Raw genomic sequence first — 266403 nt, 5'->3', positions numbered from 1 at the left:
TTTTGTTCACTGTTAACATGCTCAACATACAGTGCTTGACATACACGGATATTCTGTAATATTTGTTGAACTAATGAACTATAAAGGAAAATGACCAGATAGGGAGTGGAGGAGGAAGAAAAAAAATATTTCATTAGGAAAGCAAAGAAAGGAAGTGTAGTCAACTAGCAGGGACTGGTCAAGTAAGAACAAGACTGAGGGAGGCAATTTTGCGATAGCCGTAAGGAGGGCAATCCTGACAATGGCTAGGAGTATTTTAGTGGAGTTGTGGGAACAAAGTCCAGATGGTGTTGGGGTATGGAAAGAATGGTGAGTGAAGACATAGAAACAGGATGTATACATAATTCTTATTATGAAAAGTTTATGACAAACATAAAAATAGCTGGAAGGTGTTTGTTTCAGGGATTTTTTTCAAGCTAAGACTCGAACATGTTTAAGTGTCATTGAGATACAGCTGGTGATGATTGATAGTAACAAGGATCTAGAGTACAGATGATGGAACAGTCTATGATAGGATGCAGGCACATAGCCACAATAACGGAGGGACGAGAGGGAGTGGGGGGTATTATAGATGTAGGCAGGTGTGAATATTGCTGGCAGGAGATAGTGAAACTGTAGTCTAGATCAACAGAGAGTGAATAAAGAATCAAAAGGTTTGCAGTCATTGAAGATTAAAGAACGTTTTATTTTCCTCAGAGAAATAGAAATGGAGCCAACTTCTGACACATGACAGAAATTCAGGCAATTTTAAGGTCCTTTTAGGTTTGTTGGCTATGAATTCATAGACTGTTACCCATCTGACTTGTTTGGATGATTTTTAGCTGCACAAAGCATGTGCAAGCTGAAGCTGAAGAGCTGGATTCATTCATGGTTGCCGTTTTGGTAGGCAGTTAGAATTAAAGGAAAATGAACAAAAAAATTGGGGGCCTTAACAAAGAAATTGTTGAAGAGAGAGACTCAAAATCTTTAAACTGGGTTAGAAGAGAACAGAGGAGAAGGCTGACCTGTAGGTAAAATAAATGAGTCAATGAATCAGAAGACAAAGAGTGGTCAAAGAAAAGTACTTAGACAGGCAAACTGCAAAAATAGGAAGTTTGCATCCGAGATCATGCCTGAAGAAGAGATTTCAGAGGTGGGGCAGGTTTGAGTGAGGTCCCAGGTGTGGCCATGCCTTGGTGGAGAGGGTGGAGAGAGGGCTGCAAGGGTGAAAACACAAGGAAACTCAAAAGCAATGGCAATAACTGGGTCAGTCTGTTGGCAGCAAATCTGAGGCCCAGTTGTGTTGCCAAGTGTTGTGGCAGAAAAGCATATAGTGAGGCAGAAGGAGCTAGAGTCAACAGGAGGCTGGTGGTCAGCAGGGCTGTTCACGGGTAACAGAATGAGCCAGGAGTGAGAGGGGATCACAGTGGTGGACTTGGGTGAAAGGAGACCGGAGGCCAGTGACTGGCCCAAACCCTCTTCTGTGGTCTCCTAATTTCTCTCAGCCTTTCCTTCCAGATGCAGAGCTTAGGAGCTAAAAGAATTTTTGGAGATCCTGCTTTCTTTATGAGGAAAATGACATTTAATGGACTTTCATGTTTCACCCAAGATAAGGAGTCAAAGCTACATTCAAAAACATCCACATTCTTTTGCTCCTAATTTGATTTTCTCTCTTTCTACCTCTCCTTCCTTCTCCCTCTTTCAGTCCCTCTCGGCATTTAATTGAGGGAATGTTCTATTATCCCATTTTAAACTAATCTTTCTTACCATGGCTAGAAAATGTTTTTTGAAGCTTGTAAAGGCAAAATTTTAACAGTGGGATATAGTTAACTTTTATAGTGTGAGTATTATACTGAATAAATACCTTCATGAGTATTATCATGATTAATAACTGCATACATAAACCATGTTGCTTGTACATATGGTAATAAATATTTTATTCAGATTATCCATTATAATGAAATATTTAGTGACACATGATTTCAGGAACATTTCCAAAAGCAATTAGAGGATTCAAAACTGATGAAACTGCTTTTTTCAAAGTGATGGCTCCTATGAAACAAGTTTACTTTTAATGTGCTCTTTGAAGAGAATGACTAGTTTCTTTTAAGTTAAAATGTCATTATTACTGGGTGAGTGACTGATCTCTCTGAAGTAGAGGAAGCATCTTTCAAGCTAGAATAGAAAACATTGATTCATACAAAAAAACCAATTTGGCATACCACAGAGGTTTAAATCACTGGAAAGGCTCTAGTGTTTAAAAGTTGGATTTCAGTTTCTAAATAAATTGCACTGTTTTGCAGCCATCTGTTTCACAATTAAAATACATTTTCAAGAACTATGTTCAAACATTGAAATCCTGAGAATGAGAAATAGAAGACGTAATACTAAAGACCAAACTGTGCTTCAAATGCATCTTTAATAAAGTAATATACTAGTATATTATTCTTATAAAGAAACAAGGTAATAAAGACAATACAAATATTTGTACGTAGTTGCTCTCATTTGAAAAAATGCCAACTACGAACTCGAGGTATGTTTCAATGATACTTCAATAATATCTTAATAAAACAATTAAGGTATACTAACAAAAATTCCTCTCACCAAAAAAAAGAAACCACCAGGTGAGTTGTAAATTTAAAAGAAACATGTTCAAGCTAGAAATAATATCCTTTTATATTTTATAAAACCACTAGAATATAATGCTAATTCTCCAAAAATCCACATGCCTGTCATTTATTAATTAAAAACAATTGTTTACCAATTTTTCTCATGAATAATTAGTAATTGTTAAGTGCTAAAATTCTAACTATACCTGGCAGAAGAAAAGTAGAGTAAGAATCTAATAAGCTTTCAAATGCAGAATTTCATAAAAATCACTTTTGAACAGATGAAAATTATTAAATTTATTTTTCACTGTTCCGTCACTAAGTCATATCCGACTCTTTGCGACCCCATGAACTGCAGCACAACATGCTTCCCTGTGCTTCACTATCCCCTGGAGTTTTCACAAAGTCATGTCCACTGAATTGGTGATGCTGTCCAACCGTCTCATCCTCTGTTGCCCCCTTCTCCTCTTGCCCTCAATCTTTCCCTAGCATCAGGGTTTTTTCCAATGAGTCAGCTCTTCGAATCAGGTGGCCAAAGGATTGGCGCCTCAGCATCAGTCCTTCCAATGAATACTCAGCGTTGATTTCCTTTAAGATTGACTGATTCGATCTCTGTACTGTCCTTGGGACTCTCAAGAGTCTTCTTCAGCACCACAATTCAAAAGCATCAATTCTTCGGTGCTCAGCATTCTTTAGGGTCCAGCTCTTGCATCAATACATGAATACTGGAAAAACCATAGCTTTGAACATAGGGACCATTGTTGGCAAAGTCTCTGCTTTTTAACACACTGTCTAGGTTTGTCATAGCTTTTTTCCCAGGGAACAAGCATCTTTTAATTTGGTGGCCACCATCCGCAGTGGCTTTGGACCCCCCAAAATAAAATATATCACTGTTTCTACTTTTTCCCCATTCTAACTGCATGAAGTGATGGGATGCCATGATCTTAGTTTTTTTGAACGTTGAATTTTAAGCCAGCTTTTTCACTCTTGTCTTTTACCCTCAACAAGAGGCTCTTTAGTTCCTCTTCACTTTCTCAAGTGGTATCATCTACATATCTGAGATTGTTTATTTCTCCCAGCAATCTAAATTCCAGCTTGTGAGCCATCCAGCCTGGCATTTCCCATGATGAGCTCTGCATGTAAGTTAATTAAACAGGATAACAATGCATCCTTGACATACTCCTTTCCCAATTTTGAATCAGTCTGTTGTTCCATGTCTGGTTCTAACTATTGCTTCTTGATCTGCATAAAAGTTTCTCAAGAGACAGGTCTGGTATTCCCATCTCTTTAAGAATTTTCCATAGCTTGTTGTGATCCACACAGTCATAGACTATAGCACAGTTAATGAAGCAGAAGTAAATTTTCTTTTTAATTCCCTTGCTTTTTCTATGATCCAACAGAATTTGGGAATTTGATCTCTGGTTCCTCTGTCATTTCTAAATCCAGCTGATACATCTGTAAATTCTTGGGTTCATGTACTCCTGAAGCCTAGCTTGAAGGATTTTGAATAATTAGATTTTGAATATTTCTCTTTGTAGTGCTAACTATATAGTTATTTTAAATAAAATAATAAAACCATTATACATGTAACATAGATTTTGAAAATAAAATATAGCAACAGCACTAATTTGTACACTTTTTATGAGAAAACGTTCCAAAAGTACAATTTAAAGAATCTCAGTTCCTAATTTTTCTATATACTGTATATGCAGTAAGGAATAGTACATTTTAAAAAGGACTATGATCTTGATCATTCTCAAATGTATTATTTTTAAACTTCAATTCATTATTTTGGCAGCAAGAAGTTTTAAAATGTATTACTTTTTGGAATATAGTTGATTGATTTAATACAATATGACCAATATACTAGTTTCATGTGTACAACAGAGTGATTCAATATTTTTACAGATTATAAATGTTTTAAAGTTACTATAAAATATTTACTATATTCCCTGTGATATCCTTGTATCTTATTTATTTTATAGATAGTAATTTATATTTCTTAATCCCCTCCCTTTATCATGCCTGTCCACCCCTTCCCCTCCCTGCTGGTAACTACTAGCTTATTCTGTCTGTGAGTTTGTTCCTGTTTCATTATTTTCATTCATTTGTTTTGTCTTTTAGATTCCACTTGTGATAACATTCAGTAATTTTTTTTTCTTTTGTCTTTCTCTGTCTGACTTATTTCACTAAGCATGATAATCTCCAGGTCCAGTCATGTTGCAGATGGCAAAATTTTATTCTTTTTTATGGCTGAGTTGTATTCCATTGTATGCATATGTGTGTGTACAAGTATGTGTGTCTGCACGTGTGCAAATGTGTCTTTATCTGTGCCTGTGTGTCTACTGATGGACACTGAGGTTGGTTCCACATTTTAGCTTGGCTATTATAAATAACACTGCTATGAACATTGGGATGTATCTTTTTATTTTTCTTTATTTATTTTTTACCTATTTATTTTTAATATTTCTTTTTTCCCCCAATTATTTTTATTAGTTGGAGGCTAATTACTTTACAATACTGTAGTGGTTTTTGCCATACATTGACATGAATCAGTCATGGATTTACATGTCTTCCCCATCCTGAACCCCCCTCCCACCTCCCTCCCTACCCCATCCCTCTGGGTCATCCCAGTGCACCAGCCCCAAGCACTTGTCTCATACATCCAACCTGGACTGGTGATCTGTTTCACACTTGGTAATATACATGTTTCGATGCTGTTCTCTCAGATCATCTCACCCTCTCCTTCTCCCATTGAGTCCAAAAGTCTGTTCTATACATCTGTGTCTCTTTTTCTGTTTTGCATATAGGGTTATTGTTACCATCTTTCTAAATTCCATATATGTGCATTAGTATACTGTCTTGGTATTTTTCTTTCTGGCTTACTTCACTCTATAATGGGCTCCAGTTTCATCCACCTCGTTAGAACTGATTCAAATGAATTCTTTTTAATGGCTGAGTAATATTCCATAGTGCATATGTATCACAGCTTCCTTATCCATTCGTCTGCTGATGGGCATCTAGGTTGCTTCCATGTCCTGGCTATTATAAACAGTGCTGCAATGAACATTGGGGTGCACATGTCTCTTTCAGATCTGGTTTCCTCAGTGTGTATGTCCAGGAGTGGTATTGCTGGGTCATATGGCAGTTCTATTTCCAGTTTTTTAAGAAATCTCCACACTGTTTTCCATAGTGGCTGTACTAGTTTTCATTCCCACCAACAGTGTAAGAGGGTTCCCTTTTCTCCACACCCTCTCCAACATTTATTGCTTGTAGACTTTTGGATAGCAGTCATTCTGACTGGTGAATGTTGGTACCTCATTGAGGTTTTGATTTGCATTTCTCTGATAATGAGTGATGTTGAGCAGTTTTTCATGTGTTTGTTAGCCATCTGTATGTCTTCTTTGGAGAAATGTCTGTTTAGTTCTTTGGCCCATTTTTTGATTGGGTCATTTATTTTTCTGGAATTGAGCTGCAGGAGTTGCTTGTATATTTTTTAGATTACTCCTTTGCCTGTTGCTTCATTTGCTATTATTTTCTCCCATTCTGAGGGCTGTCTTTTCACCTTGCTTATAGTTTCCTTTGTTGTGCAAAAGCTTTTAAGTTTAATTAGGTCCCATTTGTTTATTTTTGCTTTTATTTCCAATATTCTGGGAGATGGTTCATAGAGGATCCTGCTGTTATTTATGTCGGAGAGTGTTTTGCCTATGTTCTCCTCTAGGAGTTTTATAGTTTCTGGTCTTACATTTAGATCTTTAATTCATTTTGAGTTTATTTTTGTGTATGGTGTTAGAAAGTGTTCTAGTTTCATTCTTTTACAAGTGGTTGACCACTTGTTAAAGAGGTTGTCTTTTTTCCATTGTATATTCTTGCCTCCTTTGTCGAAGTTAAGGTGTCCATAGGCACCTGGATTTATCTCTGGACTTTCTATTTTGTTCCATTGATCTATATTTCTGTCTTTGTGCCAGTACCATACTGTCTTGATCACTGTGGCTTTGTAGTAGAGCCTAAAGTCAGGCAGGTTTATTACTCCAGCTCCGTTCTTCTTTCTCAAGCTTGCTTTGGCTAGTCGAGGTTTTTTTGTGTTTCCATACAAATCGTGAAATTATTTGTTCTAGTTCTGTGAAGAATACTGTTGGTAGCTTGATAGGGATTGCATTGAATCTATAGATTGCTTTGGATAGTATACTCATTTTCACAATATTAATTCTTTCAATCCATGAACACGGTATATTTCTCCATCTATTTGTGTCCTCTTTGATTTCTTTCATCAGTGTTTTATAATTTTCTATGTATAGGTCTTTTGTTTCTTTAGGTAGATATACTCCTAAGTATTTTATTCTCCCTCCCCCTACTCTTCTCAATCCAATTCTGTGAATCTCTGTGGGTGTTCTGGGCTATGGAGAACACTTAGGGAACAGAGTACTGCGTAGATATGTCTTTCTCCTCTTGAGTCCCCCCTTTTCTCCTCCTCATCTCTATCTCCCTCCTCCCTCTCCTCTTCTTCATGTAACTCTGCAAACCTCTCTGGGTGTCCCTTACTGTGGAGAATCTTTTCACCATTAACATAGAAGTTTGATTATCAGTGCTGTGTAGTTGGAGAAGCCTTGAAGCTACTGGAAGAATAAGACTGAAATCCAGAGGCAGGAGACTTAAGCCCAAAACCTGAGAACACCAGGTAACTCCTGACTACAGGGAACATTAAGTAACAAGAGATCATCCAAAAGCCTCCATACCTACACTGAAACCATCCACCACCCAAGAGCCAATAAGTTCCAGAGCAAGAGATACCACACAAATTCTCCAGCAATGCAGGAACATAGCCTTGAGCATCAACATACAGGCTGCCCAAAGTCACAGAAACACATAGACCCATCTCAAAACTCATTACTGGACACTCCATTGCACTCCAGAGAGAAGAAATTCAGTTCCATGCACCAGAACACCAATGCAAGCTTCCCTAACCTGGAAACCTTGACAAGTCAATCATCCAACCCCACCCACTGGGAGAAACCTCCACAATAAAAAGAAACCACAGACCACCAGAATATAGAAAACCCGCTCCAAACACAGCAATCTAAACAAGATGAAAAGGCAGAGAAATACCCAACAGGTAAAGGAACATGAAAAATGCCCACCAAGCCAAACAAAAGAGGAGGAGATAGGAATCTACCTGAAAAAGAATTTAGAATAATGATAATAAAAATGATCCAAAATCTTGAAAACAAAATGGAGTTACAGATAAATAGCCTGGAGACAAGGATTGAGAAGATGCAAGAAATGTTTAACAAGGACCTAGAAGAAATAAAAAAGAGTCAATTAAAAATGAATAATCAAATAAATGAGATCAAAAACACTCTGGAGGGAACCAACAGTAGCATAATGGAGGCAGAAGATAGGATAAGTGAGGTAGAAGATTAAATGGTGGAAATAAATGAAACAGGAAAAAAGAAAAGAAATGAGGACAACCTCAGGGACCTCTGGGACAATGTGACATGCCCAACATTCAAATCATAGGAGTCCCAGAAGAAGAAGACAAAAAGAAAGGTCATGAGAAAATACTCGAGGAGATAATAGCTGAAAACTTCCCTAAAATGGGGAAGGAAATAGTCACATAGGTCCAAGAAACCCAGAGAGTCCCAAACAGGATAAACCCAAGGCGAAATACCCCAAGACACATATTAAACAAATTAACAAAGATCAAACACAAAGAACAAATATTAAAAGCAGCAAGGGAGAAACAACAAATAACACACAAAGGGATTGCCAGAAGGATAACAGCTGATCTATCAATAGAAACTCTTCAGTCCAGAAGGGAATGGCAGGACATACTTAAAGTAATGAAAGGGAATAACCTACAACCCAGATTACTGTACCCAGCAAGGATCTCATTTGGGATATATCTTTTTGAACTAGTGTTTTCATTTTTATATTTTTATACACCAGGAGAAAAATTTATGGATCATATTGTGGTTTTATTTTTATGTTTTTTGTGGAGTCTCCATAATGTTTTCCATAGTGGCTATACCAATTTGCATTCCCACTAACAAAGTACTAGGTTTGCCTTTTCTCTACATCCTTGCCAATATTCATTAAATGACAGCCATTCTAACAATTGTCAGTTGATATCTCATTGGGGTTTGATTTGCATTTCTCTGATCAACAGTGTTGAGCATCTTTTCATGTGCTGGTTAGCCATCTACATGTCTTTTTTGGAAGAATGTCTAGTTGGGTCTTCTGCTTATTTTTTTTATTTTTTTGGTATTGAGTTGTGTAAGCTGTTAAGATGTCATGAATATTAACCCTATATTGTCATATAATTTTCAAATCTTTTCTCCCATTCAAAAATTTATCTCTTCCTTTTGTCAGTGATTTCCTATGCCATGCAAGCTCTTAATTTTTATTGAAATACAGTTGATATATAATGTGTTTCAGATGTAAAGTTATACAAATGTATGTAAATGTACATACTTCTTTTGCTTTATCTTCCAATCTAACAGTGTAAGAGGTTCCCTTTTCTCCATGCCCTGTCCAGCATTTATGGTTTGTAGACATTTTGATAATAGCCATTCAGAACAGTGAGGTGATACTCATTTTAGTTTTGGATTGTATTTCTCTAATAATTAGTAATGTTGAGCATTGAGCATCTTTTCATGTGTTTTTGGCCATCTGGAGAAATGTCTTTGGAGAAATGTCTGTTTAGATGTTCTGCCCATTTCTTGATTGGGTTGTTTTTGATATAGAGCTGCATAAGCTGTTTGTAAATTTTGGAGATTACTTCTTTGCAAATATTTTCTCCCATTCTGTGAGTTGTCTTTTCTTTTGTTTATGGTTGCCTTTAGTGTGCAAAAGCTCTTAAATTTAATAGGCCCTATTTGTTTATTTTTGTTTTTATTTTTGTTAGGGGGTGGGTTGAAAAAAATCTTGCTGCAGTTTATCTTAGAGTGTTCTATCTATATTTTCCTCTAATAAATTTTTTTTATTCTTTTTTTCCCATTTATTTTTATTAGTTGGAGGCTAATTACTTTACAGTATTGTAGTGGTTTTTGCCATACATTGACATGAATTAGCCATGGATTTACATGTGTTTCCCTTCCCGATCCCCGCTCCCGCCTCCCTCTCCATCCCATCCCTCCAGGTCTTCCCAGTGCACCAGCCCTAAGCACTTGTCTCATGCATCCAACCTGGACTGGTGATCTGTTTCACCCTTGATAGCATACTTGTTTCAATGCTATTCTCTCAGAACATCCCACCCTTGCCTTCTCCCACAGAGTCCAAAAGTCTGTTCTGTACATCTGTGTCTCTTTTTCTGTTTTGCATATAAGGTTATCGTTACCATCTTTCTAAATTCCATATATATGCATTAGTGTACTGTATTGGTCTTTATCTTTCTGGCTTACTTCACTCTGTATAATGGGCTCCAGTTTCATCCATCTCACTAGAACTGATTCAAATGAATTCTTTTTAATGGCTGAGTTATATTCCATAGTGTATATGCACCACAGCTTCCTTATCCATTTGTCTGCTGCTGGGCATCTAGGTTGCTTCCATGTCCTGGCTATTATAAACAATGCTGTGATGAACATTTTTTATTGTATCAACCTTACATTTAGGTCTTTAATCCATTTTGAGTTCACTTTTGTGTATGGTGTTAAGGTGTGTTCTAATTTCATTCATTTACATGTGGCTGTCAAGTTTTCCCAGCACCACTTGTTGAAGAGGCTGTCTTTTCTCCATTGTCCATTCTTGCCTCTTTTATCATAGATTAGGTGACCGTGTATGGATGTGAGAGTAGGACTATAAAGAAAGCTGAGCACTGAAGAATTGATGCTTTTGAACTGTGGTGTTGGAGAAGACTCTTGAGAGTTCCTTGGGCTGCAAGGAGATCCAGCCAGTCCATCCTAAAGGAAATAAATCCTGAATAATCATTAGAGTGACTGATGCTGAAGCTGAAACTCCAATACTTTGGCCACCTGATGGGAAGAACTGACTCATTTGAAAAGACCCTGATGCTGGGAAAGATTGAGGGTAGGAGAAGGGGATGGCAGAAGATGGGATGGTTGGATGGCATCACTGACTTAATGAACATGAGTTTGAGCCAGCTCTGGGAATTGGTGATGGATAGGGAGGCCTGGTGTGCTGCAGTCCATGGGGTCACGAAGAGTCAGACATGACTGAGTGACTGAACTGACTGACTGAGGTGACCATAAATGTGTGGGTTTATCTCTAGACTTCTTATTCTGTTCCGTTAATCTAAATGTCTGTTTTTGTGCACGTGCCATAGTGTTTCATACTGTTTTGACAACTGTAGCGTTATAGTGTAGTCTGAAGTCAGGGAGCCTGGTTCCTCCAGGTCCATTTTTCTTTCTCAAGATTTTTTTGGCTATTTGTGGTCTTTTGGTTTCCATATAAACTGTAAGCTTTTTGTTCTAATCCTGTGAAAAATAATCTTGGTAATTTGATAGAGATTGCATTGAATTTATAGGTAGCCTTGGGTAGTATAGTCATTTTGATAATATTAATTTTTCCTGTCCAAAAATATCTTTCCATCTGTTTGTGTCATCTTTGGTTTCTTTCATCAGTGTCTTATGTTCAGTATCAGGTCATTTTCCTCCATAGGTAGGTTTATTCCTAGGTATTTTATTCTTTTTGATATGATGAAAAATGGAATTGCTTCCTTAATTTTTCTTTCTGATCTTTCATTGTTAGTGTTTAGGAATGCAAGAGATTTCTGGGTATTAATTTTGTGTCTGGCAACTTTACTGAATTTATTGAGCTCTAGTAGTTTTCTGGTAGCATATTTGGGATTTTCTATGTACCGTATCATGTCATCTGCAAGCAGTAACAGTGTTAAAACTTCTTCCTTTCCAATTTATAGTCTATGTCTTTTTCTTCTCTAATTGCCATGGCTAGGACTTCAAAAACAATATTGAATAAAAGTGAAGAAAGTGGACGTCTTCATCTTGTTCCCCTTCTTAGAGGAAATACTTTCAGCTTTCCATCTTTGAGAATAATGTTAGTGTGGACTTGGCATTTATGGCATTTATTATGTTGAGGTAGGTCCCCTCTATGCTTTCTTTCTAGGGAGTTTTTGTCAAAACAAACAAACAAACAAAAAAGAATGTTAAACTTTTTCAAAGGACTTTTCTGCATCTATTGAGATTATCATAGAGTTTTTATTCTTCTTTTGGTTAATGTGGGATGTCACAATGATTTGTGCATATTGAAGAATCCTTGAATTCCTGGGATAAATCCCATTTGATCATGGTGTATAATCATTTTAATGTATTTTTAGATTTGATTTGTTACCATCTTGTTGAGGAATTTTGCATCTATTTTCATCAGTGATATTGACCTATAATTTTCTTTCTGTGGTAGCTTTGTCAAGTCAGAGTGATGATGGCCTCACAGAATGAGTTTGGGAGTGTTCCTTCCTTTGCAATTTTTGGTAAGAGTTTCAGAAGGATAGATGTTGACTCTTCTCTGAGTATAGTTTGAGAGAATTCACCTGTGAAGGCATCTGGTCCTGGACATTTGTTGAGAGTTTTTTAATCACAGTTCCAATTTCAGTTCTTGTGATTAGTCTGTTCATATTTTCTGTTTCTTCATGGTTCAGTCTTGGGAGGTTGTACCTTTCTAAGAATAGCTCCGTTTCTTTTAGGTTGTTCATTCTATTGGCACATAGTGCCTTAAAGTCCTGTCCTGTATGCTCGGTTGTGTCAGACTCTTTGTGGCCCAATGGACAGTAGCCCACAAAGCTCCTCTGTCCATGGTATTTTCCAGGCAAGGATACTGGAGTAGGCTGCCATCTCCTACCCCAGGGAATCTTCCTGACTCAGGGATCGAATCCCTGTCTTATGGTAGTTCTAAGGATTCTTTGTATTTCTATGGTGTCAGTTGTAACTTTTTCTTTGTCATTTCTAATTTTATTGACTTGAGCCCCCTCCCTTTTTTCTTGATGATTCTGGCTGAAGGTTTATCAATTTTGTTTCTTTTCAAAGAACCAACTTTTAGTTTCATTCATCTTTTCTATTGTTATCTCTGTTTCTATTTCATTTGTTCTGCTCTAATCTTCATGATTTCTTTCCTTCTACCACCTTTGGGGGTTTGTTTGTTATTCTTTCTCTATTTATTTTAGGTATAATGTTACATTATTTATTTGAGGTTTTTCTGGTTTTCTGAGGTAAGCATGTATTGCTATAAATTTTCCTCTTAAAATTGCTTTTCTTGCATCTCAAAGGTATTGGATCATTGTGTTTTCATTATCATTTGTCTCTAACTATTTTTCCTTCTTTGATTTCTCCAGTGATCCATGGTCATTTAGTAACATACTGTTTAGCCTCCACATGCTTGGGCTTTTGTACTGTTTTTGTTTTTTGTTTTTCTTTCTTGTGACTGATTTCTAATCTGAGAGCATTGTAGTTGGTAAGATACTTGATATGATTTCAATTTTCTTAAATTTACCATGGCTTGTTTTCTGACCCAGTATAGTATGTGATCAGTTTTGTAGAATGTTCTATGTGCACTTGAGAAGAATGTGTATTTTGCTTTTGGATGGAATGCTCTATAAATATTGATTAAGTTCATATCATCTAATGTGTCATTTAAGGCCTGTGTTTCTTTATTGATTTTCTGTCTGAATACTCTGTCCATTGATGTAAATGGGGTGTTATTGTTATGGTGTAACTGTTGTTGTATACTGTTATCGTGTAACCATAATTTCTCCTTTAATGGCTGTTAGGATTTGCCTTATATATTGAAGTGTTTCTATGTTTGGTCCATATATATTTACAGTTGTATACCTTCTTCTTGGATTGATTCCTTGGTCATTATGTAGTAGTGTCCTTTGTTTCTTGTAACAGTATTTTAAAATCTATTTTATCTGATAGTAAGAATTGCTATTCCAGATTTCTTTTGGTTTCCATTTACATGGAAAATATTTTTCCATCCCCTCTCTTTCAGTCTGTATGTGTCCATAGATCTGGGTCTCTTATAGACAACATATATATATGTCTTGGTTATGTATCCATTCAGCAAGTTTGTGTCTTTTGGTTGAGGGATTTAATTCATTTCTATTAAGATAATTATTGATATGTATGTTCTTATTGACATCTTGTTAATTGTTTCAGATTTGGGTATGTAGGTCTTATTTCTTCCCTTCCTTTCTTGTTTTCTTCTCTTGTGATCCAATGTCTATCTTTATTGTTGTATTTGGCTTGGTTTATCTTGTTAGTATATCTATTGTAGCTTTTTGGTTTGCATTTCCCATGAGGTTTTGATGTAGCAGTCTGTATATACACACACACAATATTCTTTCAAGTTGCTGGCCCCTTAATTTCAAACGCACTTCCAGTATGTGGCATTTGTACTTTCCTCTTCTCATGATTGCTGGTTTTGATGTCATATTTGTGTCGGGATGATTTTCTACCTTTATATGTGTCTGTCTCTACCAGTGAGCTTTCCCATGTGTAATTTGCTTATTTCCAGTTGTGGCCTTTCTTCTGTCTAGAGAAGTTCATTTAGCATGTGCTATAAAGCTGGCTCAGTGGTGCTGAATTCTCTTAGCTTTTGCTTGTTTATAAAGCTTTTATTTCTCCACTGACTGTGAATGTGAGCCTTGCTGTGTAGAGTATTCTTGGTTATAGTTTCTTTTTTTTCCCCTCCTTTTATCACTTTATATGTATCAAGGCATTTCCTTCTGTCCCAAAGAGTTTCTGCTGGAAAATCAGCTGGTAATCTTATGGGAATTCCCTTGTATGTATTTGGTTGCTTTTCCCTTGTTGCTTTTAATATTTTGTCTTCAATTTTTGTAAATATGATTAACATGTGGCCCTTGCTCCTTGGATTTATCTAGTGTGGGGCTCTCTCTGCTTCCTGAACTTGAGTGAAGGTTACTTTTCCATATTAGGGGAATTTTCAGCTATTGTCTCTTCAGATATTTTGTCAGGCCCTTTCTCTCTCTCTTCTCTTTCCGATTCCCTATAGAGTGAATGTCTGTGTGTTTAATGTTCCAGAGGTCTCTTAGACTATCCTCATTTCTCTTCTTTTTTCTGTTCTTTGGCACTGATTTTCACCAATTTGTCTTCCAGCTCCCTTACTTGCTCTTCTGTCTCATTTATTCTGTATTGATTCCTTCTGGTTTATTTTTATTTCAGTTATTGTATTGTTCATCTCTGTTTGTTTCTTCTTTAAAGTTACTAGCTGTTTATTAAACATTTCTTATATTCCCTTCATTTGTGCCTCTATTCTTTTCCCAAGATCTTGGATCACCTTTGTTGTCATTACTCTGAATTATTTTTCAAGTAGATTGCCTATCTCCACTTTACTTATTTGTTCTTCTGGGGTTTTATCTTGTTCCTTTATCTGGAGCATATTTCTCTTCTGTCTTACTTATCTAACTTTCTGTGGTTGTGGTCTCTGTTCCCCAGGCTGCAAAATTATAATTCTTGGTTGGTGAAATAGGTCCTGGGGCTTGTGCAGGCTCCCTGCTGAGAGAGACTGGTACCTACCCACTGGTGGGTAGTGGTGGGTCTTGTCCCTCAAGTGGGCAGCCATGTCAAGGGGTGTGTTTTTAGGCAGATGTTAGCTCAGGATGACTTTAGACAGCCTGTCTACTGACAGGTGGGGCTGTGTTTCTGTCTTTCTGGTAGTTTGGCCTGAGGTGTATTGAAGTTTTACTGGAGCCATTTGAATGCAAAGTTCCAAAAAACAGCAAGGAGAGATAAGAAAGCCTTACTCAGTGATCAATGCAAAGAAATAGAGGAAAACAATAGAATGGGAAAGACTAGAGATCTCTTCAAGGAAATTCAAGATACCAAGGGAACATTTCATGCAAAAATAGGCACAATAAATGACAGAAACGGTATGGCCCTAACAGAAGCAAAATATATTGAGAAGAGGTGGCAAGAATATACAGAAGAACTATATAAAAGAGATCTTCATGACCCAGATAACCACAGTGGTGTGATCACTCACCTAGAGCCTGACATCCTGGAATCTGAAGTCAAGTGGGCCTTAGGAAGCATCACTATGAACAAAGCTAGTGGAGGTGATGGAATTCCAGTTGAGCTATTTCAAATCCTAAAAGATGATGCTGTGAAAGTACTGCACTCAATATGCCAGCAAATTTGGAAAACTCAACAGTGGCCACAGGCCTGGAAAAGGTCTGTTTTCATTCCAATCCCTAAGAAAGGCAATGCCAAAGAATGCTCAAACTACTGCACAATTGCACTCATCTCACACACTAGCAAAGTAATGCTCAAAATTTTCCAAGCCAGGCTTCAACAATATGTGAATTGAGAACTTCCAGATGTTCAAGCTGGTTTTAGAAAAGGCAGAAGAACCAGAGAACAAATTGCCAACATGCATTGGATCATCAAAAAAGCAAAAGAGTTCCAGAAAAACACTTACTTCTGCTTTATTGACCCTGCCAAAGCCTTTGACTATGTGGATCACAACAAACTATGGAAAATTCTTCCAGTGATGGGCATACCATACCACCTGATCTGCCTCCTGAGAAATCTGTTTGCCAGTCAAGAAGCAACAGTTAGAACTGGACATGGAATAACACACTGGTTCCAAATTGGGAAAGGAGTACATTAAGGCTGTATATTGTCACCTTGTTTATTTAACTTATATGTAGAGTACATCATGAGAAACGCTGGGCTGGATGAAGCACAAGCTGGAATGAAGATTGCCAGGAGAAATATCAACTTCAGATATGCAGATGATACCACTCTACTTGCAGAAAGTGAAGAACTAAAGAGCCTCTTGATGAAAGTGAAAGAGGAGAGTGAAAAAGTTGATTTAAAACTCAACATTCAGAAAACTAAGATCATGGCATCTGGTCCCATCACTTCATGGCACATAGATGGGAAAACAATGGAAACAGTGACTGATTTTATTTTTGGGGCTGCAAAATCACTGTGGATAGTGACTGCAGCCATGAAATTAAAAGGCTCTTGCTCCTTGGAAGAAAAGCTATAACCAACCTAGACAGAATATTAGAAAGCAGAGACATTACTTTGCTGAGAAAGGTCCATCTAGTCAAAGCTATGGTTTTTCTAGTAGTCATACATGGACATGAGAGTTGAAATGTAAAGATAACTGAGCACCAAAGAATTGATGCTTTTGAACTGTGGTGTTGGAGAAGACTCTTGAGAGTCCCTTGGACTGCAAGACAATCCAACCAGTCAATCCTAAAGGAAATCAGTCCTCAATGTTCATTGGAAGGACTGATGCTGAAGCTGAAACTCCAATAATTTGGCTACCTTATTCGAAGAACTGACTCCTTGGGGAAAACCCTGATGCTGGGAAAGATTGAAGGCAGGAGGAGAAGGGGATGACAGAGGATGAGATGGTTGGATGGCATCACCAACTCGATGGACATGAATTTGAGTAAGCTCCAGGAGTTGGTGATGGACAGGGAAGCCTGGCATGCTGCAATCCATGGGGTCTCAGAGTCGGACACAACTGAGCGACTGAGCTGAATGTAACTGTACTGGAGCCTACAGGCTATTGGGTGGGGCCTGTCTCAGTGCTGAAATGGTGACCTCTAGGAGAGTTTACACTGGTTACTATATCATGGGATGTCCATCACAGTGTCGCTGCCCCCACAGTGAGCCACAATTGACCCCAGGTTCTCCAGGAGACCCTCCAAGACCTGCAAGTAATTGTGGCCCAGGCTAGTATGGAGTCACTGTTTTCCCTTGATCCTAGTACATGTGAAACCTCCATGAGTGGAGTCACTGTTTCTCCCAGTCCTGAGGAGCTCCTGCACTAAAGCCTTGCTGGCTTTCAAAACCAAGTGCTCTTAGGCTCCTTCCTCTTCCTAAGCTTGGAAGTCTAAGGTGGGGCTCAGAACTCTCAGTGCTATGGGAGAAACTCTGCAATAAAATTATTTTCCATTTGTGCATTGCCCAACCTGGAGTTATGGCACTGGATTATATAGCAAAAACCTCTCTCCTACCATCTCGTTGAGGCTTCTTCTTTTGTGGTAGGTTCAAGTCATTTTTTCTATTTTGTTAATATTTGTTCAGGAGTTTGTTGTGATTTTGGTGTTCTCATGAGAGGAGGTGAACTCAAGTTCTTCTGCTTGCCATCTTATCTCCAGCCTGTTCCATTTATTTTTGCTCTGATTTTTATTCTTTGGGTTTTTTTTTTTCTTTAACTTACCTTTGGTTATGTTTTTTCCTTCTTTTTCAAGTTCTTTTAGGTGTAAGTTAGATTTTCTTATTTGAGATTTTTCTGTTTCCTGAGGTACGCTTGTACTGCTATGAACTTCTCTATTAGAACTGTTTTTGCTGGGTCCCACAGGTTTTGAATCACTGGGTTTCCATTTTCATTTGTCTCCAATTATTTTTATTTCCTCTTTGCTTTCTTCAGTGACTCATTGATTGTATAGTAGCACATTGTCTAGCCTCCATGTTTAAGTGGACTTTGCAGTTTTTTTTTTACTGTAGTTGATTTCATTTTCTCATAAAAAATGCTTGATATGATTTTAATCTCCTGTGATCAATCTGGAGAATGTTCCATGTGCATTTGAAAAGAATGTGTAATTTGCTGCTTGCATAGAAGGTTTCCTTTATATCTGAGTAAGTTCATCTGCTCTGATGTGTTAAGACCAGTGTTTTTCTATTGATTTTATGTCTAGATGATCTGTCCATTGGTGTAAGTAGGTCCCACACTATTATTTTGTTGCTCATATTTTCCACTTATATGAATTAATATTTGCTTTATGCCTTCAGGTTCTTTTGTGTTGAATGCACATATGTTTATGAATGGTCTGTCCTCTTGTTGTATTGAGACCCTTTTCACTATGAAACATTCTTCTTTGTTCCTGTTACATTTTCTGTTTTGAAGTTTATTTTGTCTGGTGTGTGTATTCCTATCCCAGCTTTCGTTTGGTTTCATCTGTCTGCAGTCCCTTTTCCTGTCCCCTCACTTTCCGTCTGTGTGTTTAGAGCCGATGTGGGTCTCTTCGGGCAGCATGTGCATGTGTCTTATTTTTTATCCATTCAATCACTCAGTGTCTTTTGATTGGAGCATTTACCACACTTACATTTAAGGTAATCACTTAAAAGTGTTATCTATTGCCATTTGTTCATTGTTTACAGGGTTTTTTGTTTGTCTGTTTGTAATTCTGTTTCTCTCTTCTGTTTCTGCTCCATTCCTTTGTGATTTGATTACTGTCTTTAGAGCTACATTTGTGTAACTTTCTATTTTCTGAGTGTGTATCTGTTACAGGTTTTTAGTTTGTGGCTACCGTGAGGTTTATATAATTACTTTAAGTTGGTCTCATAAGTTTGAACACATTCTAACAACCCTGTATTTTTAGTCTCCAACACCATGCTTTGGCATCATATTTCACATCTCTTTGTTTTCTGTATCCCATATTATTCATTGTGAATAAAGATGTTTTTACTATTTCTTAAAATGTTCATACAATTTTTAAAGTTTAAGCTCCATTTACAGTTATTATAAAATATTGGTATATTCCCCATGTTATATAATACATCCCTGAGGCTAACTTGTACCTCCCACTCCACATTGATATTGCCCCACTGACTCCTCCCAACTGATAATCACTAGTTTATTCTCTACATCTGTGAGTTCACTTCTTTTTGTTGTATTCATGCTTGTTATATTTTTCTAGATTCCACATATAAATAATATCCTAGTGTATTTGTCTTTCTCTGTCTGACTTACCATAAAATCTCTAAGTCCATTCACATTGCTGAAAATGGTAAAATTTCATTCTTTTTATGGCTGAGTACTATTCCATTGGGTATGTGTGTGTGTATAATATATATATATATATGTATATATATATATATATATATATATATTTGTCCACTCATCTGTTGATGCATGTTTAGGTTGCTTTCATATCCAGGGAAATGTTAATAATGCTGCTGTGAACATTGGGGTGTATGTATCTTTTCAAGTTGAAAGTGAAGTTCACTCAGTCATGTCTGACTCTTTGTGACCCCATGAACTGTACAGTTAATGGAATTCTCCAGGCCAGAATACTGGTTGGTAGCCTTTCCTTCTCCAGGGGCATATTTCCAACCCGGCGACTGAATCCAGATCTCCTGCATTGCAGGTGAATTCTTTACCAGCTGAGCCACAAGGGAGGCCCATGTTTTCAAGTTAGTGCCTTTGTTTTTTTAGATATGTACTCAGGAGTGGAATTGCTGGGTCATATGGTAGTTCTATTTTTAGTTTTTTGACTAACATCCAGAAAGTTTTCCACCAGGGTTGCACCAATTTACATTACTAGGAACTGTATAAGTGGGTTCCCTTTTCTTCACATCTTCTCCAATATTTTTGATTTGTATTCATTTTGATGATAGTCATTCTGACTGGTATAAGATGATATCTCATTGTGATTTTGATTTGCATTTCCCTGATGATTAATTATATTGAGCATCTTTTCATATACCTGTTGGCAATCTTCATATACTTTGGGAAAATGTCTAGTCACGTCTTCTACCCTTTTTTTTTTTCAGGCAAGGCTTTATTGGGGCCCAGGAGGAAGAAGTGAGAACAATTTCCCTTCCTTGCTCACTCAGGGGGCAGAGGGGTGGGAGAGAGAGAAGGGAGAGGTGAGCTTGTTCCTTATATAACATGAGGGTAGGGGTGTGTCCAGGGGTCGGGCTGGAGTGGTGGCTTAGGTGGTTTGCCCAACGCTCTGGTGGTGTTGAATGCAAGGTCATGCTCAGTACTCTGCTGTTGCTCCCAAGACCCTGATTTTACTCCTGGTTCTTGAGAAGTAGCAATAGGGGTTTTCTGGTCTTTTGTATATTTTGTCTAGAATTTGCCCTAATTGCACATGCATGCAGTTATTTTTAGTCAGTTTCTTTGTATTTTGTTGCTGGAGGAGAGGTTTGTCCAGGTGTAAGCATTGTAACACCACAATAAAAGGTCCCAGGTCCCAGCCTGACTCATTCCTCCCTGAGAGACTCTACTCCCTCATTCTTACTGTGATCAGAAAAAATGTTTGAAATAATGTCTATACTCTTTAATCTGTTGAGACTAGTTTTGTGCCATGGTATGTAGTTAATCCTAGAGAATATTACAGATGCAATTGAATGTGTATTGAATTTTGTTTTTTAATGTAATATCATGAAGATATCAATTAAGCCTGACTTCTGTTGTATCATTTAGGATCTTCTTGCCTCATTGATTTTTCTATCTAGAAGATCTATCCATTGATGTGAGTAGTTTTAAGGTTTCCTACTGTTATTGTATTCCCATCAAAATCCCCTTATGTCTGTTAGTATTTGTTTTATATATTCGGGTGCTCCTATATTAGGTGTGGGCTTCCCTTGTAGCTCAGTTGGTAAAGAATCTGCCTGCTGTGCAGGAGATCTGGGTTCGATCCCTGGTTTGGGAAGATCCCCTGGAGAAGGAAACGGCAACCCACTCCAGTATCCTTGCCTGGAAAGTCTCATGGACAGAGGATCCTGGTGGGCTGCAGTCCATGGGGTTGCAAAGAGTCGGGCAAGACTGAGCGACTAACACAACAGCAATAATAGGTGCATATATGTTGATGAGTGTAAAATCCTCTTGTATTGACCCTTTTATCATTATATAATGTCCTTCTTTATCTCTCTTTATGGCTTTTGTTTTAAAGTCTATTTTGTCTGATATAAGTATTGCAACTCCCACTTTCTTATCATATCGATTTGCATGAAATATTTTTTCATCCCTTCACTTCAGTCTCTGCATGTCCTCTGCCCTAAGTGGGTCTCTGATAGGCAGCATATTGTAGGCTGCTTTTTTTAATCCAGTCTGCCACTCTTTTGATTGAAGCATTCAATATCTTGACATTTAAGGCAATTATTGACACATATGTATTTATTGCCATTTCAAACCTTGTTTTCCAGGTGATTCTGTTTCTTCTTTGCTTCTTTTTGCCTTTTTGTGTGTGTGTGGTTTGATTATTCATTTTACGCTTGTATTCTCTTTTTGGTTTTTGTAAAATCTATTCTATGTTTTTGATTTGTGGTGCCCTGTTTTTCAAGTATGTTAACCCCTTCCTATATCTACTTGCTTTAGGCTGATAGTCATATAGGCCCAAGTGAAAGTGGCTCAGTCATGTCTGTCTCTTTGTGACCCCAAAGACCATACAGTCCATGGAGTTTTCCAGGCCAGAATACTGGAGTAGGTAGCCATTCCCTTCTCCAGGGATTCTTCCCAACCCAGGGATTGAACCCAGGTCTCCTGCATTACAGATGGATTCTTTACCAGCTGAGTCACCAGGGAAACCCAAGAATACTAGAGTGGGTAGCCTATCCCTCCTCCAGTGGATCTTTCCCACCGAGGAATCAAACCGTGTCTCCTGCATCACAGGCAGATTCTTTACCAGCTGAGTTACCAGGGAAGCCATTCTAAAAAAAAACCAAAAAAAAACTATACTTTTTACTCTCTTTCCCCACATTTTATGATTTTGATATCCTTTTTTTTTTTTTTTTTAACATCTTCATGTTTAGTCTTTTGCTGTTTCCTGCGATTATCATTGCTGTCACAAGTAGTTTTTCCTTTTTGATCTGTGTACTGGCTTATTTAAGTGCATTACTTCCCAGTTGTAATTTTCTCCTTCTTATATCTTCTTGCTTTATTTTTCTTTAGAGATGATCTTTCAATATTTTTAAATAATAAGTTTAGTATTGCTGTATTCCAGTTTTTGCTTGTCTGAGAAATTATTTCTCCTCCTAAATGATAATCTTGCTGGGTAGATTATTCTAAGTTGAAGATTTTTCCCTTTCAAGCTCTTTGAATATATTTTTGAATATATTCAAATATATTTGAATGTATATTTTGAATATATCTTGCAATTCCCTTCTGGCCTGCAATGTTTCTGTAGAGAAATCAGCTGATAGCCTTTTAAGAGTCCCGTGTAATTAACATTTTTCTTGCTGATTTTAGAATTCTGTTTAACTTTTGACATTTTTATTATGTCTTGGTGTAGGTCTGTTGGGTTCATTTTGCTTGAGGCCCTCTATGTTTCCTGTATCTGGATATCTGGTTTCTCCTTTAGGTTTGGGAAATTTTCAGTTATATTTCTTCAAATACATTTTTAATCCCCTTTCTTTCTTCTCCTCCTGGAATCCCTATTGTGCACAGATTGGCACACTTTATATTATCCCATAGGCCTCTTATATTGCTTTTATTTTTTTATTTGGCTTTCTGTCTGCTGTTTTGGTTGGATAATTTCCTTTATTCTATCTTCCAGATCACTTATTCTTTCATCTGCATTGTTCATTCTGCTGTTCATTGACTTTAGCTCATCTTTTGTCTCAGCAAACGATTTTTCTAATTTCTCTTGGCTCCTCCTTTTTTTCCCCTTTTACAATAACTTGCATTTCTGTTAATAGCCTTACTTAATTCTTTCAGTATTTTCATTTCCTCTTTTTTGAACTCAGTGTCTATCAGCCTGAAGAGGTCTGTTTCATTGCTTGTTCCTTCAGGGAAATTCTCTTGGTCTTTCACCTGGAAGTCATTCCTCTGCTTCTTCATTTTGCTTATATTTCTCTTAGTCTCTGAGCCTAAGAGAAACAAATATCTATTGTAGTCGAGGGGCTCTATTTATATGCAGGTGCATACCTGTGTATCTTGTGTGAGTTTAATATCTTTTTGGAATGTGGACTGTATTTGGTTTAGATGCTTGCCTCTCTTTCCTCAGTATGTGCTGGCTATTATCCTCTTGCTAGGGGGTGTGCAGACACTTGGTCCGTGCCTGCTCCCGGGTAGGTGGGGATAGCAGCTGGCACCCAGTCCTGGGACTCCTGGCAACAGCAGTGATCAGCACCTGCTTCTGGAGTCCAGGGTGTCAGAGGCAGCGCACACCTCCCCTCCCCCGAGCTCACGCAGGCAGGGTCCTGCTGCCTGAGAGCACATGCATGTGGAAAAAACAGTGTCTATGAAGTTCCAGCCCTGTCCTCACACACCTCATCTCCTTGCCTTTCCGGCAGGCCCACATTTCTTCCCGTCCTCCCTTAGTTGTGACGTATCACACCCTGGCCCCCTCAAACTGTATCCACAGTCCTCTGTCAGGGTCTAACTCTGAAACCCGAGCCTCAGCACCCGTCTCCTCCTGCCTGCCCCAGGGATGCTCACCGCACGCTGGGGAGGGCCCGGGGGTGCCACCACCTGAGGTCTCTCTGCTTTGCCTTCCACAAACTGATGGCTGTGTTCTCTGAGGTTCTCCCTCTGTCCCGACTGATTTCCCCTCCTCTCAGGGTGGGGAAACATCTCCTCTTTCACAGCTCTCTCCCTGAGGTGCAAGTCCCATCTGATTCCTCTTTGTCTTTTCTCTTTTTTTTGCTTTGTCCTACCCAGTTACTTGGAGATTTTCTTGCCCTTTTGGAAGGCTGAGGTCTTCAGCTTAAAGTAGCTTAAAAAGTAGTTGTTCTATGAGAATCACACTACATGTAGATGTATTTTTGATGTATTTGTGGGAGAAGGTGAGCTCCATGTCCTCCTCCTCTGCCATCTTGATCTGATCCCCAAAAGAAATAATTATTATTCCCACTTCCTCTGATCGCATCTCCCATAGTATTTTTTTCCCACTTACTCTAGGAGAGGAAAGCAATCTAATCATAGAAAGAGGTGTCTGCGTCCCCTTACTGTAGGTACACCCAAACTTCCCCAGTGATCTTGTCCCCCCTCTGAAACATCTGAGAAGAGTACCAGTAAAGTGCTCCTTGACCTCCACAAGGGGTGAGGTGAGTTAATAGCACCCTTCAATAACACCCCCTCCCCAGAAGGAGCACTTCTCTGCTTCCCTGTTGTCTTCTTAGATTAATGAAATGGGGAGTGGGGTGAATTTAACACCAGTTCTGCAAAAAGGTTGCTCTCAACCAACCCTTCAAAGAGATGGTTGATACCTGATAACTGAGGGTGCTCTGGACTTAAAACACATGTGTTTTATTCTTCTACAGACTTGAGTCTTCAGGCTACCAGAAAACCTCCTACTCAACATTTTGGCCCATTCTTTTACAAGTTTTAGAATACATTCAAAATATCAGTGAAGAGATCAAGAAAATGTTAATTCTTAGAAACAATTTTTTTCTGAAGGAAATGGTGTGATCAAATACTTCTAATTTGTAAAACATTTTAGAGTAATAAAAATGTAGGAAACTACTAGAATGAGGATGTTTAGATTCCTTTGATTCTTGAATCACTGAATAATGGGTTCATAAAATCCTCTTCTTCATGCCTTGCTGTTAAATTATTCTAAGTAGCTGAGTAGTTATTGCATTACATGAGATTTAATATGACATATGGGAGGCAAACTATACAGGAGAGCAGCTGAGTTTACCCGGTTTGTCAAATCCCCTAAACAATTTGAGTGGTTCTCCTCTTTCCCCAATTCCTAATGATCCTGATTAAAAAAAAAAAAAAGCACAGTAGTTGCTGTAAGGAGAACTCTAGCATCTGGAGGCCTACACCTTGATAATTAGCTAACATGGTGCATTGATGAATCAGCTTTTAATGGGAGATAATCCAATTGGTTAAACAGTTGAATCACAAAAGCAATAATTTATAAATTTATAATGTATTTACCCCCTGATAACTTATAAATTTGCTCAGTGTACAGTCATAGGTCAATAGCTAATAATTTGCCTGGTCTGTGCTTTTCCTTTGTGCCACCTTCAGCCTTACCATATTGCTGTTATCAACATTGTCAGAGCCACATAACACGAGGAAACGGAATGAAGTTTACAGAAATGTGAAGAGTCACGGCCTGAACCAAGATCTCCCAATTTTTGCTTCTTTCTTTGTAATATATTTATTGAAAATCTACATTGTGAAACAGGGGAAAAAATTAGTAATGAAGTTAACATAGACACAATTATTTGCCACTTATTTTTAAGTAAGATTCTACTTACAAAAAATAAAATTATATTTGAGATGTAAACTGAAAGTCATATTTATGAAATTTAAAAGGAGACACCGAAGTCACTGTCTTATTTTCTTTCAACTCTGCTACATATACAAGTTTGTTTGTTAAAACCTAATATTCTTAAACAGAGTTGATATTTTACTCATATTTTATTTATTACACAAATAATGACACCAATGGAAGTATTTCCTCACCCTCCCTATTGTTTCTTGACCATCTCACCTTTGCCTGTAGCTTCAAACAGTCGTTTGAAATTCCCCAAACCTCTACTGCCTGCATTGGATTTAACATCTGATCTGACCCCAATAACCCAAGATGGATTCAGAGGTGCACAGGAAACCTCCTAGATATCCTACTGATCCTTTTAACTTGGAATATCCAAAAGAAAATGGCAGGTCTCCTCGCAAGCCTTCCCTTGGTCATCTAGTTACCCCAATAATCAATAATCAACATCAAATGAAAAATTAATGTGAATATATGTAAAACATATTAATATTTAAACAATTCTGTATTTAGTGGTCACAAGTCTTTTAGAAGTTACTGAAGTCAGAGAAAGAAATGCAAAAAAGCAAAATGGCCATCTGAGGAGGCCTTACAAATAACTGAAAAGAAGCCAAAAGCAAAGGAGAAAAGGAAAGATATACCCACTTGATTGCAAACTTCCAAAGAATAGCAAGGAGAGATCAGAAAGCCTTCCTCAGTGATCAGTGCAAAGAAATAAGAGGAAAATAATAAAATGGGAAAGACTAGAGATCTTGTCAAGAAAATTAGAGATACCAAGGGAACATTTCATGCAAAGATGGACTCTATAAAGGACAGAAATGGTATGAACCTAACAGAAGAGAAGATATTAAGAAGAGGTGGCAAGAATACACAGAAGAACTGTACAAAAAAGAACTTCATGACCCAGAAAATGATGCTGTGCTCACTCACCTACAGCCTGACATCCTGGAATCCGAAGTCAAGTGGGCCTTAGGAAGCATCACTATGAACAAAGCTAATGGAGGTGATGGAATTCCAGTTGAGCTATTTCAAATGCTAAAAGATGATGCTGTGAAAGTACTACACTCAATATGCCAGCAAATTTGGAAAACGCAGCAGTGGCCACAGGACTGGAAAAGATCAGTTATCATTCCAATCCCTAAGAAAGGCAATGCCAAAGAATGCTCAAACTATTGCACAATCACACTCCTATCACACACTAGTAAAGTAATGGTCAAAATTCTCCTAACCAGCCTTTAACAATACGTGAACTATGAAATTCCAGATGTTCAAGCTGTAAGTTTTAGAAAAGGCAGAGGAACCAGAGATCAAATTGCCAACATCTGCTGGAACATCGAAAAAGCAAGAAAGTTCCAGAAAAACATCTGCTTTATTGACTATCAAAGACTTTGACTGTGTGGATCACACAAACTGTGGAAAATTCTTAACGAGATGGGAATACAAGACCACCTGAACTGCCTCCTGAGAAATCTGTATGCAGTCCAAGAAGCAACAGTTAGAACCAGATATGGAACAACAAACTTGTTCCAAATCAGGAAAGGAGTATGTCAAGGCTGTATATTGTCACCCTGCTTACTTAACTTATATGCAGAGTACATCATGAGAAATGCTGGGCTGGATGAAGCACAAGCTGATAACCTCAGATATGCAGATGCTGCTGCTAAGTTGCTCCAGTCGTGTCCAACTCTGTGCGACCCCATAGACCACAGCCCACCAGGCTCCTCTGTCCCTGGGATTCTCCAGGCAAGAATACTGGAGTGGGTTGCCATTTCCTTCTCCAATGCATGCATGCATGTATGCTAAGTTGCTTCAGTTGTGTCCAACTCTGTGCGACCCCATGGACAGCAAGCAGCCCACCAGCCTCCTCTGTCCATGGGGTTCTCCAGGCAAGAATACCAGAGTGGGCTGCCATTTCCTTCTCCCACCCTTATGGCAGAAAGTGACAAAGAACTAAAGAGCCCCTTGATGAAAGTAAAAGAAGAAAGTGAAAAAGTTGGCTGAACACTCAACATTCAGAAAACTAAGATCACGGCATCTGATCCCATCACTTCATGGCAAATAGATGGGGAAACTGGAAACAGTGGCTGACTTTACTTTTTTAGGCTCCAAAATCACTGTGGATGGTGATTGCAGCCATGAAATTAAAAGATGCTTACTCCTTGGAAGGAAAGTTATGACCAACCTAGATAGCATATTAAAAGCAGAGACATTACTTTGCCAACAAATGTCCATCTACCATGAGGGGGAACTAAGATAGCGGAGGAATAGGACGGGGAGACCACTTTCTCCCTTACAAATTCATCGGAAGATCATTTGAACAGTGAGCAAACTCCACAAAACAACTTCTGATCGCTAGCAGAGGACATCAGACACCCAGAAAAGCAGCCCATTGATTTCGAAAGTAGGTAGGACAAAATACAAACATCCATCTAGTCAAAGCTAAGGTTTTTCCAGTAGTCATGTATGGATGTGAGAGTTGGACTATAAAGAAAGCTGAGCACTGAAGAATTGATGCTTTGAACTGTGGTGTTGGAGAAGACTCTTGAGAGTCCCTTGGACTGCAAGGAGATTCAACCAGTCTATCCTAAACGTGATCAGTCGTGAGTGTTCATTAGAAGGACTGATATTGAAGCTAAAACTCCAATACTTTGGCCACCTGATGCGAAGGGCTAACTCATTTGAAAAGACCCTGATGCTGGGAAAGATTGAAGGTGGGAGGAGAAGCGGATGACAGAGGATGAGATGACTGGATGGCATCAATGAGATGACTCAATGGACATGAGTTTGGGTAAACTCCGGGAGTTGGTGATGGACAGGGAGGCCTGGTGTGCTGCGATTCACGGGGTCGCAAAGAGTCAGACACAACTGAGCGACCGAACTGAACTAACTGAAGTTAGAAGTCGGGGGTTTCAAGGTAGTATTTATTTCACGATGCTGGATATTAGAGATGAATTTAAACTGAATAAATTCACTTTAAAATATTTTCTACATAAAACAAATCTTTATTCTCCAAACTGAAATATGGGGATAAATAAAAATTATTTTGTATGTAATGCATATTGTTTAATAGTTACAATTCCACTTTTCATTACAGTATTTAGGAAATGTTCTTAACTAAGATGTTCAAGTATAATAAGCCCAGAGACTCCCAAGAATGTAATTATCTGGTTTGTTTTGAATCAGACTGTCTGGAGTTAGTCTAGTGTTTTAATAAGGTCTACAGGGATTAGAACTAGTAAATATATGAATTATGAAACTTCTAGTCAACTAAAGAACATACGAAGGAAAAAAAACACTAAATCATGTGGGAAATTTGAATATCCCTACAAGACTGTAGAATATTTACAAGCATAGCAAATGTAGGTTTGAAAAACAGGAAATATAGGGTACAATCAAGAGAGGTTTTGCCACCAAAGATTTGAAAAATACCATTTACTTCTCAACATGAAAAACTTTCCGAACAGAAATAGATAGTCATCTACTATAGCAAAACGGAGAAAAATTGTATTGCAATGTTTTGACAGACACCACAGATCATTTTAAAATGTGATCTTTAAGCTTAGCTATCTTAGAAAAAAAAGTTACTTTTCCCCTAAGAAACTTTCCATATGTATCTAATGATAATGTTTCTCCATCATTTATCATTGATTTTATTAATACTAATTTTTTGGTACTTAACATTGTAAATTGCAATTGTTAAGAAGTGAGTTTTTCTCTAGCCAAACTGAAAATGATTTTATCAAAAAAAGTAAACTCACTGGACAGAGTCCGGTTCCAGGTCCACAGTTCCAAATTAAACAGAGGCTCAAAGTAAAGGCAAAAGAAAACAAGTCAAAGGAAAAACATTTGATAGAGAAAATGTATCAAAACCAAAGACAAAAGAAATGAACCCCAACCCCAGAATTGGTTTAGAGAGCTTACTGTTGGAATTAAGTTGTCTCACTGCATATTAGGATAAAGAGATCCATCTATAAAAAGAAAGCTAAAAGGTGATTTTATGAAGCCTAGATAAAGCAGCACCGCTATATAGTTTAATATTTTTCCAGCATGTAGTTGAAGGATCCCTGATTAGCTGTCAAATACCTCCTAACTCCCTTTCCTTTCCTATAGTTCCTACACATTAATTTCCCTTGCAAATATGATGAACAACTCGTGAACTTCAATCTCTTTGGCAGCTAAATTTCTCATTGTGATTTATGAAATCTTATTTTCTATTACAACCAATTCCATGTGAGTTTGGGTCTTGCATGACTCCTCCTGGGGTTGCATTATTTCTGTTAAAACTCCATACTCTCTTAGATGGAGACCAGGCCCTGACAAAGTCTATGGCCTGGCTTGCCCTTGGGAGGGATCCAAACTGAAGTGTCTATTTCAACTCCAGTGTTGAGGGTTATAATCTCCATTGTATTTGTGAGTGGATTCAGAGCACAATTCCCATTAGAACTGACCAAAGTTATTTCTGGTACCATATTTATTTATATAAGTTGTACAAAATGCCTAAAAACATGGAAGTCAGGTTGTGTTGTTATTCGGTCACTCAGTCGTGTCCAACTTTTTGCTACCCCATGGACTGCAGCACACCAGGTTTCCCTGTACTTCACCATCTCCCGGAGTTTGCTCAGACTCATTGAGTTGATGATGCCATTCAACCATCTCATCCTCTGTTGTCCCCTTCTCCTCATGCCCTCAATCTTTCCCAGCATCGGGGTCTTTTCTAATGAGTCAGCTCTTCACATCAGGTGGCCAACATATTGAAGCATCAGTCCTTCCAATGAATATTCAGGGTTGATTTCCTTTAGGATTGACTCCTTGACTGATTTCCTTTAGGTGTGATCTCTTTGCTGTCCTAGGGACTCTCAAGAGTCTTCTTCAGAACCACAGTTCAAAAGTGTCAGTTCTTCAGCACTCAGCCTTCTTATGGTCCAACTCTCATATCCATACATGAGTACTGAAAAAACCATAGCTTTGACTAGAGGAACTTTTTCGGCAAAGTGATGTCTATGCTTTTTAATATGCTGTTTAGGTTGGTCATAGCTTTTCTTCCAAGGTGCAAGCATCTTTTAATTTCATGGCTTCAGTCACCATCTGCAGTGAATTTGGAGCCCAAGGAAACAAAATCTGAGACTGTTTCCACTTTTCTCCCCATCTATTTGCCATGAAGTGATGGAACTGGATGCCATGATGTTTTTTGAATGTTGAGTTTAAGGCAGCTTTTCTGCTCTCTTTCACCCTCATCAAGAGGCTCTTTAGTTCCTCTTTACTTTCTGCCACATGTGAGGTTGTTGATATTTCTCCTTGTAATCTTGATTCCAGCTTGAGCTTCATCCAGCCTGGCATTTCACATGATGTACTCTGCATTTAAGTTAAATAAGAGGGTGACAAAATACAGCCTTGATGTACACCTTCCCCAATGTTGTCTGGTTCTAACTGGTGCTTCTTGACCTGCATATAGATTTCTCAGGAGGCAGGTAAGGTGGTCTGATATTCCCATTTCTTTAAGAATTTTCTACAATTTGTTGTGACCCACACAGACAAAGGTTTTAGCCTAGTCAATGAAGCTGAAATACATGTTTTTCTGGAATTCTCTTGTTTTTTTCTATGATCTGGAAAAACCCAAATGAACTTTTTGGCCAACCCAATACATGAACCTAAGCGTTGTTCAACTAACTGAGCCAACAGCCTTAGTGTTATCATTAGTTTTAGGTTTAAAGCTAAAATATATATATATATTTTATTTTTTTTTTTTAAACGGGGGATGTGGGAGGGTGTACTCTGTTGTTTCTTACTTAGAATATAAAAACTGCAACTCCCAATATATCTGTCATATTATCTGGGCTTCCGCAGTGGCTCAGATGGTAAAGAATCTGCCTGCAGTACAGGAGACCGGGGTTTGATCCGTGGGCCAGGAAGATCCCCTGGAGGAAGGCATGGCTACCCACTCCAGTATTCTTGCCTGGAGAATCCCATGAAAAGGGTCTGGCAGGCTACAGTTCATGGGATTACAGAGTTGGACATGACTGAGAGACTAACACTTTCATCTTCATTACCTTGAAAAGTCTTCTCATCGAATGGAAAAATGACTTGTCTATATTCAGCTTTAATAGTCAAAATGTGAACTTTGGAGAACATGAAATACAAAGAGAAATCATGTTCATTATATAAACATAGGGTATTCAAATATTTATTTTACTATAGGGAGTGTAATCAAGAAAATAACTGAATATTCATCTTCCAGATTAAATAACAATTTAGGAAGGAATGTTTCATAGTTTACCCAAAGTAAAACAGTGCATCGGGTACATTTTTAGATTTTATTATCTTTAATGAACTGCTTAACATTTTTACAAATCTTCAGATTTTTAACATTTTCCAGCAGTAGATGTAGTAGTGATGGCATAAATACACTGAAAGGTGAGATTCCTCTGAGGAGAGAATACAAAAGATAGAAACACCTGGAAACAGAGGGCAAAATGTCAACTCTAGTTCTGAGATGGAAATTAACATAGTTAAATTCTTTACAACTCTAGTACATGGAGAAATGAGTAACTCATTCCCTATAAATGAATATGTAACTTTGAGCTTCACCTTCCTGGAAGTTTTGAGGGGCATTATTTGACCCAAAGATCCCCAAAACTTTTATGTATTGATACCAGAGGATTCAAACATACAGAGAGTGATCTGAAAATGATTGCCAAAGCAAAGAAGTGCTTTTATTCCTCAACATTTGTGACCTTCGTGGTATACTGTGTATTATAAAAGGGCATAATCCCTATACAATTGCATAAATGTCATACAAATGGATTTTACAAATTCAAGATCATATGTATTCAAAAATACATATAGCTGTGCTTTAGTAAATGAATCCATCAGTTCATTGAGGGATAATTTTGCTTTTAAGTTATATCCAAAGTATATACAAAGGATCCACAAATGTTAACAATTTGTGACTAAAATTCTCAAGGTTTTCATTTGCAAAAAACTATGGTGGTTTTCAATTTAAAAATTTTTAAGAAAGTTGTGAATATTGCCGGTTTATTATCACTTGGGTTAAGAAAAAGTAGATGGCTTCAGCTCTTTATCAGGAAATTTGTGAACTACTCACAAATGAGAAGTTACACATTTTGGATCATTAGAAAAAGATAAATTATCTATACCTCCCAATTGAGAACAGAATGTGCAGTGTATAAAAAAATAAGGTTTTATTCTGAAACCAATAAAAGTACTTCTAGAAAAGCCCTTGGGGATACATCTTCTCATTTCCTTTTCACAAGAATGAGTAAGTGGCATACCTTAATGGCACACCCTTATATCAAAGTGTGTATTCCATTACCAAGATGAGAGACTGAACATTTTTAAGGGTGGGAAAAATATACACTTAAAATGTCAAAGTTCAGTGTATTACTATATAGTTTCTAACTTCATTCCAACCTAGATTGAAAAAAGAATACACAAAGAGATGTTACTGGCATGCAAAATTCATTGTTCCAACGTGAAACACTAGGTCTACATTTTTAATAAAAACTGCACATCTGTTTAATTTGGCTAACAGAAAGAAAATGCACATTTAAGAAAGATGTTATTATATCCTTCTAATAAAGCAAGTCTATATCAAAGGCACTTCAGCAGAGCACTAACTCCTTAACCTTTTGCAAATCATTTTCATTTATGTCACCTTTAATACATCTTTCTGTGTAAAACCAGTAAGAAACTGCCTCTAATTTTGGACCTTATCACCCCTCCCTCAAAAAAGTAAATGTAGGTATTAACCAAAACATTTCTCTCTTCTACGGATTGGGGTAGAATATAGCAAACCTTTACCTAGATCTTTAAATTCTTTGGGTTAATACAGAAAGGAATGTTATCTGACAATTATATGCTTCAGAAATGGTTACAGGGAAAACCTGGCTGAAGTCTACTGTCTTGGGGGAAAAGCTGTTGTCTTTTGCTGTATATCTATCTACAGTTTGACCGAAGCTAATGTGGTTAATTTTAGTTCTTACAACTTGTTTATCTGCCTTGGGTCTCTGTGTTGCTCCCATCTTAATTAGTAGTGCATGAGAAATAAAGCAATTTAGTTTCATTCCCCCCTCCCCCAAGGAAAAGGGTAAGCTGCTTCAGACATTTGCCTTTATGGAAATTTTAAGAAAAATGAGATGAGTTGATTTTAATTAACAAAGCTTCATTTTTAGGACAAGAATGAAAATTCAGAGTTGAAAGCACTTAAAATTAAAAACGACTGTTGAACGTGTTCACACTAATTCTCTGCTATGATGAAAAGAATATATTATTTCCAAACCTGGAAAAAATGTCATATAACTTAAAAGCATTTAAGTGATTTAAGAAAAATCTTTTACTTTTCCTGTGAAATTGAAACTGTTGTTCCCAAACATTTTTTAGAATGTCAGCAATAAAAAAATCTGGATGTATACCTGGGATCCTGAAGGTATTCTTGAATCTCAAGAGAAATGGCATGTTTTTTCTGCTTGACATTTCAGAAAAAATTGAAATGTTTATTTCCTTTAGCTCCACATATTTTAAGTTTGGATGTTTATAAGAAACTTTCAGTTCATTGATTTCTTAAAATCAAGTTTAACAGTTTGAGTGGCTTTTTTTGAATAGAAGAAATATCTTAAAATGGATTTCAGTCTATATGTATCACTGAGCCTTAAAGATTGGGGAGGGGGAGGAATGATTTTTTTTTTTTTTAAAGACTGGTAAATATTTTTCTTGATAGCTAAGCTCACTTCCCTTTTGGTGATGGGGAAGGGGGTAAGAAATTTTTAAATAAAAATTCAGTATCAGAACATTCATTTCTCAGATTTCTAGATAAACTAACACCTTTTTATTCTGTGAAGTTTTATCCAAAAACAACCAAAGAGCTGGCATTTCCCTCTCTAACAACCAAGTAGCTTCTTGCCCATCTTAGGTGAGTATGGAATTTACTTTTGGGTTGATACAATATACATGCTGTTTAAAAATGAAAGAAAATGTGGTTTGGCCTTTGAACTCTAGAATAACATCAATCCAGAACATTCATCCAGTTATTTTCAAGTATGTGCAGTGGAGAATAAAATAGTAACATTTCACGAGAGTAATACAGTTTCATTTCTAAATGTTTCATAGGGGTTGTCAAAGCAGAAGCAATATTTTTGAAAGCAACTTTAGGAGTATACTTTTCACTGTTATTCTTCAGAGTCAGGGCTCAACTTGATGACTGAGCAACAATTTCGGATACTATTTTACATTTTGAACCCTCAGATACTTCAAATTCATCACCCAAAAAATAAATAAAAAGCAGAGGTCAGAAAAAAGCATTTCTTGGTATCTTTCTCACTACTGAATTACCATTTTACTATTTACTCTGCTTGAGACATGTCCAGGGACCATGAGATTGCTCAGTCTCAGCTTCTTCAGAAGTTCACACAGCAGTTTACAATAAAAAGCAAGAATAAACAGCACAAGACAACAGACACAACCACTCCTGGTGTTAATTTATGGGAATCAGTGGGCGTTCCTCTCGCTTCTTCCAGATGTTAGTTTTGCTATCTCTCTTGGCTAGTGGTGGTGGTCTGCCCCTTTTTTTAGTGGGGGATATATTGGCTTCAAAATCTTCAGCGGTGCTTTTTCTTCCTGGGGACTCTTCCCCAGGGTGCTCCATGATAGCTCCACTCCCTCCATCTAGGATGTGCCTTAAAGCTGGGTCCTCTGGAGAGCAGACAGTGGTTCCACTCTCACTACTGCTCAGGTCTAAGTCTTCTAAGTAAAGGATCTTAGGCTGATGCATGCTTTTGATGAACGTTTTCTCCCTCTCCAGTTTTCTACTTGAGTGGTGCTCATTCATGTCCACCCCAGAGTCCAGACTCGTGTCATTGCTCTGGGCTCTCTTGCCCTTTTTCAGGTCTATGAAGGAGTGCCTCACCTGTGCGACCGGCTTTCCATCAAGAGACACAAACCAGGCTCTGGGGTGGGGAGAGGGCTTTCCTTTGGACAGTTCTAGGAGGGTCTGTTCTGAAATTCCTTGAAGCTCTGATGAAAAGGGAGTCATTACAACAGCTTCATTTAGTGTTCCAGGGACAGAAACAGATTCGAGGAGGCTGTTTGAATACCGGCTCCAATCTGAAGTTTGGGATGGCAAACTCTGTTGACCTTCCAGTGGGATGTTCTCTTCCCTGGCATCTGGGGGCTGGGCATGAGAATGCATTGGCATTTTCGGTAATGTCTGTGTAAAGTTCTCTCTATTTACTGGCTCCATCAGTTGGCCATAGACTAACTGTCCCTTTCTCGGCAGAGTGGCTGACTTAGCAGGATGCAACTGCTCTGGAGTGGGGAAGAGGTCAGATGTTTGAAGGATGGCTATGGGCTGGCTGTAGATGTGCATGATCTGCTCTGGAATGTGGGAATGCCCATATGCCTCTTCATTACCTGTGAGATACCTCTTTTCCTCTTGCGTATCACCTAGAGACGAAGACATATTGTTGTTAACATGTTTAAGTTGTTTGGACCCTACATTGGACTCCAAAGACTGTGCTGGGTTTCTGGAGTAATTATTTTGATTGACTGACAGAAACGAAACATCTTCGTTGTAGATTTTTAAATTATCCCGAGTTTTCACCATGGAAACTCTTTCTTCTGCTTCCACCTTGGATGATTCCTTTTTCTGAGGGCTGTATGAGGAGCTTTTTGCATTGAATAACTGTGATTTGTCCTCAGTCTTTAATGCAACTTTGACTGAACTGATGTGATTTATGTGAGTTGTTGAAGTTGTCTGGTCTCTCTTGAGGACCTCAAGTTTAGTGGTATTTCTTTCTCTTTTCTGTGGAGTACCACACTTATCCCTAGAGTAGAAGAGAAGGCAAAAAAAAAAAAAAAGTTTCAAACTTATCTAGAAAGTTTCATTTAAAAAAAATGTATTTATATATATATATATAAAATGCTACTGTTAAAATATATCCATTTTTATTTTAATCTATATTTTAAATATCAAACCATTGCTTTCTACAAACTTTGTCATACACAGAACTTACATGACACTAAAATCAGACAGTTTGTGTTCACACTCATTACTATTGTTCTTACCTGCAGTAACAAAGAAGTACAGCAAAAAATCCAATGACAATGACTATTGTTCCTCCTAATATGGCTGTAAGAAATACTGTGTGGTAGGCAGTTATGTCCTTTGAATCTCCATTTATACCTGACCCTAAATAGTTCAAAATAAACAAAGAGAAAATATATTACTTTAGGTCAGACTTTCAACTGTGTCCTATCCTGGGTGAGGCAGATTAAAGATGTGTACACAGGTCTATTAATTTGTTCCCCTCCCACGGCAGGCTCCTCTGTGGATGGAAAATATTTTCCCTACCCCCGTTAGGCTTAATCAGTTGACTTGCTGTGCCCAGTGAAATATGAGCACCTTAAATGACTCTGTATAAATTGCCTGTCCTCTGCTAAGGTCTTCTATTAAGTGAAAAGTATATCCTAAAGTTTTGCTATTCTTTTAACCTAGGTTCTGGAATAAGAAAATAATCTTAAAATTGAACCAAGTCAAGCCCAACAGTCACAAAATGAAAGCAACAAATAGAGAGCAGGTTTATCTGTTACTGATGGCTGAGTGTTACAGAAAATGGTACCAAGATGCTAAAGTGCTGCTATTACAAAACTTAAAATATGTGACACTGGCTTCCAAGTCAAGCAGTAAGGAAATTGTTGCAGGAGGTAGTAAAAATAGTGACTGAAGTTATGGTAGCAAAATGTTTGCTGGAATAAAAAATATTTCTAATGAGAGCTTTGTGCAAAGAGGTTTTGAGATAGAATATAGTAAGTGTTGATATTAGCCACATTCAATTTAAAAAGAAAATTTAAAGATAAATTTTAAAAGAATTTGCTAAAGTAAACAGGGGTGAAAAGGCCAACGAGAGTGCAAAAATTAGGGGCCCTGAAAAATCAAAAGTTGTAACTCCTTCAGACAGGACTCTAGAATAACATGGCGCCATGATCCCCATAAGCTAAGCCCAGCAGAAGCATGGTGACCCATTATTCTTCTTTATGAGAAAACATATATACAATGTTGTGGTAACTACTTTGTTGTTTTTGTATAGTTGCTAAGTCATGTCTGACTCTTTTGCAACCCCATGGACTGTAGCCCGCCAGGTTCCTCTGTCCATGGGATATTCCAGGCAAGAACACTTGAGTGAGTTGCCATTTCCTTCTCCAGAGGATCTTCCTAACCCCAGGATCAAACCTGCATCACCTCCATTGCCAAGCAGATTGTTTACCAATGAGCCACCAAGGAAGCGCCTGGAATTAGCTTAACCACAGTAAAAGCAGACTAAGCGTGGGGATGATCAGTGGAGGTTCTGAAGATTCTGCATGAAAGTAGATGCAACTTACCTTGAGGTAATGTTTCAACATCACTAGGACTTAATTTTGCTCAGAAATGAATACAACAAGTCTACTGATTAGTCTCAACTGGATTCTAATGTGTATTTGGGGCGATGAGACACCTGATTTTCCGCTCATCTCAACCATAAGAAAAAGTCCAGCATGAGGCTTTCAACTTCACCAAGGACGCTGGAAAGACTAAGGACACATAAAGACTTAGACCCTTTAACTTTTACATCATCTAAGTTGACTAAAATATAGTGACATTAAAGGATTTGGGGAGAAGTGGTGTTTTGTTTATGCATTCAGACTCCGAAGCCAGAATGCCTGAACTGGAATCCTGGCTTCACCCTTTCTGTATGGTGTTGGGCAAGCTTCATTCACTTATGTCTCAGTGCACAGCTGTCATACTTGTTACGATTAAATAAAATATTGAGAACAGTGTCTAGCACACGATAAGCACTCAGTAAATGTTGGCTATATTATACCACTGTTGTTAAATGAAATGTCAAGATTATAGAAGAACGGGCACTCCAGTACTGAATACACTCTTAACTGGTAACAGATAATAAAATGTTTATCATATTGAGTAGGCAACCAAGCCCAGCATCGCACAATATGACATTTCTTCAAAGAAAAAAGGTAAGAGTAACAACTCTATCTGTAGATTACTATTTATGATCCAGAGCTGCAACAGAGTAAATAGTTAGACTATAACTGGGTGAAATTCAAGTTCTTCTCCAAAGCATATCTGAATATACGTTTTCACAATTGAGTAATGTAAGCAATTTTCACTCCACAGAATTCCAACAGAACTCACCTTTGGAATTAAAAGGCTGACACTGTTATATCTGTCCCAAATCTTAAGTGTATGACAACAGCAGAAAAGCATACAACTGCATGTGTGTATGTTAGTGTGTATGTGCATGCCCAAGAGAGGTTAGAAAGTTAGAAAATTACAGTAAATTTTCATTCTGATATTTGAAAATTAATGGTACTTGTTTAATTCTGTACTCAGCTATCTACTTACCTATAATAACATGTGAAAAACTAATTGATTTTAATTTCTTGCACTTAATATTGTTTCAAGGAATTCTAGAAATTGGTTTAAGATTTATTTTTAAAAACATATTTAGTAATATTATTAACCAAATTATAGCTTCAGCACACCAGACACTAACTAGCCCATCACAGAGCCAGTTTGATTTCACAGTAACATTTGCATCCTAAACTGTTTAGGGACATGAGTGATCCTCATATCCAACTCCTGCAATTTAGAAAAACGAAAACTAATACTCAGATGGGTAAGGACCCATTTCAAGCTCACCCTATTAATTACTGTCAGAGCCAGAACTACAATCAAATTAAAGTTATCTATATTTCTCATATGGACCTTTCAAAAGCATAACTAGACATTATCTAATAATCCTACATTTCTGTTAGTACTCTGATTCACACAAAATTGTTCCCAACATAAAAGCTAAAACAAAACTTCTATTTTCGAAAATTATTTAAGCTTTTATAATTCAGTCATCTTGCATAAATGGTATATTTTTAGTGGAAAGCACATTTCTCTGTAAAACTCAAGTGCTCCTGAGGTCATTTTCATCAGAAATGAAATAGCTTGGATTTAGTTGAGTTGGAGTATTAAATATTAATTGTTCTTTTTCATCAATATTTTATAGTTGCAAATTTAGAATAGGATAAGATCAGACAGCTGGCAAGACTGCATGATATTTTGCACCATAAACAACAAAAGCAATCACCCTCTGGTTTCTGAATAAACAAACTCATAACCACTACATTGAAACAAAAACAGAATATTCCTCATGATTATAATGGTTAACAGTTCATATTTCTTCTACTGGAATACTCTATTTTAGCTTCATTTTTGAAAAAAAGTCTTATTACCTTGCATGGTTTAAAAATCAAAGGGTGTCAAATGTTAAATGAAAATAAACTATATAAAAAGTTTCAAAAAACTCAAAAGCTTTCAAATAGGCAGCCATAACAAAGTGAGCCGATACACTGCTACTGAGAAATGGATGTAAAATGTTATCCGTATCCTGGATCAGGGCATGCACCAGGACTATATTGCTGAACAGCATGAAATAGCCAGGCTGCAGCTGCCTTTCAGCTGGAAGCCAAGACACTAGCTAAACCAAAAAAATTACTTCTGACACAATTAAAGATGAAGGAGGGACATATGCATTCAGCTTTTACACTTTCCCTAAACTTTACAAAAATGACACTTCTGTCTTGTTTTCATAAATACACATGTCCACAGGTTAAGGAAGAATGAGAACAAAGACAGGGGCAACAAGATGCTGACAGCTGGCGAGCTGACTTAGCAGAGCAGGCAGCAGGGAAAACCAAGAAGCAACTCAGCTTACACCAGCAAACACCCAGGAGGCCTAACGAGGTTGCCAGCCCACAGTGCAGTCAGTCTATACAACAGCAGGTTAGAGTATTTCTTTTTATAAGATGACTTAATGGATGAGATATGCAATGTTTGAGAACTGAGATATTTACACAATTCAAGATGTAGGATTTCTAAGTACAAAGTATACAGATAGACTGATACCAGTTAAATGAGGAAAAATGAAACACTTATTTCTCCTAGAATATAAGACCATTCCTAGCACACAGCTCTTGGTTTTTGCCCACCTTCTGTTCATATGTCAGGCCAATCTTCATTTGGGCCATCATCTGTCTTACCCTACGAACACTAGGGACACTATTATTCAACAATCCTTCCTCCTCCCCACCACACCCCCACCAAGGAAAATGCTCATGATCTAAGTCTGAAAATTCTTCATCCCTAGAAAGATCAGGAACAGTGTGAGGGAAAAACTGCAAAGGGTTAGGATCAACTACCTTGAAGCAGCAATCTTCCAAAGACAGAAAGCAGGTCTGATAACTGGGTCCTCTACGATTCCTGCCTTTTACACTCTGCTTTTTCAGCCTTCCCTAGGATCCTGCAAACGCCTGATATCCTAATATATGTTTCTAAATATCCAAAATCTGCTCCTGTTGTTTGCAATCAAAAGCTCTTAACTGATCTGGGTAGAATTCATTCATAAAAAGCAAACTAAGAAAATTCTTGATTTGAATAAACTTTGTACTTCAGATTCATCAGGTATTACAGTTGTAAAGGACCCTAGAGTTCTGGACCTTAATCTTTCCCTATATATCTGGAAAAAATGAAATAAAGCTGAGATTAAGAGACTAGAAGCTTTTTCCAGTGTAATACAGTAAGTAGCAATGCTTAGAATAAAATGGGAAACTAATATCAGTTTCAGCATGGCTATTTGGATTTTTCTAAGTTTATATTGTTTCATTTTTACCATACCTCTAGTTCCTGGAAGTGGAGCTGCTATCCAGTAGCCCAAATGTGGTGCATCATATGTCCAAATCAAATGACTGTTATATTCCTTGACCATTCCCTGGCCATGATTTACCCACGCACCTAAAAAGGAAGGCAAATAAAAAGATATATAAGTTAGCTTATATATCTTGAATGCTAAAAGGAGTTTGCTGATAGTCATGTACAGAATACTTTGTAGGATATTTTCAAAGATGAAAACTGTGATGATATATTTTCATAGGATAATATATATATCATAATATATATTAAATAGAATAATTTGATTTGTTATGACCAAAGGATACAAAATAAATATAAATAAGCTTTACATCATATATAAAATCAATATAAATTTTATATAAATATAAAAAGGGTATCTACTTAGGGAAAATCATATTCTCCAAATAATGTCTAAATTGTTTATATTAAGATAAGTCTTAGTGAGTAATTAAATCCAAATTTATCAACAGATTGCTGTTACCTGCTCTGGGGTTCTGATTAAATGCTTATAGTGTGTGTTTTATGACCTTATTAATAATTTTATTAAACGCTGTTTTGTTCTAGTATTGCTGGCATGGTTCTTTTAGAACTAAATGTCTTAAAACTTTAAAAAAGTGCTATTCTGATTCAATTAAATATCAACCACAGAAAAAAGAATTCAGTAAAACCAGTATCTTTTATGAAATCCAGCATTACAAAGCTTGTTTATAAGTTTGGTCTAGGTTTGTATTTGGTTTACTGATCATTGTAATGATGTATATAGACAAACTTGAAATTATGGGAGTGAGTTAACCTGCTTTTTGAATAGTCACATTAAACTTAAGCAGTACATGTGATGAATTAATTCAAAAGTTCTGCCACTGGAAGGTACATGAGAAACACAAGCTTTTTTCAGGAGAAACAATCAGAAAGCAGAACTCAAAGCAGATATTCCTCTTTAAAGTGTCTTGAAACAATTCTCTCATTCAACAAGTCAGGGGATTGAGGCCAGAATAAGTCAAGTGACTTGTTCAACATCATATTGCTGGTAAATGAACCAGGTCTTACAGCTTTTAATCCAATGTTTTACAGTACTATACCACTGTGACTTATAATAAGACATTTATATATATGGTCTTAAATCCCCAGTCCTGGCACAGAGCTCCCAAAACCCTGTAATTCCCTACGTGATAAGATCCATAAAGGTGGAAAGAGTGTCTTTTCTTGTTGACAACAAGCCAATTTCAACCATGTCTGAGTTTATGTTAATGAGGTGAATTTTGGAAAGTCCCAGTGGATGGGGGCTGGTTGCCAGGGGAACCAATTGCATGTACCTTTCATCCCCACCCCCACACACCCCTATAGAGAAGGGAGAGGGGCTGGAGCTTGAATTCAATTGTCATTGTTCAAAGATTTAATCAAGCATGCCTACATAATGTGGCCTCCATAAAAGTCCCTGAACTGCAGGGTTCAGAGAGCAGAGCTGGTGAACACGTGGAGGTGCTAAGAAGGTGATGCACCCAGAGGAGAGAGCACTGAAGCTCCAAACCCCTTGCCCTGTGCACCTCTTTCATCTGGCTATCACCAAGTTGTATCCTTCTATAGAAAACCGATAACCTAGTTAGTAAACTATCTTCCTGTGAACTGTTCTAGCAAGTTACCAAACTTGAGGAGAGGGTCACAGAAGCCTCCAATTTATAGCCAACTGTGGCAGGAACATGGCTGATAAGCTGGGCTTGCAGTAGGCCTCTGGAGTTGCAGGTTGTGGGACCAAGCCTTTAACCTGTGGGATCTGACACTAACTCCAGACAGACAGGGTCTCAGTCAGTTCACTTCAGTCACTCAGTCGTGTCCAACTCTGCTACATCATGAACTGCAGCACACCAGGCGTCCCTGTCCAACACCAACTCCCAGAGTTTACTCAAACTCATGCCCACTGAGTCGGTGATGCCATCCAATCATCTCATCCTCTGTCGTCCCCTTCTCTTCCCACCTTCAATCTTTCCCAGCATCAGGGTCTTTTCAAATGAGTCAGCTCTTCACATCATGTGGCCAAAGTACTGTCGTTTCAGCTTCAGCATCAGTGCTTCCAATGAACACTCAGGACTGATTTCCTTTAGGATGGACTGGTTGGATCTCCTTGCAGTCCAAGGGACTCTCAAGAGTCTTCTCCAACACCACAGTTCCAAAGCATCAATTCTTTGGTGCTCAGCTTTCTTTATCGTCCAACTCTCACATCCATACATGACTACTGGAAAAACCATAGCTTTGACTAGCCAGACCACTGAAGGAAATTTTAGGACACTTAGCTCATGTTGGAGGGTATAAGAAAAATACCCTCACATTTGGTGACCAGAAGTGAAACTTTTGAGTGCAGAATAGAGTTGAAAGAAGAATTTGTCCCTTACAACTACCTTTGTTACTTGCATAGTTTCCAGTCTTTTTAAAATAATATATCTGTTTTACCTTCTGTAGTGAGCGTGTTTGTGCCTCACTACCTACCTTTTCAGGTTCAATGAAACCTCAATTCCAAATCTCTTTGAGAACACACTGCTCCCTCTTCTTAGTCCGCATGATTAGTATAGGGCTCCAATCCCAGCTCCAACACATGACTTAAGCCTAAATCTATGACATCTATTTGCAGGCCACAGACATTTGTTCTGAGATGGGCATGCAAACCTCCTTCTAGAAATGCAGTGAATCCAAGGGCTTGTGTATTAGCTACTAGGAAAAGAATTTCTCTACCTTTTGGACTTTAACCTGGATAGTATAAAGTGAGAGCACCTACAGCCTTCCTGCCACTCCAAAGGGAAATCCTATTTCAGACAGGTTATTAACATAGGAAACAGATGAGAGAAAAATCAGGTCCTACAGATCAGTCTAGTCTGTGTATCGTGACTTAATCAAACACATTTCTACCCCTGGGCTTTTCAGTTGTGAGGGATTGATCATCTTTTTTGTTTGTTTTTTGATAAGGATGCCCATCTTATTTACATGGAAAAACAAAACCAAGAGAAGCGGAAGAGAAAAATGCATCCAGTTGCTACTGAGGAGGTTAATCTCAGGAAACAAAACTGGTGTTTTTTTTTGGAAAATAATCACTCTTTCTATCTTCATATATATATATATATATATATATATATATGTACAGACACATATAGAGAATACAATGTGATTTATTTTCATGAAATTTGCATACATGTATTAATTGCTTTAGCTAAGCTTTTAGATATAAGTTTATATTGCCTATGAATCCACCTATAACATTGGAGACCCCAGTTTGCTTCATGGGTCAGGAAGATCCCCTGGAGAAGGGATAGGCTCAGTATTCTTGGACTTTGCTGGTAGCTCAGATGGTAAAGAATCCGCCTGCACTGTGGGAGACCTGGGTAGGATCCCTGGTGTGGGGACCATCCACTGGCAGAGGACATGGCAATCCACTCCAATATTCTTGCCAGGAGAATCCCCATGGACAGAGGAGCCTGGCATGCTACAGTCCGTGGGGTCACAAAGAATCGGACACAGCTGAGCAACTAAGCATTAGCACTATCGTAACAAAAACACATAAGAGTCTCAAAATATAAAACATGGGAATGTGAGTAAATAATGCTATTTTTAAATAATAGTGATATCATTTTCCCTACAATTTTATTATACTAATCAAAGTGGGGCCACTTTTGGTCACTGATAAGGTGCTTAAAATTATAATATTACTGATTTAGTGCTCTACTAAAGATAAAACATTCATCAGTTCAGTCGCTCAGTCGTGTCCAACTCTTTGCGACCCCATCCATGAGCACACCAGGCCTCCCTGTCCATCACCAACTCCTGGGGTTTACTTAAACCCATGTCCATCGAGTTGGTGATGCCATCCAACCATCTCATTCATAAATAATAATGTTTAAATAATAAGGTATATTAAAATTTAATATTCTATGTAAAATAGCAATTTGTCAATTGTACCTTAATAAAGCTGAAATGTTTTAATAACAATAGAAACCTATTTCTAAGATAAACATTCAAATATTCAAAAAATTCAAAATATTCAGAACCTTTTCCCATAGTTCACATACCTGTGTTCATATCAAATGTCCAGGCAGGTATGTGATCCCCTGCACTTACATCATTTGTATGTAGAAGAGGAAGAGAAATTTGAATAGAGCCATCCACCTTTAATTCTTTTCCTCCAGAATATATTTTCACACATATTGCAGCAAGAGGAGTTAATTCAATGCTTTCAAAACCTAAAAACAGAAGACAGTTCATTAAAAGCATATGGAAAGCACAAACTGTAGTTATATATTAACAACAAACTAATATTGGCCTAAAATATCTAGTCCCTCTATTTCAACCAGAGTTATCCAGTGTAATACCAAAGAGATACTAGATTCTATTTGGGGATCTTTAAACTATAAAATATATCATACGTAAATGCTATACTTATGTAACACTGAGACATCATGTTATGAGTCTCATGATCTAATTCTCTCAGACTCCTCTGATTTAATGTCACTGGAATCTAAAAGTCAGTATCTTTTTGTTTTTGACTTTCTATTTTACATTGGAGTATAGTTGGTTAAAAATGCAGTGATAGTTTCAGGTGTACATCAAAGTGATTCAGTTAGACATATACATGTATCTATTCATTTTCAAATTCGTTTCCCATTTAGGTTGTTAACTAATACTGAGCAGAGATCCCTGCACTATCATCCAGCAGGGTCTTTGTTGGTTATCCATTTCAATAATTTGATATTTTTAAAAACCTACAAACCATCAGGAAGGCTGCCTCTGTGTGAAGGAGACATTTGAGCAGTGGCCAAATGACAGGTGCCATCCATGCAGAGACCTCAGAGAAGAGCCTTCCAGGCAGAAGAAACCAGGGCAAATCCCCCAAATCAGAAGTGATCTTGGCATGTGTAAGAAGGAAGATGAGAGCGCAGAGGGAGATGGAAACAGCATGAGGCCATGGAAAGGAATTCTAATCATCGCCGCCACTGAATCTGGTAATCTATCTTCAGTTATCAGACAGGGCAACCACTGGCTTATTGGAGATTTTCTGTTAAATATAATAGATTTAACCTTTGTAAACGTCCTAAAATTCTATCCATAAGATAAGCGAAGTAGTGCCACACATATTCTGTAGACTAGTTGCACTGGTAAGTAATGTACTGTAAAAAGTACTATGTAATCTGTAAGTAATCCTATCTCATATCAAACTGTAAAACTAGCTGGCTTTCTTAACTCCACCCCTCGGTTCTGTGCAGTCAGTAGCTTCAAATACTGAATGTGTCTGAAACTAATGAGGTCAACACCCACCATTTGGAATAAGACCAACTAGAAGAAAAGGAAAAAAGAGTCTGAAAGACAATGAGGAGACTTTAAAAAAACATCTTCATATTCACAGAACTCTAGAACTGTGCAATCAGTATATTAGCTATGAGCAACATGTGGCAATTTCAATTTAAATGAAATTACCAATTTAGTTCCTCAGTGCACTGGTTATATTTACAGAGCTCAAATGCCACCTGTGGGTAACTGCTACCATATTGGGCAGAATAGAATATTCCCATTTGACACCATGGCTCTAGGACTTTTAAAATGTTAGCAGCGTCAGGACAATTGAAACGTCTAATGAACAATCTCAAAAGCAGGTGGTAGAGAAATGATGAAGGGCAGAACATGTTATAACTTCTTCCCACTGAATCTAATGAGTCTTGTTCATAAAAACCCTCCAGGGCAATATGAGCTTCATTTGTGATACTGTGTATTGGTTACCATGCTGGTAATGCTTTTATTTTGAGCATCCTATAACTTATACCTGGAAAACTTTGGCAGGTGTCTTAGATTGGCTTCTTCCCCTGAAATAACACTTTGGAAGGGAGGAAGCACTCACCACTGAAGGAATGAAGGAGTAATAGAGAAGAAAGAAGGAAGTCAACACAGGATGTGTTAATGAAGAGGTATGTACACTTTATGTACTCTTTTCTGTTGCTAGTTGAGAGCCTGCCTCTTGTGAGGGCCAAGTCTGCTTCCTGGGCCAGGGAATGCCCTTATGCAGAGCCACAGATATATGCAGTAGGAAACATTTAGGCTTGTACCGGAAGAGAGGGTCATCTGCCTGGGGTATCAATAACATCAACTATAGCAGGTAAAAAAATGCCTATCAACCATAACACCTATTTGTTTATTACTCTAATTTCTGACTAGTCCCCAAATGATATGGACCAAAAATCTGACTCACGTGAAACCATAAAAATTACAGATTGTCTGAGGTGATTTTAAAAACAGTGGAGTTTCTTACTGGCAACAAGTGGTAGAAATGGTGGAACAAGTGCGGATGTACAGAGGAAAGATACAGCTTTTACAGAGGTCATTCATAAGTTAATTGTTAAATAAAATGTAAAATCCCATCACCTCCTTAACTTAGGTCATGACAGCCTTATATATTACTACTGCTGAATCTTAAAAGTACACTTTTTCAATATTTACCCTTTTACTCAAAGTATTTCAAATATTTCAAAATTTCCAATTGCTCACTCCAATCTACAAACTTTTTTGTTTCCAACAATTATTGACACTTCTGATCAATTTAAGAATGACTGGTCAAATCATATGTCTAAACTTCTTAATCAAATTTCCACTTTTAAATGCATTTTTTAAATTTGCAAAATTTTAGAGTAAACATTACTATTTTCTATAGTTTGCTTACCTCCTTTGAATAAAAATACCCTGTAAATTAAATTCCCCATTAACTTGTAATTTATGCATAAGATTCTGATATAATCTCTTTCATAATGTACTAGAATAAAAGGACTGTCTATAAACACTTTAATAACAGTTTATGTTTCAAAAGTGATGTCTCCTCCAAAGTGTAAATTAATATCAAACATATAAATAAACAGTATTTGAATATGTACTGTTTTTATAAATAGATTATATAAAAATTAGGAAATACCTGACTTATTGAGAGTAATGCCAGTTGTATACAGAAAATTATCCACTTTCAAAAACTGTTGTAGAACTGTAAGGTAGCCTGTAACATTGCTAATATGATGGTTGTTGGGTAGTTTAATTAAGGCTTTTGAAAACTGAACACTTGGTTGAGATTTGGCATCTGGAAAAAGGAAATCTCATTAGCAAATAAACAAAACAAATGCACAGTAAACACAGCACTATGGTCAGGACATGTTACTCTAAGTGAGCCAGTTATTTCTAAAACATTACTAACATCGTATTATAATGATTATTTTATATTCAGACCTGAATTAACAAGAAATGCCCCTTTCTTTAACTCAAAGTCCTGCACTCAATATGCCAGCAAATTTGGAAAACTCAGCAGTGGCCACAGGACTGGAAAAGGTCAGTTTTCATTCCAATCCCAAAGAAAGGCAATGCCAAAGAATGTTCAAACTACCACACAATTGCATTCTCTCACACAATAGCAAAGTAATGCTCAAAATTCTCTAGGCCAGACTTCAACAGTACATGAACCATGAACTTCCAGATGTTCAAGCTGTATTTAGAAAAGGCAGAGGAACCAGAGATCAAATTGCCAACATCCGCTAGATCATCGGAAAAGCAAGAGAGTTCCAGAGAAACCTCTACTTCTGCTTTACTGACTATGCCAAAGCCTTTGACTGTGTGGATCATAAGAAACTGTGGAAAATTCTTCAAGAGATGGGAATACCAGACCACCTGATCTGCCCTCTGAGAAATCTGTATGCAGGTCAGGAAGCAATAGTTAGAACTGGACATGGAACAACAGACTGGTTGCAAATCGGGAAAGGAGAATGTCAAGGCTGCATATTGTCACCCTGCTGATTTAACTTATATACAGAGTAAATCATGAGAAACGCTGGGCTGGATGAAGCACAAGCTGGAATGAAGATTGCCGGGAGAAATATCAATAACCTCAGATAGGTAGATGACACCACCCTTATGGCAGAAAGTGAAGAAGAACTAAAGAGCCTCTTGATGAAGATGAAAGAGGAGAGTGAAGAAATTGGCTTAACGCTCAACATTCAGAAGACTAAGATCATGGCATCTGGTCCCATCACTTCATGGGAAATAGATGGGGAAACAGTGGAAACAGAGACTTTATTTTTGGGGGCTCCAAAATCACTGCAGATGGTTACTGAAGCCATGAAATTAAAAGACACTCCTTGGAAGGAAAGTTATGACCAACCTAGACAGCATATTAAAAAGCAGAGACATAATTTTGCCAACAAACATCCTTCTAGTCAAGGCTATGGTTTTTTCTGTGGTCATGTATGGATGTGAGAGTTGGACTATAAAGAAAGTTGAGCACTGAAGAATTGATGCTTTGAAACTGTGGTGTTAGAGAAGACTCTTGAGAGTCCCTTGGGCTGCAAGGAGATCCAACCAGTCCATCCTAAAGGAAATCAGTCCTGAATATTCATTGGAAGGACTGATGCTGAAGCTGAAACTCCAATACTCTGGCCACCTGATGTGAAGAACTGTCTCACTGAAAAGACCATGATGTTGAGAAAGATTAAAGGTGGGAGGAGAAGGGGACGACAGAGGGTGAGATGGTTGGATGGCATCACCAACTTGATAGACATGAGTTTAAGTAAGCTCCGGGAGTTGGTGATGGACAGGGAATCCTGGTGTGCTGCAGTCCATGAGCAAAGAATTGGACACAACTGAACAACTGAACTTAGATCACACAAGGCACCTTTAGCCTAGAGCCTGCTTGAGCTTGATTCATCTGCCCAGAATTTCTTCACCTTTGAATTTCACTCTGGGGAAACACACACTGACTCATGTGGCACATTTGGGGTTTCATTTCTGCAACAAGAGTAGAAGTACTGGTGCATGCCAGAATGGGCTGAAAGCAATCAATAGCATCTCATTATCCTCTTGACCACAGTGATTTGTTGAGTGATGGAACCTGTGCCAACCACAGTTAATGAGATGCAAAGTGAATTCTGGGCTTCCCAGGCAGCGATAGTAGTAAAGAATCCACCTGCCGATGCAGAAGATGCAAGAGAATGGGTTCGATCCTTGGGTTGGGAAGATACCCTGGAGTAAGAAATGGCAACCCACTCCAGTATTCTTGCCAGGAGAATCCCATGGACAGGGGAGCCTGGTGGGCTACCAGTCTATGGGATCACAGAGACTAGGAAACAACTAAGCATTTGAGCACAGACAATGTGAATTTTGCTTGGATTTCCAGGGGCAAAGACATGCTATTCCCTCGTAGATTTACTGGGAGCGGGTATGTTCAGGAGTTGCAAAAGCCATCTTGTGACCAGAAATGAGAACTCATTTGAAAATAGACACAATAAGGGGCGGAAAGTTGAACAATGGAAAGAGTTTGAAGAGGCCAGTAAACAGTAGGACTATGTCAAGATAATGGCCTTTCTCTCCACACATGCAGGTCCTATTTACTTTTTACCCTTCACACACATCTACATCCATCCTGCTATGCACCAGCAAAATCAGTGCAAGAGTGAGAGATTCTACTACCTCACTCAGTAAACTCCTCCAAGATTAATCAAGCCCCAATTTTATCCAAATGATAGTACTAGGTTTTCTTTAATACGTTAGGACTAAATAAGATAGCTTCTAAAAATGAAGAATTTCAAAAACTGTTTTTTACCATGACTCTTGTCTTGGACTCTAAGGTTTTCTGCCTTTACCAGTCATTCCTATTATGCTTTGGTTCTAAACAGATTTCCCAAAAGAAATAAGTGAATTATTGTCACTTACAGAGGTTTTACATAATATGTAGTAAGAGTTACAAAATGCTGGGATTTCCCCTAAGGACTAGTTGAGGGAGGTGAGGAGGTAGGTGAGGATGAAAGCTATCATCTTCAAGGTTGCTAAGCAGAGTTGGAAAACACAGTTTGAATCACACCCCAAATCAGGCTTCTTGTATTCCTGCCCTTGAGACATGTGAGTGGGGCAAATCATGTCTGCTCAGCAGATACTTAATTCCCCAGCCTCAGACCTTTCCCTCGCAGGGAGCAAGATTAATGTCAGAGGCAGGAATGAAGGTGACCTGAGGACTACAACGCCCCAAAGGTCTGAGTCCTTCTCCCAATTTCACCAACCCCCAAAGCCCAATAAGAGATGTGATTTGGGAAGAAGTTCAGAGACGCTTTCCAGTATTTCTGAAAGTCAATTGAGGGTGGCTAAAATGATAAAAGAGAATGATTCCTACTACACACAAAAAATATGTATGCTATAGTTTGCTAGTGAAATAAGAATCAGTTCAGATCAACTTATAGTCAATACCAGTCATCCCAGATCAATTTTAGATGTTTCCCACCTTATAACCAACATTGATCCATTGGTGGTAGTACAGTTATACAATACAGTCACTTTCAAGTGTTTACTTACTAGTTAAGAAGAAGTAAAGTACTTACCAGCTAATTTTCCAGTAATTAAAATAGTGTCTTCAAATAGCCATATATTTGCTTGGTTTTGTGGGAACAATGAAAGTGTAACTGATGAATATACTGTGAAATATAGCACAATTAGAATATTTTATTAGACATGGAGGGAAAACTGGGACAAATACAGTTCTGCTCCAGCAGGCCCTAAAAATGTAGGAAAAACAAACTGTGTGATGGGTAAAGCAATTCAAAACAAAGGAAGAATGACTATAAAATAGAGAGGGGGAGAAAAGGAACATAATAAAGTGAGAAGATTGGGCATCACTACTAATTTTTTTAAAATTTCATACAATACTTTGAACCAAGGTGACTAATGATGTTCTCTAACCCTATATATATGTATATATGTGTGTGTGGTCAAGCTAAATGCTTAAACAACCCTCTGCTCTTTACTCTATACAATCATTACTTATTTCCTTATAGTTTTTAAAACCTTTTTTCTTGCCTTCATGATTTAGGTTCTTTAAGGGGAGTACATCCATTCTTTTTTAACTTCCCACACAAAGGTTCAATGCTCTTCTTCACAGCGTGGTTCACCAAACAGACTGAGTTGGCAAAAGATGAAACAGTTTAACATACACATGATCCAGAGGCAACTTTTAGTAGTAGACAGGATGAGGCCAAACCTGTCTACAAGAGTAGGTATCTGAAATGACTGGTGAGATGAGTAAGTGCAGATCCCTGAAAGATAACAATTCTTTCAAGATGAGAAGGAAGAGGCAGGGATAAAAGGCCATCATTTTATAAGCAAGAACAAGTCAGATAAGCTTACCAATCCTGCAAAAGAAAAATGTTTTGAGGCATTATCTAAAGTACAAGTTCTCATTGATCTCTCTCCTCCATGCGATATATTTAAGTATCAACAGAAACTATACAATACCCCTAAATCACTTAAGAAAAGATAAAATATACTTGCCTGGGAATACTTTTAATTAGAGCTTACTGTTAAAGGAAATACGAAAAAGAGGATAAAATATAATAGTATACACAAATTATGAGTGGATGTAAAACAAATTTTTTTCTTAAGTAGAAAAGGAAGACTACCAATGAAAGTAATTTTAATTCAGAAATTATTAATATTTAGACAAGTTGTTGGAGTTCCAAGATTGGAGAGGAGGTGGTAGGATAATAGCTTGGACCTTGAGATGACTGGATCCCACACATGTGGCTTCCTTAGTCCCAGGTGTTGAAAGGGGCGACCCTGATAGCTTTTTCTATTAAGCCTGAGGAGAATCTTTCTGAATCTCATTAAAATTTGCATTTAGATTTCCTTCGATTTACAAAAATGTTTCTGATTTTAAAAGGGATGTACATCTTCTCTGGAAAAGTTGAGAAATACAGAAAAGGAAGAAAATGATAGTCATCACAGTACAATCATACAGAGACAATCACTATTAGTATTTCACTGCAGCTTTTCCTGGATTTTTCCTGTGGTTTAAAAAAGAGGAAGTATGATATGGTATACAGAGTATTTTCACCCTGTGTTTTCACTTAAGATAATGTTGTAAGCATTTCTGTCCCTCAGTAGAAACTTTTCATAACATTTTCAAGGTCACGTTTTTTAAAAAGTATCAAGATTCACTTAAACTGTATAATACTGTAGACTGTTTCCATTTTAACTATTACAGAATATTCGCCTCATTATCCTTGTGCACAAATATCTGTCCACTTTATTTGTATGTTCGTTTTTAGAAAAGATGCCCAGCAAAAATGAAGATTTCAAAGACTTTGACACACATATTTCAAAATTGTCATCCAGATAATACTGCCAACTTCTCCTCCCACCAGCAGTGTTTGAGGAGGCCCATCCTGTCAATATTGAGTATGTTCATTCCTTAAAAACTTTCCTGAGCTGAAAAATCTAAGAAATGCATGATTTGGGGGTGTACTTAAATTATTAGAAAGGTAAATATTTTATCACATTCTCTAATTTGTATTTCCTGTTTGAAAACTGCTATGTCATGATCTGTCCATTTATATTACTTAGGCAGTACCCTGGTGTCTTTTACTGACATGAATGAATTTTTAGCACATAAAAGATATCATTCCTTATTACTTCACATATTTTTCCTACTTTTTAAAATTATAGTGAAATTTACCTTTTATGACATCATTCATTGCTTTTCAGTTTAAAAAGACCATTCTAAGAAAAGATAGTTTATTATATTAAATATAATTGTCCACATTTGAACTTTTTGAGCAATATATTTTGGAATATGGATTCAAATTAACTTACTGCAAATGGTTAGCAAAATATTCCAATATTACTTACTGAATATTCAGCTTTTTCCTCAATGATTTATAATGGTTCCTTACCATAGATTATATTTTTTATACCTACTAGTATCTGATTTGTATTATAGTACAAATCATAGTAAAATATCATAGTAAATCTGTAGCCATATATTTTAGTTATCTGGAATTTCAAACTGCCTCTAGTAAATCTCTTAAAATTTCAGGTATTTTTATACACTTATTCTTCAAGAATTTTTTGCCAAGTATTTTGCTAATGCATTAAATCTATAAATTAATCTGGGAAGAATTAAAATCTTTACAATATTCAGGGTAAGAAAAATATTTTTCCAGTTATCCGGTGTTTTGGTTGAATTTTTTTTTTTAGTTCTATCAGTAACATTTGGTAGTTTTATTCTCCTCCCCACAGTTACTTCACTTTTTTTTTAGGTTTCCCTTCTCATATTGTTATGAGAAGCATTTATTTAGATTTTTTCTAATTGGTTATCACCTCTGGTATGTAAGAACATCTATTGATTTTTATCAGTGCTCACTTGCAGTTTTCCAGGGATATGATCATAACCACAAATAATAGCTTTGATTCTTCCTAACAGCTCTCCTCTTTTTTATCTGTTAACATCTTTTTGTTCTGATGAGAACTTCTACTACAATGTAAAATAATATAGATATCTGTATTTAGTTTCTTATTTTAGTAGGATCACTTCTAATATTTTATACTTAGTATGAGTTTGAGATACCTAAGTATATCTCTGTGGTCCGAGTTTTTAAAGAGTTTATTCTTGATTACGCATGAATGGTGAACTTACAAAATACATTTCAGCACTTGTTGATATTATCACATACTAGTTCCAATTTGTTCTAATTGTTGTCCAGTCACTCAGTCATGTCTGACTCTTTGAGACCCCATGGACTGCAGCACACCAGGCTTCCCTGTCCTTCATCATCTCCCAGAACTTGCTCAAACTCATGTCCATCGAGTAGGTAATGCCATCCAACCATCTCATCCTCTGTCATCCTCTTCTCCTCCTGCCTTCAATCTTTCCCAGCATCAGGGTCTTTTCTAATGAGTCGGCTCTTCGCATCAGGTGGCCAAAGTATTGGAGCTTCAGTTTCAGCATCAGTCCTTCCAATGAAAATTCAGTATTGATTGCCTTTAGGATTGACTAGTTTGATCTCCTTGCTGTCCAAGGGACTCCCAGGAGTCTTCTCCAACACCACAGTTCAAAAGCATCAATTCTTCAGCACTCAGCCTTCTTCATGGTCCAACTCTCACATCCATACACGACTACTGGGAAAACCATTGCTGTCTCTGCTTTTTAATATACTATCTAGGTTGGTCATAGCTTTTCTTCCAAGGAGCAAGTGTCCTTTTATTTCATGGCTGTAGTTACCAACTGCAGTGATTTTGGAGCCCAAGAACATAAAATCTGTCATGTTTCCATTGCTTCCCCATCTATTTGCCATGAAGTGATGGGACCAGATGACATGATCTTCATATTTTGAATGTTCTCTGGTGGTTCATACAGTAAAGAATCTGTCTGTAATGTGGAAGACACACATTTGATCCCTGGGTCGGGAAGATCCCCTGGAGAAGGGAGTGGCAACCCACTCCAGTATTCTTGCTTGGAGAATTCTATGGACAGAGGAGCCTGGTGGGCTAAGTCCATGGGGTTGCAAAGAGTTGGACACAACTGAGCAACTAACGTTTGACTTTTATTCTCCTCTTTCACTTTCATCAAGAGGCTCTTTAGTTCTTCTTCACTTTCTGCCATAACAGTGGTAACATCTGCACATCTGAGGTTATTGATAGTTCTCCTGGCAATCTTGATTCCAGCTTGTTCTAATAGTAGGATATATACAATTAATAAAGTCTGACATCTGTATAGTCCTGCAAAGAAGAAAAATCCTACTTGGTCTGGACAGTATGCTATATTTAAATAATGGTGAAATTCTTTTTCACTATTCTGCTTAGGATTTTTACATTTCAAGTTACAGGTAAGATTGATCTATAGAGGGGTGTGTAAGTGAGAAAGAGTATGCACACAAGAGGGCATTTAATTTTGCATTACCTTTGTCAGGTCTCAGGATCAAGGCTGTACTGATTGATTTCGTAGACTGTCCTGCTGTACTTTTCCTTATAGTCTTAGAAGTTACTTTTATCTAGAATGTTTTACCCATGATTATTAATTTACCTCATCTAAAACCAATGATCATTTACATTATCACAAAATTGTTCATTTTATTGGATTTTTAAGATATTTGCCATCAAATTTGTTATCAATAACTCTTATGATTTTTAAAGCTTTTATGTATTTTTGTCAACTATTTTTTTATATTTTTCTAACATAAGCCAATATACTTCTATCTTTATTATTTCCTTTTCCCAATAGTTGGTTTTTTCTTTTATTGTTTTTCTCACTTTTGCTGAATGAATAGTTGCGCTTAATTTCTATCTTTAAAAAAATTAAATCATTTGAGACCATGAATTTATCTCAATCATATTCCTATACAGATTTTCTAGTCATTATTTTGCTAGAATTCTACTCATGTGAATCTTATTAAATTATTTAATTTTTCATTTTCTTTCTCAATCTAATTTTAAATAGTTCAATAATTCATATGTTTCCAATATGAAACTATAATATCTAAAATTTAACAAGAACAATAAAATATAAAATTTTTGAAAAGACTGATTACCTAATGGATCATCCTTCCAATCAGACTTGTAGTCTGGAAACTGTTTGGCCATTTTCCCCCCAATATCCAATTAGTTATACTGTGGCAGTCGCTACATCGTGTCTAACTCTTTGTGACTCTTTGTGACTGTTGCCCACCAGGCTCTTCTGTCCATGGGATTCTCCAACTAAGAATACTGGAGTAGGTTGCCACTTCCTTCTCCAAATTAGTGATACTAAGTCCTACCAACTTTTCCCAGCTTTATTGACATATAACTGACACCTAACATCATATAACCTTAAGGTGTACAATGGGATGATATGTGTGTATATTGTAAAATGATTACCATAATAAATACTGATTCTTTCTCCAGTATGCCTCTTGTACGCTTACCTCTCCTTTCACCTCCTTTCTTACATCAGGCTAGCCTTACTGTTCCCCAGCACAGCCACAGTTTCATAGCCAGACTCCCTGAATCTATGTTAGCCCTGCTGTTGACCTATTCCCTATATGCTGTAAACTCAGTTTCTAAACAACTTAAATCCATGTGTTCAAGAATCTACAAGAACGGCTTTATTAGTCATCAGGTAAATCTAAACTGCTCATCTTACCTTTTGAGAAGGTCCCTTCCTCAATCCTTTGGCCCATCCTAATCCTGTAGGCATGCCACGCCCCCTACCCCCACACACACCTGCAGACAAGTTTTGTACCAGAGCAGAGCTGTTTCTCAGGATTCCTTCAGGCCTCTGTAGAAGGAAAAAGGCCTTCGTATTTTCTTCAACTGGCACGCCTTTCTAATCTCCTTATACTGGCTTCACATAGACAGTCATATTTTCAGTTTACCAGAACAAGCAATTCTCAAAGAGTAAAAAATCATTTACATTCAGTGAAGGCAAAACACTATTTAAGTGCTTACTTGGCATTCTTCTGGTCTTCCAAGGTAGAGGTGTCAACACGTAGCCATCTTTGTAAGCAATAATGGTCAAGCTGAGTCCTAACTTGTAGGGTACTCTTATCAGCACTGCTCCATTGTTTCTAGTTACTGTGGAGTTTGTCTTTGTGTAGTTTACAAACACTTCTACAACTGCTTGGCTCAGGTACTGACGACTGATGATGTCATTCACCTGGACTTTCAGCATAAATACAGACACTAGAAAAGACAGAAAATCACAGCACATTAAATCCTAGAAAGCATATGTCACTATACTGTAAAATGTCATTTAAAACATGTGAACCATACAAAACTGTTGAAAAACTTAGACGATACATACATATGGATGGATAGAAAGGTGTGAAACATGCCAACAAATTCATTCTTCCTGAAACTGAATAAGTTGAATATTATTAATAAGGTATAGTATTATAACTATTTTCTCTGCCAGTTAAAAGGAAAAGAAGGGAGAATAGTGAATAATAGAAAGTGAGAATAAAAAATAATGCAAACAGTTTCTGGCTTTAGGAAAATTTTTACTTATATATAATTTTTACTTTATTATATGACTAATTTCTAATATTATCAAGTTACATAGATTTAATACTAATAAAATACAGTCAAAGGTCTTAGAATAAAATGCTATTCACCAAACCCATTAGTGCATGTATAGCTCTTTTATTTTGCTCTGTTGTCTGGAAAGCAAAGGATGTGTTTTAGTTCCAAATTACAAAATATCAAAACAAAATCTCAGATGGATCTAGAGAATATTATCCTTAGTGAAATAAGTCAGAGAAAGATAAATACTTAGCACTTATACATAAAATCTAAAAAATAATACAAGTGAATGTATACCCAAAACAAGCAAACTCACAGACACAGAAAATAAACTTAAGATAACCAAAGGTGAGAGGGAAGCTGGGGGGACAAATTAGAGGTATGGGATTAACAAACTACTATTTATAAAATAGATAAGCAACAAGACTGTGTTGTGTTGCACAAGGAATTATAGCCATTACCTTGTAATAACCTATAATGTAATATAATCTACAAATATACTGAATCATTATGCTGTATTGCTGAAACTAATACTGTAGATCAACTATGTGTGTGTGCTAAGTTGCTTCAGTCCTGTCTAACTCTTTGCAACCCCATGGACTGTAGCCCATCAGGCTCCTCTGTCCATAAGATTCTCCAGGCAAGAATACTGGAATGAGGTGCCATGCCCTCCTCCAGGAGGTATTCCTGACCGAAGAATCTAATCTGCATCTCTTAAGTCTCCTGCACTGGCAGGTACATTTACCCCTAGCTCCACCTTAAGTTAAAAAAATTTTTACTAAAATATAAAAAATATTATCAATTAAATATATAGACGATAAATTCAAGAAAAAAGAACTAAGGCTGACTTACTTAAAACCTCCAACCTTACAGATTTTGACAATGTGTTCGTGGATTTACCATTGATAATATCTGGCTACAGAAGAACTTTTACCACCATGGACATGCCTTTCAGCATCACAACACCTTTGCTAAAAACGTCTTTCTTCTCTTCCACTATAAATGGGCTCTGTAGGCAGTCAAATTCCATCTTTGCCACTCCCTAGACGTGTGGCTTTAGGTAGGAAGTAGCTTACCTAAGTGAGTACACCTCTCAGTCCATTTGCTCATCTGTAAAATCAGGACAGCAATCACTAATATGAGCTAATAAAGTAAAATAACGCAAATAATGTGCTCCGTATAGTGTTTAATTGTCAAATCAAAGTATAATATTGTTATTTATAACAAAAATTATTACTTCATAATTGGAGACCATTTCACTAACATAAGTACATCACTAAGAAACATCTCATAAGGATTAACTATGCTGCTACGTGTTTGTATAAACCTATATTTAAGAATTTTTAGCAAGAACATCATGTCAGGTAAAAAATCCTAGTCAACACTGATTGAATTGCAATATTGCTATAAAACTGTTATTACACCTTATCTATTCTTTGTTAAAATAATCTAGACTTTAAATTGCTTTTGGACCACAACAAAGGCATTTAGATCAAAACAGAATCATCAAAAATAGAATCATTAAATTCTTATATAATATTAAAAATAAAAAAGTAACCACACACATATGCTGGTGCCATGGCTTCAAATTCAAATGGGAAATGTAACTCTTGGCAAAATAATAAAAGGTTGTAATAAAAATGGCATGATGAGCTTCTAAACCGAATGTCCTTGTATAGGTCCACCTAGTACAATAAACTCTGTGTCGAGGATAAGTAGCTGCTGCTCAATCTAGAGCAGCTCAATACCCCAGGCACCCGCCCCTAAACCCCTAGACAAAATTTACTGAGCCACTGGCATAAAGCATCTAACTAATGCAAACTCCAGGAGATGGTGGAGGACAGAGGAGCCTGGCAGGCTCCAGTCCATGGGTTCACAAAGAGTCGGACACAACTCAGCGACTGCGCAACAACAACAACGCAGGCAGGACAGTCTGTCAGGCCCCTGAAATGTTGGTTAAAGATACACAGAGGCTAACAGCTGCTGGAGCTGAATCATCTCTGGGAGGCCATAAGCTCCCACGCTCTGTGCTTCCCTCTCCTCCCAGAAGAAGGGTTGTACAGCCCCCCCTGGTGATCTGTGAGCTGTATCAAACTCCCCCAAATCTTGTAGCACGAGTTCAGTTCTGTTGCTCGTTTCCAAAGCAAGTACCTTAAATGACATAGGACACAACTGTAAGTACAGAGTATTTCATTCCTCAGATGGTTAAGAATCTGCCTGCAGTGCAAGAGACCTGGGTTCAATCCCTGCGTCGGGAAGATCCCCAGGAAAAGGGAACGGCTACCCACTCAAATATTCTTACCCGGAGAATTCCATGGACAGAGAAGCATGGCAGACTACAGGCCGTGGGGTCACAAAGAGTCAGACATGACTGAGCAACTAACCCTTTCACTTTTTTCACTTTTCACCCTATCTTTCATAAGAGAAAGAGAAAGAGGGAAGGAAAATGTACCAAAATCAGATGAACCATATAAGAGGAATACTGCACACTCCTATGGTTTTTCCAGTGGTCATGTATGGATGTGAGAGCTGGGCTATAAACAGAGCTGAGCGCTGAAGAATTGATGCTTTTGAGCTGTGGTGTTGGCGAAGACTCTTGAGAGTCCCTTGGACTGCAAGGAGATCCAACCAGTCCATCCTAAAGGAGATCAGTCCTGAATAGTCATTGGAAGGACTGATGCTGAATCTGAAATTCCAATACTTTGGCCACCTGATGCAAAGAGCTGACTCACTGGAAAAGACCCTGATGCTGGGAGGGACTGGGGGTAGGAGGATAAAGGGACGACAGAGGATGAGATGGTTGGATGGCATCACCGACTCAATGGACATGGGTTTGGGTGGACTCCAGGAGTTGGTGATGGACAGGGAGGCCTGGCATGCTGAGGTTCATGGGTCGCAAAGAGTCGGACACGACTGAGCCACTGAACTGAACTAGAAGATAAGGAAACTAATAATTTTAAAAGCTTTTAAAATTTGGTGATGGGCCTTATTCAAACCAAACATACTACAATGGTTCCTTCAACAGCATTTTCAGGACTTGAACTCAATAGGGAATTTTTATTAATTTGTTTGCTCCGAAGATTAGTTTCAGAAATTCTCAGAGCCTTTGGATTTATAGACAAAGTCCCAGTGTGGTAAGATTCTAAACTAAATTAATTAAAAACTCTGCATATTCCATCTGTTCCATCTTTGTAAAAGTACAGTTGCCAAAATAAGACACCCAAAAACCTCCTGGCATTCTGAAACTGGGTTTGATTCACAAAATGCCTTCCAATCCAGAATGGATGATTTTATTTTTTTCACATGTACTAATAATGCTAATATAATAAATCTGATGAGAAAATGAGTATCAAATTCAGGAAAAAACAGCTTGCAAAGGTCAAATCTTTGCTATCAAAATCACAGCCTCTCTCTCTGAGATCTCCTTTATCTATACCTTAGGTTGCCTGACAGACTTAGGATATAATGTATGCCTGACCAAAACTGCCCTTTCTACCTCAAATGGGAAAAAATTAGTATTTGTGTAACACACACATGCGTGCGTGCGCGCACACACCTCTTCCCCCAGGCCCAGTACTAGAAACTTTACATACATTGTCCAATTTCATCCTAATACAAACCTGCACAACTTTCCCCATTTTAAGGCAAGAAAATTGAGGCAAACAGTGAGCAGCTAATAGAGCACAGGCAGGATTAACAGGTTCATTTTACTTCAAGTTCCATGTGTTTTACTGTACTTTCTCTCTCACCGAAAAGCCTTAGGAATTTGCTTTCCACCATAGTTACTAGTTTCTGCTTTCAGAGTCCCTTGGACATCAAAGAGATCAAACCAGTCAATCCTAAAGGAAATCAACCCTGAATACTCACTGAAGGACTGATGCACAAACTAAAGCTTCAATATTTTGGCCACCTGATGGGAAGAGCCGACTCACTGGAAAAGACATCGATGCTCTCTGAGAAAGACTGAAGGCAGGAGGAGAAGAGGGTGACAGAGGATGAGATGGTTGATCGATAGCATCACCGATTCAATACACATGAACTTGGGCAAACTTGGGCAAAGACCAGGAGGCCTGAAGTGCTGTAGTGCATGGGGTTGCAAAGAGTCGGACATGACTTGGCAGCTGAACAGCGACAAAACATTCACTAGCTTATTTCCTCCCAACCTGAGAAGAAGTCCTCATTTGCTGACCCTCTGAGCCATCCACCCCGCTCCTTCAGCTTGGTTTTTCTGGCTCCAGGATAAGCAGCAGCAAAAAAACAGCATTTAAAAAAATAAAAATAAAAACCTAAAAACAAAATCTTGGCTGAAAGGCTAGTTATAGAAATTAAAGAGGCACAAACAACTCTTTTTCCCCCAAATAAAAAGTTATAAAGAATTGTCTGTCATGACTTAAACAACAGGATGCTTCTGACTTCTGTGATGTCAACAGTTGGATCAGGCAAATGGCACTGGCAGCCAGAAGTAATAGATAGCCATAATAATCCCCCTCACTAGCTTTTTTCTCCAACAAAAATACTTTGGCATTTAGATTGGGCAGATTGTGTGGTTAAATATATGATTTTCCACCAGAGGTGCTTTTATCTCCACAATCTACCTACTGTTCTCCATTGTATTTTTCAGCTCTCTGTGCCCATATTGTTTTCTCTGTCACTTAATTATAATCATTATGTCTTGCCCACACAATCTTCTTTTCAGTATGTCAGCACTGGTTTAAAAATGGTTCAATATCAAATGATTTCAACTGCACCCTTAGAAAACATATAATCTAAACATTGAAAGAAACAAGTAAAAATAAAATATACATGCATGAGAGGGAGGTGGGATGGGAGACCGGGATGGGGAATACGTGTAACTCTATGGCTGATTCGTGTCAATGTATGACAAAACCCACTGAAATGTTGTGAAGTAATTGGCCTCCAACTAATAAAATAAAATTTAATTAAAAAAAAAATATACATGCATGAGCAAGACCCTAAGGTTGCTGGCAAAGATTTAACCATTTAGCACATGATTAGAAGCATTAAGTAATGAGAATCACTAAAATTCAAAAGACTGCTAAGTAAGTATAAAGAAATGTTTTTGAAAAAGCCTATTAGAATCAACACGGTATTATGGTTTTGCTATAGGGTATAGATAGGTAAAACTCAAAATTCAGAAAGGGCTAAAACAAAAGGTACTGCTAGCCATTTATCTGGCAACATCTGGAGTAGGGTGGGCTGAGAAATTACAATCCCACTTCTTTCCAAGAGAATCTGACATCTTATTATGTTGTTACTATTATGTAGGTTACAAATGTATGTATGGAGAAATTTTATTTTCAGATTTCTCCAGTACAAAAACTAGCCTACTTCTTTTCAACCATGTATATAAATCATCTACAATAATTTCATTTAATATACATTTTTTTCTCTCTAAGAACATAATGCTAAAAATATACTAGGTATAAAAAGTTTTTGAAACAGATCACAGATGAAATTTAGTATTTTAACAATGAAGACTTTTAAACTTTGAGGTTTATGCATTCTAAATGAGAACTATTAAAAAATGAAAAACACAAAATATAGTGAAATAACTTGTTGGGAACAATTAGAAATGTTTACCTACATTCATTCAGTTAACAAATGTTTACTGATTGCCTGCTTTTGGCCAGATCTGCACCAGGAGATAATAGGGCTGCAAACATTAATGAGGTACATCCTTACCTTGAGGAAGATTCTGAGGAAAGACATGAGAAATAGTACTGCAGAATTATCTGATATTATCGTAGAGGAATTTTTAAAAAGGAAATGAATCAGAGACAAGAGAACTGTCTATAGTACCTAATACAATCTTCTATGAAATTATGTAGAATTTTAGAGTCAACACGTGTAACTATTCCTGTACGTATCAATCTTGAAGAGAAAGGCTTGTACTCCCATGTTCAATGAAGCATTATTCCCAACAGCCAAGACATGGGAAAAACGTAAATGTCCATCAGCAGATGAATAAAGGAAATTGGTATATACATACAATGGAATATTATTCAGTCTTAAAAAACAAAACAAGAAATTTTGCCATTTGCAACAAGATGGATAGAGCTAGAAGACATTATGTTAAGTGAAATAAGCCAGACACACAAAGATAATAATGTATGCTCTCATTTATATGTGGAATCTAAAAGGGTTAACTCAACTGACATGAATTTGAGCAAACTCCGGGAGACAGTGAAGGACGGGGAAGCCTGGCAGGGTGCAGTCCATGGGGTCGCAAAGAGCTGGACATGACTTAGTGACTGAACAATAACACAAAACAGTCAAAGATTAGAATGGAGTTTCCAGGGGCACAGAAGAGGGAGACATGGGGGTAAAAGGGTATGAAGTTCCAGTTACACAAGATGAGTAAGTACCACAGACAGTGTACAACAGTGCCTGCTGCCAACAACACTGCATACTGGCTGATATTACTTTCAGGAGGACTGATCTTACTTTCAGTGTCCTTACCACAAGATAATAATAAAAGGAGCAGGAAGAAACTCTGGGAGGTGATGCATATGTCTATGGCTTTGATGGTGGGGATGGTTTCACAGGTGTACATTTATCCCCGAACTCATTAAGTTAAATATATGACATATCAACAGCCTTTACATGTCAGTCGTGCTCAATAAAATGGCTTTTAAAGAGTAAGTATCAAAAAATGTGGATCGTATATCTACTCTGGAATTAAGTTCACATTATCGGTTTTTGAACAGGGAAGAATGTGGACATTTTGAGTTCAGATCTCCAAAGGGCCCATCCATTCATTCTCTCCCATTTTCCGAGCTCTGATTTTTTTTGGTCCATCCCAGTGGAGACTTTATGGTGAGAAGCCCAGTGATTCTATGACTCAGACTTTACTGGGGGGCATTCAAAGGCCTAGTTTGTTCTCTACTCATTATTTTTATACTAAATATTAGTCAGAGAAATCTTAGTATTGAGCTAGCCATACAGATATCTAAAGGATGTAAACAGAAAACATCTGGTTCCATATTTAAATGTCAAGGTATTTCAAGTCTTTAGTAGAAACATAACCATGGTTTTACTAAAGAGAGTACAATTAATTTCCACATCTTTAGCTTAGCATTCAAAAGCTGACATCTGGCCACCACCTCCGATTCTAGCCTTATTTCCCACTAGAGAAGGAAATGGCAATCCACTCCAGTATTCTTGCCTGGAGAATCCCAGGGACGGGGGAGCCTGGTGGGCTACAGTACAAAGGGTCTCAAAGAGTTGCACACAACCAACTACTAAGCACAGCATTTATTTCCCACTAACCACTGTTTTATCAGGGATTAGCAGATGATAGCCCACGGGCAAACTCAGACCTGCAGCCCATTTTTGTAAATAAAGTTTTATTGGAACACTGCCAGTGTATTCATTTATGGATTGCCTATGGTTGCCTCTGCTTCAACAGCAAAGGCCACATGGTCTGCAAAGAAATAATTTACTCTCTGACACTTTACAGAAAATGTTTGCAGGACTCTGCTCTATCAGTCCAGTTCAGTTACTCAGTTGTGTCCGACTCTTTGTGACCCCATGGACTGCAGCACACCAGGCTTCCCTGTCCATCACCAACTCCCGGAGCTTGCTCAAACTTATGTCCATCGAGTCAGTGATGCCATCCAACCATCTCATCCTCTGTCGTCCCCTTCTCCTCCTGCCATCAACCTTTCCCAGCATCAGGATCTTTTCCAACGACCATGACATAAATGGGTCACTAGTCACTATCCCAGACCAACTCACTCTACTGCTACATCCTTCCTGCCATCTGTCTGAAAAAAAATCTTAATCTCTACCCATCAAAAACCCTAACCTATCCTTCAAAGTTTAGGACAAACAACCCTCTTCATAAATCTGCACTGGGATAAATGTGTACTTATCCCAGCTAGATGGGCTCTCCTCTCCTGTACTGACTCATTTAATGGCACATGATATATTGTGGTGTATGTTTTAACTCTCTGTATATTGATCTTTGTGAGAACAAGCTTCTTGACAGTCAATGCTGTTTCAAATTCAGCCTTGTGTTTTGCCAGGGTTTACTAAGGGTAGTTAGCAAGTAGCTTCTAGGTGAATGGAACAGGGAGAGGAAGGAAGAGAGGAAAGATGAGAAAAGTAGGAAAAAGAAAAGAAATGAAGAAGAAAAAGGAAGACAGAGACAATCAGAAGTGACCAAGCACCAGGGTAAAGAATGATCATTGCTGTATATCCACAGAAGTCACTTGAAATTATAGCCAGCCTTCCAGTCCTAGGATTGGTGAAATTTTGAGCTTGATACCATAGTTGCTGGTGACAAATATTTCCCATTATTACAATAAACACAAAAACATTATTGGAAATTAATGTTTCCTTCTTATAAGAAAATTTAACTTGGAAATTTTTACTAAAAAGCCCATAAGTAGCTAAATTTGCTAAATAAATATAATGCAACTAGATTAAACCTAATTTACTTTCACTATTACAAAATAATACCAACAAAGCAGGTTTACAATTCTTTCTCCCAGAGTATCAGCCCAATTTTCCTACTTAATTGGAAGGAGGACTTAATTGGAAGGAGGACTGAAAGTTTAGGAAAGAACAAGGACAACCAAGAAGTTTTTGAAAGAAAGGACCATATTATTCGACATTCTATAAAGCAGAATGGAAAGGACTTCAGCAGTCTAAGCTTTACAGCATTTCAAATATGGACACACAGGCTCCTTCTTTTAAAGGAACAAAAGGGAACTGAATTAAAGAGTTCAACAAATTAGAAAAGCCTTATTTTCACTTCTTAAGTCCCATATTGGATCCAAAATTTTCACAGGCTTTAGAGTATGAGAGAAAGAAAAAAAAAATCTGTACCTGTTTGAAGCAAAAACAAATTTACTGCACTAATACTTATTACAGAGAAAATGTCAAATCGAAGAAATTATGGAGATGGAATAAAGACATGATCTCCAAAGGTGAAAAATGGTATGAAGCAAGTAGAATGCACACTGTCTTCATTAGGACCAGAAACTTGAGTGTGATTTGCCAAAACAAATGAGATGAATAACATAAAAGAGTCCTTATAACTTAAGAACAAGCACACTGCAGAGAACAATAAGGAACCAGCAAGAAAGTGAGCCATTTGTAGTTGGATTCAGTTCTTTCTTGCCTACCCAAAGGGCCTCAGTGGAAATAATTCAGTCTGATAAATAAACAAATCAAACTCCTAAAACATATCGTCCAAGCTCACTCCACAGGCATTTCTCACTCTTTTTTTCTTTGCAATTTTTTATCCTGCCTCAGAATCACAATGATTCATTCACTCACACACTCACCCAACACGCATGAGTTGGGTACACTATATATGAAGGCACTACATATGGAGTGACAGGAGAACCAATAGCCCAGTGGCATCACAGATGAAAAGACTGAAAGAATAAAAAAAAAAAAAGGTGAGATTTATTTTCCTGTGAAAAATCAGAAAAAAAAGAAAAAAAAAGTTAAGGATCTAGGAAAGAAAAAAAATGAGGTTAAAAAGAATATGTTAAATCTCTGCCAAAACCAGAAACGACTGAGCTAAGAAAACGTGAGAAGCAGATATTCCTCCTTAGAGGAGAGATGGGAATTTAGTGACCCACCCCACAAACATGCAGTGAGCGAATCACCCCCTTCCCTCGAGAGGGTCCTTGCCCGAAGATGTGCCCCTGAGTCTCTGAGCTTAATCCTCCCCACTCCATCCTCACTCCTCTGATCCACTTGGGCTCCAGCACTTTCTTGAACCAGGTAAGCTCCCACCTCTGGGTCTTTGCACAGGCTGTCCCTTCTGCCTAGAATTCTCTCCCTACCTCCCACCCTACCCCCATAAATGAACAGCTTACTCTCTCACCTCCTTAAAGTCTTTGTCAAAATTACACTTCTCATGACTCCATACTCTCCCAGTCCTTCTTATTCTATGTTTCAGGAGTCCCAAGACCACTTCCAGTTCAGTGACTTATCAGAAGGACTCACACCACTTAATAGGAGGTCATACTCAAAACTAGGATTTGTAACAGTCAAGGATAAAAAGTAAAAGCAACAGGAAAAGTAAACGCATCAGGCAAGCCCAGAGAGGTCGGGCATGGCCTTTCAAGTCCTTCTCTCAGTTTACACAAGACACAATTCTTCCCTAGCTGTGAACTATAGGCACACATGCAATGTGTCTGCAGTGGGCTTCCCTGCATGGAATCCTAGGGTCAGAGCCTGCCAAGGGGACCCTGGTCGTGTGGCCACATTCCTGTTACGTAACTAGCCATGGATGCTGAAGCACAGAAGCCGAGCAAAGATGCTCAGTGTATATTGTAAACCTGCTAAGTAATCCTGAGAAGTCTTGACAAGCTGGAACAGTACACCCCGTTGCTCTGTGCATAAAAACCTCATCATCTGTTAGTAACAGAAAGAACATTCCAAGAGACTAGTCTCAGGAGCTGGCCGAGGAACAACCATGGTTCCAGGCTCTGCTGGAGACATGCAAGGATTGAGCAATGACACCTGCTGCGTTATCACTTTTCTTACACCCTATTTTTTCTATAATACCATCTTTACATACTGTTTAATTTACTCATAATGTTCATTTTGTTTCCCCTATTAGCTCTATGAGATATTGAGATTTTATTTTATTTATTGCTGTATCCTAAACTATCAATCCTTATTTTTGAATTAATGATCAAATTAATGAATGAATTCCTTACTCTGAAATCATCAAGTGAGAATACAGGCTCAGAACCACTTCTGCAAGAGTGCTGTGCTTAGTCACTCAGCTGTGTACAACTCTACAACCCCGCTGACTGTAGCCCGCCAGGCTCCTCTGTCTGTGGGGATTCTCCAGCTAAGAACACTGAAGTGGATCACCATGCCCTTCTCCAGGGGATCTTCCCAACCCAGGGACTGAACCCAGGTCTCCCACACTGCAGGCAGATTCTTTACCGTCTGAGCCACCAGGGAAGCAATAACTGCAAGGGAGGATGCAAACATGTGAAATGAGGTAGATAAGCCTTGCAGTGGCATCTGGGACAAGGAGAGAATGTGTAAGCAACCACTTCTGTGCAGAGAATATTTGTAAGTTATATATTTTAAGCAAAGTACAGATACTTTGATTCCTTACCAGTTCTTCCTTCAATAATTTCTTCAATAGATATGTTCATTCTTGTGATGTTGAGAAAGAACTTTAAAAAACAAAATTAGGGAAACCACTGTGGCTTTTCCTTAGAAAATCAATTAAATGAAGATTAAGTCCTACCAATTATTACCCAATTCTAAATAATTAATTAGAAAAAATCTCTTTAGCATATCATTAAGGAAACAAAATTGAAGTTGGCAATAAAAATGGAAACAAGTAATATGAAAAACCCCCATCTGGGAAAATAATTAAAGAATTTTAAAATAAAAAATTGTTACAAAATCTATTTTACACAGATTTAGGCTTCTTAATAAATTGCTATTTAATAGGAACAATCCATTAGGAATTGGTTGAGTAGTAAATGTTTTTCCCCTAGGTTTTTCAAATGTATTAATGATGGTTATAGGAGAGAAGACCTTTAGAGAACCAACAATCACTGAATGCTCCCTCCCATGAATGTAACAATGGAAATCAGGTTAGATGTGTTAACTGGGGTGCAATACCTGCTTGGGGAAGAATTAAATATGAACTACTTGAACACAGGGTACTCTAGCCTCCTTTGAAACTTAATGAGTCAAAGTCCTTCAGTTCAATCGCTCAGTTGTGTCCAACTCTTTGCGACCCCATGGACGGCAGCACGCCAGGCCTCCCTGTCCATCACCAACTTCCGGAGCTTACTCAAACCCATGTGCATAGAGTCAGTGATGCATCCAACCATCTCATCCTCTGTCGTCCCCTTCTCCTCCTGCCCTCAATCTTTCCCAGCATCAGGGTCTTTTCCAGTGAGTTGTGCTTTTTGCATCAGGTGGGCAAAGCACTGGAGTTTCAGGACTGATTTCCTTTAGGATGGACTGGTTGGATCTCCTTGCTGTCGAAGGGACTCTCAATAATCTACTCCAACACTACAGTTCAAAAGCATCAATTCTGAAGGGCTAAGCCTTCTTTATAGTCCAGCTCTCACATCCATACATAACTACTGGAAAAACCATAGCTTTGACTAAGCATTCCTAATTTGGTATAATTGATGGATGAAGTCTGGAAAGGACTATGTCATCCAGGCCAAAAGAAGAATTAAGCGACTGCTATTTATACAATTAATAGCCTGAAAAGGATTTAGTTTACTAAACTGTCTTCCCTATATGATCTCCCCAAAATATTCCCCACCAAGCCTCCAGAAAGGATGTAACACTCTAAGAGCAAATAACTGTTAAGTGTGATCACAATTTTAAGCTGCACAACTCTAAGCCAGGAGACCTGGTACAAGACAGAACTCATCCCCGGAGCCCACATTAGCACATTTCTCCATAATGAGCTAGGGTCACTGTCCATACCAACTGGAATAGCCAGCAGCTTTCACCATTTGCCTAGTGAACAGCCCACCACTGAAGAAGGCCACCTCTAAGCCCCACACTACAAAACCTCCTCCTACTTTTTCTTTTGAAGCAGGGTGGTTTTCTTTACCACTGTTTGTGAAATGCGTTCCAATTTCAAAAACATCAAAGAATATGGTACTATAAAGTACTTATTAGTGCAGTGCCTTGAATCCAGCGAAGTGCTTTTTTTCTTTTAAAGTAACCATTTTTAGTGGTCCCACATCTCAATGATACAAATGAAGACTATGATCAATCTTCTCTGTTAGAATGTATGCCTAGGCTTAGCAACTGGATATCAAAAACTAACAAAACAATCAACAAACCCTTAATAGACAAATCCTCTGTCATGCCCAAAACAGAAAAATATCAAAGCCAGAGATTTGGGGCCACAGTTCCTAAGTTATGTTTGAAGCCACCAAAGGTTATACAACAAACTCACAGGGGTACCAGAAGATATTTTAAACTTTCATGAAAGCAAACCAACTCCAGAGAGTTCATAATTCAACATTCTATACTCAAAGCAATGACATGAGACCTTTGTATAGCTGAATATTCAGTGATTGTTCTGCTAAAAAGTAAACACTGCATGAAAACCAATGCTGAACAGGAAATAAGGATGGCAGTATTCAGTTTCACTCCAAGGTCTGAGAAGCTGTGCAGTGTCTAACAGATAAATACATCCCACTAAGTAAATAGCAAATATGTATTATTTTTTTCACATGACTACTAATTTGTTAGAAGTTGCTGTGTGGCCACAAGAAAAATTACTGAGCTACTAAAGCAAGTGTGAACCAAGAAAATTTCAGAGTCTGGGTCTGAGCAGTCATTTTATGCTACACAGTTTTATTAAGCACCTACTATATGCATGATCTGTACTAGTCACTGTGAGAGACGCAAAGAAATTGTGTGCTATGTCGCTTCAGTCATGTCCTACTCATTAGACTCCACGGACTGTAGCCCACCAGACTCCTCTGTCCATGGGATTTTCCAGGCAAGAATACTGGAGTGGGTGACCATTTCCTTCTCTAGGGGATGTTCCTGACCCAGGGATCGAAGCTAGGTCTCCTGAGGCTCCTGCATCGCAGGCGAATCTTCATCACTGAGTTTCAGCTGCCTTCAAATATGTACATGAAAGAGTCAAATAAAAAGAGTAATAGTACCAAAAAAGCACACACATTTGAGTTAAGAGAACTGGGTGATTAAATTATTCTGGTTAACAGTGTTAAACAAGAAATGAGTCGCATGTGAACTCACAGCGTCTTTCTAAAAGTGCCAGTTCACTTTGTGTTAGTAAGAACATTTCAGGAAACAATTGTTCTTTGGGGGAAAAAACACATTTAGAATTATAAACACATGCATTTACTCAATTATTTTCTGAATGTGTGATTGACTGAGTAAAAAATACATGATATATTAAATGAAAGTCTCACAAAATCTCAAAATTATCAACTTGCAAATGATGTGTTTACTATTGTTACCTTTTCTAGAAATGTACAACTCTCTTGGCCTAGGACAGTAGTTCTCAACCCTGTGTAGACATCAAAATTGCCCAGAAACCTTTACTATACTCCCAGGCCCCACCTCACTCCAATTAAGTCAGCATCACTGCAGATGGGGTCCAGGGAATCAAGTTTTCAAAAGGTCCCAGATGACTCTAGTGTACAGCCGCGGTTGAGAACCACTGACATAAATAATAGCATATTCCTAGGGGATAGGGACACGACCTAAAGTCATCCTCTTCAGTTGTTTGGCTTTTTTTACTATAAAAAAATATAAACATCTTTGAAAAGAGATTTATTTATTCCAAGGCTTGCACAATACCCCAGAAAATCAGAGATGTAGGATACTGACATGAAAGAAAGCTAACCTTGGTGGCTGTCTACTAATAGCTACTGTTAGCTGTTTTTTTTCTTTTTAACCTGATATTTGCTATTTTCTATTCATTTATTTCTGTGTCCTTCTCACATTAAAAACACCTGGTTAACTCAGATATGGTTCCATGCAATGTCTTTTAAGTGTTCTACATAGATAATTTGGAAAATATGGAAAAATAAAATTTCCTAATCCAGTGTCTCAGAAATAACTTGGATTCCATCCAGTACTTTTAAAAGCATACTAAAAAAACAGACTTACAAAATTAAAAGCATATTGTATACATGTATATAATTGTGCATATGTTTATGTAAGCATGAAGTAAGGTATGAAAGAAACTGACCAAAGTGTCAATACTGACTGTATTATTTGGGCCACAGGAAGATACCATTTGACTTCCTATCATGTGATGTGACTTACTATAGTGAGCATGCATTACAGGTAGGAAGAATAAAAATAAAAAAGAACATTATATGTTGTGGTTTTTGTTAAGATTACACTGTAAACATGTATCCATGCTATTAAGTATTCAAAATGACCATATTTCGGCAGTGAAGAATATTCTATGGGTTGTTTATTCACTTAATATGTCTCCCATTAGTGCATGTTTAGTCATTTCTAACTTTTCACATTTGCAAACAATGCTTTAATTAAAATCCATGTACAAATATCTTCATCTGAATCTTTAATTATTTTGGGAGGAGGAAAAATAATAGGCCCAAAGGTATAAACTCTGTAAAGCTTCCTTTTTTTAAAAAAAGATTCTTGATATGTAATTATTAAATTGCTCTCCAGAATGTGATACGAATTTGGAAACAGAAGAATATTCATACTTTATTTTGCTGTAGTCAATATATCAATATGCCTGCTTCTGTCTCCCCAGGGAGTTATCATACTAAAGTTTTGAAATTATTTATTCTACCTTTTTTTCCCACTTTCCTTTTTACTTTACCTTTTATTCACTTCATGTTTTTTGGTTTTTTTTCTTTGCATACTCTCCCGAGAGGCTGAGAGAAGTCTTCTTATGAACAAAATTAAATAAGAAATAGCCTGACAAAGAGCCAACATGTACTGCCTATTTTGTTGTTTGGGGATGGCACTGGTGAACTTATAGACTTAATTCACAGTAAAATGAGATGGAAAGGACTTAAAACATCTATTTTCCCTTTTTCAGAAGACTCTCTTCTTGTTCTCACCTTGTTCTTTCTACATGTGAAGTTATGTTTAAATAAATAAAAAGAAAACAGGACTTATTTAGAACTTGCCAGATACATGCTTCAGAGTGGCTTTTTAAAAGGGTCTGACTTACTGTCAGCATTTCATTTAAGCAGATGAGACCCACCCTGCGGGGAGAGTGGCTAGATTTAAAGAGACTGAGTCCCAGCATTTTCTCCAGTGCTCCTCTAACAACTTAGTAAAATGAAGCAACTTCCCTGCAAATAGAAATCTGAAAGGAATAGTGACCAGTAAATAGAAATTCAGGTGTTAGAAGAACGAGTACCTAAACCATGACCACAGAATGACTACCACAGCCTGTGGGAATGCAGCTTACAGTATAGCAGAGAGGCAATATATAGGTATGGAAATTATAAGCAAAATGAATCATTCATTATTTTTTCAGTGAAAAAAAAAAAAACATGAAACCAAAAGATCTTAAAAGACAAAGCAGTATGAATTTTGTCTTAAAAAAAGGTGGTCCATAGGTAGCATCACAGTATTTTTTATTGTCTTTGTTTCTATAGATACAGGAGATATCTATAGAAGATATATTTCAACTTTTTATAGTGCTTTCAGAAATACCAGATTTTCTATTCAATTTCACATCACTTCTGTACATTTACAGCATTTTATTCATAGTTTTATGACATATTGGACGTTTTAACTTTTGAACTCAAGTCACATTAAGATGTAAGCCCACTGAGGATAGTGATTATGTTTATTCATACATTTATCCTTGCAATGCCTTACCAGTAGTAAATAGCCATAAACACTACAATTTAGACAATAGAGTGACTGCACAAGCTTTCAGTCAGGTCAGCAAGGGTCTGCCCCATAAGAATTAATGACAAAAATATAAGGACAACAGACTACTATGAGAGTCTAAACATACAAATAGACATTGGCCAGACCATATATAACTATAAAATTTTCACCTACCATTTGCAGCAACCTGCTCAGGAAACCAACCCCCTAATCCACAATAAACCACCCCTGAGCCAGCTCGCTACAGACTAGACTTGCAGAAAGCTGTCTTTTGCTATCTCCAGTGACAATGGCAGAAGATAAACAACAACTTCTATAGCAATTGGCCCAAAAGAGCCAGGACTTGATTAATAACTGACAACTTCACTAATCTTGGTCCCTGCTTCCAATCTAGAACCAACCAGACAAACCTGAACAAACAGCTTTATGCAATCACAAGGAAAACCCTGCTTTAGTTGGAAGACTTGCTTTTGTTGGCCTACCTACATCTTGCTTAGGCCAACAGGGTGCCCCTGAAGGCCTTCCTACTCCCCTGTACAACAAAAGGCTGACTCCTATAGCAAGTTCAGAATAAACAGCCTTTGCTTTTCTCATTTGGCTGGTCTTTGTTTATTTCCACAGTTGTATAAGAAGAATCCATCAGAATTATCCTAAAGATGAAATAATAATTCATACATGCTGGGATCTCAAGAAGCCAGAAATGGCCAAAGGAGGGATTTGTCACACACTGCAGGCTGCACCTGACAACAGACTTAACCCAGCTGAAAAACAACTGATGTCCACGGTCAGGAGAACAGATGCCCTGTCGGTGTCCTCGGGGTCAGTTCAGAAGGGTGGGTCACCTGGGTGACAGAGTTGCCACCTGCAGCCTCATTGCACAACCCTGCACCCTTCACTCACTGCCTTCCATTAACCATTTGCTAAAATCACTCTAAACAATATTGCTTGGAGCATTAGGTTGTCACAAGTCCATCAAAAGTCTCATTCTGACAGCCCAGCTGCCCAGTTCAGGTCGAATAACTTAAACATTTAAGGGTTTAGTGTCTCCTCTCTCTTCCTAATAAGCATGCTCAAAATAAACAATGTGCAATTTTCTGTAAACTTGAAGCCTGGCTGCTTCTGTGAAGTTATGGGCTACTTCAGTCTGGTTCACTGGAGATGACTTCACTGAAAATAAGACAGGGTCATCCATTTTCAAGGGTCTTTTCAGGCGGATGCTGGCACGGATGGTCTTCTCGATCAGCTCATCAACGCTCGCCAGCCCCAAGGCCTGTAGCATCTCCTTCTGGTCTTTGTCCCCGGGACCGATATGTCTCCGAGCGAAGGCGTCGTGTCTGGGGAGGAGGCGCTCGAGGAGGCGCGAGGCCCCGGGCCCGCAGCTATCCCCGCCGCCGCTACTTCTGTCACGGCCCCGCGGCGCCCACCGGGGACCCGCTCCTCCAGCCAGGCGGCGGCCGCCCCCGACTCCGCAACCCAGACGCAGCCCCCAGGCCTTGGCGCACGTCTGCATGGTGGTCGTCACCGTCCCCTGCCTGGGCCCGCGAGGCTCAGCCGGGCTTTCTGCTCCTTTTCTGGTCGTAGTCCCCTGGGTGGCGGTTGCCCCCAGGTGGCTGGAGCCCCTTCCCGAAGGATGGCCGAAGGGACAGATGGATGTTCAGAGGCAATGAATGGGTGCCGCGCCGATCCCGGACACGCGCGCAAACTTGTTACTCCCACAGTATTTTTTAAAAGTCAGATGAAACTCACTTGAGTAAACATTTATGGAATACCGACCAGGCATCAGGTCAAGGGCCAGGTCCAGCAGAGCACATATCATAACTTATATTTATTCACCACAATCTCTGTATCAGAAACTACGCTTTTCTAAATTTCTATGTTATTCTATTTAATAGTACCTAGTTTCAGGTCTGACGTAGTTCAAAATCTAACAAGAAAGGCATACAGACTGATACAAACAAAGTATTACAGGTATGTAAAAAAGGGAAATACAAATTCTAAGTGAGAGAATGTGAGACATTTTCAAGTAGGAATTAACTGAGGCTAAATTGAAAAGTGGTCTTCCAGTTGTGAGAGCTGACCATAAAGAAAGCAGAATGCCAAAGAATTGATGCCATGGAATTGTGGTACTGGAGAAGACTCCTGAGAGCCCCCTGGACAGCGAGGAGATCAAACCAGTCAATCTTAAGGGAAATCAACCCTGAAAACTCACTAGTAGGACTGATGCTGAAGCTCCAGTATTTTGGTCACTTGATGTGAACAGCTGACTCAATGGAAAAGTCCCTGATGCTGGGAAAGACTGAGAGCAGAAGGGAAGAGAGTGTCAGAGGCTGAGATGGTTTGACGGCATCACCAGTGCAATGGACATGAACTTGGTTGAACTCCTGGGGATGGTGAGGGACAGGGAGGCCTGGCATGTGGCAGTCCATGGGGTTGCAAAGAGTCGGACACAAATGGGCGACTGAACAACAAACTTAAAGAGTAAGATAAATTTTAAAATACAGCCTTGAGGTAAGGACACAGCAAGAAGTACTAGCGTGAGAATGGGCACGAAAGTTAGGAGAAAAAAGAAAATGAAGTATTCAGGAAATGACAGTCAGTGGTAGCAAGAAAATTTAAAAGTCCATGTACAATGGGAGAGGACAGGATTTCATTCCACTGTCTGTGTGATGAAAGGTTGAGCAGTGCCAGTATATAAGAAGACTTCTCTGGCAGTGGAGGGAAAAAATGGATAGTGAGAAATGGATAAATCCATCGAAATAACTTAGGATCAAGTGAAGAAATAATTTAGGATCAAATGAAGAAAGTCAAAGTTAGAGGAGATGCAGAGCAAAGGAGGATTGGAAGCAAAAGCATTTAGGATCTGGCCACTGACAATACTGGGAGTGAGGTAAAGTTGAAATTACGTGAGATTTTTGAACTTCAACAACTAGGAGAACAGAAATAATAATATTGTTATTTAATATTATTTGGGCTTCCCTGGTGGCTCAGAGGGTAAAGCGTCTGCCTGAAATGTGGGAGACCTGGGTTAGATCCCTGGGTCGGGAAGATCCCCTGGAGAAGGAAATGGCAACCCACTCCAGTATTCCGGCCTGGAGAATCCCATGGACGGAGGAGCCTGGTGGGCTACAGTCCACGGGGTCGCTGAGTACCTAATCACTGCTGATGAAAACGGCAGGCACTGAGGGTCAGCCAAACAGAACAAGATACTCCCTACTCTGTGGACAGAAAAGTGTAGTGGGAAGACACAGACAAATCAAAGGCCATTTCAGCTGAGAACCAAGAGTGCTTCAAGACATCAAATGACATGGAACCCAGAGCAGGGACACCAAGCCAGATCTGGGGGAGCCAGAACAGTCCCTAATAAAGGTGACAGGTAAGCTTACACTAGAAAGCTCTTCTACCTTAACAAGAGGAAGCTCTCCAGTGATCTAGACAGAAGAATGAAGCAAAATGCTGAGGCAGTGGAAGGCAGGAGACAGGAAAGCCTGCCTAGAGCCCAGAACATAAGGGAGAAGGCTGAAGAGCAAGAAGCATCTGAACAGAAGCACCCATTATAGTAGATTCAGCTACTGTCCTTCTGGAAAGAAATGGGAATGAACTTTCATAGTCTGCCCAGCCTAGTGAATCCTTGATATAACTTCATGGAAAAGGTCTGCCCTTTTCATGAGCTCTTCAATCCCTTCAAGAATCTGATAAGTCCACGGTCTCGCTTCATCTCCACACCACAAAAAAGAAAGTGCACAACAATTTTGCATGTAATTTCACTGGGCTCAAACATTCCCATAAACTAGGGTTTCTAAATTGTTGAGGATATCAGCATATTATTCCCTGCTTCACATTTTTTAAAAACAAAATTATTTTAACTATCATTATCTTAATTAATTTCAAAAATGTGTCTTCATTTTATAGACAAACACAGGTCATTTTCCGAGAAGCCAATACAGTCCACTTTAAGAGTCAAACAGCCACAGTTCCAATTCCAGCTCTGTCTCTTACTATTTATGTGAGTGTGGCAAGTTACATAGCTAATCTGTGCCTGAATTTCATTTATGAAATGAGAATAACAGGACCCAGGTAATAGCTATATATCATAAAGTTACTGGGGGATTAAATGAAATAATAACCGATGCTTAGAACAGCTCCTGGCCCTGAGTATTACTAGTATTTGGTACTATTATTCCATATTTGTAAATATTTCCTTAGCTTCTGAACATAAGTCTCCTCTGATATTTTTGAAGAATCACTCACTTTACCAAGATCTTCCTCAGAAAAATAAGCACATATTTTATATACATTTCAGTTTGTATAATTTGGCCTTTCTGGAACTTTTCTCTTCACTTTAATATTTGTATAAGAAGGTTGTTGGGACTTCCCTGGTGTTCCAGTGGTTCCACCGCAGGGGGCATGGGTTTTTTCCCTGGTCAGGGAACTAAGATCTTGCATGCTGAGCAGTGTGGCTTAAAAAAAAAAAAAGAAGACAAGAAAAAAGGCTGCTAAAAAAGGGGGTGGGCTGTTTATTTCTTTGAAAATAATTAATTTCAATAAAATATTCTTTTATGAAACACAAATTTTATATATATATACATATATATAAGGATACTTAAATTACTAAAAAGTCTTAGAGCAAATCTTGACAAATGATCCACATAGGTGAGTTACCAATTACAAAATACAGTTTTTATTATTTCTGTTAAGTAAAGATATTAATCGTACATTGTACTTTTCATTTAACTGATCTGGAATAAATTGTATAGAAAAGGAAGTGTAGTTCAAATAAGAAATTTTATGTACTCAACAAACATTTACTAAGCAAAAAACATTGAGGCCGGGATGGATAACAACAGTTTTGCCTTCTGAGTAACAGTGTTCTTAGTATCTTGTATACATGAACTCATCTCAAGTCTCACTAACCCATTTTAAGCATTACCCTTCACAATTTAAAAATGAGGAAACAGGATTCAAAAAGAAACTGCTCAAGGTCTCATTGCTTGAGTAGTGAAGAACTCAAGAAAGAGTGGAGATAGTATACTGCTCAATGACAGACAATATTCTTTCCCAAGAAGAAAACTGAAGCATCCAATAGTGTAACATCAGCCATTATATGGAAAATTCCACAGCATCAACTGGACTTGTATACAATTCTTTTCCCAATCTCAAGCAACACCAAAACTGGTGCAAAGGCAAATTTACTACAAAACCAGATAAGTTGCTTTTTTCTACCTTCAAATCCGAATACAAGTTTCTCTGAAGAAGTTATATAATAATCCAATTTCTGAAGCAGTCAGCTCTGAAAATAAAATATTCGTGCAAGAATAAAAGTTCCCACACTCCTAAAAAAGACTCTTCTGTAACCATGGCAATAGGTAGGCACAAGAACAGGCTTTAAACAGGCTTAATTAACATATGACAGCTCTATATCCCTTTAAACCAGAGAACTGGTTTGAAACTCCTTTAACCAATGATTGACAAATTGCCACAGTGAAGTCGCCTCTATAAGGCAACCAATCAGTGACCAACACTCCTGAGCATCAGCCAATCGGGAGCAGAGATACTCATCGAAGGTGCCTCTGCCCTGCCATCTAGACAGCAAAAGCTTCACCTGAGAAGCCTTTCTACTGCCAATGTCATCCCACTAGCACTCCTGGAAGTCCGCCAATCCCAAAACTCAACACTTCTCAAACACCTTCACATAAGGCCAGTTTCCTGCTCTGCTGAGAAAAACTGCCTGACCATATAGCTCTCTCCATCAAGTATGCAACAAATTCAGCATTTTGCTTTTGCTTCAGCTATCAACTGGTAGTTTCATCCTTTGACATAAAGCATGCTATTTCAGGCCTAAGCAGACACTGAAAACAATACTTTCCCACATTAAAAAATAATTTTGCTAACACCCTTCCAAGCCTAGTATCACCTCCTTCACACCAATTCTAGGTCCAACATGAATCATTTCTTATGAATTGCTTTCATTGTGAGTGCTTTGAAAGCAGTATTCAGTTCAGTTCAGTCGCTCAGTCGTGTCCGACTCTTTGTGACCCCATGAATCGCAGCATGCCAGGCCTCGCTGTCCATCACCAATAACCGAAGTTTACTCAAACTCATGTGCATCGAGTTGGTGATGCCATCCAGTCATCTCATCCTCTGTCGTCTCCTTCTCCTCCTGCCCCCAATCCCTCCCAACATCAGGGTCTTTTCCAATGAGTTAACTCTTCGCATGAGTTGGTCAAAGTGGCCAAGGTGGCCAAAACTTCAGCATCCGTCCTTCCAATGAACACCCAGGACTGATCTCCTTTAGGATGGACTGGTTGGATCTCCCTGCAGTCCAAGTTACTCTCAAGAGTCTTCTCCAACACCACAGTTCAAAAGCATCAATTCTTTGACGAACAGCTTTCTTTATGGTCCAACTCTCACATCCATACATGACCACTGGAAAAACCATAGTCTTGACTAGACAGATCTTTATTGGCAAAGTAATGTCTCTGCTTTTTAATATGCTGTCTAGGTTGATCATAACTTTCCCTCCAAGGAGCAAGCGTCTTTTAATTTTACAGCTGCAGTCACCATCTGCAGTGATTTGGGAGTCCCCCAAAAATAAAGTCTGCCACTGTTTCTCCATGTATATGCCATGAAGTGATGGGACCAGAAGCATGATCTTTGTTTTCTGAATGTTGAGCTTTAAGTCAACTTTTTCACTCTCCTCTTTCACCTTGATCAAGAGGCTCTTTAGTTCTTTCTTTAGTTCACTTTCTGCCATAAGGGTGGTGTCATCTGCATACCTGAGGTTATTGATATTTCTCCCGGCAATCTTCATTCCAGCTTGTGCTTCATCCAGCCTGCCATTTCGCATGATGTACTCTACATATAAGTTAAATAAGCAGGGTGACCATATACAGCCTTGACGTACTCCTTTTCCTATTTGGAACCAGTCTGCTGGTTCATGTCCAGTTCGAACTGTTGCTTCCTGACCTACACACAGGTTTCTCAAGAGGCAGGTCAGGTGGTCTGGTATTCCCATCTCTTGAAGAATTTTCCAAAGTTTACTGTGATCCACACAGTCAAAGGCTTTGGCATGGACAATAAAGCAGAAATAGATGTTTCTCTGGAACTTTTTTGCTTTTTCTATGATCCAGCGGATGTTGGCAATTTGATCTCTGGTTCCTCTACCTTTTCTAAAACCAGCCTGAACATCTAGAAGTTCACGGCTCAGGTATTGCTGAAGGCTGGCTTGGAGAATTTTGAACATTACTTTACTAGCATGTGATAGGAATGCAATTGTGTGGTAGTTTGAGCATTCCTTGGCATTGCCTTTCTTAGAGATTGAAATGAAAACTTATCTTTTCCAGTCCTGTGACCACTGCTGAGTTTTCCAAATTTGCTGACATATTGAGTGTAGCACTTTCACAGCATCACTTTTAGGATTTGAAATAGCACAACTGGGGGATTCCATCACCTCCACTAGCTTTATTCACAGTGATGCTTCCTAAGGCCCACTTGACTTCATATTCCAGGATGTCCGGCTCTAGGTGAGTGATCACACCACCACGATTATCTGGGTCGTGAGGGTCTTTTTTGTACAGTTCTTCTGTGTATTCTTGCCACATCTTCTTAATATCTTCTGCTTCTGTTATGTTCATACCATATCTGTCCTTTATTAAGCCCATCTTTGCATGAAATGCTCCCTTGGTATCTCTAATTTTCTTGAAGAGATCTCTAGCCTTTCCCATTCTGTTGTTTTCCTCTATTTCTTTGCACTAACCACTGAGGAAGGCTTGCTTGTCTCTCCTGTCTTTTCTTTGGAACTCTGCATTCAAATGGGTATATCTTTCCTTTTCTCCTTGCTTTTTGCTTCTCTTCTTTTCACGGCTATTTGTAAGGCCGCCACAACAAGCCATTTTGCTTTTTTGCATTTTTTTAAATTTTAATTGGAGACTAATTACTTTACAATACTGTAGTGGTTTCTGCCATACATTGGCATGTTTTGATCCCTGTCTCCTGTACAGTGTCACAAACCTCCGTCCATAGTTCATCAGGCACTCTGTCTATCAGATCTAGTCCCTTAAATCTATTTCACTTCCACTGAATAATCGTAAGGGATTTGATTTAGGTCATACCTGAATGGTCTAGTGGTTTTCCCTACTTTCTTCAATTTAAGCCTGAATTTGGCAATAAGGAGTTCATGATCTGAACCACAGTCAGCTCCCCATCTTGTTTTTGCTGACTATATAGAGCTTCTCCATCTTTGGCTGCAAAGAATATAATCAGTCTGATTTCGGTGTTGACCATCTGGTGATGTCCATGTGTAGAGTCTTCTCTTATGTTGTTGAAAGAGGGTGTTTGCTATGACCAGTGCGTTTTCTTGGCAAAACTCTATTAGGCTTGGCCCTGCTTCATTCCATACTCCAAGGCCAAATTTGCCTGTTACGCCAGGTGTTTGTTGACTTCCTACTTTTGCATTCCAGTCCCCTATAATGAAAAGGACACCTTTTTTGGATGTTAGTTCTAGAAGGTCTTGTAGGTCTTGGTAGAACCATTCAACTTCATTTTCTTTAGCATTACTGGTCAGGGCATAGACTTGAATTACTGTGACATTGAATGGTTTGCCTTGGAAACAAACAGAGATCAATCTTTTTCGTTTTGAGGATGCATCCAAGTACTTCATTTTGCACTCTTTTGTTGACTATGATGGCTTTTCCATTTCTTCTAGGGGATTCTTGCCCACAGTAGTAGATATAATGGTCATCTGAGTTAAATTCACCCATTCCAATCCATTTTACTTTGCTGATTCCTAAAATGTTGACACTCACTCTTGCCATCTCCTGTTTGACCACTTCCACTTTGCCTTGATTCATGGACCTAACATTCCAGGTTCTATGCATTATTGCTCTTTACAGCATCAGACCTTGCTTCTATCACCAGTCACATCTACAACTGGGTGTTGTTTTTGCTTTGGCTCCATCTCTTCATTCTTTCTGGAGTTATTTCTCCACTGATCTCCAGTAGCATATTGGACACCTACCAACCTGGGGAGGTCCTCTTTCAGTATCCTATCATTTTGCCTTTTCCTACAGTTCATGGGGTTCTCAAGGCAAGAATATTGAAGTGGTTTGCCATTCCTTTCTCCAGTGGACCACATTTTGTCAGAACTTTCCACCATGACCCAACCATCTTGGGTGGCCCTACACAACATGGCTCATAGTTTCATTGAGTTAGACAAGGCTGTGGTCCATGTGGTTAGATTGGTTAGTTTTCTCTGATTGTGGTTTTCAGACTGTTATCCCTCTGATGGAGAAGGATAAGAGGCTTATGGACGCTTCCTGATGGGACAGACTGACTGAGGGGGAAACTGGGTCTCCTTCTGATGGGCAGGGCCATGCTCAGTAAATCTTTAATCCAATCTTCTGTTGATAGGTAGAGCTGTGTTCCCTCCCTGCTATTTATCTGGGGCAAACTATGGTGGGGGTAATGAAGATAATGGTGACCTCCCTAGAAAGATCCCATGCATGTACTGCTACACTCAGTGCCCCAACCCTGCAGCAGCCACCACCGACCCATGCCTCCATCGGGGACTCCCGGACACCCACAGGCAAGTCCGGGACAGTCTCCTGTGGCATCACTGCTCCCTTCTCCTGGGTCCTGGTGTACAGGGTTCTGCTGTTCCCTCCAAGAGTCTATTTCCCAGTCTGGTGTAAGTTCTGGCAGCTCTATGGTGGGGTTAATGGCGACCTCCTCCAAGAGGGCTTATGCCATACCCAGGTCTGGTGTACCCAGAGTCCCTGTCCCTGCGGCAACCCATACCTATATATATCTATTACAGTTTTTTAAACAGAAAGATTAACCCCAATTTCAGGACAGTGATTAATTCAGAGTGGAGAGTGGAGCTTGAGTCTAAGTTTAATTTTTGCTTCTTGAAAAAAAGAAATCTGAAGCAAATAGCAAAAAACTAATGTTTGACTAATTTCACTGATGAAACTTGTAGACATACAGACTACATTTCTATATGTTTGGAATCTTTCATAATTAAGACGAAATTTTTGAAATAAATACAGAAGTGGGAAAATGTGTTCCTACAGTGAATAGGTGAGTGAATATAAAACCAAAATCTTAGTTTCTATTTCCTCCTTCTAACAGCTAACCTTCTAATGAGAGACAATCAAAAAAAAAAAAAAAAAATTCTCCTTATTCCTTTCCAGCCACTCCCTTTAATGTAGGCTCTAAAACTGTGGTAACAATAAAGCAGGTAATTAAGCCATAAGCAGTTGGGAAATCAGTCCCTTAAAATTGAAAGTCTGTTTCTCCTTCCCTCGGGTTCTCATAGCACTTTTAAACTCTAATGGGGCATATTATGTCATCTTACATTAAATTATATTTACATCTGTTTATGCCCTCTTAATCAATTTAATGTTAAGTATCTTAAGAGCAAAAAACTTGCTCTTCAAAGTTCCTTCAAAAAGTCAGGCTTTGTAGAGTAAATAAATGTTCACCTGCAGCTTCTATACTGAATTTGAGTGTTACTCTATATGTTCATCTCTCTATTTGACTGGGTAATTTTCCATCTTAGAATTTCAGTATATCACATTTAATTTTTAATTGTTGGGTTTAATAGACTAAGAAACTACCACCTTTTTAAAAACGGAGTTAAATTTTTTAAATCTACTTATTTTTAATTGAAGGATAATGGCTTCATAGTATCGTGTGGTTTCTGCCAAACATCAACACGAATCAGCCATAGGAAGCTACCACCATTAAACTAAGTGTTTCTAGTTCGTTCTCTTAAGACAAAACCTGAGAGGACAGCATAAGCTGCTTTATGCTAAGAACTGAACAAGATCAAAATCAAATCTTTTATTTAGCCAGCCATCAATTTAGACACAGCTGACTTATTAGCCTCTGCCCAACCTGTCAGTCAATTCCACCTAACCAATCAAGAAGCAAACATATATCCACTGAACCAGCCATCCAGGAAGTTATTACTGTGAACCCAAATCCAGGGTTGATACTTGCCTTCCTGCCAATTGCCAGGCTCTGTAAGTACAGAGCAAAAAAAAAAAAAAAAAAAAATCACTGACATGGCTGAATCCTTTGTTTCTATGTACATTCAAAGTGGACTAAAAATAATTCCTAAAATATGAGCTCTCATTTATTTCTGTCCTACTAGCTTTATAAACCTTCATCTTGTTTATTACTTTAATTTGAACACAACTATATCATCATGACTAGGAATTTTCAGTAAACTGATGAATCTTATTTGGCCTTTACAATTCATGACTTTCTCTTGCTTCCTACTTACAGAAAGAAGAATGGCAAATCATTTCTGAATACTTTTAATGTGTAGTTTACAATAATTCTATTTCATTCTTCCATCTCATCTTTTAATGAAAACACCTTAGAATTTGTTTTACTTGCGAATATTGTTAACATTAGAAAATTTTAAACTAGGCAGATGCAATTGCCCTACCAATTTCACAGAACACAACCTTCTAGATATAATCAATATGTTAATCAATCAGCTGCCTCCATTAGGATGTTAATGCCCTTCTCTGCTGTGGTAGGAACCACAATACTAGAGAGAAACATAATTTACTACTCCTCTGAGATATGCTGTATTCAAAAATAAATAAGATTTCATCTGCTGTGCAGAATTCTTTTCTAATAAGAATGCTTCCAGACACATCATTTTCATGGACAGATCCTTCTCCCCAGCACAATCCAAGGCTAGTAAAAAGACAGGAGGTGAACTGCAAAATATTCCTGTTTGTTCCACAAAGAAACACTATCTTTTCAATACATAGTTTGACAAGGACCACAGCCAGTATTCATTGGCTTATTTGTATGCTGAGAATATTCTAGATCGTGTTAAGATTTTCTGGACAGAAAAAAAAGAATAAAAACTACTGTTTGAATTCAGCCTTTCTTAAGAACCAAGTTGTATTTTCAGCAAAACAAAAGGAATCAATATAACAGTGAAAGCACGAAGCTCACAGATGGGTTTTTGGCTTTCAAATATATTTTGCGTGCTTGCTTGAGGTAACATTCCAAAGACAATGTCATTTCTAGGTTGTTTGAAAAGAAAAGCAGAAACTTTATTCCACAATATGCTTTAAAACTTCTTACTAACGAAACATTCTCTTTAGAATCAACTTACAGGAAACACACTAAAGCAATGAAAAGAAATCCAGCCTCATTTACTAGAAAATGGTGAAAATTGACACGTTATCGTTTCTGTCTTATTCAATCCTTATCACCAGAGAATATAAACCAAGACAGACATTCATAGTTCTGAAATACTTAATTTACTAAAAATCATCTCTAATAACAGCGTAATAGATAGGTACCTATTAAGTTCTAGCTGTTTCACAACTCTTAATACTTGACATTGCTGCAACGTTAAGTCTCAGTACCTTTATCTCAGAGGAAGTTCAGTTTGCCCAAGAGCACGCCTAAGAAGGGGCAGAGCAGATTTTGAATTCTAGCTGTCCAAGTTCCAAGCCCACGGAATAGCCACCAAACCACAAAGCCCGAGAACAATTCCTCTTCTGATAAAGACACAGGAGCAAGTGAGCGCACAGAACCAGTGAGCCGCCCTAAAGAGCCACACCCGAGTCCTGCTTGCCTTTACCAGCCCATCCCGCCACCTTCTCACCTCACTCTCCTCAGGGCAGCCACACCACACGGGCCTTCTCCTGGGGCTCAAATTCTCCAAGGCCTCTCCACTTCAACGTCACAATCAAGAACCATAATTCAGCTAGTCAGGCAGTTTTTAAAAGCACCATGAAGTGTTCCATGACTGCCCTCATTTATTATGAATTCTGTGACAAGGAACTTTTATTTGATAATCACTGAGGACTCTTTAATTAAATGTACTTGTTTGCAATGCAGATTTTGAAATTTGTTTATGTAAGCCAGAGGCTCTAGCACAGTATTTGGAGGAGAAAAAAAGACTTCAGTCTGGAATCCTGAGGACATCTAAATTGGTACTGTGAAGTGAGATGGGGGGAAAGTAAGTGAGAAAAAAGAGGGAGAGGGAGTGAGAGGCATGAGGCTTTCATCACGGACCAAAAAGTGATAAAACTGAGTGCTAATGAGAGACAAAAAAATAAAGGTAGAAATAAAAGGGAACAAAAATATAGAAAAGGGAAAAACTTGTCTCTGACAAAGCAGTACAGGTTTAAGAACTGCGCACAACTGACCGACAGTTCTCAATCTTAGAGCATCATACAACATTCATCATCTCCAAATTCATTTAATATCATCAGTATTTACTCCAAACTCATAAGAATATTTTAATCAACATGAATTGAGGCACACCTACCATGTTACTAGCACTGTAACAGGTATGAAGAGTAAATGAATAACGTGCCTAACAAAAAATCCTTGGTTCCTTAGGTATCTGTCTTAATATACAGTATCACAGCATGTTAGGAATCAACATGCCACGCTTTTATTGAGCACTTGCTGAGTGTCAGGCATTCTGGAAGGTAAAAATGGATTAAAAAGTATATCTATGCTCTAAAGGAATTCAGAAGAGACACACACCAGAAACAATTAGGGACTAATTCAAAATACCATGTCATCAAGTACCGAATCACCAAAGAGAGATCACCAAGTGATGTAGCAAGAGAAAAAAAAATTGAGAACTGAAAAACCTTCATGAAAAGAGTAGAGTTAAGCTGGTTTCTAATGGAGTTAGCGATAAAACAGAGTTAGGGCAATGCTAATGGAGAGTGGCTTCCCACGTGGCGCTAACAGTAAAGAACCTGCCTGCCAATGCAGGAGACATATGAGACGCGGGTTTGATCCCTGGGTCAGGAAGATCCCCTGGAGAAGGGAATGGCAAACCACTCCAGTATTCTTGCCTGGGAAATCCCATGGACAGAGGAGCTTGGGCTACAGTCTATAGGGTCACAAAGAGTCAGGTATGACTGAGCACACACAATGGGGGAGGAGGCAAGAGTCAATGAATTTAAAATCTGCCTGAAGTTAGGATTTACCACTGGAAATAACATATTAATCTAGTTATAAAATTTTGGATTAAAGTTATAGAAATCAACCAGAATTTCCTGAGGCAAAAGGGAAACTTATCAATTGACGGATACAAGGAAGACTACAATCAAACCACAGGGATGGCAATTATCCAGTTGATCTGGAGAATGACTATAACCAGGAGCTCCATTTCCGTATATCGGCTTCATCCTCTCCATCACAGGCTGACTGACTTTCTCCACACGGTGGGGAACATGACTGATGACAACTCTCAGGCTTTACCTCTTACCATTTCCACCATCAGATGCAGATGAATGAGGGCAGCATAAGCAGAAGAAAGGGGAAGAGAGGTGCCAGACAGACATGGTTCTACATATGTCCACCATCAAAGATACACTTAAAAAGCGGACTAATGGGAATTGATCTTAGGCTGGTGGGAAATGGCCAAAAGACAAAATAAATGGAAAGCCTGGCAGAACCTCCCATTTCGGAGCATAATGAAGCTAAAATGCTACCTTTATGCAGTCCATGGGAGAGCAAAGAGTCGGAGACGACTTAGCAGCTGAAGAACAATACAAAACTCGGTCTTATCACAACCTAGTGGATTTGTAACATGTTATTTGTACAAATATTAACAAGCCAATTAAAGTGAAACCTATACTGCACAATCTGTAAGATTCATTTATTCATTCATCCTCTACTTGAAGCTCTGTACCTTTTCTTCGATCATTTTTATACAGTTCAATTAAAAGTTTTTAATAACTGTTCTACCATTTCAAAAAATTACCACTTCAAAAAAATTATTACCTGCCCACTGAATGTTTCCCCAGATCTTAAAAGAGGCATGCTAAAGCTTTTAGGCATGAGAAGTCAGGATGTATAAATCTAAGTCTCAACTGGTTCTGCTATATCGTGTGTGTGTGTGTGTGTGTGTGTGTGTGTGTGTGTGTGTGTGTGTGTGTGTGTGTGTGTGTGTGTGTGTGTGTGTGTGTGTGTGTGTGTGTGTGTAGATAGATAATAAAAGAGATAAAGTAAAAATAACAAAATTTTAGTAACTGTTGCATCTTGGAGGATATATGGATACCTGTTACAATAATTCAATTTTTTGGTATACAGTACCTTAAAATATTCATTATAAAAATTTGAAGAGAAGTAGAAGCTTGACAGAAGGCTTCACATTTTAAATGAAAACATAATGAAAGCTTAAAAATGAAAATGGTGTTTCAGGAAGACGAACAGAGTAAGGGTATGGTTTGAGTGAGAGGCAGGAAAAACATGGGGAGACCTAGGAGATTATTGTCAGAGTCCAAGCAGATGGAGAGGGGGATGGGCTAGATGAGCGAGCGGCTGAAAAGATGGAACAGAAGGGATGAACCCGGAAGACACTGTGATGAATACCTAACAGAAACCAGTGAGTGCCAGGTGAGTGTGGGGGAGGACAGAATCGACAACTCCCGGTTCCCCAGGTCAGATAATTAGAGAAGGGAGAGATACTAGAGGATCTAAGGCAGGAGCAGATCTGCTGGGCTAAGACCATGTCTTTCATTAAATAGGTTAATATATTGCCTCTTCCATGTAAATCATGTAAGGAGAGTGCACATGCCGAATGCTGGTGTGTGTGGTGTCATCTCCTCCTCAGTCTCTGAAAGCCCAAAAGACAACACAGCACACCATCACCCTCGGAGCAAGAGCAGCAGACACACTGGCTAGAGCCAGCCCATATGCTCCCCTTGGTAAGCCACCTGTTTCAGTGTCTCGGCTCCCCAAGCCTGGAAGATGTACAAGATTTATGGGATTTTTTAAAAATGCAAAAACTGCATGATAGGGTGCTTTAAAGTGGTAAGAACCTGAACTTTATCCACAAAAATACATCAAAGCATACAGCTTCAAGTAAATGTGAGAGGGCTTCCTAGGTGGCGCTAGTGGTAAAGAACCTGCCAGCTAATGCAGGAAGACAGAAGAGACGTGGGTTCGATCTCTGGGTCAGGAAGATCCTCTGGAGGAAGGCATGGCAACCCACTCCAGTAATCTTGTCTGCAGAATCCTATGGACAGAGGAGCCCCATGAGCGGGCTACAGTCCACAGGGTTGCAAGGCGTTGGACCAAGTGAAGTGACTTACACACACAAGTGAGAGAACTTTCTCATGCTCAGATAATGTCAGTAAATGGCCTCTTGCTGTGAATACACATCTAGAGTATCTTAGAGGTAGCTTCCCTGGTGGCTCAGACGGTAAAGTGTCTGCCTGCAATGCGGGAGACCCAGGTTCAATCCCTGGGTCAGGAAGATCCCCTGGAGAAGGAAATGGCAACCCACTCCAGTACTCTTGCCTGGAAAATTCCATGGACAGAGGAGCCTTGTAGGCTACAGTCCATGGTTTCCCAAAAAGCTGGACACGACTGAGCAACTTCACATACTCTTCACTCACTCAGAGTATCTTAATGGAGAAAAAGTTCATGAATACATAAAATTCCTTTCTATTAGTTTTCTTAAACTTTCTCATTTAGCAGAAAACCAGGCAACTGCTATGTGCAATTACATTTCTTTAAAGTACAATTCATATGGAACAACCACAATCATTAACAAATTTTAAATCACTCACTGCCTTGTGGTGGGGTGTGGAAATGAAATTTGGGGTCACTGAAGAGGAAAGAAGAGAAGCCAGGTTGTTTCTGAGACAGACTGCGGAAATGGCCAACAGCCTGGCCCAGATGGGAGAGGGAGGTTACAAGAGACGTCAAGACACGTTGTGTTCACGTGGAGAACTGAGATGTCAAAAAAAAAGCACAAGTTGGTCAAAGTGGCGATATCTCCCTGCTAACTGCAGGGGAAAGTATTTCAGCTATATATCAGTGCAGAGGCCAGATGAAGTCTCTGCTAGGTTACAGCAGATCTAAACTGATAGAAATGGGGCTTATGTCTGAATCCTGAATTCAATTCCTTTGTATAGAAAGAAATGTGCACATCAGTCTGGTCTTCAAGAAACATGAGCACAGTGGAAGATCTATGGTCTTTTTCTTCATAACAGTATGGAATGGTGAGCCGTTAGGAATACGAAATAAACAGGAATTAAAGGACAGAAAAAGAATTCCAGGGAATATAAGATATTAAAGGGAAGAGAATTATTGTACTGTTAATCACAAAGAAATGAAAAAATAGACCTAAATCAAAAGTAAATTATTTCTGGGTTTCCCTAGTGGCTCAGTGGTAAAGAGTCCGCCTGCCAATGCAGGAGGCATGAGTATTGATCCCTGGCATGGGAAGATCTCACATACGTGGAAGAACGAAGCCCGTGCACCATAACTATTGTCGGGGTTCTAGAACCAGGGAACCGCAATGCTAAGCCCACGGCCTCAGATACTGAAGCCGGCGTGCCTGGAGCCCGTGCTCCGCGCAAGAGAAGCCACAGCAACGAGAAGCCTGCGCGCCGCAACCAGAGAGCAGCCTGAGCTGGCCGCAACTAGAGGAAAGCCGCGCAGCAACCAAGACCCCGCACAGCTAAACACACACACATAAAATTACTTACAAAAATATCTCTTTCTGCTTTTATCACTTTGGATTCACTTTAAGTGTGCTTTCTTCCAGCAAACAGGCCAAATCATTTCCCCCAAACCTGCATTCCCACAGTCTCCTATATATTCCTCTAATACATCATTTACCACACTCTTAGCATTTGTGGTCTTTCTATGTCCACACCAAGTGTTCTCTGCAATCTGAGAGTTTTGCTTAAAAAGGGGGAAAAAAATGAAATCAGTTACTGTAGGAATCTTGTATGTTATCTGTAGCTCCATATATAAACTAACATATGTTGAGTTAAATCCAAATAAATATCAGTTCCTCTTTCAATATACTTTTTTCAAAGGCAACATTGCTCTTGATCCAAAACCTGCATACTGTGGCCACTCCATTCTGCAAGACTACAGCCTTTTCCCTATATAATATTCTTTTCATGTACAGACTCTCTAGGGAAGCCCACTCAAGCTAGGGAATGAAAAAAGATACTCAACTGCACAAATATTTATCCACATGGAGTTATTATTTTTTTCACTCAATGACTATTTATACAAGATATGGCCCCAAGCAAAACAATTATTGCAGCTGGTCTCACCTGGGGCTTCCAATATACAGGTGAAGACAAATACTGAATTATGGAACAAGATGCCTAGCTAGGAATTAAGGTGCCTAGTAACAGCTGAACTACAGACCCTGAGCAATTACAAAATGCATATGAGAGCATGTAACAGCAGAGGACCTAGTTCAGACTGGAAAGCCAAAGAAAATCCAACGAAGTAGCACTTAAGCTAATGCTGGCAGTTTGGATGAAATTAGCCAGGGGAGGGAGGGCCAGGGGGAGAATGTGTGTGCACTTTGGAGCAGGGAAGTACTGCAAGCAGAGAAACCTGCAAAGGTCCTGAGGAACAACACCTGTCACACTCAAGGCAGAGAGAGCTGGAGTGTAGTGACAAAGCGGGAGAGAGGCTGGAGCTGAGACTGGATAGGAAAGCAAGCAGACTTACATATAGGTCCCTGGTTCTCAACATCTTCGGAAGCCCGATCAGGTGTGTACTTAAAAATAAAATAACCGCTATTGTCAGGGTGTGGGTGGGTGGTCTCCATTGTTGGTTGCTCTGGGGCATGGATGTCAGAGCGCCAAGAATGGACACAGGGAGGCCAGTCAATATGCAAACCTAACTAGAGCATTAAGAGTAACCTGTGCTGAGGGAGGGGCAGTGAAGATGAAGAGAAGTTAACAGATGAGAAATATTTAGGAAACAGACTTGATGGGTTTGGTGATGGACCAGGAGAAGAATGAAGGAGCAAGGACAGCATCCTCAATTCTCCTTATTGGTCACAGGGGCACTTCAGTAACAGTGGAGTTTTTAGTTAACAACAAAGATGACTGGTGAAGGTAGTTGAAAGGTAAAAATTGCCAGTTAACAACGTAAGTTCTGGAAGGTAGTATATAGTATGGGGACTGCAGTTAAAAAAAAAAAGCCAGGAGAGGATTTTTTTATCCTGGAAGGTGTGGCAAGAAATGAAGAATCCAGACTTACGCATGGTTTAACAGAAAAACTTGAAATCTATCCAGATAAAGATATCAAAATAATTGGTGGATATATTCAGAAGTACACTCTGGGGAGTCTTAGTCTATAGGTGGTATTTAAAGCAACTGGAGTAGATGAGATCACCTTGTGAGAAGGGAGAGTGAGAAGAGAGAATGTTAAATGAAAAAAATCTTTTTCTACTTTTACGTTTTAGAACATAAAGACATTTGAATTATCTACATGTTACAGTATCAAATATTTTATGGTTGTAATGATACTTAAGTATAACTTTAAAATATGATGTAATTCAGTTCAGTTGCTCAGTCGTGTCCGATTCTGCGACCCCATGAATTGCAGCTCACCAGGCCTCCCTGTCCATCACAAACTCCCTGAGTCCACCCAAACTCATGTCCATCAAGTCAGTGATGCCATCCAGCCATCTCATCCTCTGTCGTCCCCTTTTCCTCCTGCCCACAATCCCTCCCAGCATCAGGGTCTTTTCCAAAGAGTCAACTCTTCGCATGAGGTGACCAAAATATTGGAGCTTCAGCTTCAGCATCAGTCCTTCCAATGAACACCTAGGACTGGTCTCCTTTAGGATGGACTGGTTGGATCTCCTTGCAGTCCAAGGGACTCTCAAGAGTCTTCTCCAACACCACAGTTCAAAAGCATCAATTTTTCGGCACTCAGCTTTCTTCACAGTCCAACTCTCACATCCATACGTGACCAATGGAAAACCATAGCTCTGACGAGACAGACTTTTGTTGGCAAAGTAATGTCTCTGCTTTTTAATATGCTATCTAGGTTGGTCATAACTTTCCTTCCAAGGAGTAAGCGTCTTTTAATTTCATGGCTGCAATCACCATCTGCAGTGATTTGGGAGCCAAGAAAAATAAAGTCTGACACTGTTTCCACTGTTTCCCCATCTATTTCCCATGAAGTGATGGGACCAGATGCCATGATCTTAGTTTTCTGAATGTTGAGCTTTAAGTCAACTTTTCCACTCTCCTCTTTCACTTTCATCAAGAGGCTTTTTAGTTCCTCTTCACTTTCTGCCATAAGGGTGGTGTCATCTGCATATCTGAGGTTATTGATATTCCTCCCAGCAATCTTGATTCCAGCTTGTGCTTCTTCCAGCCCAGTGTGTCTCATGATGTAGTCTCCATATAAGTTAAATAAGCAGGGTGACAATATACGGCCTTGACGTACTCCTTTTCCTATGTGGAACCAGTCTGTTGTTCCATGTCCAGTTCAAACTGTTGCTTCCTGAGCTGCATATCATGTAATTACTGCATAGCAAATTATTCAAAAGTTACAAACCTCAGACTCCACTACCAACAAAGAATACTGATAGCAAAGAAAGGGGAGTGAATGTGGGTCACCGTATTTTCCTCTTTTTTTGTCAGATCTCTAAGCTGCTGGATCCATAAAGGGTCCCACATGTAGACCCTGCATAGAGCTCTAGTCTGTGAGCCAGTCCTTACATACAGATACACAAAGGCCACAGAAAAACCCAGATTTGTCAGGGGAGCTTACATTGTTTTTACCCCCCTGCCTGTGCATGCATACTGTTTTCCGAAGCTTTAGCTTTCCAAGTTTCAACACATGCTATTATTTATCTTTGGAACATCAGAATGTGTTGAAACATAAATTTTTCCATTTGGACTTTCAAATGAAAGAAAAAGTTTGCAATATTAAGCCACTTCTCAAAACAAGGAATCACTCTGTTATTCACTCTTTGTAGCATCTAGCTTTTCCAATGCAGTCAGTTATTAGTGAAACTAGGAGAGGTGTAAATCAAGAACAGTAAGGAAAACATGAGTCTCAGTAAGTTTAGAGATGATATTAATTGTGAAAGCCTAGAACAGCACTGGTGATAAAAAGAGCAAGTTCAAACCACAGACTTAAATCACAGTAGGCTGAAGTTACTATTTTGACCCAGCAACTGTTTAAAAATCAAAGATTAATACTTATTTCAGCAGGTGGGAAAGAGCTTAGCTTTTTATAAATGCCTTCTCTGTAAACTAATAACAACCAGGGCAGGCCCTCATCTGCTAAAACTGATTGAAGTTTATAATCAGGCCTGAGGGACTGGATGACTTCAGAAAGTCATCAGAGCCCTTGTTAGGGCTATTACCTTAATCTTGGTGACCCTGTCCTTCAGTGCAAGAGCCAAGAGTCAAAATGCAGAGAGTTTCTGGGTTGACTGCCAAAAAATTCTGAACAGAGGGCTTTTTTCAGGTATAAGATATCCCACCAGGTTATCATATAATGAAACCTGGAGGCAAAACAATTCAAAGTCATGTGGTTTATCAAAAGATAAACCTGGGACTTCCCTGGCAGTGCAGTGGATAAGAATCCGCCTGCCAGTGTAGGGGACATGGGTTCGATCCCTGGTCCGGGAAGATTCCACATGCTGCGGAGCAACGGAGCGCATGCACCACAAATACTGAAGGCCCCCTTGCCCACAACCCATGCTGGGCAACCAGGGAAGCCACTGTTGGACAAGACTGTCACCACAGCTGGAGAGTAGCTCTCCCACTCGCTGCAATGAGACAAAGCCTGAGCTCAGCAATGAAGACTCAGTGTAAAAAAATAAATTAATTAAATTCTTTACAAAAGATAACTGTTGCATTTTGGTAGCCTTCCTACAAACAGAATGGAAAAGCCAAAGGTTGAAAGAATCAGCCAAGGTACACGCATTCCAAGCAGTCAGTGCCTTTAAGGGTTAAGGCCTTCGGCAGGATTGGTTCTGTCACTGAAACGCTAGTTTTACCCATCACAGACACACAATAACAGGAACTTTACATATTAAAAGAGAAACACAAAACTGTTAACTGAGTCTGAATGTTACCTTTGTTCTTATTGAGTCCACTTAGAAAGGCCTAATTAACCATGGCAGGTTTTCTTAACCTTTTGAGGGTCAAGGATTCCTTTGAAAATCGTACAGCTGATTTCAACACTAGGTAACTGTGTAATTAATTGCAGGGTGCTCATTACACCCTGCACTGGTTTCCTAAAACCTCTGCCATATAATGGACAGTGAGTCCCTTGACACATACCAGGGGAGAAGATTTACCAAGCTTTACTGATTCACACGACTTCTTTCCTATCTGAAATACCATGGCACAGAAGCAATTTAAAAATACATTTTTTTGACTCTTCTGATTCACAAAACTGAATTCATTGGTAGGGAAAGAGCTCACTTATCTTAGTCATATTTGCTGTGAAGAAAATCAAATTATCCTTAAGTAACAGTTTTATCAGGCTTTGTATCTGCCAGGTGGTACCACAATTTCTTTTAAGATGTGGACGTGGGACCTGGAGGTTATCATATGAAGTGAAGAAAACCAGAGAAAGAGAAATATCATGGGATCACTTATATGTGAAATCTGAAGAGAACGATGCAAATGAACCTATTTATAAAGCAGAAAGAGATTCACAGATATAGGGAAAAAAATAGTTAAAAAGGGGAAAGACGGTGAGAAGGGATAAAACAGGAATTTGGGAGTAACATATACACACTACTCTATATAAAACAGATAAACAACAAGGACCTACTGTAGAGCACAGGAACTATACTCAATATCTTGTTAATGACCTGCAATGGAAAAAATCTGAAAAATAACATATATGTGTGTATATATACAGCCTTCCCTGGTGCCTCAGATGGTGAAGAATCCACCTGCAATGAAGAAGTCGCAGGACATGTAGTTTGATCTCTGAGTCAGAAGATCCCCTGGAGGAGGAAATGGCAATCTACTCCAGTATTCTTGCCTGGAGAATCCCACGAACAGAGGAGCCTGGTGGGCTACAGTCCATAGGGTCGCAAACAGTCAGACATGACCGAAGTGACTTAGCACACACACACGTAAATATATATATATATATATATATATATATATATATATATATGGATATATGTATGTTTGTGAAAGAGTTAGGTGCTCCGTCGTGTACAAGTATTTGCAACCCCACGGCCTGTAGTCGGCCAGACTCCTCTCTGTCCACGGAATTCTCCAGGCAGGAATCCTGGCGTGAGTAGCCACGCCCTTTTCCAGGGGGTCTTCCTGACCTAGGGATCGAACCTGGGTCTCCCACATTACAGATTCTTTACTGTCTGAGCCACATGTGTGTGTGTGTATACAGATATATGTACATATACATAAAACTGAATCACTTTGCTGTACACCAAAAAATAACACAATATTATAAAGCAAGTATATGTCAATAAAATTTAAAAATAAGGATAAATAAAAACAGACAGTACTCAGACACAGAGAACAAACTAATGGTTGTGGGGGCAGAGGGAAGAAAGGGGTAGGGATTTAAGAGGCAAAAACTACTGTGTATTAGATAAATAAGCCAAAAGGATGTATTGTATAGCACAGAGAATATAATAACTATAAATGGAGTATATAACCTTTAAGAATTGTGAATTACTATAGTTGTACACCTGATACATTTAACATTGTAAATCAATGATATTTCAATTAAAAAACAATTGTCTTTTTTAAAAAGATTTATAAATTACCAGATTAAAAAAAAAATGTGTTCCAGCTTATGTCATATACTTTCAAACACAGCCAACGCAAAGCACTTAGGGGAAGATCATTTCTACCTCATCCCAGTTCTAAGAGCCAACGATTCCAAGCAGTCTGAAATTTTAACTATATACAGCCATATTTTGACAGCTTTAGTCTAGTGTTAGTCACTCAGTCATGTCTGACTCTCTGCGACCCCATGGATTGTAGCCAGCCAGGCTCCTCTGTCCATGGAGTTCTCTAGGCAAGAATACTGGAGTGGGTAGCCATTCCCTTCTCCAGGGGATCTTCCTGATCCATGGATCAAACCTGGGTCTCCCACACTGCAGGCAGATTAATTTCTATCATTTCTAAAAATACTGCTGGTGGGGGGCAGGGTGGGGAGACAGGCAAGGGTGGAATGGGTCACAAAATCTAGGACCTTTGTAGTTTCAATTCCTGGTTATAGTTTAACGCATTAGAAAAAACAAATCACCCACCTCCCATTCTGTTTCTGTTGTATCATATTTCTGTTACAAAAAAGAATTGGAAAAGGTGGGTATGAATAAAACCAGGGACACTGGTTTTAAGAAAATGATATGAAATTCTACAACATCCCTGGAGCACTTACCATCCCAAGGCCTCATAGTATAAGTCTTGGGTTGAGGCTGGATATTTCAACCAGCTTCCAACTAGTCAAGTGGTCGATGAAAGCCCAACTAGTATTTAGGTCCACAGGTAAGAACTGCCATTGGTTTAGCTATATGAGTGTTCTACATTTCAGCACAGCTAACGAGTGAATTAAAAGTATATCGTTTATAAATGCTATTTCTCTACTGAACAGAAACAAAACTAAACTAGGTACAATAACTGATAACTGGCAAATGTTTAATTTTAAATTAGCCCCTCAAGCGTTATGATATAGAAACCTAGTTGAGGGGAAAAAAAAAAAGCACAGTAAATACCAATTGAAATCTCAGTCACATATAAATAAAATTAATTTAAAATCTCAGTTTCCATGCAAGACAGAGAAACTTAACATGGAGAGATTAACAGGCATTATCAACTCAAGGCTTCAGAGAAGCCCAAGACACTGCTGAGACACTCTACAGTCAAGGTTCATCAGGTCATTGAGGCAGACCTGAAACAAGCATTGCTATTTCCCCAACACACTCTGGGCTTCCTCGGTGGCTCAGCTGGTAAAGAATCTGCCTGCAATTAGAGAGACCTGGGTTCAGTCCCTGGGTTGGGAAGATACCCTGGAGAAGGGAACGGCTACCCACTCCCATATTCTTGCCTAGAGAATTCCGTGGACAGAGGAGCCTGGCAGGCTACCATCTATGTGATCACAAAGAATCGGGACACGACTGAGTGACTTTTGCTTCACTTCACTGACACCCTCTGCCCTACATGAAACGGCACCCAGAAATCACTTCTCATTTCAGGTCCAAATGAACTGGCCTTTACACTCACAGACATTATCAACAAGTAGTTAAGAAAACTGCCTAGTCCTTATAATCCAGTCATAAAAAAGGAAGAGGCACAGAATCTGGTGAGTCTTGGACACAGTGTGCTTACACAAAGGGCGATTACAGAGACATCTCCAAACAGAATCTTCAAAGCAAATAGAGGCTATTTTCTTAAGATTATTATATATTTCACTATAATGCGCACAGCTTTCATAGTTTTAGAATTTTCCAGGTAACTACTCCAAAGCATACTTTTTTACCAACAGCATATGGAAAATCTTGTTATCCATTTCCTAGCGAAGGCAATTTAGCTAGGAAAAAAAAATTAGGACACATTACACTAAACCAAGTCAATGAATGACAATACTGCCACTAACCTAGTCAAACAGACCATTGAAAGAGACTCAAGTTCAATATTTATATATTTAGGTGGAAGAGTCTTGTTTCCGAAAAATATTTCGTACTTTCTGTTCAGGCACATTAAGAACAATGAAAAACCACCACTCAAACAAACTGGACTGAAATTCAACACAACGGCATGAGTTTTTCAACCCGTTATCAACACCATGAAATAGTTCCCTTTGGTGATTAAAATCCTGGAAAGAAATCATAATTACTCCATCTGGGATTATGGCCTTCAAATCATGAGTACTTTAGATAAAACCGCCAATGTTTAGTCCTACTTCTACTGATTTTCAAATTCCTTGAACAGAAAAACAAAAAATCTAAACAAATGCCTTCATGGATGCTGCTGCTGCTGCTAAGTCGCGTCAGTCGTGTCCGACTCTGTGCGACCCCATAGATGGCAACCCACCAGGCTCCCCCATTCCTGGGATTCTCCAGGCAAGAACACTGGAGTGGGCTGCCATTTCCTTCTCCAATGCATGAAAGTGAAAAGTGAAAGTGAAGTCGCTCAGTCCTGTCCGACTCTTCGCAACCCCATGGACTGCAGCTCACCAGGCTCCTCCACCCATGGGATTTTCCAGACAAGAGGACTGGAGTGGGGTGCCATTGCCTTCTCCACCTTCATGTATGGGAGATTTCAAACAGGTTTGCTTAGATCAAGAAGTTTAAATCAAGTTTTTTGTTTAACATAACAAAAAGCATACAGTAATATCCTATACTGAATTTCACTACTTTTAAATTTTATTAAGTTAAATAGGTCCCAGCTATGTAGAATATAAAAAAGGCTTTAACTTTAAAAGTACAAGAATGGAGCAGCTTCATTTACAGTGGCTAAAACTGAAATAACCCAAACATCCTTCAATAGAAGTGATAAATCAAACTGCAATAATTCATACAATAGAATACTACTCAGCAGTATAAAGGAATAAACTACTGAACAAGCAACAACATGGGTGAAACCATTGAAAATTAGACTGAGTTACAGAAGCTAGACAAAGAAGCACATGCTACATGCTTCTATTTTATGAAGGTCTAGAAAACACAAAATTAATGACAAAAACAATCAAAACAGTTTTCAACGGTCAGGATCAAAGACTGCCTGAGACGGGGGCATGAAGGAACCGTCTAAGGTGATATAAATGTTTTCTGTCTTGACAGGGGTAATGCTTACAGGGGTGTATCCGCTTTTGTTAAGAGACTACAGTTTATGTTACTACCAGAATCTGAAGTATTAAGTCCATCAAGTAGCTCCTATAGTTCTTTTTTTTTTTCACTTTATGACTTTTGATATTTTTAAATTAATATTTACAAAATTTATATAATCCTAAGCTAACCTGAAAATGACTTTTGAATCTTTTACAAGACAAAACTAGAGTGATAATAAAATTTTAATGTCAGTTTAAAAATACATATATATACATAAAATGTGGCAATTCTAAATCAAACACTTTCCTTAGCTAATAAACTAGCTTATGGTTTAAAAAATGTACAGTTTAGGTATGTCCATTTTAATGTAAGTACATTTTACCTCTCCATGTCCCCTAAATCCCACATAGTAGAAGTGGATGGAACTGTGAAGGAAACAGGGATAGCAGAATTTGATCACTGTTAAAGCTGGGTGATGGGTATGGCTTTATGAACACTATCCTGTTTACTTTCTATGTATTTGACATTTTCCAAGAAAAAAGGTTTAAAACTACTTATCAGTAAAATGGTATGGACCTAACAGAAGCAGAAGATACTAAGAAGAGTTAGCAAGGATACACAAATGAACTCTACAAGAAAGATCTTAATGACACAGATAACCATGATGGTGTGATTACTGACCTATAGCCAGATATCCTGGAGTGCGAAGTGAAGTGGGCCTTAAGGAAGCATCACTGTGAACAAAGCTAGTGGAGGTGATGGAATTCCAGCTGAGCCATTTCAAGTCCTAAAAGATGATGCTGTTAAAGTGCTATATTCAAAAGGCCAGCAAATTTGGAAATCTCAGCAGTGCCATAGGACTGGAAAAGGTCAGTTTTCATTACAATCCCAAAGAAAGGTAATGCCAAAGAATGTTCAGACTACCGCACAACTACACTCATCTCACACACTAGCAAAGTAATGCTCAAAATTCTCTAAGCAAGGCTTCAACAGTGCATGAATTAAGAACTTCCAGATGTTCAAGCTGGATTTAGAAAAGGCAGAGGAACCAACGAGCACACTGCCAACATCTGGTGGATCATAGAAAAAGCAAGAGAGTTCCAGAAAAACATCTACTTCTGCTTCATTGATTATGCTAAAGCCTTTGATTGTGTGGATCACAACAAACTATGGAAACTTCTTCAAGAGATGGGAATACCTGAGCACCTGACCTGCCCCCTGAGAAACCTGTATGCAGGTCAAGAAGCAACAGTTAGAACTGAATATGGAACAACAGACTGGTTTCAAATCAGGTAAGGGGCACGTCAAGGCTGTATATTGTCACCGTGCTTATTTAACTTATATGCAGAGTACATCATGAGAAACGCTGGGCTGCAGGAAGCACAAGCTGGAACCAAGATTGCCAGGAAAAATATCAATAACCTCAGATATGCAGATGACACCACCTTATGGCAAAAAGTGAAGAGGAAGGAACTAAAGAGCCTCTCGATGAAAGTGAGAGAGGAGAGTGAAAAAGCTGGCTTAAAACTCAACATTCAAAAACCGAAGATCATGGCATCCCGTCCTATCACTTCATGGCAAATAGATGGAGAAACAATGGAAACAGTGACAGACTTTATTTTCTTGGGCTCCAAAACCACTGTAGATGGTGACTGCAGCCATGAAATTAAAAGACGCTTGCTGCTTGGAAGAAAAGCTAAGATCAACCTAGACAGCATATTAAAAAGCAGAGACATTACTTTGCCAACAAAGGACCATATAGTCAAAGCTATGGTTTTTCTAGTAATCATATATGGATATGAGAGTAGGACCATAAAGAAAGCTGAGCACCGACAAATTGATATTTTTGAACCATGACATTGGAGAAGACTCTTGACAGTCCCTTGGACTGCAAGGAGATCAAACCAGTCCATCCTAAAGGAAATCAGTTCTGAATATTCATTGCAAGGACTGACACTGAAGCTCCAATACTTTGGCCACCTGATGCAAAGAGTCAACTCATCAGAAAAGTCTGATGATGGGAAAGATTGAAGGCGAGAGGAGAAGGGGATGATAGAGGATGAGATGGTTGGATGGCATCACTGACTCAATGGACATGAGTTTGAGCAAGCTCGGGAATTGGTGATGGACAGGGAGGCCTGGCATGCTGCAGCCCATGGGGTCGCAAAGAGTCAGACATGACTGTGTCGTGAACTGAATCAGTGAAACACACAATCATTGCTATAAACAGTGTATCAGTATAAACATACATATATATTGTGAAAACATAGCCCTCAACGAGCTTTCACTGTATGCAGAAGACTTTTTTAAAAATCCGTGGAGGTCCCCTGTGTCTGTCTGCACTTTATATGGAGAATCTGAAATGGAGCTCGTCATTTTCCCCAGCTCTGCTCACCCCATCCCCCAGTACGCCGCCCATCTAATAGGCCATCAGACTGGATATGATATTATCGTTTCAGTTACTACCAACCCTCAAATTAATTCTTCCCTCAGCCCTCAAATATTTATTTCTAACAATTATTGGTGCAGATGGAGAAATCAGAGCTGTTGTAGACACTAGAGAAAACAGATCTCAACTTTCGTCTTTTTTCTCGCTAGTCTGAGGATGATGTTCTAGAAGTTAATGAGATAACAAAGATTTGTTTTTATGCCTTGATTTTATAAATCTCATATTCAACTTCTCTTAACACCACTTTCTTATTTCTCAGCTATATAAAGAGACAAAAATTTTGAAAATAATAAAATCTGAAGTAAAAGTCAACAGTCAGTTTTTCTATATGGACTTATGAAGCTCAATCATATATGAGTCACTAAACATGTCTTATTAGTTTTCTAAATTTTGCCTGAGGAAGGCAAATGTCTGAAAAATCAGAAGCACCATACAGAGGCAAAGAAAGATCTACCAGGCTCAGTCAGAGCTATTTAAAGGTATATAATACCCTCCTAGGTCATAAGAGAATTATAAGTGTGCCTGGGTAAAGAATCTTCTTGACAGAACCTAAAAAGTGGACTTAAGTATTGTTCTAGAAGTTGTCTGCCGTCAACAAGATAAACAGTGAAATTAGCTAAAATTAAAAGTCCAAGATAAATGCACTTTATAACCTCCTCCTATAAATATTTCTACCTACCATTTATTTTTATATGCCCTTGGTAAATTTCAGTGAAGAATTTCACAAGATGTTAAATAACACAAACTCAAAGTAAAAGAGATACCCAATGCCAGCATTTTAGTTTATTCATTCATTCAAAAAACTTAATGTGTGCCTGTGAGTCACATATGCTCTTCTAGGTGCTAGAAAGATATGTAATAATTCTATGTAATAATGAACAAAACAAAAGTTCATGTCCTCAGAGAGCTTACATTCTAGTAAGAGGAGACAGGTTTACAAGAAGGGCTGAGGATGTTAAATGCCGTGGAGGAGAATGAGTAGGAAAAGGGCATGCAGATTGCTATTTAATATAGCAGTCAGAAAAGCTTCTCTGTTCTAGTGATATCTGAGCAAATCTGGTGAATGCGAAGGTACAGAATTCCAGGCAGAGAAAATGCAAAGCACAAAGGTCCCACACCAGAGCCCACTTGCCAACTGCAGAAGCAGAGAGAGTGTGGCCCCAGCACTGGGTTAGGGTGGGAGCCAAGGGACGCAGGAAGGGGGCAGGCACAGAGGGATCCAGGCCTTTGAAGACCATTTTCAGGGTCTGGGCATCTCGTGTGAGAGCCATGGAAAGCCACTGCAGGACTGGGAGCTGAAATGGTCCTATTTAACATTTTTTAGAAGATTACTAACTGTGTGAGGAGAACAGAGAGTACAGAAACAAAGGTCGAAGCAGGAAGACCAGTTCAATCTAGACAAGGTGCTCAGAGGAATATTTTAACTTCTTTGTGTACAGGTTGTGTTTCATTATGCAACCAATGTGTGTGTTAGTTGCTCAGCCGTGTCCAACTCTGCAACCCCAAGGACTGTAGCCCGCCAGGCTTCTCTGTCCCGAGATTCTCCAGGCAAGAACACTGGAGTGGGTTGCGGTTCCCTTCTCCAGAGATGCAACCCAATATCTCTAAGTCAAACAGCAATCAACTGAATGGCTCTCCTGGTTGCCACTGCCTTGGAGAGGTAGAGTTTTTGAGGGAAATGCAAGAGTCATAACACTTCTGAGGCTCTAGTCTGATCTGTTGGCTAGTGGTTCCTTTATCTCCGTTAGGCTAATAGGTAAATATGCTCCAAAACTGCATTTCACCCAAATAATCCTTTTCAAAAATATTCTATCCCAAATATCAGAAAGTAAATATTTTCACATGCATGCAGGATACAGACGTTTCTCATATTATTTCACAACAGCAGTAGTCAAAACCCATGTAACGAATATTTCTGAAAGATGATAAATCCAAATAAAAATATACTGCAAACCATAATTCATCTCTACTCTCAGACTTCTGTTCCGTAACTTATGAAATTATGAAGACGGGCTCCCAATCACTCTCCTATCTCCCATTTCCTTAAATTCAGCAAACATTGTGTCTAACAGCTGCCTCATTGAAACCCTCTGGTTAGCAATGTCAGTTATAAAAAGCCAGGAAAACCACCACACTCCGCACACCTTTCAGGACTTTCAGCCATGCTCAAGTGTTATTAATTGGTTTAAAAGGGTGTCAGAAACGCATGCTTTCCTCCACACTTTGGTGATTTCATCCTTTGCTCAGAGCACTCTGATAAATTAAATCATCCTGGCTGTGTCAGGAATCGCAGCTGGTGTTGTCACAGTACTGGTCTTTGAGGATGAACAAGCAGTACAAAAAAAGATACTAAATCCTACTCTTCAAAAATCTCGTTTTCGGCATCTTGTATGATGTTACTAGGCAGGATTTTAAAGCAAAAATAAATGTTACAATTCACTTTGGTTTTGTGGAAACCTAAGTCCACTTGCCAAAAAAAGAAAAAAAAAAGAAAAAAAACCTGATGGCTTTCTTTCTTTCCAAATAGCAGGCAGCTTTTACAGCAGGGAAGGGAACTGGGGTGGGGGGTGGGGAGAAGCTATTAAAATGGACAATCCCGCCTTTCCCTTACCGGTGGAGCCTTAATGGAGGGGAACCAGGCAGGAACGGCGGGACTGTTAGAGCTACAGATACTGAAAGAGACTTCATCACCCTCACTGAATAGCGCGGAGAATCTGCCTCATTACCTCCCACTAACAAGTAAGGAGATTCCCCTCTCTGGGGGCAGGCCTTGCTATACCAACATCCACTACAGACTTGATCTCAACCACCCGCTCTCTCCTTTTCCCTTTCCTTCAATCACAAACTCCTATTTCATTTTTGGTTTGTTTCATTTTTATTAAACGGAAGACGTTCTTGCAAACTGCCTGAAAACCATTCCCAGGATAAGAAGAGATAGAAATAAATAATAAAATAGATCAAGATTTTTCTCTAGAGCCAAATTTAAATATACAGGCGGAGCCAGATGATGAAAAGGGGTGTGTGGGTGTCTATCGCAAAATTTTCAGTCTCCAGGAGAGAAAACGTTACAGAACAGAAGCCTAAAGAGATGTGAGAACCGTGTGTGTGTGTGTGTGTGTGTAAATCATCCATCCCCAGGCTAAAAGGATTTGAGAACCGTGTGTGTGTGAGTGTGTGTGTACACAATCATCCCCAGGGCAGAGGGGAAATTCACGAAGGGAGGAGAAGAAAAGGATCCATGAGGCAGTCTCAATCCCACCCCTGCCGAGCCCCCCCCACCCCACTGCAGCACTCTGCGCTTAGCAGAAAGCTCATCACCCAGATTCTCGAAACCAAAGCAAAGCCCCAGTCCTGGGCAGGCAGGCTGTGGAGGTGGGGGGTGGGTAGAGACAGACGATGGGAAACCATCTGGCCAGGGACTGCGCGAGGCGGCCAGCGAAATCAGAAGAGTCGCCGGCGGAGACGGGAAGGCAGGGCCGGGCTCCCGGGACCTACCTGGAGCGGCGACTGTAGCGGATGCCCCGGGCACCTCCGGCCTCTCTTCCTCGGCTTCCTCCCGCTGCCGCTGCTGCTGCTGCTGGATGAGGCTGAGGTCGGAGCGGCTGAGCTCGGCTCTGGCGGCCGCGGGGACCAGCCTCGCCTTCAGCAGCACCGCGGCCAGGCCGAGGAGCAGGGTGCAAGGGACGCGCCGGCTGAGCCTCGCCATGGCCGAGAGCCAGAGGGCCGCGGCGGCATATTGCGGAGCTGCGGGCGGCGGCGGGCGCCAGGGCTGCGGGCTCCGGCTGCGCCCGCCCGCTCGCGCCCCCTCGCGCACTCTGCCTCGCACTCGCTCAGCAGAAGGAGGCCGCGGAGGCGGAGGGGACCGCGGGAGGAGGAGGGGGAAGCTAGCATCCTCGCGCACGTGATGCGGGAGGCGGGACGAACCCGGCGCCAGGGACCGCGTCTCCGCGGTCAGCCCGGGGCTGGGCTGCTCCGAGGGCGCGCACCGGCGGGGTGCTGGGGCGCAGGGCGACTGGTGGCCTCCGAGGGTAAACGAAAAGGAGCCTTTCAGGGGGCTGGCAGACCAGGTCCTCCAGCCCCTACCGACATTGAGAAATTCTGCAGAGAGTGGAATAAAATTCCCTCCACCTGACCGCAAAATAGAAGAGCAGGTAATATTAACATATTGATTACCCTCCTACAACACGCAAGGCTGCACCAACCAATGCAAAAGCCAGGATCTCTTAGCCATATGGGCTTTGGGGCACTGCGACCATCATTGGTTGGCTCGAAATTAAACTACAGTTCTCCAATATTTTGATTAAACTTCCTTTTTCTTCCCAAGTAGAATTTTCTTTCTGTATCATATAATGTCATTAATTACATTTTGTCCAATTATAGTCTACAGTTTTCATTTGCTCAAAAAATGTTTTTCTAAATGCCTACTAAATGCTTACCGCGTGCGTTCCAATATTTTGATCAGGATTTGAATAAGCAAGATAGAATCCCTGCATTCTAGGAGCTCACTACCTGTTAGGGCAGAGGAACATAAAAGCAAATTATAATCCAAGGTGATGAAGAAACACTACAACATGCAGAAATTACATCAAATTGGAAGAAATTAACAATGTGGTATATGGAAGGGGGCTATGAAACACTAGGAGAGGTGGGGTTGAAAGATTATGAGTTCCACACATAGGTGGGTGCAACCAGGTCATCTAAAAAGTGGAGGGGTGTGCGTGTGTGTGTGTGTGTGTGTGTGTGTGTGCGCGCGTGCATGTGCACATACACCTAGAGGTAACAGTGCAGTGTGCTTGGAAAATTGTGAACAATGATTGTCATAGAGTATTTTAGATCGAAAAGGACAGTGGAGATCAGGTCATTAAAAAAAAAAACAGCAAACCCTTCTATAGTACATAGTGTGGAGGCACTGTTCAAGCACTTTATACACATTAACTCCTGTTACATTAACCTTAAAGAAGACTGTGCCCCGGTGAATTGATACTTTTGAACTGTGGCACTGGTGAAGACTCTTGAGAGTCCTTTGGACAGCAAGGAGATTAAACCAGTCAATCCTAAAGGAAATCAACCATGGATTCACTGGAAGGACTGATGCTGACGTTGAAGCTCCAATACTTTGGCCACCTGATGCAGAGTTGACTCATTGGAAAGACTGATGCTGGGAAAGACTGAGGGCAAGTGGGGAAGGGGGCAACAGGATGAGATGACTGAATGGCCATCATTAACGCAACAGACCTGCGTTTGAACAAACTCAGAGGGAGTGAATCCTGGCATGTGCAGTGCATGGGGTCAGTGAGTCAGACACGACTTAGTGACTGAACAACATTAACCTTGGATGTTACATAAGGAAACTGAAATTTGCACTGCAAGTGATTATGAAATAGTGAAAGAAATTAATCAGGGAAGGGACTTGCTGCCAGTCTGTTTCAAAGGATCACCATGCTATCAGTATGGAAGATGGATTTTTGAGGGGTACATTGGTGGAGAGGTGGCCGGTGTAATGATGTTTGCGAAAGCCAGTGAGAAAATACCAAAGGCTAATGAGAGTGGAAAAGAGAGGAAAGGTGTAGAAAAAGAATGGGAGATTCAGTATGTAGGGCTAGAATCAGCACACAAGGTTGACTGGTATGGAGAAGTGAGGAGAAAGGTATGTGCAGTATGATTCAAATTGCCAAACTGAGATTTTGGCTGCTTAAGACATTTTCAAATTAGCTGGTACTACTGACTACAGAACCAGTGATAAGCCGTGGCCTGGTCAGCTGTAGTCTCTGTATTTGGAGTTCCTCTGGGACATCTCATCATATAATGTAAATACAATCTATGACACCACTTCCTTTACCCTCATTCTAGATTCAGCTGATCTGGCTGAGTGGACAGTCCCTTTCCACACTCACCACTCTTTTGTGTTCCTCCCAATTTTCCCAACATGCTGGAAAAGAACAAATTTCTCACTCATGTAAAATTATTCTTTGGTCAAAGATATGAAACTAGTTCCATAAAAATAATAGGCATTCTACACACGTTATCGCATATTCTTAGAGCAGTTCTACAAATTGGCTCTCATTTTCCTTTTCTTTTCAAAAAGACTGATGCTGGGAAGGATTGAGGGCAAGGAGAGAAGGGGGTGACCAAGGATTAGATGGTTGGATGGCATCACCGACTTGATGGACTCAAGTTTGAGCAAACTCCAGGAAATAGTGGAGGACAGAGCAGCCTGGCATGCTGCAGTCCATGAGGTTGCAGAGAGTCGGACATAACTTAGTGATGAACAGCATCCTGTTTCGTAAATGCAAACACTGAAGATCAGAGCAACTGTCTTGCCCAAAGCTATGCAGATATGTGCCTTTACCTTTCTGCACTATTTGAAACCTGAAATGAGCTTACATTGTTTCTTGATTTTTAGACAAAAATAAACTCGATGGCCTACATAATTTTTGGAAGAGAAATGCCAAAATGAGGGCCCTCACACTAAATACCACTATTCCATCATGGTTTTCCGTCACCTGTATGAGCAGGAGCTACTGGGGGGTGAGGTGAGGCTTGAATGCAGTCTTTAGTTTCCTCAAGCTGTTTGTGTTATATTTTCTTCCAATTTACCTCTCCTCTTGGAAAGAAAAAAGGAGAAAATGGAAATGGCTCAAGAATCCTGACTAGCAGATCAGAAGGAAAGGAATGTTGCCAGAATTTTCTGTCATCCTGCCTTATGGTGGCCAAGTCATCTTTAATATATTAGAAACTGACCTTCCAGAGGCAAAGTTGCTGATTTCACAGCCACCAATGGAGGAGGATGGGTGTGATACCCTTCAATACTATAGACTATTTGAAGAAACAAGAATAATCAAGATGGTTTTTAAATGACTTTTAAATGCTCCATTACGCATAGTTTATGCTTTATTTTTGTGCAATATACAAAAGCCATATTATTTGATGCAATCAGGGCTAATAGTTGAATCAAAAAAGTAGGTCAAGACAAAAATCAATATATTTTAAACATATTTTAAAATAAGCAGATATATATTCACTTACCAACCTTTTGATGTAGGGTCAATCATTTTTTTTTTTAACCAAACCCCAAGGGTTTGAAGTAGTAAACCACAATTACAATGCATGCCTATTATTTGAAGTTTTCGGTTAGGTGGAAGTTCTTAAAAACTCTTGTCAAGCAATTTCAATGCCAAATCTTTCTATTTGTAATTTCTCTCCAATTTTACAGTTTCCTGACCCACTTTTTTTTTCATAGAAAAATATACTTCATTTAAATTTATATTTCATCCATTCCTCATAACACACAGAACTGCCAAAAAAACAACTGTGTAAAGAAACATAACTGACTTTTGGCATAGATACAGGCCAACTGATGGGGACAAAACCAAGTAGATGTGGATAAAGGGGTGTCCTGCTAACTGCATGTACTTTACCTGTCAGCCAGTGTGTTTTACAAAGCAATGGAAGATGCTCGTTAGTCTAGGAAATTATTTTCAATTCTTAATCCATGATACTGTTCATGTTTATGGTGTTATTCAGTCACTAAGTCATATCTGACTCTGCGACCCCATAGACTGGAGCACACCAAGCTCCTGTCTTCCTCTCAGAGTTTGCTCACATTCATGTCCATTGAGTCAGGGATGCTATCCAACCATCTCCTCCTCTGCCAGCCCCTTCTCCCTCTGCCTTCAATCTTTCCTAGCATCAGGGTCGTTTCCAGAGTTGGCTCTTTGCATCAGGTGGCCAAAGTATTGGAGCGTCAGCAACAGTCCTTGCAATGAATATTCAGGGTCCATAGCCTTTAGGATTGACTGGTTTGATCTCCTTGCAGTCCAAGGGACTCTCAAAGAGTCTTCTCCAGTACAATTCAAAAGCATCACTTCTCCAGTGCTCAGCCTTCCTTATGGTCCAACTCTCACATATAATGTAATCACTAATGTTAGAACTTTGTTTTTATAAATATACTGCAGGAGCCATCAGAAAGCAGAGACTAATACCATACATATACTATATAATGATTCTTCCCTGCTTAAGATCTCCTGGTACTTCACTATTGCTCTTAGCAAAATATCCAAAATCCCCAACAAATTGACAAAGCCCTTTACAATATATCCTTTGACTACGCAGGCTCATCTTTTGACATTTCCTATATAAATACAGAGATGGGGGTTCTTGGGAGGAGAGAAGGGAAGGGAAGGGTATATTTTATTCCCTTGAGCTAGAACTGAATTATTTGGATTGCAGATACTGATTTCCTTTGCCTGGACCTCTACTCCCTTATGTCTTTAACTGATAGGCCCCCACAGACACTGAAGTTAGCTTGTATGTTACCTTCTTGAGGCTACTTTGCCTGATAGCCTTAGCTTTGACTAGGAACCCCTGCTATGAACTTTCACCACACCTCTTATTTCCCCTTAGGACTCTTATTACATAAAACGGCTCTTTTCTTGCCTGTATCCTCACTCGTGTAGGTTCCACAAAGACCAGGGCCATCACGTTCACAGCTGTATCTCCAGTTCCTGCCACAAGGCCCAACAACAATTGTTTGGTAACTTGGCTGATTGAATCAACATGTCAAAATTTTTCTTGCTTGAGCATCATATGTTTATTACAGCAAGTTGGTAGGCAGGTAGACAGATTTCAATTTTTTATGAGTTTTTATTAGAATATAGTTACTTTACAATGTTGTGTTGGTTTCTGCTGTACCGCAAAGTGAATCAGCCATATGTTTACATTTACCCCTCTGTTTTTGGATTTCCTTCCCATTACATCATCACAGAGCATGGCATAGATTTCTCTAAGCTACACAGTAGGTTCTCATTAGTTATCTATGTTATACACAGTATCAGTAGTGTATATACGTCAACCTCCACCTCCCAACTAACACTCCTAAGAACTGGGACTTTTAAAGAGATGTGACTTTTAAAGAGGTCATCCTTTTAGTGCATTGTTGCTGGCTCCTGTGATAAAAAAACAACATCATAGAAGGAAAACAGAACATCCATGCACAAAAGTGGCACCACATGCTCAAGTTTATTGAACAGACACAAGTTACATACTGGAAACTAGTAAGAACAACACTGTACCAGTTTTCACTAACTCAAATCAAGTTAGCAAATCATACATTTTAGAACACACTCATTTTACGCCTCACCCAATGTGGGTGATCACAAGAGAGAGCTAAAGAAAGAAAATGACTTTCTATGTTACCTAGGTAGGAAATTAATTGATATACACAACTTCCAAGTAACTTTAAGATACTGCAAAGTGTTTCAAAACTAGCAGGGAATAGTTAACGTCCAGCCTGAAATAAAGTGTAGAATGAATAAAGGGTAGAAGGACCTTTTAGGGGCAAATAACTTCATTCATATATCCATCTCAGAATCCCTCCTTCCTGCTAACAAAAATACTAATAAATTCTTTTAGATTAGGTTTACTAAATTAGACTTTGAAATATCTAGGTTTGGTTATATTGTTATATTGCACTTGAGAAGAATGACAGCAAAAAAAATCAAAGATTCAGTACCTCTGCCAAGAAATTCATTATGTATGAGAAATTACAATGAAATACAAGCACACATGCATGCTACATGTTCATACGTTCATTGTCCAATCTAGCCTACCAACAAGTTAAAAGAAATACTCTCTACAACACTGAGCATTACATCATTTCATTTGCTATTTTTGATCTTACATTCAATTTTCAAATTTTGTATTTTTCTTATTAATCAAACTATCATATATATAAGCTATCCAAGAGCACTAACACAGTGATACTGAGATAAGCAACAGTTGTACACAAATATTCCAAGAATGGCTTATTCTTTGCAAGCTCAACACTACATTCTGTAACACAGGAACATCTATCAATTTACAGACTGTAAGCCTTATAAAAAACCTGCTGATTATACACTATACTTTTGCCACATAAATCTCTCTTAGGGTTATGATTCACTATCAGAAATCTTTCACATCCTCTTAAAGAAGTCAGTATAGCCTCTAAAACTTGAATTTTCTCTTTATATATAGTATTAATGAGAATTTACTATGAATAATTAGTTTCAAAACAGAACTGTGGCACTAATATTTTGATTAACTGTTTTACAACTCAGTATTAAGAACTTAAATCAGAATTACAATAATCACTAATTACAACAGAAAGCTAAAGGGAAGAAAAGGAAAGAGCATCTCTCACACAAATGTTTCTCAAAATATTAAGTGTGAAATAAATGCCTACATAAGAAATCAACAGCATAATCAATTTCTCACCAGTATCAAATGTTTTATGATATTCCCAACTCCAACGATATGTGATTTCTTAAACTGAATCAAATTATAAGAATTTTACAGTCAAAACAGCTTTCAGTTCTCAATAAAGCACGAATACAGCAGTGATTATTTTTTGACATTTTAACCAAAACATTCACGTTACTTTAATCCCGACATTTTGCCAAATATTTTCTTCAAAGACTAGGTTGTTAGTCTTCGAAGACTAGACTACCATATTTTATAGAGATAAAATTTTTTTTTTTTTTTTAAAGAAAATACTATTGCTTTAAACTACAGTTCATAAGAGCAATTTAAAACAACATGGGTTAATTTTCATGACAAGACCCTTCAGTCTCCTCCAGTCTAATGCTCTCCCAACTGCGCAATCTTGGCTCCTTCTTCAGTCTCTCATAAAAGATTATATCTTGAGAGAAGAGGCCATAAAAGGAACAGATTGTGCAAAAGCAAATAGTAACACTTAACTTTTTGAAAGAGTGACTTTCTATCTAACAGATATTTTCAGGAATGACTGGTATTAGATGGGAAAACAGGTGAGGTAAATGCTGTTCTAGACCAACTTAGCAACTGTCTGGTGGCAGGCCCTATTATAAAAAATTTTTTACTTAAAAAACTTTAAATTTATTGGTAACAAAAATACTTATTGTATATGACTACCTACAATCTTTTAAGCTACTAGTAAAGTCTATATTACAAAACCAATTAATTTTGAAAATCACTAAAGCTAAATATAGGGTCTTGTCAATGTTCTAACTTGTACAACCCACCTACATATGCCGCTATTTGATGAATGGATTCTAGTTTAGCCACTTGTGTAAGGAGTTATAACACAAGCCATGGCAAGAAAATTTCAATTATTTCTGAAACATGGAAAAATATTCAATTATCTAAGGGAAATATTTATCATCGCCTAATGAAGGCAGTAGTTAAAAAGCTATTGAACTCTCAATTTCTAATGCACAACATGATGTAATTACACAAAAATAGGTATAATTAACAGTTATCCCCAGGCCTGGAGGAACTGTGAATAATTCACATAATCTTCTAGAAGATTCATCACCCTACAGACTTAAAAAACTACAACTTGCCCACCTGTACAGCTTTTATTTAAAAATCCTAGAAAAGTAATTTATATTAATAAGACTAAGAAAATTTTAAAAGGTTTCCAGTAACTTGAATTGCCTATAAAATAACCTCTAAGAAGTTATGATGATAGCTGAGACTGGTTTTACATGTCATACCTGGTTTCAACTGCTACTCAGCATATCCATGTGAGTAGCATCATGCTATTGCTAGAAGTTAACCAGTGAGCTACCTTAAGAATTTCAATTCCATGCGTTTCTCATGGGATTCAAAGATTGAGTGCACGTTCTTATAAATTGTAAAGTTTTCTCATTGATCTTGACACATTCTCAATAACAATTTTGAAAATATAAGGAAAAATACATATATAGGAGGAAAATAAATTAATCCCAACTAAAAACTCTTGCTCTAATCTAAGAACAAACTATCAATAAGCAACTCTGTCAAAGAACTACATAGCCTTTTAATTTAAATGGTTTTTTTTTTTTTTTTTTTTTTTGGTATTGTCTATAGCCAGACTAATGCAATAGAATATACTTTGGAAATGATTTCCAATTCCATCTAGCTTCAAGCATCATGATGTTTAGCAGAAATTAAACAATTACACAAGAGAGGCAATTTTGATTATAAAACTAATTTTTAGTATAAGTTGACTTAAAGGATTTGAAATATAACTTATGTGTGTATTAGTTGCTCAGTCAAGTCCAACTCTTTGCAACACCATGGACCATAGCCTGCCAGGCTCCTCTATCCATGGAATTTTCCAGGCAAGAGAACTCCAATACTGGAGTGGGTTGCCATGCCCTTATCCAGGTAGTCTTCTTGACCCAGGGATGGAACCCGCATCTCCTGTATTGCAGGTAGATTCTTTACTGCTGAGTTACCAGGAAAAACTAATCTTTTAGTATAAGGTGACTTAAAGAATTTGAAATAGAATTTTAACTTATACAAAATAAAATGTCATCAAATGGACTGTTGATAAAAATATAAATAAAAGTTTAATAGCATGTACTCAATTTTCACATTAAAACAAAAATCTGTACCTTTGCAGTTACAAGAAAGAGTTTTGATGGGATCATGCTTTTTTCCTTTTTTTAAAGTCCTACCATATAGGTAATATTAAAATCCAAAGTTTATACAGCTATGAAGTTAGCTTGAAAACTCAAGTGTAGTGTAACGTGTATTAATATTATGTATCTGCACAAAAGATGTGGATCCTAAGGTCCAAATTTGGATTGCTTTAAAACAACAAAAACGACGACAAACAAAATCCAACATACAAAATCAGAAACAGTAATTGTAGGAGGTACTATTTTAGATAAAGTGGTAATTCAGGCGCTATCTTATGTACATTGAAGAAGACCTGTCACTTGAAATGTTATTATTTAAATACCTAAAAACACAAGTCAGTAGGTGTATTAAATGTATGTCTGAAATTAATTATAATGAAAAGGATGATAAATATTGTTCTCACTTTGTGGTTAATACCAATGGGCACCATCAACAGTACAGTCTTGGAATTTTATTCCTCAGGAAGGAAATTAAAATCTAAACTGAAGTTGGAACTTCTAATGGATCAGGATGTAGCGTGACTTAAAAATTACAGCTAAGTTTCTGAGTTTCCTTCACCATTTTCATGAGGCTGAAGCTGTTCCCTTTCTTGTTCTTCTTGAGGTGGCCGTACACGCTTAAAAAAGCCCATCTGTCAGTTGAAAGAAAAAAACTAGCATCACTGCTACATCAATGAAGAATACAGAAAGTATTCTGAGTGACCATAATATGACCAAGAAAATTTTAAATGGTACTTAGTTCAACTTTTCTTCCTGCAAATGATAAGGAGTGCTCATCATATATCATCATTAAAGGTCCAACTCCTCTGTCCCTCCCTTTTTTCTTCCTTCCCTTCTTTTCTTCTGCTTCCCCTCCCTCCCTCTCTTCCTAAGTCCATCACTTACCCTGTACATTACGAAAACTAAAACAGCCAGTAACAACAATCCTGCTAGAACTGCTAAAATGATCACCCACACAGGTACAGGCATGGGTGCTGGCTGAATGCCCCAGGTGACATTAGTGGTAACCTGTTGGGGAGAAAAAATTTCTTGAGTCTTAAAAACAGTTCACTGAGTTATTCAACAAATATCTGAATATATACTATATTTTAAGTTAATGTTACTGACATTATTTTCTAGTATGTTATGTAGTATAGTTATCATTACACATCTGGCACGAATAGCATATACGCACGTGAAACTCTCAACTTCAGGTTAACTTCTGACTGTCTCTGAAATGCTTTTTTAAATAATCTGACCACCCACTTTATGATACATTGGTTTCATTTTAATCCTCCAATTAAAGATCTATAAAATGCCCTCACTTACCACAGTTAATTTCTAACCTTCTAACTTTGCGGGGAGAGATTCCCCAAATTTCCCCACATGAAATTCAGTATATGCTAAGTATATTACAATAAGATGCTAAAGTAAAAGGTCTACCTTTAATAATTCTGGGATGAGGGAGTAAAATAGTATTAAACTAGTTTATAATCCATTCAAATAACTCAATTACTTTAAATTATGAAAACAGTTAATTGCTAATATTTAAAATAAAATACTACAGTATTTAACTGAATGTACTTATTTCATTTCCCAAAATCAATGACTTACCAATGTGGAGTTGAAGATGTCCTCAATTGGAAGGTTTTTATAAGGAAACTCTATGACATTAAATGAAGCAGACGATTTCAAAGAATATGAATGATTCTGGTTTTCCTTCTATATGGGAATAACAATAAGATGATTTTCTAGAGGTCAGGCCTTTTTTATTTCTTTGAAAAAGTGGATAAATTTGCTGAATGCCGCCTCTGCCCACTTACATTCATAAAGGTCTCGGTCCACAGCAGAGACCTTACATACAGGATTGCACTCTTTCCTCTGTCCAGTCGCCCCACCTGGCAGACAATCTTCAAGCATTCAGCAATTCCACAACCCTGCCACAAAAATTATTTACTTAAAAGAAAAGATCATTCTATCATCTCTCCAACATATGAAAGTTAGACATTTGACTGGCTTTATATGAAAGCTAAAGAGATCTAGATTCTTTTGCCTTAAAGCAATAATGTTTAAAATGAGCAAGCTAACAGCTGAACCTATGAATGTTTCTTGTTATGAAGGGATTGGTTTTACTGTGATTTGTTATGGAAGGGTAAACTTTATAATATTAAAATATTTACTTTTATAACTAGAACTTAACATTCTTTAGGCAAACTCAGAGCATGGTGATTTTAGTAAGACATGAAAATCAGATCACATTATGCCTGTGGAAAAGAAAGAGAAACAGAGTGAATCTTTAATAGTTATTCCATGTCAGACCTGTAGAAATCAAGTGGCATGTTGATGGTCTTTGCCACATTTGGTGTTTTTAATGGTAACTTAAAGGCAGACAGAAGTAACAAATATTCCCCACCTTTTACGGGCTGGTCAACCTGCATTAGACATAAACTGTATGTCATATGCATACACCTCACAACACTGCTATCCAGTGACACCTCCAGTTGATGACTAGAAACAGAAGCAAACTCTTCTGACCTGATAAAAGGCATCTATGAAAAGCCCACAGCTAACACCATACTTACTGGTGAAAGAACGGATGCTTTTCCCGTAAGATTAGGAACTGTACGACCATGTCCATTCATGATACTTCTACTCTACACTGTTCAGAAGGTTCTCACCAGTGCAATTAAGCAAGAAAAAAAATTAAATAAAAGGTATCCAGATCAGAAAGAAAAAAGTAAAACTATCTCTATTCAGATGATAGAATACTTACAGAAAAATTTAAAGAATCCACAATAAAACTACTAAAGCTAATAAACAAGTACATAAAAGGTACAGAACACAAGATCAATATACAAATGTGAATTATTTTTATATAAACTGGCAATGAAAAACAAGAAAATGAAAATTTTTTAAACATTCTATTTTAAACAGAATTCAAAAAGAATAAAATATATAGGAGCTACTTAACCAAGGAAGTGTAAGACTTGTACACTGAAAATGACAAAGTATGTTTGAAATAAAGAAGATAGCTCATAGTCAAGAACTTAAAGACTTAACATCAAAATAGCAATACTCTCAAAGTGATAGACAGAGCTAATAAAATTGCTATCAAAATCTCAACAAGTGTCTTAGTAGAAATGGACAAGCTGGTCCTAAAATTCACATGGAATTGCCAGGAACCCCAACTAGCCAGGGCTTTTCTTGTAGCTCAGTTGATAAAGAATGTGCCTGCAATACAGGAGACCTAGATTCGATTCCTGGGTTGGGAAAATTCCCTGGAGAAGCAAATGGCAACCCACTCCAATATTCTTGCCTGGAGAATCCCACAGACAGAGGAGCATGGCCGGCTACAGTCCATGGGGTTGCAAGAGTCAGACACGACTGAGCAACTAAACCACCACCACCACCAACCAGCCAAAACACTCCTGAAAAAGAAGAAGCACTGGGAAGGGGGGCTCACACCCCTCAACTTCAAAACTTACTGCAGAAAAACAATAATCAAAAAATTTTGATACTGGCATTAGGATACATGTATAGATCAATGGGACAGAATTAAGAGTCAAGAAATAAACCCATATAGTCACAGTCAATTCATTTTCAACAAGGGAGTCAGGACCATTTAAAGGGAAGAGCTAGGTCTTTCCAACAAATGATGTTGCAAGAACTGGAAAATCACATGCAAAAGAATCAATCTGGGCTTCTCTTTCACACCATATACAAAAATTAACTCTGTATGGATCAGAGATATAAAAGTAAGAGCTAAGATTATAAAACTTAGAAAACCAGAAAACTTAGGTGTAAATCTCCAGGACTCTGGGGTAGACAATGGTTTTTAAAATATGACAGTAAAAATATAAGCAACACAAAAAGAAATATACTTGAAAAATTTGGACTTCTTCAAATTTAAAAGCTTTTTCGCATCAAAGGATACTATCAAGACAGTAAAAAGACAACTTACAGAATGAGAGAAAACATGTGCAGTAACAGCTCTGATCAGGGTAGCATCTAGAACACTTCATAACTCAACAACAAAAAGCAAACAACCCAATTTAAATACGAGCAAGTGGTTTGAATAGAGATTCCTCGAAAGAAGATACAGAAATGAAAAAATGCTCAGCACCATTAGGCATTAGGGAAATCCAAATAAAACTACAATGAGGTACTACGTCACTCCAATAAGGATGACTACAAAAAAATCTTCTTTGAAGGCAAATAGCAAGTCCCTCTTATACTGCTGGTTGGGAATGTAAAATGGTACAACCACTTTGGAAAACGATTTTGCAGTTCTTCAAAAGTTAAATCAAGTTTGGCCATATGACCATATGACCCAGCAATTGGACACCTAGATTTATTCTCAAAAATATTAAAATATATGTTCACACAAAACCTTGTACATGTTTACAGTGGCACTATTCAAAATAGGCAAAAAGCGGAAACAACACAAACATTCATCAACTGCTGAATGCATAAACAAAATGTGGTATTATCCACAGAATGGAATATTATCCGGCCACAAAACGGCTGAAGTACTAATGCATGCTTCATGATGAGCCTCAAAAACACCATGCTAAGTCAAAGAAACCAAACACAAAAGGCCACATTTTATATGATTTCGTTTATAGGAAATGTTCAAAATAGATGAATCTTTAGAACCAGAAAGTAGATTAGTGGTCTCCAGAGACGGGTGGTAGGGGAGAAAGCAGTGGCTGCTTAATGTACAGTGTTTCTTTTGGAAGTGATCAAAATATTTTGGAGTAAGATAATGATGTGAATGTTTTGAATATACTAGAGATTACTAAATTGTGCATTTTAAAATGGGTAAAACGAGAAAAAAAATAAAATGGGTAAAACGGCAAATTGTATCTAAGTTTTATCTCAAATATTTTAAAAATGTGATTCTGTACGAGGACAGAAAGAACAGGATCAAAAGTGGGATTAAGGTAGAAGGTAACTTCGAATTCACATGGGTTGGTCAGGGAAGTCCAATCTGACACTGAAGAACAGCAGAAGGAGATGGGGGAGTAAGCCACAGAGATGGTTGGGCAAAGAGCATTTTAGGGGGAGAGCAATTTTCAAAATTAGGAGGTAGAAACAGGCTTGGGGCTCTCAGTTCAATGAAAAGCAAGGCGACCAAAATGGGGAGGGCAGAGAAGGAGAGCAAAAGCAGGCAGCAAGGCAGAAGGGCCCAGATCCTGTTTGCCCCGAAGGCTTTTTAGGCTCTGGTTTTCTCCTGAGTTAGACGGGAAGACACGGGAGTGACACAGTAGCAGAGTCAGTCGCTCAGTCATGTCTGACTCTTTGCAATCCCACAGACTGTAGCCCACCAGGCTCCTCTGTCCATGGCATTCTCCAGGCAAGAATACTTGAGTGGGTTGCCATTCCCTTCTCCAGGGGATCTTCTCAACCCAGGGATCGAACCTGGGTCTCCTGCATTGCAGGGAGATTTTTTTACTGTCTGAGCTGTAGGGAAGTCCTTGGGAGTGACATGACTTGACCACTTTTTAAAGAGTCACTATGGCTTCTATGTGGCAAATACACTGTCATGGGGATAAGGGAGAAACATGGAGTCTAACTGGAGACTTGGCAATAGTTCAAGTGCAAGAGGAAGGTGGTCTGGGTCAGATTGTGGCAGTGATACAGATGGCAACAAAGGGTCACTTTCTGTGTGTTCTGAAAGTAGATAATGACAGAATTTGCTGATATGAAGTTTAAGAGAAAGAAAAGAGTCAGGCACAATGCCCATGTTTTAGACAGAGAAACGAGTTGGTATTTACTAAAATGTGGGACACCACCGAAAGATTAGCCTTGGGAAAACTCAAGGGTATGTTCTTCGCATTAAGTGTAAGATTCCTATTAAATATTTAAGAGGAGTTCCAGTAGATAGTTGGATGATAAGAGTCTGGAGCTCAATGCAGAGGATTGGGTTGGAAATATAAATCAAACTCATCTATACAGAAACAGTACTTAATATCCCTGAGAATGATTAAGGTCATCTCACAGGAACTGTGGGATATAACCTCTACAGTGACAGAAATCATCAGTGTGGATATACCTGCACTTCTCTAAGTGGTAGCCACTAGCCATATGTGGCCAATGAATACTTGAATACCTGAAAGGTGGGGTATTTACAAAACTGGACCAGAGACCTAATGAATGGCTGCAAGTGGAACAGCAAGACATCTGAGCCCTAAAAATCCTCTCTGGAGCTTAAAAGCCTAGAAATGGAGATTAAGAAGTATAGAGAGTTGTGGTAGGAGTACAACCAAGAGAGTAGTGTTCTAGAAGTAAGACAGGAATGTTTCATAAAGGAGGAAGTGCTTAACTGTGCCCAAAAGTCACTGAGCACTTAAACTGAAAGAGAGCTAAGAAGAACCATGGAATTCGGAGATAGGAAAGTAACTGGTGACTGCTAGTGAACATAAACATCACACCAGGTGCTCTGCTAGCTATGGTTTGCAGATGTTAAATTTTAACATCTTTTAACATGCTAAATTTAAGAACTGGAGTGACAAACCTCTCTATAATGTTATAGTCATTAGACAGGCTGACTCAACAAAAGATGATCATAATGTTAATTATTCTCACATTTTTTGTTGAGGCGTTCCGGGTTTTTTCTACAGTACTGCACATAAGTTGCAAAGATTAGAGTGAGACCAAGAAAGAGGTCAGTTAAATGAGCGCAGTCAGAAAAATAAGTTAGAATATAAAACATTTTTATTAGCAATCTATAAAGATAGATCCTTTGAATAAAATGTGGTGTTAATCCAGTTAGGAAGAGGAAAGTAAGAGGAGTGAATGGTATTAAAATATATAGCTCTTTGCAGCACAGCTGTTGTTATTTTTGAAATGTTCTTTGGCATCAGTTCTATAATCACATATTTTAGAACATTCAAAGTGCTAGTTGTTGGGATGGCACTTACCAAAGTGTGAACATCTCCTTCATTGAGGGTGAGATCCCGCTTCGTGATGAGATGGTTCCGGTCACCTTGCCCACCACTTGTATCATTCTTTTCAGTTGCTTGTGAATTTGAGATCTAGGATTACAATAATAAACTGGTGGTAAATAACAATGGAAAATATTTTGAATAAACATTTTGGAATAAGCTGTTACATGTGATTAAAATACAGCCACTAAAAATTTGGTATGATAGAAAAATCACCACTTACTATACGGCTAAAACTAAGCACAGAAAATAAAGATGAGTCCTTAATATGTGGGAAAAAATTACCTCTGCCTAGTCATCATTTTTCCCCCTTGCATAGTGAGAGGAGAAATTGACAAAATATACAAAACAGTCTGAAATTTCACAGTGTACATCTGTGATGTGTGTCAAGAGTATACATTTTTTGTTTTCTTAACCCTCCTTTTTCCAAACTGCAACAGCTTCTTATCCAAAGATACATGCTAGGATGGAGAGGACTATATCTAAAAGTAAATAGAATTCCATAAAATGATATTTTCTAGGTCAAGTCAAAAAAGCCAAGAGTAAAATGTTACATCTTACCCCAAAGACAAAAATTTGGACATCCAAACACTCTTGATATAATATCACATGTGGATAAACCACTGTGTGATGAAACCAAAGTCAAACTGGATCACTTAAGAATATCTCCGGAGGCTCACTAAACACTACATAAATAAATGGTTCAGCAGAACATCAGAGAATTCATCCTTACTCATTACACAAATAAACAATCTCATCCATAGCATACTGGTTATGAACTAAAATATTTTTGCAGAATGGATTTATTACTAAAACAATGGCTTTATTTTATGCATTTCTTTTATAGATTTAGAAAGAAAAGCAATAAAACATCAGCATAATGAACAGTTGCTATGAAGCATATTACCTTAATTCTCAAAGGGTTAATCTCCATATCTGAAGTGCAATTCATTGGCCCATCAATATCATATTGAAGGATGTACAACAAAGTGTTATTGTTATATTTGTAAGGCCACTGAAGATGTAGCATCGCCTTGCTGAATGAACTCGGACCATTGTTTCTCAGCTAATGAGGAAAAGAAAGTGTAAATACTTTGGGCAAAAATCTATAATCCTTCCTCTACACCATCTGTAGGAATCCTGAAGCAACAGCATTTGAATAACAGCAGAGTTTCCATAGTGACTCTAATATTATATCATGATCATTAGTATGCAAAAGAATCAAACTCAATATATGCCTCCGAGTAGGGCAGTATGTGTCAGGATAAAAATATAAACAAAAGAGGAAAACATGAAAAAGTTACTGTTAAGTGGCATAGAAAATTTCCTTCCTACAGAACCAAAATTTTACTCAACGACCTATTCCTTTTATCCCAGTACAACTAATCAGTTTTAAACAACAGTTTGTATAAACAGCTTTCTTTTACCACTTGAAGTTACTTGTCTAATGGAAATGAGCTTAAGAATGAGGAAAAAATTCTAAGAAATCTCTAGCACAAAATTAAACTATGCAGAGTTTACATAAAAGTTACATAGATTTGTTTTCTTTTGTTTTTTGGACTTGTTTTTTAAAAGCAGCCTATCTGTTCATTTCTCCGTTGTCTCTCTACCAGGTATCAATTAAATCCAACTGCAAACCTCATAGATGTGCTGAACAACTGGCCCAACATCTTCCTCAGTCTCAGGGTTCTCTTTGTACTTCCAGTTTGGAATCGGAAGAAAGATATGATCAGGACTTGAGACTCTAAACAATGACCAAAGAAAACCTACCATGAATATCAAAATGATATGGTCAGTTCATTTTCAAAAGTACCTAGTATCCAAATGAATAAAATCAGAATTTAAAAAAAACACCAAAGACAAAAAAGATTATACTTGTATGTGTACATGGCACAGCTGGACATACAAACACTTCTTTACTGAATCTAATGTAACAGATGAATTGGTAACAGGCGAACATTTCTGCATAAAGTTCAACAAATTTATTTTATGCTGCTTTTGCCGTGTCTGGTTTATTACCAGAGAATTATCAAATAAATATTTGGGGCTTTGGAGTTCACCCAGAGCCTTCTTATTTCTACAGAAACTATAGTTCTAGTAAAATCACCATGAAACATGGAACATACACTATACAAAAGAAGTTAGGGGGCCTAACACTTGGACATATGTTATATGCTGTGCCTAGTCGCTCAGTCGTGTCTGACTATCTGTGACCCACTGCAGCCTGCCAGGCTCCTCAGTCCATGGGATTCTCCAGGCAAGAACACTAGTGTAGGTTGCCATGTCCTCCTCCAGCGGCTCATCCCGATCGAGGGATCAAACCCAGGTCTCCCGTATTGCAGACGGATTCTTTACCGTCTGAGCCACCAGGGAAGCCCTGGACATATCTATACCTATGGCTGATTAATGTTGATATTTGGCAGAAAATCACAAAATTCTGTAAAGTAATTACCCTTCAATTAAAAAATAAATAAATTTTTTAAAACTAAGAAAAAAAGTAACTACTTTTTAAAGTAGTTTAAATCATGAGAATAAGATACTCAACTGGGTAATTATACTGACCCTCTTATCTCAACAGCAGCTAAAACAGCAAGGTCAACTTTGTAAGATACAACCGGGCTTACTTTATCAAAAAGATTGGAGCTGAAAAAGAAAAAAAATAACTTTAGGGCTGAATTTGATGAGCATAATTATAATCAAAATCATACAGAGGCAAAAGCAGTGAAACTAAAAGTGAACAAATGAAAAACAATAAAGAAATGACAAACTGCACAAAATAATTATTTTCATTAGCATTTAATTCTAAGAAGATGATTTTTATTTAACTCTTATTTTGTCTTAAAGCTCAAAAATAATAAAATTATTCTTATCATGTAAATATTGGTCTTAAAATTTGATAACTAATATTAAAATTTTAGTCTGTCCTATTCCATAATACTTAAGTATACTGCAAAACATATTCATAACAAATACTATTTCTTCAAAAGTTATTATAAACAGAAAAAAGCTGTTTTCACACCTTTGAATTTGTAAATCAAATTTCACAGACGTATCCATCTCTGATTGCTGGTGGACACTGAAACGAAGGCCAGCTAAGAGCTGGAGGAGGAAAAGAAGGTCAATGTTAGTGAGAAACACGTCAAACACGTGAAATTCCAAATCCAATGTCCAAAGAAAAAAGAATGGTCTAAAACAGGTTATTTCTGAACCTAAAATAAAACTGAAAGTACTCTAGCAAAAATAACTAAGCCTGCAGCCCCTGCTGCTGCTGACACGCTCCAGTCACGCCCGACTCTGCGACCCCATGCGCTGCAGCATGCCAGGGTGCTATGTCTGTGGAATTCTCCAGGCAAGAACACTGGAGTGAGCTGCCATGCCCGTCTCCACAGGATCTTCTTGACCCAGGGATCGAACCCGCGTCTGTGTCTCCTGCATTACAGGCAGATTCTTTACCAGTGAGACACCAGGGAAGCCCTAACTAAGTCCGATCTTCTATCAAACTCCTATTAAGTAAGATACTCAGGCCAATCCATAAGGAAGCCTGTTTAACAACAACGATTAATATTTCCTTATAATATTAACTACTTATCTCCTTATAATGTCAACTAATATTAACTTTCTCAAAAATGCAAGAGGAACCACTGATCCAATGAAAGTACAGTAGTTATGCACAAGATTTAGTGACAGGAAGCTAATACCTGAAGTTGTGTTAACGGAACAGGAAGAAATAGATGGTTTACAAGACTGAGAGAGCCTGACTAAAAAGGAGAGAAGCAGGGCCAGAAGCAGAATTTCTCTACACCACCCACAAGTCCATCAATAACAAACATCTTAACTTCTGCAGGCAGAAAATTGTTATTTTAAAGAAAACAGCTACAAAGTTAGAGAAAGCAGGCTTCTTGGAAGTCATCTAAAAGACATCTAAAAATGGCCCTTCTAGGGGACTTCATCAAACCAACTCTCACTTCACAAAGCCTGGAGCCGGCCATAAGGATTAACCTGGAATTATCTTTCCTGAATGTACAGTGAGTAAAAAAGTTAGAGAGAATGAGTGTATGAGAAAATAAAAGGCACGCTCACTTCTTAATAAAACACTACATTAAATACAAGTGAAAAATATAACTTTGAGGACTCTGTTCAAGTGCTCTTCCCCAAGAGACCATACATCTAGAAATAATTATGACTTTTAAGGGAAAAATATACTTTAAAAAATATGGAATATTTATTTTTTATTGAAATATATTAATATTTGACACCCAACACTGTGTAAAGTTAAGGTAGACAACATGTTGATTTCATATATTACATGATTACCATTGCAGCAACAACTGTAACTCTGTCACATTACAAAATTATAACTTTTCTTGTGGTTGGAATAATCAAGATCTAATCTCTCACAAGTTTGACACCATACTCTTGTCTATAATCATTACACTGCACATTAGATCTCTAGGACTTATTTACTAGTCATTCAAAGTCTGTACCCTTAAATAACATCTAACAGGACACTGTTTATAAGGGTAGATATGGAATATATAGTTCCAGATTATCACAAATAATGCCAGGCTGAATGAAGCTCAAATTGGAATCAAGATCGCCCAGAGAAATATCAATAACCTCAGATATGCAGATGACACGACCCTAATGGCAGAAAGCAAAGAGGCATTAAAAAGCTATTGATGAAGGTGAAAGAGGAGAGTGAAAAAGCTGGCTGAAAACCCAACATTCAAAGAACAAAGATCATGGCATCCAGTCCCAACACTTCATGGCAAATAGATAAGAAAAAAATGGAAACACTAACAGACTTTATTTATTTCCTTGGGTGCCAAAATCAATTCAGACAATGACTGCAACCATGAAATTAAGACACTTGCTTCTTGGAAGGAAAGCTATGACAAACCTAGACAGCATGTTAAAAAAGCAGAGATATCACTTTGCCGACAAAGGTCCCTATTGTCAAAGCTATAGTTTTTCCAGGAGTCATGTTCGAATGCGAGAGTTGGACCATGAAGGCGGCCGAGCACCTAAAAATTGCTACTTTTGAAATGTGGTGCTAGAGAAGACTCGAGAGTCCCTTGGACTGCAAGGAGACCAAACCAGTCAATCCTAAAGGAAATCAACCCTGAATATTCATTGGAAGGACTGATGCTGAAGCTGAAGCTCCAGTACTTTGGCCACCTGAGGTGAAGGGCCAACTCATTGGAAAACACCCTGATGCTGGGAAAGACTGAAGGCAGGAGGAAAAGGGGACGATAGAGGACGAGATGGTTGCATGGCATCATTGACTCAATGGACATGAGTTTCAGTAAGCTCCAGGAATAGCGAAGGACAGGGAAGCCTGGGGTGCTGCAGTCCATGGAGTAGCCAAGAGTCAGATATGACTGAGCGTCTGAATAACAATGACCACAGATCTTCAAATTACCAATATCTTTGTGTTATTATTAATAAATTAAATTCTATTGAAAAGGTAACAAGAAATATACTGCTGCTTTTTTCCCCTTGATACTAGCAATTCAAAAAGGTATATTTTGTCTCCTTTTTTATTATTTTTTTCATTTATTTTTATTAGTTGGAGGCTAATTACTTTATAATATTGTAGTGGGTTTTGCCATACATTGACATGATTGTCTCCTTTTTTTAGAAGATTTGGGAAGCAATCCACTGACTGCTTCTTCTCAAGCTTCTGGGCTCCCTTCTCCACCACCTAAAGAGTCGTCTGATCCAACCAATGTGCAGTTCAGTCCTAATGGGATGACCTCACAGGTTTCACGTTCATAAAGTGTGAAGTGAAAGTGTTAGTCATTCAGTTGTGTCTGACTCTTTGAAACCCTACAGACTGTAGCTTGCCAGGCTCCTCTGTCCATGAAATTCTCCAGGCAAGAATACTGGAGTGGGGAGCCATTCCCTTCTCCAGGGGATCTTCCCAACCCAGGGATAGGACTTGGGCCTACCTGCATTGCAGGCAGATTCTTTATAGTCTGAGCCACCAGGGAAGCCCCAGTTAATGAGATCACTCTAACTCACCTAAGAATAACAGTCTCGGTATTTGTCAGAGTAGCTTTAAGGATGCATTAGCATCAGTTTAAAATATCAAAGTTACAATCTCAGTCCTTAGTTTAAACATGTTCTTATCCATTCACCAAACTGAAGGCAAAGAGCAGCTTGCTGAATACAAGTAATAGCACAACTCACTACTTTAGTATCTTAATCAAAACTAAGCTCTAATAATCATTACATTCTAAATCAAAACCAACTGAAATACTATTTTTTAAATAAATTTATTCATTTTAATTGGAGGCTAATTATTTCACAATACTGTAGTGGTTTTGCCATACATTGACATGAATCCGCCATGGGTGTACATGTGTTCCCCATCCTGAACCCCCCTCCCACCTCCTTCCCCATCCCATCCCTCAGGGTCATCCCAGAGCACCAAGCCCTGAGCACCCGGTCTCACGCATCGAACCTGGACCGGCGATCTGCTTCACATACGATAATATACATGTTTCAATGCCACTCTCCCAGGTCATCCCACCTTCGCCTTCTCCCCCAGAGTCCAAAAGACTGTTCTATACATCTGTGTCTCTTCTGCTGTCTCGCATATAGGGTTATCATTACTATCTTTCTAAATTCCATATATATGCATTAGTATACTGTATTGGTGTTTTTCTTTCTGGCTTATTTCACTCTGTATAATAGGCTCCAGTTTCATCCACCTCATTAGAACTGATTCAAATGTATTCTTTTTAATGGCTGAGTAATATTCCATTGTGTGTATACTATTTTGAAGTTTTTATTAAAAAGTTCTTTATTTTAAAAAGTTTCTATTAAAAAAAAATTACTATGGGACTTCCCTGGTGGTCCAGTGGTTGAGAATCTGCCTTGCAATGCAGGGGATGCCGGTTCAATCCCAGGTCCCGGAAGATCCCATTTGCTACAGAGCAGCTAGACCTATGCACCACAACTGCTGAGTCCATGTTCTAGAGACCACGAGCCACAACTACTTCTCCCACATGCTGCAGCTACTGGAGCCACGTTCCGCGACAGGAGAAGCCACCGCAGCGAGAAGTCCCAGCACCACAACAAGGCGTGGCCTCTGCTCACCACCCCTGGAGAGGGCCCGCGTGCAGCAGCAGAGACCCACCATACTCAAAACATAAAGATAAAATCATCAAACAAGCGACTGTGGACAAACCCACAAAAAATATGCTAATCTCAATGAAAGAAAAAAAGAGACCCATTTAATTAAAATGTCTTACTTGAGTTCCAGCCTTCATTGGGTTTCCAAGGTCACAAACCACCTGGCGGGTTTGGTTTTCCGTCTTAAATGCACAGGAAAGTCTTGCTAAGGCCTTTGACAGACAAAGAAAGAGGATTGAAGGGAAAATAAATTAATCACTAAAAAAAAAAAAGCAGAAGCCATACAAACTGTAAAGTTTCTAGACAATATCATACAGTTGGATGTTTGGGTTTCTTGCTTTACCAAGCAAATAGATCTATTTGAGTAATGAGAGATATGGGGGAACCAGAACTGTGTTCAGTTGCCACATATAAATGCAAAAGTGTTTCTGGATGATCCCTAGAGGACTTAGACACATAACCATATTATTTCTGACAAATTATTTGATGGCCAGGCTTAGATACTTTATCCATCTGACCTTGTGTCAGGCACTTAGCTAGCAATTTTTATAAAAGTCATATCAATGCATTATGCAAAGTACTAGGTTTGAAAAGAATTATGTGAGACAGGCACTCTATTGTCTAGCAATTTAGCCTTAGGTAGAACAGCTAAGCTCTAGTATAATAAATAGGTTAGCTGCTCATTAATGTTAATATGAACCATGAGTGCATTTCGATTTTTAAAGAGGCAGCTTGCTTACTTCACTGTTGCGGACAACCCCGATGAAATCAGCCTGCAGTGGGATGGAAACAATGAGCTCGGCTTCATAGGCACCTTCTCCCTGATTCTGAGCCTTAACAATCAAGGTCAGAGGGTTGTCGTCCCCAACATAGATCTTCTTTTGATCACTACAAGTTAATATAAATCTCGTCAATGAAAAAGGACTGCGTAGCAAGAGCATGACGGATCAAAGCACTGACATGTTCAACAACATCTCAGGATATTTTGAGACTACTGCACGGATCAACACTGAACTGGAAATAGCAACTGGGTGCAAATTCAATGTTTCTCCCAATAAAAGAAAACACTGATGCCTTTCTCATATCACTATCACTCAAATCTGTTATGAAAATAACTTTATATCCCTTTGTACTTATTAATTTCCTGATTTTTTCTAAAAGTTGAACTAATCCCCTGGTCATGATACTTAAAATATTTGCTGTAATTTATACATTATATAAAATGGTAATACGTCCTTTAGTTAAGAGACAATCTTTTTTTTTTTTTTTTTTTTGATTGACTTTTTTTTTTTTTTTTAATTTTTATTTTTCAGTGGGTTTTGTAATCTTTAAGAGAATACAATGCTCCTTTGTGACACTACTCCATACAGATGAAAACGGCTCTGTTAACCTAGGCAGCTGGTGAAACACACAGCCTATTTTTCTAAAGCTCAACATTCACTCCTTTACTGAAAATCATGCATTATCCTCCAACATAACTAATTCTCACTGCTATTACTTTAATAGAAAAATGTGCTCTTTCATTTCAATTTCTTATTATACAGTCTATTATTTGGAGCAAAACTTACCTATCTACAGAAACCTCCAGTTTGGGTTTACAGACATTGTCATCACCACAGTCAAGTAGAATATGAGCCTAGAAAAAAGGTTTTTATTTTTTTCTACAGGAATAAATACCAATACAGGTCACACACACAGTGTATATTAATATATATACAGATGTATATGAATATACATGTATGTATTTATATACACTCAACTTATATATATACCTGAATGCAAAAGGGATCATGGCTGCCTGTTTTTAAACAGGTCAGTGTTAGCTAGTAAGAATGAAAAGGAAAGGGAAGATTCATAGGGTATAATACAACTAGTTGGAACCTTTTAGGTCTATCTCAAATTAACCTATTATGACTTTGGAATGAAGTGTAGAATAGAAAGTAATACTGAAATTCGAGTTCGGCTTTAGTCTGTCTCTGCTAAGTTGCATGATCTTGGGCCAAAAAAGCTCCTTTACAGAATTTTTCATTATAGACTATGCCTCCTGAGAGCACAGAATAAGGAGTAAAAGATTAAGGAGCTGTGGATACATAGCAACAATTCAGACAGACAGACCAAATGGAACAGAAACTGGATGAAAGGAGTTCCGCACTGGCATGGCCATCTGGGAAGAGAGAAAGAAAAAAGGAACCAGAAGCATTAAGTTAGCAGATCCAAGACAGGTACAATAAGCAAAGACCTCAACACTTTCTCCCTCTAGATAGGACCATATGACGTGCCAGCTGGAACATTATGGAAAACCCAGCAGAAAGACATAGTGGAGGAAGCAGAAGAAGTTAGGCAGGATGTGAAATAAGAAACATAAAAATTAATAAAAGAGGAAAGAAAAAAATGATCAAGTCATTCTTGGTTTGCCTACTGTTAATATGCAAAGGGCTTTGTGTCCTAAAGAAAACAGAAAAGAAAAAGATTTAAAGGGGAAAAATAGTGACAGGCTTTCTTGAAAACAACAACAAAACTGTATGCTTTCAAGTTACAAGGATATATGGCTTCCCAGAATAAAATAATATGATAGAGATCTTAACTGACAATGTAATTGGAATGAAACCCAACAATACACGTTAACTAATTCACTGACCTAGATGTTAACAGCTGCTATGTGCTTCAAGAAGTTGGGGGGAAAAGGCCAGGATCATTAGAAGAACTTTAAGGTAACTGCACAAGTCACACCAAAGACAATCAACTACTAACTTAGTTCATGAACTAAGAGTGGATTTAATGATATGTGATATACTGTGTATTAAAAGTCCCAGCTAGAATGATGAGTATCTGAAGTTTGAAATGAGAAGTATCATGAAATATTAATAAACTATGATAAAGGGATATTTGACTAACACCACTCTACACTGAAGAAAAGATTAAGCTGGCATTGGTGCAACTACAGCATTAAAATACACTATCAGGGAAGAACAGCTTCAGAAATGGAAAAAGAGCACTATTTTCCATTCACAGAGAACTACATCTCTACAGTTATATACTTATACTTACACAGAGTAAGAACTTAATACACATTTGAATGAACAACCAGGGGACAGTTGGGGGAGAGGCGGGGTTGGGTTAAAAAGCCACTTTTGGTGCAGAAAGCACTAAGTCTGTAACTCTAAAGGATAACGGTACAGAAAGGAAAACTCAAGAGCTGCTATGTCCAATAGAGAAGCCACAGCAAGCTGCACGTGGCTTTCGAGCACTTGAAATGTACCTAGTATGACTGGGGCGGGGGGGGGGGGTGGTTTACATTTTCTTTAATATTAATTAACTTATATTTAAAAACTGATACTTGATTCTGCCACTAGAAAACTTTTAGTATAATTTTTAGAACAACTTGGCTATGTGACTCCACTTTTCAGTTGCAAATTCTATGACTTCTAAATGAAGAAAAAATATTTCTGACGAAGCTTTAGCATCTGAATTGACATGTACTATAGTATAATACACTCTGGAGTTTGAAGACAGTAAAAAACAATATAAAGAATTTCATAGAAAAATATGACTATTTGGAAACATGGTTTTTAAAGAGGTAATTAAGTTAAAATGACATCGTCAGTGTGGGCCCTAATCCAATGTGGTGGTGGTGGTGAAGTCGCTAACTCATGTCCAGCTCTTGCAGCCGCATGGACTGTAGCCTGCCAGGCTCCTCTGTCCATGGGATTTTCCAGGTAACAATACTGGAGTGGGTTGCCATTTCCTTCTCCAAGGGATCTTCCCGACCCAGGAATCGTACCCGGGTCTCCTGCGTTGCAAGCAGATTCTTTACCGACTGAGCTATGAGGGAAGCCCCTAATCCAATATGACTGGTGCTTTATAAAGAGATTAGAACGCAGACACAGAGGGGAGGCCACATAAAGACACAGGGAGAAAGTGACCACTACAAGCCAGTGGGAAAAGCTCCAGAGGAAACCAGTACTGCCCACACTTTGATTTATGACTTTAAGCCTCCAGAATTGTGAGAAAATAAATTTCTATTATTTCACCACTCATTCTGTGGCACTTTGTAATAGCAGTCCTAGCAAACTAATACAGATATATTATTAAAATTACAGTCACCAGTTTTCTATTTTTTTAATGTTACTGATCAGTAAATTTAAACTATGAATGTGTCTCACATTATATTTCTATTAGAAAGCAGTACCTGCAAGAGAGTGTATAGTAATTAAAAAAGTGAGTAATATGACCAGGGAAATAAAGGGCCATTTTAGAGAGAAGTAAATAAGCATGTTGGGGTAGGTAATTACAGAAATGAGAATACATAATAAAACTAGGAATACAGAAAGAAATGCCTAAGAGTAGGTAATGTCCTTGCCGAAACAAAAGTAGAACACAAAGGAAACAGATTCAAATAATGAAGAAGGGGAGGTGGAGAGAGGGAAGAAACTCAAATATTAAAGATATTCTTTCCCTCAAAGCAGTTTCCAAAGTTAACCCATTTGATAAGCTGCCTTTAAATTATATTGGTGTTAAAGAGACTGGTGATCCCAGTAAGCTAATGTCAACACTAATAAATAGTTTCCAAAAAATTCCAGAATTATAAACAGAAAATAATCATAACTCCTATATCAAAATGCATAATGTAAAAGTAACAATTAACTTTTCTAAAAACTGTAAAACTGAACAACAGATTGTAAGAGGCTCATATGTTCATTATTAAATTAATCAACGTTAAGACTGTGCATCCCCTAAAAATATAAATTGTAAAAAATATGAACTAATAACAAAGCAAGTTCTATACTAATGGGTAGTGGAAAGCAGCACCTATACTATTTACATGCAAAATGAAATATAAGATAGTTATATAAAGTAAATTATAAAATTAAAACCATAAAATATAGCTAACATATATAAAATATATTCCTTATAAAATTCTGTTGCTATATTTGATTTTATCAAAAGAATGATTTATATACTATATATGCATATGTGTGTATATACACTAGTTTTTAAAATATACATCAAAGATAACATAAACCCGTTTAGCAAAATACTAAAATACTATGTATTACTTGGCATTTTGTTGTTTTCCTTGAATTACTTTATTGTTTTATGTATTCAAAATGCGACCTTGTCTTCCTCTGCATGTAAGTTGAGTGGCTTTGAATGTCTCTTCCCCTCTGACTTCTCTGACTAAAAATGCAACATTATAGAAGCAATCCTTGTATGGCTGAGTCCCTTTGCTGTCCACCTGAAACTATCTCAATATTGCTAATCTGCTATGCTCTAATGCAAAAGTATTAAAAATATAAAATAAAAGCAATTCTTTATGCTATTTAAAAATACGAATTATAAGATTTTTTAAAAAGATTAAAGGATAAATTAATAAAGCACAGTACCTGTCGACTAACATTGGCTGGAGTAAATTGGTTAAGAATAGGTTGCAACCCTGTTGCATCAGCAGCTGTTCGATAATCCAACCAATATTCCATAAAAATAGTAATTGGAGTGAGTTTGTCTCTAAATTCAGATTCGTCCTAAAAATGGAAAAGCTTTGAGTTAATTACAACATCAACCTAATTAAGACATCAAGCTATCTGTAGAAATCCGTAAGCACACAATACAAAGCCAGCTGTATGCACCCCTCGATCCAATTCTACCAAAACTCTCTGTAATACTACACTTACATAAGAATAGGATATCCATAAAGAAGACTACCATTATCCATTGAGAATCCTTAACCAACTTTGTTTTGTAATGCAATATTTGATTCACACAAAAATATGAGACCTGTTAATAAAATGGGCACTCCAACACACACCCAATATAAATAATAACTAGGACATTACCTACATTGCTTAAGCTATCTACATGTTCTTTTCATCCCTTTGTCTGCCTTCCAGAGGTATTCATTCCATTAGCTTGCTCACAGTAGTTTTACTCTAGTTGTATATGTCTCTAAAACAGCATGTTCTTCGGATTGCTTTTCCTGTTTATTTTAAAATGAGACCATACATATTCTTCTGTTATTTGCTTCAACCCTTTTTTAGAAGATTCGTTCACATTGTTGCATGTAGCAAGGTTAATATTTATTGCTGAGTAACTGGAGTGGGTAGCTTTTCCCTTCTCAGGGGATCTTCCCAACCCAGGGATGGAACCCAGATGGCCCACATTGCAGGAGGACTCTTTACCAGCTGAGCCACAAGGGAAGCCCAAGAATACTGGAGTAGGTGGCCCATCCCTTCCCCAGGGGATCTTCCTGACCCAGGAATTGAACCAGGGTCTCCTGCATTGCAGGCAGATTTTTTACCAAGTGAGCTATCAGGGAAGCCCATATTGAGTAATACTTATAATAAATCCACAGTTTATCAATTCTTTTTTGGATTTCTTTGGGTTTTTGGTTTATTTTTGCTATTACAAAAAAAAAAAGTTATCGTTCTACACAGTGGAAAGGAGATTTGTCAGTTCTCTAAGATAATACCATATTATTTTCCAAAATCTTCACAGCATTTACACTGCCATCAACAACACATAAGAATTCTCATTAATGGAGAAGAAAATGGCAGCCCACTCCAATGTTTTTGCCTGGAGAATCCCAGGGACAGGAGCCTGGTGGGCTGCCGTCTATGGGGTTGCACAGAGTCGGACACGACTGACGTGACTTAGCAGCAGCAGCAGCATAGTCCAAAGAGATCAGGATTTGAAGCCAAACAAACCTAAGTTGGAATTCATATACATAATTTATAGCCCTCTAAAATAGAAATAAATGCATTTGACACCTGGCAAAAAAAAAAAGAATTCTCATTAATTCTCATCTGGAACAAGCAATAAGTACTGGTAGAGTTTGTCTGAGTGTAAAACGGTATTTCTTCATAGTTGAAGCTTGAGGTGTTTGTCTTGTTTGCAAATATCATGAACAGTTATTTTATCAAAAACCTTTCTTGCACTTCAAGTAAGATGGCCATGTTTTCAGTCTATTCATGTGTGAAGTTACACTTCTATACTTTTAATATTAACCCACTCTAGGATACATGCAAGTTGGTCTGTTTTTTAATCTTCTTTATAAACAGCTTGGATTGAGTTTGCTTATATTTGGTTAGTAATTTTACATCTATGTCTTTGTGTAAGACTCATGAATTCCTCTTGTTTATACTATCCTTGGCCAGTCTAGGTATCAATTACACTAGCTTCAGAGAATAAACTGGAAATACATCTTGTTTTTTCTACTCTTTCTAAGAGCTTAATATTGGAATGTCTCATTCCTGACAGCTTAAGATGATATTGCCTATAAAATTATTTAGGTCTTGTGATCTGCTTGTGTAAAGACTTTTAAACTGCCAGTTCAATTTTCAGAATGATTTATATGGTTAAGTGGATTGTTTGGGTTTTCTATTTCTTCAAGTAACAGTCGTGCTATGTTTTTCTAAGAATGTTTTTGTTTTCTTGGTACAAGGTTGTTCATAATATTCTATTATTTTAATTCCTCCATTATCTATGTGCCTGCGAGCAAAGCTGCTTTAGTCGTGTCTTGACTCTGAGACCCCACAGACTGTCCCCTCCAGACTCCTCTGTCCATGGGATTTCCCAGGCAAGAATACCGGAGTGGGTAGCCATTCTCTTCTCCTGGGCATCTTCCCAACCCTGGGATCGAACCCAGGGTCTCCTGAACTCCAGGCAGATTCTTTACTGCTGAGTCACCAGGAATGTCCTTTTTTAATTTTTAATTTTGTGGAGGTTTCTTGGGTTTATTTTCCCTTTATTTTTTCCCTCAAGCTTTCATTTAAATTAAACAGCATTTAAGGCTATATACATTTACCTTTACATTATGCTTTTAGGATATCCTACACATTTTTATATTTTGATATTTTCATTATAATTCACTTCTAAGTAAATTTCCAGTATGATCTTTTTTTTAATCCATAAGTTGCTTAAAATCACAATTCCTAATTCTCAATTTAAATTTGTTACTGATTTCTAAAAATTGCACTATAATCAAATAGCATATATTCTATGACTTCAATTTTCTCAAATTTGTTCAGACTTCTACATGTATATGGAGAACTTTTATATTCTCTAAATGTTGGATGCCAAGTTCTATATAGGTTTATAAAATAGAGTTTATTAATTATGTTGAGTCTTCTATATGTTTACTGATACTTTTGTCTTTTAAATCATATTTCACCCTTTATTTCTTTCAATATTTTATACACATTTATACTTTGTAACTGATAATTCTAAATCTCAAGTCTTTCCACGGGGTTGCAAAGAGTCGGACACGACTGAGTGACCTTCACTTCACTTTTCCAGGACTAAGATTTGTTTGCTGTGTCTGTTTCTTTAGTACTTTAGAAATGAATTCCTACTTGATTTGAACTTAGCCTGTGGGACCTGTACTAGATTCTTCCAGTGAAAACTTGCATTTACTCTTGCAAGAGTCAGGGTCATCTTTGTTTTGGGAACACTTTAGCCCTGTGGAAAAATCTAGACCTAATACAGGAGGTTCAGGTCAGACCCCTGGCTTGCAGCAGGCCCCAGGTGAGTCTGAACCCCCATACTGGTGTCGGCAAGTATTGCTCCCCCTCTGCCCCCTCTGCCCAGGTTCCAGCCCTCCCTCCCTAGCGACCCTGACTCACACTTGCTTACAACTCACAAGTCGGGTTTAACCAGTGAAGTTTTTTAATTGATTAACTGGGGAGGGGTGGATTTCTTTTACAGTCTTGAGAGTCCAGTAATACGTTTGTCATAATTTAATAAGGCCACGTGTGATATCCAGTCTGACAAGAGTAGATGTCCATTACTCAAGTCTGACTCTTTAAAAAGCCCCATTTCCTCACCTGCATTTTTCTGTTTTCTTATTTATTCACCATCAAAAAAATTTTACAGAAAGGAAAAGTCATGCAGATGGAAAAATAACACATAGAAAGATAAGGAACATAAAAGTATGTCTTACCCGCAGATATGCGATCAGCTCCTCACACTGCATCTGTCCCCCCCTTGAGATGGTCATGTTCTTGGAGTGACCCGGGGACCTGTTATGGAGAAAGAGTGCTCGTCGAATTGCTCCTTTCTGCTTGAGTTTATCCAAAAGAAGCTCCACCTGGAAGTCTATACAAACCAAAGGATTTATAACCAACATAATCTTTATGGACACCTACCTGTCCTAAATATCTCAAGTTTTCATGTAAAGAGAGACACACAGACATTTCTTAAGAAGTAACTTGCTTCTAATTCATTCTTAAAAAGTCTATACATTATAGTGAGACCACAACATATTAATTCTGAATAAATATTTCATAATTAACCCAACCATTCCCAACTTAATGTCATCTAATAATTCAGACATTAGATAATGATAAAACTAGCAGATAAAAGGGAATTTTTTTTTTCTTTTAACTTAAGCTGAGAGGAGGAAGTTCAGAAATGAAATATGTGAATAATTAAGACTCCCACCACTAATGCAGGTGGCAGCACTCTTGCTGATTCTAAGAAATGTTTACTAATAGGCACCCATACATTCACTACTGTGATGAATGAGCAGTTTGTATCAATTGCAACTCATACTTCTAATGAAGCTACCATATCAAACTATCAGGTAAATATGTCTCTCATGAAGCAAATGACCAAACAAAGCTAACTAGGTCAGGAATCATCTTAAAAAGAATGTTCCCATGGAAGAATCAAGCACAGCCAAGAATCAAGCACAGGTGCTAGATTACTAGCTTTTAAGATTCAGTTCTTCTTAGACAGTTTCTTCAAAGGAGATAAGAATGCAGATCTTTAAAACCACAAGTCTCCTTTCAAGTTCCTCTAAATGCTGGACTCCATAAGAAATCTGAGTGAAAACCCAGGATTATTTTGCTCCCAGTTCTGTTCCATCCACTCTTTGACAGACAGCAAGCACCTGCCTCTAGCCTCTTTAAACTGCCAATTCCTCTGCAAAATACTTGTCCAGGTATCCCTTAGTTCCTTCATTTCCTTCAGGTCTTTACTGAAAAATTACCTTCCTTGCTACCCTATGTGAACTTCAGACACAAACACATCTCCCAACAGACTCAGTCCTCTACTAAGAGCTTCAATTTCTTAGCATGAACACCAACAAATCTCCACAACAGTTACTGAACTCTCCTACCCTGCATTCAGAATCATATAAACAATTCTTGGAAAAAAAGAGTGAAACTAGTATTTTCTGTGTGGGTTAAATTTAGTGGTCAAAACTTTTTCTCCTTCTCTCTCTTTCTAAATCACCTCTACTCCTGAAATTACCACGGTTTCTCCAACATGTAAAATATAAACTTCTCAGTAGGTAACTGACTTTATAAACAATGATATTCATTTTTCCTGAAGTTCATTTGTCTCACATTGGTAACTAACTTTCTCAAGGCCGTATTTATCACTAATTTTTCAGAATGCCAATAAATAAATGTATTATCTCTGAACTGGCTTAAGAGTTGCCAAACAAAATAATTATGTTGTAATTTTAAATGTCTTTAACATAAACATTCAAATAAAAAAAAAATAACAACTCTCTGAATAGTTATTCAAATATCCTAAAATGTTTTTTAAGTGCTGCATATGCAGCACCATTATATATAATTTTTCCATAGAACACTTACCAAGTTTCCTAGGAAGTGCTCCTTTGCCATCTGCCTTTAAGCAGAACCTGACGTTAAAACTGTAAAAAAATAAAACACACACACAAATCCCATAATCCAGTTTAAACATTTTTTAATATCACCCAAATCTCACATTTCTTCTTTTTTAAATCTCACATTTCTAATACTGAGTTTACACTGGGAAGCCTTGTATCTTTCTTTACATCTTAATATTATTTTTAATAGACTATACATCTTACTATTATTTTTATATATTAAACTAGACAGAATATTCTAACTCATTCTTCAGTAACTTAGGCACATTTCCTTTCACAATACTTTAATGAGACAAAAAAGAAAAAAAAAATTCCTAACCTCCTCTCAAGTTTATAGAACCTCTTCAATAAATCTAAATGAGGAAAATGACAGTCCAGATTTAAAATAAATATCTCACTTATTTAAAAGTCCCACAAAGCTCCCTTTAATTAGTAAGCTCCTCTAGAACAGTATTTGTCACAGTTTATTACTAGGTCATGACATCACTTTACTGGGTTGTGGCCAGCATCTTAAAAAAAAACAAATATATGTATAAAATTGACTTAAGTATCAAGGATAAGATTTCATGAAACTTAAGTTTTAAAAACCTATGTTTACTGGATTATGATGTAAAATGTGTTTCATCCTATAATCAAAAACATATGAAAGCTACTGCTCTAGTTAATGTATTCAAAGCCTTCACACTGTTACCAAAATAAGCAAAAATCTTGAAAATGTCACTGCCAAACAATGAAACCAAAGACCTAATATTACTGAACTTTTAATGCACTCTGATGAAAGAAATAAAATTTTTATTGTGTACATGTTTATTTGTTTAATATATATATTATAAAAACTTTTGAAAAATGATTTTAATAACAATAAATACTTCAAAAAGAAAATCAGGAAAAATATCTTTCCATTAGATCATTTGAAGTAAAATTTTCCCAGCTTTCAATCATTCTACCCTTCATATATAAGTTCTCTTTGATTTTTCTGTGTAAGTAAGAAGCATGAACATTGTTTCCCAAAGTTAGGTATTTACAGTCATGGATCAGGACTTTTCATTATTAATTTTATATTTATGTTGACATGTATGAGAAAGACTGGTTTCTCTATTTTATATTAATATCTTTTAAAGTAAAACATGAGTCAGTTTAAAGAAAAAAAACTTAAGAAAATTATAAATACAAATAGAATAAAAAATAGCAAAAAAAATCATGAAAAAAGAAAATCACATGATACAGTGAAAAGTAATAAAAAATGGAAACTTGAGAAATAGAGAAGAATTTCAGACATTAAGCTTACAGAAAAAGTTACATTTTTCTTCAGAAATTAGTAAAAGAAGAAACAGAAAACCAATACCTTCAAGCAAAATAATTCTTTTCATACAATTAGTCATAGATATTAAATCTGAAAAACATCATTAGTTTTTAAAAATCAAAATCAAAATGCTCACTGGCTTTTTTATTTTTGATATATTCATTTTTCAAAAATTAGTTTTATACTAGTTTATAGAATATTTCTAGAGGCTTATATGTACCCTCTTTGGAACAATATTTCTAAATTCAATCTATGACAAGAAAATAGAGTATATCCATAGAAACTGTTTGAGTAATATTTCAGCCCACTCCCCCATTTTCAATTAATTTTATAATGATTGAACCAATAATTATAATAATAACTATTATTAAACAAACACCCTTACCAGGAAACTTTGAGATCTGTCCCAGGCAGAGAGCAGGTTTTATTTTCTTGATTTAAAATGCTAGGGTACACTTCAAGACCAGCATTTACAGTGATAACTGGTCTGGCCCTGGTTTTAAAAAAAAGAAAAAAGTTATTTAAAATGTTACACTGATCTAAGTACTTTAGGTTCACATTCATGGTGTATACAGAGCAATGTTCACTAAAGCAGTGTTTGTAATAGCAAAAAGAATAGAAACAATCTAAACTTAGAAAGACCAAATATCCCAGTTTGCCCCAGACTGTCTTGATTTTATCAGTGAAAGTTCCATGACCTGGTAAAGCCCCCTCAATTCCAGGCAAAGCAGGACCACTGGTCACAACCTATCTGAACACAGCCCATTAAAGCACGATGGTTAAACAGGTCGGGGGAAAGCTACCTAACGCAGCTGCAATACAAGAGGGAGATGAGTGCTGTAAAGCCATCTGCACTAATATGGGATGAGATTACCCAGGAGAGAATTTTAGTATGACAGGTAAAAAAAAAAAAAAGACATGTAAAAAGGATGCATGCACAACACATACACACACACAATTTTGCAATGCACAGAATGTTTCTGGTAGGATGTACTAACAAACTAGTAACTGGTGTGTGAGAGGAAGTATGTATTTTTTTTATTGTATGCCCTTTTTATATGCTTGAAATTTTACCACATGCCTGTATTACTTTGTTAATAGCAATTTTTTAAACTAAACAATAAATTAAAATAAATAGAGTTTTCCAAAGTTAGATGTACATGCTTATGCTCTGTAAAAAATAGAGCAGGCTCAGGTCAGCGTGCTTGTTCCAGTCATGACAAGTCCTAGACTCTGCGGCCACAGGCTGCTCTGAGAGGCACAATCGAGTTGACCTACACTGCACAAGAGGGTTACTTTTCCTGCCATGTATGAGCACAGTCCATAGGAGCGTCAACATCCTAATCTACTTGCGATGCCAGATGATACTGTAAGGCAATGGGAACTGATGAAACACAGAGAATTACGGGAAATATGTATGACGCTGGGAACTAGAGATATGTAGATTTACACATACTACTCTGATAAAAACATTTATTTTGGGAGTCATTACATACATTACATACATTCTCAGAATACTGTGGCACAAATACCAAGATAATTTCTCATCTCTTAGAGAAAAATGTAACTTTTATACTTTTAAATGTAACTCATATACTTTTAAAATCACAAAATCTAAAACATAGGAGAACATCTTTGAACAAATTTAAAGAACAAAGATGGAAAATTCTGAATGCTTTTCTAAAAAAAAAAAAAAATCTACTGCTTTCTCTATTCTGGGGATCTCCTTGTGTCACTACTCCTTGCCTGAAGTGAATCTTGAATAGAAAGAACAAATCTTATCATTACTTTAGGAAAATTAAAATGAAATTTAAGCACTGGTACTTAACTATAAAACTTTCATATAATTCATAATACTCCTGTATTATCAGATATGGAAAGTCTTACCTGTATAATACAGCTCTATCTACACCAAAAGCTCCTACAATTAAGTCTTAAAAGAGAATAGAAAAACTGTGTTAATAATAATAGTTTTTTAAAATTCACATACGATTCTATAAAGTCCTCCATGTACATAATAAAGATTAGATTTAGACATAGACTCAAACTTCTTCATCAGTGATTTTAAAACAACATCTAAAAGGTTAAAATTTAAATGAAAACTTTACATTATTATCAATGACAAACACTTTCATAACACTAATTTTTCCATCCATCCAGGTAGATAAGAATTGAATGGATACTGAGTAAAAATCAATACCAATGAGGAAAGATAAAGCACCCGAACGTACATTCCCAAAGGTAAACACTTTATAGATGCCTATGGCTTTTTTTAATTCAGTTGTTTTTTTAAATTTATTTCTTTTTAATTGAAGGATAACTTATAATGTTGTGTTGGTTTCTGCCATACATCAACATGAATCAGCCATAGAGATACATTTGCCGGTGGACTTTTAAATTTCTATTTTTTGAAATAAAAAATTTTTGAATTTTGTGTTTTGAAACAAAAAAAATTTTTTTCTTTCTGTTTTTGAAACAAAATAAAACCAAAATACAAACACAGTTGACTCTTGAACAACATGGGTTTGAATTGCGCAAATCTACTTATATACGGATTTTTTTTCCCCACAGAAAATACCATAGCACTACACAACCTGAGGTTGGTTCACAACCAGAACTGTTGATACAGAGGTCGACTGTAGTTAGTTATATATGAACTTTTGACTGTGCAGAGGGTCAGCACCCTTAATACACTGTCCAAGGATCAACTGTACCTAGAATCCTTAGAATGACAGCAGATAGCATCCAAACCCAAGAACAGAACGCATTAGTCTTCACACGTAGCTATTACCACTGGTTCACAGTCAGGAGAAATGAAATCAGAACTCTGTCTCACAGTATATGCGTGCGTGTGTGCTAAGTCACTTCAGTTGGTTCTGGCTTTGTGATCCCATGGACTACAGCCCAATAGGCTTACCCAAGCTTAATTTGGCAAAGCTCATTCTAAGCAGAAAAGTACATGAGAAACCATAAAGACAGATACAATGGATCACAACAAAATTAGGAACTTTTTTATGCCCCAAAAGAAAACATGACCGGAAACAGAGTTATCTGTGCTTTGTATTTGTTATGACAACTGTGCCGTCCGTGAACAGTGGCAGGGGCTTGAACAGCAGTTGAAATACTGAATTAAACTGATTTATAACATAAAATCAAGACAGCAGTAATTAATACTAGGTTGGTGCAAAAGTAATTGTGGTTTTACAATGCTGACCTTTGCCATTTGATATTGGAATACATACTTAAACAAATGAAGTTATGTTATACATCATTTCAATGTGCATTTCTCACTTTACATTTTTTTTGCTAATGACTTAATACTTGCTGTATATTTTATATTTATTTTAGACTATGGAAATGATGTTAGACAAAAAGTAAAACTGAGTGACTTTCTTATTCAAGTTCCAAGTGGGTCAGAGACAACAGCGGAGACAACTCACAACATCAACAACGCATTTGGAAGGAACTGATGATGGACATACAGACTGTTGGTAGTTCAAGAAGTTTTGCAAATGAGATGACAGCCCTGAAGATGAGAAGCACAGTGGCCGGCCATGGACAACAACCAACTGAAAGGATCATCAAAACCGATCTTCTTACAACTACACAAGAAGTTGAGAAAATCAACGCTGACCATTCTATACTTGTCTGGCATTTGAAGCAATTTGGAAACGTGAAAAACCTAGATAAGTAGGTGCCTCGTGTGCTGACAGAAATTCAAAATAATAGTCCTTTTGAAGTGTCATCTTCTCTTATTCTATGCAACAACAATGAACCATTTCTCAATCACACTGTGACCTGTGATGAAAAGTGGATTTTATACAAAAATGGTGACGACCAGCTCAGTGGTTAGACTAAGAAGAAACTCCAAATCACTTTCCAAAGCCAAATTTGCACCAAAAAAGGTCATGGTCACTATTTGGTGGTCTGCTGCTGGTCTGATCCATTATAGCTTTCTAAATCCCAGTGAAACCATTACATCTGAGAAGTACGCTCAGCAAATCGATGAGATATATGGAGAACTACATCACTTGCAGCAGGCATTGCTCAACAGAACGGGCCGAATTCTTCTTCACAGCAACCCCTGACTGTATGTTGCACAATCAACGCTTCTAGAGTTGAACAAATCAGGTTACAAGTGTTCCCTCATCTTCCATATTCACCTGACCTCTCACCAACTGACTACTTCTTCAAGCATCTTGACTACTTAATGCAGTGAAAATGCTTCCACAACCAGCAGGAGGCAGAAAATGCTTTCTGAGAAGTTCATCAAATCCTGAAGCACAGATTTTTACACTACAGGATCAAACAAACTTATTTCTCACTGGCAAAAATTTGTTTATTATAATGGTTCCTATTTCAATTAACAAAGATGTGTTTGAGCCTAGTTATAATGATTTAAAGTCCACGGTCTGAAACGGCAATTACATTTGCACCAACCTAATATTACTGGCTGTTAGGACTGAAAAATCTAAGATGCTCTATTTATTTCTAAGAAGCACCTGGATATCCATTCTTGTCTATATCCGTGGCTCCTTTCATGGAATAGCCGAAGCTTGGTGGCATGCTCCGAGCTGCCCACTTCCCTTCCAGGATCTGAGATGGTACTGCATTCAAGCCTGTGGGTCTTCCATTGAAAATATAAACAATTCCTTTTTTATCTTCACCCCCATATGGAGCAGCAATTGCAATATCTGAGGGGGAAAAGGAAGAGAGGGAGAGTAAGGAGGGGGGAAAGGGTGGGGGGAAGGTGAAGAAATGAGAGTGGGAGGGAGGAGGGAACAGATGGAGAAAATAAGTCATAGTGCTCATCATTATTTCTGTGGAGAAGATCCTAACATCTTTAGAATCCATGTATTGATACCATGATAAATATCGATTCAAAGTTCAGTAGTGTACTCTTAACTCAAAAGCAAAAATCAAATTCAGGGAGATTCAAGCAAACAGTATGGAAATGACATTAACTTGGAGCCATACATTCTGGGTCTGACCTTGGACAAATCACTTAACCATTCTTGACCTCAAATGACTCATCCTTAAAACAGAAAGGAGGGGACATGTCAAAATATTCATCTAAGGTTCATTCTAGCTCTCAAAATTCTAGTCAACTTAATTGGGCATGGTTTGGGGGGGTTTTTTTGTTTTGCTCTTTGAGAAGTCAATCTGGTTCAGAGACTTGAACACTATGATTTCATCTCTATCTTAATCAATTTATACCGAAATTTTTAAAAAGCTTGAAATTCTTAAAAAGAAAAAAAACAACCAAATGGTCACTATAACCTTTCCTAACTCCAGATATATTATGAATACTATGTCCACTTCCTTCTATCTTTGCTGGCCCCACGCTGGACAAGCCATTGTCATCCTCTGCCTGGACCCCTAAAGGAGTCTAAGTGCCTCCCACTTCTACTCTTGCCCCTATAATCCATTCTCCTCAAGACTGCCAAATGTTAATATCATGTCACCTTCCTGCTTAAAAATCCTTCAATTATTTCCCAAAGCATTCAAATGCCACCTAGTTTGTCCATTCATCACCCCACCTCTAACCCAAGCCCAAATCTTCATACCAGTCCTTGCCTTTTCTGTTTCTTAAACTCACCAGGTTAGCCCCCATCTCTGGATTTGTCCTTGCTGTGCCCTCTGCCTTATAGGCTCTTGCTCCACAGCTTTTCAAGCTTTGCTCCCACTGTTTGTCCAAATTGTCAGAGAGCTCCTCCCTGGCCCTTCTGTGGAGTAACACCCTCTCCTTCCTCTATCTAGGCACTCTCTACCACATCACCTTGCCTTTTGTTTGTCTAAACCCACAGCCTTTATCACTACCTGAATTTCCCCTTTATGTGTTTACTCTATTGCTCCTCTACAAAACATAAATTTCCTAAGAACAAAGATGTGTTCATCTTGCTTAGAACAGCCCCTAAAGACCAGCCATTTCAAACTGCCTCAACTTTCTTAATATACCTAAAGTGGCTTCACCCCCCTCAATGTAACATCCCGAGACATCAAAGAAACCTCATCCCTCATTTTTTAAGACGGTTATACCCAGGAATATCTCAAACACTGTGATGACTACTTTCTAGTGTTTACTTGTTCACATTAAACTTGCTCCTACTGATGCTAAATTCCTTAAGGACATGGACGGGCTCTAATTCATCCTCTCAATTTTTAGCACTTAGAACAGTGCTTAGCCTGCAGTAAGCACCAACTAAGCATTTGTTATCCTTAAAAAAAAGTAGTGCTTAAATTACGTAAGAGTTCTTCTCAATCCTTCTTTAAGTTTTAAAAGATAAATATAACTTCTAAATTGAAGTATGCACTAAGAAAGTTTTTTTTTCAGAAGATGGCTCTACTGTTGAGAGATGGTTTTAAAAAATTCTCCTTACCTTTCCTAAACCTTTTGTTATTTTGTATATCCTAATCATATCTTCTCTTGGCTGGTATCTGTCTAGTCTGGAGAGCCCTCCTCTTTCATGTAATCAATCTATTCCTTTGATCATTTTAGCTTCTTTTTCTGTGTTTTTCCCCCTCTGCCTTTCTGGAGAAGTATTGACAAAAACTCCACGTAATTGTGGAACATAATTTTATCATTTTGTTTTCAGTATCCCTCTTGATCATACCTAGGGTTTCCCCAGTGGGTGTTAAGTGGAAAGGGAGGAAAAGAGGAGCAAAGACATAAAAAAGGGTCAATGACATCAGGTCTGAATAAGGAAAAGATCCAGGTTGTAACTAATACAAACATACACCTACAGACTATATGGGACAATAAGACCTCAGGAGACACTTGGGAGCAAAAAAAAAAAATCATCTGCAATGGTATCTAGTTCTAAAAGTAAAATCTCTTTGTAAAACTGTTATAAAACTTTGATATTTTTTAGCTATCACTGCTTATAATTTTTGTGTTCACAGTACATTTTAATAGGAATAGGGAAAGCAGGATGAGATGCTATCTGGATTATGATATTAAAGAAACGTTCTTTAAAGTGGCTGGAATATTCTCAAAACAAGGTGAAGACAAACATGTCCAGGATTTCCCAAAATGCCTGGAGACAGGCCATCCACAGCAAAGAACCTGTTAAGTGTACTCAAGGTGGAACTTCGGATCTGGCCCTGTTTTCTAGGTTGTTTTTGTTACCAAAAAGTAATGACTTGATCTGTCCTATAGTATTCTTCTCAAGTTCTATATTGAATTTTATCCTAGAATCCCATTTATGTTCTCCAGGTGGTAAAAAATAACCTTTAAGACTATTTTAGGAAGCAAAATGTCCCCTTGAGTGGTTTTTCCACTAACAATGAAAACTTCTAGGGTGAGAGATGACACTTTCAGCGCATGACCTAACACTACCCACGTGGCAGGAATGGTCTTGAGGCCAAACAAACATTTTCCTTTCCTACTACTAATTGGGAGATTTGAGAGTCATCTGTCTTTTTGAGGTTTTCATCTTAATTTATAACTTTCTTGTCATTTTCGGGGTGATATCCCTATGTACTGCTGATTATACAAACAAACCCATAGTTCAACTCTCCATTTTGTGACCTCTAGGAAGATTGTAGTATCATTCCTTTTTTAAATAGTCTTGGTAATTTGTAATTTACATTTCACTCTATAGCAGAAGCCAACTTTGATTTTTAAAGGTACCTACAGCTATTAATTAAATTATTAAGTGGGTCTGTTATAAAAGTGAACATATACCTTTTTATCTGTCCCTGTGAAGGGAGATATTACCTCCCTCAGAATATTCTGGATAGCCACAACAAAATTATGACTTTAAAAATATCAGTATCAAATCAAACCTTTGAAGGAGGCATTAGGGTCAGCACTGCCTTGACAAGAGGCCTGGGAGCATTTCTTACACCTGTATCCGAATGGACAGCAGAGGGCACTGCTGCTAAGCAGGACACAGGCACAAAAAATCACCAGCTCACACTGGGCTCCCTGGGAATGCAAGTGCCTGTCAAAAATTAACCACTCTGACGCTCTAATTTGAGCTGCATGTATAATAACCCGTGAGAGTCAACTTTGGAAAATTCCCTCTGATTTTTAAGGGAAATGAACAACCTGCCGTTGAACCTACTGTGTCACTCAGATCCTTCCTTCCAGGAAGGAAGTTTGCTCGTGTGAGCTTCTATAAATAGGGTATAGGACTTTTTCAGGTGGCCGCAGAAAGTCAGGGACCTTCGGCTCTTTACACTCCTTACCGTTGAAGCCATCTTGGTCTAGATCTCCCAAAGGGGCTATGGCACTGCCAAACCTTGCAAAGACCTCAAAACCATTCAGCTTGATGGTCTGGAAGTCTCCCGAAGCTTTCTGCAGAGACACCGAGACCTGCCCCACCTCCTGGAGTTTGCCATCAGAACCACGATCCATGAAGAGAGGTGCGCCGATAAACACATCTGCGTAACTGAAAGAACAGAATTGTTTTCATGAAGAGCAAGACCAAATGCCATGTGACTATTCATAATCATGTTCTTTCTTAGTTGAAACTCAAGTTTTCCTCTTTCTACATCTCTTAAGGCCACATTTGAAATGACCATTTCTCATTCAAACCTTCCTTCAGTTCTTTTAAGAAACTATGAGTAATTCATAAGATTATTTTATTCCTTCATACTATAAAAGCTAGTGAAAGGAATTATTAACAACATAAAGGTTTTCCAGTATTCGTGATTAAGGGTGCATCAAATTGGTTCCTTAAACAGGAGGATTAGCGGGAAGGAGACAAACAGAAGGAAAAATGTTTAGTTTTAGTAAAGCATTCATAAACATGAGAAGAAAACTGTTTCTGGAAACATTTTTTAAAACTTACTCATCCCCATTAATGTCAGTGGCAGCGACAGAAAATCCAAAATATGCAGCCATCTGGATAATGAGATGAAAATGAAATGTTTACATTTCATCCAACTAATTTAGAAAATTATTATTTGTTGTGTATTTACCAAATAGAAAGGATTACTTTTTTCTCTGCATATAGTGCTTCAATCTAAGTTTCTTCTTTTGTTTATTCTACCAAAACAATGACCGTCAGTCAGTTAATGAGGTTTGTATACTTTCCTAGATGACTGGCAAGACAGCAATGTGTCTTGCAAGACATTTCAGGGTCTTCAGCACACGCCATTTACAAGTCCAAGTACAATCAAGGCTCCTCCTGAGGTCTCACCTCCTATCTCCTGTCCTCTCTACTTATCCAAAGACACCAGACACATTACCAGAAAGACAGACAAGACATGTCAACTGAACACAAGAAGTTACAAATGATGCCAATGCAGTAAAAATAATAAATACTAATTTTTGGTAGGTCATAAATGGTTCTTCCTATGTGAAACCACTACAACTCTAAAGAAATTACTGTTTGAAAAGATACAGAATGGAGTTCCTTTTTGTTTCACATCTCAATCAATTACGTGCCAGTGGTTTTGCTTTTAAATTGCACATAGTACAAATGTGCTTGGGTTTATCATGGGCTTGTTTTGCAGAGAAGGAATGTCCTCTCCTCACCACAGGAGACTGCTGGCCATCACAGACAGAGCAGTCTGGCTGGAAATACATGTGAAAAAGGAAAGTTCTAAAGAGATTCCAACATACAAAACAAAACTAGGAGTGGGGACAGATTAAAGATGAACTACAGTGAAGGATGAGTCAACAAACCAAAAAAAGTAAAGTTAGTAAATCTTCCAAAATTCGATTAGCTGAGCCATCAGGAGGGAATGATATGGGAGATTCCCAGGTTAATCTATTTTGAATTTATACAATGTAACTGAGAAAATGAAAGACAAAGTCTGTGTTGAATCACAAGGTCAGAACACGTGTAATAAAGTGCTGGCTGGAATTTAACAGAATACTACCCTTGGATCTTGGTCTCTCAGGGTACTGGGCCTGAAACTGCAAAGAAAGCATGTCATTGACTGAGAAAAGTCTTGTGCTGTGTTATTATCACTGAAGTGTTTCCCTTGCATTTTCACCACATCCCCATAAGGCAGCTACCAGGATGCCTGCTTTTATACGTAAGCCATCAGATTGACAATGGTAAACACCGTATCCAATGCAGTAAGACTGAGTGGTGAGAGCCCAGGTCAGTCCTAATGCAAACCCCGCTTTCCTCCACAGAAGAGCTGAGGACAAAGAGAAGGCATCAAGGACCGAGTACTAGACCCAGAGACACACATGGGCATCCGACGGAGAAGCTGCTTGAGGACAAAACACAACAGCACAAAGGGATAGCCACCCCTGCCACAGCCGACACAGCTGACAACTGCACATGTCAACCCTGACAGCCACACAAACGGGACGCTAGTGGGGACCTCGAGTCTAGTTTCCCATCCCATCAATCCTCGTGCAAAGCCAAACAGTCTCAACTGAACAAGAAGTGGACTTAAATCCTAGATGTGCAAACTAGGAGATGCTTTTTTCTACTACTGATTAAGTTTTCCTTTATCATTACAGGTACACCTCGGAGATGCTGCACGTTCAGTTCCAGACCACATCACCGCAACAAACTGAACAGCCCAGAAAATTTGAGTCACACAAATTTTCTGGTTTCCCGTACATATAACATTTATACTTTAGTCTATAAGTGTGCAATATCATTATGTCTAAGAAAACAATGTATGTATCTTCATTTTAAAATACTTTATCACTAAAAAATACTATCCATCATCTGACAACTCAGGGTTGCCACAAACTTTCAATTTGTAAAAAAACAACCAGAATCTACGAAATGTATTAATAATGAAATGCGGGAAAACATGGTACACCTATACTAACTTTCCATTTCATTCTTTGAGACATACAATAATACAGAATATTGTAAAATGCCTATAATTATAGAGAATGTCTAGTACTTAATAGTACTAATTAGTAACTTAAGAATGTTGTATTTCATGTAGTACAAATGAAGTTTACTTGTAATATCTATAGTAAACACATCTTGGCCGTGCTTTGTTTTACATCTAATAAAATTAAAAGGTCATTCTTTAGATAGATCATTCTTTAAAAAAAAAAGCATAGATCATTCTTTAAAAGAGAATTTAATGCTATTAGCAAATAAAAAGGAAATTTTTTAGTTTTGTATGTGTTCAATTGAATTTTGTATTTCCTTTTTAAAAAAGCTATTACTGCAATTACAAAAGGCTTTGCTTAAATAAATTACTCTGGTTAAAACAACGGTGAAATATTTAAAGCCTATTTTATATCTATAATATCCACTATTAAACCAAGTTACTATATATTGAATGTTAAACCACCAGAATATTACCAAGAAAAGTTGTTAAAGATAGTAGAAAGTGTTGGTGTCAAAATGTTAAGTGAAAAAAAAAAACCCACAACACTTCAAAAGCATACCTGTTCACCAGTAAAATTGTGTAAGGAAGACATGTTTTTCCCATCATAAATATAAACCTGTGCAAGAAAAACAAAAGCATATGAAATAAAGTAAAATACGAAATAACCCAGAGATTTTTTAGAAAACATCTTTTAAGTTTCCTACCATTCCCAAAGTTCTTGCTGCTCTTGGAACTCCTGAAACGAAGTCTGAAAAGAAAAAAATTACTTATTTTTAAGACCAATACTGGCAACTCCAACAGTAAGTGGCTATGTCAGACAGCTTTAAGTTCTGTTATTTCAGTAGACCCTAAGTATGAGACCTTTCTTTAAAAACTTGGGACTCCATAATAAATGACCCAAGCATTTTTTAACCACAAAATGAAAGCTTTACAAAATATGGAAAGATTCTTGAAGACTTCAAATAAATGTATGTGTGCCCTCAGGGTATTTATAATCTTGTGAAAGAGAGCAGACAAGAGAAAAGAGCTTAAGGATGAAGAAAAGCTGTACACACAGTGATAAAAAATAATCCAGAGCCAAGTGAAACAGGGCTGAGGCTGCAATGGTATAGAAACATGATCAAATCAGGCCAAGTCCAGGCTCCCAAGACTGAGCTCTGAAGACAGACAAAGAGAAGATGGGCTGTAGGCAGATTTCAGAAAGTCACAGATGATGCGTTCAAAGAAAGTAGAAACTATTAAACTGTGCCTCCCCAAGAGAACTGAATCCACCAAACGTAAGAAGGAAAGCGCTGAAGAAACAGCTGGAAGTGAGAGCAGACAGAGGTTGCTGAAGCTCTCAGGTCCCTTGGCTGGCTAAAAGAAGTTTGCCACGGACCAAGCTCAGCTTCAAAACTCTTTAACTGCTGACATTTTTCAGTGCCACCTGTTTCAAACGCTTAGCCTAAATTTTTAAAAGAGGATTAAATCTAGTTCAAGCGCATCGTACCATCTACGCCATCACCGTTGAAATCTCCGACAGCCACTGAGTAACCTAAAGAGGAACAAAGATAAAACACCATCAGGGCAGAACTGATTATCTTCAACTTATCTGCAGACTAAGCTTTCCTGGAAAATACCTTCAACTAATTCCTTTAATTATGTAATATTTTGTCCTCTAGGAGAAATGGGTTCATGTGTGTATGATAAATGAATCTTGAAGAAAATAATGATGCTAAATACTCAAACAGTATATCTCTGTTAGAAATATAAGACTATTTTATCAACTTCACAAAAGAGTCAGTTAAAAACAGGGCAAATTTGCAATTCGTCGTAAATTACAGGAGTAACAAACAACAGATTTTCTCAATCAGCAAAATACTATTTCTGTCATGTATACTTGGTTTAATGAATAAGAGAAACTTGGAACAAAAGTTAATAAATCCTAAACCAAAACTGTAGTTTAACATAGTGAATAGAAGTGCAAGAATCAGACTGCCTGGATTGGAATCCAAGAAAAGCAAAGTTATAAGTGAAGGACTTTAGGCAAAGACTTCAGACTTTATTTTGCCTGTCTGTGCCTCAGTATCTTTATCTATAAAATGGGAGTAATAACAGTACACTGTCACAGACTTGTGAGGATTAAATGAGTTATTACAGGTAAAGCTCTTAGAACAACATCCAGAATGCAGCAAGCACATCTTAAAGACTATCCATTATTATTATCACTGTGTAAATAATCATGCTCTTAAATTTCAGCTACTGAAATACAACATAATCTAGGTACTCGTAATAACAATTTGAAATTATATGTTCCTTGTATTTTAAGAAAATCTTAATCTATTTCACATAAAAGACTTTTCTACTGAAAGCATCATATGCAAATATAGGACAAATCTACCACAACACCAGAAAGTGAATCCATATTTCGATTTTACCTACCCAAATAACTGTCATCAAAAATAGCTTGTGCAGTCCGAGTTGCTAACTGGTTATTATACTTGATGCTGTAAACTTTGGGGTCATATTTAGATACAATTTCTGCTACTTGATCGGAAATGAGTTGACCTGAAAGAAATACATAAAATAAATTATAATTTAAAATGAGCTGCCCTGAAGACAATATATAAAATAAATGACAATTTTCTAGCAGAACTATATGATGCAGATGATGGATAGTACCTTCATGCAATAAAATAGATTAGATATAAATCTTTCTGCTTATTAGTCTTAAATAACTCTTCATGATCCTAAATCTGAAATTTGATTATTTTTAAGTCACAATTATTTCTATTCAAGGCTAGTACTTAACAAGTTAGTCTCTGCTAAAAAGCAAAAATTTATAAATGCAGAATTTAATTCACTAAAAAGTCAATGTTAAATAAATGGAATCATAAAATCAAGGATTGTTTCCCAACCAAATTTCAAATTAGAACTTGAAAAATCTACTGAAATTATTTTTACTTTCATAATAATTGGTTAAACTGTCTTTTCTTAATGAGCTATTTGGACACCTTTATGAAGCAGCCTGAAAGAGTGACTGCATTTTCTTCACAACCTTAAGTTATCACGTACACGAGGAAACCACACACCTACATAAAAATCAGACTGCCTCCTTGCCCCCAAGAAAGGCTGTTTGATTTATCAAATGCCATCTCCGTAACATATGGAAAACAATCTCTTCATTTCTGCTATTTCAGAAAGAAAATCGTTAACAGCTAAAGATATCAATCTAGCTCCGATTTTTCCAGTCACATAAGCTGAGTTTGTCGGGAAGAACACCTTCTGTCTGGGTCACTAATTTATTACCTTTGCCTACATGTATGCGTGCTTAGTCATGTCTTGACTCTTTGCAACCACATGGACTGTAGCCCACCAGACCCCTCTGTCCATGGGGTTTTCCAGGCAAGAACACTGGAGTGGGTTGCCATTTCCTTCTCCAGGGAATATTCTCAACCCAGGAATCGAACCCACATCTCCTGCATCTCCTGCATTGCAGGTGGATTCTTTACTGCTTGAGTCACTGGGGAATCCCATCATCTTGCCTAAATGGTATCAAACACATGAGGGATTCCTTAAATATTTCTTGAATCAAAGAACACAAGAAAATTTACCATGTCTTTGGAATAAAACATCATTATGATTTTCTCTATTCTTACAGAGACAATTCTGAGATCTATGGGAAAAGTCATCCTAACATCTTATGTATTCCCAGTGAAACATGCTGATTTTAATCTTATTAAAACAAAATATTCTCTGCCCAGTCACTGAGTTTCTAGTAACATATTATATACCATATAAAATAAATCAATAGTATCTGTATCTGTGCTAATTTATAATAAACAGGAATGCCTGCCTTGTGCAACACTCAAGTATTAAAAGAACAAGTAATTTAAATAAGTTCACAATTGTGTCTCTTAAAAAGGCAGAGTTAAAGAGTCCTGACCGAGAATCACAAAAGCCATCTTTGGTTCCCACACATGCCCATGAGACACTTCCCTCTCTTCTACTGAATGATACACCTAGCAGCAAAGAGGAAAAGAAATCCATGTCTTATACCTAACTAGAAAGCATTAATACATATTTTCTTACATACAATTAGAACTGCTATGTTCATTTTTATTGTAAGGCTACAAAACTCAAGTATAATTTTCCTACATCATTTCATCTTCCAATAGAGGTATAATTCATAGAAATTCATATTTGTCAGTTTTAGTTAATATGTCTCATACTGATCCTCTTTGCCTGATTTTTCTTTTTCTCCTTTGCCATCCCTTCCAATTTCTCACTTATTCCCACTTTTCATTCCTTATTTTCCTTCCACCTTGTTTTTCTTCAGCAAATCTCTTTCTTTAGTTCCCTTTCTATAAAGCAAAAGCACAGGTTTTCCTACAAGGAAACAAGTAAAAAAAGCACAATGCAGAATACAGAAGCAAAATTCAGAATCAGAAAGTACTTGCAAATCAATACAGTCAGAGATTTTCCAGGTCTTCCAAATACTGACAATGCTTGAATAATGAAATACCAATAAACAAAAAAGCCTTGATTTGGTAAATGGTACTTTTTAGCAGTTCCAAAGAAAGGCAATCCCAAAGAATGCTCAAACTACCGCACAATTGCACTCATCTCACATGCTAGTAAAGTAATGCTCAAAATTCTACAAGCCAGGCTTCAGCAATATGTGAACTGTGAACTTCCAGATGTTCAACCTGGTTTTAGAAAAGGCAGAGGAACCAGAGATCAAATTGTCAACATCCGCTGGATCATCGAAAAAGCAAGAGAGTTCCAGAGAAAACATCTATTTCTGTTTTACTGACTATGCCAAAGCCTTTGACTGTGTGGATCACAATAAACTGTGGAAAATTCTGAAAGAGATGGGCATACAAGACCACCTGACCTGCCTCTTGAGAAATCTGTATGCAGGTCAGGAAGCAACAGTTAGAACTGGACACGGAACAACAGACTGGTTCCAAATAGGAAAAGGAGTACGTCAAGGCTGTATATTGTCACCCTGCTTATTTAACCTATATGCAGAGTACATCATGAGAAATGCTGGGCTGGAAGAAGCACAAGCTGGAATCAAGATTGCCAGGAGAAATATCAGTAACCTCAGATATGCAGATGACACGACTCTTATGGCAGAAAGTGAAGAGGAACTAAAAAGTCTCTTGATGAAAGTGAAAGAAGAGAGTGAAAAAGCTGGCTTAAAGCTCAACATTCAGAAAACTAAGATCTTGGCATCTGGTCCCATCACTTCATGGCAAATAGATGCAGAAACAGTGGAAACAGTGTCAGACTTTATTTTGGGGGGCTCCAAAATCACTGCAGATGGTGATTGCAGCCATGAAATTAAAAGACGCTTACTGCTTGGAAGGAAAGTTATGACCAACCTAGATAGCATATTAAAAAGCAGAGACATTACTTTGCACACAAAGGTCCGTCTGGTCAAGGCTATGGTTTTTCCAGTGGTCGTGTATGGATGTGAGAGTTGGACTGTGAAGAAAGCTAATCACCAAAGAATTGATGCTTTTGAACTATGGTGTTGGAGAAACTCTTAAGAGTCCCTTGGACTGCAAGGAGATCCAACCAGTCCATCCTAAAGGAGATCAGTCCTGGATGTTCATTGGAAGGACTGATGCTGAAGCTGAAACTCCAATACTTTGGCCACCTCATGTGAAGAGTTGATTCATTGGAAAAGATCCTGATGCTGGGAGGGATTGGGGGCAGGAGGAGGAGGGGATGACAGAGGATGAGATGGCTGGATGGCATCACCGACTCGACGGACATGAGTTTGAGTAAACTCCGGGAGTTGGTGATGGACAGGGAGGCCTGGCGTGCTGCGGTTCATGGGATCGCAAAGAGTCAGACACTACTGAGTGACTGAACTGACTGGCTTTTAGCAGAAAATAAACATATGAATATACTGACTAAATAAATACTTATATTTCTAATGATAAATGAAACATAAATCAAATAAGCATATATAGTTACCAATTTTCAAACTGTAAGAAAATAATGATCTGTTATACATTTGTTCAAATGGTAATTCTATTAGTCCTCTGGAAATGACTAAAGAATGCAGATTTTTACTTCAATCATCAATGCCAATTTAATATATTCTTTTGATCTTACTTAATAAGATCCTCTATTTTTACAACTACCCAAATACAAAGAAATCATTCTTGATGTCAGTGATTAATGAGAAGATAACCACATCAATGTTCTACCTACAGCGCCTCATTCTTCCTAATGATTAATTATATCATTTCCTCTAAAGTGCAGAGATGAAGTATATAAGCAATAAAAATTAATTACTTTAAATTACTTTATAAGTTTACGTTATAATTTACTTTTAAAATATTTACTTTATTTTCTACTAGAAATGCATATGTTATATCTTTTACATATAGCTTATTATATATGATGTTATAGTCCTTTTTAAAAAAATTATATATAGATAGTGGTTACACATTTAAATTTAATTTTTTCATTTCTTTCTTTTAAATAATTTGAAAAGTCTCAAAGGTACACGATAAGCCAGATGAGTCTGAAATATAGTCATCATTGGGTAATTTTTAAAAGATTAACCTACCTTGCCAGTAAAAACTACCAGGACCGCCAAGAAGAACTCTGTCAGCCTAGATTAAATCAAACAGAAAGATATGTATTTTAAAACGGATAGCTTTAAAAACTGAGAGCAATGTAATAAACATAACAGCTACATATTCGTGCATATATGACATATATATGCATACACATTAAAGCAAACAAAATCATAAATCTTAAAGCCAGCTGACTCCGTAATTTTCACTGCACCTTTTCTAAAACACAATACAATAAATATCAAAAAGGAAGCCTACAATATATTCATTTAATATATGAAAATATACATATATATGTATGTGTGTATATATATATATATATACAGATTCTGTAGATCTTGGCTGCTTCACACATTTGATATAAAGTACTGTCAGCAAAGTATTATTAGTTACAGTAAGAAAAAAGTCACTCCTTAATTTTGTTTATTACATTTGTGACTACACTGACAAATTTCCTCTCTAAAAATCATTAAGTGTTTTTCAAGCTAAAGCAAAATGTTTAGTGCCAGGTAGATCTAAACAGGAGTGAGGTTTGAGGGTACATTTTTCAGAGTATGCTAGATATACAAATTACACTTGTCTAGCATTTCTTATATCTGTAACAGATTATAAGTATCTAATTCAAGGTATTTAGTGTTTTGAGCATATTTTTAAAATTTCTTCTCGCTGGAGAAAAGAGAAAAACTTTCTCTCTCCAAATACACATACAGTCTTTGAAGCTTTCAACAATCTCCTGCCTTGGCTATGTAAAAGATATTTCTAAGTTGTCTACTTTAAAATGACACCACTTCTCAGAAATGAGTTGAAGAAAGCAGTTAATTTAGCGATGACTATTCATGGCATGGGAATATTTCTGGGGTTATAGTTGTACTGGTGTAAGTACAGAAAATTTGAACACTTCTTGTTTTAATACAACATCTATTTGAAAATACATCACCCAAGTTGAAACCTTTTATGTGTTAATATACTTTACCTCTCTGTTCTGCTTCCTTAAATTTTAAATAATGAGTAATTATGAATAAATTTTGAACTATGAATTTCAAATTGAGTGAATTAAAATTAACTGCTTGATAAGGAGAGTTAACTAAAATTATTAGTACCTAATATTTAAGATTAAAAATATAAATTTACAAAAACAAGAAAATGCTTTATTAGTTTCTCTGAACCATGATTATAGTTTCTGTGCTTTTACTAAATTTAAGGCACGTTTGCTTGCATTTTCTAAGTCATATTAAGTTTCCTAAGAAACCTCTACTTTTATTCGAGCAATGTGTTTTTGACACTTCTCTACGAGTAATTAATTTTCTCAATTTTTTATTCAAAATGTTCATATATCCCACAAAAAACCACACAAAAGCAAAAGTAAATCATACAAAGAAAAATTTCCTTTGAAAATATACATGGAATTCTTATTTTTAAAAAAATGATGAAAAATTATCAACTCTAGAGAGCATATCAGCTTAGTTAAAAATACATAAAGCCCTATATATGAGATTTCTTACAGTAATTAAACTGCTTCATCTTTATTTTATTGCCCATAGGCACATAATAGATGGCAAACATGCATGTTTTTCAACTTTTATGTAACTAAACCCTGATCTGTAAAAAGCTCCCATTGATAGCTTTTATGAAAACTCAGTTTCGGGCAAAAATAGAAAGCTTTAATATAACAGTCTGTAAATCTATCCAACTGGAAATTTTAATATTAAGTCATAATAGCTGTCTATCTTCTGCTAAGGAGATTTTCTACCATTTTCCATTCTCATTTTGATGTCTATTTCAAAAAAGCAATGTCTCCTTGGGAGAGAACAGTATCAGGCAAAGGATATCAAATGCATGGGTAACTTTTATTAGATGTTTCCATAAAACAGGTAATAGTTACAGAGAATATGAAGTATTATTCAGTAATTTTTAACCACGGTTTAGATAACAAGGTAGATCTGAATCTCATTCAGTCTTAAATGAGAACTTACTTTAGTAAAATCAATGCTGAATCCTCCTTGACAAAATCCCTGTCCATCAGCATCAATATTTTCTAAAATAAAAAGATTGGAAATATACACAAACCCAAAAACAAACAAATAACACAAAACAAAACATGAGAAAAATCTGGTATCACTGTAACTGTAAGATAATGTGCTAGTCTCTGAGAGTGTTCATTCATTCAGGCTCTTAATGGGTTATCAACACATTCTTAAGAAGTTAGTATGCATGTTTATCAACACCCATTAATCAGAAATGGCAACACAGAGAGATGGAAGTAACTGGACCAGTCAGCAAGGGGCAGAAAGATCACCTAAGATAGTGAATTTCAAACTTTTATTTTTAACTACAGAAAGATTACAGCTTATATCATAGCTCACACAACCCAACATACACACATTATATTTCATTCCATCTTTTAAAAATTACTGGTTATGACCCATTCTTTGATTTCACTTAACAATGATGAGTCATGATCTTTGAGTTAAAAACTCTAATCTGAAATTTCTAATTCTTACTATTATTCCCCTACAGTTGCTAGGTCTTTGCTAAGTTATTATGAAGACTAATAAGCAGATACCTGCATTCCAATACATTTACAGCCAACAACAACAACAAATCTGAAAAAAACATAGTTCAGAATTTGGGGAGATGACCTAGTTGAATGTTCTGCAAAGAGCAAAATATACCCTGAAAATACATTTAGAAAGCCAACTTTTTAAAACATGACACTTTTAAGTATTTTCCAAATGATGCCAGACTCAACTGTTTTACTCTTTTACAATTACCCCTTTTCCTATAGTTCTCACAAAGGGGACAATTAGCCAATTAATTTAAATTAGCTCTAATCACGAGTAATACTGTACCTAGAATAGAGGTAACAGTGAGCAAGTCTTTTCCTGGTTTTATTTTGAGGATAATAAGAGCAATGAAAAACAGCTACTCTTTAGTCATCAAGGAATTATTGTAGTCAATGCCACAATATCTAAATAATTATGATATAATATTCCTGTATTTGCCACCCAAATACAGTAACCGAAAGCATCTACTTTCAGTCATAAGGACAACCTGCAAGAATTTTTGTCAAATACTCCCATCAAAAATTTTGAACCCATTTTTAAAACCTGGGAACTGCCCTAAGATTCATACTTAATATCTAAATTTAGAAATTTTTTTAGAAAATAGCCTCAAGAGTATAATGCTCCCCCAATGTAAATTTTTCTAACCAAGAGGGAATGGGAAAATGTAGGGCTGGGGTTTCCAGCGTCTAGTGAATCATAGTAAGGAATTCTGTTCTGACCTCAAGTCAGTGTTTTGTTTCCTTTATTCGAGTTGCATCTGGGGAACTCTTTTAAGCTATTTATAAAGACATCCTTTTTTGATTATCTTACTGTACAGTTATCTACTTTATTTGGTTTCCCAGAACATCCAACTAGAAAACATTACTGTCCTTTAAAAATTTAACAGGTACATATTAAACAATGCAAATGTAAAGAATTTTCTGTTGACTATAATCTATTTCAGGGAAGGCTTTTGTTTTTATTTGTATGGACAGTTAATATTTTTCCTAATCATTAAGCCTGACAGTATTATAAACAATGTTACTGATCATGATAGTAAAAGCAGCTAATGTTTTTTAAGCCCTTACTGTGAGTCCAGTACTGTACTAAAGCACTTAAATTCTTTTCAAATTTACACAGCAAAATTCTATGAGAATAACAGTATCCCTATTCTATGAGAGATACTATTATTAGTGTCACAATTTACATGTAAGGAAGCTTCGGCTTACAGAAATTAAGGAGTTTAACCATGGTAAACCTACTAGTACATAAAAGAGAGTGGATCTGAGGTGAAGAGTGTCTATACCATTAGGCTGCAGTATCTCAAATCAGCAGTGTGTTTGTAATTCCCCGAGCAACCATCAAGGGGAAGAAAAAGAAAACTTAGAAATGATACCTGAGAAAACTCTATGTGCAAATAATATTATCATCAGAAAGTAGACAGAAAGAACAAAGACTCAGTCAGAGCATGAAGTTGAGAGAGACTATTTAAATCATATGATTTGTGGTTCAGGCACTTTTAGAACAGAAAGACATTCAGCCTTTTGTGCAATGCCCAAGAATGGTCATAGATGTAACAATGAAAAGCCAAAAGCAAACACAATCAGTAATAAGATAAGTTTTCACAGAGAGTAAAGTTCCATAGATTCACATAGGTCACAATAAAAACGAAAGCAAGTAAACAAACAAATGAATAACAACGACAAAACCCACAGAGTACCACCACACCAAAACAAGCAGCTAACAAGAGCTGGCAGTGTAGCCTACACAACTGGCATTCCCATGGAAGATCAGTCACGGGGTTAGGTTACATAATTTACTGAAGTATGAAGAAGCCATAAACCACAAAACTTGCCTCTGAAGTCTTTTGTCTAAATCAGTGTTTTATCAATGATTAATTACCCATGACTACAGATAAGCATGACTGTAGATAAGCAGATAAGAATACAACCCGAGTTCTCAGATTCCCACTCTTGAGTGTGTTCCTCTGGGTAGTTTGCCCCGTGTACTTTAGGCCTGCATGTAGCTTAATATTTCAAAGGTTGAGCCCAAAAATACATATAATGACCAAGAGATACTGAAAGCCAGACTTACTAGGAAGAAGGTATTCACTTTGAATTTTTTTTTGAGATTTTTCTCTCTGCTTTTTCTAGTACTTGAGGTGTCACTATCGGTAAAGGGCCAGGTAAAAAATGTTCAGGCTGAGGGGCTAGACAGGCTCTGTGGCAAGAATTCAACCCTCCCTTTGCAGATATTAATAGCGTGTGAACAAATGGGTGTGGTTATGTTCCAGTCAAACTTTATTTACAAAAACAGGCTCACAAGTCATAGTTTGCTGACCTGATTTGGATGTAAAATACTTTGGAAAGTAAGTTTAAAATGTCTGTGCTTAAACCAAATAAGTGAAGGCCTTATGGAGCAGCTACATCATGCAAACAGTCTTAATCCTCTAAATACATGTTAAGAAAAGAACTGGTCATTAGCAAAGAGGTAAAATGACGAAAAATACTAGCCAAACTTCGCAGTATATCCTCAAGGGACCATCATCATTAGAATGCTTGTTTTCAGAAGGTTTCTTGTCCTCTTACATCAGGAATTAATCCAAACCTGCACTTGTGAAAGCAGAATGTACTCTTTATAGAAAAGCTGTGCTTAGTGCAAAGGCAACTGAAATGGAAACCGCTTCCTATTGCTAATAAAACAGGGAAAGGTTCCTTTGGAATAAGACAGACCGGGGTTTATATCCGCATTAGATCACTCAGTACCATAACATGCAGGAAAAGACTATGACTTCAGTTGTCTAGGTCTCGGTTCCCACATGTATCAGAGAAGAATGATTTGCAGGTGTGCCCAGCACATAAACAGCAAGTTACAAGTATGGCACACAATGGTTAGTTCATCCTTGAGAGCTACAAAATTATCTCTTCATAATAGGAATATTTTCACAATACAAAAATTAAAAACACCAATTTAGTCCTCACATCTTCCACACACCACCAGACACCAATACCACGACCAAAGCACCAGCCAAAGGTGGTGACAGATGGTGTCAGGAACTGAGGATAAAGCTGCCCATTCCCTCCACCGTGTGCCTTGTAGGCCTCCTGCCCTCCCATAATAAACAGTGTGGTTCTGGGTCATATCATTCTTTTCATGTTTACCTCCCACTTACAACAGCAGGACCAAGGCAGTAGGCCAAGAAAACAAGCATTGAGTAAAATGATTTGCAACTTCTCAGAGGTTCAACTGCTTAGAATTTTGAAAACTAAGTTGATCCTTTGACCTGTTGTCAGAAGTCGCCTGACAAGGGAAAAAAGAGTCTAGCAGTAGATTCTTACATGCTGTGCTTTTGTTATTAATTCTCTCTACTACACTACCTAGTGACCAGGGAAACAGAAAGAGGAAAGGCCTAAAAAGTGCTCCAGGTATAAACACCACACTGCATTTCAATAAGCTGTTTGTATGTTTCTGACATGAAGATCTGGGGTGGTGGCCAACTCAGTGATGGTGGAGAAGCAAAAGCACTGCACTCTCCAAGAAGGAAAAAACATACAGAGTTTGGAAAGCATAGTTAAAATTATAAAGGCTCAAAGTCATCTCTAGTCACAATATAAATGCCACTGGAAATTTCTAATAATATTAGAGAACAGGGTGAGATCTTTTAGATCATCAAGTAAGTCTAGTTAACAGATTGACAAAGAGACTGATTAAAGCAAGGAAATTCAGACTCTGACTCCTAAGTCCAATGTTCTATCTTCCTATAAAAAACCGGGCTTCTTAAGAAGCAATTTTTTTTTTTACTTTTAACACCATTATTAACATAAAGCTGTAAGTTCTCAAACTGTGGTTTCTATCAGAATTACCTCATAGAGTTTGTTAAAAACGCAGGTAGCCAGGCCTGATCTAGACCTGCTGAGTCAGAATCGTTAGCTGTGGGGCCTGATAGAGAAGTTCAAGGGAGCACCTTTTGACTAACAGTGACTAAAAATGCAGGCTTCCAAAATCAAATGTTAATTGTTACTGACCAAGGAAAAGGAAAACAACCATTCTTAGGAAGAAAAGATAAGCCTGTTAACTGTATATTTGACATTTCTTTACATTAATAAAACTGCTTTCATTTTGCTCTCAAACATCATAGTATGTCTACAAACTTTAACACACACATACACACACATTTTTAACAGCCTAGGCTTCCCAATCCTCTCTGTAAAAGCTAGTACAACTTCCAACACATACTTGATCTGCATGGAGCATACTCAACAGTCTTTGTTCCGTCCTGAAGAAAGCATGTTCCAACAGGCTCTCTTTCCTGCTTCACCTCAGTCCTCCAGTGATACAGTGGGGCACACGCCTGGAATCAAAGGGGGAGCCCATGCATAAACATTTTCTGAAAAAAATTAGTGCTTCAGATAATATATAACATCCTTTTATAAGCATTAACAAAAATTAATGAAACCTATACTCTTAAATTCCTTATCATAGGACTGGACAGAGACTTTTATAAGTACTCTTCTCACATGCTTCTAAAGGCCGTATGTGTAGTCTAGGTGTTTTTTTTTTTCCCGAAAATAGCAAAATCATTATTTCATGCGGTACCTTTTTGATTTCAGGTACCAAACTGAAGGTCACAGACCAAAGTTAGACTTTAACTAAATAATATAGCTCTAAGCTATAAAGCAAATAATTGATCAAATAAGAAGAGAGTAAAAGAATTTGCAGCACTTATTTTATTTACTTTTCAAATAAACTTATGACCTTTTTGCTTTCAGGGCTACAGAGGTCAACACTACGTATAAGTGGTAGAATGCATGTTTAAATAGCATAGTAATCTACCAAAGTATAACAATTCAATTTGCTGGGGCGGTGGGAGGAAATCAATGAATTTTCTATAATATCCTTTGAAGCAAAACATTTAAAACAAACGCCGCAAACAAGACTGGGTTATATTTACCCTAAAAACTGAAAGTAGGCAATTGCTACTACTTCTCTACATGTACCTGATTTCCAGGGTGGAGTATTTGCCACTTATGTGTATTTTTGCTTCCCTCTACCTCTTTCTGCCTAGAACGCCACTACTCTCAACTCCTCCCCTCACCTCTAAATGCAATATGACACATTCATAAGCTCCACTGAAATTTCACTTCCTAAACAAACCCTTCCTTGATGCCCCACAATCCAATGGGAAAGAAAAAAGTAATAAATACTACGCAGCTATTAAAACAGGGAAGGGCTCTCTGAGGAAATGAAAGTAGAGCTGAAATCAGACTGACAAGGAGCCAGCTCAAGTGAAAAGCAGTAAGTTGCACATAAGATAGGCAGAGGGACAAACACTAGGAACTAACTGAAATGACTTGGTATGGAAGGAATCAAAAGATGAGTGTAGCTGCAAGTGTAAGATGGAGAGAGACGATGGCAAAGAGACAGCAGCCAGTGACTGGACTATGAAGATGCTGATAAAAACCAGGATGAAGACTAAGAGTGATGTTTTTTTATGCTGAGAGTGATGTTCAGTTCAGTTCTCACTCAGTCATGTCGGACTCTTTGCTACCCCATGAATCGCAGCACGCCAGGCCTCTCTGTCCATCACCAACTCCCGGAGTTCACCCAAACCCATGTCTATCGAGTTGGTGATGCCATCCAACTATCTCATCCTCTGCCATCCCCTTCTCCTCCTGTCCTCAATCTTTCCCAGCATTAGGGTCTTTTCAAATGAGTCAGTTCTTTGCATCAGGTGGCCGAAGTATTGGAGTTTCAGCTTCAACATCAGTCCTTCCAATGAACACCCAGGACTGATTTCCTTTAGGATGGACTGGTTGGATCTCCTGGCAGTCCAAGGGACTCTCAAGAGTCTTCTCCAACACCACAGTTCAAAAGCATCAATTTTTCAGCTCAGCGCTCAGCTTTCTTTATAGTCCAATTCTCACATCCATACATGACTACTGGAAAACCCATAGCCTTGACTAGATGGACCTTTGGGGACAAAGTAATTAGAGCTATGTTATCAGAATAGACTCTGCCGCTGAGCACACTGAATTTTACTATCAGCTGTCAAACAGAAAACTTACTGTGTTTTCACATAGATTGACTAAATTTAACCTGTGAGTAAATACACAACACTTACCAAAATTTTATCCTGTTTTGACCTCACAGATGCTCCAAACCACTGATGAGACTTAAACTCCAATGGATCATCCTTGGCATAATCTCTGTTGCCTAAAATAAAATAAAATAAAATAAAATTTAAAACATTTCTAAAAAGCATGAGGGGTGAGAATCAAAATACGCTTTCTTTGTATAACAGTTTATTTCAACTCAGTGAGGTTTACAAATAGTATGCCTCTGATTAGTCAAATTTGGATACTAATTTCATACACTTTAAAACATTATATACTTTATACTTTCAACTAATCAGAAAAATGAAATGCAAGATGACTTGGAAGTGTCTCAGATTTGTTAACAGCCCTATCAATTACCATAATATAGATGTGTAAAAGTCACAATAAGTGAAATTTTCCGGTTGCTAAATTATAAGATAATTAACTATTAAATATTTTCTGTATTCCCCAAAGTTCTTTCTGTAGCGTAAAGATATTTCTGAAAAGAGAAGGCTATGAAACACCTTTACAGAACACCAGCAGCTAAAGACTAAAATCTTGTCAATGACGTTATACCATGAATCAGAATCCAGGGGACATTATTTGGCTGGTAGGAAAAAGACTTAGATTTGGCACACTACATGCAAACATTTATTTTTCAGCATACATTATTGAAAAAATTATTTCGAGTATACCAAGTACTCATAAAGCACTGTAGATTTTAAAAGAAAAAGATAATCTTTTCCATGAGAAAGTTCTAGATCAGCACAGTGAAAAAAAATTACAGAAATAAATGCATAAACTATTAGGCGATGCATAAACTATTCTTAAAGACTAGTCTGTTCCTCTTAAAATCTACTTATAATAATCACTCCTTATAAACATATATTTCAATAACTATACTGGAGAGATATATCAGACCAGTGTCAGCTTTAAGAATGCCAGCCAGTATGTAAATATCACCAAAAGGTTTGATTAAATCTACTCTCTAAATCTCAACCTTCTAAGATAGTGCTTATGGTTATTCAATTCCATTCTGAGGACTTTTTAGACCAACTGAAGAATTATAAATAATTAATGATCATTTCAATAATGCCAGACATTTCATAGGCAAGATGAAGGGCATATTAGCTATACAATTCTTTGAACATTTTTGCTGTTTTTGCAAAAAAATAAATATTTTTAATTGTCACTCTCCCAAGTCCTCTATCTGTAGTCTAAACACCACTCACTTTTGTCAGTGGTCACAAAGCACCTTTTTATTAGTAAAGGGAGGGAGGAAGGATGAATGAACTAACTAATATATGCCTTTTACCAAGTAAATCAAGGTTTCCCAACAGTGGTTGACTTGCCTTTGATGCCGATGTTCACATGCCGACCTCACTGGAAACAAGACACATCAATGACCTAAAGGTCCCCTAACGGCTCAGATATGCAGATGACACCACCCTTATAGCAGAAAGTGAAAATGAACTAAAAAGCCTCTTGATGAAGGTGAAAAAGGAGAGTGAAAAAGTTGGCTTAAAGCTCAGCATTCAGAAAACTAAGATGATGGCATCTGGTCCCATCACTTCATGGCAAATAGATGGAGAGACAGTGGAAACAGTGTCAGACTTTATTTTTTTTGGCTCCAAAATCACTGCACATGGTGATTGCGGCCATGAAATTAAAAGACGCTTACTCCTTGGAAGGAAAGCTATGACCAACCTAGATAGCATATTAAAAACCAGAGACATTACTTTGCCAACAAAGGTCCATCTAGTCAAGGCTATGGTTTTTCCAGTGGTCATGTATGGATGTGAGAGTTGGACTGTGAGGAAAACTGGGTGCTAAAAAATTAATGTTTTTGAACTGTGGTGTTGGAGAAGACTCTTGAGAGTCCCTTGGACTGCAAGGAGATCCAACCAGTCCATCCTGAAGGAGATCAGTCCTGACTATTCATTGGAAGGACTGATGCTGAAGCTGAAACTCCAACACTTTGGCCACCTCATGCAAAGAGTTGACTCATTGGAAAAGACCCTGATGCTGGGAGGGATTGGGGGCAGGAGGAGAAGGGGGCGACAGAGGGTGAGATGGTTGGATGGCATCACCGACTCGATGGGCATGAGTCTGAGTAAACTCCGGGAGTTGGTGATGGACAGGGAGGCCTGGCGTGCTGCGATTCATGGGGTCGTAAAGAGTAGGACACGACTGAGCGACTGAACTGAACTGAACTGAACGGTCCATGTGCTCCCTTACATTTCCCATCCTCCCAGTTAGGTTAAAGCCACACAACTCATTTTAATCAATAAGTTAAGTGCAGAAGTGGCAAGTGTTCCTTCCAGTTCAAGTCAGTTAAGAGTGGGTATGAGTTCAGTGGTCATCAAGTAAATGCAAATCGAAAGTACAATAAGGTGTCATCTCATACCAGTTAAGAAGGCTATTATCAGATGTGGAGAAAAGGGAACCCCGATACACTGTTGGCTGGCAATGTAAATTGGTGCAACCATTATGGAAAATGGTATGGAAGCTACATAAGAAATTAAAGATAGGACTATTATTGCATGATCTGGCAATTCCACTCTAGGCATATACCTGAAGGAAATATACCACTATCTTAAAGCAATATCTGTACTCCCTTGTTCACTGAAGTATCATTAACAACAGTCAGGACATAGAAGCAACTTAAATGTCTATGGTCAAATGAATTTTAAAAAAAAGAAAATACGGTCTATAATTAAAATGGAATATTATTCAACCTTAAGAAAAAAAATCCTGCCATGTCCACCATGTCTAGATGGTTGGATCTAGAAGGCATTATGTTAAGGGAAATAAGCCAGACACAGAAAAACAAATGCTTCATTCTATCACTTATATGTGAAATTTCAAATTGTCATTTCATTTTAAAAAACAAAGCAAAACAAAAACAGTGGATATAAATTCTCCATGTTTTCTTTCTCCCATCTATGAAACTGAAAAAAATAGATGGTGCTGAATTCCTTAATGAAAGAAGCCGTAGTTCAAGTTTCTAAACAATCAAAAACAGCCAAATGATCAACACAAGATGATGACATGAGCAAGAAATTATCCTTTTTTAAGTGAGTAAGATCTGGGTATTTAAGGAAAAAAAAATGTTACTGCAGTACAGTCTAGCACAGTTTGAGCAACATATATTCTAAAAACAAAACACTAAAAATGGCCTGACCTACAACTGCAAAGAGGCTTTGCCCTTGAAAGAACTGGATTCAATTAATAATTTCTAGGATTTTAGCCATAAAATGTATGATTACAAGTTGTGTAATAGGATTTTTAAAAATTCCACTGCAAGCTGAGCTCTCTCACTAGCTTTCTATTCTATTCTTTTGTACGAAGGAAATAAAGGAATTCCCCCCCCCCTTACATTAATGAGAAATACAGTATGAACCTGAAACAGCTGGTGCTTGGAGGGATACACTTCCAGTCACTATCACTTGCCACCATAAGAATCATGATAAACTCAGGTAAGCTTAGCCTGAGGGAACCGACTTTATGAACTTACATATATGAGCAGAAAGCATAGCATTGTCACAACTGCTGCCTTCTGCTTTCATTTAAAACAGCCTTTTCAGCAAGACTCTAAAGATATCCAGGAAGAAGCAGAACTTTTCTGTACTTCTGTATTTTGTTCTTTCATGAATGAAAGTACCACATGAGAGAGGTGCAACTCAAATTAATTCAAATTATGGCTCTATATAGTTCCTCATACTCTAATAAAACTTCAATTAAAAAAAATGCAGATCCAACATCACTATATTCTTGCAAATACAAGTATTCCTGCCTAAAGACATCTGGTATAGCTTCTTCAAAAATGTCAATGTCATAAAAGACAAAATAAAAACAGTAAGATTCAAGAGTAAAAGAGAACGAGACATGACAACCCAATGCAAGATATGATCCTTGACTGACTCTTCCGTCTGAAGAAATTTTTCAAGTTACAAAGGACTTTATTAGATAACCATATTGTAATAATGACACACTTCTAGTCTGTGATGATGACAGTGCTTTGGTTATATAAGGGAAGGTCCTAGTTATGGGGAAGTATCTGCTATGGGAAGTATTCTGGGGGTAAAGTTTCACAATGTCTGCAAGAATATTTGAATCTAGGTGAAGGGGATACTGTTAATTACATTACAGTTTCAAATTTTCTGTAAGCTTAAAATTTTGCAAAAATAAAAGTACAGCAGTCAGCAAGTACAAATTGTATGTACTATAGGCCAACCACAGAATATCTTTCATTTCTCTTTATTTGCACTCTTTATCGTGTTTACTCTGGGCTTCCCAGGTGGTGCTAATGGTCAGGAATCCACATGCCAATAAAGGAGATGCGGGTTCGATATCTGGGTCACGAATATCCCCTGGAGGAGGAAATGCCAACCCACTCCAGTGTTCTTGCCTGGAAAATTCCATGGACAGAATCTCGCGGGCTACAGTCCATGGACTCGCAAAGACTTGGACATGACCGAGCATGCATGCGCACACACACACACACACACACACACACACACACACACACACACATTTACTCTAATAATACCATTAAAAGTATTATAAAACAAATGAAAAAAATAAACATGAAATAAAGCCATATGCAAAGACAAATCTAAAGACCACAATCCTACCATGAAGAAACAAAACAGCCTCTGCTCACATTTTGGTATCTAGCCTAAACATCTGTTTTTAGGAATACAAGCATATTCTTTTATGTAAAATAGATACTTTAAGCCAGTATTAAAAAAACACTCAGAGAACAAGATGGTGGAGGAGTAGGTGAACATGGAGTACATCTCTCTCCACGGATACATCAGGAATACACCTTCGCACACAGAAGTGCACGCAGAACGCCAGCTGAGAGCGGACAGGAGTACCTGACAAGCAGAAAAGAATATATAGAACCAAGCAAAACTCGGTAGGATGAAGGAATTAGGGGGGAAAACAGGAGTGTTGGTAGGACTGGACCTGCCTTCAGTGGATAGGGGAAATGAAGCAGCGGTCTGATTCCCACATCAAGGCAATTGTCTCAGTCGGAGGAGAAACATTTAAGGCTGAGAGTGAAACAGCTGATCCGTGGCAGCCTAAGTGAAATGAGAACCAAACAGTCCTTGCTGCAGCCATACATACCCTGGATAGGGACGCAAGTCCCCTAGAAGGGGCAGCGGCTGGCAGCTGGAGTTTAGGGATTGTGGAGAAATCCCAGGGCAAAGGCTGTCATTGACTGCGGAGAGATGGATTGACGGGATGTGAGGGAGGAGAGTGTGATGGGAAATGCCCATGGAGGAAAGCCAGGCAGCCATGGAAGCAAGGCGATACTGCTGAGTCACGCGTAGGGGGTGGAGCCATCACCACAGCCTTTCTCTCCCTGCACACCAGCATCTGCAGCTGAACAATAGAAAGGCTGGACCATCAAATGCCTGACACACTGAACTACAGAGCAGGACCCCACCCAGGGTGCCCCTTTAAGTGCCTGACACACTGATTTACAGAGAGGACCCCAGCCAGGGTGACTACCCCTTTAAGTGCCTGACCTGAGGATCTACAGAGAGGACCCCAGCCAGGTGCCCCTTTAAGTGCCTGACGCGCTGATCTACAGAGAGGACCCCAGACAGGGTGCCCCTTTAAGTGCCTGACGTGCCGATCTACAGAGGACCCCAGGCAAGGGAGCCCTCTAAGTGCCTGAACGGGCGGAGCAAGCGAAAAAGACTGGCCAAAGAGGCCTTCTGATCGCCAGCTACCAGAGGCTTGAAAAAAGACTCCGATAGGGCCATAACTCCTGCGGTGGAAGCAGTCCATGTCCCTGCACGCCAAGCAGCTGCGCCACCTTCTCGCTCTATGCTCACTGGGGCAGAGCTGCCACAGGCAAAAAGTCTTGCATCTACGCTCGCAGGGTCGCTTTCGGAGTATCCGACTCTTTGTGACCCTGTGGACTGTAGCATGCCAGGCTCTTCTGTCAGGAAGGGAGTTCTCCAGGCAAGAATACCAGAGCATATTGGCCAATACTGGTGCCAAACCCTTGTAGAGCACCATAGTTCCTGCTGCCCTAGCCACCAACTCCCCTGAGTACCTGGTGCTGCCAGAACCCATGCCACCCAAGCAGCTGCACCACCTCCACACCTGGGCCTCACAGGGACAGACCCAAGTCCTCCAGGGCAGCCTCAGGAGCAAACCCCAGTGGACGACCCACATGCAGAGGTGGAAATAAAACCACAATTGAAACCCAGGGGCAGTGTGACTGAGGAAGAAGACCCAAAACCTTCCCGCCAGCTGTACAAGCTGCAGGTTAAGTCCACATGATCAACTAGGTAGACTGTGTCTATGGAATCTATAAAAGGTCATTGAGAGCTCCCACAAAAGAAAATGCACTAGCTCTGATACCTGTGGACATTGGGGCAAGAACACACAGGAGTAGGACCAGATTAGAATCTGAGCTGCCCCACAGCAGGTCCAGAGACCAGCACAGTGTTGGAGAGCATCCTAGGGAGCTGAGGTGGACTGTGACTCCCAGCGAGGGAAAGGACTCTGACAGCAGTGACTCAAGAAAAACATTATTCTTATGTTTAGACTTCTTCTGTAGATGTTTTGGAATTTTCCCCCCCTTTTTTTCCCTCCCTCTATTGTACTTGTCAACTTTATTGGCACTATGAAATTAAGCTTTTGAGCTTTTTTGTTTTTTTTCCTCAGTCACATTTTTTATTGTTGTGACAAGCTTCTGCCTCTGCGTTGGGTTTTTGCAGTTCTGGAGGGTTTCCGTTTTTTTTTTCTCTTTTTTAAATTTAAATTTTTAATTTTTTAAACCTATTATTACTTTTTATACATTTATTCTCTTGTCTGCTTTTCCTACTCTTCTTTTCCCCTTGCACTTAATCTTTAATGTATAGAAATCTTCTTTATATATCTCTATTTAACTTTGCATATCTATTCTTTCTTTTCTTTCCTCTCAATATATTTGTTACATTTTATTTTCATTGCTTTATTTCCCAATTGGCACCTTGCTTTAGTTTTGTTATCCAGTTTATGCCTTTCAGTTAATTTTGTCCTGGTAGATAAACTTTTTGTTCGCCAGGCCAATCTACTGTACTTTATTTTTGTTGGACAGTTTTGATTTAGCTTATGGGTGGATACGTATATGTGCATATTCAGTCACACTGTTTATTACTGTTATAAACCTCTGCCTCTACGTTGGGCTTTTGCAGTCCTGTGGAGTTTTCCTTTTTTTCCCTTTCTTCTTTAGTTTTTTTCCTTTTCTTTTTATAATTTTAATTTTTTTAAACCCATTTTTCTTTTTTCTACATTTATTTCTTTGTTTGCCTTTCTACTGCTCTCTTCCCCTTGCAGTTAATCTTTAATGTATATAAATCTTCTTCATCTACCTCTATTTAACTTTGCATATCTATTCTTTCTTCTCTTTAAGTTCCTCTCGACATATGTTAGTTTTGTTTTCATTGCTTTACTCCCCACTTAGCATCTTGCTTTAGTTTTGTTTTCCACTTTGTGCTTTAGTTAGCGTTGTTCTAAACTAGTAAACATAATTTTTTATTTCCTTTGTTTGCCGAAGCAATCAATTGTACTTCATTTTTGTTGGAGTGTTTTGACTTTGCTCATGGGTGTATATGTATGTATCTATATCTCATTATTTTAATTATTATTTGCCTGATTTTGTAACTGCCATTTGTCTGCATACATCTTTGGTTTCTCATTTGGGGTATTTGTTTTAATCTCACTCAATGATGTAATAAACCACTTGTGGAATCTTTGTTCCTGACCAGAGATCAAGCCCTGTTTTTGGAATGGGAGCACTGACTCCAAGACTACCAGAGAATTGCAAACGTTGGGTAGTATCACATAGTGAGAACTCACACAAAGGAAACCACTTGCATACAAGACCCAGCATCATCCACCCGCCAGTAGGACCCTGTGCAGGACGCCTCATATAAACGCCTCATCTAAACGCCTCATCTAAACAACAAACAAAGCAAAAGTACAGACCCAATCATCAGCAGACAGGATTACCACCTCACTCAGTCTTGCCGATCAAAGGAAAAACAAACAAAAACTCAGCACAAATCTCACCCTATACAAAGCTTACACAAACCACTGGAACAAACTTAGGAGGGCAGAAACCAAAAGGAAGAAAGAATTCAACCTTGAAGCCTGGGAAAAGGAGAACTAAAACACAATAAGTTAAAAAAAAAATAATGAAAAGGTAGAGAAATACAACACAAATCAAGAAATAAACTAGACACATAGAAGTCCAAATAAATGAAGAGAAAATAGGCAAACTCCCTGAAAAAAAAATTGAGGATAATGATAGTAAAGATGATCAAAAACTTTGAAAACAAAAATGGAGAAAATACAAGAATCAATTAACAAAGACCTAGAATTATTAAAAAATAAACATAAAACATACAGAGACAACACAATTACTGAAATTAAAATACTCTAGAAGGAATCAATAGCAGAACATCTGAAGCAGAAGAATGATTAAGTGAGCTGGAAGATAAAATGGTAGAAATAACTCCTGAAGAGCAGAACAAAGTAAAAAGAATGAAAAGAACTGGGGATAGTCTCAGAGACCTCTGGGACAATATCAAATGCGCCAACATTCAAATTATAGTGGCCCCAGAAGAAGAGAAAAAGAAAAGGTATGACAAAATTTTTGAAGAGTTAAAAATTTCCCCAACATGGAAAAGGAAATAGTCAATCAAGTCCAAGAGGCACAAAGAGTCCCATACAGGATAAACCCAAGGAGAAACCTGCCAAGACACATACTAATCAAACTAACAGACTAAACACAAAGAAAGAATATTAAAAGCATCAAGGGCATACAAGGGAAACCACATATGCTTAACAGCTGATCTTCCAGCAGAAACTGCAGGCCAGAAGGGAATGGCAGGATATACTTAAAGTATTAAAAGGGAAAAATCTACAACCAAGATCACTCTACCCGGCAAGGATCTCATTCAAAATTGATGGAGACATCAAAAGCTTTTCAGACAAGCAAAAGAGAGTTCAGTACCACCAAACCAGCTTTACAACAAATGTTAAAGGGATTTATATAGTCAAGAAATACAAGGGAAGAAAAAGATCTACAAAACCAACCCCAAATAATTAAGAAAATGACAACAGGACATGTATATCAATAATTACTTTAAATGTAAATGGGTTAAATATTCCAACCAAAAGACACAGACTGGCTAAATAAATACAAAAACAAGACCCATATATATGCTGTCTACAAGAAACCCACTTCAGACCTATAGACACATATAGACTGAAAGTGAGAGGATGGAAAAATATATTCCATACAAATGGGAAGCAAAAGAAAGCTGGAGTAGCAATCCTCATATCAGACAAAATAGACCTTAAAGAAGATTACAAGAGATAAGGAAGGACACTATATAATGATTAAGGGATCAATCTAAGAGGAAGACATAACAATTGTAAATATCTATGCACCCAACATTGGAGCACCTCAATATATAACACAAACATATAAGACACAGAAGACATAAATATATAAGACATAAAAGGAGAAATTGACAGTAACACAATAATAGTAGGAGACTTTAAACCCCACTCTCACAATGAGATCATCAAAACAGAAAATTAATAAGAAAACACAAGTCTTAAATGATACATTAGATGAGATGGATCTCACTGATATCTTCAGGACATTCCATTCAAACGCAGAATACACCTTCTTCTCACGTGTACATGGAACATTCTCCAGGATAGACCACATCTTGGGTCACAAATCAAACCTCAGTAAATTTAAGAAAATTGAGATCATATCAAGCATCTTCTCTGACCACAACACTATGAGACTAGATATCAATTACAAGAAAAAAACTGCAAGAAACACAAACACATGCAGATTAAAAAACATGCTTCTAAATAACGAACAGGTTACTGAAGACATCAAAGGGGAAATCAAAAAATTTCTAGAAACAAATGACAATGAAAACACAACTCAAAACCTATGGGATGCAGCAAGAGGTTCTAAGTGGACAGTTTACAGCAATACAATCCTACCTCAAGAAATAAAAACATCAAATAGACAACCTAACTTTACACCTAAAACAACTATAAAAAGAAGAACAAAAAACCCCAAAATTTGTAGAAGGAAAGAAACCATGAAGATCCGAGCAGAAATAAATGAAAAAAGAAATGAAAGAAACAATAGCAAAAAAGCTGGTTCTTTGAGAAGATAAACAAAATTGACAAACCTTTAGCCAGACTCATCAGAAAAAAAAGTGAGAAGAATCAAATAAACAAAATTAGAAATGAAAAAGGAGAGGTTACAACAGACAATGCAGAAATACAAAGGATTATAAGCAACTATTATGAACAACTATATGGCAATAAAATGGATAACATAATGGATAAAATAGAAGAAATAAACAGAATCTTAGAAAAGTTCAATCTTTCATGACTGAACCAGGAATAGAAATTATGAACAACCCAATTACAAGCACTGAAATTGAAGCTGTGATCAAAAATCTCCCCAAAAACAAAAGCCCAGGACCAAATGGCTTCATAGGAGTATTCTACCAAACATTTAGAGAAGAGCTAATGACTATCCTTCTAAAACTGTTTCAAAAAACAGAGGAAGGAACACTTTCAAACTCATTCTACGAGGCTACCATCACCCTGATACCAAAACCAGACAAAGACAACACACACAAAAAAACTACAGGCCAGTATCACTCATGAACATACATGCAAAAATCCTCAACAAAATTTTAGCAAACAGAATTCAGCAACACATCAAAAAGCTCATACACCATGATCAAGTTGGGTTTATTCCTGGGATACAAGGATTCTTCAATATATGCAAATCAACCAAGGTGACACACCGTATTAACAAACTGAAAGATAAAAACCATGATAAACTCAATAGATGCAGACAAATTTTGTCAAAGCCTTTGACAAAATTCAGCACCCATTTATGATCAAAACGCTTCAAAAAATGTGCACAGAAGGAACCTACCTCAACACAGTAAAGGTCATATATGAAGCCAACAGCAAACATTATTCTCAATGGTGAGAAACTGAAAGCATTCCCCCTAAGAACAGGAACAAGACAAGGGTGTCCACTTTCACCACTATTATTCAACATAGTTCTGGAAGTCTTAGCTTCAACAATCAGAGAAGAAAAAGAAATAAAAGGAATCCAGATTGGAAAAGAAGAAAGCTCTCACTGCTTTCAGATGACATGATACTGTATATAGAAAACCCTAAAGATAGTATAAGAAAACTACTAGAGCTAATCAGTGAATTTAGCAAAGTTGCAGGATACAAAATCAATACACAGAAATCACTTCCATTTCTATATACTAACAATTAAATATCAGAAGAGAAATTAAGGAATCAATCCCATTCACCAGTGCAACAAAAAGAATATCTGGGAATAACCTTACCTAAGGAGACCAAAGAACTATACACAGAAAATTATAAGACACTGATGAAAGAAATAAAAGACAACATAAACAGATGGAGAGATATTGCATGTTCCTGGGTAGGAAGAAATCAATACTGTGAAAATGACTATACTACCCAATGCAATCTACAAATTCAATGTGATCCCTATCAAATTACCAATGGCATTTTTCACAGAACTAGAACAAAAAATTTCACAATTCATATAGAAACACAAGAGACCCTAAATAGCCAAAGCAGCCTTGAGAAAGAAGAATGGAGCTGGAGGAATCAACCTTCGGGATTTCAGATTATACTACAAAGCTATGGTCATCAAGACAGTATGGTACTAGCACAAAAACAGAAATATAGGCCAATGGAACAAGACAGAAAGCCCAGAAATAAACCCATGCACCTATGGGTACCTTATTTTTGACAAAGGAGGCAAGAATATACAATTGGGGCAAAGACAGCTTCTCCAATAAATGGTGCTGGGAAAACTGGATGGTTACATGTAAAAGAATGAAATTGGAACACTTCCTAACACCACACACAAAGATAAACTCAAAATGGATTAAAGACCTAAATGTAAGATCAGAAACTATAAAACTCTTAGAGGAAAACATAGGCAGAACACTCGATGACATAAATCAAAGCAAGATCCTCTCTGTCCCACCACCTAAAGTAACAGAAATAAAAACAAAAGTAAACAAGTGGGATCTGATTAAACTTAAAAGCTTTTGCACAGCAAAGGAAACTATAAGCAAGGTGAAAAGACAACCCTCAGAATGGGAGAAAATAATAGCAAATGAAACAACTGACAAAGGATTAATTTCCAAAATAAACAAGCAACTCATACAACTTAGTACCAAAAAAACAAACAACCCAATCAAAAAGTGGGAAAAAGACCTAAACAGACAATTCTCCAAAGAAGACATACAGATGGCTAACAAACACATGAAAAGATGCTCAACGTGGCTCATTATTAGAAAAATGCATATCAAAACAACAATGAGATATCACTCCACAACAGTCAGAATGGCCATCATCAAAAAGTCTACAAACAATAAATCTGGAGAGGGTGTGGAGAAAAGGGAACGCTCTTACACTGTTGGTGAGAATGTAAACTGATACAGCCACTATGAAAGATGGTACGGAGATCCCTTAAAAAACTAGGAATAAAACCACCATACGACCCAGCAATCCCACTACTAGGCATATATCCTGAGGAAATAAAAATTGAAAAAGAAACATGTGTCCCATTGTTCACTCCAGCACTCTTTACAATAGCTATAACATGGAAGCAACCTAGGTGTCCATCAGATGAATGGATAAAGAAGCTGTGGTATATATATACAATGGAATATTACTCAGCCATAAAAAGGAACACATTTGAGTCAGTTCTGATGAGGTGGATGAACCTAAAATCTATTATACAGAGTGAAGTAAGTCAGAAAGAGAAAGATAAATATCGTATTCTAATGCACATATACAGAATCTAGAAAAAATGGTACTGAAGAATTTATTTACAGGTCAGCAATGGAGAAACAGAATAGACTTATGGACATGGGGAGAGGGGAGGAGAGGGTGAGATGTGTGGAAAGAGTAACTTGGAAACTTACATTACCATGTATAAAATAGATAGCCAATGGGAATTTTCTGTATGACTCAGGAAACTCAAACAGAGGCTCTGTATCAACCTAGAGGGGCGGGGTGGGAGGGAGGCTCAAAAGGGAGGGGATAGATGTATACCTGTGGCTGATTCATGTTAAGGTTCAACAGAAAACAACAAAATTCTGTAAAGCAATTATCCTTCAATAAAAAAATAAATTAAAACATTAAAAAATATTATATTATTCTATATAAATGTATATACTTTTTTCAATGTCACAACATGTCAATAAAAGTAGACCAACAGCAGCATTTTCACTGTTGTATAATACATCATACAGCTGCATGGCAGTTTATTTAATCAACCCCCTACATATCCTTTAGTTTCATGTTCAGTAATATTTCTATTTTGATTTAAGAGACTTACATATTCCCTCAAAGTCACATCCACTTCCTCTTGAATTTCGAGAAGCTCAGCATATGCTAACTGAGCATGAGCTCATTCCTAAGTGAAGATCATTCCTAAATGAAGGTTCCTAATCCTTCTGGAAAATGCAATGTAATATAGAATATTATTCTAATGGATAAATTTTTATTAAATTTCCCAGATAAACTTATTCTTATATGTAAGAGTTCCCTTATTCTGAGCCTCTAGTCCCTTATATAAACCCCACTCATTTCCACCTGTAGGCCTCTTTACCCAAGGCCCTCTGACCTGGAATACCTTATTCCTTCCATGTTTGATCCAAACCCTAACTGAAAATTCAGTTGCAACCGTCCATGACTCTAACACATGATGAAATGGCAGTCTTCCCTGAAGGAACTATCTGATACACAAAGACCAGTCATGGAAACAGGTAACTACAGTGGAGGGATGGTAGAGTGTAAAGAGCACTGGCAAAGTCGGGCAGAGTACAGGGGAGGGGTATGCTTTCTGGGTCAAGAGAAAACCCTGCAGAAAGAAAGAGCAATGGATATTAGACTTTTAGAGACTTGTGAGTTGTTCACTGTGACTAGAGAAAAGGGTCTCTAGGTGGTCAAGAGCTTTCACACAATGCTAAGAATGGGATGCACGGTATTTTTCAATTGCTCTCTGTGCTAAGTAATTTTTCTTCAATTAAACTCCTGAAAGATGGAAGAGAAGTTTTCTCTGTAAAATGATACCAATTCTTTTCCTACTACTTTGAAAAACAGTCTCCATATATATTTTTCCCTAAACAAATGAACTTTTCTCTATATTTGTAAGTGGTAGCTTTTTAATATGCTCTCTAGGTTGGTCATAACTTTCCTTCCAAGGAGTAAGCGTCTTTTAATTTCATGGCTGCAGTCACCATCTGCAGTGATTTTGGAGCCCAAAAAATAAAGTCTGATACTGTTTCCAATGTCTCCCCATCTATTTCCCATGAAGTGATGGGACCAGATGCCATGATTTTAGTTTTCTGAATGCTGAGCTTTAAGCCAACTTTTTCACTCTCCTCTTTCACTTTCATCAAGAGCCTCTTTAGTTCCTCTTCACTTTCTGCCATAAGGGTGGTGTCATCTGCATATCTGATGTTATTGCTCTTTCTCCCGGCAATCTTGATTCCAGCTTGTGCTTCTTCCAGCCCAGAGTTTCTCATGATGTACTCTGCATACAAGTTAAATAAGCAGGGTGACAATATACAGCCTTGATGTACTTCTTTTCCTATTTGGAACCAGTGTGTTGGCCCATGTCCAGTTCTAACTGTTGCTTCCTGACCTGCACACAGGTTTCTCAAGAGGCAGGTCAGGTGATCTGGTATTCCCATCTCCTTCAGAATTTTCCACAGTTTATTGTGATCCACACAGTCGAAGGTTTTGGCGTAGTCAATAAAGTAGAAATAGATGTTTTTCTGGAACTCTCTTGCTTTTTTGATGATCCAGCGGATATTGGCAATTTGATCTCTGGTTCCTCTGCCTTTTCTAAAACCAGCTTGAACATTTGGAAGTTCTCAGTTCACGTATTGCTGAAGCCTGGCTTGGAGAATTTTGAGCATTACTTTACTAGCGTGTGAGATAAGCACAATTGTGTGGTAGTTTGAGCATTCTTTGGGATTGCCTTTCCTGGGGATTGGAATGAAAACGGACCTTTTCCAGTCCTGTGGTTACTGCTGAGTTTTCCAAATTTGCTGGCATATTGAGTGCAGCACTTTCACAGCATCATCTTTCAGGATTTGAAATAGTTCAACTGGAATTCCATCACATCCACTAGCTTTGTTTGTAGTGATGCTGTCTAAGGCCCACTTGACTTCACATTCCAGGATGTCTGGCTACTTTGCCAACAAAGGTCCGTCTGGTCAAGGCTATAGTTTTCCCAGTGGTCATGTACGGATGTGAGAGCTGGACTGTGAAGAAAGCTGAGCACCAAAAAATTGATGCTTTTGAACTGCGGTGTTAGAGAAGACTCTTGAGAGTCCCTTAGACTGCAAGGAGATCCAACCAGTCTATCCTGAAAGAGATTAGTCCTGGGTGTTCATTAGAAGGACTGATGCTGAAGCTGAAACTCCAATACTTTGGCCACCTCATGAGAAGAGCTGACTCATTGGAAAAGATCCTGATGCTGGGAGGGATTGGGGGCAGGAGGAGAAGGGCATGACAGAGGATGAGATGGCTGGATGGCATCACTGACTCGATAGGCATGAGTTTGAGTAAACTCCGGGAGTTTGTGATGGACAGGGAGGTCTGGCATGCTGCGATTCATGGGGTCGCAAAGAGTCGGACATGACTGAGCAACTGAACTGAACTGTAAGTGGTAGCATGGGACACTGCAATGCACTGTTAAGTAATATGTGCTTCTCATTGCTACCATATTCTGTGTTTTATTTTTTTTTTTTTAATCTCCTATACCATCCCTACCATTATGATTATGGATATCTGCTTTTGTGAACACCAAGTTAAGCTTAAGCTAAAGAAAGTCCAAGAAAGTAAGTATTACATATATTTCAATTTTATTTTTATCATCAAGTACTATCGTACACAAAAATCCACAGTTCTTTCCAATATGGCAAGCAATTTGCCCACAGGATTTTAAAAAAAATAAGAAACACCAGTCAAAAGTAAAAAAGCATCAGGCAATATGGCTTTTTTTTTTTTTTTTAATTAAAAAGCACATTTGAAAAGCCTGGAACTTATTTAAAAGTTAGATATGACCCCAAGACAATAATTACATCTTCAGGCATCAAATTATTAACTGTGTTTTCAATTACATTACCACACAAGAGAAGTCAAATACATTTGGCTGTAATGTATAGGCATACATTAACATCTAAAACTTAAATCAACAGTTTTCAAAAAAATATGTATTGATATCACTCATTCAATTTGAACGCCTTCAGCTTCAACAGGTTCACAACCTCAAATTACCATTTCTTTAAGAAGTTTGCTCAATGGGAAGTTCTTTACCAATCAGAACTTTTTTTTTCAGAGACCAAGTCTTAAAATACCCAATTCAATCTCAGGCAGAAGTTTAACTACAATGAAGTGTGACTAGATTTGGGTGGGAAGAAAGAAAAGGAAAGCCTGCTCTCCAAATACACTGACAAGAAGTTCATTCATGACCTGGCTGAAATTGGCAGCTAATCCAGGGCGCATGAGGGAAGTAAATATTTTGAGTCATGGCCCTGAGTCACCATTTCGAGTGATGCCGGAACTCCCCAGGCTGCTTGGACCATGCCACCAACCTCGAAAGGGAAATCTAATACAGACAAACTGCAGAAATTCCAGTGCTGGAGGGAATGCTACCTCAGGCAACAGTCAAGAAAGAACAATGATTTCTGTCCACAGTTCTGTAAAACCCCTCGGAATATTAGCTCTGATCTCCCAAGTAAATTAAAAGGAAAAAGAAAATCTGATGCAATGGCAAAAGTGAGAAGCAACTGCCCCGTATTATGTAAATTAATACTCTATAGTGTCACTTTCAAAAATTCAAAGAGGAAAATGTTGCTAGAGAGTCCTGAAGTTAATTAGCAAGTACCTCACCTGAGACTTGAAAATTTACTGTCTATTTTGGATGGCTTTTGAACTTGCCATCGCACTTTATCAGACTTCCATGATTTGAGGACTTCAGCACAGAAGCATACTGAACAACATAAACTGTCATAGCTTTAAGAGTTGGCCTGCTTGGTATCATCTAAAAATAAAAGAAAAGAAAAGAATTCTACTTAATTAAAAAAAGAAAAAAAGGAAGAAGAGTTGGCCTGCTGATTATAGTACCCAACACTTTTTTTCCCTCATTTCCTCCAAGTTTTTGAAAAGACATTGTTCAACTTTCAGGAGAATCAGAATTATTTTTAAGACAAAGTCACCTTATCACCCTGAAACTACATTTTGTTTCTTCTTTTCATATCCTTGGGAACAATACGATTATGTCACCTTTTCTGAAAAGGCCAAAGGCAAGAAGAGTGCCAAAACATCAGAAAAGCAAACCAATGAAGTCCTAATTCCAAAGTTAACTGTGTATTTAGTCATTTAGTTCCCATTACTTACAAATAATGAAATGATGTGGGTCCTCAGCGAGCTTACATTTTGCCCTTAAAAAGTGGCTACTAGTACAGCATGGTGACTTTATTACAGTTAATAGTAACATACTGCATATTTGAAAGTTGCTAAAAGGGTAAATCTCAAAAGTTCTCACTACAAGAAAAAATATTTTGTAACTGTATGTGATAATGGATGTTAATTAGATGTTAATTAGATTTATTATGGTCAACATTTTGCAATATACACAAATATCAAATCATTATATTGTACACCTGAAACTAATGGTTTAATTGAGGTAAACCAATTAAAACAATTAAAACAATTGGTAAATTAAAAACAATAACGCCACTTCATATTCACTGTTTAATGAGACAGACAATTTGGAGTCTTCCTTAAGTAGCTTTTTACCTCAAACATCACTTTTGTTCAGTCATGTTTCCTGTAACAAATCTGCCTGAAAGAAAAATCTCCCAATATGACTTGCTTATTTATGTGAAAATTAACAGGACACAGAAAGAAATCTCTTTGACCATTCAGTTAAATAAATAAATCATGGGCAATTCCTACATCTAAATGCACACAGTATAAATTAAATGAGACAGATAAGATCCCTGTTTCAAGGGAGAGAAATAATAACCAACTACGTAAGATATTTTCAGACAGTTAAAAATACTATAAAAGAAATATCAAAGAAAATGAAGTAATCAGACAATTGCTGACTGTATAAGTAACATAATACTATTGGAAAATAATGTATTTTATTGATTCAGAGTTGCAAATATTCAGATATCAACATCTTTGAAATATGAATGTGTACTAGAATCAATGGTGACATAATCATAATTAGCAGCATTTTTTAGTAGTACCTAATGAGCACATTTTAATATCAATAATGGGGGTGCAAATGGGCAGTGAATGATAATGAACATGAGGCTTCTTTATAGAAGGTGATAGAAATGCTCTGGAATTCAATTTTACTAATATCTGCAAAACACTATAAATATGTAAAATTATATCTCAATATTGTTCCTAAAAAGTGATAAACTTGTCAGGCAGAAAAGTAGCTGCCGCACAACAGAAATGTGTAAGTGTAATAAGACTTTTCAAATCAACAAAAAAACAGATGTATCAGTAGGGAAACAGACCAAGAATACGAATAGACAATACAAAACAAAAACACAGAAAGAGCTAATAAACATATTAGCTTAACCTAATATGAGTTAACCTCACTAGAAATCAGAAATGCAAACTGTTGCTGTTGTTCAGTCACTAAGTCATGTCCGACTCTTTGCCACCCCTTGGGCTGCAGCATGTCAAGCTTGCCTGTCCCTCACCATCTCCCAGGGGTTGCCCAAGTTCATGTCCATTGAATCAGTGATACCATCCAACCATCTCAATCTCTGTCACCCTCTTCTCCTGCTTTCAATCTTAACCAGCAACAGAGTCATTTCCAATGAGTCAGCTGTTCACATCAGTGGCCAAAGTACGGGAGCTTCAGCATCATTCCTTCCAAAGAGTACTCAGGGTTGATTTCCTTTAAGATTGACTGGTCTGATCTCCTTGCTTTTCAAGCGACTCTCAAGTCTTCTTCAGCACCACAATTTGAAAGCATCAATTCTTCAGCATTCTGCCTTATTTATTGTCCAGCTCTCATATCCGTACATGACTACTGGAAAGACCGTAGCCTTCACTATACGGACCTTTGTCAGTGAAGTGATGCCTTTGCTTTTTAACACTGTCGAGGTTTGTCATAGCTTTCCTGCAAAGAAGCAACTGTCTTCTAATTTCATGGCTGCGGTCACCATCCACAGCGATTTTAGAGCCCAAGAAGAGGAAATCTGTCACTGTTTCCACCTTTTCCCCTTCTATTTGCCATGAAGTGATGGAACCAGATGCCATGATCTTAGTTTTTTTTAACACTGAGTTTTAAGCTAGCTTTTTCACTCTCCTCCTTCACTCTCATCATGAGTCTCTTTAATTCCTCTTTGTTTTCTGCCATACAACTTTATAGCAGTATCATCCACGTATCTGAGGTGGTTGATATTTCTCCTGGCCATCTTGATTCCAGCTTGTAACTCATCCAGTCCGGCAATTTGCATGGTGTGCTCTGTGTGTAAGTTAAATAAACAGGGAGACAATAAACAGTCTTGTACTCCTGTCTCAATCCTGAACCAATCGGTTGTTCCATACAGGGTTCTAACTTTTGGTTCTTGACCCGCATACAGGTTTCTCAGGAGACAGGTGAGATGCTCTAGTACTCCCATCTCTTTAAGAGTTTTCCACAGTTTGCTATGATCCACACAGTCAAAGGCTTTAGCACAGTCAATGAAACAGAGGTAGATGTTTTTCTGGAATTCCTTTGCTTTCTCTACAACCCATCGAATGTTAGCAAATTGATCTCTGCTTCCCTGCTTTTTCTAAGCCCAGCTTGAACACCTGGACATTCTCAGTTCACGTAATGTTGAAGTCTAGCTTGGAGGGTTTTGAGCAAAGCCTTACTAGCATGGAAGATGAGTGCAATTGTATGGTGGCTTCAACATTCTGTAGTACTGCCCTTCTTGGGATCTGGGATGAAGATTGGCCTTTTCCAGTCCTGTGGCCACTGCTGGGTTTTCCAAATTTGCTGACATATTGAGTGTAGCACTTTAGTAGCATCATCTTTTAGGATTTTAAATAGCTCTGCTGGAATTCCATCACCTCCACTAGCTTTACTAGCAGCAGTGCTTCCTAAGGCCCACTTGACTTCACACTCCAGAATGTCTGGCTCTGAGTTACAGACTATACCATCATGGTTATCCGGGTCATTAAGGATCTTTTTTGTACAGTCCTTCTGTGTATTCTTTCCATCTCTTCTTGATTTCACCTGCTTCTATAAGGTCTTTACCATTTCTGTCCTTTATTGTGCCCATCTTAGGATGAAGTATTCCTTTGATATTTCACATTTTCTGGAAGAGATCTCTAGTCTTACCCTTTCTGTTGTTTTCCTCTAGTTCTTTGCATTGTTCATTGAAGAAGGCCTTATCTTTCCTCGCTATACTCTGGAACTCTGCATTTAGTGAGTGCGTGCTGGGCTAAGCTGCTTCAGTCATGTCCATCTCTTTGTGACCCTGTGGATATGAGCCTGCCAGGCTCCTCTGTCCATGAGATTCTCCAGGCAAGAATACTAGAGCGGGTGGCAATGCCCTTCTCCAGGAGATCTCCCCTACCCAGGGATTGAACCCGGGTCTCTTAGGTCTCCTTTATGGACAGGTGAGTTCTTTACCACTATCGCCGCCTGGGAAGTTGAGTGTGCCTTCCCCTTTCTGCCTTGCTTTTCACTTCTCTTCTCTCCTCAGCTATTTGTAAAGCATCCTCAGACAACCACTTTGCCTTCCTGCGTTTTTCTTTCGGATGGTTTTGTTTGCTGCCATCTCACTAGAAAAGTGAGAAAAGACTTAACTTCCCTAGAAACAAGAAATGCAAATTAAAACAATTTGCTTCATCTGCCAGACCAAGAAAGATTGTATCAAGTTTGGTTTAGAGGTAAGTTGTATGAAAGTTTTCCTACTTCACAAATATGTATCAAGTATGTGTTAAAGGGAGCTTCCCTGGTGGCTGCCCAGTAAAGAACCCGTCTGCCAAGTAGGAAACATGGGTTCAATCCGTGGTTCAGGAAGGTCCTCCTGCAGGAGGAAATGGCAACCCACTCCAGCTTTCTTGCCTGGGAAATCCCACGGACAGAGGAACCTGGCAGGTCACAAAACCATCAGGTCACAAAAGAGTTAGACACGACTTAGCGACTAAATAACAACAACGTGTTAAAAACACACATCCCTCTGACTTCCAAATTTCTTATTTAGAAATTAACCCTAAATAAATAATTTAAAAGAACAAAAACATAATAAACATGTTCAAAGCATTGTTATAATAGTTTAAAAAAAAAGCTAAGAAATCTATGTATAACACAATAGGAGGTAAACTGAGTAAGCTATAATTTTACATATTTATATATACATGGTTGCGTGCACACACACACACAGTATATATACAAAGGCCACAAGGTACAAACCCAAACATGTTATACACACACAACCAAACATATCCCATAGCTATTGATTTCCTCGGTGGTGGGATTTGGGAGATTTTTCTTTTCTTTTTGCCCTTTGGAGTTTTCTCATTTTTTTCAATCAATGAATATGTATTATTTGTATGTTTCAAAAAGTGAAAAAAAAGTAGTGTGGGTATGTATTCAAAAACCTTCACATACAAAAGCTCTGTTAGGAGCTTATATATCCCCTTTTAATTAACTTAAGGTTTATATTTTCGTCTTCCACACATTGAGTTTTAGCCCATGAAATTCAAGAACATTTAAGTTAAACAAGCTCTCCTAGCAATTTTTATAAGAATTATTCTTCCTATAGTCAGTAACATTATATTTCCTAATACTCAAACTACTAGAGAATGCTGTGAAAAATAATTCATTTAAAAAACCAAAATTCCAGTTATTACTGATGACCAAAATGGAAATTAATAAACTTCTTTGACTGAGTAAGAAAACAGTTTCTTAATATAAGAAACTCTGGAAGACAACATGCAATGGTTATACGTTAGTATTAATGAAATGAAAGAATGATTTGCTTTATAAACTTTAAAGTATCTTTAAATGTTTTCAAAAGCGTAACTGTACTGACTTTAAAATGACAAGAGATAAAGATCTCTTAATCCAGTGTTTGGAGCCACAGACTACTGAAAAACTAATCACTTGTGAATGTAAAAATAAATCATAGTCCATGAACATGAGTAAGTGTTACTAATTTACAGAGCTATCCAAGAATCTCTTTTATATATATTAGGTACAGCTGTTTTTCAGAAGCAGACAAGAAGTGTCAGAAAAGTAGAGCCAGAAGAAAATATGATAAAGCTCATTTTACTGGGGACTGGTATTTATTTACTGACTGATTTATTACCATCACGGGGAACAGAGAATCAAAATCCCCCTCACTTTCCGTGAGCAATTCTAACGCTTCTGATGGAGCCAGCACAAAGAATACAGGCCCTTTGAGAACACCCAGCGCTCTGTCAATGCGGGTTTGTTTCCTCCTAGAGATGAGAAGGAAACGATCCTGAAAGCGTCTCACATTTTAAAACAAAAACTCTTTACCAAAGATTAAAAAAACAAGTCACCGTTAAGTCTTAAAATAATGGGTACAAGTCAGGGCAAAACGGGCTGGGAAGAGGACGGCCTTTAAAGGACTCCATGTACTCAGCTTCAGGAAAATATTTAAAAGTGTTAAAATACCAACTAACTGCATGAGTGTTAGTCAACTAGTAATAAAAGAACTGGATTAATTGATTTCTAGGTTGTCTGCCAGTTCTTCAGTTGTGTAATTCTCTACTGGGGAACAATAGAGTATATCAGGAGAAACAGTGTCATTAAAAAACAACATATGTGAATAAACATAGGCACACTAAACAAAAAGTGAAAACACACATATATATGTAATCCTTTGTCTAAACTTATTTTGTATTAACAAGGGAAGGGAGACTATTTTCTCTGTGTTTTTTAACTTTCTAATTTGCAGGACTATTGCACCTGGACAGGTATCCCGACACCACCCAGAAAGACAGAAAATTCACCAGGCGGACAAAGGCAAACTTCGGCGGTTTTCGAGTCAGCCTGATTGTTTTAATTGCAGTGAGTTGGCAACTGTATGACACAGAGGCCAGAGAGCAGCTCCGTTTTCTATTTTCTATTAAATACAAAGCATAGCAATTTTCAGAAAATACTCCACAGCATTTTTCTTGACTAGAAAACTGGCATAGCTGGGGTTTGCCCACAGTCTACACAGCCAAGCCCTTCTGGGAACAGGTGGTAAGTGTTCCAGCAAGTCATTTGGGTGGAGGGCAATGACCTTATGACCTTCTCTAGGACAGACATTGTTGGTGAGAGGTGCCACCAATTCACTGAATGTGGGACAGAAATGTAGGTACTTCTCCTTTTATCAGAGATGTATTTAACAATTCATGCAGGCAAGTCCACATTTCTAAACAAAAAGACTTCGACGGTGCCGGGTGCTACACGTTCTCCTCTGTCAGTGCTCATCATCTGTTTAACTTTCGAGAAAAGATTTACTATTAAGAAAACTGGGCAATGGTCAATCTGTTAGTAACATCTGCTTCCTGAAAAACGAAAGCATGTTGCAAGAAGAAGATTTTCCTAAACGTAATCATAAGAGGTTACAACACAAACCAAGACATAATCCAGTTAAGGATATCCAGTTATCTTTATTTTATTCCTTTTCCATAATCATTCACTTCCCCACAGCTGCAGTATGAGCATGATGTCAACTATCCTTTCTTCATTTGTATACTGCTTCATCATTTATGAAGAATGAGGAAGACATTCTTCACAGACATTATCTCATTTGATCCACATACAAGTTTGAGGCGTAGGTCTTATGCTTGTTTGACAAATGGGAAAATTTGAGGCTGGCAAACTTGAATCACTTGCCCAAGGTCACATCTAGTGAGTGTCAGGACATGAATTTGAGCCTTCACCTTCTAGTTTGCATTTCCCGTAACAACAAAGCCAAAGCCAAAACAAGAAGAGAGAAAACAAGGCCAACTTATACAATCATGGTTGTACCCTAAAGTAGCTTATAGTATGGGTGTGCATGCGTGCTGTCGCTTCTCAGCAACTCATTGCAACCCTATGGACTGAAGCCCACCAGGCTCCTCGGCCCACAGGATTCTACAGGCAAGAATACTGGAGTGGGTTGCCATGTCTTGCCATGTCTGGATCTTCCCGACTCAGAGATCAAAGCTGTGTCTCCTGCATTCCAGGCGGATTGCTTACCACTGAGACACCAGGGAAGCCCTTAACCAATATCAAACAAAATACTTAAAAGGGCACAGTGACAAGAGAATAATCCCCACTACCCCACTCTGCCACCAAAGATGTTCAAATCCTAATCCCTGGAAACTTGACACCAGGTCAAATGTCACACCTGGATATATGACATTACACAGCAAAAGGAACCCAGCAGGTGTGATTCAGTTAAGGGCCTTGCAATGGAAAGTTACTCAGGATTATCTCAGTAGGCCTGATGCAGTCACAGCAGGGAGGCCAAAGAGTCAGTATCAGTGATGTGGCCTGAGAAAGACTCAACCAGTCAATCCTAGCTTTTAAAACAGAGGAAGAGGCTACAAGCCAGGGAAGATGTGTGGCCTCTTCAAGTTAGAAAAGGCATGAAAATGGCTTCTTCCTTGGAGCCCCCAAGAGGAATGCAGCACTGCAGACACCTTGATTTTGGCCCAATGAGACATCTGACCTTCAAAACTGAAGATAATAAATTTGTGTTGTTTTTAAGCCTCCAAAAGTATTTATAGTAACATGATGAAAAGAATAAGAAACTAATCAGGCATGAAGACAAAACTGAGATAACAGACTAGCCCTATCTTGCTACATAAATATTCTTGATAATGTTTTGCATACCAACATAATACAATTTTAGAATATTTTTACTTCTTAAAATATACAGATCATTAGTCCACACACTAAAGTAGATTTGCTTAAGCTCTACTTTTCCACATCTGTGTGCTGTGGTATCTGACTCTTTGCAACCCCATGGACTATAGCCCACCAGGCTCCTCTGTCCATGGGATTCTCCAGGCAAGAATACTCAAGTGGGTTGCCATCTATATGCAGATAAATTGTACTTTCCACATAACAATCATTTTGTTTTTTAGAAGTAGGAGAAAAAGAGATAACAAATTACTGTGTATAAATAAACAAGCTCCAAGGATATATTATAGAGCACAGAAAATATAGGCACTATTTTATAATAACTATAAATGGATTATAATCTTTAAAAATTGTGAATCACTGTGTTCTACACCTGAAATGTATAAAATATTGTAAATCAATTATATCTCAAAATTTTTTTAAAAAATCATGTTAGTAGAAAACAAACAAATCATACCCCAAAATGACTTTTTAAATTTCAGTAATTCAACCCATGTCTCAAAGTTCAGATTATTCTATCAATATAGGGAAAAATCAGTTTTCAACCATTATGCCAACCTTGGTTAAAACCTACAAATTTTGTAGAGTCACTGGATGAAGGGGTTTAAAAATCTAAGTGGGTAACTACCATTTCAAAGTAGCTGAAATCACTGAACAGGTATGTAAAATGAGACACCGAGGTTTTCCTTTTTACATACTAGTCGTGGTTTTATTTACATATTACATCAAGGGAATCAGAAGGAAAAAGAAAAATAAAGAAGACAAATCACACAAAAGGACACAACTAGAAACATAATAAAGTTTATGTTTAGAAGTTAACAAAACAAAGCAAAGAAGACAAGCAAAAGTCAAAAGCTTATAAGAAATTAACAGAGAGCATGTTTAGGAACTAAGTTTCACAAATCCATGAAATAAGAAAGTTTAGACTGAGGTTTTCTTTTGTTCCTGCAGGATCAGTAATGCACAAATATCATTCAAAAATCAAAGCAGTAAATAAGTTTACCATCTCAGACTGAATTTTCTACTAAATTAAACTTTTCATCACAGAACCCTACATTTTCCTTGTTTAAAAGACACGTCTACAATATTTTGGAGTTATCCATTTGATAACATTCATTATTTCATGGAACTTATATAGTTCTACCAAAATTAATGACTAAGAAAATTAATATAATGGGTACTGAAAATGTTACTTTCTCTATAAAGTTCACATCAAATCTACTTAGCATGGCAAAGAACCAAGAGCTCTACCCACTAAGCTCTAGATCCTTTTATTTTTCATACAATGCTCTATGTGTATTAGGCTCAATGGTGAATTTATTTGGTTAAATTGCTGGCTTAAAGTATCTTTCTAAAGTTCATTTAGATCCTCCCTCCATTTACTTCCAGCTTAATTTCTCAACATGCCCTCAACACACTCACTTTATGCATATAAATCTTATAGAAAAATGGACACATGCAGGTCGCATAGAATTATTTGATTTTCCTTCATAAACACTTTTACGAATCTATGCATATTTTGTTTCCTCTGCCCTGGAACTCTCTCTTGCCTCTGGTGAATTCTACCTTATCTTTTATTAGCTACCTAAAATATCAGCAACTGATCTGGGAAGCCTTTCTCCAAGGCCTCAAGCAGAGTTAAGATTTTCTGGGTCTGCCTCCTTTATTTCAGTATAAATCTACTTGTGTCTACTGGTCAGACATAAAGTGACATAAATTTTGGTCTTCCAACCATAATTTTTAAAATCTTTCTTCCTCTTCCACTACCGAAAATCATGCTGGGACAGGAAAAAAAGCACCTACAAGCATTCATCTTTCCTCTCTAAGAGCTAAGAAACTAAGTGTTACACTGTTCTAATACCAAAATCCAGATTTATTTTCTTAGCTACTGGCTACATGTCTTAATGCATGTGACAAGTCACACTAAAATGGCCTACAAAGTTATACACTGTTTAATATCTAGGTATATCTTTGGTAAACAGAAAATAAAATTGGTTCATGAATTATTGATCAGTAACAAACACACAATGAACTTGAGCAAACTCCGGAGATAGTGGAGGACAGGGAAGCCTGGTATGCTACAGCCAATGGGGTGGCAAAGAGCTGGACGTGATTTAGCAACTGAACAACCACAGATACACACTGAATTTGTAAAGGATTTTTCTTACTATGACCTTGCTTTCCAACCCAAAAGAGAAAAAGGTACTCTCTTATTGCTATTCTTTTTCTTCGTTTGAAGAATTGCAAGTTTCAGTTCTTTAAACAAGCTCATAATCTATCGTTTCTTAGCTGTGCCAGGTAAGACAGACTTTCTCTGACATAGGCACAGGCATATAGCTTAGACTAAGTCAGATACTACCATAAAAGCTTTGAATCTCTAGCAAGTGAGGCAAAAAGCCAGAGATGGGTAAGAAATTATTCTCACGGTGTTGTCCATAGCCAGTAACTGCAATTCCAATACCAATAAAACCCTACACTACTAGCTCCTCTGTTAGCGTCTCTTGCCCATTATTCAGAAAACTATCAAGTTACCAATATTCTGCCAATAAATTCCTATTCAGCAACATTTAACCAAAGTCAATTTTTATTGCTTTACATGAAGAAGCCAACACCTGCAGGCAATAAATACACACACACAGTCTACCATATGCCAAGCACTTCTCTCTTCACTAGCACGCAATGGTGAGCACAAACAAATTTGTGTGGAGAATTTACAGTCTACTCTGGAAAACGAACACATCATAAGACAACAAGAAAAAAAAGAAGAAGAAAAGAAAAGAAGTGCACATTTTAGCTAAATAAAGAAAAAGAGCTGTACTTACTGCATTGACAGCCTGCATAGCAGAAGCTGATCTAAAAGAAAGACAAAGGGAATGGGAAAGGACATTGATAATACACTATTTAACACCAAGTATTTGTAGTATCTCCAAAAACCACCTTACTGTAAAAAACTTTACTCTGATTCTGGAACTAGCTGATGTTTGTTCTTATTATAAGAAGGGATAAAGTCACCATTCTGTTTTTAAAGAGAAACAGCCCAAGAAATAAATGAGCCTAAAGTAAGTACTTCCTACAGTTACAAACTTCAAATGTTGATACGACTATCAGGAGGGATTCTCAGGACTCAATGTAATGGTTAGACTCACAAACCACCAGAGGCCACACTCAGCACCAGTCTATTTCGAGGCTGTAGAACAGAACCGGACATAGCTCCCTGGAGAGAGTCCTCACGTGAACTTTCCTGTCCAGCAGTACCCACAGCTGTCCAGAGCACTGCTCTCTGCCTCGCCAGGAGACAGTTCAGACGTGAACAAGATCTGGTGGATGGAGCCGCCACCAGTGCGTCAGGCCTCATGCCCCATGGGAATGGTATCTCCTGTAAAAACCCCACAGCCAGCACGTCCAGAGTTCCCACAAAGGACATGCCAGTTATGAGTCAAGGCACTCAGGGAACACTAAAGCTACGGCTTCCCCATCACATACTAATAGTCTGTAGTTTCTCCTAAACTAAATTCAATTTACCAATCAGAGGCCATTCTTAGCAAAGCAACGATATCTATTTACTTAGCCACTCAGGACCCAATAAAACAGAACAACAAACTTAACAGGAACTCAGGCTGGCATGCAGAATAGGAAAGGGTTTTAATAACCATTTTCCAAAATCTGACTACTGATAATTTTACTTAGTTTTAATATCCCTACATGTATTATTCAGTTAGGCTGCATTATGCTAAAGTAACAAGCATCCCCAATATCTATCAGTCAAAAACAACAAAAAGTTATTCTATATACATACATTGTGGGTCAGTAAGAGCCTAAGCTTCACATCATCCTCACTCAGGAACCTACACTGAGGGAGCCTCTATCATTTAAACTATCATCACTCACTGTGGCATCTGGCAAGAGGAGGAGCAGAACAATGTCCCAACTCCTAAACCCTTCCACTTACACTGCTGCTCATGTTTCATTGGCTAGCAAAAGTCACAAGGGCTTACCTAATTCAGGGGCATTCTTAGAAGTTTTAAAAATATGATACTAATCACTAGTTGTAATATCTACTATATATCATCTAAAAGCTAATGTAAATAATTTTATAAATTCAACATCACAGTAATTTTATAAATTCAACCATTCAACATAACCGTAATCCAAGTCTATGCCCCAATCACTGATGTTCAAGAAGCTGAAGTTGACCAGTTTTATGAAAACCTACAAGACTTTCTAGAACTAACACCATAAAAAAAAAAAAAAAAATTCCTTTTCATCATATGGGATTGAAGTACAAAAGCAGAAGTCAAGAGATACCTGGAGTAACGGGCAAGTTTGGCCTCAGAGGACAAAATGAAACAGACTTGAACAGAGTTTTGTCAAGAGAACACACGGGTCACAGCAAACACCCCTTCCCAATAATACAAGAGATGACTCTACACATGGACATCACAAGATGTCAATATAGAAACCAGATTGATTATATTCTTTGCAGCTAATGATGAAGAAGCTCTATACAGTCTGCAAAAACAAGACCAGGAGCTGACTGTGCCTCAGATCATGAACTCCTTATTGCAAAATTCAGGCTTAAATTGAAGAAAGTAAGGATAACCGCTAGGCCATTCAGGTATGACCTAAATCAAAAATCCCTTAAGATTATACAGCGGAGGTGACAAATAGATTCAAGGGATTAGATCTGGTAGACAGAGTGCCTGAAGAACTATGGACAGAGGTTTATAACACTGTGTAAGAGGCAGTGACCAAAACATCCCAAAGAAAAAGAAATGAAAGAAAGCAAAATAGTTCCAAATTGGGAAAGGAGTACAAGGCCATCTACTGTCACCTTGCTTATCTAATTTTATGCAGAGTACATAATGCGAAATGCCAGGCTGGATGAAGCACAGGCTGGAAGCCAGACTGCTGGGAAAAATATCAACAACCTCAGATATGCAGATGATATCACTCTAATGGCAGGAAGTGAAGAGGAACTAAAGAGGGTGAAAGAGGAGAGTGAAAGCTGGCTTAAAGCTCAACATTCAAAAAATTAGGATAATGGCATCCAGTCCCATCACTTCATGGAATATAGAAAGGGAAAAAGTGGAAGCAGTGGCAGACTTTACTTTCCTGGGTTCCAGAATCACTGTGGATGGTGACTGCAGCCATGAAATTAAAAGACGCTTGCTCCTTAAAAGGAAAGCTATGATAAACATAGACAGCATATTAAACAGCAGAGACTGTTTGCCGACAAAGGTCTATACAGAAATCCAGGTAGTCCCCAGCTACAGCCATGTCCCAGAATCTGCACACTGCTCTCATTTTCAGGGGCTTCATCTCTCTGATTGGTGCCAGCTTCTACCTCATCTACTTCCAGATTCTAATGCGACTATAGGAGTAACAGAAGCAACAAGCCATAAATCAAGCTGGTATTGTTCAAGAAGACATGCAGCCACCATGGTTGAAAGTGTGGCTGGATCCATTTGGTAGGAAATGAGAAGACTATCACCACCTTTAATTATGAAAGGAGAAAGGACTTCACGCTTTCCGTTCTACACCAGGTATAAACAATCACCTGGCTAGAGAGTGATGGCTGGGGAGGAAAACTCTAAAAAGCCATAAAGAAGAGTACTGTGTACAAGGATTAAATTCCCTTCTTAAGTTCAAAAGAATCCTGGCATAAATCACACCATTAGGAAGGTTTTCATGATTTGGTTTCCTTTCTAAAAAACGAAGCTCTCTCACCCAGCTGGGATTGGAGGCGATCTATTTATCATTCAATCTCTACCTCTTACCCACCTGGGCTGTGATATGAATATAAGCAACCAATAGACTGGGGAAGATCCTAGTCTGTTTTGCAATCTTCCAAATGGCAAGTTTCAGGGGGAAACCACCATAATGAGCAGCCTCATATAGCTCTCTGAAAATGTTAAAGTTGATAAAACTCTTTGAGGACAAGGTACATTGTACTCTTTAAAAATAAATAGTTCAACTCAACTATCTCATTAGGAAGGTGGCTCTATGTTGAAAAATAAACTTGAAGCAAAACTAAATGGATAAGCATGCCTATCAGAAATCACTGTTGAATTAACTGAAGTGAAAGTGTGTATATTAAAATTTCTTTTCACTTCAAAAAAAAAAAAGCTCTATATATACATAGAGAGAGAGAGAGAGCTCTCTATATACATAGTCAAAGTTATGGTTTTTCCAGTAGTCATGTGTAGGTATGAGAGCTGGACCGTAAAGAAGGCTAAGCGCCAAAGAACTGATGCTTTCAAACTGTGGTACTGGAGAAGACACTTGAGAGTCCCTTGGACTGCAAGGAGATCAAGTCAGTCAATCCTAAAGGAAATCAACCCTGAATATTCACTGGAAGGACTAAAGCTAAAGCTGACGTTTCAGTTATTTGGCCACTTGATGCTAAGAGCCAACTCAGTGGGAAAGACCCTGATGCTAGGAAAGATTGAAGGCAAAAGGAGAAGGAAGCAGCAGGAGAGATGATTAGATGCTGCCACCAACTCAATGGACATGAATTTAAGCAAACTCCAGGAGACAGTGGAGGACAGGGAAGCCTGGCATACTACAGTCCGTGGGGTCGCAAAGAGTTGGACACAACTTAGTGACTGAACAACAATAAATTTTATTTCCCAAATATTCAAAAAAATGAGGACGGAGCCCTTTAAAGCACTTAAGTCTCCTCTGGACTCATAAAAACAATAAAGAGGCGAAAATAAATAACTGAAACTTTTCATGGTCACCCCTGGAATGTAGTACAGCTGTGGAAAGGTAGGCAATTTTCCCAAAGTAACAATGGCAACCCACTCCAATATTCTTGCCTGGGGAATCCCACAAACAGAGGGGCCTGGCTGGCTACAGTTCACGGGGTCACAAAGAGTCGGACGTGACTGAGCCACAACAACACTGGAAAAAATGGCAGAGCCTGGATTTGAACGCAGGTCTGTGTGACTCCACGGTCTATTTCCTTGTTATGACACGACGATGTATAGCAAATATAGATGGAGAGAGAGAAGAAAGAAGAGTCAAAGGGCAAACTCCACAAGAGTACCAAGAAGGTTAGGAGGCAGGGAACTATATTCAATATCCTATGACAAAATGTAATAGAAAAGAACATGAAAAAGAATACATATATAACTAAGTCGCTTTGCTGTATTGAAGAAATTAACACATTATAAATCAACTATACTTCAATAATTTTTTTTCAATTTTTTTTTTTTTTAAGGTTAGGAGGAATAAGAGGACAAGATAATTTCAGACAGGCAAAAAGTGACAACTTTAAATAAGACAGTGGTGGATAAGGGATCAAGTGTCCACTGAGGCAGAGCTGCCACCAGCGATTTGAATTTGGGCGATGCTGGGTTGGGTTCAGGGAGCCACCAGATTGAAGTAGCTGAGCGTGGGAGGTGATAAAGGAAGGCAGAGTGTTCAATATCCTGCTTGTGAAGAAAAGGAGAAAGGAAAATGGCTAAGAGAAGACACAAGCTCAAGGGAAAGCTATTTCAATTAATTTTTCAGGTAGGAAAAATTAAAGCATGTTTGAAAGTTGTTTTCTTTTTTAAAAAAAATTTAAAAAGGAGTATGGGGGAAGGGCAGGATCATAGAGACAAATGAAAGTAAGCAGGGTCCCTGAGAAGGGAGAAGTAATAACAATATAAAGCAACTTGAACGGGAGGACAGAGGACAAGATTGTTGGATGGTATCACTGACTCAATGGACATGAGTTTGAGCAAACTCCAGGAGATGGTGAGGGACAGGGAAGCCTGGCACGCTGCAGTCCACCAAGTCACAGAGTTGGAAATGACTGAGCAACAGAACAACAAATACTAGTGAGTGACTAGTGCGCCTGGCCCTGCACGTTTTAACATTCCATTTAACTCCACAGGGATCAACTCATTCCTTTTAACACATTCCTGCACTGTCAGGGAGAGGGTGGTAACCTGTTAGTAATCTATGAAAAGTGAAACAGCAGTAAATGACAGGGCTGGGTAAAGCCCCAGGCGGTTTGCTTCCAGAAACCACATTTATCCCTTCAGCTACTATCTCCCCTGACTCAAGACTGAGGATGAGGGAAGGAGAAATGCCACTATCTCTCTTGAGATAATGATAAAGATAAAAGACATCAATGGTGCAGAGATGTTGATGTACTGGGGTTAGGATGGGACAGAGGTGTGAGGAAAGTTCAGGAGGATGCTATAAGTTGTAAGCATTTCTTCCACAGTCAAGACACAGCCTGATGGTGCTAGTTCCAGATACACATGTTTAGGACTAGATTACTGAAAACCATAGTGTACTGTTTTCTTAAATTCAAACACTATTTGGATAAAAACTGTAATGAAAAAAATACAATTTGTATATTCTTTTCATAAGAGAAGTCTAAGAGGTTATACAAAATGATTAGAGAACTATCATAAACAAGGACTAAAAGAATAGAACAAAAAGTCCATACATGTCAACTAAAGGACTTTAGAAATTTCCTCACTATAGGAAAAGCTCTTAAGACTCTAATTTATTGGGTACCACTTGTGCCAGGCACTGTTTTAGGCCCTGGGATTGCAGCAGTGAACAAAACAGATAAAAACAATCCCCATGGAATATATATCCTAACTGAAAGAAAGGATAATTAAAACAAATTAACTAAAAATAAATAACTTCTATAGCAATGTGAGTATTAAGGAAAAAATAAAGCAGAGAAGATGATGGCAGCACAAAGTGGGAAAAGGGGGAATTGGAATTTTAAATAAGAAGGTCATTGCATAACTGAGAAAATGACATTTGAGGAATTTCCAGAGGAGGTGATGGAGGCACCCAATGCACACTTGGGGAATCAATGTTTCAGGCAGTGGAAACAGTCCAGGCAAAGATGAAGTGAGATTGTGCCTACTGTTTACAAACCTCTGCAAAGAGACCCAGTGAGGCTGGAAGAGCATGAAGGTAAAGACAGAACTGGTGGGCTGGAATACTCAAGAGTCCTCTCAGCTACTGTGAGACAGTGGAATCTGTCCACTCAGTGGAATCTGAATGGGAATGTTACGATCTGAATATTTTAAAAGAATCACTCTGGCTGGTCTAGAGAACAAACAGCAGCGGGTACCTGGGGCAGAAGCGTAGAGAACTGCGAAGGGTGATGCTGGCTCTTTTCCATCCGCCCCTCCAGGTCTCCTCTCCACCGTTCCCCACCCTACTGTGTGTATAGAAGGCCTAGGATGCCGACCGCGGTGAACTCATGGACTGCCCTGCCTGCTGGCACGAGATAAACAATATGGACTGTATATACATAAAACTGAATAATCGCCATGATTGGCAAAGAATGAGGTAAATCTATATATGTCTATAAGAGATTATATTGGGAGGAGGACTGAGGTTGACTCAGGTGCCTTAGTAATATACAGAAGACTCCTATTCCGTGCGTTGCTTTTATTTTTAAAGGATATATAGATATGTAGGAATAAGAAAATTCTAAGAAGATAAAAGAAATTGTTTAAAGTGGTGGCCTCTAAGCAGGCTGATGTGAGCAAATCCATTTTTCACTGTCTACTCTATTAAACTGTTTGAAATTTTTTGAATAAACAAATTTCAATAAAGACAAGTTAATAAATAACCTTGCACTGCACAAAACCTATGGTGCTGAATACAGAACTATATCTGAACAGTTAAGCAGTTTTATTCATTAATATGCATATTTCATTAGAAGACATAAAAGCCCTGACCAGTAGTATCCTGAATCACAGATATATTTCTCTATTTGTGGTAAAACTGAACCTTTTACATACTCCTAGAGTTTTCCAATTGCATATATATGGGGGGGAAAAAACAAGGTTTAATGCAGATGGTTTCAAATGGAAAAAAAGCAAACGTGACCTGATTCTTATAAAGAATTGGCTTAATGACATTTATTTTGGCACTGATCATGATATCAAATGGAACAGTTCATATCATGATTTCTGTTTCACTGATACTGTAATTCTCAGAATGAATATTTTAGAACTAGCAGTAATTAACAATACAGAAAAAAATATTAATTTTCTTCAAACTTATCTTAAAACATTCTGTCAAAGCCAGGAAATCAACACTGTTAAAAAAATTACACAAACTATTATACCTGAAGAATGTCAAACTATTTCTTTAATGATTCTCTAAGCTTTCACAAATGTAGATAAATATACCAACACAAATATATATAGGATTATGCATATTTTATTTTACCTATGTAAGTGAAAAACTTAATTTTATTTCTCATCTTATCCTATTTTGCTCCTTACCACCACCATGGAATTATCCCTATAGAGAAAACTTTAATGTTATCAGAATCATATTATTTCCCCAAAAATTCTAGAAAAGAATTTTTTTTAAGTCAACCAAATCTGCTTGAATACAAAAGATTCCTCAACTGGTTTTTGATAAAACTTTTTGCATCTCTTCTGAGTAAGTTTTTTGTTCTTTCTCTGTTGGCAAAAATTTTAATAGATTTCCCCAGACTTCTGCAGGTTAACATTATCAGTTAAAGTTGGGGACATCTAAAGTAATAGAAACACAATGTATTAAGGCTTTTATATGCCACAAAATTGTACCAAAAAAATCATATAATCATTTGTCTTTAACTCTCTGGGGATCTAAAGTACTTATATATGTCATTAAATTGTTACATTTAAGCTAATGCAAGTACTTTCAAAAATTAAATGTTTTAAAATATGTCAAATGGAAGGAAGTAAAGATAGGGGGAAAACATAAGTAACAGAAATTAAGAAAAGGGGCCACTATATAAATGTTTACCTGTTGCATCAAACTCAATTGGCTGGCACCTGCGGTGAGAAGACCAGTCACACTTAAGGACTTGCCCTCCTTCCACAATCCCAGGCTGGGTAGTGTTCGCTTTGGGCGCTCCCACCAGAAGAAACATCCTGCTAAAATACAAATGGGAAGACAAAGACTTTAAGTGACACAAAGCATAAACCATCTCTTATGATTTAGGAAAAGCAATCATTCTCCTTATTTCATCCACGAATATTTTTCAAAAACCACTCACTGAGAGCATAATCCATCTTCCTTATTCATTCGGTGCTCTTCTACATACATACATTATTCAGTATGGTTTTTTCAGTCCAGTAACACATTACAATGCAACTTCAGGGTTGCTGTCGCTGTTGTTCAGTCATTAAGTCGTGTCCGACTCCTCTGCAATGACATGGACTGCAACACGCCAGGCCTCCCTGTCCCTCACCATCTCCCAGATCTTGCTCAAACTCATGCCCACCGAGTCGGTGATGCCATCCAACCATTTCACCTTCTGTCATCCCCTTCTACTCCTGCCCTCAATCTTTCCCAGCATCAGGGTCTTTTCCAGTGAGTCGACTCTGCATCAGGTGGCCAAAGGACTGGAGCTTCAGCTTCAATATCAGTGCTTCCAATGAATATTCAGGGTTGATTTCCTTTAGGATTGACTGGTTTGACCTCTTTGCTGTCCAACAGACAGACTCTCAAGAGTCTTCTCCAGCACAATTCAAAAGCATAAATTCTTTGGCGCTCAGCCTTCTTCATGGTCCAGCTCTTACATCTGTACATGACTACTGGAAAAACCACAGCTTTGACTATAGGACCTCTGTCGGCAAAGTGATCAACTAAAAATTTATCCCAGTCAAACTGTCACTTTAGATAGGTACAGTTTATCATGTCAATTATAGCTCAATAAATTTGTTAAAAATATATGCTGGCTGAAGACAGGGACATTTTGTTTTAATTTGTGGGTTGTTGTTTTTTTAACAATTTACTTTATACATTCTATATCCTGAATGTTGAAAAAAAAATAAATGATTCTAATGTATGGTAATTCTAAATATTATCATTTCTCCCCTGGGAAAACTTATCTTGTTTTAAAGCTACATACTTCAATTTTTTTTTTTATAGCAACTAACAAATTTCTCTTTTCACTGGATTAATCTAATCAACCTTTGGTCAAAGAACAAAACCACTATTCAATTTCCTAAAAGGGTAAAACTAGCAAAAGACAAAAATAATCAGGAATCAGATTTATAAGTAAAAGAGGTCTTTTCTTTAGCTGTTTCTATTCATTTAGAAAAAGATATAGATTGAGTGTCTCCACTACTAAGGCACAGATCTGGGCACTAGAGAAACCAGGGTGAATAAGACCTTGTTGCTTCCTCCTCCAGTGGAGCTCACATTCCCTCCGGGGTGGGGGGGAATCAAGAAACTAGCAAAGAAAATTAGTCTTTCCTAACAATGAAAGAAAGCAACAATTGGCTGAGAGACATTATGTATGGGGATCTTTAAAGGAAAGTTATCTCTAAGGAATGCAGGGGACAGATTTTCTTCAGATAAAGGGATATCTAAGGAAGTTATCTTTACAGAACCAGGAGAAAAGACTTCTTGTAGGTAAAGTCACAAATGGATTTACCTCTAAGTATACTGAAGTGTACATGATTAGATGGAAGTTGCCAAAGAGTGTCTTGTGTACTGGGAGTAGGGAATAACGGAGTGGGATGCAGAGGTTGTGAACAAGTCAGTCCATCCTAAAGGAAATCCACCCTGAACATTCACTGGATGGACTGATGCTGAAGCTGAAGCTCCAATACTTTGGCCACTCTACTGAACAGCCAATTCAGTAGAAAAGACCCTGATGCTGGGAAAGATTGAAAGCAAAAATAGAAGGGGGCGGCATAAGAAGAGATGGCTAGAGAGCATGACGGACTCAATGGACGTGAATTTGAGTAAACTCTAGGAGACAGTGAGACAGGGTAGCCTGGAGTGCTGCAGTCCACGGGGTCACCAAGAGTCAGACAGGACTTTGTGACTGAACGACAACAATGCAGAGGTGGAAGGGGACATCCCAGGCAGAGGAACAAAGACGCAAGGCAGCAAAGAGCTTACCAAGAAGAGGAGCGGCTGCAGGAGAGCAAGCTGAGAACGGCACAAAATAAAACTGGGGCGCTTGGCCAAGCTAAATCACGCGGGGTCCTTCAGCCAGAGTAGAACTTTCTGGTTTTCTCCTAAGGTCCATGTGAAGCTTCTGAATGTTTTTTTAAAGCAAGAGAAAGACATAATCTGATAAAGAAAATGAAATTGGGTGCCTTAGGGAAACAAATAAAGGGTTGGGGGGCAAAAATGGAGCAAGAAAAGTGAGAGCCTTCCAGCAGCAGAGGGAGGAGGTGACAGTAACTGAGACTGGGAGGGGAGATGGAGAAAGAGATGGATGGGCAGATTTGGAAAACATCTGGAGTAGAATGAACAGGAAGAGCTGGTGGCTTGACTAAGGTAGAAAGGGAAGATGAGATGAAAGAATAAAACCTCGGTTTCCTTCAAGAGCGCAGGAGTGGAGAACCATATACTGTGCTAGAAAAGCAGAGAGAGTAGGGAAGCAAAAGGCAGACTATTTTACAGGAAAACCAAGAATTCAGCTCCCAACATGTTAACCTGCAACACCCGCGAGACACCTAATTGGTGATCGGTGGCTCTAAGGAGAGTTCTGTCTTAGAGATAACGTGGTGAGAAAGTCAACTAGGAATGCGTAGTTTCACAGAGAGGAGAGGATCAAAGAGAGGAAGCAACAGTATTTAGGAGTCAGAGAAAGAGGACAGTGTAAGAGGCTGAGCAGAAACGAAATGCACTGTAGAAGAATTAGCAGGGCGGAATCAAGCAGAGAAGGCCCTCGATCAATGCTACCACCATTATCATTTCATTTCCTTATTAAACACTAAGCCACTTACATTCTTCTAGCAAAGAAAATACTCATAATTGCTTTTCACTTTTTTGTGAAGTTATGAACAAACCCACATCTTAAATATGGAATGCTCTGATTTTTTTTTTTTTTTTTTTGAGCTAGAAGATATTTTATTGTAAGGTTGTAAGGTGATCATGGCATCAAAGGAAAAGTGATTAAACTGATTTGGGGGAAGTACTGGAATGCTTTGATTTTAACTTTTATTTATCAATTTCATTTCTTCTGGATGATGGTATCTGCCAAATCCTATTTAGACCAGTCAAGAGCTACTTCAAGAATTCAAGAATTGCTTGAATCTTGCTTCCAGATACTTATCTTAAAACTCCACACTCAAAAGACAAAATTCCCAACCAAGCCACACCCTGCTGAATAAAGTTTTATGCAGTCATATTTGGCATCAGTAAAACACCAATGCTGGTGCTTTCTCCTCATAGCCAACTAAGTTTTCATTCAGCAAGAAAAAAAAAAAAAGCTGAGTAAGAGAAGCCTTAACCCCCATGAAGGAGAGAGCAGCTCAGTTATCGTTCTACCCTCCTTCTCCACAGCAGTGCTGGTCAACAGCTAAATTACACACACACACATCCATACACACACACATATATATATGAAATCTGCCTTTCAACAGGTCAAAAATTTGGCTACAAAATTATAAAACTGCCCCTCTTCACCTGAATTAAATGATTCTTGAGTACAAGATAGGAAAAAAAAAAAGCATTTCTGAGAAGTATACTTTTCAGATCTATACCTAAAAAGGCACAGGATCATTCCTGCAGTAGCCACAATACAAGCACGGGTGTGTGTTATGCTTTTTGTGTCGTAGATAAAGGACAGGTTCCAGGACGTCAGGACAGAAGAGCTGGTTCTCAGAATCTATCTAAAAACCTACAAGCAAACTCATTTCTGAACTGTCCTCACACAGCACACTACAGAAACTTTAAGAATTTTTTTGTCAAAGCACTTCTTCCGACCTTATAATAAACTGCTTCCATGAATGAAGGATACCCTCATTCATTTATGTACTGCCACATAATAAGCACTTTAAAAAAAGTTTTTTAAAATGACAACTGAGTGGCCAGTACATTTGATTTAACAGCCATAAATAAAAAGCCACCTCCACTATCACCAAGCCCTGCAGAATGTAGAAATCCTCCTCCAATTAACATCTGATTATTTAAGTTATCCTTAAAATAATTTCTTTCTGTAACATATCGCTTCTTAATCTTGGATTTCAGATACTTTCTTTACTTGGCACTAGAGACAGAGAGGGCTGGGAAGTTGGTAGGGGACACGGGCTTCAGCAAAGACAGAAAAAAGGGCGCTGTAGGAGCGTTCTGAATGGAAATTGCACTCCCTCTATTGGGAGCAAAGAGCTCAAGTTCCTTGCATAAGACCAGGAACAGGCTGCTGCTTTTCATCAGACCATTTGCACATTATGGGCATGAAATGACAGTAATTAGATGTGCTAACCAGGCTGTTCATCAAGTTTTCCTAAGCATACCTTCATGTGCAGTCTTGCACATTGGTGAAATGCCACAGAAATGGTAGAATAATATAAAAGGAATGTGTGAGCATTCTCATCTTCTAAGTGCTAGGTTAATGGGAGGAATGGGAGGGGAAAAAAAGCTGAGAAATAAAGTTCTTTGTGCAAAGTGTCAACATGATATTTAAGTTACTTTTAAGAGTGTTAGAGCAAGTTCTAAAAGAGAAAAATGGAGAGATAAAAACAGTAAGACTGCCTTAGACAAATGTTAAGTTCTAAAAGGGAGAGAAAAAAGTTAAGCATTTGTAGAGAATAAAGAGGACAGAATGGCAAAAGATACTACATGAGAAAATTAAGACTATAAGAGCAACACATACCACAGAGAGTAAAAGCCCGCTAATGTGTTGGGAGGATAAGTTTATGTCGTGTGTCTTTCTGCCACAATAACAAAAAACAGCCTGTTAATAAAACACCTTATAAATAATGAAATCATTTTTACTTAAGTTCATCTAGGAATATCTAATGAATGTCTACAACAGCTTAACTAAAGTTAAATAAGTGACAGACCAGGAAAAAAAAAATGTGATATAAGCAGCACTGTCTAATGGGCAGTTTGGGACTAAAGGTTCTAATCACCATATAAATCACTCAAGAAAGTCACTGTAAATCTCTCAGCCTCAGTTTCCACTTCCATTGTATGGAAAATATAATGCCCACTACAATTACTTAAAGGAGAAATTTTCTGAATGGGAATAGTACAGTTAAAGCAAACTTAGAAAATGTGACCACATCATAAAAATACAAGATGATGACATCGAACTAAAAACAACTATTAATAAAATTATTCCCTAATAAAACAAGAAATAAAAGTTAAAATCTCTTTTTAAAAGAGCTTTTCTTTCCTCAATTTTCTCAAGGGGTCATTAATTAACCCAAAGGCAAGCTCTCAGGAGAGAGGTAAAAAAAGAAGGTAGAAAATAGTTGGCTTGCAACATTTCATGACAATGGTGGAGAGTTGGGGAAGATAACACAGGGTTAGTTGAGGCAGACAGAGATTTCTCTGATAAGCAGCAAAAATGTGAAGTTGAGCAACTTAGTTTCACGTGCAATTTCCTGACAGAATCCATCTCCCGCCAGAAAGTTTGCCCCAAAACAGTATCAGAATCCCCATTTTCACTCAATGACTTATTTTCATTAAATGGCTTTAAAATTAAGGTTTACATATATGAGCAGGCTATTAATATCATGCCAAGAAATTCTAAAATACAAAGAGTAGAATGTGTGTTTGGGGGAAGCAGGGGAAGAAGAAAGAGGGAGGGACAGCAGATAGGAAGGGAGAAGGGAGAAAGGAAGGGAGGGACAGAATGAAGAAGAGAGGAGGAAGCACAAGAGAGGGGGAGGAAAAGGAAATTTAAAAAAGGGAAGGCAAGCAGGGAGGGAGAAGGAGGGGAAGAGGATGTGAGACAGAGACTAGAGGATTTGAGAAGACAACCAGGAAGATGCCCTGTGGATTCACTTCTAAACCAAAGCATGCTTTAAAGGCAGTTGCTTCAGGGAATGTGACCTTGACTACCAAGGAGTGACAACCAGCCAAACAATGACAAGAACATTTTTCAAACCCTCCAAATGAACTAAGTTATTTGGTTGCTTTCAGCAGACTTCTCCATGATAAAGCACCTTTAATACATTTTGGCTGACTCTGGCTGACCAGTGAGGTTTCACCAACAGGAACTTTTGAAAAATTATCATATACATATTCAGAGAGAAATGTGCATAGTATTGTGCTGAATGTTATTTCAGAACTATAATTCCTGTCTCATTTACTTTTCATCAAAAAAAAAAAAAAACCAGCTACAGTCAACATTTATCTGATGTAAAACAGATGCATTAACTATAAATTCTATGTATTTGCTCTTTTCCTCCATAATATTTATCCTATAAACCTTGTGCCTTAATCAGGAGAAATCAACATAGGACGTGCTTTCTAAATAAAAATGACAGAATCTACACATGTATATTATTTATGATAAGAAAAAAGAACCAATATAGCCAGAACCACACTATGTTCAGTTCATGAAAATAACCTGTGTTATTTGGTAAAGCATTGTGAAGAGAAGTGAAGAGGCTCAGTGGTGTCTGACTCTTTGCAACTCCATGGACTGTAGCCCACCAGGCTCCTTCGTCCATGGGGTTTTCCAGGCAAGAGTACTGGAGTGGGGTGCCATTTCCTTCTTCAAAAGGGTTGTGAAGACGGTTACAAAGATGAAGGGAGAAATAGGACGTACGCTTTTAAATGCAGATGCAGACTGGGACAGGCTGAAAGGGGCCTTCATCCAGGTTAAGCAGTTTGGACTCCATCTCTGGTCATGAGAACACTGTTGAGGAAATTTAAACAGCAGAATACCAGGATCAAAAGATGCTTCAGAAAGAGAAAACTATTAGAAACATGCAAGATGTTTTGCAGGCCTAAGAGCTAAATGATGAACAAAACGGGTGATGACCTGAGTACTACAGACCGAGCTTGTGACAGCTCGTCAAAGTACAAGTGGAAAGCAGAGATGGATGCAAGAAACATTAGCAAGGAAGAACTTCTAGGACCTTCTGCCTGGTGACTAATCACTGACTAATATTAGGGGTGTGCAGTAGGAGAGACAAAGAAAAATAGAAAATGAGAGGGAGGAATATGAAATTATTTCCAGAGCGACAGAGAGAATGAAGATGCCATTAATAGAAACAGAGGTGCAACTGACATCACTTAGTGAAAAAGTTCCTTTTCTTTTTTGTCAAATTGAGGTAAGGCAGTCTAGTCAAGGAGAAATGATCCAGAGGCTGTTGAATATAAAGTTTGAGCTCTGCTTTGAGATGGAAGATGCAGTCAGGGAAGCAGTATGGTTTTAAAGCTCTCCAGGTGTTGCAAACAGGAAGTCAGGACTGAGAACCATTTTCCATTTTGCAGGACGGTCTGTGACCAGGGCACATCCACCCAAACCTTGTCTTTGGGGTCACAGGACAAGAAGTAACTCTAAATAAGGCTCCAATCATGTTTAACGGGGGGGAAAGCAAGCCTTATAATCTAGTGTTGCTCATTATAGCATCATTTTAAAAATATATGTAAGATGAGAATTGTATAACATATCTTAAGAATAAGAAAACTGTGCATTTTCTTCTTAAAATTTGAACACAAAAATTAAATGGAATTTGAATTTCATTTCTTCTGCCTTGTGTTCCCATCTTTTCCATTTTTCCCCACATCCTCCCACTCAAACTCAAGGCTGCAAACGCCTCTGGCCTCAGTTCTCTCATCTGTAAGAATGAGTTTATCTGCTTCCCTTCTTCCCCCAGGGGTCTGTGGTGTACAGCAAAATGAGAAATCACAGCAAAAGTGCTTTGTAAATTATAAAATAGGTCAACCAATGTAAAATACCATTATTATAACTAAGCCTAGGGTGTAGTTTTTAACTCCTTCAATTACTCTCCATAAGAAAACATGCCTTCGCTTCTTGGCCTGTATACACTATTTAAACTTTATGTAAGTTTGGCAATATAGTCATCATAAATTAATGCATACAGGAAAAAAAAATAGAGAGTGCCAATGTTTTATTTTTCATAGTTACTTTTCCTTTTCTTCTGAAGCATAGCTAATTTACAATGTTGTGTTCGTTTCTGGGGTACAGCAAAGTGATTCAGTTTTATGTGTGTGTGTGTGTGTGTGTGTGTGTGTGTGTGTACGTATTCTTTCCCATTATAGCTTATTACAACTTATTAAAAGACACTGAATATAGTTTCCTGTTCTATATAGTAAATCCTTGTTGCTTATTTATTTTATAGACAGTAATTTGCCTCTGCTAATCTCAAGCTCCTAATTTATCCTTCTCCCCTACAATCTTTCCCCTTTGGTAATCATAGTTTGTTTTCTATATTTTTCATAATTTTCAAATCACAATTTTTCTGACTTTTCACTTTAAACCTAAGACATTTCTGGAGAAATTTTACTGAAGTCACTTTAATATTTTTGCTTAGTATGGACACTGATTCATTAGTTTTCATGAGGGTATGGATATAAGTTGGTAACGATTTTCTATAACAAGAAAAATGAGACATAAAACAGTCCTACAGCTTGTCAAAGGTATTTAGACACCTTCAGAAATCAGAAGCAGCAGGAGACCTCATTGCTTCCTCATTAATCCAGGCACTCTTCCTTCAGAAGAAAGGAATTTTTAATTAGCACTTTTTTTTAACATGTTTTATTTCCCTTTAGATGTTTATTATCATACCAAATAACAACAACAAATGCAGCTGCTGATACTGTAAATGGCATTCTCCTGCACCTCGGATTCCAATGCTTGTTAAACTTTAAAAGCACCTTTCCACAAAATTAAGCACGTTGTTGTTTAATCATTTCAGTCCTGTTTGACTCTTTGCAACCCCATGAACTGTAGTAGCCCCCAGGTTCCTCTGTCCATGGGATTGTCCAGGCAAGAATACTGGAGTGGGTTACCATTCCCTTCTCCAGGAGATCTTTCCAAGCCAGGGATGGAATTCACATCTCCTGCACTGACAGCAGATTCTTTACCACTGAGCCACCAGGGAAGCATAAGTTTGCATCAATCTTTTTTAAATCTGAAAAGCTCAGAAGTAGACATCTTTGTTTATATATATTTTGGAGTTTTTTAATCTCAAAGATGATTTTATATTTTTTTTAAGTTAGGCTATTTCTAGAGCTCACTTGTCTATTAGTAACGATGTTAGGGAAGAAAGTTTCAAATGTGTTATATGAAACCAAACCAACTCCAATTTTACCTTACCATTAAAGGCCCAAGTGGGAGATCATGTAAATCTGTGAGGTCACAGTATATTCAACAACTATAATGACTAGTCACAAATTAGACATCCAGCTTTGCAACCAAAAAATAGGAAATATGTCATGCCAACAGTCAACATCACTGCATCTTCCATGGTAAAAACACTTAAAAGTTTATCATTTTGTCACGTATCTTTACACTACTAAATTCAGAGGGTTGCCACAGAATTTGCAAAACATTGCATCAACGTGAAAGTATTTAAATGCTAATTCTTGTTACTGTAACTCTTGACAAAAGACGACGTGTATTTTCAAAATTATTACAATTAATAAGAGCACTCTGAGAGCAACTAAAATCCCCTGCAATATAAAGGCATACACTTAAAACTACCTGGAGACAAAAAAAAATTTAAATAACAAAAAAGGCTGAAAATATGATTACATCAAATGAGAAGGCAGTAAATGCTTCCTGAAGTTAATGATTATTTTTATCACTTTGGAAAATCTGTGCTCAGGTCTCATAAAAAGCAATGACGCTGGAGAAAATAAAATTGAGTTCACTACAGAGAAGGAGGTCTAGTTTCCACCAACTGCTTCCAACAGATTTACTGCCGCAAAGGTTGTCACCAAAATGAATGATAATCAGCAACTCCCAGAAAGAATAAATCCTGATGATTATTATTAAGAGTCAAGGAGAAACACTTCATCATCCTCAAATTAGGTATGTATGAATAGGAAAAAATGGTTCTAAAAAGCACTGACCATTAAAATTATCCTCCCTCCGCTCCCCAAAAAGCAATACTTTAAAATATAGAAAAAAACAAAACTATGTTGCTACGATTTATAAGAGTTAAGAACAGTACTCCCTGTTGAAAACAAGATTTAAACACCAAAAGACAGCCAGTGAACACTGATTAAACCAGTATTTCTAACGCTAAAAAAGGTGATGGGTGGTGAGAATGATGTCAGCGTTTGCTGACCTGAGAGACAACTTTTAATCCAATAATGACAATAACTCTGTTCCAAATCCTGTGCAACGCGAAACGTTGGCAATTTGAAACATAACTGAAACGACCTGTGGTGAGTGAAAACTCAGCAAACACCCTCGTTCTTTCTGAACAATGACCCAAATAATAGATCACTATAAAAAGAACAGATGACACATCCAATTCATCTGTTCAGCCTCCAATGTGCACAGGTTTGACAGCCTCAGAGATAAGACACAATGAATTTCCTACGACAGAATGGTCATTTTAGCCATCAGATTGTCTGGAAAAGGAGCAGACGAGGAGGAACAGAATCAGACTGAGAGGCGTAAAGAATGAGGGAGGGCTTTGGGGAGAGCGAAAAACAGGGGTGTTTAAGTAAGTCTGTGAAGCAAAAAAGACGACTACAGGAAAGGCTAACTTTAACTGGTACTGGAGAGAAAGAAGCTCGGAGATGAAACTGACCAAGTCCAGGACGCCCGCAGAGGCTGCGCGGTGTTCCGCCGGACCAGCCTTTGTTGATTTCCCTCTTTCCCCTAATTTTAAGCACAGGTCTGCTGCAAAGCGCTCCCTACGAAGAAGGGAGAAGGGGGAGCTGGGTGATGAGCAGTGCGGGGGCTCACCTCCCCCAAGTATTTCACCCACCCAGAATCTAACTCGCCCAGTGAGGGGGAGGGAAGGTTAGAAGGAACGGAGAGAAAGACGGCGGGATGTTTTGCAGAGGTCGCTCCCTATGGGAAATCGCAGGGTGGGTGCGCTTGATGGCGGAGGGGGCCAACTCCCCCTCCAAGTGTGGCCACTTACGAAGACGCGCTGGGTACGAAGAAGTCCACCGCGAAGCCGAAGTAACTTCCCTCTGGGCCGGAGTACTCCGCAGGACTCTCCACATCCAGATTGAAGGCGCCGCAAAGAGGCAGCAGGATTCCGGGGAGAAGGAGCAGGAGGCGGCGGGGGCGAAGGCGCAGTCGCCGCCGCGGCGGAGAAGCCATCGTGGAAGCGCGCGGGGCGCCAAGCCCGGAGCCGCGGCCGCCCCTCCCGGAGCGCACGGTGCCCGCGGCCCGCCGCCTGCGCGCGCCGAAACTTGCCAGCGGCTCGCTTCCCCGCGAGTCCCGGACAGCGCTGGGGCAGGAAGGAGGGCCGAGCTGCGGAGCGGCCGCCCGGGAAGTGGGGCGCAGCGCGCGCGGGGCGGGGACAGCGGCGCGGGCGGCCCCCGCCTCCCTCCCGCTCGGCCGCTCAGCGTCGCGCCTCGGGCTCGGGACTGCCGGGATGGGCGCCGCACCCCCGGCCGGGGTCCTGCCTCGGCCAGTGGGAGGAGGCAGAGCAGGAGGAGGAGCCGCCCTGGAGGCTGAGCCAATTCGCGGGAGGAAGTGGGGGAGGAGAGTCCGCCTCGGACTGGGGCGAGCCGAGCACACTTCCGTGCGCGCTGGCGATCACCTCCTGTCCAAGGACGGGGCTCGAGGATCCAGGCCCCAGACCCTCAGAGCCCGGGTCGGCGGCAGCGCTCCTAGACTAGGGCCTCAGACCCAGAACCGGAGTGGGGGAGTGGGGGAGGCGGGGGAACGATGGTCGGTGGAGGAGATGCTCGAGCGTCCCAACTCCGTCCCCTACGGAGTGCCAAGGGCAGCCGGATTCCGCCGGCAACTCTTGTGCGACTTTTATTTAAAAGTGAGTACATCTTTGTCCGGTTCTCGTGTTTCTGGTACTTTAAAGCTCTCAGGCACTCACAGACGAAACTCTGTAATTACTGGTCGTTTTCCTCCCCAACTCTAGCCCACACACAAACGTGAACATAATTATAAACTTTCAGAATGCTAGCACAGCCTCTTCCAGGGGAGTCGTATTAAAGCTGATCTCCTGCGGACCGTGAAAGGATGGGCAGGGCAAAGAACCGCAATAATGGTTCTAAATTACGTCAGATTAGTCAAAACCTTATTCCTAGTTTATTGGTGTAGAAGTACAAAGGTGTGATCACTCACAGTCACCTAGAGCAGGACATCCTGGAATGTGAAGTCCGGTGGGCCTTAGGAAGCATCACTACGAACAAAGCTAGGGGAGGTGATGGAATTCAAGTTGAGCGATTTCAAATCCTAAAAGATGATGCTGTGAAAGTGCTGCATTCAGTATGCCAGCAAATTTGGAAAACTCAGCAGTGGCCACAGAACTGGAAAAAGTCAGTTTTCATTCCAATCCCAAAGAAAGGCAATCCCAAAGAATGCTCAAACTACCGCACAATTGCACTCATTTCACATGCTAGTAAAGTAATGCTCAAAATTCTCCAAGGCAGGCTTCAGCAATACATGAACTGTGAACTTCCAGAAGTTCAAGCTGGTTTTAGAAAAGTCAGAGGAACCAGAGATCAAATTGCCAACATCCACTGGATCATTGAAAAAGCAAGAGAGTTCCAAAAAACATCTGTTTCTGCTTTGTTGACTATGCCAAAGCCTTTGACTGTGTGGATCACAATAAACTGTGGAAAATTCTGACAGAGATAGGCATACCAGACCACCTGACTTGCTTCTTGAGAAACCTGTATGCAGGTCAGGAAGCAACAGTTAGAACTGGACATGGAACAACAGACTGGTTCCCAATAGGAAAAGGAGTACATATATTGTATAGGCTATATATTGTCACCCTGCTTTGGTGGGCTGCCGTCTATGGGGTCACACAGAGTCGGACACGACTGAAGCGACTTAGCAGCAGCAGCAGCAGCAGAGTACAACATGAGACACGCTGGGCTGGAGGAAGCACAAGCTGGAATCAATATTGCCAGGAGAAATATCAATAACCTCAGATAGGCAGATGACACCATCCTTATGGCAGAAAGTGAAGAAGAACTAAAGAGCCTCTTGATGAAAGTGAAAGAGGAGAGTGAAAAAGTCAGGTCAAAACTCAACATTCACAAAACTAAGATCATGGAATCTGGTCCCATCACTTCATGGCAAATAAATGGGGAAACAGTGGAAGCAGTGTCAGACTTTATATTTCTGGGCTCCAAAATCACTGCGGATAGTGACTGCAGCCATGAAATTAAAAGATGCTTGCTCCTTGGAAGAAAAATTATGACCAACCTAGACAACATACTAAAAAGCGGAGACGTTACTTTGCCAACAAAGGTCTGTCTGGTCAAGGCTGTGGTTTTTCCAGTGGTCATGTATGGATGTGAGAGTTGGACTATAAAAAAAGCTGAGCACTGAAGAAACTGTGATGTTGGAGAAGACTCTTGAGAGTCCCTTGGACTGCAAGGAGATCCAACCAGTCCATCCTACAGGAGATCAGTCCTGGGTGTTCATCGGAGGGACTGATGTTGAAGCTGAAACTCCAGTACTTTGGCCGCCTGATGTGAAGAGCTGACTCATTTGAAAACACCCTGATGCTGGGAAAGATTGAAGGTAGGAGGAGAAAGGGATGACAGAGGATGAGATGTTTGGATGGCATAACCGACACAATGATATGGGTTTGGGTGGACTCCGGGAGTTGGTGATGGACAGGGAGGCCTGGCGTGCTCTGGTTCATGGGGTTACAAAGAGTCGGACGCCACTGAGCGACAGAACTGAACTGAAGGATTTTAGACTTGGAAGAAGGAATATGCACCTGAGCCCCCTTGGGGCTGGCTAATGGTGTTTTTCCACCCCGCCCAGGCCCTGAAGCAGGACTGAGGACTGAACCTTGAACTTTTCTTTTGTATTCACAAGTCCTAGCGCCTTGCCAGGCAGTTAGTAAGCAATCAATAAAATGTTGAAGGGATGAATGAGATGAGATGAAACGATGAGTAAACTTTGTCCAGAGACGCAACTTCCTCATATTGTGTATCCTGTGCTAAAGAATTTGGTGAACAAGACAAGGGTATAAATGCATTGTTTGGATTTTTAAAACAGTATAAAAAGTACTAAACCAGTAATTTTGAATTTGAACCTAAAAGGTCTTATCTGTGCAGGGATGTGTATGTAAACTGAAATATCTAATTTGAGTGTATAGTAGTTAATTGCATCATAGACTTTGATTTTTAAATGTGACTAATAGTTATGCAACGCAACCTTAGGCATGTTTTATAAAGTCTGGTCCAACACTTGCCTGAAGGAAATCTCATATAGTAATTTCCTTTAGGCAAGTGTTGGACCAGACTTTATAAAACATGCCTAAGGCTGTGTTGCATACTTGTACATAAATAGAAATGTACCTTTCTCCTCCCCATGTTCTCTGGTACACAAAACAGGCCATGGGTATGTACACACAAACCCAAAAGGTCATCTGTGCCTTAAAAGCCTGAGAATCAGTTCTCTTGGAGATCCACCGAGACAGGGAGAGAAACTGAAGCTTGAGTGAATGAAGCCCACATTTCTATGAGGAGACAAACAGGGTGAGCTAGGACCTTAACCCCAGGTTGTGCATGCAGACATGTTTGTTAGAGTAGTCAGGCTTGAGCAGTCATCTATCCAGCACCTTGCAAACTGAGGAAGTTTATTATGTGAATGAAGCAACCAAGTCGCTTCAGTCATGTCTTAGACTTTTTGACCCCATGGACTGTAACCCGCCAGGCTCCTCTGCCCATGGGATTCTCCAGGCAAGAACACTGGAGTGGGTTGCCATGCCCTCCTCCAGGGGAACCCCCACCCAGGGATCGAACCTGTGTCTCCTAATGTCTACTTGCATTGGCAGGGGGCTTCTTGACCACTAGCACCACCTGAGAAGTGTGCATGCCAATTCAGCCCATGCTTATTCAGAATCCGCAGTGTGCCAGGTATTGTGTGCATAAGAGAGGTCAAGAGCATATTATATGCTACAAAGAAAAACTGTGCTATCCACCATTCCCATGGCATTCTTTAAAACTACATTATAACAATTTTCCAACTTAAGAGAACTAGATATCAACATTAAGTATAATCACTTTTTAAATCATAAGATTAAATAGTAAAAAGACTTTTACTTTAAATTTACCCCATACTGCTTTATCCTGTGCTTAAAATCCTGAGTCCACTGATTTCTGTAAATTCAAATGCCTGAGTTCAACTCCTGGCTTCACCAAATACTAGTTAGTTGTGTGTTGCTGGGCAAATCACTCCAATCATTATGTGCCTCAGTTTTGTTTTCAAAAAAAGCTCAGTTCTGTTACCATAAAATAAGAGGAATTTCAAATTTTTATCTTTCAACCAACATCAAGGAGGATTCAGTTCATAATCCACAGAAACCCTTTCAAAATCCTCCTTTTCCGCCACCCATTTCTCCCGAGCCCTTAATCCACTAAACCCAACCCTACAGTGTTTGTTGCTATTGCTTTCCAGCTATTTATTAGGGAGGTTGACTTGGCCTTGGCCTTTTTGGCTTCACTCCCTTCTGGGTGAAGGCATTCATTTCTTTTTATATTTGTTTTTATTGAGATAACATTGGCTTATTACATTATACAAGTTTTATAGTACAACATTATATTTCTACTTCTATATACCCTACAGAATTGCCTTTTCCTATCTGTATCACAAAAGATCCCCAGCTAGCACTTGGGTGTGTGGAACAGAGGAGAAGGAAGGCAAAAAACTTGTCTTTCTGGGCTTTCTTTCCTAATCTGCTCCCTCAGCGTTAGGGTTGTCCAGGTCTCTGTCTTTGATTCACTGCATTTCTCATTCTACACATCACTAACATTATCTTACTCATTGTCATGATCTCACCACTCTGCACCTCACAAAGTAGCTTTAGCTATATTAAATCAATTAAATTAATTACTCATAGTGTCCCCAAAGTGCCATCTTTGTTCACAAGGTCTCTATCTTCCTAGAAAACATTAAATCTCCTCATCAACCAGCCGACATCTTTCTGCAACTTAAACCTACACACTCTCCTCTTCCTGGCAGTTTCCTACTCTTCTTTCAAGATGTTTATCAGTCATCATCATGTTCTCAGGAAGCCTTCTATCAGGAACCATGACTCTTGTTTTTGTATTCTCTGAGCTGAATACTGGGCACAAAAATGGAATTTATTCCATTGTGCAGAGATTTACTAATAACATTTTTATTAAGTGTATTCAGTATGTGCTGGGCACTGTGCTAAAGTCCTATCAGATAGGTTCTATTAGTATGCCCAACTGAAAGATGAAGAAATTGATTATCTCTTAGATCGAATTTTTCCAGGGTCACAAAGGTAGTGTGTTGAGACTGATTTTGAAAGCATGATTGTCCAACTACAAGCTCATACCCACTATCACTAGTTACCTCTTACAGTATAAAGATACATAACGTAACAATACAAGGCTAAAATAAACAAGTAATAAATTCAAAGTGATCTGAAAATTTACTTAAATTATCTTTACCCTTAGTCCATCTGAATTTTTTACCAATAAAATATTTTAATCAAACTTTATTATTGCTTGTATTCATCACTAAATTGGTAAGGTTTGTCTCAGAAAAAGGGCTTCCCTAGCTCAGATGGTATAGAATTTGCCTGCAGTGCAGGAGATCAGGGCTCGATCCCTGGGTCGGGAAGATCCACTGGAGAAGAGAATTGGCTACCCACTCCAGTATTCTTATTTGGAGAATTCCATGGACAGAGGAGACTGGGGGGCTATAGTCACAAAGAGTCAGATGCAACTGAAGTGATTTAGCATGCACACACACATTCCATCTTCTAATCATGCACACACACATTCCATCTTCTAATCTCATGTCCTCTGACCTCCTTATCCTGTGGACAAGGAAAGGTGTTGGCGATTATCTCTAGGTCCCCGCCGCTGAGAACCTGGGGCCTCACTAGGGTGGTTGTTGCGAGTTTCCGTGGAATAACGTCACCTGGTCTTTTTCAACTCTCTTGCCCCAACACTAGGCAGAATTATGATGTCTGCTAAGGAGAAATTGACTCACATCCATGAATGTCAAGGGAGGGAAATGTTTCTCATCCTCATCCGTAAGTAATACATTTATATTTTCATAACAGTAGCAAATCAATTATTTGCAGCATTTAGAACAGATGCTTTTTCCATGTACTAGGAAAAGTTAGTTACAAACTTGTTTCAGGTATTGGGGAAATGTGTAAATATCTTTATTCCTTTGTATAAAGAACAAGACATAGATAACTAATATTTTGAAGTTTCAAAAACAAAATGGCAACTCTTCTCTAAACTCTTTTTTTGAAAGGATTTAACTTAAATGGACTATTGCTGAATAAAACTATCCAGGAAACTTCTTTGGATTTTCCCCCCTAAGACTGAGTATGTTGGTAAGCCAAATAAAATATGTACTGTTTTTTATCTCTGGCTTGATTAATAGGTAACATTTCACTATCTGAATATTTCTTTTCTGTCCACCATGCATCTAGTTTATTCATCTCACTTATACAATCTGGTTTTTACATTTTCCTATTTTCTTTTTAATATCATGGGACTTAAAGATCAAACTGAAAAGGTCATATTGATTACTTTTGTATAAAAACCTTAAGAATGTACACATATGAATACTAAAATAGAATATAACTGAAACGGAGCAGGACTCTATAATCCTTAACCATCACTCCCCCCCGACCCCACCCCTGCCACCATGCCTACCTTTTGCCTGTGGAAAACTTTAGTCAAAGAGTAAGTTTAATCAGAGAAGTGAGAAATGCTGAAATAAAGGAAAACAGTCATAGGAGACTAAATAATAGTAATGTAGTCATTAAGCACAGTCAAGGACCTTTAGTTCTTTCTCGAGGGCTATGGATAGTATTCTGAGCCATATCCTGTGAGCTGTCTTATAGATACCAAGACACCAGGTGGAGTTAACTACATGATGAGCAGACTGTACCCAGATATGAGCTGCCACAATTTCAAGAATTGACCACAAAGAAATGGGAATAAATGGACCCTGGAACTGAAGATTAAATGTATCTAAAACAATCAAGATGATGCTGGTCAGACCACTGAAGATCAATTTGAAGATGACTATCAGAGCTGACTGTGCGAAGAAATGACTCATTTGAAAAGACTCTGATGCTGGGAAAGATTGAAGGCAGGAGGAGAAGGGGAAGACAGAGGATGAGATGGTTGGATGGCATCACCAACTCAATGGACGAGTTTGAGTAAACTCTGGGAGTTGGCGATGGACAGGGAGGCCTGGCGTGCTGCAGTCCATGGGGTCTCAAAGAGCTGGACACAACTGAGTGACTGAACTGAACTGATGACCTTAAGTTGAGAACATGAGAACGATAACTCAATAAATAGTCTTTCATAAGTGAATGAGTGAACAATGTACTTTTCAAGAAGTAGATAAGTTCAAGAATGTCTTAATCGGTTCACTTTATAACTAGCAAAGAAATGGGATTAAGTTACTAACTTCATCTAGAAAAGATGCCTGTTTTTCATTCCTTGTTACAATTTGGGATTAGGATTTTGAGTTTATGAAGGAGATAAAAATTAATCATGAATAAGAGCAGCCTGTGCACTCTTGGAGTTCTCTGCATCTCATTGTGAAAAAACCACTTTACTTTCACAATAAGCATTCTTTACTCCAAGGACATGCCTGGTTTTCAGAATTTCCCTTCAAATGATCGACGTGTTGTTAAAATGTAAAAGGAAAACCACATGCATTATTCCATTTAAACTATTAAATATTACAGACTCCTCTTATATTATAACTACTTGAGGTGATTGAATTTGTTTTAAAGGCGTGAAGTGTTCATGTGTACTCTGACGTGCACTAAGAAATATTAATAGACCACGTTAATAGATCACATTTCTCAATATTAATAGATCACATAGCATATATTTTTAAAAAATCCATGTTTGGAAGGGGGTAATATTATTTAAAGTGAAAAAGTGAAGTCGCTCAGTCGTATCCGACTCTGAGACCCCATGGACTGTAGCCCACCAGGCTCCTCTGTCCATGGGATTCTCCAGGCAAGAATACTGGAGTGGGTTGCCATTTCCTTCTCAAATACTATTTAAGTTACTCTTTAATCCCTGGAAAGTCAAATTAGAGGCTTAGATATAGAGAGCAAAGTGTTTGTAATATATTCAGAATTAGCAAGCAAATCTTTAAAAAATAATACACAAACAAATTTTTTAAAAATCACTATTCTTCTAGTGTCATGAGTTATAGAGGGAATTCTGTGGTATAGCTTTAAATGTCTTTGGCATCTGATAGATGATTATTAATGTTTTCCTCTCGCTAATCATTTAGTATAAATGTAGCTTTACTTTTGTTGGAGATTATAAATCAAAACCTCTAATTCTTTCTCTTTTTTCTGGTCACACAACACGGCTTGTGGGATCTTGGTTCCCAGTTGTTGTTCAGTTACTCAGTTATGTCCAACTCTTTGCAACCCCATAAATTTCAGAATACCAGGCTTCCCTGTCCATCACCATCTCCCAGAGTTTGCCCAAACTCAGCTCCATTGACTCGGTGATGCCATCCAACCATCTTGTCCTCTGTCATCCCCTTCTTCTCCTGCTTTCTATCTTTCCCAGCATCAGGGTCTTTTCCAGTGAGTCAACTCTTTGCATCAGGTGGCCAAAGTATTGGAGCTTCAGCTTCAGCATCAGTCCTTCCAATGAATATTCAGGATTGATTTCCTTTAGGATGGACTGGCTTGATTTCCATGCAGTCCAAGGGACTCTCAACAGTCTTCTCTAACATCACAGCTCAAAAGCATCAATTCTTCAGCACTCAGATTTCTTTATAGTCCAACTCTCACATCCATACATGACTACTGGAAAACCATAGCTTTGACTAAACAGACCTTTGTCGGCAAAGTAATGCCTCTGCTTTTTAATATGCTGTCTAGGCTTGTCATGGCTTTTCTTTCAAGGAGCAAGCGTCTTTTAATTTCATGGCTGCAGTCACCGTCCACAGTGATTTTGGAGCCTAAGAAAATAAAGTCTGTCATTGTTTCCATTTTTTCCCCATCTATTTGCCATGAAGTGATGAGACCAGATGTCATGATTGTTTTTTTGAATGCTGAGTTTTAAGCTATCTTTTTCACTCTCCTCTTTCACCTTCATCAAGAGGGATCAAATCCAGGCCCACCAGGGAATTCCCAAAACCTCTAATTCTTTTTTCCTTCAGCTTTATGATAAATTTAAATACTTATAATCAGATGATCGTTAAAAAATAAAGTCTACAAAGTCAGGCATATTTTTATTTTTTCTTGGAAAAAATGGCAAGAAAATGTCATTAATGAGAAAACACAGCATTTGTGTAACACACATGTGTGTATAGGTCTTGAAATTTTTCCTTAGATATATGATTTAATCCTACTATTGTTTAGTACTATGTCACCTAAATGATTATTAAAGTATTTTCTTATAAAAAAATTATCTCCAAAAAATGAAAAAAATTATCTCCATGTCCTCAAAAGACATAGCTAGACATATATCTACAAAACAAAATTTTGCAGAAGAAATTTTAATATATAAAGCGTTTTCATGTTCTATTAAATAAACAACTATAACAATCTGATATATAACCCAAATAAAACATAAATTCATTCACATTACATTTTCTTTTCACTTACAGAAAAACTCCACTTAACTAGTCTTATTAAGGAATATGTTAATCATTCATTTATTCATCATATGGATGCTGCCTCTTTGCAACAATGCAGTTACTACATGTGGGTAATTTTACCCCATTTTACAGATGAAAAGAGTAAGTTTGGAGATGTTAAAGTATGCTCCCTTCAAGAGGTGGAGCCCAATTCCCCTTCCCTTGACTGTGGACTAGATCTCGTGAATTGCTTTCAATGAATAGGATAAAAAAATTATGTGACGGTGCAACTTTGTTGACTAGGTGATAAAAGATGTTCTTTCGCTCTTCCAGATGGGAGGCCGGATGTCTTGAGGTGGGAACTTACCAGCCACCCTGTAGAGAAGTCCACGTGGAGAGAACTGGGGACCTCTTCCCAACAGCCATGGGAGCGAGTCCTCTTTAAAGCGGCTCCTTCTTCCCAGGCAGGCCTTCAGATACTAGCAGCCCCTGCCAACATCTAATCTGAAGAGGGACGCTGAGCCAGAAACTATCCGTCTAAGCTATGGTATAATTGTTAGATAATAAATATTTGTTGCTTTAAGTCAGTACATTTTGGGGATGTTCAGCAATAGATAACTAAGACAAAAAGTTTAGAACAGATATGTAATTTGCTAAAGTCACAGAGCTACGAAATGTAAGAGATGTGTCAGCGAGTCAACTATAGCTAATCATGTAATTTATTGTCTAAATGGGACACTTTACAGAGTAATAGGGATTGTGATAATAATTATATTTGTACAACAGCTATATACTGGAACTATCTAGGGCAAACTGGGACAGAGATTCACTCTATACAGCCTATGCTCTTTGCGCAACACAGCATTGTCTTCTGTATAAATTACTGGATAGAGTGTGACTTACCCAACAATGGAAGTACGGCACAGGGAAGGTGTAAACCATGTACTGCAATAGAGACTACTAGCTGCCTACCAAATAGTCATTGTTCCCTTTGGTAACACGCCCACATTGTGTGATGCCAAGAATGTGTCTAGCCAGAAAAAACAAAAACAAAAAACCCTGCATTTGCCACCTCCTTTATAGATGACCAGAAGATGTCAGCAGAAGTTATCAGGTGGAGCTACTTAGAAACCTCTTAGAAGAGGGCTAGCTTAACGATCAGGAGTCCTTTTCCTTCTCAGTTTCTTTCCTGCTGACATTTGGGAACATGGCTGTGCTGGTTGTAGCTGCAGCAGCCTCATTGCAAACATGAGGAGGCATACTTGGTAATGAAGGTCATGATTTAAGAATTACAGAGCAGAAAGTTTGGGCTTCTGCAAACCATGGACCCATCATTTCTGTCTTAGTAAATTTTTCTCTCATGTGAAAGAAAAAATATGCTTCTATCTTTGTTTCAGTAGATATTACAAGGGTTTTCAGTTATACCTTGATTAACCTAATCCTAATTGATACACCCACCTTAATTGCTCAAGCAATAGATTTAAGTTTTGAGTACCAAACATTTGGATATTTACTCTATTTTGATAGAAATTGTTCTCAATATATTGAACACCCTTCCTACTTTTTAAAGTAGCTAAAACAAAAGCATTGACAGTTTTCTTGATGATACAAGGTTATTATTATTTATAGAAAGGAGAGTCAGCTCACTTTTTAGTGCCCAATAGAATTTTACATGCCTTGTGGAAGCTCATTCAACTATTGGTATTATAAACCAGGTATGAATTAAGTTCTGCTAAGCAATACTCTTAGCTGGGTTAGGTTGTTCCTTTTAAATGAGTCATTAGAGGGTTTTTTTCTTCTAAACTCTCTACTCTTATTCTTTCTTAAAACTTGAAAATTAATTAAAGATTTCCACCTGCAATCATTATGGCAGGGGATTTTCATGATATGTTAAATATCTGGATTTAACAGGAAATTATTATATTCATAAAGGAGTTAGATGCAGAGCTCTTAATCACATAATTGTATTAGGTTTAGCTCATGGAAATGTAAAAGAATTACACAAAAGGTTTGGTACATATTCAGCATTTTTGTGAAGCAGAACAGCATTTCGATAGTTTTTCTTTGAGTTTTGAAAAAGTAACTTAATAGTATTATATAATTACTAATAGTAAATTAATACTATTATGGAGATAGTTAAAATAATGCTACTCTTTAGGCAGAAATAAGATCCTCTAAGAAATTGAATTAACTTCTTTATTCTATTTCAGGTTAGTTATTCTATTTCAGTTCAGAATATTCTTATCATTAAGTAAACAACTTTTTTGAACAATGATTGTAATAAAATGCTTCCATTAGAGAATAAATATTTTCATACATGTAAAATGCCTTGGATAAATACATGGAAGAAAGCTTCAAGGACAACCTAACAATTACATCTGACCCAAAATGCAATAGTGAATGACATTCATAAAAAGAATTTAAGCTAAGGATGGATGATCATTTGATAGGGATATAATAGACCTTTCTATAACTATGGAAATACTTTATATCTATACAGTCTCTAATATTTATATTAGCTACATGTGGCTATTGAGCACTTGAAATATGGCTAAGGTAAATTTCAAATTGTATTTAATTTTAATAGCCACATGTGGCTAGTGACTCTCAAACTGGATGATATAGATGGTATTCATGGGAGGGAAAGAATTAATTTTGATGGATTCTAAACTCCCTTCCACCTTTATATCAGAATAGCTGCAAAAACATGCAATTAAACTTTATTTCTTCTCCATTTTCTTCTCTATTCAGCACCAGATTATCCCTGTTTCTTATATCTAAAATTAATCAAGGCATTAATTTAATCATCACAGAACTACAATGTGCCAAATGCAGTGAGGGAAAAAAAACACAAGAGAATCTGCTCTGGTATTAGTTTGGGGGGGGGGCATTAATTTTTTAACCTTCTTGATTTTCCTCTTACTACCCTATTTGTTTAACCTATATGCTGAGCTTATACATCATGAGAAATTCTGGGCTGGATGAGTTACGAGCCAGAATCAAGATAGGTGGGAGAAATCTCAGCAACCTCAGAAATGCAGATGATACCACTCATAGCAGAAAGCAAAGAGGAACTAAAAAGCCTCTTGATGAGGGTGAAGGAGGAGAGCAAAAGAGCCAGCTTAAGACTAAATATTAAAAGAAACTAAGATCATGGCATCCAGCCCCATTACTGCATGGCAAATAGAAGGGGAAAAGGTGGAAGTAGAGACAGATTTCCTCTTCTTGGGCTCCAAAATTACTGCGGGCGGTGACTGCAGCCATGAAATCAGAAGACGATTGCTTCTTGGCAGGAAAACAGTGTGCTGAAAAGCAGAGACATTACTCTGCCGACAAAGGTCCATATCAAGGCTATGATTTTCCCGATGGTTACATACAGCTGTGAGAGCTGGACCATAAAGAAGGCAGAACACCAAAGAATTGATGCCTTTGAACTGTGATGCTGGAGAAGACTCCTGAAAGTCCCTTGGACAGTCCCCGAAGGAGATGAAACTAGTCAATCTTAAAGGAGATCAACTCTGAATATTCACTGGCAGGACTATTGCTGAAGCTCCAATACTTTGGTCATCTGATCTTAACAGACAACTCACTGGAAAAGTCCCTGATGCTGGTAAAGATTGAGGGCAGAAGGAGAAGAGGGTGCCAGAGGATGAGATGGCTGGATGGCATCACTGATGCAATGAACATGACCTTGGGCAAACTTCGGGAGATGGTGAGGGAGAGGGAGGCCTGGTGTGCTGCAGTTTGTGTCGTCGCAGAGAGTCAGACACACCTGGACAACTGAACAAGAACCTTCAATAACCCTTCCTTTCTGGGACACCTCTCAAATATGACGTCCAGGTAGCAGGCTGCAGACACCATACCTAAATGCTGGAACTCCCAGATTCACCAGAGATTTCTCTGCTTGGATGGAGCAAAGCCATAGGAATTGATGGGGTCATGCAGGAGCAATAAAGGTTCTGATCAGATTCAAGTTGATTTTAAAGTGATATTATTTGCACATGTGAGATGTGAGCTATAAGGAATTCCTACTATTGCCAGCCTCCTTCCCAGTGTTTCCCAGGATTCTCAAAGCAGCTTCGGTCTATATGGAGTTCTTAGTCTCATTTGTACTCCTGCATCTGGTCTGTTCATTCATCCCTGCAGATAAACTATCTCAACTCAGATATGGAATATGCTCCCTTTCACATCGATCCTACAAAGCAACCTAAATGCAAGGTAGCAGGATGCTGTAAAAAGTTGGAGGGTAATAGTGGGATGGGCTGTGTTGCAGCTAAATATTAAATAGCCCTGTTCCTTAAAGCCTTCAGCATTCCTACTGTGGGAATTTCTCCCAACCTGTGTTCCCTTCTCCAATTCCTGACCTCCCATCATGTTAGTATCCACCTCTTCCAGGTCCTCTTCTGTCTCTTCTCCTCATTCCCAAGCCCCTCTTTCTTCACTCTGGGCCATGGCCATGTCTGAATTGCTCTCGATTTTTCCTTCAGAATAATTCGGACTTCTCTGCTTTATCCTAATTTTTTAGATGTCAGGGACCTATATTGCCAGATTCAAAATTTCAAATAAGAAACTAAGTATAAAAACACTTCTTACCCTAAAAAAAGGATTCTACTTCCAGATTTTGAAGTAAACTTTTCTCTTTTTCATGTGACTACATAACTGTATATTATTCTAGTTTCAAAGAAGACTTGGCCATGGTCCTAAAATTAATAAAAGACATTAATTATGGGGACTAGAAGGCAAAACTCTTGAAGAGCCTTTATCCTCTCATTAAATTATAGCCATAAACAAGGAGTTAAATAAGATTTTGTAAGCAAGCGTGAGACTATCACAACCACTTACAATACTGTCTCCAATGAAAAAAGGTGATGAGCACTAGAAAATGGCAAAACAGACATTCGGGGGAACATCATATAAAAATGAAAGCTGTCTGGATTTAAAAAGTAACTGAAAATAGCTTGATCCATATACCACCCCCGCTTCCCTGCCCTCCCCCGCTTCCTTCTCCACCTCTGCTTCCGTCTTTTCGTTGTCTCCTCTCCCATGTTTCAGGTTTCCCAGTGGACTAGAGAAGAATCTGCAACCTCAGGCTCTGTGTCATAATTTAGCAGTCCCATTCTAGCCAAAAGCGCAGTATAGCAACTCCAGGCAGTGATTCGTTTGCGTTGGCTCTGTTTGTAATAATTGCTTACCCCGGGCTGATCTCTGTGCTCAGAGGAGGGAAATATTAGGATTGGTCACGCCTGCGTCAGGTAATCACTTCCGTAGCAAGAATGCGGCGCAGCACTGTTGTAGATAGGAGATTCCTGAAGATTTAGGATGCGGGAACGGTAGTTGTAAAAGAAAGGGATGCAGCCAAGCGTGCAAATACAATGTATGCGGTTTGTTCCACGTAAATCTTCGTATTACATCAAAGGGGAAAATAGCCCCGCACAGGCCTCCAATTTTTGCTTCTATTATTGATCAGTTATCTCAGTTATAAAATTTAAATATCCTCTCAGTGTTTATTACTGTTATATAAACCTGATTTTGTTAGTTTTAAACTATGTGTGAAAATTGTTTGCTCATTGGTGTAACATTTTTGTGGTGGTCAAAGGCAGTGTTGGCTTTAAACTTTTTCTGGTATAATAAATGATAAATTTGTTTTTAGACACTGAAAACTATGTCAATCTAACAAGCCATTTCCACAGTTAATCTTAGTTGTGAGGCTGTGATAGTCTGAACAGTGTTTCTTGGCCTCACCACACTTTGGTTGCTACCATGTTTACAGACTATTTTAGCCTTGACAGAAAAACTTATTATTTTTATAGGAATTTTATTGGCTAGAAAGCATCATTTGTGTTATTTTCTACTCATGTTGCCTTGGTATACAGAAATTAAAAACCTGATGCTGGTATCACGAATTTTTACTAAATGTGCTTCATGCAATAGAGTGAAATGCAAGCTTTTGCTGGGTTAAGTCACGGAGACTTGTGAACTAATAAGATAGCTCACAAAATCTATAATATAATCTGAAATATATCCTAGCCAATCCCGATAAATATAGATGTGTTAAGTTTCAAGTTATAATTTATAAATAAAAAAATTCTTACTATAATTAGACAAATAGTATATACTTTACCTTATTACAATATGTATAATTTATGTTCTAGGCAAACATACACATGTCTGTGTGATTTCCTAAGAGTGATGGTTAAGTCTACCGTTTTCCCAAGAGAAATGAGGAAAAATCATAATTTGGTGAGTGTCAAGAGAGCCCTCAAACTTAAGAATCATTAATGCCAACTTTCTGTAGGTATCTCTGAGTTTTTTTCTTACTCGATTTCAGTGATTTAAGTTTCACAAACAGCTCCTATAAAAGGGAAACTTCTGAATATGTTATATTACTATATAAGCAGTTGGGGTTTTCACAGGTTATTTCACACCTACTGGGGCTTCCCAGGTGGCGCAAATGGTAAAGAGCCCACCTGCCAATGCAGGAGACTTAAGAGACATGGGTTCAATCCCTGGGTCAAGAAGATCCCCTAGAGGAGGGCATGGCAATCCACTCCCATATTCTTGCCTGGAGACTTCCATGAACAGAGGTGCCTGGAAGGCTACGGTCGATGGGGTCTCACAGAGTCAGACATGACTGAAGAGATTATCACATGGCAAAGAAAATACAGGTTGGACTCACCAAAGGATCCAGGGAGATGGCATTTGTTGACAGCTTTATGGGTTTCCATCACCTTCTGAGAACAAAAGGGAACCACAAGAAGACTGAGTTTAACTATATCTGCCACTGAGAAGCAGGGATCTCAGAAACTAAAGTATCAGTGGTGTGATCATCTTTCTCTTCAATTAAATAATATTTCTTTCATGCTTCAACTCCTTGGTTTTCAAATGTTTCCTGGCAGTGGAATCCATTCTTCCAATGACACATTAGCAGAAATCACAAGTACAAGATGGATAAAAGCAGGATCCAGACACTCAGAACATCACCATCCAGCATAACGAAATAAAGCTAGGGCTTTAAAGATACACCTGTTAAAGTTCATGACACACCTATCAAGGCTTGTACACATAAGTAGAAAGCTCAGCTATTTCTCTCTAGCAGATTCACATGTCATCTTTCTAGAGCTTCAGGATATTCACCCGCAGTTGGTCTTGTTCTTCATTCAAATAAACCTTCCTGAGCATCTGCCTTCCCTATTTTCCTGCCTCCTCCTTTCACAATGTTCAAAGAAATTTGCATACTCTTTTTCTCTTTCTACCTCAGTTTTGCAGCCTTCAAAAAAATACCTACCCTCTTATTTCAAGACTTTAGCCCATATCAATTATATCAGGCAAATGGGGAAGCATAAACATAAACTTTTTAATTTCTATGTTCTCTCTCTATATATATTTAGTCTATCTTTTTATGCAAACATTAAAAAAAGCTTCTGTCTGTACCAGGCCATTGCATGTGGCAATGCAAATGTACATTGCACAAAAGCAGGAGCACCATTTGCAGGGGTGATGCACAATTATGTGGCCACCTGCCCCAGGCCTGCTCTGCGCTGAGGGAAGTCTCACTAGGATATTCTCCCAAAGGACGGTCTGAAGTTCACCTCCATCTGGGGTCTTCATGTGAAAAGTGTGATCAGAATCCCAAGCCAGGCACTGAATCAGAATTTCTGGAGAGGGGACTTTGGATGTGCCTTGTTATCGATTTCCTTTGGGAGTTTTAGTTACCTGTTAGTAACAATCCTCCCCTCACCCCCAAACATAGTGGCTTAAAGCAGTGATTTTTTTTTCTTTTTTGGCCACACCAAGCAGCATGGGGATCTTAGTTCCCCAATCAGGGATCCAACCTGTACCTCCTGCAGTGGAAGCAAGGAGTCTTAACCGCTGGACTGCCAGGGAAATCCCAGTAATGATTACTTCACATGATTCTATGTGGGTTGACTGGCAGTTTCTCCTGGACTCACTCTTGCAACACCATTCTAGACTGGAGGTGCAAAATGGCCTCACTCACACATTTGCCAGTTGGTGTTGGCTGTCAGTGAGGTGCCTCAGTTCTCTTTTTTGTGGTTTCCCACCCTTCACTTGCCTCCTGATACCAGGGGTGGCTTCTTTACAAATGGCATTCTCAAGGCAATATTCCAAGAGGGCAAAGGTGGAAACCGAAAGCGTTCAGGAGACCTAGACTTTATTGACACATCATTTCTGCCATATTCTATTAGTCAAAGCAAGTTACAAGGTCGAACCAGGTTCAAAGTATGGGAAACTCATCCCATTTCTTGATTGAAAGAGATACAAAGCATTTACAGCTATATTTCCCAACATACTATAGTGTATAATACTTTCAGCCTTCATCATCATGTCTGTGGAAATGGAAACTTCTGAAATATGGTATGTGTGAGTTTTTTTAACGTTTATTTATTTTTAGCTGTGCTGGGTCTTCATTGTTCTGCAGGCTTCTCTCTAGTTGCAGCAAGCAAGTGCTCCTCTCTAGTTGCGATGCACGAGCTTCTCATTCCAGTGGCTCCTCTTGTTGCAGAACACACGCTCTAGGCTGCATGGGCTTCGGTCATTGCAACACACAGGTTCAGTGGTTCCTGGGCTCTAAAGCAGAGATTCGGCAGTTATGGTGCAGGGGTTTAGTTGCCCCAAGACATGTGGAATCTTCCCAGATCACGGACCAAACCCATGTTGGATCAAACCCGTGTCTTCTGCATTGGCAGGCAGATTCTTTATCACTGAGCCACCAGAGACGCCCCTGTAGGCTTTCCTTTTAAATGGAAGTTTATGCCTTCATTTGCTAGAAAAGGCTGGTTTTTTTTCAGCTCCTGAAACTAAGATTGTCAAAAAAATGTGTCTACACTCACATTTTCAACCTACTCAAAATCAACTATGGAATTATTTTTTAAAAATAATATAACAAGATTGCATAGTTTCACAACTATTTTATCCATACTTTTCTGATCAATTATTTTCCAAATTAAAAACAAAAAGGTCAGAATTGGGTAATGTAAATTTAGTTTCCTCGTCTACCAAAGCTAATCCTCAGTGATTTTGGTAACAAGTAGACTTAATTAAAAATGATAAAATTATAGGACAGAATACAGAAGGATTGATGACAACCTAAGAAATTAGGTATAGGGTGTAAGATTAAAGGACCATTCCAGGAGGAGGGACTGAGTTGTCAGCTATGCCTATAGTTGAAAGCCTGTTGTGAGTCAGTGACAGAGGCAATGTAGCCATCCAATCCACACCCACATCTCTGTTCAATAATGTGCTACTTTATTTGCAAACTACAGGCAGTATTGAGAAAACAGATCTAAAATGTATTCTTGGAAAGTGTTCTCTGAGGGGGCTTGAGTAGCAGTAATTCTTAAGAAAAAGTACCAGCCTCTTAGTGCCATGGCAGAACAAACCATGAAAATGTCTTTTAATCAAATAATGGAAAACATACTATTACAAACCCTTGGCTTTGTCAGCTGCAAAGTGTTCTATATATTGTGCCATATTTAACATTTGCTTTGGAATTTTTTTCCGTCTGGTTCAGACTGGAGGAAAAGTTTGCCAAGGTTTATGTCTCCCTGAATCAGCAAGTAAATTTCCCATTACTCTCCCAGTTGGGTGAGTCATCAGCCCGGCTTTGGGAAGTCACAGTCCTGGCTGTCTGGGTGGGATGAGAAACAAGATTACAGTCAATCAGTCTAGACAGTCACTTGGCCATTTATGGTATCATTTCCCCTTTACTACTGAGAACCTAGAGAGCAGAGAGACACTCCTGGGAATATGCGTAGGGTTACCAGATTTAGCAAAGAAGAACACAGGATGCTCGGTTAAATTTAGATTTCAAGATAAACAATGAATACTTTTTTTAGTATATGTATGCTCCATGAAATATTCGTAACCTACTTTCACTTGAAAAAAAAAAAAAAACATTGCTTATCTGAAATTCACATTTAACTAGGCATCGTATATTTTATCTGGCAAACCTACAAACACGGATCTCACTTCATATCATCTGCAGAATGTCAGAGAGATGAAAGTCTGTTTCTTGAGTTTTTGAGAAGAAAAGTCAAGCTATTTTTCTTTCATCTTTTATTAATCATGCAATTACTACCTAACATCATAGAAAGAAAAAAATTATCAAATACAAGAATTCCTTTGAGCAGTAATCCTCAGACTTTAATGTACATATAGGCCACATGGGGATTTTGGCAAAATTCGAATTCTAACTCTAGCCTGAGGTGGGCCTGACATTCTGCATTTCTAACAAGCTCCCAGATGACAGCAGTGCTCTTGGCCCCTGTTCCACATTTTTCAGTCACAAAGTTGTCAGTGTTTCTCAAACTTTGCTGCACATTAAATCACCTGAGGAGTTTTCAAAATTCTTGATGCCCAAACTATGTCCCATTCAAATTAGATGTGAATTGCAGGGAGGTGGGAGACAGGAGTCAGGATTTTTTAAAGCTCCTCACTTGCTCCCATTAACTGCTGTCTTTGATGAGTTCACTTTGATGCTAGTTAAGGTTTATTATCACCTACCTGGCAGACTACATTCCACCAGGTCATAAAGTGTTGGACATGACTGAATACACACGCACACGCGCACACTCCTGGAAGGCAAAGCTTTTAAAAAAAGAAATTGACATGGTGCTTTATTACACATTAATTGTAATCTTGAGACACTGATTTATGAAGGATTATCACCATGATCTTTTCAATCACCTCGGTCTTTTCAATGTGTCTACTTTCAATTACATTTTCTAAGCAATTGAGGAAAGCAGTAGATTTATTATTTTAACTGGTAGGTCACTAAATATTTTCCAAACTTGGAAATTTTATATCTGTAACACACATTTTTTCCATGGGTCCAAAATAATTTATTTCTCTTAATGTTTCTAATGGAAACCAAACAGCCACCACCTCAGAGTCGGTCTGGCTTGGAAAAGACTGGAATTTATAGTCTGTTACTCTTTGTGAGGCTTGGCTAGAGTCAAGGAATGTGACTTAAGGAAGAAAATCAAACCTTAAGTTCTTGTTTTTCACACAAAGACATGTCAACAGAAACAAAAGCATGCCTTCAAAGCTATTGATGAGAATATTGCTTTTAAAAAATATTTTATGTATATATATTTTTAGTTATTTATTTTAATTGGAGGCTAATTACTTTACAGTATTGTGGTGGTTTTTGCCATACATTCACATGAATCAGTCAGGAAGCACCAATAAAAAAAAAGAATATTGCATGTATTGATATATAACACGTGCTAGCATTAAAGTTAACCGTGGAGTACATCTATTAAAGCCCTGCTTTTTAACCGAACACCTTCCTCTTTTTTCTTCTAATTGTGTCACTTTAGTGTCATCAATTTTTATGCCATCTTTCTTAAGTCATGATCTTTTCTGCAGTACTGTTTAGCTGGAAGAATGCTTTTCGGGTTTCTTGTACCTTACACTGAAGTTTTACCCACAGATTTCTTTTCCCTTTTAAAACTTTATCTTGTTGCTTTGTTTGTTTGCTTGTTTGTTTATTTTGTTTTCTTTTGGGATAGTGGGTAGTAGGTTTTCTTTTTTTTTTTTGGTCCACTTGATTCATGATGCATTATTTTCTCTTGTTCATGCTTAGCCTACACACTCTATCACTGCTCTGCTCAATTCTTTACCTTGAGCATTCTAGAATCTGTGACCAGACCTTTACTTGATCTGCATCCCTCATCAACGCCAGCAGTCATCACCATGCCCTGGGAAATAGCCTTAGGAATCACATACACGCCCCTGTTCCTGGGTGGGCTCATCAGCATGTCGAAAGGCTGCCAAGATGAAATGCTGGCTCAGAAGAGGTAAAACAAAGCCATTGGGGTGGGTGGCAAATTGCTGTGTAAACACTTAACTGTGGTTCTCCTGTGCCCTTTCAGGGAACTTCCACCTGAGGGAGAGAAAAATAGAAAGTGACTCTTAGGCAGCAGATGTTTCCCATGAGAGGCAGAAATTAACCTGATCTGGCCTGCAAAAAAAGTCGATACCTAAAAATGTTTTTGTTCTAAACTATGGTAGTTTATTTACTCTACCCGCCATGAAAAGTTTATACACATTTTCTTACAGAGCCCGCAGGTTAGCAGTGTAGTGTACAATATAATAAATTAATAACTAGGCTAATACTTATTAAGCACTCACTATATGTATTTATATGCATTAGACCTTTAAATCTTTGTAACCATCCAACAAATACTATCACTACTCCAGTTTTAAAGATGAATAAGCTACAGCTTAGAAAACAATGACCTGGCCATCGTCACACAGATAATTGGTAGTAAAGCCAGGATATAAATCCAAACAAAACAAGTTAAAGGCATAACCCTGCATATACCCTAGCTACCATGCATCTGAATACATCCGGGGCCTCCACTATATGATATTACTTCTGAAAGTTCTTGCAGGGAATAACAGGATCCTAAAGGACCCTTTATTTATTTATTTGCTTATTTCATTGACTACGCTAAAGCCTTTCAATGTGTGGATCACAACAAACTTGGAAAATTCTTACAGAGATGGGAATACCAGATCACCTTACCTGCTTCCTGAGAATCCTGTATGCAGATCAAGAAGCAACAGTTAGAATTGGACACAGAACAATGGACTGGTTCCAAATTGTGAAAGGAATACAACAAGGCTGTATATTGTCACCCTGTTTAACTTCTATGCAGAGTACATAATGTGAAATGCTGGGCTGGATGAATCACAAGCTGGAGTCAAGACTGCTAGGAGAAATATCAACAGCCTCAGATACACAGATGATACCACTTGACAGAAAGTGAAGAGGAACTAAAGAGCCTCTTGATGAGGGTGAAAGAGGAGAGTGAAAAAGCTAGCTTAAAACTCAACATTCAAAAAACAAAGATCGTGGCATCCGGTCCCATCACTTCATGGCAAATAGATGGGGAAAAAATGGAAATAGTGGCAAATTTTATTTTCTTGGGCTCAAAATTATTGTGGACGGTGACTGCAACCATGAAATTAAAAGACACTTGCTCCTTGGAGGAAAGCTATAACAAACCTAGACAGCATACTAAAAAAAGCAAAAGCATCATTTTGCTGACAAATGTCCATCTAGTCAAAGCTATGGTTTTTCCAGTAGTTAGGTATGGATGTGAGAATTGGACCATAAAGAAGGCTGAGCACCAAAGAATTGTGGTGCTGGAGAAGACATCTGAGAGTCCCTTGGACTGCAAGGACATCAAGCCGGTCAATCCTAAAGGAAATCAATCCTGAATATTCATTGGAAGGATTGATGCTAAAGCTGAAGCTCCAATGCTTTGGCCACCTGTTGCTAAGATACAATTCACTGGAAAAGACCCTGATGCTGGGAAAGATTGAGGGCAGGAGGAGAAGGGGATGACAGAGGAAGAGATGGTTGGATGGCACCACTGACTCGATGGACATGAGTCTGAGCAAATTCCAGGAGATAGTGAAGGACAGGGAAACCTGGCATGCTGCAGTCCATGGGGTTGCAAAGGGTCGGACATGACTGAGTGTGTGAACAACAACTGATGTTGGGAATTATAGAAGACAAAAGGAGAAGAGGACAGCAGAGGATGAGATGGCTAAATAGTGCCACCAACTCATTGGACATGAATTTGAGCAAACTTCAGTACATAGTAAAGGACAGGGAAGCCTGGAGTGCTGCAGTCCATGGGATCACAAAGAATCGGACATACTTGGTGTCTGAACAGCGAAAGGACCCTTAATTTTAAGTATTAATGGTAGCAAATGCATTCATTGTAGTTTTCTCCCAACTGAGCCAATGGTTAAAGAGGTTATTTGAAGTGTTATCTAAGTGATCACAGTAAAAATTTTACCCCCCTCTAGTTTCTTTCAGTCTTTCTGATAATAACAAAGATTAAGTTTTAGATTGGTGCTAATTTGTATTCATTTTTCTTTTTAACAAAGAAGGGCAGGCCTTGGGCTGCCTTGATGAATCATGAAGGCCAAAGTGTAGAATACTTTAAATGAGGCAACAAGAAAAAACCAAAAGACTGCAGTCTTGTTTCTATTAGCTGCATGAAAATGTCTAGCTCTACAGAAAACAGAAAACTGCTTTTGAGTTTTCCTGGGTTTCAGATTCTAGAGTTCTAGACTGTAGAAAACTTAATTAGTCCTCATTCCCTTCTATGAGGCTGTTTTCCACTCTATAAAGAGCTCTTCATTAACTTTCAGAAGCTGCTGTTTGTGTCCAAGCTCTGCCACTAACCTTATGCAGGTCCTTGAAGTCAGTTTCTCCATTAAGAAATAAAAGATCAAATTTAACTGTTTCTTCTCTTTTAGTCTAACTTTCTATAATGTATCTGAAATGGTCTGCACATTTATTTACCTTTCTTCCAAAGTGCTCCTCTAGGGGAAGCTTTGTGCAGGTCTGTACAACTCACATGCATTTTTGAAAGAATATAAGCTGTGTTAATGCTTTACCTTGAAAGGCTTCTGTTTTTGTTATCAAAAGTTACAGAAATTAAAGGCTATTTTGGGGTTGGGGGAGGGATCTATTACAGGTCAGCTGCCTGTTACAACTTGATATTATTCTGGGAGGAAAATGAGTCTCCCACTTCTTTTACAACATTCAAAGAAACTAGCCTGAGTTCCAAGAAGGCCCAGGCCACTGACCAGACACTACATTTCCTTGTATGTGTCTATTTTTACACTGGGCACAAAGTACAATTAATTACCACTGGTCACTGGAATAGAATGCAATTATGGCCTGAAAAGATGACCAAACTGCATTCTCTTGTCAGCTGACTAACTGCGGAAACTTCCAGAACTGCTTATCTTTGTGATCAGCTTAGTGCTGTTACTGAGCATGTCCTGGAGTAAACAGACAGCCCAGCTTAAGTCAGTGCCCTTAAATCTTGTAAGCTCTGGTTGTCTGACAAAAACTAAAATCAAATCACACACTGGAAACACAAAAAGCAGAAAACACAAGCCCAGTCCTTGTTAGCTGTGTAAGATCACTGAAATCCCCAGTTGCATAATTCATATTTTATAAACACCTTTTCAAAGGATCTAGCATATCTGTAGGAGAGGAGACACAATCTGCCCTGTAATCAGGATTAGTTAGAAGGACAGATATAGCATGTTCATTTCATTACAGTTTACCACCTGGCACCAACCATATAATTCTTACAGTCTATTCTTCTTTATGTTCACTAACATTTTAAGCACTTTATGCATGAAATGACTTTCATGAGACTATGAGTATAGCTGCATTGAGATCCTGGGAATGCAGAGATAAATACCTGCAAAGTAATGCTAATCTACTAGAAGGGCAAAATAATGAATTTTTCATTAACAATAACCTTTATAGGTCCTTGTACTGGAAACTGTATTACAATGAAAACAATGGAGTATTTGTTAAATGTCCAAGCCAACAAACCTCATAAGAAAAGCTTGATATGAAAATATCTAGCTCCATGACCTGGATATGGCACAGAGTAACAGTGTTTCTGTAATCTGGTTATTGACAGTCCCCTGGAACAATGAACCTGAGCAAACTTTCAGTTGCCATTGTTGTTTAGTTTGTGGTAATCCTCTATAAACCACCTGTTTGTCAGGACTGGTGGAATAATTAGGGAGAAGAAGAGAGCCAACTACAGCAGAGTCTGAATAATGTAAGCATTTACTGACTGACTGCTGTCAGGGATTGATTTCCAGCCTGACTGTTAACACTTCATGAGAACAACCATTTGATAGAGGTACCGCAGTTCACCATGTTACCTTGGTGATTGTGCCCCCACCAGATGCAATAGCTGCTCTGGCTGTCATGGTTGGTTCCTAGCAAACTGCAGAGATACAGGGGTTAGGATCTACCAATATATCTCTCCCTTATAAAGGTGGCAAACAGAGTAAGGACAACTAATCCTAAGGGAAGGAGGAGAATTAGTGAAAAGCTAGCAAGATTTGGTGGTAAGCTGGGACAGGTTTTCAGTTTCCAGGGTAAAGGGTCAACTATCAGGAGCTAAATCCAGATGTTGCAAATTTAGTCTAGTGAAAACCAGTTACAGAAAGTCCAAGTCAAAGTCATATTTTGAGGGAATGAAGCGTTCAAAGTACAGAGCATAAATAATGGCTAGATAGGATACAGAGTCCAAATATTCTAAAGATTTCATCTGTAAAACAAGACAAAGTAGAGTGTGAAAAGAGGAAAGCAGTTTTGAGCAACCAGAACAAATAGACTATGGCTCTCCCAAGCCAATAGGAAACCACTGACACTCTCCCCAAAAGAGGAATCATGCCTGGGGTTAAAGGCCTGAGAGTCTGGAAAATTCAAGTACCTGAGAAGCAAAACTCATCCAAGTAAAACATACTACAAGAGTTCTCAGGGAGATTACCTCATGTTATACCTGAAAGGCCCAGGTTGGACCCAGGAGTAGGCTGGGACTGGAGCTCAGGCTATAGGAAATGCAGCAGACAAAGTCACGGCTGCTGCCGCTGCTAAGTCACTTCAGTCATGTCCAACTCTGTGCGACCCCATAGATGGCCCACCAGGTTCCGCTGTCCCTGGGATTCTCCAGGCAAGAACACTGGAATGGGTTGCCATTGCCTTCTCCCAAAGACACAGCATCTAAAGGAAAAAAAAATCTGGGCAGATAGTGCAACTGAAGTGTCGTCAGAAGAAATCCGGCAAAGAGGTAAGATCTAGTCACCAAGCGAGAGTCTGGTATCCGGAGCGCCAGAGCAGAAGTCTTGAAATGCACACAGGCGGTAGATCATGGAAAGACAAGCTGAGCGGCTCTTGGAGGAGAAAGGTGTTGCCTTTAATGGGTTACCCGAGTTCTCGTCCTCCAGTGAGTGGAGAGGGTACCTCTCAATGCACGGCATATATTCAGAGCCAATTTAAATTTCTTCATGAAATAGCCTGGTGTGACAAAACTGAAAACATGAAAACTTTGAGTTTCAATCATAGTTGAATAATAGAAAAAATATTCTAAGTATGGATTAGAAAAGCAAGTAAATGAAAGAAAACGTTGTGAATACCTGAAAATCGGGTCCTGTATGTTTAAACCATGCTGCACCTGTGTGATGACATACAATTCTGGCACTAACAACGATAACCACAATGAGTTTTCAGTAACTTAAAAATGCTTTTGGACAACTTGCTTTCCCTCTCCCACAATACCTCACTGTTCCTTCCCATCCTGGGCCTGGAGAACGGCTCAGGCGAGGAAGGGTGGCCAGAAGGGCGGTTCTGCCATCAAGGAGGTAGAGACCAAAGAATGCACCACGGACAGACAGCAGCACATAGCAACAGAGAAGTTTGTATTTTTCTCATAGAAAATAAGTCCAGAGCTGGGAAGGCAGATCCAGTCATTTCAGGCACCGCCATCTCTTTCTATTTATCATCTTCAAAGTTGGCTAAAACAGTTGCCAACGCTTTGGCTCTGGGGTCCATATCCCAGGCAGGAAGCAAAAGTAAAGAACAGCAAAAAGGTGCATGCTAATAACATGTCCTCTTTTGAAGGCGTGTTGCTAGAAGTGTAACAGATGTGTAAAACAACAGTGGCTTAAACAAGAGCAAAGTGTTCTTTCTTAGGGAGCTTCACCACCTAAGTTTGTGATGGCAATGCTGCTCCAAAGCAGCCTCAAAAATTCAGTCTCCTTTTTTCTTGTTGGCTATCTCTTAGCGATTTCCATTCCAAGATCACCTCAAGGGTTAAAATAGCTGCTCCAGCTTATACCACCACGTGGTGCTGTGATTCATAATAAGTATATATACTTGGTCTTCATCTTGGTTTCTGGCACAGAGCCCCTAAACCTTTGGGATTTCCTAAGTGATCAGAGAGATAAAGGTATCTTTTGTTATTCCTAGCAAACACCTTTCAACCACATCTATTTCTGTTAAGGAGGTGACTTCAGAAAGCTCCTAATGATGCAGGCTGGTTGCCAGGGTAACCAGCCCTGCCAAGGTGCTGAGACAGTGGTGTTTTCTAGAGAAGGCATGGAAGCTCTGTCCCTCTTCCCATATATCTGCTCTGTGTATCTCTTCCACCTGGCTGTTCCTGAGATGTTTCCTTTTATAATAAACTGGTAATCCAGTAGTACACTGTTTGACTTCTTTGAATCACTCTAGAAATTAATTGAACCCATGAAGTGAGCTGTGGGAACATGCCGTTTATAGCCTCTGTCAGAGCACAGATGACGACAAAATGGGCTTCTGACTGGCGGCAGGGGCGGTGGAGGGGCGGGGACGGGTGAGCAGTTTGGTGGGACTGAACCCTTAACCTGTGGGGTATGACTCTATCTCCAGGTAGACAGTGTCAGAATTGAGTTACATGTAGGACACACGGCTGGTAACTGTTACTGAAATGTGAGTCCACATGCACATGGCCAGCAATACCAAAACATCGAAGCTTAGAACAGAGGAAGGTTTACTGAGGGCCAACCTTTACAGAAAAAGGTTTACAGGGAGATGGGTGGCTCCTCCCTTAAAAAACCCCAAAGTGCCGGAAAGCTCTCAGCAATGCCCTTTCCTAGGAAATGTGAGGGAGGAGCATGGTTAGTTGTTGTAAGCTTCAAGGTGTCAGATCCTTTGTTCTTGAGGTCAGGTCATGGTCAGGTAATGATGTTCCTGTAAATCTCCACCAAATAGATGTTATTTTGTTTTGATAATAAAGGACAAGTTCCCCAGACCCTGCCCAGCCATCATCGCTGAAGGAGCCAGGTGCCCAGGACGCAACTGGCCCCCAGGCTCCTCACGCCGCCCAAACATTGGGGGAGGGTCCCACAGACTGCCATCCAGGGGGCTGCCGCTGTCAGGATGTCGCAGAGGCGGGGATGGGGGAGAGGTTCACCTCTGCCTCAAGGCCTGGGCCCTTCCAGGGCGTGGCCTTGGAGAGGGTGGTGGAACCCTGCAGGACACAGACCCCAACCTGTTCCCTGGGATCCCTGGCCCGAGGCTAGGTGAGCTGGAGGGTCCTGGGGAGAAGGCCAGGATCTCTCTCTTACCTCATTCTCTGCCTGGCGATCACCACTCCTCTGAGAGTTGGCTGAATGAGCCACAAACGGTGTCTCCTTGACAGTTGCTCATTTGGGGAAGGGGCCCCACTCTGGCGCCAACCAATGGTTGAGCAGGATCACCAACCGTTGCTCACTGAGAGTTGCTTGCTTGGGGGAGGAGCTCACTGCAGTGCTGACCAATGGCTGAGCAGGACCACTAATGGTCCCGTGGTAACAGTTGCCTAGTAACAGGGTGGCGGGTGATGGTGCACAGCAACCGCAGTGTGCTAAGGGCTGCAGCACTCTATTACAGTATCACGGAACAGTTTAGCATGTGAGAACCCCACACATCTGGTGTCACAAGCGTTAAGTGTTCTAAGTAGAGTATTAAGAATAGGGAGTGTGTTTTTTCAAAAATGGTACTTAATGTATCAATAATCTGGTGAAGAGACAAAGGGATATGAAAGACAGAGAGGCAAACAGCCCACACTTGCTGCCTTTCCTTTTTTAAAAAATTTTTTGGCCAGGCAGCAGGAGGCATTCGGGATTTTTGTCCCTGGATCAGGGATCCAACCTGTGCCCATTGTAGTGGAAGTGCAGAGTCTTAACTACTGGACCGCCAAGAAAGTCCCTTGACATTTGCTGCTGTTTCAGGAAGTTTTCTGGATGCTTTCATGTAACGTTTCTCCTTGTATCTCATTTTCCAGAGCTTAGTCATATAGCCATATCTAGCTTCAAGGGAGGTTGAAAAATACAGTATTTTCAAATAGGCACATTAATAAATCAAATAAGTCAAAATTCTAGTACTAAAGAAGAAGAGACTGGCAGACATTGGCTAGGCAGTTGACAGTCTTTACCACATCTCTACGGTGATTTTAAAACATAACTGTATGACTTTACAATAGAACAAGCCTTGGGGAATAGACAAAGACATCAAGATATGCACTTTGATTGGGACCAAGGTAGGAGACTCAAAGCTTGGGAAGGAGTATGGAAAAGCAGGCAGTATGTGTGTGCTTTTGGGGGAGTGTGGATATCCAGTGCAAAGGACAGAAAAGCATTGAGAAGTTAAGAATAAGAAAGAAAAGTATGGCGGGAAGTTTCTCAACTGAAAAAAATGTGAGGACTAAGGGCCTGAATGTCCTCCAAACATATATTTTTTTCTTTCTCGTTTGCCTGGCCTCCTTCACTAACCACTTCTCCCATCCTCGGCTCTCATAGATGTGGCCATCTGTCTCTCTTCTGAAGCCCTTACCTCAGTTGTAAGCTAATACCTATTTGTGTAGCACATAGATTGATACTGTAGCTCCATTAAGGCAGGCACACTGACTCTTTTCTCTGGCAGGCTTTATATCCCCATGCCCAGTGTGGTGCACAAGAAACAAGTAATAAACATTTGCCAAGCTGAAATAAATATGTAAGGTCACGGTGATAAGTAAATAAAGCTGATTGAATACATAACAAGATAAGGTTCCTGGAAAGGTATCTTTCAAAGATAAAAGATACACGAATTTGTGAGGCATCACGTCTTTCCAGAATAGTCTATGAACAAATTGGAAAACATCAGTTTCCTTGTAACTATACATTACTATACATTACTATTCTGTTCTTTTCCACCAAGATAGATTTTTACACACATTCTTTCACTTTGTCTTGACTTAACGAAATCATCTTGCCTCTGCCTTACCCTGAGCTCCTTCTCCCACATTCCCTTGCAGTCCTGTGACATATATAATTAGCAATATCTGAATGGAGGCCAGAAACGTATTGCCAAGAATCACAAGAGAATGTAATATTCCTTCCCATTTTATACTTACTGGCTGTTTGACCTTGGGAAATTTATTTAACTGGTCTATGCCTCCATTTCCCAATCAGTAAAGTAGAAATAATAAACTGACAGGTCAGGGTTGTTGAAATGATTACGTGAGATAATCTAAGTAAAACTTTTATCAGTAATGTCTCCTGATGTGCATTCAACATATGTTAACAGTGACTGCTTGTCCACAGAACAGCATGTTAGAATATGATGCTCACACTTTTTGTGGGGAGGCAAGACCCTTTCTCAACGATGGGTGCACTAGAGAACCGCTGAGAAGGAAGGACCCCAGCAGATGTGGCAGTGAGAGAAGAGAGGTGGGAGGAAGCAAGGAGTGGGTTTCCCAAGGGTTCACAGCCAGTGAGGGGCAGTTCATGAGGTGGGGTTGGGGGAGAGGGTGATAGAATCCCACCCATACTTGCTTGTGGGGAACTTCCAAGGTCAAGTGGGTGGGAAAGAAAATCTGACTTGAGAATTTCCTCTCATGGGGTGCAACAACCTTGGCTGCAGCTATGTGAGTCATGCATTCTGGAGAAGAAACAGCACTGACTCAATGGATTTGAGACAAAGGGAGTTTCCTTAAGGACTAGCTCCTGAATCAGCCACTATTTGCCTAAGATAAAATAAACCGCACTTGCCAGTTGCATTAGGTGAAACCAAAACACACAAAACTCTCAAAGACTAACTAACTAAGAACGGAATTCACTGGCTTGCATAACTGAAAACCTTGGAGGTAGGAAGTTCTTGGTTTTGTTTTTTTAATCTCCATGTGAAGATTCAGGAGCGACATGCTCATGCTTCATTTTAAGTCTCTTGGGGACAAGAGAGCTGCAGCAGCCCCAGTCTCACAACACTACTAGTTAGAGTCCAGCAGGAAAGAAGTCTACCACCTAGATGTGGCTTCAACAAAAGTCCCAGAGTCTCATTAGCATGACCAACCTGCTTGTAAATTAGTAACTTGGCTCAGGCCAAGTCTGGGCCATGTAACACCCTCCAGAGTTAAAAATGGAATGAGCTCTGTAGGAATCACATGGACTGAGGGGAGGAGTGGTTAATCCCCAAACATAAATTGTGGGCTGTTAAGCAGAAGTAGGGTAAATAGATGTGGATAGCCAGGATAAAAATGGTTACTACACTACCCATTATTTTATCTTGCCAGGTGTTGTAGGCACTGTTGAAATGCTACTGTATTATACACAGCGGGAACCTTGAGAAACTTTCATCCTTGCTTTGGTATTAGATATGAAACTCCCTTGGAGGTTAAAGGGCACCAATAATTGTTCCACACTCCAATTTAGCAAATCTTAGCAGGACCAGGTGATCCTACACACTGGATATAAATCAGACTGGTTTTTAGCGCCAATGATGTTGTTCATCATCAATGAGTTTGTTTCCCTGTTACCCAGCAAGCTGCTTGAAGGTGGGGGTCTAGCTGGGTGCCCCTCATAATGTCAGTATCAATAAATGACTTATTCACTGATTCATTCACTTAAGGTCCTTGTTTCCAGTCAGATCTGACACAGTCAGAAGCATTTGAGCTTCCACTGACTTCAAAACAGGAATTATAATCCCTCTTGGCAAGTGTGAAATCATTGTAACTCGTGTTCTTTAGAAACACATTTGAACAACATCCTGCTGACTGGAAAGATGTATACAGTCCCTCCACAGAGCAATTGCTCATTCACCACTCACATTTTACATAGAAATAAAATTTCAAGTAATTAGTATTAATCATTTACCTATCTGTTTTTAGCAGATGCTGTGTGCTGTGCTTAGTCGTTTGGTCGTGTCTGACTCTTTGTGACCCCATGGACTGTAGCCCGCCAGGCTCCTCTGTCTCTGAGGATTCTGCAGGCAAGAATACTGGAGTGTGTAGCCTGTCCTTTCTCCAGGGGATCTTCTTGACCCAGTAATCAAACCCCAGTCCCCTGCATTGTGGCTGGATTCTTTACCAGCTGAGCTACCAGGGAAGCCTTTTTAGCAGATAGCCCCATGCTATTATCCTTTTGAGCACAGACAATTTTTCCAGGGCAGGACAGAAAATTTTTTTCCCTTTCAGTTGGAACTAAGGCATAATTTCATCAATCTAAAGGCTAAGAAGTATCCATTTAAATCTGAGGCACTGAACCTGAGCTCTGATCCTCAAGGAGGTATGTGTGTACGTATGTATTTGAGAGACAGACAGATAGAGATGGTGAGACGCTGGAGTTGAGGATGATATAAGTATGTGATAGGAAGCAAAGTCAGAGTTCAAACAAGATATGAATCTAAGAGGAACAAGCAGAGCTGATTTCTCTGACCAGGAAGAACAATAGGAAATAATAATAAAGACCAGTACAGCACTGACTACGAGCTAAGGACTTTCTAAGTACTTTATACAGGAATGTGCTTTCTCCTCTAGTCTAGACTAGACTACTGAATTCATGAAATTAGGGACTGTGTTATTTTATGGGTAGGTATTTGCTCATTAAATATTGTGAAAACTAATGACACTGTATTGACCAAAACAAAGCCAGTGGTACAAAGCGTGGAGGGTCGGAGGCAGACACAGAAACATTCCCTGGGTAGTTAAGTGAAACTGTGACTCTCCCTAAAGGGCATCCAAGGCCTTGACTGTGGTTTAGGATGGGCTGTTGAAAGATGTCAGCTTCCCAGGTGGCACAGTGGTAAAGAATCCACCTGCCAATGCAAGAGATGTGGGTTTGATCCCTGAGTTGGGAAGATCCCCTGGAGGTGAAAATGGCAACTCACTACAGTATTCTTGCCTGGAAAATTCCAGGGACAGAGGAGCTTGGCGGGCTACAGTCCACGGGGTCACAAAGAGTCAGACATGACTGAGCATGAATGCAAAAAAAAAAAAAAAGTTAAAGGATGTTAGGGCATATCAGTTTCTACCCAGTTTGCGTCCACATTCCAAAGATAACTTAGACCTTGATTTTCATTGAAGCAGCCATCAAAATGCAATGAGGGACTGCCGTCCTTTTGGGAGACCTGCATCATGGATGGGTGACAACTTTTTGGAGACAAGTTCCTCAGACTGAAAAGTGAAGTTCCACAGTGATGGGAAACCAAGATGATTTAGGGTTGTCTCTCTACCTCTGCCATCACCATGAGAAGAATATACTCGGACTAGCTACTGGCTCCAAGAGGAGAATGAAGAATATATGAAGCAGAACCACCCCTGGAAACCCAAAGACATTCATGTATGGATGTGAGAGCTGGACCATGAAAAAGACTGAGTCCTGGAGAATTGATGCTTTCAAACTGTGGTGTTGGAGATGACTTTTGAAAGTCCCCTGGACAGCAAGGAGATCAAATCATTCAATCATAAAGGAAATTAATCATGTATATTCATTGGGAGGACTGGTGTCGCAAAGTTCTTCAGAACTTTGGCTACCTGATGCAAAAAACCAACTCATTGGTAAAGATCCTGATGCTGGGAAAGACTGAAGGTAGAAGGAGAAGGGGACGAGATGGTTGGATGGCATCGCCTACTCAACGGACATAAGTTTGAGCAAACTCCTAGAGATGGAGAAGGACAGGGAAGCCTGACATACTGCAGTCCATGGGGTTGCAAAGAGTTGGACATGACTGAGTGAATGAACAAAACAAGAAGTCTAATTACTGGATTGATTAAATTTTTGGCTGACTTGAATCAGAGAGAATTTTTCCTTGACAATTAAAAATGGTGAATGTAAATTAAGTAGTATTAAAATACTTCCCAGTTTATTTGTATAGAATTGTGAAATTCAAAACAGCAGACAGGGATATTCTCTATTTTATGGGCTTAGAGTATACTGTCATTTAAAAATAAATATAACCAAATAAAGTGCTAATAAAATAAAAGTATATTCCTGAAATTTAAAAAAAAAAAAGGCAATGGAATGACTGTGGCATATAAAAATCAGTCAGGTGCATTGTTCTCTTCACCTTATCCTGCTTTCCCTCCCTACCCCATTCTACTCAGGCACCCCAGGGTATTCTAAGACTTTCAAGTGGAGGTAATCACATCCCTGCTTGCAGTAAGGCCAGGCAGAGTTTGTTAAATGGTGTTAGACTTGTGTGTCAGTTTCTTCCTGGAGTTTCATACTGGCAGCATCATAGGAGGCAATCATCCTCAATAACTGGGTGCTGTGTATATCAACTTCTTTCCATAGCACATTGATCTTGAATAGTGCTAACTCAGCATGTCCCAAGAGACAGTCTAGTCTGTCAGGTCTGCAGTTAATCAGCAAGGAATTTTTCATTCCCAGGCTAATGCCTTCATGCCACACGGTCTCTCATATTTTCTTAGCTAAGCAAAGTATCTGAGTTGTAAACTGTACTTCTAAAAACCCAATACATGAATGTGTTGAGGAATGGGAGTGAGGGAGAAGAAGAGGTATCTCCAGACAAGAGAGTTTATCTACATTTTATGATGGAAAAACAGGGCAGAAAAAGGTGGAACGGCTGGAGGATGCCCTTTGCTACTTGCAGAAAGACATCTAGATTCTGGAAAAGCAATCTGGGATTTCTTTATTGATGCAATGGTTTGATCACACAATAATACATACTCTTCACTTGCAGACCACCAAACCAATAATAACCTAATTGTGACAAAGAGAAGCTGAATTATTGACATTGCTAGGGAGGAAAGTGAAGTGTGAGTTGGGGAGGTTTAGGCAGTACAGCAATATGAAAAGGGTCATTCATATTTTTCAGTTTATAAATAGCTGGATTCTAAAGGGAAGCTGTGTTTGAGTTCCAGCTTTACCACTACTAGCTATGTGAGCTTGCATGAATTTTTAAGGTCTTTAGATCCAGTTTCTTTGTCTGTAAAGGGGAGGTAATATTAGTACATACTTCCTAGAGTTATTGGGATGATAACTGAGTTAATACAAGGAAAAGGCTTGGAATAGTGTCCTAATCATTGTAAAAATCATCATATATTGCCCCAGCCCTATCATCATTATTACTTTCACATACCTCTCTAAATTTCTTTATATTAAATAATTTTTCTTCTGTTCTTTGTTCCATAAATCTATCTGGTTAATCTGGTTGGGTGTTAGTTGAAGACAGACACTTGTTTTAGATTTCACAGTTTCATCAAAGCCAGTCCTCAGGTTTTCATGTGGAGGGACTTCAACAGGACAAATACCCCAGGTCTCTACCTTGTCACTTCTCACTTTGGAGGGTTTAGGAGAAGAACCTGGGTTGTGTGATCAATGGATCTGTCATTCTGATCTGGCTCTCTACCAACAGTGTCAGGCTTGGCCCATCGGAGAAGACTTGACTTTGTCTAGCTCTTCCACAACAGGTAGATGATAAGTATACTATTTTAGAGCTATGATATCAGTTATTTGGTCCTATTTTTCAATCTAGTTTTTATCAGTAATAAAACTTATAGTTCTCTACCATACAAATGGGATGCATTTTCTCAGTTAGCTTTGACACAGAGGGAGAATATTTTATTTACTGGGCCCCCAAATTCTCAAAACCTACTGTGTGTAAGGTTATTGCAGGTTATTGTGTGTGTGTATGTGTTAGTTGCTCAGTTGTGTCTGACCCTTTGCAACCCCATGGACTGTAGCCCGCCAGGCTCCTCTGTCCTTGGAATTCTCCAGGCAAGAATACTGGACTGGGTAGCCATTCCCTTCGCCAGGGGATCTGCCTGACTCAGAGATCAAACCCTGAGGTTGTCTGCACTGCAGGCAGATTCTTTACCATCTGAACCATCTGGGAAGCCCACAGCTTACTGTAGGTGACACATTAATGACCAAGAAACTTCATTTCCTCAGGGAACTTGAAATCTAGTAAACTGAAAGATAATTTTTCATAAATAACCATATCACAGAATGAATAATTAAAATGAGCAAATTTTATGGGCAATTCAAAGGAGAGAGAAATCACTTCGCTCTGGAGGCATCAAGAAAAAACTCATGGAAGAGACAGTATTTAATATACTTATTACTTTGACAGATTGAATGGGGGTGGTGGAGAGCATTTAAAACACACAGCAATACCATAAAGGGTTTTCCCTGGTGGCTCAGTGGTAAAAATCAGCCTGTCAATGTAGGAGACACAGGTGAGGAAGTGAGTGGGTGAGGAAGATCCCCTGAAGAAGGAAATGGCAACCCACCCCAGTATTCTTGCCTGGGAAATGCCATGGAGAGGGGAGCCTGGTGGGCTACAGTCCATGGGGTCACAAAGAGTTGGACATGACTTAGTGACTAAACAAAAACAACAACAACAACATCAAGAAGGCAGAAGTGTGAGTATGTGCGTCAGGAGGAGGGTGGCAGCAAGGAGACCTCTATAGAGAATCAACAAGTAATTCATTCAGGCTGACATTTAGAGTAATAAGTAAGGAAGTAGGGGAAGAGGCTGGATGTGCTTGGACCATACTGTGGTAACACATGGAAAATTTTTGAACAAGACACTCACTTTAGAATCGCCTTTAATGAAGATGGATCCGGCAATGATACATAAGGCAGTTTCAATTCAGAGATTAGGGAATGGGAATAACTGAGATGGAACTGAGATTTAATTCCTTATTTGTGTGATTCTAAGTCTTGACTTATCAGAAGAAAGCATATAAAAAAGATTTGTGTTAGAGGGATAAGACAATGAGCACAAACTTAGATACTGAGTTTGAGATGCCACTGGGACATTCAAGGGAATACCTTTAGTCACTTCTGGCCCCATTCTAGACTTCAGATAGTGGGGAAACAGACTCCACCTCCAATTCTGCAATGAATTTGTTGCCATTTTGAATGTACTACACCAATTGTACAGTTTTTTAGCCCTGTAACCCTAGGGCTTTTACCTTAATCTTTCTCAGCCTTAGTTTCCTAATATGTCAAAAGAAAAACCTACCTCATAGACTTCTCAAATTAGATAACATACGTACCTACCTTGCACAGGTCCTGACATGTAATAGGTGCTAAGAAATGATAGCTATCACCATCATCATCACCATTACAGAGTCAGGTTCAAATACTGGCTCAGTCATTTACTAGTTACGTGATTGTTAAATCTTTTTAAATCTTGCTTGCTCATCTTTAAAGGGGAATAATAAGAATAACTACAACAACTATAGTTGTAAAGATTTATAAGATGATTTATGTATGATAGAACTTGTAGCTCCGAAACAGAGCTGTTGTGAAGATTCAATGCGTTCTTGAATGTATTCAGCATGAAGCCAAGATTCTAAATGTTAGGTATTATTATTGTAATTACATTGCTACTACTACTACATTGCATTCAGTAGATATTTGATTGTTAACTTCTCTATTAATTGTTGGTTCTTTAAAGAAAGTTCTCAATACTCTTTCACTTAGAAAATAGATAGGACTTCCTTGGTCCAGTGGTTAAGAATCCACCTGCCAACGCAGTGGACACAGGTTCAATCCCTGGTCTGAGAAGATTCCACATGCCACGGAGTGACAAAACCCATGTGCCACAGCTACTGAGCCCGCACTCTAGAGCCCATACTCCACAAGAGAAGCCTATGTGCCACAACGGAGGAGCCCCTCACTCGCTGCAACTAGAGAAAGTCCATGCACAGCAACAAGGACCCAGCACAGTCATAAATAAATAAATACATTTTTTTAAGGGAAAGAGAATAGATAGATGTTTTAAAATGTAAATTGAAGATATCTAGAGGGTAGTTTGCTCTGTGTATTAAAAACTCAGGGTTTGGGGCCTTATGGTATGGTTTTTAGAATACTATATACACAGAGATAATAACGGAGAATCTTGAGGGAGTAAGGAGGGCTGATGAACCTTACTGGGTGTTTGTTTATTGTAGATGGGATGAGGAAGAGAGGCCAGGAAGGGACACGTAAAAAAAGATGAGTGATCCAGAAGCAGAAGGATACTTGTCAGAGTCCCAAGAATGAGAAAGTTGCAGGAAGGACAGTGATGTTCAACACTGCTAAATGACCCATTAAAACTCAAGAACAGCTGTAGGCTTTACCAGTTATGGGGTAATTGGCGATCTTGAGAGGGCAGTTTCAGAAAGAGGATCAAGGGGGAATTCAGATTCTGAGGAACTGAGTAGTAGGCAAATTGAACACTACAATGGCAGCCTGCTTTTAAAAGATATTTTCCAAAGAATAGACAAGAAAACAAGGCAGTAACTGAGGCAGTAGTAACGTCAAGGGAAAGATCGTTATAAGGAGAGAGAATCTTCCAGATAAGGAAGGCAAATGAAAACACAATCAAGAGAAGTCCTTTGTGGAATAAGAAAATCTTAGTAAAAAACTTAGAGCAAATAGGTAAGAAAAAGAATAGAGGCTAGGTTGAACTTTATAAAAGCAGGCATATGGTTCTCTCTTGGAGGCCAGAGCAAGACAAAAGGAATGGGCAGATTAAAATTACCAAGAGATACTGAGGTGGAACAAATGGAATCGCATGAGGTCTCTGCCAGATATCTTGGATCTTACTGGTAAACAAGAAAGTGACTACTATATTCTGAGGTTTCTGGGAGTGGGTGGGAACTGAGAGATAAAGACAGCCATATGGAAAGGCTGCTATACAGCACTGACTGTAGCTGAACTCAATAATTTCTGGAGCAATAATGAGAGCTTAGCTGAAATTAGACAATTAGTTTAGTGTCATTGGCTTAATGATATGTAGACCCAATCCATTGACTTTCCCCAGAAATGATTAATGGTCAGGGAAGAAGAGCAGGGAAAGCATATTTTGGATTATAGTAAGCTTGATGATGTTGAAGCAGAAATGAGGGAGAAAAAAAATGGTAAGGGATACCATGTGGTGAAAAATTACTGGCATGACTTGGTATTTTACTTACATAACACATGAACCCAGAGCAGAGAGAATATATTGAAGAAAAGAGAAAGTTTAAGACATACATTGATACCATTAGGATCAAAAAATAAGTTAAGTGATGATAAAGAAATGGAAGGACTTGAGGTTGAGATTAGAATGTCGATTTTCAGGGCTTAAGATCTCAGAAATGGAGCAACACTGAGGAAGTCTAGAGAGGCCTTGTCAGGGGGTCACCTAGTGGAGAGAAACTCAACTTCCAAAGTCCAGAAAGATGTGAGAAATGTGGTATAGGAATATGACCCAGTGGGTAAGTCAGAGTGGTCTGGGTTCTAAGCCCCAGTTCTATAACTCTTTATTTGCTTGACCCTGTACAAGTTCTTAAATGTTTCCACATCTCTTTTCGCATCTGCAAAATGGAGGTCATATTAGTTCCCAACTTTTAGAATTGTTGGGCAACTAAATGGGATACTATAAGTAAAGTATATCATGTTTGACACCTGGAAAGGACTCATAATATATTTTAAATTAATATTTAGTGTTAGCTTTCAGTATTTTCATGAATCCTACCTTATTGATTATCCTTGGGAGGATGACAGGGCCTAAAGTGGAGAGGAAGACAGTGGATGGAATACTGAAGTCAACAAAAAAGATACCCGGTTTTAGAGGTTGTGGAAGATTGGGTAAGAACTGTTAGAAAGGCTAGCTAAAAATGCCTTTAATACTGACTACCTCAAAACAACAAATCCTCAGGTAGAACTACACCTAAGTTCACTGCCATTGGCTTAACAATATCCTGAAAGATGCAGATGCTTTCTCTAGTTGTTGACTTGTCCCCTTGTGTGATTTCCCATCTTCACGGCCCCAACAGAATGGCTGCAGTTGCAGGTACTGTTAAATGCTGAGTTTGAGGGATCCTCAGGGGATCTCTGTACAGCATGAGGGCACTAGCACCTATTGATTGCAGTTTAGGGACTAAGACAACAGAAAAACACCATCTAACATTTTGCTACATAAATGATACAGTGATGAGCACCCTTGTGCTATATCATGCATATGTGAAGTATTCTCTAGGATGAATAGAAAGATGTCAGATTGCTTCCACAGAGGGCTCATTTTAAGTGCCTCAGAACCTTACCAATCTGCCATTACCACTTTACACTCTCATTAGCAGTACAGAAAAAAATATTTCCCTACTTCTTATCCAAAATGTGGTAAGATTAAACTTCTAAATACTTCCTAACCTGGCAAATGAAAACTGCATCTCCTTGCTTTTTCAGTGTGCATTCTCCTGGTAACAAATGAAGTTGACTAGTTTCTCAAATGTCTGTCAGTTACTTACACTTAATTTTCTATGAGTTTCCTGTTCATAAGTTTTGCTTGGTTTTCTATTGAGTTGTTAATGTTTTCTTAACTTGTTGAAATTCCTCATATAGTCTTGATACTATCCAGCAATTCTTTGATTGCTATTTATGACTATCTTTTAGCTTTGTTGAAGGTTTCTATCACAGGAAGCAACGTTTAATTTGCACAAATTTTTTTGTACTGTTCAGTTTCTTAGGTTGTTTTGGCAGTAACATAGTTACTGACAGTAACCAGGCAGTTACTGACTCTCCAGGTCAACCCTGCCCATAGTCAATTACAGTCAATTACTCTACACAATGTAATGTAAAGGATAGGGAGAGATGGGACTTCCCTGGTGGTCCAGTATTTAAGACAGCTCCCACAGCAGGGTGTGCAGTTTTCATACTTGGTCAGGGGAACTAAGATTCCACACACCACATGGTGCAGTAAAAAAAAAAAAAAAAATGTTTAAAGGATAAGGAGAGAAAGACTCAACTGCTCAAATACATTTCAATCCATGAGTCTGATGCCATATCTGAAATTCCCCATATGAGTCATTCCCAAGGGACTTTCTGGGAACTTGGATTTTAAATGTGTAAAGGATGTTATTACCTCACTGAGAAAGGACATTGGCTTATCAACAATAATTGTGGTCTCTGATTAAATGTTTTGCTATTTATTTTTATCAGAAGGAATGAGATGTACAAGGAAAGTAAAGAATGTCTGAAACAGTGCATGACCCATGTGCTTGAGTAATTTTTATGGAGGGCTTTGAGTAGCAAGGAGGTAGTTTCAAGGTAACTTTTCTCTTTGTCAGGAAGAAAGAGAGAAGAAAGAAAATGTGAACACTCTCAAAAAAACTTTGATTTTTCTTTTCTCCCCTGAGGCTAGAGTCCTCTAACATTTGGGTTACTTTCTAGATCAATATCAAAATGTCATAACTTTCCACTGAAAGTAGATGTGACTTTGATTATTCCCTTAATTAAAGGAAACTTAAATATGGAGTTCTACAGCTATGATTCAATAGATCCTTTCAAATGTTCCTCACAAAAGAGTCTCACGATAAAGTCATTTGAGATGGAAAATGAGGGAATTAAAAAAGAAAAATGGCATAAAACGCTTTTCTTCTGTCATGTGTTAAGCTGGGGGAATTTTTTTCTGTCCTTGTAAGTGGTTTTTTTGTCTATGAGGAAAAAATTACTTAAAGAAAGCAGATGTTGATGAGTCACATTTAAGCTCTTATGGTTTGAAACACATTTTTTCATTTGTATATGAAGCTGTGGTCTGGAAGGTAACTGGCTAAAGTCCTTGACTGAATCCCTACATGTTGAATTATCCTGTGTTGTCAATACCAAAGAAGTTGGACTAGAAAGTCTTTACCAATACTCCCAACTCTTGTACTCTACACTTTTTAATGAGCTCCATGCCTGTTTTGCCTTTGCCCCAGTTGTGCAGCCACAGGATGACACAGTCCCAGTCCCTTTTTCTCCTCTGGTTACTTCTCTAAGTCACAGGCCAGCCATGAACAGTGAAGGAGTTAGGAAGGAGGAGGAAGCTTTCAAAGTGTGAGAATGGCGGCACTATTCTTCCATTATTTAATAAACATTCACAGACTGCTAATTACAAGTAGACAGACTAACCGAACGATTATGGCTAAAGACAAGTTTCTTTATAAAAGAACTCAAGACCTAACTGAGAAGTCAAAAAAAAAAACAAAAAAGAAAAACAAAAAAAAAACTTCTCCCAGGAAGAATCAACATCTGAGCTGAGCAGAGTTCTGAAGAAAGAAGAGAGGTTGCAAGCTGAAAGAGGGGGTGGGTTGGCTGTGGGAAGACCATTCCAGGCAGGACAGTTAGCGTCCCCATGGCTCAGCAGGGTACACAGCATGTCTAGGAAAACTGGAGGCAAGGGGATGCACCCATAAGGTGGTTAAGAGAAAACAGACAGGATTTCGTATTGATCTGGGCTAGTTCTCCCTCAGATTCCTTGCTACTTTCTTCCTCTTCTTTCTCTCTTAGCAGATACCACTGGAGTCAGGCACCGTTTTAAGCCCTTTACACATATTAACTCAACTCTAACTAAACAATAACCCAATGAGTATATGGTACGAATATGTGAACACTTGATCCTACCTGAAAAATCTCTGCTTTGCCTTTTTCTGTCCCTCATATACTAAGCTATGTTTAAGAGAGCAGATATTTTTTTGGGTAGGAACAATCCTAGGGTTATTTGAGAAAGCAAAACCAAAACCAAAAAAACAAAAAGATGGGAGTATTCAAATGTGGTCTCATTATGCTTGATCCCAAACTACAGGACTTAGGAAGAAAACTACAGAAAATTACAACCCATTCATATCTAATTTTTTTTAATTGAGATATATAATACTTACTGAGTGCATACTGCATCAAGTACTATTGTGAACATTTTATACAGTGACTTATTTAATCTTCACACCTGACCCTATTATGATGCCCATCTTATAAATAACAACCCCAAGGAAAATCTCCAAGGATATACAGCTATATAATAGTAGTGAAGGGAGGGAGGTGCTGGTCCTAGGCAGTGTGTCTTCAGAGGTCACACTCTTAAGCCCTAGGCATCACTTGCTCATTTGTATGACTGCCCAAATGCATTGCTACCTCCTAAAATGGTTCTCCTCTTTCTTCTCTAATAGAGTCTCTTGAGATACATTAGGAAAGAAAGGTTCTCGTGATAAACATCATATAGCCACTAAATTAACAGGAAATTCAGAGAAACTCTGCTGGAACTCTGTAAGGATAAGTACATGAAAAGGCACTGCCTTTTCTTAAACAAATGAGAATATGGAAGTAATTTTGTGGCCAATGAACATGAAATACTTAAGAAATGCAGCAAGCTGACATGTAACTCTAGATTTCTGAAACTGGTGTAAAAACTGCGCTAAGGCTGCTTTTGAGCAGGGATTATAGTCAATCCTACACCACTAAAAATAATTACAGTAGAAAAAGAAAGACCATTTTCAACAAAGTAGCAGAAGTTTTCTGATTTGCATTAAGAATTTGTCATTTTCTTGGCATATATTTCTCCATTCATCATGGAACTGTACGAGAGATCATGAGTTCCAAGCCTGCCTCACTTTCATTTAGATTCAAATAAAATGAGTGTTCTTTTGGATGAAGGGGTTTCCCTAAAGTTAACTGGAGTTTCCTGCACTTCTGTTGAGATCTAAAGAAGCAGGATTTCAGTTCCTCACTCACCACTCATCACTTTAATCTTTGAAGATAATAAAGCACTTCTATTGTGCTTTCTATGTCTCCTTCCCCTCTTCCCCCACCCCTTACCCTTCCCTCCTCTTTTTTCAGTGCTTAGAATTGTCCACCCAGACACTCAACCACACCCTATGAGTATATGGGTCCAGACGCAGGTAAGCTGGGAGACAGGGTGGTGGAAGCATGTAAAAGATTTCCTCTAAATGGTCCTAGTTTCTCTGTAAATGGGAAACAGACTGTATTCATTTTACAGTCGAGGAATCTGAAGCATAGAGAGAGTAAGCAGTTTGTTCAAGACAAGCTAGTTGCCAAGTGCTTGAACCATGATTTAAATATGAGCAGTCTGACTCCAGTCTATACTCTTTGCCTTTATGCACTTCTGCCAAACTCCTCTCTGGTTAAACTGAATTCTGTACTTCTCCTGCCTGTCCTTGGGAAACTGAACAAGCTGAAGACTAATAACCATGCTGACTATACTTCCTTCAAATTCATGACATGGCATAGCCCTGAAAGCCTACTCTACTTTCTAAATCAGTTCATTTATTAATTATTTCACATCTCATTTCAGACTTTTGCTGCCACTTCTCCAATGACTTGTTTCTCATTTCACTGAGAAAATGGAAGCAGTCAGAGGAGAACTTCCACATATTCCCAACACCACAACTACTGACCTTCCTCCATCGGGCCCCAAGTACCCTGCCTGACCTTTCACTGTAGAAGAATGTCTATCTGCTTATCTAAAAATCCAGTAGCTCCACTGGATCTCATTCCCTCACCTTCTCCAGGATCTCTCTTTTTCAAATATATCCTCTCTTCTGTATCATCAATTTTTCTACCCTCGTAAATCACTTCCCATCAGTATACAGATATTCTGTTATGTTGTTCCTCAGTTGCTCAGTCGTGTCCGACTCTTTGCAGCTCCATGGACTGCAGCACACCTAGTATCCCTGTCCTTCACTATCTCTCAGAGTTTGCTCAAACTCATGTCCATTGAATGGGTGAGGCCATCCAATCATCTCATCCTCTGTCATCTCCTTCTCTCACCTTCAATCTTTCCCGGCATCAGGGTCTTTTCCAATGAGTCGGCTCTTCACATCAGATGGCCAAAGTATTGGAGCTTCAGCTTCAGCAACAGTCCTTCCAATGAATAGTCAGGGTTGATTTCCTTTAGGATTGAGTGGTTTGACCTCCTTGCTCTCCAAGGGGCTCTCAAGAGTCTTTTCTAGCATCACAGTTCAAAAGAATCAATTCTTCAGAACTCAGCCTTCTTTATGGTCCAACTTTCACACCCGTGTATGATTACCAGAAAAAAAATAGCTTTGACTATATGAATCTTTGTTGGGAAAGTAATGTCTCTGCTTTTTAATATGCTGTCTCAGTTTGTCATAGCTTTCCTTCCAAGGAGCAAGCATCTTTTAATTTCATGGCTGCAGTCACCATTTGCAGAGATTTTGGAGCCCAAGAAAATAAAATCTGTCATTGTTTCCAGTTTTTCCCCATCTATTTGTCATGAATGATAGAACTGGATGCCATAATCTTAGCTTTTTAAATGTTGAGTTTTAAGCCAGCTTTTCACTCTTCTCTTTTACCTTCATCAAGAGGCTCTTTAGTTCCTCTTTGCTTTCTGCCATAAGGGTGGTGTCATCTGCTTATCTGAGATTTGATACTTCTCCCAGCAATCTTGATTGCAGCTGAACTTCATCCAGTTCGGCATTTCGAGTGATGTACTCTGCATATGAGTTAAATAAATAGGGTGACAAGATACAACCTTGACATACTCCTTTCCTAATTTGGAACCAGTCCATAGTTCCATGTCCGGTTCTTTTTTTTTCATATATATACCATATATTGAAACTATTTTAATTTTGTAAATATTTTTGGAGTGCTCTGTTAACAAATCAATAGAAAGATTCCAGGTAGGACCTTGATCAAAGAACATAAAGGGATAACTTAGAAAAGAAGAAATACTGCTAAACCATGACTGATAGATTTTTAAAAAGTCCAACTTCACTAATTTGCAAGGAAAGTAAAAAAATGCATAGATACAACATTTGAAAATATATAAATTTAGTTTGCTTTCTAGTACTTTCAGAATATGAGTTACCCTCTGAGCCAGAGTCATCTATTAATTGAAAGAATTTTTACATTATTAAAAACAGTAGAAGAAAAAAAGATTTCCAAAATTGGCTTTTGAAGCCAGATAGTTGAAAGAGGAAAATTTTGTTTGTTTTTAATTCCAAAAGATTCCTTTTAATGAAATAAGATATGTTAAAACCATTTCAAATGTTGATGATGACAATAAGCATCAATATTGGCACAGAAAGTTCTGTTCAGTACAAAAATGAAAAAATTTAAATTACAAAACAGCTGTGATCCCATTGGTACAGTAGTAAAAAAGAAAATCTCACATAAAAATATATAATCTCACTAAAAATAGAAAAATTATTCTCTAAAATGTAGCAGCATTTTCCCTGGATGGTGAGGAGAATCAACAAGCTTTCTTGTTTATCCTTTTCATGCATTTTTGTATTTCTGAATTTCCCACATATTACTTTTATGATCGCAAAATAAAGATATTACATTTTGAATAAAACCTGCCCTTTTGTTTTTTTTTTCACCAATGCATACACTGCTTTTATTTTTTTTTTTACAGTATATATATATATATATATATATTTTTTTTTCCCAGTGGGTTTTGTCATACATTGATATGAATCAGCCATAGAGTTACACGTATTCCCCATCCCGATCCCCCCTCCCACCTCCCTCTCCACCCGATTCCTCTGGGTCTTCCCAGCCCACCAGGCCCGAGCACTTGACTCATGCATCCCACCTGGGTTGGTGATCTCTTTCACCATAGATAATATACATGCTGTTCTTTCGAAACATCCCACCCTCACCTTCACCCACAGAGTTCAAAATTCTGTTCTGTACTTCTGTGTCTCTTTTTCTGTTTTGCATATAGGGTTATCATTACCATCTTTCTAAATTCCATATATATGTGTTAGTAAGCTGTAATGTTCTTTATCTTTCTGGCTTACTTCACTCTGTATAATGGGCTCCAGTTTCATCCATCTCATTAGAACTGATTCAAATGAATTCTTTTTAACGGCTGAGTAATATTCCATGGTGTATATGTACCATAGCTTCCTTATCCATTCATCTGCTGATGGGCATCTAGGTTGCTTCCATGTCCTGGCTATTATAAACAGTGCTGCCATGAACATTGGGGTGCACCTGTCTCTTTCAGATCTGGATTCCTCAGTGTGTATGCCTAGAAGTGGTATTGCTGGGTCATATGGCAGTTCTATTTCCAGTTTTTTAAGAAATCTCCACACTGTTTTCCATAGTGGCTGTACTAGTTTGCATTCCCACCAACAGTGTAAGAGGGTTCCCTTTTCTCCACACCCTCTCCAGCATTTATTGCTTGTAGACTTTTGGATAGCAGCCATCCTGACTGGCGTGTAATGGTACCTCACTGTGGTTTTGATTTGCATTTCTCTGATAATGAGTGATGTTGAGCACCTTTTCATGTGTTTGTTAGCCATCTGTATGTCTTCTTTGGAGAAATGTCTGTTTAGTTCTTTGGCCCATTTTGTGATTGGGTCATTTATTTTTCTGGAATTGAGTTGCATGAGTTGCCTGTATATTTTTGAGATTAATCCTTTGTCTGTTTCCTTATTTGCTATTATTTTCTCCCAATCTGAGGGCTGTCTTTTCACCTTACTTATAGTTTCCTTTGTTGTGCAAAAGCTTTTAAGTTTCATTAGGTCCCATTTGTTTATTTTTGCTTTTATTTCCAATATTCTGGGAGGTGGGTCATAGAAGATCTTGCTGTGATTTATGTCGGAGAGTGTTTTGCCTATGTTCTCCTCTAGGAGTTTTATAATTTCTGGTCCCACATTTAGATCTTTAATCCATTTTGAGTTTATTTTTGTGTATGGTGTAATAAAGTGTTCTAGTTTCATTCTTTTACAAGTGGTTGACCAGTTTTCCCAGCACCACTTGTTAAAGAGATTGTCTTTTTTCCATTGTATATCCTTGCCTCCTTTGTCAAAGATAAGCTGTCCATAGGTTCATGGATTTATCTCTGGACTTTCTATTCTGTTCCATTGATCTATATTTCTGTCTTTGTGCCAGTACCATACTGTCTTGATGACTATGGCTTTGTAGTAGAGTCTGAAGTCAGGCAGGTTGATTCCTCCAGTTCCATTCTTCTTTCTCAAGATTACTTTGGCTATTCGAGGTTTTTTGTATTTCCATATAAATTGTGAAATTATTTGTTCTAGTTCTGTGAAGAATACCGTTGGTAGCTTGATAGGGATTGCATTGAATCTATAGATTGCTTTGGGTAGAATAGCCATTTTGACAATATTGATTCTTCCAATCCATGAACACGGTATGTTTCTCCATCTGTTTGTGTCCTCTTTGATTTCTTTCATCAGTGTTTTATAGTTTTCTATGTATAGGTCTTTTGTTTCTTTAGGTAGATATACTTCTAAGTATTTTATTCTTTCTGTTGCAATGGTGAATGGTATTGTTTCCTTAATTTCTCTTTCTGTTTTTTCATTGTTAGTATATAGGAATGCAAGAGATTTCTGTGTGTTAATTTTATATCCTGCAACTTGACTATATTCATTGATTAGCTCTAGTAATTTTCTGGAAGAGTCTTTAGGGTTTTCTATGTAGAGGATCATGTCATCTGCAAACAGCGAGAGTTTCACTTCTTCTTTTTCTATCTGGATTCCTTTTATGTCTTCTTCTGCTCTGATTGCTGTGGCCAAAACTTCCAACACTATGTTCAATAGTAGTGGTGAGAGTGGGCACCCTTGTCTTGTTCCTGATTTCAGAGGAAATGCTTTCAATTTTTCACCATTGAGGGTGATGCTTGCTGTGGGTTTGTCATATATAGCTTTTATTATGTTGAGGTATGTTCCTTCTATTCCTGCTTTCTGGAGAGTTTTAATCATAAATGAGTGTTGAATTTTGTCAAAGGCTTTTTCTGCATCTATTGAGATAATCATATGGTTTTTATCTTCCAATTTGTTAATGTGGTGTATTACGTTGATTGATTTGTGGATATTAAAGAATCCTTGCATTCCTGGGATAAAGCCCACTTGGTCATGGTGTATGATTTTTTTAATATGTTGTTGGATTCTGTTTGCTAGAATTTTGTTAAGGATTTTTGCATCTGTGTTCATCAGTGATATTGGCCTGTAGTTTTTTTTGTGGCATCTTTGTCTGGTTTTGGAATTAGGGTGATGGTGTCCTCATAGAATGTGTTTGGAAGTTTACCTTCATCTGCAATTTTCTGGAAGAGTTTGAGTAAGATAGGTGTTAGCTCTTCTCTAAATTTTTGGTAGAATTCAGCTGTGAAGCCATCTGGTCCTGGGCTTTTGTTTGCTGGAAGATTTTTGATTACAGTTTCGATTTCCTTGCTTGTGATGGTTCTGTTAAGATCTTCTATTTCTTCCTGGTTCAGTTTTGGAAAGTTATATTTTTCTAAGAATTTGTCCATTTCATCCAAGTTGTCCATTTTATTGGCATAGAGCTGCTGGTAGTAGTCTCTTATGATCCTTTGTATTTCAGTGTTGTCTGTTGTGATCTCTCCATTTTCTTATTTCTTAATTTTGAATTTGTTATTTTGTTAATTTCTTATTTCTTTTTTTGTTATTTTGTTAATTTTGTTATTTCTTATTTCTTATTTTGTTAATTTGGTTCTTCTCTCTTTGTTTCTTAATGAGTCTTGCTAATGGTTTGTCAATTTTGTTTATTTTTTCAAAAAACCAGCTTTTAGCTTTGTTGATTTTTGCTATGGTCTCTTTAGTTTCTTTTGCATTTATTTCTGCCCTAATTTTTAAGATTTCTTTCCTTCTGCTAACCCTGGGGTTCTTCATTTCTTCCTTCTCTAATTGCTTTAGGTGTAGAGTTAGGTTATTTATTTGGCTTTTTTCTTGTTTCTTGATGTAAGCCTGTAATGCTATGAACCTTCCCCTTAGCACTGCTTTTACAGTGTCCCATAGGTTTTGAGTTGTTGTGTTTTCATTTTCATTCATTTCTATACATATTTTGATTTCTTTTTTGATTTCTTCTATGATTTGTTGGTTATTCAGAAGCGTGTTATTTAGCCTCCATATGTTTGAATTTTTAACAATTTTTTTCCTGTAATTGAGATCTAATCTTACTGCACTGTGGTTAGAAAAGATGACTGGAATGATTTCAATTTTTTTGAATTTTTCAAGACCAGATTTATGGCCCAGGATGTGATCTATTCTGGAGAAGATTCCGTGTGCACTTGAGAAAAAGGTGAAGTTGATTGTTTTGGGGTGAAGTGTCCTATAGATATCAATTAGGTCTAGCTGGTCCATTGTGTCACTTAAGGTTTGTGTTTCCTTGTTAATTTTCTGTTTAGTTGATCTATCCATAGTTGTGAGTGGGGTATTAAAGTCTCCGACTATTATTGTGTTGCTATTAATTTCCTCTTTCATACTCGTTAGCATTTGCCATACATATTGCGGTGCTCCTATGTTGGGTGCATATATATGTATAATTGTTATATCTTCTTCTTGGATTGATCTTTTGATCATTATGTAGTGTCCTTTTTTGTCTCTTTTCACATCCTTTATTTGAAAGTCTGTTTTATCTGATATGAGTATTGTGACTCCTGCTTTCTTTTGGTCTCCGTTTGCGTGAAATATTTTTTTCCAGCCCTTCACTTTTAGTCTGTATGTGTCTCTGGTTTTGAGGTGGGTCTCTTGTAGACAGCATATATAGGGGTCTTGTTTTTGTATCCATTCAGCCAATCTTTGTTTTTTCGTTGGGGCATTCAACCCATTTACATTTAAGGTAATTATTGATAGGTGTGGTCCCGTTGCCATTTACTTTGTTGTTTTGGGTTCACGTTTATACAACTTTTCTGCATTTCCTGTCTAGAGAAGATTCTTTAGCATTTGTTGAAGAGCCGGTTTGGTAGTGCTGAATTCTCTCAGCTTTTGCTTGTCTGTAAAGCTTTTGAATTCTCCTTTATATCTGAATGAGATCCTTGCTGGGTACAGTAATCTAGGTTGTAGTTTATTCTCTTTCATTACTTTCAGTATGTCCTGCTATTCCCTTCTGGCCTGGAGGGTTTCTATTGATAGATCAGCTGTTATCCTTATGGGAATCCCTTTGTGTGTTATTTGTTGTTTCTCCCTTGCTGCTTTTAGTATTTGTTCTTTGTGTTTGATCTTTGTTAATTTGATTAATATGTGTCTTGGTGTGTTTCACCTTTGGTTCATCCTGTTTGGGACTCTCTGGGTTTCTTGGACTTGGGTGGCTATTTCTTTCCCCATTTTAGGGAATTTTTCAGCTATTATCTCCTCGAGTATTTTCTCATGGTCTTTCTTTTTGTCTTCTTCTTCTGGGACTCCTATGATTCGAATGTTGGGGCGTTTCACATTGTCCCAGAGATCCCTGAGGTTGTCCTCATTTCTTTTGATCCTTTTTTTCTTTTTTCCTCTCTGCTTCATTTATTTCCACCATTTTATCTTCTACCTCACTTATCCTATCTTCTGTCCCCGTTATTCTACTCTTGGTTCCCTCCAGAGTGTTTTTGATCTCATTCATTGCATTATTCATTTTTAATTGACTTTTTAAAATTTCTTCTAGGTCTTTATTAAATATTTCTTGCATCTTTTCAATCTTTGTCTCCAGGCTATTTATCTGTAAGTCCATTTTGCTTTCAAGATTTTGGATCATTTGTATTATCATTATTCTAAATTCTTTTTCAGGTAGATTCCCTATCTCCTCCTGTTTTGTTTGACTTGGTGGGCCTTTTTCATGTTCTTTTACCTGTTGGGTATTTCTCTGCCTTTTCATCTTGTTTAGATTGCTGTGTCTGGAGTGGGCTTTCTGTATTCTGGAGGTCTGTGGTTCCTTTTTATTG

The 266403-nt window shown here is 38.4% G+C and overlaps 3 protein-coding genes across 4 annotated transcripts; 1 reads left to right on the top strand and 2 right to left on the bottom strand.

Moving 5' to 3' along the window:
* Positions 1 to 31800: 31800 nt before the first annotated feature.
* FAM171B (family with sequence similarity 171 member B) lies at positions 31801 to 107275 on the bottom strand. The gene is made up of 8 exons (XM_065931897.1): positions 106939 to 107275; positions 57497 to 57730; positions 51622 to 51714; positions 48186 to 48344; positions 45304 to 45474; positions 41237 to 41353; positions 36580 to 36703; positions 31801 to 36338 (listed from the first exon to the last, which is right to left on the bottom strand). Exons 1-8 carry the CDS (start codon positions 107147 to 107149, stop codon positions 34991 to 34993), a joined length of 2457 nt encoding a protein of 818 aa, XP_065787969.1. The 5' UTR covers positions 107150 to 107275; the 3' UTR covers positions 31801 to 34990.
* Positions 107276 to 112428: 5153 nt separating this feature from the next.
* On the bottom strand, positions 112429 to 215035 carry ITGAV (integrin subunit alpha V). 2 transcript variants are annotated; one of them, XM_065931895.1, is made up of 30 exons: positions 214705 to 215035; positions 203672 to 203802; positions 167886 to 167977; positions 166001 to 166115; positions 161195 to 161256; positions 159212 to 159257; positions 155062 to 155187; positions 154130 to 154174; positions 153345 to 153388; positions 153200 to 153256; positions 150669 to 150721; positions 150064 to 150266; positions 146373 to 146564; positions 143758 to 143803; positions 142256 to 142363; positions 140533 to 140591; positions 138870 to 139024; positions 135319 to 135456; positions 131503 to 131570; positions 130675 to 130822; positions 130054 to 130146; positions 125814 to 125893; positions 125357 to 125437; positions 124433 to 124538; positions 123702 to 123860; positions 122771 to 122884; positions 117671 to 117784; positions 117462 to 117569; positions 116754 to 116876; positions 112429 to 116500 (listed from the first exon to the last, which is right to left on the bottom strand). In XM_065931895.1, exons 1-30 carry the CDS (start codon positions 214887 to 214889, stop codon positions 116405 to 116407), a joined length of 3147 nt encoding a protein of 1048 aa, XP_065787967.1. In that variant the 5' UTR covers positions 214890 to 215035; the 3' UTR covers positions 112429 to 116404. The 2 variants fall into 2 exon arrangements, with proteins under 2 accessions (XP_065787967.1, XP_065787968.1); XM_065931896.1 differs by having other exon boundaries at positions 203672 to 203799.
* Positions 198177 to 198380, top strand: LOC136163513 (small integral membrane protein 20-like). Its single transcript, XM_065927946.1, is given in 1 exon segment — positions 198177 to 198380. A coding segment is annotated over 1 exon segment (204 nt).
* Positions 215036 to 266403: the final 51368 nt, after the last annotated feature.

Source organism: Muntiacus reevesi, chromosome 3 (assembly GCF_963930625.1).
Source record: "Muntiacus reevesi chromosome 3, mMunRee1.1, whole genome shotgun sequence".
Classification (NCBI taxonomy): domain Eukaryota; kingdom Metazoa; phylum Chordata; class Mammalia; order Artiodactyla; family Cervidae; genus Muntiacus; species Muntiacus reevesi.
The sequence above is the reverse complement of the archived record's forward strand: the minus strand, read 5'-3'. Positions and strand labels throughout refer to the sequence as shown.

Bases quoted from the DNA above. Each gene is read 5' to 3' on its own strand.
- FAM171B (XM_065931897.1), bottom strand. From the start codon at position 107,149: ATGGCGAGGCTCAGCCGGCGCGTCCCTTGCACCCTGCTCCTCGGCCTG. The intron at 48,345-51,621 runs GTAAGTACTTTA...TCCTTTTTCCAG, and splicing joins AATTACTGGAAAATTAGCTG to ATGCCAAATCTCAACCAAGT. The intron at 41,354-45,303 runs GTATGTGAACTA...CTTCCTTTTTAG, and splicing joins GACATTTGATATGAACACAG to GTGCGTGGGTAAATCATGGC.
- ITGAV (XM_065931895.1), bottom strand. From the start codon at position 214,889: ATGGCTTCTCCGCCGCGGCGGCGACTGCGCCTTCGCCCCCGCCGCCTC. The intron at 135,457-138,869 runs GTAAGACATACT...TTCCATTTTTAG, and splicing joins AGCTGATCGCATATCTGCGG to GACGAATCTGAATTTAGAGA. The intron at 122,885-123,701 runs GTAATATGCTTC...TTGTAATCCTAG, and splicing joins TTAACCCTTTGAGAATTAAG to ATCTCAAATTCACAAGCAAC.